At 46.6% G+C, this 288,358-nt stretch overlaps 1 long non-coding RNA gene across 1 annotated transcript; it reads left to right on the top strand.

Moving 5' to 3' along the window:
* Positions 1–107,351: 107,351 nt before the first annotated feature.
* LOC138581839 (uncharacterized) lies at positions 107,352–232,472 on the top strand. Its single transcript, XR_011304815.1, has 4 exons — positions 107,352–107,809; positions 201,142–201,224; positions 232,177–232,236; positions 232,358–232,472. It is a non-coding gene; the product is annotated as an uncharacterized lncRNA (long non-coding RNA).
* Positions 232,473–288,358: the final 55,886 nt, after the last annotated feature.

Genomic DNA, 288,358 nt, shown 5'->3' with positions numbered 1-288,358 from the left:
TGGAAAAAACCAAAAAGGTCTTAATGGAAGATGAATGGTGACGTCACAAGAGCCCGGACGGACTCACAGATAGAACAAATGATGAACCAAGAATGACACAAGGAGACGAAACGCCATGAGGAAAGAGATTGTGAGTTTATAGTGATAGAAAGCTATCAAAATGTAAGAGAGTTAAGCTGTAAGAAAAATGACTACAGTCGACCAGTTTACGCATATACATATGCTTGAAACCGCAAGAAAGCTAAGAAAACAGTACGGCTTGCTATGCTAAGTAGAAGAATAGTGCGGCAAGCACCACTGTACATAATGTACCTCAAAACGAAGCACAGTATTATAATAAGTGCGAGTCCACTTTGCACGAAAAGCAGAATCAACTTAGGTTACTAAAGGCCAAGCACGACAGGCTTCATATTCTAGCAAAACAAGGGTAAACGGCTGAATCAAAACTCAGCAGATGCAACTGATGCCAAAGGAGCCAAGGTTATACCAATAGAAGAAACGAACAGTAGCTACATCTAATTGAAACATAAAAACAGAATATCCTGCCTCTGAAAGGTCAAGATGAGGAAGCGTAGGCAGGTGGTAAGCCGAATAAGAATTAAATGCACAAATCCAGAGAAACTAGGCAAATTCACGGTGTCTGCATCACGTGACCATCCGAGAGAGGGGAAGCACAAGTTCGCACCTACGCGTGGCATCCACCCAGAAGAAGATAGCGGAACTTTCTCAGGCAGAAGATGCAGTTTCAAAGCCAACCACAGTAACATAATTGACACATTGTTGCTGAAGTGATAATTGATTGTAACCTTAATTGGAGGATGGCTGGATAGCTGAGGGGGCACCCTGCACCTGTCTGTCCATTCTGCATGCTGCTAAGCAAAGTGGAAATTTATGCATGGGTTTGGTGCCAACCCAATCACAATGGACCAAATAATTTAGGGTCCTATAGTTAGTAGACCCAATGGGACGTCGTACTTTTGGTGAGATCCACAGCAGTCATTTTGAAGGAAGGGCTTAGACGCCCACCTGACAGTGTCCCTCACTCCGTTACCATATACAGATATAGCACCAATATTAAAGTGACCTTTTCCTAAGCAATAGAAATGCTTATTAACTTTTGAGTGTTATACATCATTTATGACGGATTTTCAGTATAAACGTTATGTTTTGTATGAAGTTCAGTGGAGTTGAAGCGAGACAGACTATTGCATCACTGCTGATTGCCATGACTCCCCGCTTTTTGTACTTGCCATTAAACGGACTCCCTTTGCCAAATCATTGAGTTGTCCTTATTGTTTGGTGTTGGAGTAATAATTCTGCACCCCCATCCATCTCAAGGTGCAGCTATCTCGTCTTAAAGTACTTTTGGAGCAAACCCCGACTCTATGGGCCAGCCGGGGTTCTCCTCAGTACACTTAGTAGCAGAGATCTGATGGTTATCGATTATCGATTATTGATTTGAATAAGACACCTATTGACTGTCGACATAAAGTAACTCTAGGTCTTTGGCAATATCACGAGTCCTTTGCCATTCGGCCGAGTAGACCGTGAAGCTCCCCGTAGACAGTGGTAGATTAAAGAGAAATACTGCAGATGTGGGCCTGAAGGGACCCGTGTTCCCCACGCATCCCTTCCCATTCCTACGGGCAGCTGAGCGGGCGAAAAGTCGAAGGCGGTGATCCTGAAGGTCCAGAGAAGAACCATGCGAATGGGGAGTGAAAAAGACTAATGTTTTGGCAAAAGTGCATGCTTTAGAACAAGTAATGGGAAAAGGTAATGGAGGGATGCAGGAGAAAAAAGTAAAATATAGTTAGAAGTAGAAAAGATTGAATGTATATGTATAAGGGTACATTGACTGGGGAATACTTAAATAAATAAAGGTTACCGGGGCAGACACCTGAGAAGAGAGAGGATACCGGGGCAGACACCTGAGAAGTGAGAGGATTCGCCTTATACCTATGCTTTTAATACAAGCGGCTAGAAGAAATGTGTACCCAGAGTCCCACATAATGGGGATCAAATAGACTACCACGTTTAAAGACATCGTGAAAGGGGTACGTTTACACCCCATGAAGGGTTAATTATTAGAGACAGAGATATCTGTGTCCAGCTGGTGTCTGTCTAGTCTGTCAAGCGTCTGTCTTATATGTTTTGTTGTGACGTCATATGTAAAAATAAATCTTCAAGAAAACAGATTTGAATTGTGTGCGATTGGATAGCTGAGATAAAATCGCATATGAATTGATGTTTTTTAATTAAATCAGAAGGTATACAAGTTTGCGAAAATTTGGATTGGAGCTTGCAGTGTTTGGTGCTCGCTCATATTGTTAGAAGTTGTTTAAGCCACATGGAAACGTTGACGAGTGTTATATAAGAGAAAAGGGAACAGATTTAAGCATGGAAGACATGTCTCCATTGGCACACTTATGCAAGCAGTTGCCAAAACATGCACCCAAGCGAAAGAAATATAGTACCAAGTGGGTTAAAGGTACCACCCACAGGATGTTTTTGCCATGGCCACAAAATGGCTCTTTAAATCTATACCTGTGTTTTACCACATATTGTGCCAAGGGCTGCCAGAGCCGATACAGAAACAACTCAAGAAGTTGGTGGGAATTGAAGCCAAGCCTTGGGCTGAAATACAGTTGACCATTGCATATTATTGTAGATTGCTGCAGGAAAAGAATTGCAAAAAGGAAGCAACTCGAAAGGGTGAGGAAGCAAAACTGGTGCATAAGAAATTGCCAAAATATGTTCTTGAAGGAGCCATGATAACTAGCACAGCTGAAGCAAGCATGCAGCAGGTGGCCAGTCCACAGCAAAATAACCAAGGCAATACCGGGTTTTATCCCAGGGGAAGAGGATGGCAGAGCAAACACGGAGGTTTCCAAAATAATCAAGGAGGTTTTCAAAATGTGCAAAATGGTAACCAAGTTATGTCAAATGGGCAAATGATCCGACCACTGTCTGTATGTTGACTGTGTGGAATGACAGGGCATTTGGCACATGCAGAAAGCAAGGCATGATGCAGAGCGGCCAAGGAACAGGAGCAGGCATGGCAAATCCACCTGTAGTTTTACAGCAGGGTGGTGCACAGAATCTCATGGTGCAGCAACAAGCGCCAGGAGCGCAACAAGGTGTGCAACCGCAAAGCATGGGGAATTTTCCACAAGGACAATCCCAACAGGCACCGCTGCAACTATCGCAGACGATGGGCACAGGGCAGACCACGAACCCTGGAATGGGGAGTAATAATGAGAAAGAGGGAAATTCACCAGCACACAGTGGGCAAAATTTGTATATAAACTAGGACAGCTCACTGGGAACCCTGATATTTTCTATCTAATCAGTGACACCAGACCCTCACAGGGGACCTAGGGTGGATGTCATTTTAGGGGATAAGGAATATTCCTTCCTAGTTGACACAGGTGCAACACGCTTCTGCATATGTGAAGGCAAGTTTTCCTTGTCCGGCGAGGCCATAAATACTCGGAGTTTCACAGGAGCGACGAGTCGTGTTCCCTTTACAAATGCACTCCCAGTCTCTATAGGAGAGTGCAAAATGAATGTGCCCTTATTATACTCACGTCAGACACCAGTAAACATTTTGGGTCGAGATTTTATGACGAGTTAAACATGACAATCTCATTCACGGAGAAGGGCATAGTATGTTCGACTCCAGGAATGCACTATTAAAACGTATGCGAGATAATCAGAGCATACGCAGGACACCCAGCCATGAGGGCTATACAATTAGAGCCAGAAATATTTGCATATGGTATGCATATGCTTATGGCAGGGCTGCCAGGCCTTGCAGACAAAATTATGAGAACCCCTGATAAGTTCTTATTCAGACCCAGAATACCGATGCATGAGGAGAAGGGTCAAGTATTTCCCTTGATGATACACACGGCTGCACTGAAAGGGAGAGTGGCCTTGATCGATGGTTCTGACGACGAGGCCAGACAATGGTGCGCAGTAATCACCATTGAAGAAAGATATCGATTGACTGACGTCACCGATGATGAGCTGTTTGAAGAACAAATAAATATGGGAGAGACAATGGTGGAAGTGAGTCTCACCTTTTAGGTAAAGATGATTAAAAGAGAAGTACCTCAGCGAATGTTGTTGGCACAAACCCGGCATGGCCAAGGTGCCTGTCTCAGTATGGACTTCAGGACCCTATGACGTAAGCCTCTTGAAGGGGATTGGAGAAGTGAAGATTAAACTGAAACCAGGAGCAATTTTACCCAAGGCACGACAATATACCATATCCAGAGAGGCATATGAGGGGATTTTTAAGATAATTTCTGCCAGAGTCGCCATGTAATAAGTCAGTGTACCCTGTGAAAAAAGTAAAGGGGGGGTCATGGAGGCTAATTCAAGACCTTAGGCCAATAAACGATATTGTTGAGGCCGAGTTCCCTCTCGTCCCGAACCCGGCTACAATTGTACGTAATATACCTGTTGAGCCAAAATATTTCACAGTGATCGATCGGAAAAATGCATTTTCTCAATCCCGTTGCACCGTGACTCACAAGATCTGACGGCATTCACGTTCAGACAAATGCATCTAAAAAGCATGAGGCTGCCACAGGGGTACTGAGAGTCTCCTTCTATCTTTAACAGAGTCCTGCAGGTGGACTTGAGCAATATTGCACTAGAAAGTGTTGTCCTGCAATACGTGGATGACATCTTAATTTAACATGGCTAAGCCACACACGATAAAGCAGATGCTGAGCTTTTTAGGCCTATGCAATTATGTCAGGGCATGAGTCTTCGACTACGGCTCTTACACCAAGCCTTTACTTAAGGCCCTAAAGAAGGCCCAAATGATGAAGGAAAAGATCGAATGGTACGAGACCATGGAAAAAGGGTTTGCTGAACTCAAAAGAGCTATTTGCACAGTACCAGTTCTAGGGATCCCCAATTATGCAGAAGAATGTTACCTGTTCTCACACACAAAAGGCAGCGTTATGACGGCAGTGCTCATATAGTCATTCCAGTCCCTAGAAGATCTGACGGTGGAGTGAATGAACTTGAAATGGATGTGATTAGCAACGATACACACACACTTGTGGTAACTAATGAAAGAAAAAGCCAGAGACAGGGTCGGCAAGGGTTGAATGAAGTAACATTACTGACAACTACATGCACGCAAACACTGAATGCACACGAAACAGGCCTAGTGTCAATGACTGCGGAACCACACACCAAGGCAGCAGAGAAGAAGAGACTGCCTGACACAAGAAACACCACAGCAGATGTTGTGAGAAAATACGAATTAAGACAAAAACCAACAGGAGCAGTTATATCAGAAACTCTTAAGAAAACAAGAGCCAACACTGAGAAACTCTTTGTACATACCCAACTGATAGTAGACTCATTGGTTCGGCACATAGCCCGAGCTAGGGAACTACAAGAGGAACTGAAGAACAAAATCGCAGAGACTGTATTACCAAGCATCTACATCCCAACGCAAGGAACAAGCACTAGCTCCATAGTACAATCGTACACTAGACCAATGCCAGAATGGATACGAACATTCATAACGCGACAGAGGAAGATGTATGAAGAGAGAGAAAGAGCTGCCAGAATTCAATCTACCCAAATGGCGTAGATGAGAAGGCCTGCACCATGGACCAGGATACCTGAGAATCCTCCAGCAAGAAAAGGCATACAGATGCATTCAGGTTTGTACTCATAGCCAACTACAGGAAAACACTAAGAATCAAGAGAAGCATGCATGGAGATGACAATGAACTAAACGACTACCTGGACAGCACAGCACATCTGGGAAACAGCATTTAGTACCAGCACATGAAAGAAGTTGGAAGACGAAGTTCAGAAGGGGAATGCGTTGTTTGTGCACTCCTACACATACAGCATGAGGAAGTCCAAGATCTTCGTAGCTGTAGAAATTGATGTCCAGACAGCACACTGTATGTCACAGTTAGCAATGTGCAAGACCAGAGGCCAGTTCATGGGTAGTGATGCCTCTCTGAAATGGGCAACTGAAGCAACTGATCCAGATGAAGACGATTATGTCCAGGACATAAAGACAAGAAACAATGGAAAGAGGAAACACATTGTGATCAGATATGAGAAGCCTGGAGTTAAAGGAGCAGAGATTAGAAGAGAAGCAAATCAGAAGCTAAATATCCAAGGAAAAACTCCAGAAGAAGCTCAGAGATAGAAGAATAGAGGCCAAATGCAAATTTGTGGAACTATACTTTCACCAGACTGTTGGGAAAAAGGAGTAGTGATATGCCGAGCATGGATGGTCTTCAGTCACTAAGAGACAACCATCAACATAGTATGAAACGGATGCAAGCCATTGTGGCCAAAGCTTGCAAAATTACTCACATGGGTCGAAGACAGAGGAGGACCCCTGCAGATAGTGCCACTAGAAAGCCCAAAGTTCTGTTTCAGAAATAACGGCACAGGGAAGATGGGATGGAATCAGAACTGTGGACGAGTTTTTGACACTCCAGGAATGGTACATGGAACTGCAGTGATTATGGACCATTATTGGGCGTGTGGATCCAAAGCATACATAAGACTGCCAAGAGACTGGGGAGGCATATGCACCATAGTGAATGTCCATGTTCCAGCATTGGTAATCCCGAAAAGTGACCTGAATATTGACAGTTTCCCAAAAGCAGATGCTCACCTGAGGAAGAAGAGATCTGTGGAACTGATAACTTGAATGAAGAGAGAGAATGACTTCTCTGCCAAATCAGAAGAAGCCTTTCATGCAATCCCATATGAACATAGGCTGTTCAGCCTCACCTCATCAGTGTTCGCAACAATTTTCATGCCAAGATTCCAAGTTGAGCAAATGCTAAATGGTTACAGATAACCAGATGGGAGTTACTACAGACCATCAACACGACAATAAAAGGATTCAATGCAATTAAGGAAGAATTAAGAGCCATCCGACTGATGACTCTCCAGAACAGATATGTGCTTGACATGATCACAGCCATGGATGGAGGATTTTGTGCAAAAATAGGGGAATCATGTTGCACATTTATACCCTCTCACGACGAGGAAAATGGAACCTTAACAGAAGCCATAGGTATGCTGACAAATCTGTAGAACCAGATGATCGACGAAACTGACGAAGTTGATGATGACAGCTGGTTTGGATCACTATTGTCTTGGATCCCACAATGGATGGCAGACATATTCAAGTTTCTAGGAGCCCTGCTAGTGATGACATTACTGGGATTTTGTGTTATCAAGATAATAATCTCACAATGCCAGAAAACGGCGAAGAAAGCCATAGCGATGAAGATCATGATTGATGTCAAGCCAGAATGGAAGCCCAAAGACCTGACTGATGAAGAAATAAGATACTTTGTGAAGGCCAGCAGGCACACGCCAGAAGGTACAAGGTTTCTCTATCCCAGGAATCACAGGAACTATGTGGGAAGATGGGTTTACTGTAGCCCGAATGGACAATGTCAACTAATGACATGGAATAAAGACGAACATGTAAGGACAGCAGGAAGCCTGAAAGGAGTAATAAAAATATGAACTCCAAAGAGACACTTCTTCAAACCATCATGTATAGATCCAGAAGAATGAACCCAGGTGATGAAGTGAAGATAAATATAGCGCAATCGAGTGAATTGCATCCAAAAGAGGAGGTGAAAGTGGTCGATGAATCGCCCAGAGGGGGGAGTGTAGAGGAGGTCCCAAAAAAAGCCTGCACTCCCATCGCCCATTTTGAAGTACCAAGAACATTCATACCAAAATATGTGACGTATGATGAACAAATAAATCAGCAGAGAGCCGCATTAGGGCTCTGCCCAGTACCCATCAGAAGAGCAACACCTATTGAAGTACCAATAACCAGACAACCATGGACAGTTAGGTCTCCATTGAGAAGCCCCTTCCAACAAATGAGACGAAATGAAGATTGCCTAAGTACCGTCCTGGAAGAAACCAAAAAGGTCTTACTGGAAGACGAATGGTGACGTCACGAGAGCACGGACGGGCTCACAGATAGAACGAATGACGAACCAAGAATGACACAAGGAGACGAAATGCCATGACTAAAGAGATTGTGAACTTATATTGATAGAAAGCTATCAAAATGTAAGAAAGTTAAGCTGTAAGCAAAGTGACTACAGTCGACCAGTTTACACCTGTAAATATGCTTGAAACCGCATGAAAGCTAAGAAAACAGTATGGCTTGCTATGCTAAGTAGAAGAATAGCGCAGCAAGTGCCAGTGTACATAACCTACTCCATAAGTGCGAGTCCACTTTGCACGTAAAGTAGAATCAACTTAGGTTACTAGAGGCCAACCACGACAGGCTTCATATTCTAGCAAAACGAGGATAAATGGCTGAATCAAAACTCAGCAGATGCAACTCATGCCAAAGGAGCCAAGGTCATACCAATAGAAGAAATGAACAGTAGCTACATCTAATTGAAACTTAAGAACAGAATATCCTGCCTCTGAAAGGTCAAGATAAGGAAGCGTAGGCAGGTGGCAAACTGAATAAGAATTAAACCCACAAATCGAGAGAAACTAGGCAAATTCACGGTGTCTGTATCACGTGACCATTTGAGGGGGGAGAAGCAGGAGTTCACACCTACGCATGGCATCTGCCCAGGAGTAGATAGCCAAACCTTCTCAGGCAGAAGATGCAATTTCGAGGACAACTACAGTAACATAATTGACACATTGTTGCTGAAGTGATGATTGATTGTAACCTTAATTGGAGGATGGCCGGATAGCTGAGGGGCACCCTGCACCTGGCTGTCCATTCTGCATTCTGCTAAGCAAAGTAGAAATGTATGCATGGGGTTGGTGCCAACCCAATCACAATGGAGCAAATAATCTAGGGTCCTACAGTTAGTAGACCCAATAGGACATCGTACTTTTGGTGACGTCCACAGTAGTCATTTTGAAGGAAGGGCTTAGCTGCCCACCTGACAGTGTTTTACCCAATCTCTCACTCCGTTACCATATACAGATATAGCACCTATATTAAAGTTACCTTTTCCTAACCAATAGAAATGCTTATTAACTTTTGAGTGTTACACGTCACTTATGACGAATTTTCAGTATAAATGATGTGTTTTGTATGAAGTTCAGTGGAGTTGAAGTGAGACGGACTATCGCATCATTGCTGATTGCCATGACTCCCCGTTTTTTGTACTTGTCATTAAACTGACTCCCTTTGCCAAACCATTGAGTTGTCCTTATTGAGTGGTGTTGGAGTAATAAATCTGCACCCCTATCCATCTCAAGTTGCAGCTATCTTGTTTTAAAGTACTTTGGAGCAAACCCTGACTCTATGGGCCGGCCAGGGTTCTCCTCAGTACAGCGGCGATGCGGGAACATTACCCCTGCAATAGACAGAAGAACCATGAGAGAAGAGAAAGAGGGCTATGCGTCCACTATTTCCGTTACTCAAGAAAGGAGGGGCGAGACCACAGTAGATTCCATGGCCACATATGGATTGGGAAAACTTGAAAAATAAGCTTCCAGTGTTGACATCAGGAGCCGGAAAATGGATACACAAATTAGAAAAAATGACGGGAGGAAACACGTTAGCTATCAGGGATATCAAAGGTCTCTTAATCGCCATATTTGGTGATAGAGCAGACGATGTGTGGACATGGGCAGGTACCCTGGTGTGGCCACAGTTAATACCGCACATGACGGAGCTCCATTTAACAATTGCAGAGCTGCGGTATGGAAAGCACTACGAGTGTTATACCCAGATACCTCTGACATGGGAGTTATCATGACACGTAAAATGAAGGAGTTGGAAGACCTGTTGATTTACATTCAGAATGTTAACGACACGTGCGTACTCAAGACTCGGAATCTTGGGGGAAATCTATACCTGTGTTCTACCATATATTGTGCCAAGGGCTGCCAGAACTGGTACAGAAACAGATCAAGAAATTGGTGGGAATTGAGGCCAAGCCATGGTCATAAATACAGTTGACCATCGCACACTATTGCAGGCTGCTGCAAGAAAAGAATCACAAAAGGAAGCTGCAAGAAAGGGTGAAGAGGCAAAATGAGTGCAGAAGAAATTGTCAAAATATGCTCTTGAAGGAGCCATGATAACTAGCACAGCTGAATCGAGCATGCCAAAAGTCAATAATCCACAGCAGAATAATAAGGTTAGTACAGTGTTTTACCCTAGGGGGAGAGGATTTAGAGGAAGACGATGGCAGAGTAATCAGGGAGGTTTTCAGAGTAATCAAAGAGGTTTTCAAAATATGCAAAATGGCAACCAAGATATGTCAAATGGGCAAGTGATCAGACCACCGCCAGTATGTTTGTTGTGTGGGATGACAGGGCATTTAGCGTGCATATGCAGAAATCAGGGCATGATGCAAAAGGACCAAGGAACAGGAACCGGTATGGTGAATCCACCTGCATTTTTACAGCAGGGAGTTGCACAAAATCACACAGTGCAACAGCAAACGCCAGAAGGACAGCAAAACTCGCAACCTCATAATTTGATGAGTTTTCCACAAGGACAGTCTCAACAGTCACGTATGCAACTGTCACAGACAGTGAGCACAAGACAGACCGCGAACCCTGGAATAAGGAGTAATACTGGTGATGGGGGAAGTCCATTCGCACAAGGTGGGTCAATTATATATTGACTAGGACAGCTCACTGGGAACCCTGATGTGTTCTATCCTATCAGTGACACCAGACCCTCACCGGGAACCAAGGGTGGATGTCGTTGTAGGGGATAAAGAATATTCCTTCCTCGTTAACACGGGTGCAACACGTTCATGTATACGTGAAGGCAAGTTTTCCTTGTCCGGCAATGCTATAAATACTCAGAGTTTCACAGGAGCTACAAGTCGTGATCCCTTTACAAACACACTTCCATTCTCTACAGGAGAGTATGAAATGAATGTTCCTCTATCATATTCACGACAAACCCCAGTAAACATTTTGGGTCGAGATCTAATGACGAAGTTAAATATGGCAATCTCGTTCTCGGAGGAGGGCATAGTATGTTCAACTCCAGGAATGCCCTATTCAAACGTATGCAAAATGATTAGAGCATACGCAGGACACACAGCTATGAGGGCTGTACCATTGGAACCTGAAATATTCACGTATAGAATACGTGTGCTGATGGCAGGACTGCCAGGCCTTGCTGAAAAAACTATGAGGACCCCAGACCAATTTTTGTTCAGGCCAAGAATACCTATGCACGAGGAAAGGGGACAAGTATTTCCCTTGGTGATACACACAGCTGCAGTATGAGGGAAAACGGCTTTGATTGACGGGTGTGATGATGAGGGCCGACAGTGGTGGACAGTAATCGCCATGAAGAGGGGTACCGATTGACTGACATCACTGATGACGATCTGTTTGATGAGCAAGCAGATGGGGGAGAAACAGTAGTTGAGGTGAACCTCACTTTCTGGGTGAAATTGATCAAAAGAGACGTGCCTCAGAGAATGATGTTGGCACAGAACCGCCCTGAATATTTTGATGACGACATGACCCAGGTGCCTGTCTCAGTGTGGACCACAGGACCCTATGACGTAGGCTTATTGAAAGGAGTCAAAGAAGTGAAGATTAAACTGAAGCCAGGAGCAATTCTACCAAAAGCACAACAATATCCCATGTCCAGGGAGGCAGATGAAGGAATTTTTAAGACAATTTCGGCTATGGTAGAGCAAGGCATCTTAGTGACGTCAGAGTCACCATGTAATACGTCAGTGTACCCTGTGAAAAAAAGTAAAGGAGGGTCTTGGAGGCTAGTACAAGATCTAATGCCAATAAATGATATTGTTGAGGCTGAGTTCCCTTTAGTCCCGAATCCAGCTACAATCCTATGTAATATACCAACTGAGGCAAAATATTTCATGCTGATTGACTTGAAAAATGCATTTTTCTCAATCCCGTTGCACCATGACTCACAAGATCTGACGTCATTCACGTTCAGACAGATGCATCTGAAAAGTACGAGGCTACCCCAGGGGTACTGTGAGTCTCCTTCTATATTTAACAGAGTCCTTCAGATGGACCTAAGCAATGTTGCATTAGAGAGTGTTGTCGTGCAATACTTGGATGACATCTTTATTTGCAGCATAAAAGAGGATCAATGCAGACATGATTCTATTCAGCTATTGACTATATTGGCTGAGAAAGGATATAAGGCTGACAAAGAGAAGTTACAGTATTGTCAACGAGAAGTACTCTACATAGCTATGAGGGCTGTACCATTGGAGCCCGAAATATTTGCGTATGGAATTTGTGTGGTGATGGCAGGACTGCCAGGCCTTGCTGAAAAAACTATGAGGACCCCAGAACAATTTTTGTTCAGGCCAAGAATACCTATGCACAAGGAAAGGGGACAAGTATTTCCCTTGGTGATACACACAGCTGCAGTACAAGGGAAAACGGCTTTGATTGATGGGTGTGATGATGAGGGCCGACAGTGGTGCACAGTAATCGCCATGAAGAGGGGTACTGATGACGATCTGTTTGATGAGCAAGCAGATGGGGGAAAAACAGCAGTTGTGGTGAACCTCACTTTCTGGGTGAAAATTATCAAAAGAGACGTGCCTCAGAGAATGATGTTGGCACAGAACTGCCCTGAATATTTTGATGATGACATGACCCAGGTGCCTGTCTCAGTGTGGACCACAGGACCCTATGACATAGGCTTATTGAAAGGAGTCAGAGAAGTGAAGATTAAACTGAAGCCAGGAGCAATTCTACCAAAAGCACGACAATATGCCATGTCCAGAGAGGCAGATGAAGGAATTTTTAAGACAATTTCGGCTATGATGGAGCAAAGCACTTTAGTGACGTCAGAGTCGCCATGTAATACGTCAGCGTACCCTGTGAAAAAAAGTAAAGGAGGGTCTTGGAGGCTAGTACAAGATCTAATGCCGATAAATGATATTGTTGAGGCTGAGTTCCCTTTAGTCCCGAATCCAGCTACAATCCTATGTAATATACCAACTGAGGCAAAATATTTCATGCTGATTGACTTGAAAAATGCATTTTTCTCAATCCCGTTGCACCATGACTCACAAGATCTGACGTCATTCACGTTCAGACAGATGCGTCTGAAAAGCACGAGGCTACCCCAGGGGTACTGTGAGTCTCCTTCTATCTTTAACAGAGTCCTGCAGATGGACCTAAGCAATATTGCATTAGAGAGTGTTGTCTTGCAATACGTGGATGACATCTTAATTTGCAGCATGACAGAGGATCAATGCAGACACGATTCTATTCAGCTATTGACTATATTGGCTGAGAAAGTATATAAGGTTGACAAAGAGAAGTTACAGTATTGTCAACGAGAAGTACTCTACATAGGTCAGCTGATATCTCATGAAGGGAAAAGAGTTACCCCAGAAAGAGCTGAAGCAATACTAAACACAGCCAAGCCACACACACTAAAGCTGATGCAGAGTTTCTTAGGCCTGTGCAATTATGTCAGGGCATGGGTCTTCGACTACAGCTCTTACATCAAGCCTTTGCTTCAGGCCCTAAAGGAGGCACAAGTGACAAAAGAAAAGATTGAATGGTCTGAGACCATGGAGGAAGGATTTTCTGAACTCAAAAGAGCAATTTGCACAGCACCAGTTTTAGGAATCCCCAATTATGCAGAGGAATTTTACCTGTTCTCACACACGAATGGCAGCGTTATGACGGCAGTGCTCACACAGAAAACCACATTGGCGTACAAGCCCCTAGTATACTATAGTGGAAATTTGGACCCAGTGATGAGGGGCCATTTCCCGTGCGAACAAAATTTTGCTGCCGCGGCGTTCAACATCGAGAAGGCTACTACCATTGTAATGGGATGCTCGATGATATTGTACGTTGAGGACTCGCTATTTGCTATTCTAGAGAAACCGAAGGGCACACTTACATCTCAGAGAGCTTCTGCTTATGAAGTGATCATATTGAATCCTTCGATTAAAATAGTCCGATGCAAAATAGTGAACCCAGCTATGTTCATAGCCGAGCCAGTCACTGAAGGAGAGCATGACTGTGCAAATTATGAAGAAATCTATGATGAAATCCCCAGAGTGAAAGAAAATGCAATGGCAGAAGGAGAAATTTTCTTCATTGACGGTTCTTCGAGAATCGATCAGAACGATGCGCAAAGATATACAGGCGTCGCTGTGATGAAGCACACAGCAAATGGGGAATTTTTGAGTACTCCTTAGTGCATGAATACCATCTCATTACTCAGCACAGGCTGCAGAATTATTGGCGTTGATACTCGCCATTGAGAATCACGCAGACCAGGAAGTAACGCTGTACAGTGACTCCACCTATGTGACATCAACAGTGCACGCAGGCTTAGCGCGCTGGAAAAGGAGGGACTACCTCTGAGCGGACGGCATGCCAGTACAGCACGCAGCCTTATTGGACAGGCGGATTAAGGCACTACAGCTCCTAGTGGGCAAAGCTGTCATGAAATCCGCGCCCACACGAAGGGGACAGATTTGATCTCACGAGGAAATCAAGCAGCAGACAAGGAAGTCAAGCATATGGCATCCAAGAGTGAGACGATCATGGAGGTGGTAGTCGCTCACACAAATGAGAAAATGATTGTTGCACGGAGTGCACCTGAAAGCTACAATAATATGGGACAAAAACAGTTGATGGAACTCCCAGGGGAGGCACCACAGGAGGAAACAAAATCTTTAGAATTGCAAGGGTGTTCTTTAAACCCCTCAGAAAGCTTGTGGCGACAAGACAGCACTGGCAAACCAGTAATGCCTACAGCCTTGTTAAAAATAGCGCTGGAGCAGTTACACTATCCAGCACACATGACAAAAGAGAATCTCGCAGAAACACTTGTGGAAGACTGGTTCATACTGAACTTAACCAAACACATTGCATTTTTAATAGTGAAATGTATAATCTACCAACGGTTCAAAGCTGGGCACACATTAAAAGTAATGAGAGGAGTCATCCCAAGGCCATAGGGACCTATTCAGCACTTGCATGTTGATTACGTCGACATGATCCAAGTATGTAACGTGTACAGATACCTAATTGTTGTGGTGTGTCCATTCTCTAGATGGATAGAAGCAGGTCCATGTACACACCCATACTCAACCTGTGTGGCAAAATTGTTAGTGAGGGAGGTATTTCCCAGGTGGGGGTATGTGAAGTCATGAGATCAGATAACGGGACCCATTTTGTAAATGAGGTTTTTGAACAGATTAGCTTGTTGCTTGGTATAAAGCACAAGTTCTCGTTGGCGTATCACCCACAAGGTAAAGGGTTATGTGAGAAGCTCAACGGCCTATTAAAGGAGAGGATAGCCAAGTTGAAGCTTAATCTAAGAAAGGGATGGTTGTACTGCCTTCCTTTGGCACTGTATGCACTCAGAAACCAACCTGGTTCTGACCATCATATTACGCCGCACGAAATAGCCACAGGAAGAAGAATGCGCACTCCCCTGACACCCCGAGACAGAGCTAGATGTGATGCCCAGTCAACAGGAGAAATCCTACGGTCTGAAATGAAAAATTACTTGAATTGCATGACATCTTGCCTTACTGTAATTTCAGGCCAGCTGCAACGACAACAAAAAGGGTGCAGGGCAGCACGGAACACAGAAGGAGATACTACTACAGGCACAGCTCAAAGACTTTGTGTTCCATCCGTTTTCCCTGGAGACACTGTCTTGGTAAAGAACCATACGAGGAAAAAGTGGGATGAGCCAAGGTTTAATGGTCCCTTTACAGTGGAAGACTGCACTCCTTCCGCAGTGAAACGACAAGGAAGATGAGCTTGGATCTTTTTGGGTGACATCAAACCATACATTGGAGACGGCCCCCTGCCTGCACCCCAGCGCAAAGAGACTGCAGACGACGGGGAAGAACCACAGCACGTGCAGACGAGATCCATGACGAGGAAGAAGGACGCATGATCAGCAGCAAAGTAAAGACAAAGAACTTTTGTGCAATAGTTGTGGTTTCACTTTGGACATTCCTCTGTGCAAAAAGAGGATAAGTACATAAAAACGGATACTCTGTGCATCCTAGTTTCAGGGTGAAGAAGAAAATTGCATTTATAAACCACAACATAGTCTGTCGACTTTGAACTTTGGACTGAGGCACACTGGAGCCTTGATTGTAGAGGAATATGCCAAATTTTGATCGAGGACACATATGTTGGAAGAAAATACAGTATCCAGATTCCTTCCACACAAAGACCTTGTTCAGAATCACTTATGGTGTCCCACAGTAGCGACATCACAAAAGATGTTGTGACATACTTCGATCTGTGCTAAGATCGTACCCGTCATTGGTGAGGAGGCTCACCAGTGTCACTGACTTTCTTCAAGATCCTGAAAACGAAAAGACTATAAGGATATTGCTTACTGTGATTGCCGAGCAGTTCCTCCTACTTCCTGAGTACAACAAGGAAAAACCAAATATCCCAAGCGGAGAAGGAAGCGAATGAGTTTATCACCGTATTGTTCTTTCGCCTAATCGAAGACTGTCCAGAACTTATCGGGAGAAAGACAGATGTGTGAACTTTTCTTCTAAATCCAGCAAATACAGAACGTCAGAGCATAATCCTAAACAGCATAGTAATCCAAGTTGCTCTCCACCCAAACGGAAAGTGCAGACACTGTTCACAGTGAAGCGAAAGCCTACAGTCCTGAAACTCAGCAAGACAGGACAAATGTCCCTGTCACCAGAAGACAGCAGGTTGGCAAGTAACATTTTCTTTCGCCTAATCACAGATTTCCCAGAGCTTGTGTGGAGACCAGTAGATGTTGACGTCCTCACATCCATCAGAGACCCAGCTAATTCTAAACAGATGAGCATGCTCTTGTATGGTATTGTGATGCAAATGGAACTTTCTAACCATCAACAGAAATATTTCAGAAGATTTTAAACTTTCCGCCGAGGGACAGATCGAGAGAGCAGTGTCAGAGATCTTATTTCTTATTTTCCATTTGGACAAAGACACAACATGTCTTCCGGAATGAAGCAGATCAGGGGCACAGACTTGGAGTTAGTATATTTTGAACATGCACAGTAAAGAGACCTGCTGAATTATTGCCTGATTTGGACACTCCCCATAGCCTAACAAAAGAACTATGTCCAGAAATAATAGACAATCTAGTATTCAAACAAAGGGGGACAATTGTTTAAGTACGTACAGCGTGCAAACAGAACAAACAGAATCCAGAGACAATATTGTTTAGAACTGTATTAAAAGTTAGCATATTTTAACGGAAGATCGAAATGGGGATCCAGAGCAGCAATCTCGTCCTCCCGCAGGAGGAAAGACATTCATATTTCTCTGGAAGTAAATGCTGCCAGTTAACCTACAAGGGAATAATGTATCTATGCCTAATTTTATCATTGTCCTACTGTCACTAACGATTAGAACTGCATTTTTTATTGGTGCACAAAGTGTTCCAATTCCAGTGCACCCACCTAATGATGCACGCATGAAGCCTACGAAGGCACCCAGACCTTACATAGTCATTCCAGTCCCTAGAAGATCTAATGGTGGAATGAAGGAACTTGAGATGGATGTGATTAGCAATGACACACACACACACTTGTGGAAACGAGCAAATCAAAAAGCTGGCGACAGGATCGGCAGGGTATGAATGAAAAAAGGTTACTGACAACCACACGCATGCAAACATTGAATGCACATACACCAGGCCTAGTGTCAACAACTGCAGAACCACAATCCAAAGCATGAGAGAAGAAAAGACTGTCTACGATGAGAAATCCAGCTATAAGCAAAGTAAAGAGCCAAATGAAGAAAGCGGATGTCATGGAGAGACAAGAAGAGTCGGAAAGAAAGCCAACAGAAACCGCAGTATTGGAAACTCTTGATCCAATACCAAGGAGGACAAGAGCAAACCCGGAGAAGATCTCTGCACGAGCACAACTGATAGCAGACTCATTATGGCCGTTCATAGCAAGAGCAAGGAAAAGACAAGGGGAGCTGAAGAATAAACCCACAGGGACAACATTGCTGAGCATATATGTTCCAGTAAAAAGGACAAGTACAAGTTCTACAGTACAGCCATATACTGGACCAATGCCAGAGTGGATATGGACATTTCTAACCAGAAAGAAAAAGATATATGAGGACAAGGAAAGAACTGCCAGACTTTTGTCTACTCAAATGGCACATATGAGGAGGCCTGTACCATGGACCGGGATACCTGAGAATCCTCCAGCAAGAAGGAGCCATACAGATGCTTTCAGGGATGTAGTTATAGCAAACTACATGAAAACCTTAAGAATCAAGAGAAGCATGCACGGAGATGACAACGAACTGAGCGATTATTTGGACAGCACAGCACATTTGGGAAAGAACTTCTGGTACCAGCACATGAAGGAAGTTGGAAGAGAACGTTCAGAAAGGGAATGCTTGTTTGTGCACTCAAGACGATTATGTCCAGGACATAAAGACAAGAAACAATGGAAAAACAAAATACATTGTGATCAGATATGAGAAGCCTGGAGTTAAAGGAGCAGAAATCAGAAGAGAAGCAAATCAGAAACTAAATGTCCAAGGAAAAACCCCAGAAGAGGCTACAAGTTGGAAGAACAGAAGCCAAATGCAGATTTGGAGAACAGTGCTTTCACCAGACAGATGGAGAAAGGAGTAGTGATATGCAGAACATGGATGGTCATAGCTCAATAGGAGTCTACTATCAACATAGTGCGAGATGGATGCAAGCCATTGTGGCCAAAGCTTGCAAAACTGCTAACATGGGTCGAAGACAGAGGAGGACCCTTCCAGATAGTGCCACTAGAAAGCCCAAAATTCTGCTTCAGGAATAATGGTACTAGAAAAATGGGAGAGAATCAGAACTGTGGATGAGTTTTTGACGCCCCAGGAATGGTGCAGAGAACTGCAGTAATTATGGATCATTATTGGGCATGTGAATCCAAAGCATACATCAGACTGCCGAGAAAATGCAGAGGTATATGCACAATAGTGAATGTCCACGTTCCAGCGTTGGTGATCCCGAAAAGTGGCTTGAATATTGACAGTTTCCCAAAAGTAGATGCTCACCTTAGGAAGAAGAGATCTGTGGAACTGCTAACTAGAATGAAGAGGGAGAATTACTCTTCTGCCAAATCTGAAGAAGCTTTTCATGGAATCATATATGAACATAGGCTGTTCAGCCTCACCTCATCAGTGTTCGCAATAATCTTCATGTCAAGATTCCAAGTTGGAGCAAATACTAAATGGTTTCAGATAACCAGATGGGAGTTACTGCAGACCATCAACACAACCATAAAGGGATTCAACACAATCAAGGAGGAGTTAAGGGCAATCCGATTGATGACTCTCCAGAATAGATATGTACTTGACATGATCACAGCTATGGATGGAGGAGTTTGTGCAAAAATCGGAGAATCATGTTGCACATTTACACCTTCTCACGATGAAGAAAATGGAACTCTAACAGAAGCAATAGGTATGCTGACAAAAATACAGAATCAAATGATCGATGAAACTGACGAGGTTGATGATGACAGCTGGTTTGGATCACTTTCTTGTGGGTTCCATAATGGATGGCAGATGCATTCAAATTCCTAGGAGCCCTGCTAGTGATAATATTCCTAGGATTCTGTGTTATCAAGATAATAATCTCTCAGTGCCAGAAAACTGCGAAAAAAAAAGCCATAGGGATGAAGATCATGATTGATGTCAAGCCAGGATGGAAGCCCAAAGACCTGACTGATGAAGAAATAAGAGACTGTGTGAAGGCAAGCATTCATGCACCAGAAGGAACAAAGTTCATCCATCCCAAGAAACATAGAAATTATGTGGGATGATGGGTTTACTGCAGCCCGAATGGACAGTGTCAACTGATGACGTGGAACAAAGACGAACACGTAAGAACAGCAGGTAGCTTGAAAGGAGTAATAAAGATATGGACCCGAAAGAGACATTTCTTCAGACCATCATGTATAGACCCAGAAGATGAAGAAAGAATGGACTCAAACAATAAAGCACAAGAGAAACTGGAAGAACTTAAAAAAGAGGTGAAAGTGGCTGATGAATCGCCCAGAGGGGGGAGTGTAGAGAGGTTGCAAATGCAGCCCGCACTCCAACCGTCCATTTTGAAGTACCAGGAACGTTCACGCCGAAATATGTGACGCATGATGAGCAAATAAACTAGCAGAGAGCAGCAGTGGGGCTCTGTCCAGTACCTGTCAGAAGAACAGCACCTATTGAAGTACCAATACCAAGAAAACCATGGACAGTAGGGTATCCATTAAGAAAACCCTATCAACAAATGAAACTAAATGAAAGTCATCTAAGTACAGTCCCTGAAGAAACCAAAAAGGTCTTAATGGAAGATGAATGGTGACGTCACGAGAACCCACACTGACTCACATATAGAAGAAATGATGACCAGAGAATGACGCAAAGGGACGAAATGCCAGGAACAAGGATATTGTGAACCTAAAGTGAAAGTACGATGTCAAATGTAAGAAGTTTAAACTGTAAGCATGGCAAAGATATTTGACCAGTTTACGCATGTACATATGCTTGGAACTGCAAGAAAGCTAAGAAAACCATGCAGCTTGCTATGCTTAGTAGAAAGATAGTGCGGCATGCGCCACTATGCTTAATCTACCTCAAAAGAAGCACGTTATATAAGTGTATTTCCACTTTGCACAAGAAGCAGAATCAACCCAGATTACTAAAGGCCACACAAGAAAAAGCTTCATATTTAGCAAAATCAAGAAGAGACGGCTGAAACGAAACTCAGCAGAGGCAACTTGTGCCGGGAAAGCCAAGGTCGTATCAGTGGAAGAGACAAACAGTAGCTACGTTTAATTGAAACTAAGGTGGTGGGTGAAATGAAAATCAAATACACAAATTGATGGAAAAGAGGTAAATTCACGGTGTCCAAATCACATGACCAGCCGAGCAAGAAGAAGCGAGAGCCCACACCTACTCATGGCACCAGGCCAGGCGAAGATATTAGAACTTTTCCAGACAGAAGATGCAGTCTCGAGGCCAACCACAGTGAAATAATTTACACATGGCTACTAAAGTGATGATTGATTGTAACAATAATTGGAGGAAGGACGGGTAACTAAGGGACACCCCACACCTGGCCGATCATTCTGCGTGCTGCTAAGCAAAGTGGAAAAGTAAGCATGGGGTTGGTGCCATCCCAATCACAATGGACCAAATAATCTAGGGTCATATAGTTAGTTGAACCAATGGGACGTCGTACTTTAAGTGACGTCTGCAGTAGTCATTTTTGAAGGAAGGGCTTAGAAGCCCACCTGACAGTGTTTACCCAATACCCTCACTCCGTTACCATATACAGATGTAGTACCTATATTAAAGTTACCTTTCACGAACCAATAGAATTGCATGTCAACTTTTGAGTGTTACACGTCAATGATGACGAGTTTTCAGTATAAATCTTATGATTTTTATGAAGTTCGTTGGAGTTGAAGCGAGAAGGAAGATCGCGCCATTGCTGATATTGATGACGCCCCGTTTTTTGTACTTGTCATTAAACGGACTCCCTTTGCCAAACTGTTGAATTGTCCTTATTGATTGGTGTTGAAGCATATATCTGCACCCCCATCCATCTCACGGGTGCTGCTATCTTGTCTTAAAGTGCTTCTGAGCAAACCCAGACTCTATGGGCTGGTTGGGGATCTCGGAGCACAGGAGGAAAGCAAAAGACTGTGAAAAGAAAGGGAGCAAACAGAAGCATGAGAAATGGAGGCGATAGGGAAAAGGAAAACAGAGAGAGCTAGAACACATAGCAAGGAGGAAAGCAGAAGAAAAGCAGGAAAGGCAATTACTAATAAAGAAAGAGAAAAAGAGTTTAAAAGTTATGCAGCTCATTAAATAACGTTGATGTAGAGAAAGAAGTGAATCAGACAGAGACGAGAGATGAGAAAGACGCTCTTCTAAAGCAATAGAGATTAGGATGGACTTGCCATATTTAAATGATGGGCATGGGGAAAGTATATGAAGAAGGATGGGGGAATTCTATAGGAGCTGGAGAAGCAGCATGGCTGCCCCATGGGCACACAGGAGTGCTGAACCCTCGGTGAGGGGGGAATGCAGAGTTACAGACCAAACAAAGGGAAAGCAGCGGGAAGACACCACATTAAGGAGACTTATCTTCAAAGAAGATAGAGAAGGGCACAGCGGTAGTAGTGTGGGGCCCATGGGGTAAGACAAGGATTCACAGGAGAGCAAGGGTGATAAGGAGAGAATACACTGTCACCACTCCGGGGAAACAAGCCCAGACAGAGACAAAATATGGGGAGGTGAGGACAACATGGGCAGAGGAGAGGAGGACATTGAAGGGTGACTATCATGTCCCAAGGGTGGGTCGTGGAGCATGGACGATATCTCCATATGTGCAGAGGGTCAAGCCCTGCCAAGGCAGAAAAGGACAGAGATTGCTGGGCGTTCACCACTACTAAAGACATGGGGAGACAATGGAGGGACGACACTGACACAGTTTCCTTTATTGGAGAAGGGTGGTGGGTGACCTCAGTATATTCCATGGCAGCAAATGGAAAAAACTATTTAAGATACAAGCTTCCTTCACTAACTAATGGGGCTGGCAAGTGGATTTATGAGATTGAATGAATGACAACAGGGACGACATTAGCAGTAGCTGACACGAAGAGTCTACTCTCAGCCATTCTTGGGGAGGTAGCCGATGATGTATGGAAAGAGCAGGGTATCCAGGAGTGACGGCACAAAACACGGCACCCAATAGTGCGCTGTTCAGTAACTGCCAAGCTACTGTATGGCAATCTCTAAGGGTGCAATGCCCAGACACTTGGGACATAAGCGTGATTATGACACTCAAAATGTGTGAGGATGAAGCCCCACTTCAATATATTCAACAAATTCAAGGGAAATGGCATCTTGAGATGAGAGAACTGTGTGATAAAACATTGGGGTTATTTTACCACACATTACGTCAAGGGTTACTCGAGGAAGTTGAAAAACAGCTTAAGAAGCTAGTAGGGATGAAGACTAAGCCATGGTCAGAAATCCAGCTAACCATAGTGCACTATTGCAGATTAATGCAAGAGAATGCAAGAAAGAAGCGGTAGGAGAGGAAGCAATAGGAAGCAAAGTTAGTGCAAAGGAAATGATCTAAGTATACAATGGAAGTGGCGATGTTAACTAGGGGAGAAGGAGTAGTTGCTCAGCATGTGCAGAACTGACCACAGATGACAGGGGAGGTTTTGCAGGGTGAGGGGATATGAATCAGTGGCCAATGGGATGGGGAGGCATACCTCGAGAAAGATAGTTCCGACACCCAATGCATCAGGAGGGTTTCATAGGGGACAGCAATGACTGATGGGGGTCCTGCAAAATCTTGGGTGTGCAGACAAATTGGCAATATATCGTGAGTGTGAAGATACAGGGGTGGGTTGCCTCAGAACGAGGGAATACAGCAACAGCTCACATTCCAGACAGAGCAGACTGACTATTATGCTCAGGATCACACACAAGCGCAGATGTACGCACCAAAACAGACGCATACTCAAGACATGCAAACACAGCAGTACCAGCCATTGACATATGCATAGGCAGCATTTCGGCCTACCAGATCTGCCCATTCCCATTGCCTCTCAGTACCAAGGTTCAACCTAAAAACTGTGGGAGGAGCTAGCTTCCCAGTCCAAGCAGCCAAGTGCTGGAATTCCCTGCCTCTCTCTTATGGACTAGAACCATCATTCCCTACCTTCAAAACCGGAGTAAAAAGCTGGCTTAGCAACAAGCCCACCCGATGCGTCTATTGTCTTCTGTCTTTATGCTGTTGCTCCCTTAGGTTTCCTTCCTATGATTGCCTATCTCGCACACTCTTATTTGTTATGTTTGTCATCAGACCTAACTGTAACCTTTGGTCTTCTTATCTGTTGTTGTTTTTTCTATGCATGTAACACTCAAGTTTTCCAGCGCCCAGTTACCTCAGGTTCCAGAGCGCAAAACAAATAACAAACAAATACACAAAATTACAGATGCAGGGACACATGTAGCAATCACAACCAGTACAGCAGGCACCGGTCCTACAGAACATCATAACCATGACACATGCGTTCTCCAGGATGCCGAATTCTGTGAGAAAGCTGAGAGGAGCAACTGTTGTAGGGGGCAATCCAATCACTGGGATGGGAATGTCATTATATCCACAATAGGACAGCCCACAGACAGACCTGATGTGTTCAATCCTATCTGTTACACCTAATCCGGCTGAGGAACTACATATAGTGGTGACTATAGATGAAAAGACTTTTTCCTTTCTCTTGGATATGGGGGCAACTAGGTCCTTATTAGGGAGGGGAGATACCCATTGTCAGGCATTGCCATGAATGCGCAGGGACTCTGTGGGGCCATGGATTTGGTTCCTTTTACTGATAAATTACCACTTCCTGTGGGAGACCACAACCTGAAAATACTTGTTATATTCCCACCAGACACCACTTAATATAATGGGGAGAGACATGATGAGCAGACTTAACATGATCTTTTTATTAACATACCAAGGGATAGTGTGCTTAATGCCAGGGATTCATTACATGAAGGTGAGGGAACACATCCAAGCCTATTATGGCCAAACATTACAGAGGGAGGTGCCAGTAGACATTGAACTATGGAAGCGGGTTTAGGGCTCTTTAGGAAATTGCATGTAATGGATGGGTTCACAGAATAACTCTGAGTCCAAATAACCAAACCAATTCAGGAAGATGGCAAAGTACTGTTTTATTATCAATTATCTAAAATATGATTATATATATCAAAATATGTCAGAGGTGACATCATACTACATGGCAAATAATGAAACACTTACTGGGGATCGGATAGGCTTAAGGGGAACATCTAGGAATTAGGATTGTTATTGGCTGCCCGCAGTCAGGTGCAGAATATATGCCTGCCTCTAAAACATGTAATCTTCAAAACCATTAGATACACAGTTTCTCATTGGTCGTCAAACTATAAGGTCCTTCATTATATGGACCACTGCAATTGGTTGGCACACTTGTGCCATGTCTGGAACATTCGGTTAATTTAGCAGCATGTATGCCCAGACCCATGTGCAATGAGATGGGGCCTGACTCTACCTCCCCACCCAATTATCCAAGCATCTCTCATCATCCAAGTCCTCTGCCGTGAAGATTGTCTTTGAACTTGGCCTTGAAAAGTAAGCTTGTCTCTGAGACTACACGGGAGTGTGGCACTCACTATCGTGGTCTAGGACTCGAAAATCGACTCTATTTTCATCCTTGACTCACGTCACAGGGGACCATGATCTGGTCCACTTTGCAGGTTTCAAATGTCTTAAATGACTAAACCTTGCCAATAGATAGCCGACCTTGGCTGCTCCAATCTTGACTCCATGCTAAACAACCTTGACATGCAGATCCATGATTCAGCTCATTCTTGTTCTAATAACTTTTTCCCTTTCTTCTTCAATGGTCCTGCCTTACTGGCTGGCTTACTAAAATTCATAATACCGATGTCCAGCTTCTATACAGTGGCGACTTCGCCTTCATTCTACTTACTACGTATATCCAGCTTCTACGATGACTTAGTCTACTTGTGTTTCAGCGTCTGTACAATTATTGAACGGTTGATTCTCTGTAGCACTTTGTGCATGTGTAATCTTTTTCGTATTTAAAAGTTCTATTTATTCTTTTACTATGTCATTCGTTTCTGTAAGATCCATACATCCCCTTCAGCCAGTATCCTGTGACATCGTTCATACTCTCTTATGAAATCACAGGCTTCATTCTTTGCTCTTTTCACATATTCCTTCAGGGAGTTCCTCCCTCAAATTGTCATTCCTTAGGAGATACATTCAATAGCGTTGTCTCAATGGGTATCTTCTTTTGGATATATGCTGTGGTATTGGCACAACTGCTGGTGTCAAACACGGCACGATCTCAGGCTTCCAACATATGGGAGGTAGGGGGCGAGGTTCCTGCAGAGACATGCAGCTGCTCCTCTACAGAAGTATTAATTGCATGGCTCCCAGGGATAAAGGGTAGGTTGTTATGCATACCCAATTAGTTACTATTTAGACCAGAGATTCCCTTAGATGAGAAAAAAGGAGAGGTAAGCCCAATAGAACTCGTGACACTCATAGTGAGAGACAAGAAAATAGTATTGCATGGGACTGACGATACAGGACGATCATGGAGGACTGTAATTGCAGTGGGGGAGGGGTACAGATTGAGTGACATAACAGATGAGGAGCTATTCCAAGACGATCAATCAGATAGCATAACACACTGGGTAGAAATACATTACAGGGAAGTGCTGCAGAGAATGGCTGTTTTGCGAAAACCGCCACCAACATTTCTCAAGGAAGATTTAGGGTGGGTACCCAGTTTCTTACGTACCAATAGTCCATATGATGTGGGACTGTTAAAAGGGATAGGAGCGGTCAAGATAAAGATTAAACCAGGGCCTATTTTATCAAGGGCAAGATAGTATCCACTATCGAGGGAAGCAGAGGAGGGCATTTATGAGACGATTGTCGCATTAGTGAAGCAAGGCATTCTGGTACCTTCAGAATCGCAGTGTAACTCTGCAGTGTATCCAGTGAAAAAGGCGGCAGGGGGATCTGGGTGTTTCATTCAGGATTTGCGTCCTTTGAACCAAATAGAATAAGCAGAATTCCTGGTAGTTCAGAACCCAACGACAATTTTTTGTGCAGCATCCCATCAGAAGCTACACACTTCACAGAAATAGATTTGAAGAACTCCTTCTTTTCTATACCACTTCATGAAGAGTCACAGGACTTAACCTTGTTTCTATATAGACTCCCACAAGGGTACTGTGAGTCACCTTCCAACCTCAATAGGGTCTTTCAGATGGATGTAGGCAACATACATATAGCAAGCACAGTCATACAATATGTGGACAACATTTTAATTTGTAGCAACACAGAGGAACAGTGCTGAAATGACTCGGTATACATGGTGGAAACAGCGTCATACTGTGACTGGAGAGGTTTTAAACCAGCAGCACCAGCAGCAATGAGCATGTAATCCAGGCTTCATGCTGGAAACAATGAGCTTCCATGCCAGACTTCAGGCTGTGACTAAGGTTCTAGCAATGCCGGACGCATGCTGGAAACAGCTTCAGACTGTGCATGGACAGGCTTCAAGCCAGCAGCAATGAGCGTCCATCCTGGCTTCATGCTGGAAACAGGAGGCCTTCAAGCCAGATGTCAGACTGTGACTAATGTGCTAGCAATCCAGGCAACATGCTGGAAACAGCTTCAGACTGTGGATAGGGAGGCTTCAGGCCAGCAGCAATGAGCATGCAATCCAGGCTTCATCCTGGAAACAGGGAGCTTGCAAGCCAGACTTCAGACTATGACTAAGGTGCTAGCAATCCAGAAAACCAAGTGGAAACATCTTTAGACTGTGAATAGGGAGGTTTCAAATCAGCAGCAGTGAGCATGCAATCCATGCTTCATACGGGAAACAGGGAGCTTCCACTCCAGACTTAAGACTGTGACTAGGGTGCTAGCAATCCAGGAGAAACAAGGTGCAAACAGCTTCAGACTGTGACTAGGGATGTTTCAATCCAACAGCAGTCAGCCTGCAATCCATCCTTCATGCTGGAAAAAGGGAGCTTCCACGCCAGACTTAAGACTGTGACTAAGGTGCTAGCAATCCAGGACACAAGATGGAAACAGCTTCCGACTGTGAGTAGGGAGACTTCAAGGCACCAGCAATGGGCATGCTATCGCGGCTTCATGCTGGGAACAGGGAGCGTCCAAGCCAGACTTCAGGCTGTGGCCAACATGTTAGCAATCCAGTAAATCTGCTGGAAAGAGCTTCAGGCTGTGAATATGGAAGCTTGAAGCCAGCAGCCCCAGCAGCAATGAACATGCAATCCAGCCTTCATGCTGGAAACAGCCTGCTTCCACGCTAGACTTCAGACTGGAACTAGGGGGCTTGCAAGGAGCATATCAACCAGGGTTCAAGGTGGCAACAGGGCGAGTGCACGCAGGGCTTTGGCCAGGAATTAGAGATCTTGGGAAACAACCCTTAAGATAGAAAAGGTGTATCTGTTCTCCTAAAAAAGAACTAAGTCCACCAAACAAGAGTTTGACTCTGTAATTGATCAGAGCGGTGTGTTCGAAAGTGCCAGTTTTTTTTTGTTGCAGTCCAGGAGCATGAAAGGTTGATGACAGGCCAAGCACAGACCATGGAAATGAGATGTTCCATGGTTTCACAGAGGGAAGAACAACAAGAGCCACAATGCACCTTTCTGTTTCTGTGAGATCCAGCAGTGGTTTATGGAATGGAGTTATAAACTAGCAGGGGGAATTTCGGTATTATGTCGGTGCTGGGACATTTGAACCATTCCTGAGCATAGTCAGCTCTTAACAGGACATCAGAGGGCCCTCGGGAATTCCCCATGTGTCAAGACAACAGGATTTGGATGAATCGAAAGAAGTATAAAACAAAATAACGCATCTGCCCCATCTCCGTTGCTCTCCTCTTCCTCTCCTCTTCTCCAAACATTGATTGCTTGGAGTCAATGTTCATTTCCCCGCTTTCTCGTTTTCATTTCTTCCTTCTCTCACACCTTCCCCATCACTCTCCCCCTGCCCCTTCTATTTTATGTGTTTGCCCTTGGTCTCTAGCCCTTTAATTCAGGTATTTCCTTTGAACCCTTATTTCTTTTCATTCTGTTCCAAGTTATAGCAACTCGATTTTATTGCGCCCTTATTTATTTCTTATTTCCACTCTCTGTTTCACTTCCCTTTACCTCAACCCCTCCTACTCTCTGCTCCTTTCACTCCATCCCAAAATACATACCTTTTTCCTCATCCATTAAATAAATAATTAAGCGATTCATTCGCAGTTGTCTCAGTTCTTCGTTGCCTGCCTTTCTGTTCTTTAATCTCCCCCATCTCTTTGCCCCGTTTCTTTGGCCCATTGAACCATCGCTCCCATCCTTTCTTTAGTTCACCCCATCTCGTTCTTTTGTCCTAGCCCTCGGTCTCTTCTCAATTACTGACCTGTTTCTTCGTTTCCCTTTTTCTCTCTTGCCTATCTTTACTCTCACCCCTTCCCCTTTTTCCTTCCCTTAACTATTTCTCCGAGTTTCCCGCTTTTTACTATTCCTTTTTCCCTGCCTTCTTCCTCCCCTCATTCTTCTTCTCTTCCTGCCGCTTTCTCCTTCCCTAGTGCATATTTTGCTTACCCTCCCGGGGTTCTCATTTTCTGTTTTCTTTGTCTCGTACTCTTTGCTCCCTTTGCCCCTATCTGCATTCATCTACTTTATTTTCCCTTTCTCGTCATCTCCCTCTTCATTCTTTTTCCTTGTTTCGACATTTCTTTATTCCTTTCTCCCCATTTTCCCACTTCCCATATATTTGCACCTTGTATCTTCTTTCTTTCATTATCAGCTCCTTTCCCATGTCTACTTCACATGTTTCTGCTTCTCTTGCTCGCCTTCGCTTGTTTCTCCTTTTCTCTTTCTCCTCCCTTTGTTCCCTTCTTCTTTTTGCCTCCATGTCTCTTACTGTTCTGTCTCCCTATCTTTTCCCCTTCACAACCATTTCAGCCTCTCTCCTCCTTCTCTTCCCCTCATTCGTGTACTAGTTCCAACTTTTTCGCCTTTTCTTGCAACATGTTCTTCATCTCCCCTTTATTCAATTTCCCTCCTCTTTCTCATTCTCAACATCTTCTCTTTCCTTCCTGTGATCTTCTCTGCCTCCTTCTCCTTTCACGCTGTTCCCCCTTTGCCTCGTTTTTCTCCTGTTTTCCTCTTTCCCTATTTCGTTGTCCTTTCCCTTTCACTTTTGCCTCATAGGTGACACTCGTGCGCCCCTTAGTGAGGAAAGAATATTGATGTAGAGTGTGTAATGTGAGGGAGGAATTGCACACGTAGTCTGTAGGTGCTGTTAGGCTCCATCCTTGTATCACATACGGGATGCTTGAGCGTCACCATTCTTTTTGGCTCTTAGGTGATGCTACATCATTGAGTTTCATCTGTTTTAATACCATTCGTTTTGGCTCAGGGATGGAGCCACTTACTAAGACTAAGCAGTTGTGAATCATAGCAACCCCTCCAGCGCCACCATTAGTTTTGGTTCATAGTGGGACATTTTAATGTTGGCTCTCGAATAGTGGGAGCCAGTAATACTGTTGCAGATGATGGGGTGCTTGCTGCCTTCTAGAGACATTGCTCACTAAACGGCATCTGGACCAGCTTGGCGGGTGGTGGGGCGCAGAGAACAGGCAGGTGTCTGGGACTCGGGTGGCAGATGGAGTTTCCTTTCGCCATTCAAAACTGATGGCTTTGCTAATGCTTGTCATTGCTTCCCAATACTTCTTCCTTTTCACCTTCCGTCGCCTTTTGGTTCGTCTTTCACTTTTTCAACCCTGCCTTTCTCCTTCCCATTCCTTTTCCCAAATCTTCAAGTCATTGTTCTCCTTCTCTACCGCTCCTTTCTTCTTATGCATGTTATGATCTCTCCTCCACCAGTGGTGGAAATGGAAAAAAGTTGGTGGGGGATCTCACAAGGACTGGGGTGGGGGTTGGGTTTGGGGGGGGTCCGAGGAGGTGGGCTTTCGAGGGGGCGGAGCCAGCAGTTGATCTCCGATCAAAGGAAATGTACAAAATAATAGTTTAAAACGGCAATATCAAACATTCTGGCATAAAAGGAATGAATGGCCATGTGCAACTGTTGGCCACTTTTTTATTGGTGCCCGAGACAATTTTATGTCCCAGTTCGACTGTGCCAGACAGTATGTAGACGCATAAAAAATGTGCCCACAGCATCACTCACAAACCACACTTTTGCTCCGTGCACGAACCAAGACAAGACAAATTACACAGGGTCACCAGAGCCAGCACACGTTAAAATCTGGCCTCCAAAAAATGCAGCATATCCCATATAACGTATATGATGTGCTGCATTTTACAGAGGCCAGACCCGAACGTGTGCCGGCTCCGTGTATCTCTCTGGTGTTCGTTCCCAGCTGGGTATATAACCAGCTAAGAACAAACACCAGAGAGACAAAGGAAACAGGTGTACAAAATAACAAAAATGCTCTGTGCAGTGTGCAAAGTCTGCTTGCACCTTGGGCAGATTAGACTCCAAGCCCAAGGTGGGGGCTCAGACATCTAATCTGCCCTGTGCGAGCACTGTGCACAAAGAGTACAAGCTGGGCAGTTTCTAGCCAACAGTGTTGCCAACTCCTCAGTGAAGAAAGTAGCTATTGGCTCCCCTAAAAGTCACCAGAAGTAGCTAGATGTCATCATTGACTAATTTGCATAAATGCCTACTCTTGCCCCTACAATGTATCGCTTTTACTGTGGCCCCTGCCCTTTTAATCATTTTGTTTTGGTCCATCCCCTTAACATACAGTTCCCCTGGAGTGTTTCTGGGGGCGGGCCAGCTAGGTTAAGAAAAATAAAATTGTTATTAATAGTTAACACCTTCCTTTTAGGTTCACAGTGTGTTTTTGCATTACTCACATTAGGAAATTGGCGAATGACCACACTTTTTTCTATTGGTTTGCAAACTTGCACACATGATGCAAGTCTCCAAACCAATAGAAAAAAGTAGATAGATTTCTCGCTAGCCGATTTTTTATTAGAAAGTCGCTAGGGGAGCGTACTTTCTCAGTAAATAGCCAGGGAACACTGCTAGCCAACTTGGTGCCCAGGGTCAAACATCAGAATGCGGCCCCCACGCCCACTGACTGGCACACGTCACTCCCAAACTACACCTCTGTCATGCGACAATACCCTTCCTCAATATAAATAAATAATTGCTATATAAATGAAGCTGGTTTCATTACATTGTAATTCAAGTACCTTAGAGAAGAAATCTAATGTGAAGACACAGCTGTTGCTGCCCGAGCACATGGGTTTTCTGTCACCTGCTCTTAGGGAAGGCCATCCAGTGCCATAGCAGAGAGGGAAGGCCCAAGGCTCTGCCGTAGGAACGGTACGGCTGCATCCAGCTAACAGCAAGGAATGTCCTGCCATAGAGAAGAACTGCCAGGGGCTTGGCCAGTGCTAGTAGAAAATGGCCACTTGATTACACAGCTCCAGACGCATCAGTGGACATAAACCCTTTTCCCCTATATTCTATATCCTGAATCTGAAATGCGTGTCAGGAACATGCCAATTGTTCCTTTGAGCAGCTCGGAGTGCAGCACAAAAACTAAGAAATTCCTTAGCAAAGCACAGACCACGCAAAGTACTTAACATGGCAGACGCACCTAAGCCCTGGCCAGCACATGAATAAGCGACTTCCTGATGCCGCAGAGAGTTCCACCATTCGGCCGCTCTGCTCTGTGAATTCAGGAACAGGCTGGATCGGCTGGGTGACACCTGACTCTGTTTGCTCTGGATGCTGACACAGGCTCCTCTGGACCCCTCCCCACCGCAAGCCCCTAACCCCCCATCCACCGACCGGTGGGGCAGGTTGGGGGGGTGAAGATAGCTGCAGAGCATTGAGAAGTTGGAGGTGGCACACCCTTGTGACCTTCTCAGTCTGCGGGGGGGAAAACACAATAATGCCCTGAAGCACTGAGTTTGCTACATTGTTCCGAGTGATTAAAACGTCTGGGGTATCCCATTTAAAGACACTCCTCTCACTTGCAAAGAAGTGCATACGCGCAGAGTCTCATTGTGGTGGAACACAGCAGACAATGATAATCGGTTTGTACCGCAAAATTAGGAAAATCCTAATTTAAGTGATCCCCAACTTCACCCCGGAGGCCTGAAAAATGGGGTTCTTTGTCGAGCATGTAAAATGAGCAGAAAATGAGGTGCAGGCGTAAGTGCTCACGCCTGTGTATGGTAATGCCAGCTCATTACTTCTGCTGATGTTCTAGTTGCTTAAAATTCTGCATAGATAAAGATTTGAAAATACTATGTGAGCCCTGTGGATAGATCTGAGGCCAAACCAGTGATCTGCAGAGCCGGTCAATACCATCTCTTTGCAAGATCAACTCCAAGCAGATATCCAAACTTTGCACTACCCGTGGAGATTGCACCATCCGCTCACTTGGCTCAAGGCCTTTAGAAAACAACTTGGCCACGCAGTGATGGAAAACAGCAGTCAGGCGTCGAAATGTTAAGCACATACTGTATAAAACAATGGCTTGTTAAATGAGCCCTTGCTTATAAATTGCCCCACTTGAACGGCTGTCAGCACAAAGAATGAGGGGCGCTGGGTGTGTGACTCCAGAACATCTCACATACTGCGTTTGCAATATGCATTCCTTTGTTTGCATATTCAGAAGGCATGGCAGCCAGCCGCAGATTGCAGAGCAGTGCTCACTGCACACCAGGCTGATAAATCTGTTGTCCGGCAGCTTTCTGTGTGGGCCCCTTATTGTGCCCACCTTCTGAGCTATTTAGCTCTGCGCCCCGGGCCAAGGAACGGGGCTGAGTACAGGGCAAATTAAATTGCGGGCTCTGCAAGTAGCTGCTCCGCTTGCCGCCGTGGCGGGTGCTTTATTTTTTGTTTTTTTTAACTAACCCAGAGCAGAGCATGGGCCTGGGGGCTGACTCTGGCCGGATCCTGAGATCCGGCTACAAATCTGGTGCCGTATCTCAGATCCGGCGATAGACGGCCCAATCCCCAGCGCTGTCCTCTACCCTTCCCTTATTTCTCTTTCTCTTTGCTCCGCTTTCTCAGTCTCCCTTTGCCCCACCACTTTTCATCCTAATACCCACCCGTGTCTTGTCTTTCTCTTTGCCTGTTACCCTGCCTTGCACTGTTCATTCACCCTGCTTCCTTTTCTCTGATCATTTTTCTCATTTTCTCCCCCTGCGCCTTCTTTTCCATCTTAGTCCTTCCCATAATATTTCACTTTCTCCAGTCACCATAACCCCCACCCCCTGTTCTTCTCTCCTCTCCAATTCCCCCCTGCTTCGTCCCCGGCCTTGTCTCTTCAGCTTCTTTTTAGACACAGGAGAGTCTAAAAATAGTAACAAGTAATGAAGGCAGGTCTAGAGTGGCGGCAAAAACGTAAAATGTAAACAGGAAATAGATATTTTATTTTGTATTATCTGTCTCGCATCAAACCTCCTGCATTCCAGTCAGGCAGCTAGCCCCAGGCGTCACCAGCTTTTGAAGGACCTTTTCACGTCTTGCCCTTTAATGAAGAAGCGGGCGTGAAGCTCCAGGCTTCTGCTGGGCGCCAGGTGTCCAGAGGTTTTCTTTGGCTGACGTCTAAATTGATCTTCGAAATTAACAAACTTGAGCCCTGGTCACTGATTGTCCTTTTTGCGCACATAAATGCATTCATAATCAGAGGCGGCAAATAATGGCTTCATGAGGAAGCACTTCTCCCTGCGTTTCGAGAATAATGAGGCCAAAGGTCACCGACATCAGACTGCATAAATGATCACAGTATTTGGCCGCTCTTGTGTAAATGGCGTGCCATGACAACAGCCATCTACGATAATAATAGGTCAGTGCATTGCTCTCTCTGGCTTTGTTTGATTTTTTAATTTAAAAAGGGCCCTTTATGCCTGCTCTTCTGGACTTTTTTGGTGTGAATGTTTTACTTATTTTATTTTTAGGTTTTGGTCAGGTTTACAGGCACGTTTTTTTTATTACACGTACATTTTCAAACGAAGTGATTTGGGTCGCCAGGGTGCTGGAGTAAGTCAGTCATTATTTGCAGGCTGTGGACAGGGCGTGAAGATTTCACGCTCTGGTCTGTCAGAGGAGCACAATTATTTAAATGCTTGCAAAGATTAATGTAAAGATATCGTGAGCTTAAAAGAGAGTACAAGGAGAAACTGTGGCGAGTGGACATGTGCCATGTATGTTTCCTTCTATAGGTAGGAGTAGTACAGATGTGGTGCGCCATTCACTACACAAGTAGGAGCCACAAGTAGGAAAAGGGATTCTTCAGCCCCCTCCCCACGCCCAGTCGAAAGCTCAGCACTCAACTGGCGTTTTCAGCTCCTTCGAAGTACCAGGCAAAGGAAGCTTCCAGAAGCAGGCCCAGCGAGAGAACAGCAGCTGCCACCTATACAGAGAGAGAAAATTCCGGTCTACAATCCAAGCTGGCGACTCGCCCTTTTGAAAGACTTCCTCCAGGAGACATGTCTACACAGTACCCCTGCCACTGAGCATGTTGAGAATCGTCATGTGACCGTCCGAGGCGCTCAGCCTTCAGCCATCCAAGTCAAGCTCTATATAAAGTCCAGTTCCCAGCCGGACAACAGAAGGTCGTTTTGGAGCTCCAGGGAGGGGGCTTGCATACAGGACATTGCAGGCGGCTAGAGGTGGGAGCTGAAAGAGCTGGAGAAGGAGGAAGGATGTTGCAGAGAGTTTGTGTCCATGGCCGTGAATACCTGGCGTGGCATTTTAGGGTGGAAGTGACTTCCGCACTGTGGATGAAATATCTTATGAGAAGGAGAGGTAGTGATCTAAGATCATGCATATGTGTTTTAATTTTCCGACAGGTAAAGGTCCCTCTCTCCAGCTGGCAGGTCCATACATTGTCTCAAACAGTTGCCGAATTCAGGCCACACGGCAACATGTCTATTTTGCCAGGGTTGAGGCAGGGATTGCTCTCTAACATCCTGGACAACCCTCAAGCAAGCAACAATGTTCCGAGAGAGATGCTTGAATCATGTGAACTCTGAGCTGGTTATTCGCCACATACACGTGAAAAACAATGTGAAAGTGGTCGAATATATGGTTTTAACAGAAGAGTGTAGGCTCTGAACAGCCAGGTGCAAATTGACAAGCCCTGAGAGACACTGAATACGAGAATGATTGGCTTCGATTTGAAATTCACCAAATTCTCCCCAGCTGTGTGGTCTTCAATGAAGGGCAGGATCCATTTCAACACAGTGTCATCCATGCCCAAATAATGTTTTAATCTGGACAGCAGGATCGAGTGGTTCCATGTCATAGGACACCAATGGATTTATTATGATGACCACTATTGGCCACTTTGAGTCCAGGTTTTGGGGTATAGCTCACCTTGTGTCTCAATGCACAGATTCTGTACTTCTCCATGGTCAGAAACCAGGCTGCTTGTCAGGGAATGTTATAGCATTCACTGTATTCTTGGAGTCATTTGGTCGCTATCTTCTCAAGGAGTGTAGCCCACGGTGTGAGAGATCCATTAATGCTGTGGTTAGTCAGAGGTGATCGGACAGCACCTTCTTTCTCCAGGAAAATGATGTTGGTCTCCATTTTGATGGTCCAGATGGAAAGCGACGTGTTATAAAAAGTAGCAAATGGGTTACACAGGTAAGTGATTAGCGATTTGGATAGTTGGGCACAGCATGAGATGGCTTAGCTTCTGGACGTTGTCATAGAGGTTTTCAATTTTTCTTTAAACAGGAGGAAAACCAGTAAAAGATGAAGAGAGCTTGACACGTGACCTATGTGGGTGGTCTGTCTATATAGAGGTAGGATGTTAAATGGAGCAATTACTTGGAAACAGGACATCAGGGGTGTGACCATGCAAATATTTTGTGCCTTGGACATGCTGCCTGATGCTCACACTACTCAGGGTGTCTAGCAGGTCTTGGCCTTGGATATTCTCCTTAATGTAAATCCAGGTATTACAGACCCCCATCTTAAGGATCTTGTCTGACAGAGCGGATACGAGAGTGAAGAGCGACCCTTCAAACTGGCAGGAAGTTTGAGTTGGTCCACGTTTTCTGTAAGTAATGATGACTAGAATCAAGTATTGATGTTCAAGCAGTCTTTAAAAGATGAATATTCTAAGAAACAGATTTTGAGGAAATGGAAGTCTAATGGGAAACCCCAACTTGAGGACTGGTTTCAGAGTATGTTGGTATTAGCTGCTAGGGAAACAGTTTCCTATGCTAAAAAACATTTGGTTGTGGACTATCAGTGAACTTGGGGTATTTTCAATGACATATATGCGTAAAATATTACTGTTATGGAATCTTTTAATGTGTGTATGAATAATGATCTGCTGGTGTGGCTCACCCTCGTCCCTTTTTGCACCTAGTGTTTGCTCATGTTGTTTGTCCTGTCTTTTCTTCTGCCGTTTGTTTGTGTATAGTTGTGTTCGGGAGCAAGTGTGTAAAGTGGGGTTGGGATATTCTGTATTATTACAACAATATGAGATGTTTTCATTTGCTTGCTATGTTCTACTTGTGCAAGATCTCTTATTAGATTACTTACGTTACCCTTTCTCTGTTTTTTACTTGTATTATATTGTGTCTGCACTTTTGTATACTGCTTGTATTTGATGGATTGAAAATAATAACATATTTTTTGTTAAAAAAAATAAATATTCAAAGGATGTGAAATAGTCACAATCGATGTGATGGCATCTAATGCTGGCTGGATAAGTCGATACAAGTCCTCCTTCCTTTTTTGGGGTGAGCTTTCACCCGGATTTTCGTGTTGACTCGTTTACAGTATTGAAAGTAGTAGTGAAGTCATTTTAGAACCAGGTTTTGGTTATTGTGAGACATGCCAGCCTTTCAAGCGTTTTTGATATTAGAAGAATTTTTTGTTGGCTGAGCATGCATTGAGGCAGCCAAACAGAAATTGGATATGCCAAACAGGGTATTCGAATCTCCCTCGATAGAAAGGTACAGGGGAATGTTCTGTGCAGTCTGAGGAGAGACCACAATAATGGAACCTTGCAGAGTCTGCTGTGGCAGTCGAACAGGACTGGGAGAGGCCGATGTGTGTAGTTGACTGGGCCACAATGTCCGCTAGCGGGGCAACACTGCCTTGGACTGGTTGAATGGTGCTAGATGACCTTCCTCCACAACAAAGAAGAGGCTAGAGGGTACTTTTTAGAACGGACCCAAAAGAGCAACCCCTCTTTAGGTTACTAACCTTCACAATGAAAAACAATGCTCATGGATCTGAGTCGTTTCAAAGGAGTAAGGGTCACTTATTCTAGTGAATTCTGTTCCATTAGATCCTAAACAAATATTGGACGGACTCTAATACTTCAACTAGTCTCTTAATCAGTTTTAAAAACATATTTTATTGGTTTTTGATTTTGTTAAAAACAGTAAAACACATATGGGACAGCCACAATACTTTAGCACGTCTATAATTGATAAAGTGTTTCATGCTGCATGATATACTACAAATAATTGCACATGCTAATCATTCACTCAGAAGACTCAATGGGCCTCATTATATGTGTGCCGGTCCGGAAACAATGGTGCTGGTAATCTTACCAGCACTGTTGTTTCCGGGCGGGCACACTATAACCCTGCGGGCAGGTGCCCTCCAGCCGGCAGGTCAGACCTGCATGGCGGGACAGCACCTACCCGCAGAGTTTTCACGGGAGCACTGGCACCGTTAGTAATGGTGCAGATGCCCCCATGTCCCCATTCCCATACAGTTCCTTAGGACTCTATGGGAATGGGGACTAACAAAATTACTGGCGCCTGACTTCCTGGCCGCCAGACTTGGAATAGCCCGGTAGCACCGGAAAGTTAGGCACCAGTAATTGTTTACAGGTCAGGAGGCAACCCGCCGGTAGCACCGATTTGGTTGCCGCCGGACCTGTAATGAAGCCCAATGTCACCCATTAATACTATTCATACTACACAAACAAACCATAGGTACTCTTACAACAGAGTTGCTAGAAGAGAAGGTATATGTTCCATCAGAGCTGAAAGTGTCTCTCCTGGGCAGTAAGCAAAATGAGAGACTAAGGAATTAAACAAATTGGCAAAGCATTTAAGGGTTGACCGATTAGTTTACCAGGCCATGGTCATAGCAGCTAAAAGTGTAGGCTGGACTACGACAGAACTTCCGTCTTGCTAAACCTTAGGCTGCCACTGATTTCACAGGGTGCATTTGTGGCAAGCCTGCCATTAGGTGCAGCCAATTGTTGATGTTGCGGGTGAAAAGGAGAAGCTTGCTCCTACTAACACCTGTTTTCGAGGCATGAAGAGTAATGCAAAAATAAAAAAACCTTTTTGGGTGCTCCTGTAGATTGAGGGTTGGAAAATTGTTTTTTTTTCATTTTTCCTCAACCAAGTGTTAGGGTAGATGACTTTTAGGCAATTCTTATCTGAATCTTTCTGAGTATATATCATGTTTGAAAGAAGGGGTGTGGCTGGTTGTGGCCTAAGAATGGACCTGGGTCAGCAAACTGGACCACAAGAGTCCAATATCATAGGAATGCCTCATCCCAATCTCGTAAGGGGTCGTAAGGAGGACAAGGCAGCGATGGGAAAAGGCTGTGGGTGTCAGGGGAAACGTGGCTAGACTAGGATGCCACCATAAGCTCAGCATACATGGGAAGGGGAGGCAAGAGAGGCTGCAACCCAGACTAAGTTGATCTAGTGTCAGCCAGAAAGTGCTCTTAGTCTTGCAGTCCAACCCAACCCCCTTACTGATGAGCAAGGTCACTAGTGTCACCAGGTGATATGGACCTGAAAGAGAGGGGCCTGCCTCAGTGAGGGTAGTGGGGAGAGAGTGAAAATGCAAGATGGCTTTGCTGTTGAGCTTGTGTGTGCAGACCAGATGTGACCGGAGCTCCGCATGTGGGCCTGTTTCTAGTGGTCTGTGCTGAGGGCATCGAGATATCAGCGTCCAAATGGGAGCCTTGTGTGCACTTTTTAATGAAGAGGAGATAGTTTTATTGAATGAGGAAGCTACAAGTGCAATAAACACCTACACTGAAGCAAAAAGCCCCAAGCTCAATTTGAGCCGGGGTCAACAAGTGATGATCTCCGACAAACCATGGTTGCTTTGGAGATAATAAAGGCACTCACTTGTGTAATAGAAGCAGGCAAGGCAACATTACAGCAGAGGATCTTTGGTGTTAGATGCTGGGTGGGATGGGCTGGAGGACAACCCAGGCAAAGAGGCAATTCCCTTTGCCAGCCCTCCTACACCTGGCTGCCCATGCTGTATCCTGTGTAACAAGCAGAACCTGGTTACCTGAGATACTCCCATCCTACCACCAGCGACCAAAAAGTCCAGTGCTGCGGGAGGGGCTGGAAGTTGTATGGGATCATCAAAGGCACGCCATGTCTGTTTTGGTATGGGCATGGGGTTCAGTAGCAGGGCCTCCCCTATACAAATGTCCTGTGAAGGCCAACGTCTGCAAGTTCCATTCAAATTTAGCACTCTGGAGACCTTCGCCCCGCCCCATAAAGTCCTCCCATCCTGTCAACAGCTGCTAGGAAGTCCGGGGCTGCAGAGAGGACCAGGAGCAGGGTGATATTGTCAAAGCAGCCTCACAGATGTTTCAGTGTGGTAAGAAAGGGCAGTGGTCGAGCTTCCCAGATGCAAGTGCAGTTATGTTGACAGATCTGCTGCACACAAAAGTAGCATGAAAATGTGTTTAATAATTGTCATGCTGGCTCACATGGTTGAGAAAAGCCTTAGGAAGGCATGTGAAGGAGCTGGTGCGGGAAGCGACAACCGTCAGTGAAGCAAAACTCTTTAGGTAAGAAAATCAGACGATTTGTCTTGTACCTATTGAGTGGGGCATGTGCAGCCTTAAGCCATTATGATGGTCACCATTATGAATAAGGTGTCAGTAAATGTACATTTATGATATATTAGGATGTGTTGAGAGGCCTTATGGCCTGCTTTGGCACAAGCAGCATGAACATTTGCTTCACAGTGTCAGTACTGGCATACATTGGTTACACAAGCCTCATGGCTTTCTTTGTGTACAGCCAGCATGAAAGGGGGTCAACGTGGGGATACTGCGTCCGAGTGAGTCTATGTAAAGCAACCACAATCAAGAATGGCCACCTCAGAAGGCAAGGAGATTTTGGAAGGACGCGCACACCCAGTGCCACCATCTTAAGCAGTACTGGAAACCAATGCATCCTTTTCTAGTAAGGTACTCTTGTAATAACATTTGTCCTTTCCTATCGAATGTCTTGACAGAACTCTCTGAGTTAGTGCTATTGAAGGAAAGATCCTCCAGCAAGCTCTGTGACAACAAATTCCACCCACCCCAAGCCTTGGGATCTTCGCTAACGAAGCAATATTGGGGAAGTGGGAGTATACGCTCTTTGTCGATTTAAGAGAAACATATTTCCACATTCCAACTCACTGATCTTTCCAACAATACTACCATTTGCCATAGGAACTTCACATTTTCAGTTGCAGAGTCTCTCCATCAGGTCTTTACAAAGGTTCTGGCACCTGAGGTAGCGATGTTTAATGGGCAAGGGATCAACATTCACCGTTTTTTAGACGATTGCCAAGTCGATCTGTCTAACCCAGATCACTGCAAAACGAGCCTGTTTGCTGTTTAATAGTTGCAGATGGGTGATCCACTTTGACAAGTCTCATTTGATCCCTAACAAAGAGCTGGTATTTATTAATATGGTGTTTGATACAACCTGCACCAAGGTGTATCTTCCAGCGTGTCAAGCCCAAGAGATGAAGAGCAGAGTCGCTGCCCTCCTGGTTCTTTCTTGTCCAAGGCCCTGACGATGGTTACAAATGCTGGTGTAGGGGGGATGGCTTCCTTCATCTTGTCAGTTCCATTGGAACATTTCCACCTAAAACCATTACTTAACTACCTCTTTCATCACTGGAAACCAGACAACAAGATCTACGACACTCCAGTCCCCATGACACAAGAGATGTTGCCATTCCTTTAGTGATGGTTAATGGATGAAAACCTCTACAAATACAAAGAAATTAAACCAAGTTGCCTATTTGTGGCAACAGTGGAATCTATCAAGATGGGACAGGGAGTGACACTGGGACAATGTACATAAGGGGGAAATTATCTCACATGGGTGCTCAGAGATCCTCCAGTCGGAAGCAACTGTCCTCCATAGTTCTATCTCTGCATAGCTTTCCCAAGGGCCTGGATCAGAAATCTGCTATGCAAGGGCCAACAACAATGCCACTTCAAACAACAGTAAGGGACGCAATGGCAAACAATGTCAGACCGGGACTACAATCTTTGAACATGGGCAGAATCACACCTCCTCCACCTGAGTGCTTTTTACAACCTGGGGAAGGAGACGGTCCCAGCACACTCTTTGATCAGGAGCTTCCAAACTTCCCAAGACCATCTCTAGCCAAGGTCATGCTTGAGGGAGCATGTTCAAGGATGGGGACTCCTTGCCTGGTGACATCAACAATGAACTCCCAATTCTGGCTTTATGAAGAGAAGGGACACTTTTTGGGTTGTATCTACCTTCCGGTACATCAACCGCAATAGCATTCTGGCAACCAATGCAGAGCCAAATATCAATGTGGCAGCTTTCAGGGAGTCACGGGAATACTGGATTTGCTTTTCGGTCATCATGAGCTTCTCAGAACAATTCTCCTCCTGCTCAGCTGCAGCCCATAGAGCCGAGAAATCATCCGCCAGGGACTGACTGATCCACATCACAAAGGCGAATGCTTTGATTGAAAAGTTGCTGGATGCGTAACCACTTTTAAAGGGGAACTCTACCTTCTTATATATTTTTTTTTTTTTTTTTTTTTTTTTTTTTAAAGATGAAGAACACGTTGTTTTTATTTTTGCATACAAAAATTGAGTTCTTTGATAAAGCAGGCGCTTTGTTTCCACAGTTATTTCCAAGAATAACCTTGAGACTACAGCACCATACATGATATAACGTTGCTTCAAGTAGCGAGTTCAGCGTACGGACAAAGCGGGCTTAGGGTATCGTCCCACATAATTGTTATGCACAGGAAACCGCTCATGAGCAGTTGTATTTTTTTTTTTTTTTTTTTAAACGTTTTTTATTATATTTCAACCAACAAAACAATACAGACCAAATATATAATACAAGATGCGTAATACAGTTTCGAATATGTTCATTATACAATTTTGGCCTCCGCTCCCCAAAACCCACCCCCCCCTACGAGCCCATCAAGTCTGTTCACTCTGTATTCACGCTGCGCGGTGGGGTCCGTTCTCCATTGGAACCCGCCAGGTCTGGCATTGTTCCAAACAATTCCGCTATCAGTGTTTTCCAAGCCCGCAGGGTTCCCATCTCTTCTTCCCCTCCCCTTATACTGAGCTCCTGCCACACCATTGTCTCTGCCTCTGCCCACTTTTGCAATTCCTTCCACCATATCTCCACCTGCGGTTTATGACAGGCTTTCCACCCCATGGCAATCCTTCTCTTGGCTAGCACATATGCTAAGTCTTTCAATTTGTTTACATGCTTCAGTTTCTGCGATCTAGGGAACCCCCCCAATAGGCAGGCCCAAGCTGACTCTACAACCAATGCAACTCCTTTATCTGCCAGTCTCGCCGCTATCTCGCCCCAGAAGCGCCCAACCACAGGGCAGGACCAAAACATGTGTGTCATGTCAGCCTGTTCTCCATCACACTTGGGACATGCTTGTCTACCTGCATTTTTAAACCTTGATATCCTCAGGGGTGTCATGTACGCTCTATGCGTTACATATAATTGTATCTGTTTCAACCTAGCGTTTCTCGACACCTTCTGATGATACCACAAAGCCCGCTCCCACATCCCATCCTCCATTGGGGCTCCCACCTCAGTTTCCCAATCTAAGCGAAGTTGCACTGGTTCTTTACCTATCCTAAGCATCAGCATATCATACAACCTTGAGATCTCATGCCCTCCCTCTGTTATGTCATATATGGCGTCTATGATACCATCCGGCTCTGCTTCGAGGACAATTTCAGGCCAAATCATTTTAATTTCGCGTGCCAGTCTATGATATGTAATATATTGGCCTTCGTGTAAACCTGTTTCCCCGCCCAACTCCTCAAAACTTATGATGGATCCCTCCCGCCATATATCTCCAATCGTTACCAGACCCACTGGCTCCCAGTGGCTTCTAATCCTCATCCGCAGTTGCTCATCTCCAGTGGCCAATGCCACCAGCGGCATCTGTAGGGAGCGCGGAGCTGAGGTTTCCATCATCCTGCACGCGCGGCGCCAGATCCTCCACCCTAGTATCAACATATTGGGGCGCCCTTGCATATCCGTTTCGGACAACCAGATCACTTCCTTTAAATAAAATGGGACACAGTCTGCTCTAAACAATCCGGTTTCTGAGGTACTTTCATCCGAGAGCCATTTAGCAACATACTGCAGTTGGCCCGCCACGTAGTAGGCCTCGTAGTTGGGGAGTCGTATCCCCCCTTTTTCGTAAGAGTTTTGCAGTTTCCACAATGCCATCCTGCATCTAGTCCCCTGCCACAAAAAGTCTCTGCATATGCTATTCAGTTTGGCAAAAAACTTCCCAGGTATGAGGTATGGAATGTTCCCAAAATAATGCAAGAGTCTGGGCAGGACCACCATCTTAAGCATTGCACTACGCCCCATCATAGCCAGCGGCAGTTTTCCCCAAAATTGCATACTGTGCTCTATCTTTCCCACAGCTACCTCCGTATTGTGCTTATGTTCTTGTTCAACCGTATGATACACGTCTATCCCAAGGTATCGAAAGGTGTCAACCGCCCAAGGGGCTTGTAATACCGGCAACTGCTCTGCAAGGAGTCCCCTATAGCTACCCAATGGGAAAATTACGGACTTCATAGGGTTCACAGCTATTCCAGACAGCTCTGCGTACCGATCCATAACCTCTAAAATATACTGGAGGTTCTCCTCGGGATGCTTCAAATACAATAATATGTCATCTGCATATAAAGAGATTAAGTGTCGCTCCCCACCTACTTCAATGCCTATGGTGTCATACTGCTGTCTGAGGTATATAGCCAACGGTTCCAGTGCCAATATGTATAACATAGGGGACCATGGGCATCCTTGTCTAGTACCTCTGTTTAACCGCCATCTCTCTGAAATAACTGCACCCGTCTTAACTCTAGCGAGCGGCGCACTGTATAACATCTTTGCCCATCTGACATATCGTGGTCCCATCCCATATTCCTCTAGCGTCGACAGCAACCATGGCCACCTAACAGAATCGAAAGCCTTTACCGCATCCAAGGACACTACTGCCATATCACCTTCATTCCGCCCCGCCCATTCAAGGACTCGATGGAGTCGTCTGTGATTATGAGTTATGTTTCTGTTTGGAACATAGCCTGTCTGGTCTGGGTGTATGAGTTTATCTATGACTTTTCGCAGTCTGCTCGCCAACACAGCTGTTAATATCTTGCTGTCTTGATTCAGCATTGATAGTGGTCTGTAGGAGCCGCAACTGTGCCCAGGCTTATTTGGTTTAGGGAGCGGAATTATAATTGCTTCCCTTAGCGACTCCGGTAGCTGTCCCGCCTCAAATGCCTCATTTAGCATATTCAGCATGGGAGGGAGCACCTCTACCATGTATGCTTTATAAAACTCACTCGGAAACCCGTCCCCCCCTGGGGTTTTACTAGTAGGTAATTGTCTCACCACCGCCTCTAATTCTTCTAAAGTGATTGGTGCATCCAGCTCTTCTCTCTCTTCAGCACTTATCCTGGGTAGGCCTATATCTTCAAGTGTTTCTTTTATCCTCTCTTGATTCTCCTCTTCAACATCCCCATATAGTTCTCTGTAATATTTGGCAAATTCCCGATTAACTCCCTCTTGGGTGTCCACTACGCTACTGTCCTCCCTTGTTATCGCCCTGATGGTGGGTCTAGGGGTTTCGCTCTTATATAACCACGCTAAAAGCCGTCCTGTTTTGTCACCACCCGCGTGCTGCCTCTCTATGTATTTCCTATAATTCAGTTTACACAACCTGTCCCAGTGCTCTCCACACGTTTGTTGAAGTTGAAGTATCCGCTCCGCATTCGGGCCAGTATCGCCCTCCCCTCTTTGTGTTTTTTCCAAGTCCCTCTCAGCCTCCCGTAAATCAGCCAGAATACCACCTTGCAGCCTGTGGGACTTCGCTATGGCCACGCCCCTCAACACTACTTTAAAGGCTTCCCACAATGTGCACGCTGAATCTACACTACCCGTGTTCTCATCAAAGTAGGTTATGATCTCTTCCCTTAACTCTTCCTTGAACACAGGATCCGTAAGCGCTTCCGCTCGGAGCCTCCACGTTGGGATCCTTGCTCTCGGAGGGCAGTACTGCCAGGTAACAATCAAGGGCGAGTGGTCCGACAGGACTCTCGCCTTATATTCCACCCGCACCACTTCCGTTATTAGGCCTGACGTGGCAAAGACATAGTCTAATCTGGTGGACAGCTGTTGTGGGGCCGAGTAGTGCGAGTACTGTCTTTCTTGGGGGTGCTTCGCTCTCCATACGTCAGTCAGGTCAAAATCATTTAGCAGCGCTTGTAACACTCGTGCCGCCGGGGCGGGTCTTTCCATTTTCTGGTCTGATCTATCCACCCTTGGGTCTAGTACGCAGTTAAAATCCCCACCCCATAGTACCGCACTTCCCATGCACATTCCCAGGGTAGCGCTCAGGGTTCTGAAGTACCCCGCTGTATTCTGATTGGGAGCATATGTGTTGATTACACTTATCTCTCTGTTCTCTACCAGGCCCCTGAGTATTACCATTCTCCCGTCCGCTCCAGCAGTTTCCTGTAACACATGAAAAGGGACATGTGGGGCCACCCAGATAAGGACCCCTCTAGCATAAGCCGAGTATGTTGAGCCCACCACCACTCCTCTCCATTTCTTTTTGATCATTCCCAGTCTCTCACTTGTTAGATGGGTCTCTTGTAATAACGCAATGTCTATTTTTTGTCTTCGCAAGTATAGCATAACCTTGTTTCTCTTCAAATAACTGTTTAGACCCCTAACATTCCACGTAATCATTTTAAGGTCCCCCATGGCTTGCTATGTTTTCCGCCCCCACCTCCGCCACGCAATCAACTGTTTGTACCCGTTTTTGTCTGTTTAGGCTCGTATCCCAGTTCAAACTCCCTTCAACTACACACACCCCTAACACTCCTCCCTTCCCCTTCTCCCTCCCAACCACACCCAACTCCCCACACCTCCCACCCCCCATTTTCCCTCCCAACCCCCCCAACCCCCTCCCCAACTGTTGCCCAGCTCCATCCCTGGATCTCAGGCTTGCCCGCATCTAGCACTTTTCTGGCTTCCGCCTGTACTCAATACTCCGCGGGGTAAGGCCGCCCTACTGGCTAGCCTACTAAGACTAATATGGGGGGTAGGGTGCTCGCATTCCACCGCTCCTATTTGCTAAGAATTCAACGCACTTAACTGTACAATTACCACATATGTCTATCCTCTTTGCTATATTCAAGTCCTTGTGTACGCCCAAGTCCATGGGATCTGCTTCAGGTGCCACCCGTACCCATCACTACCCCTCAGCCATAGTCTTCAACCATAAGTCTAATGGGTACCCAATGTGCATCATACCCCGCCATGTGTAATGTCCCAGCCACTTATCGTATTACTTCTGCGCCTGATCCGCCTCCTGTTCCGGGCACCCCTGAAGGTCTAGCCAGGTCGTCGCTTCTTCGGGCGTGTGGAAAAAAAACATCTTGCTCTTATGTATCACTTTTAGCTTCGCGGGATACAGCAGCATATATTTGATCCCCATCGCACGTAGCCTTCTTTTGATCGCCACGTAGCTGTACCGCTGTCTTTGGACCAGCATTGTGTAGTCTGGATACGCCGTGACGGTGCACGACGCTCTCTCGATGGTTCCACCCTTGCGGAAGTATTCCAAGATCTTCTCGCGATCCTTATAGTTCAGTATTTTCGCTATGATAGGCCGGGGGGGAGCCCCCGGTTGTGGCCTCCTCATGAGGGCCCTATGCGCCCGCTCCACAGTAAAGCCTTGCGAGAGTTTTTCGGCCCCAACTTCTTGCAGGAGTAAATTTTCGATGTAGTCTGTGGGGTCTTGGCCTTCCTCTCCCTCTGGGAGTCCGACGACGCGAATGTTGTTTCTCCTTGTTCTACCTTCCGCTTCCTCCGCCCGATTCTCCAGGTTAGCTACCTGTTGCTTTAGCACGTGGACCTCCTTTGCATTGCTGCTACTGGTGTCCGTGTTGGTCTTCACCGCACTTTCCAAGCAGCTCGTTCTCTCTGCCAACGCCCTGACGTCTTGCCTCAGCAAGGTGACATCAATGCCCACTGCATCTATCTTGGCCTCCAGGGAAATGCGCAGGTCAGCCATCGCTAATCCCCATGAATCTTTTAGTTCCGTGATAGCCGCCAAAATCTGGTGGTTTTCGATCGTTACGGCGCTCTCCATCGGTCCTGACGCTCCCTTGAGTGCCGTGGTCGCTGGAGACAACTGCGCCGTGGCAAATGTTTCCATAGTGGACTGTTTATTCTTACTCTTGGTTATGGTCCCTCTTCCCGCCATCTTGCCTGTGGGCGCTTAGTCCTCGACGTGTCTGCTCCGCACTTCTGTTTCGACGCACACCCAGGGCCAAGAAAGTTGACCAGGAGAGCCTCCGCACCGGCTTACGTTCGCCGGGCTATTCCTGGAGTGGATTATGTTCTCCCACGTATTGGCTCCTTTTGTTGATCGCAAGGGCAACTCCTTAAATCACTGGCCCCCGATTATTGGGCTCTCTGCGCAATGTGCACCGCTGGGTATATCTTTAGCCGTCTTCCCCGCGCACCACCATGTACCGTGGTGCCGGCTGCGTTTAGGCACTGTCACATCCCACAGTGTACCTCTGGGCAGCACCTATCAGCATAACAGTTCTGTGCACCATGCCCCCTCGGCCCCTCGCATATATTCTCGCTGGCTCACCTTCTCGGTCTTGTAGTAGGCGGGGTCCTCGCATCAGACACCCTGTGTGCCACTATCCCAAAGTCCATGTGGCATATCACTGCGCTTTCACCTTCCGCGCAGACCTGTTAATTATGCTCAATTTAGCGCTCCATCAGGGGCCAAGAGCTCTAGGTCCCTGAGTCCCACTCGCTGTAGTGCGGCGCACGTTCGTTCCGTGCAAAGTACCAGTTATGGCCCGCGGGGAGCCCCACGCTTCCAGAACAAAGGTTTTCCCTTCCAGTTGTGTGCCAGTCCTTCACGGGCCTCCTGTTTAAGCTGTCGTCCGCTGGTCTCTCCGTGTCATGCTAGCCTCCATAATGCCAGTTGCAGGGCCTGCAGTCCTCTTCCGCGCCCGCCGCATCCACTTCCAGCTCAGTGTCACAGCAGCTGTTCTGTTTGTTCGGCTGAGCCGCGGAGCCTCACCGTGCATTCGGCTTCCTCGCATAACCCGCCAGCTACTAGTCTGAGTACCTGAGTGTGCTCCTCACGTCCTCCGCTGCTACATTGTGTCCCTCTTGTCCATCATTTCTCGCGCATTTTCATCTGAGGCCCCCGATACTTTCGTTTCGCTTCCTGCAGGCAGCAAGAGCCGCGCATCGAGTCAGCTGGTGGCCGAGGAAAGCTACTTCGTCTCCGCTCTCATTTATAGTCCGCTTCGCGTGTAATTCTCCCTCCAGGTCGCTAGCAGGGGATCGGCCCGTCTTCTCAGTGGCAGGGCAGCAATACGCGATGCGCTTTTGTCCGTACTGCAGTTACGGCCGCTCGTCCTTTGTTCGCCGCCATTTTGGATACACTGTATCCATTCAGCTAGGCTCCTCGGGTTCCTCAATCTCGCCGATACTTGCCCATCAAGCTGAAATATTCTTGGGTCTAGTAGCGTATGCGTTCCCACGCACATACATCCATTCTGGTGACAGTTTTGGCCGGTATTACGTGCATTTTCTCAAGGATCAGTGTCGGATCATGGGAGCAGCTCGAGCCCGCACGTCCTACTCCATGGCTGGTAAGCCACGCCCCCCTACCTTCTTATATATCACGTCAGATGATGAGGTCTCTTCTGAAGCTTTTGCTGTGGAGCGTCTATTTTCAGCAGAGCAGGGAATTTATACTGAAATCCTTGTAAGGGCTTCATGTTACTGAGAAATCTGGCAATTCAACTCTTCACTGGATCGTTCCATCCCTTTGATTTCAGGAAGAATGGAAATCCCAAATGTGGCAGGTGTTTTTAAATGCTGAATCTTCGTGCCAGACGTGGATGGTAAGTTATCATAAGTGACCACCGGGTACATACACATATCAACCTCTATTTCAGACGTGACCTCCCTGGGCATGTTATAACCCCATATTCAAGGGGGTCCTCCTCACAATGTCCCAGGGCTCACCAAGCATAGCTATCGTCGACCTTATGCCATGTTGCATGGTGAGACTCTGTGCGAGGGCTATTTTTACACCAACGCAGCCTACACTGTGGTATAAGTCCTCACATGAACTTGACCCCAGGGCGCCCTCACTGGGACGGAACCACTTGGACTGCAGGAGGAGGAGAACCGTGGATCCTCTTATGTTTGGGCTTCATGTGGTAAGACTTGAGGGCAGTCAGACTTCCCATGTCAATCCTCATAGGAAGGAGACCCCGTCAAAGCAATCTGATGAGCAGCCACTATGGCGCTGTGATTCGTGTGTAGCAGACAAGGGCTCTTGACGGCCGAGCCGAGGCACAAAGAATTCTAAGGCACTTCATTGTGCCAGTGGCCCGCGCATGCGTGGATGTGCTGCCTCGCAAGGACAGAGAAAAGGGACAATATGCTTACAAATTCTTCTGCTGACCTTGGTCCAGTAGCTGCGTGCCACGGTCACTGCTCGCTGGGCAAACACATTCAGGGTAGCAAGCTACCTCCCTTCCTCCCGGGTGGTGCTGCTCCCACTCTGTGGGACTTTTTCTGCTAACCTGCTTACATGTGAGATACATATTACCTCAGCTCCACATGCTGCCTTATCCACGCCCTCAGCCAGGCACCAATACATTTTGAGACACCTTAACAGCACACATAGGTATTTTTACCTGCAAAGGTCTTGTCTGGGAGACAGAAGAAAACAGCAGCAGCTGGAGGCAGAGCCGCGCTTTAGGCCCCATCTTACAAGGGGCCGGGGGAGGGGATCAGTAGCCAAATGTATGTTCTTTCATTTACTGCTTGACCAGCAGAGGTCTGGCGAGGGAGGCTGATGTCAGACTTTTCGCAGGACTGTGACACAGAATATTGGACAATGAAGCAATATGAGTTGGTTGTTCTTTAAGAGGAGTGTAAGCAGGGGCAACTCAGCAATAGTGGGCGACGGGGCGCCGGCCCACCACTGTCACCCTTTATGAACGAGCCAAAGGCAGTCCAACAAAAACGCTCTCAAGTGCTCCTGTGCTGGCTTTAATTGTCAGAGGGAAACTTTGACAGTTAAGTTGCTCAGTAGTACTTCCTCAGCCTTGCAGGGCCCATTGGGGATGCAGGCGAGGGAACTACAGGCCAAAATGTGCCTAGGGTGCGCTCCTGCACCTGTCCGAACATTTACTCCTCCCTGGGCAGCATTCATGGGGCACTCCAGCTCCAACACACATGCCCTCAGGAACCTGGAACTCTCTGTGCTTTCTGGATTTAGTTCATGCTGCATCTGACGCGGAGGGCTTATGCAACAGGAGGTGTCTGTTCCAGGGTTGCAGTTAAGGAAAGAATGTTGTATTTGATGTCTGAATGTAAGTTTGCATGTCTGCGTATATTTATGTAGGTATGCATGTATGCATGTATGCGGATGCTTGTATTTGTAAGTGTGCACCAGCGAATAATAGACAGTCTATTGCATGTGTCCACCAGTGAATCCGAGAACAAATGTTTGTAAGAATGTTTATGTGAATGAGAGAAATTAATTAATTAATGTGTATGACTGCTTTATTGTGTTCCAGCTGGGGAGCTGGCCTCTGATTGTGCACATGGGACGAGGGGGAGGGGGATGACACCAGCTTGAAATAGAGGGGGAAGAGTGTGAGGATGGATTTGTGCAGCCAAAACATGTCATTATTTACACAATCAAAGGTAAAACAAACATGAAGAGTGTTATTGCATGCAAGACTGGTCTATGTTGGTGGGCCGTTCTGGATATATTTACCGATTTTGACATGGCATGTTTTAATGGGCATCAAGAGTGAAGCAAACATGATGCGTTTTATTATGTGGTTAAACTGGCTTACATTGGTAGTACCAGTCTGGCCATATATTCTTATTGTGGCATGGCATTTGTTACTGGGAATCACAGCAAAAGCAAACATGATGAATGGTTTATGTTGCAAGACTGGCCTATGTCGCTGGGCCAGTGTAGATATATTTTCTTACTGTGGCATGGTATGATTTAATGGACATCAAGAGTAAAGCATCTTGAGATAGAGAGGGTAGGGGGAGGGATTTGTGCAGCCAGGACATACCATTTATTTACTAGCAATCACAGGTAAAGCAAACAGTATTAGTGTTATCATGTGGATAGACTGGCCTAAGTGTTAACACATGGCTAAAATGGCCTACTTTGGTGCAACCAGCTTGGATACTTTTTCTGACGTGGCATTGCATTTTTTACTGGCATCAAAGGTAAAGCCAGTACGATGTGTGTTCCAACTTCTTATGTGATTTGACTTGCCTATATTGGTGCAGTCATCCTTGGCAGATTTTCTTAATGTGGCATGGCATTTTTACTGGCAAAGCCAGCAGGAGTATCTACGTAAGTGGGGCCACTGGCATATATTGACAAAGCCAGCATAGATATTTTCTCTTATAATTTCATTACTGCCATTATGCAAAAAGCAAACGTGAGCATATTCTGATATAGGAGATGCTGCATGAGCCAACATGAAAATGTGTGGACACAGCCTGCAAGAAAATGTTTTTTTACTGGCATATATTTTGGAAAAAGGCATCATGAGAATGTGCACTATTGATGACGTACCTCCATTGGATTTTTTAATGAGTTACCCTACAAAACCAATAGCAAAGTATTGGTTTTTAACCAACCTTTTCAAAAAGTGTGCTGTAAAATGGACCATATTGAAAAAATATTTTTGGAGGCGAACGCTACCGCCTCGAACCACCCTTGTGTTCAGGCTCCTTCGCTATGCTTTGTCGCTTCCGGATATTTGTGAGAAACATTTACACCCCTCCTATTAAAAAATTCACCAGCTGCCAGTGAGTGTAAGGGCAAATTAGCACATGAACCTTGAACAGACAGCTAAGGTTATCGTCATGCACACAAGTTGCGTTTCACTTTACATTTAGAAACACCACCACGATTCTTAAAACGTGCTTTGTTAGTCTCACTGTTGCTCGTTTTTAGGACATTTGAATGAACACATGTACTGACTTTGTTGTAGCAAGCACATCAACCCAATGAACTACTGAACAGGGAGGGGCTCGCTCGCACAAGCACACTGCTGTTCAACATGTTCCATCGTTTCCTAAATAAGATGCGCAGAGCCTACAATGTGCCATGAGTATTTCACAACAACAGCCAGCAACAATAACAAGTGACTTAGCGCCCCCTGCTGCAATATAATGGAAAAGACACTATTTTCTTTAAATGTGTGTGTGTGCATGTAAGTGTGTGTGTATATATTTATATAGTTGTAATGTGCATGAATGAGTGAGTGAGGGCATCATGTATGGGTGGCTGCCTGCGTGTGCCTGCGTGAGTGTATGGTGAAAGGGTGCACACTTAAAGGAATGGTTCGGTCAACATTTTTTTTTGGCCCTATGGGTCGGCCATGTGTTTTTAAGCCTAAGTCGCTCGATTTTAGAAAAATTTCCTATGGACCTTACCCGAGTTTTTGTCCAGTAAACACACGCGAAAACAGGCAATAGGGCGCCGCCATTTTGTGATAATCCTATCACTTGCCGCATCGCTCTGGCTGACCTGCTTTTGCGGCACTAAATCATATCCCCCGCCCCTGAGCGTGACATTATCAAAACATTCATATTCCCTGCCTCTCTCCGTGATGTTACTGTGCTGCGTAGGCAAACGCGCCCAGTCGTCTTCTAAACGACTTCACACAGAACCCGGAAACCAACACAGATCAACTCACAACACAGCGCGCCACAATTCGGAATATGAAACTGTACTTTCAAATCAAACAGCAACACGGTACATTTGGTAAAGTACATTTATTTAACAATAAATGTTTATAGAATATTCAGCAATTGGCATATTAAATCGGAATGTGATTTTTGTTCTTTTCTCTCTATCCGCAAATCCTGTTCTGTTTTATCGTGAGTCACGCGCTGTTCCTTTATGGTACACAGGGTGTTGGTTTTCGTTAAAAGAAGCACTTTGGTCAAACTGTGAACCGCAAGGCTGTTCCGTCAACTAGGCACTAGGCCAGCGTGAAGGTTGATATATTGCTTCTAGCCGCTAGTACCGCGTAAGGGCATATGGGCCCTTGACGATCGTCCCGTAAGATCGTCAAAGTGGTGCAGTTGTTTACGATAAGCTGCAGCTGGCGGTTGAAAAAACCATCTGCCGGGGTCTGAAACTGGTGGCAGTAGCAGTAGGGTAGGATATACCTGTTTTGAAAACATAAAAATTATAATTACTCTTGCCAGCCGATCTTTATTAATATTATTAATTTTATTTATTACGGCCGATCTGAAACTATTTGCTTTCAAGGATAGTGCAATGGAGTATGTTCGGCTCTAAAATCAATGCGAAAACTAACGAAATAAATCGAGGTTAACACACAATGAGAAACGACTGTTTGTCTACATGTGTGTGGAATGTGGACCTGCATGCCCATGTGCCTGGTACAAAGACGATCCCACAAACGTTTTACTTGCTCTTCATTCATTCATTCATCCATTCATTAATTCTTCATTCCGATATAAAAGCGTCTAAAGAGTTACTTACATTACATTTGCAATTTCCATTGTGTCTCTGCGTAATGCAGTCCGTAAATCCCACTGTGCTCTTGACAACGATTTTTCGTATACTGAACTAACATGAAACTCGGTCTAGTTTCAGAATTTTCTGCCTTATCGTCTTTTACGTTATTGCACCCCTCCTTCAAATGAAGTCCTTTCGGCATGGTCCCTGTCTCTCAAGGTCAAAAAACAATAGAACCTTATACTGCCAGTGTGAGTTGTGGGCCTCTTCAGGCCGCCAGCTGAAAATCAAAGCGGCTGACCTTCACTCTAAACGAGCATACATTCTTACTTTGAAACATCCCGTGTAAAGCCATCTTTGAGAACTTGAATTTTCGAATCCATCTATGTACTAGGCCTCAATGTGCAAATGTGAACTGGCTTCTCTCCCATCTGCAGCAGCTCGCTTGGCGCGTTCTGAGGCCCCCAATTTTGTCCTCGTTGTCCGCGAGCTTTGCAGCCCTAGAGAACCATAACTATGGAGACATTTTGGGGGAAGGTCAGGGAAAGTATAACGTACCTGAGGAGTTGAGTTGAAAGTGAGATTTATTGTTTGTTTGTTTTATTATTTGCAATACGCAAGCCTCCCCTGGGTTAACAGTGCGCAGCATTTACATGAGATTGCGAAACTTAGTTACAGCAACAAAAATATATACATACACATATTGACAAGGTCAGCGATATGAGGTGAATAGAGAGAGAAGTCAAAGATGACACCCAGGTTGTTCGCCACCCAGGATGATGAAGGAAGGGGTTAGGGTTAGCATACTTTGTATGTACACTGTACAATAACATTTATTTACAAAAAGACAATCATATTACAATTATTTAAACCGGGATTTGTACTTCACAACCAGCTTTGCTTTGGGTGGACATGGCACAGTGGCAATGTTTGGTGGCAATGCATCAGTGCTCTGCACAGAAACGTTCAAAATTCCATATCTGTGCTTCTCGAGTACAGCAACAATAAAGCTTTTTACAAAGTCGAACTCCATTTCCTCAAAGACTGGTTTGATCACCCATTGCTTACTTCTTTTAGAAAACACCTTAGTGTAGCAAGGCATCCTTACATTACCCGTAGTCCTAGATTGTTCACGGAAGAGATTCTCGTTATGGGCCAAGACCGCAAGTAGAGTCCTATGTTTCATGCCCTGTATGCTGAAATGCAAGCACTTTGGCCTGCACTTTAGGCACATATTGTGGAACACCTCCAAACCTCCTGTGTGACAGAATTCTGTCAGTCCCCTCAAATCTCTTGATAGAAGTTTATCGAAAAAAATCTTCTCAATGGCTTTGTGTGTCGGTGAAGATGGAATCAACCACTTCTTCTTCCTTGCCTCCTCTGGGGACAAAAGGCCATGTTCACATTGGTGGAAATGTAGGTTTTCTGACCAGCGGTGAACGTTGGTACAGTGGTGCATCAGTGACCGCCATTTTTCAAGTAGTATTTCCACTGACCCTTCACAAGTTTTGGAGCTCCACCAAAGATGGTTGCTGATAGACTGGGACCACTGTGAAATACTTTCCAAAACTTTTCTTTTCCCTGCAGCCGAGATTTTCTTATTGATTGATTTAGCAAGATGCCATACATCAAATTGATGTTTAATATGTGGGAACTGCTCTCTCATTGTCTTGGCAATTGAAACGTGTCTGTCCATGGCTATGAGGTCGATGTGCATTCCCCTCGATTGTAGATATTCCACTTATTTTATAAATCCTAGTTTCTCCATGGCCACTGAGGATGTACATTGTGTTACCTGCACGACCACCGAACTCACAATTTTCTTACTATCCATGTCCTGAAAGTGGTAGGTGCAGTACTTGGCAGAAAATCCAGGGCTGTCGCACTGTCCATCGCCGGCTAGCCTGAATTGTTTCCCTTCGAATGTACTTGCTAGAGACAATTGTTCAATTTTCCAAGCATCACTAATGGCCGGAAACAGATAATCATGTTGGTATTTTTAGTACTGCGCTTTAGAAATGAAATGAAGTCCCACAAACTGAAAGAAAGACTCTAACTTTCTAAAACTGGAGTCACTAAAAAGTGATGCAGCTGCACACAGTAGATTGCCTGCTGGCAGTTTCCCCAGCATCGGTTGTGCAGACCATGAGAACGTATGATTTAATCTACAGGTGGCATGTATTTTGACGTTAGTGCCTTGTTTTTGACGAGTCACATGAATCAATGGCTTCCCACATCCTTTCCCTCTGACGGAATGCCCACATTTCAGCATACTTATAATTTCCATCAAACAACTGTCGAATACTATGTATTTGCCCTCTTTCATTAGACTGTCATCCGGCATCACACTTGTTTCGGACTGCATCGTTGAGGACATATCAGCAGCATTGAAAGAAATATTGCCGATATCAGGTTCTGATGCGTCGTGAATGCTGCTGCTGGTTCATTCTCTGTCATTTCAACATCTGTTACTTCAACATTGATGGGAGAACACAACATTGTCGACAGCTTTTTGGGTGGCATTTTTTTGGCGGGTGTAGATTGTGTGAATTGATCTGCGACTACTTCAGAGATATCTTCAATACATTCAGCATCATCTTCTTGTGGTGTTACAGTCGCACTGTAGCAATGGTCCATTACAACGTTACTGGATTCTCCGGACACATTCAATTCATGTTCTGGCCATTGGACATGAGCATCTCTAGTCTCAACACACGGCGTCTGAATTAATAGTTCCTCCATAGTGTAAATGGTCTGGCAAGCAACATCTCTCATTCGCTTCACTGTCTGTGTATGTATAGTTCGTACACCCATGGGTAACTAGAGGACAGATTGGAAAAGGGATGTTCAGTTTAAACACAAGATAAAGTATAGTACAATTGACTGGAAAAAACATAAAATAGTCCCCAGCACAAAAACATTTCTATAGTTATGAACTGATTGTAACTAACCTTATTTTTGTTTCTTTTCTTTGCAACTTTCTTGACTCGACCTTCAACATCTGCACGCTGTAGCTCCGATTCGTTTCCGCATCTCTTCCCTTCCTCTTGCGCTGCAACGACTATATTTTCTGTACCTGCATAGACAGCACGGAATGAGGCTCCATCGACTCCCTGAAACATAGTACTTTCATTACTATGTATCACAATATTGATAACATAAAACACACGTGAGGACGAACACACAGGTACAACTCAATAGCTCAACACGAATTAAACATTGTGTAGAACAATCAAACGACAAGTATTCGAGCTCTGATGACCTAGTTCCATGGAACTGTCAGTATCCATACCTCTGGCTCTGCATGAACTGCCATGAATGATTGTATTGGAGAGGAGGAATCAGCAACTCCCTGAAACACAGTACTTGCGTTAGTATGGTTTTCAATATTGTAAACATAACACACACTTGGGGTCGACGGCACAGGTACATATAAAGAGATAACCACAAATGATGCATTGTCTAAAAGAATCAAGGAATATTTAAATATGATCAGATTTAATCGACTTATTTCTCCGATTTCTTTACATCTGCATCATCTAAATGGGATCTTGTGATTGTAGTGGAAGCTCCATCGTCTCCCTGAAACACAGTACTTACGTTAATAGGGAAGAAAGTATAGCAAATGGAATCACGTTATATGATCACGCTCGATGGAGCTGTCAGTATCAATACCTCGTGCTGCTGAAGAATATCTATGGATGTTGTAAATGTGGTGCACGCTTCCGAAAGCTGTTGCGACGATTCATATCCGCATGGTCCCGCTTCCACTTCCCCAGGAATTACTTGAATGTCAGGCTCCACATCAAGTGCGTGGGTTGACGCTTCAACAACTGCCTGAAACATAGTATTTGCATTAGTAAGGATTACAATATTGAAAACACAACACACACTTAGGGTCGACCGCACAGGTACATATCAATGGCTAACCACGAATGAAACATGGTTTAGAACAATCAAACGACAAGTGTTCCAGTCCTGATGATCACGGTCGATGGAGCTGTCAGTATCCATACCTCGTGCTGCTGAAGAACATCTAGGGCTGTTGTCAATGTGGTGGACGCTTCAGCATCTCCCTGAAAGACAGTACTTGCATTAGTATAGATAACACTAATTATAACTGAAAACAAACACCAGGGGATGACAACTAAGGTGTATATCAATTGGAAAGCACTAACCAAACAATTGGTAAAATAAGCACACGATACATAAAAACTGTTACTTGACATGCATAAAACAAGTGTGTAGCGGAATAGCCAAGTATGATTACCTGATACGCGCTAGAAGTGGTTGATAACTGCGGGCACGTCACGGATGTAGAATCTTCTTGCTTCAGATTCAGTGGATAGTCAAGCAGTTGTAAAGGTAAATTATTGTTTGATAATGAAATGCAAATATTAAAAAATTGCCATGTAAACCAACAGAATACTTGACAATAATGCTATTGAAAATGCGCAATATAGCACAGTTCCCTGTGCCCATAAATAGATTTCCTTTGGGGGTTATAAAATCGAAAAATAATTTATTGATAAATGTCATTATTCAAAAAGCTATACACTCATATCAATATCGAAAGTATCACAAGGGACACAATACCTAAAATATCAATTAATCCATTCGGCTACCTACACACTACCGCAAGGCCTAAAGCTAAATCTGGACACTTGACTCACCAGTGGCGGAATGTGGACAAATAGAGTTGGAATAGCGTTTGCGAGCAATATTAGTGTTGTTCGCCGTTTATTCTTCTTTGTTTCCCAAGATGTGGCGTACATGTTCGAGGAAAAGTGCCGGCTGCAGATGCGGTATCGATCACCCCTCTTGTCCTCTAAGACTTGTTGGACTCTACTTTCCAGCTCATCCAGTGGATATCCGCAATGTCTGACCCATTCTCTTATTCGATCAACAGTTTTAGGGAATACATGCATTGTAGTGCCTTCAGATTTAGCATGGGTCTTCGAAGGGCAACCGCTAATCGAACAGGCCGGCATTGTTGAAAATTCTGAAAAATAAATCTCTAGATTATTATAAAACCTTGATGAATAAAAATGTCATAAAAAAGTTAATGAACCATACCATGTTCAATGCAAGGTTTGTTTTGGTCGCCGGAACTATACCAGTTCAACACATGCGGCTTAGTATTTGCATAAGTTACAGAAATGTTTTAAATGATGTGACTAAACTCTGAACATGTGACTCTTCCCTTGGATATTCTGTCTTGCACAAGAAGGAAACATGCTTACATTATAGACTGGACCCCCGAAGGATGCAATTCGATGACAATTGACACAGATAAAAATAAATAGATCTATTGATAGCATAACAATTGAAACTCAAGTCAATACCAATGAGACCAATGACCATAGCACTATTGGGTACTGTAATCGCAAATAGATAGAAATGTAAAAATGACCGAAATATGACTAGGATACATGGCCTTACCTTGACCAACAAACAGTTGGATTCAGCAGGCCGAGCAGTATGTTGCAGGAGAACAGGTAGATGGCCACAGGTAGCACACTGACGAGTTTGCTTGAAGCGGTCACAGATAGCACGACGACGAGCAAATTAGCAAAGATCTCAGCGCTTCTCAGGTAGAAGGTTCAGGAGTTGACTTGCAAAGCACAAAGATGTTCTCATGAGACATATCAAGTGGTTTATAAAGTATTAGAAACAAGGGCGGTGTTTGTGAATGAATGACGTGTGTATGTCGTGGTATTATGTGGTTTGCAGGGGGGCAGCCATGTGAGCGATGGCCCCTGGGCGTCGGATACCTTTTGACGTGTACATGCTGTTTTGCACCTTGGCCGTTTGCGCCCGTGACAGCCCCCCATGCCAGCGCTCATCCCCGGGTGCGAACCGCCTTTGATAGAGGGGGGTGGGATGAATGGGCCTGGAGCGTGCAGATAAGGCACAGGAAGACTGCTGAATGGAGACATACTTATGTGGATTGTAGGGGGCGGCCTGCCTCAGGGGAGGCCTGCCTGGAGACACGGGGTCTGAGGAGGCCATGTGAGCGATAGCCCCTGGGCGTGGGATACCTTTTGAAGTGTACATGCTGTTTGGCACCTTGGCCGTTTGCGCCCGTGACAGCCCCCCATGCCAGCGCTCATCCCTGGGTGTGAACCGCCTTTGATAGAGGGGGGTGGGATGGATGGGCCTGGGGTGTGCAGATAAGGCACAGGAAGACTGCTGAATGGGGACACACTTATGTGGATTGCAGGGGGGCGGCCTGCCTCAGGGGAAGCCTGCCTGGAGACACAGGGTCTGAGGAGGCCATGTCAGCGATAGCCCCTGGGCGTGGGATACCTTTTGAAGTGTACATGCTGTTTGGCACCCTGGCCGTTTGCGCACGTGACAGCCCCCCATGCCAGCGCTCATCCCCAGGTGCGAACCGCCTTTGATAGAGGGGGTTGGATGGATGTGCCTGGGGCGTGCAGGCAAGTGTATGGGAGCGAGGGGCCGTCAGACCCCTCTCATCCTTTACTTCTCAGTAGAAACTCGGACCAAGTGCCTCCAGTAGTGGGTTCGCCCCTTGCCCTTATGTGATTTTATTGACATTCGCGTAGATGGGACCACTGAGCAGGACACGGGGCATCCATTTTTGTACCCCCTTTCCACTCCATCTTGGTGACCAGGCCTCACTGCGCAGAGCACATGGCCCCCACCCTCGTTCCCACTCTGACTGGAAAACTCCAGAGCTATTTGCAACAGCTAATAAATGTAACACATCACTCTTCCTCTGAGATCACTGTCCAGCCTGAACTAAGCACATAGCTCGTTCATCTCCACAAACGTATCCTTGCCCACGCACCCTTGCCAGTGGAAACTTACTGCCATTCTGACCCTGTGTCCCTGCAAGGTATTCTCTTCATGTGCCAGACCACTGACCACGCCATGATGCCCACCTAGCAGATCCCCAACTAACATTAGACCCCTACTGCAGTATATCGTTGCCTATCAATAACAAATGCCACATACCGGAGATTCTCGTGAGCACAGACCCACACTTCAAACAGTGTATTATAGTGGTCAAGACCCTTAACCTAAGGCCTGTATAATCCAATGTTAATTGATAGTATAGATATATGTGTGACTTTTATAGAGACATAACCGACTGAAAAACTTTGAACAAGTGTTATTTAGTGCATGCATTATTGAGAATATATTATGTTAGCTTAGATTGTGACCACCCTGCTTCACAGCGACCTGACCTTCACCCATTCGGAGAACAGATGCCCGACGTCCATCCTTGAATGGAGACACACTTGATTCATTTAAAAAATCGAAACAACCATTGTTAAAATATATGTGGTGTTTTATTTTGTATCTTATTTTGATGACACAAAAATACAAGACTTTACACATTGTACAGGTCAGGTTTCAGCACAGCGAGAGAAAATCCCCTGTACTGACCGCTTTCATTTGGGAAAGTTTCTCTTATGGCACGAATGGCACAGGCGGGTATTACTCGTCCAAGCCTCCCGTGAAGCCACCATGTAAAGGAACGATAGGCCACCAGCCTGTACCACCTGTGAAAAGAAATGAAACAAAGTGTTTTTAAATGACCAAGATAAGTTTAATAAATGTTTGTTGTCAATGACAATTCTTGTAACTAATGGCATTCTGCCCGGACAAATGCTATCTAGACACTGCACACTATTGAACGACTTTCATGCGTTACAATGATATGTATATGTAATTTTGGATATAGTAGAAGACCATGAAATAGGAGTGGCATGACAAGCAGAGTATACTTACTCGTTACTCGGATTACGAGGACGAACAGTTGCGCGAAGTTCGTGCATAAGCACCATCATTATCCTCAACACGGACCATGTGAGGCAGGCTGCCCTGAAGTCTGGCAGCTCGGTGATGCATTGCGGTCGTGGCTCGCCTTCCGAAATGTAGGCCACCCATCCCGAGTTTTCACAGCAGCAGCAGTTCTCGTCCTCAGTTGGCATTAGCTCGCACCGATTGCATGTGCACCAGGTGGAAATGGGGATATGATTTAGTGCCGCAAAAGCAGGTCAGCCAGGGCGATGCAGCAAGTGATAGGATTATCACAAAATGGCGGCGCCCTACTGCCTGTTTTCGCGTGTGTTTAATGGACGAAAACTCGGGTAAGGTCCATAGGAAATTTTTCTAAAATCGAGCGATTTATGCTTAAAAACACATGGCCGACCCGTAGGGCCTATAAAAAATTTTGACCGAACCATTCCTTTAAGTGTATGGGTGTGCGTGTGTGAGTTTATGGTGAAAGGGTGCACACTTAAACGTTTAGGTGGCTGCCTGTGCGAATGTATGATGAAAGGGTGCACACTTAAATGTATGGTTGGCTACGTGTGTGTGTGTGCCTGTATGGTGAAAGGGTGCACACTTAAATGTATGGGTGGCTGCCTGGATGTGTGTACCTGTATGGTGAACGGGTGCAAACTTACATGAATGGGTGGCTGCCTAGGTGTGCCTGTATGGTGAAAGGGTGCACACTTAAATGTATGGCTCGCTGTCTGGATGTGCTGTATGGTGAAAGTGCGGACAATTAAATTAGTGGGTGGCTGCCTGGGTCTGCCTGTATGGTGAAAGAGTGCACACTTAAATGTTTAGGTGGCTGCCTGGGTGTGCCGATATGGTTAAGGTGTGGACACTTAAATCTATGGGTGTGCTGTATGGTGAAAGTGTGGACAATTAAATTAATGGGTGGCTGCCTGGGTGTGCCTGTATGGTGAAAGAGGGCACACTTAAATATTTAGGTGGCTGCCTGTGTGAATGTATGGTGAAAGGGTGCACACTTAAATGTATGGCTGGCTGGGTGTGCATGTGTGCTTGTATGATGAAAGTGTGGACACTTAATTTAATGGGTGGCTGCCTGGGTGTGCCGATATGTTTAAGGTGTGGACACTTAAATCTATGGGTGGCTTCCTGGGTGTGCCTGTATGGTGAAAATGTGTGTGTGTGTGTGTATTCTAGTGCAGCTTCAATGTTACAAGCAGTTAACTATCTCCTTTAAGTCTGAAAGCACCCACTTATGGACTGCTGTGAGAATGAGTGGTCTCCTGTCCCCTCTCTACTCTTCGAATCGCTCCTCTTGGATGCAAGTACTAAACCCACATCACAATTTCAATTGCCTAAAAAATTAAGCATTTGAATTCAGGTACTAACAGTATAATGCTTTGCATTTGGAATTGCCTGGCCTTTGTTAACAGTGAAACCCAGGTGCCATTTTCACATTTGTATGTGTGGGGTGGGGTGGGGATTGTGCGATACATCCTAATGGTCAACCATGTCCAGGCTAAGCAGGCATGATATGTGGTATTAGTGGCGTGGAACTTACCACAAAAGCACTTGGAAATCCTCAGCTGCTCCCTGCTCCTGCTGCGAACGCTGTTCTACACGCTTCCTGGAGGAGGCGTGGCAACACCGGCACGTGACCCCATCACGTGACTCGGGCCGGCCTTCAAAGGGCAGAGGCTACCACCCTTGTGGCGTTAAGCCCGTCTGGAGTAAAGCCCAGTGACTGTTAAGCGACTGTTAGGCACTGGTGGCCTCACTCCACGTACTGTTGGCGAACCGCCATAAATAATGACTTTATCGGCAGACGGACCCCAGACCCGAAAAAAATCCTCACAGCAACGGCGCTCTACAAATCCTTGGTCGATGATGAAAGCTGCAGCCGGCACAAAGGTAAGCAAAGCTATGGGACGTGCACTTATGGCTACAAAGGAGTCACTACCAACAGAAGCTTGCAGCTCTTCAGACCCCCTAGTCTTGATATCTCTCGAAGAGCAATGCGCACAGCCTGATGCTCTAACCCCACCTGCATTGCTCATCGTTCCATCTCATGCCTCAGCAACACAGGCAGACAATCCTGATTCATCGAGACTCCTCTCCATTAATTTAGAATACAATCCAGCATCTAATGATGAAATCTCACTTGTCAATAAAACAGACATATCTGCAAACAGAGCGAGTAAGGTGGACTCACCGAACTCGATGAACGTGTTAGGGGTCATTCCGGCGCCTCGGCTCGATGTTAAGACATCTGAAACATCACGAACGACGCAACCGGCCATAATGGCAACTACACCCTTTCATAACAACAACTCCATGAATGCTGCTGGTCTTTCCATAGACAAAGGTATCTTGTCACACTTAGTGACCGATGAAGAACTGTTAACAATCCCAAATCTTGAGTCGGGAAACCTTGCGACGAACAATTTATTTCCCAAACAAGCTCTGGACAATAAACGACCTTCTACGCCAACTGTGAGGCTGACTTGTCGCCCCACAGACAATGACATTCTATCACAGAAGGGAAGCGCTTGTCACTTCCCGGTTCAGTCGCGTGGCCCCAAGAGCGCACTGGCCAGTACCGCAAATTCAATGATGGCCCCTGATAATATCTCACGTTTCTTGGTCACCACCAATCCAATTTATTCCCGAACTGATCCTTCTACTCTAAAAATAGCAGGTCGTACTGCTATAGGAACAGCCTTTGAATGCACCGAATCTGACAACGATAGCGCTTTGGCATGTCAAGCTCCAGACGTTGGTCGCTCTTTCATCTCGAGTGTAAATGACCAGCTCAGCGCCGTTCAGCCACTTAGCACCCCTCAGCCACCGGCCCCCGCACTCAATCCACTCCCCATTCCATGCGATCGGAGTGCGATTGCTCGGGCAAGTCGCCTGCAAAGAGTCGCCGAGCTAAAAGCTAAATGCACCTCCGCCATACCTCCTGTAGGTGAAAATTCAACGCCGAATGCAAGTACCCCACACCCAAGGCCATCTCAGTTCGGTGAAGAAGCTCATCCGACGATTTCTGCAAAAATATTTACCACTTTTAATCTGCATTACAACTTAGACAATTCTGTTGGCTCCTTGTCCCTCCAAGACTCCGCACCTCAGTCGTTTGGCATTTCACCCGAAGCACTTTCTCAGATACATAACAACGTCTTAGCTGCCTCGGCTGTTGCCTTAGCTCCATTCACCAACATTTTTGAATCATTGATAGGATCAATAAGTGACCAAGGAGCTGCCATTTCGAACCTAACGGCAAAACTCGATAAACTTGAACACTTCTCGTGCTTCCTTCAAGCCCAAATGACAACAAATAATGAAAATGCGGCGCGATGGCAAGACAGGTTGAGTGATCTCGCTGCTCGTCATCACTGTCAAAACGATTCTCTAATGGAAGGCTTGCTGGACGCCGTGAAATGGATGCGAAAAAATACAACCCTGGCCTCCCGAGACCCTTGCAAGAAACAAGAAAATCCATCAAGATCCCCCCGCTCTCAAGTTTCGACTGCACCTGCGACACTCGGAAAAGAACCATCGCTGTGTGATCCAACAATGAGCCTTCCGGCGCCCTCTTATGACACTTCTGTTCCAACCTTGGAAATGCAGGGACTAGTCCCGCAAACAAGCAGCCTCACAATAAAAGAAATCTCGTTACAAGGACATGTACCGGTACAAACCTCCAAATTAGTGAACTCATTTAATATATTCAAAGGGCCAGCAAAAACCATCATTACAAACGTCGAAACTTATCCGAAAAAGCCTGCCGGACAAGAGGCAGAGCCTTCTAACAAAAAAAGCACTCATCCTAAACAAAAACAGCAAATCAAAAAAAAAAAAATTATAAGGAATCTAACAACCCCCAAATAGACAAGCCTGTTTACTCGGCATGTTCATTCAGCGACTTTAATAAAACCTTCAAACAATGCACCATCAATATCTACAGGTGCTAGACCGAGTCCTTCAAGGACCTCAATAAAACGACGGCGCATAGCCTCCAACGATGCTTCCACTATAAACGGTTCTCAAGATTCCTCCGTTGACCTATGTGACCTATCGACCTACTCAGCTGATTTTGAGAATTCCATCAATGCTTCTCTTGTAGCTCCAGCTGCAATATCAACCGGGCCATCAATGGAGGAGAAGCTTGAAACAAATAAAACATCGAAGATCGCACAATCAAGAACCAATGCCCGACAAATTTTACCCTCAATAAAGAGGAAAGCCCAGCAACCACTAAGTTGTAGGCTAAATCCTAAATACACGTCGAATCAGCTAAAACTGTGCCTGCCTCCAATGCAGCGCGCTCCCGGTCCTGCTAATTTTGAGCCTCAAACTAGTAAGTGGAAACTCTGTCTCCAAAATATCCACTCAGACGGCAACGAAGTCAACCTAAATAGAGGAAACATTCTAAAACTGTTCGCATGTATACCTCCACTGCGAGCCATCTCGTCAGACGACATCAAAATCGTGGAATATATAACAGAAGCGTCTTCCGACCAAGTGATTCTTCATATTTCATCGACGGCGGTAAAAAATATGCTACTTCAAGCAACTGAAGATCTCCTACTTTACGGCTTTGATCTCACTCTTGAACCTCTCACAATGAGAGGCGCTTCATCTTCCAAGATAAATCGTGACCATGAAGCAAGTAACGGCACCGCCAGGCGTCAGGCTGTGCGCCAATCTCTAGTTTCATCACCCGACATTTTAGACGCTGCCACGCATCAATCATTTGAAAGAAGAGCCAATAACGCAAAACGATTCCCAAATGGACCACACAAACAACAATGAGCCGACGTCAAACAAAAGACACTGATTCTACTGTCATGGAACACGAGAGGATTCACGCACTTGTTTAACACTTTCCAAGAATCCTTGGCGAATGTGTTTGCGTTATGTCTACAGGAAACATGGCTACGGGATCCCCCGACTCGTGATGGATTCATTACGCTGATAAATCCAGCTAGAAAGAACCCAAAGGGTAGACCATTTGCAGGCTTGTTAACTCTTTTGAAAATCCAGAACTGGTGGTCGCTCGTTAGTTCCACGAACCCTAACCCATTCGTGCAAAGTACTTTGCTCAAACTTTCATTAAGAGCCACCGTCTCCCATCTTCTAATAATAAATGGATACTGGAATCCTGCCATGATTTCTTCAACATCTTTCATTCAGTCAATATTGAATGAAATAGATCACACTTTTGTAGAACACAACAATGTTTCTGTACTTATCTGCGGCGACCTCAACTGCAGTTGGTTTAAATATGATCCACTTACTAAACTAAATGTCCGGCTCCCGGACCTTGAAGTAGCTAAGCGAGGCCAAACTTGGTCAAAGGAACTTCTGGCACGCAACTGCCAGATGCTAAATGGAACAACAAAGGGCGACTCTCCTGCAAATCCGACGTGGCATAGCATGGCCCGAACAAACACCCTCGACTATATTTGGGCCTCGGCGGACCTCTTCGATAAGGTTTCTTCCCTCAAAGTACGGCCAATGCCATCTAGCGATCATAACCTGCTGCGGCTTGTTTGGCATGAAGAACTCTGCAAAACGCCAGACAAATATTCTTCTCAATTACAAACAAATGCAGCAGGCAATCGATTAGTAATCAATGGTTCAGCTATCGCTAATCTATGCCACAGTGTAAACGAATTTGAGACAGTAGAATATACACATCTGCTGATGGACCACAGTCAAATAATTTCCAACTCAAGAACGTATGGATCACTCCCGAAACATCTATATAGTTCTGAAATCAGACTGGCAAAAAAACTACTAAGGAAAGATCTCAGGCAAATTAAAAGAGAGCCGTGCGATCTACGCTGCAAGGCAATGAAGATCAAGGCCCGACGACGAGACTATCGAAACTGGCTAAGATCACACTCAACCATCATTGATCAAGGTCGAGCAGTAACGATGTTAAAACTTCTTGTACAGAAAAATACCCGTGAAATCTGGGCCATCTTGAATAAGGGCCGCTCCAAATCATCGCCAGCAATTTCTAATGAAATCACCGGCGACAAATGGCGCGAATACTTTACCTTAATGTACGAAAAACCTGAGTCTGAAGATCCCCCGCAGCCTGACGTGACACTTTCTACCTGGGACATCATACCTTCTTGTAAAGAGATTGAACATGCAATTTCCAAGCTGAAAAATTCAAGAGCCGCTGGGCCAGACCAAATATCAAATCTCATGCTCAAAAAACACAGTATACACTGGGCGAAATTTATTCACGAGCTGTTTTGTCGGATTACAAGCTGCAAGAAACTGCCTTCCTCCTGGAGCAGGGCTATTGTAGTTCCGATATATAAGAAGGGATGTCGAGCTGACCCTTCGAACTATCGCCCGATTACCCTTCTAGATACTATTGGGAAAGTATTCGGATCCTTTTTGCGCCAACAGCTGGTGAATTGGGCAATTTCAACAGGAAAACTTGACTATCGCCAAACAGGGTTCACGAAAAACGTGGGGACTGATGTGAATCTGACAATACTATCATTTTTAAAGCTGTCAGCGATGGAGGCGAAAAAAAGAATCTTCCTGGCGTTTGTCGATCTTCGACAAGCATTTGACGCCATAAATAGGACCAAACTATGGGCAAAACTACGTCTGTGGCATTGCCCAGAGTCTCTGTTAGAGCCCATCATCGCCTTACACTCCAATACGTCCATCCAAGTCAGAGTCAATTCACAAGGCGATCTTACAGATCCAATAAGAACATTTAAAGGCGTCAAACAAGGCTGCCCCCTCGCAGCAGACCTTTTTAAACTTTTCATAGCTGACCTACCCGAGTGGCTAAAGTCTGTTCATTGTTTTCCACCCAAGCTAAACGGAACCTTCATTAATCACCTGGTATACGCGGATGACATAGTGTTGGTTGATCAAACCCAAATTGGCCTTCAACATCTTCTTCTTCGCCTGCATGAGTTTTTAACCTTTAACGAGCTCTATCTAAACACAGAGAAAACAAAAATCATGTGCATCGGCCAAGGTAGATCAAAAAAAGACAGGTCTTTCCAATGGCACATAGAAAAAAAAGTGCTAAATGTTGTCAAGTCTATTCGCTACCTTGGAGTAATGGTCAATGACTCGGTTTGCGAAGCTGCATGGACCGGTGATCTGAAGGACAAAATAAAGATCCTGAGTATCCAAGCTGCCAAAATAAATACTGACTACGGGAAATTTTCTATCGCTCCCGTAGTAACGTTCTATCTTCAAAAAGTAATCCCAACTATTACTTTTGGCAGCGAAGCATCCTTGAATATCAACCACAACCTATGGTGCCAACTGGAGGGAAAGTTTTGGAAACGTGTCCTGAGCCTTCCGAATCAAATCCCCATGTCGGCTCTGAGATATGAGCTAGCTTTGAATTCCATGTATATGACAATTGTCTGGAAATCTCTATCTACCTTGCGCAAAATATTACTCAGCTCTACCATCCCAGCATATAACATCTTTAAGCTGGGGCTGGAAACCACCGACAATGTCCTCATCCAGAAATGGAAGCTCAAACTAAATTCTATCATGGCTGACGCAGGCATATCGGAGGAAGAGCTAGTCAAGCGCCCACAACATGCCAAGAAGAAGATAGCGGAATGGGATTGGATCACAACCTACAATACCCGCCTAGCCCTTAAATCAACCCTGCCCACTTCCAGAAGTCAAGTTAAACTGAATTTTCAACCAAAATACCTCACAAACTGTCCATCTCGCCACCACAGGGCACAATTTCTAAGGCTGCGACTGAACGCTTTAAATACTAATGAGACGCTCTGGAGGCAAAAGAACAATGGAACAGCAAATAATTACTGCCGCTTTTGCAAAACCACAGAAGTTGAATCTCTGAAGCACCTAGCTATACTGTGCCCAATGCTGACAGATCTCCGTGAGGTGCATCTAAATGAATTCAAAACACAATCCGAGGAACCCGATGATTGGTGGGATAACGCAACAGCAGGTCATAATATCAAGCTCTCTTGCAACCTCATCAACTTCTTCGATGAAGCCCTAAAGTCAGTACCCAACTGAAGGACGCCAATATCTGAAAGTTCTGCCCTCTTGGTGGCTGTTCTTTCCGGTAACTGTGTTACCATAAAAAATGTGTTATCCTAAACTACAACATTCACTGTTAAATCCAACTAAGAATACCCACGGTGGAGATGGATGAAGTAGAATTTACTTCTTTCTTTTTTCCTTTTGGAAATGTAACAAAAACATGATATGAAAATATCAAGTTGAAGTTTTACAATAAAAAAAAAAAAAAAAAAGAATTAGTGGCTAGAGGGGCATTTGGCGCAGCCACTCTAGTCATTTCTTAGTTTGGCCTGACTTTTTATTAACTTGGCATCTCTAATAAAGCAGTCCTGCTAAGCGTAATTACCTGGCTAGACTGGTATTTGAGAGTTGCCAGGCTAGCCGTTTCTTACTAGGGCATTGTATATTTTTCTGGGCATCTGTGATAAAATAACCATGATAAGTGTTATTGCTTCAACTGTCATTTTTGTGCAACCTGTCTAGTTAGGTCTAAATGTGGCCTGGCATGCTTTAGTGGAATATGTTATTACATGCCTGGACATGTTTTCTTTGTGGCATGGCATTTTTAATAGCAAAGAATGTAATTAATGAAAGCGTTAATGTTCCTGTACACTGCTGGTGACTTGCATGCATTGGATTTTTTGATTGGTGTTACCCTACAAAACAATTTGCTGTCACTCTGGCTTTAAAACACATAATTATATCTTTCTACTAGTGCAGTGTGATGCATTCCCCTGCAGCAGCACGTTTGTGCGTCTAAGCCGGCCCAGTGTGTGGCGCGACCCGTGATTTGTTTCTGAGCTGGGGGGTGGGGAGACCCCCTCACTATGGCTTGCAGGGGGGGCCCAAATTTTGTGCTATGCCACTGAGTGCTGATCGGTGGTTCTGAAGCACTGGTCAAGACATCTTGGATGTCTTTAAGCGACTGCGGCTCGACAAGGGTCAGCATTGAAGTCAGTAGCAGCTTAAGGAACTCGACTGGCTCGAAAATGTCCTTTAAGGACGGGGTCAGTAGATGCTCATCGAGGCACATCGAGGCACTTCTCCCAGCTTCTTCAAAGTTCTTGTGTCATCCGTTAAGGCGGACAGCCCACAACTGTGGAGTGTGTTGCAGGCAGCTGCCTTGTCTTTGGTTGTAGGTTCAAAGACCTTCTGGCACTCCCAGTCCAGGGAGCTTGCTGCAGAGCAAAGCAGGGCATGCCGTGTGCTGGCTGGGCATCGGTTCTGGAGCAGCTGGCGGGTCCTCTGAGTTCTTTATCTCCCTCTGTTCCCTGGGAGAAGGTAAGGGGCGGGTTCTTGCTTCCCTCTTTGGATGTCTGGACCTTCCTTCACATGAGAAAGGAGTAAGGCAGACTGTACCTTCAGCAAGGGTCCAAGGTTGAGTTCTTCTTTGTTACTTCAAGTGAAGTCTTCAGATGATGTGCCAAAAGAGGGGCTCTGCCCTCTTTTAAAGTCAAGTGAGCCACACTGATTGGTGTAGGCTTAGCATACCTAAATGAACCGATCCTGAGGTCCCTACCAACAATCTCCTGTATGCATGAGGTCATAACCAGAGTGCTTTGCAACATGAAAGTTAAAGAAGTGAAAACATGTGATACTAAGTCCCATCCATTTTCCTGTCTGTTGCTGATCAAAGATTCTCTCTAGTTAATGGATCTCTCTGTGGTTCCTGATTAAAGCAGCAGGTCTCCCTTGAAGCTGTGGTGAGACTAGACTCTCTGGTTCCTGCAAACCACATTCTTGTACCTCATGAATGGCATCCCCCTGCCCGGGTGGCCTACTGGAAACGCACAGTCCCAGATATGACAGCTCACTGTCATTTATACTGAGCTTAGGAGGATGCTTCAGTTTGACACAGTTACATATGAAAGGTCATTGAGTTTCCTGTCTCCTTTGTTATTTCTGCAGCCAGGCCCCATGTGGGCCTGTTTGAAGTTCCCTCTAATTGGTATGTTAATTGCTGCCACCAGCTGCAGGGCCAAACAAAAGAGTAGGGCGGATCCATGGAGCCTTTGTTAGTTAATCAAGCTGGCCATGGCAGGGGAGGCTTGGTCCTCCCCCTTCCTGGAGATGACATAGTGCACTCCTGGCTGTCACATTCTGACTAAATATGACAGGGTGGACTGTGCATGTAAGCTGTGTCCCCCAAGAGCACACGGGTCTATGCGTGTGTCGTGGTGTGAGCATAGGAAAATGTGTGTGTATTAGCCCCACACATTTTCCTGAGGTTGGTCTACCATCATTCCATTTAATTAAACATTTCAAAAAAGCCCAGGTGAGTGCACAGCCACCGTACGGATGGTCAAATTCCTCACAGAGCAATACAGGTTCACAGCTTTGAATTTGGGGGCCTAGTAAAGATATAACACAACCAGAAGACCCTCTTAACAGTCCCAGGTAAAGCCAACCGCTTCAAGTCATAAAGAGTTTTTCCAATCACAATACAACCAAATATGAGGAGACCTGGAATGTTAAAAGAGTGGCAAGATATCAGCACACTCTAGAAGGTCAAGAACTTCTCAAGGATTCCTGGAGCAGCAGAAGAGAAGAGGGCACAAATTGGTAAAAAACATACACTGACATGACGGAGATAAGAGGCAAGAGCACAGTCAGGTGTGTTAAGACCATGTACCTGATGAAATCACTTCACCAGCAAGTCCTGCGATGCGCGATGACGCTATGAAGAGGGTTGCAGAAAACTCATCTTTTCAAGGATCCTCAAAGGACACTTCTAACAGACAGTGCAGAGTGGTGAGACCTCGAAGCAGGTAGAAAGACTTTCAGGTGACCACAGTGTATAAGGATAGTGGAATGAACATCTCATAACTGTCAAGGAGAGATGTGTGGTGTTCTAGTGTCACACGGAATAGAGCGCGAGTTGCAGTCCCACGAGACTTGAAACAGGAAGCGTGAGCACAGGGCATAGAGTTCGCATTGGAGGGTAGAGACTGAGAAGAGTGGCCCGTGAAGCAATTAGCTGCGCAGTGAGCTCTTGCAGTAAACATGTAATGGAATAAAATCCAGAGTTCTACTTTTGCTTACAATGTGTTAATTCACAAAGTGGTCAAAAACTCCACACCAGAAAAGAACAGATCGCTCTTTCTCAGCACTGCTGTTCTGACTTGAGTGTCGTGTAGACCGATGAGACCTCCGTCCCCAAGTGACGCACAGGGGAACAAAATAGAAACCCGCTGTGCGACCCTTGAGGCCACAGGTGAGAGATGTCTTCCCAGATCCACGGAGCCTCTGGAACACTGATGCTGCTGTCAAGAAGGAATGAGGTTAAGCACCAGGCAATCACAATACAGGCAGGTAAACAAAAGAATCTAAAGTGTCTTACCTATCTGGTGTAAGGGAGACCCAGGTAAACTAGTAGGGAGGTTCGAGGCTCAAAAAGATACAGCGGTCCCTGGAGTGGTAGAACCGCAGGTAAGCGTGGATACAGGTAGACCACCTGTAAGATAGGGCTTGACTTGGGCGTAGAAGTACAGCAAGATACTCAGGGATGATCCAAAGACAAGTCGATGTGCAGTCCAAAAATCCGGCAACAGGTAAACAGTTCCAAGCAAAGGTACAAGGGGTGTCCAAGAGAGTCCAAGATCGAGTTCCGTGGTCGAGGTAACAAGGAGCAAGTGATAACGCCAAACAGGGTCCGAAGCCAGCTGAGAAGCAATGATCGTCCTGCCTCTCAGTTCTTTATACTGTGTGTCCCAGGGTCATGTGACGTCTCTGGGCCATGTGACGTCCACCAAGATCACGTGAGGAACGCCACACTGTATCACGTGACCGACGTGATGACGTAACGCCGTCCCTTCTGCGATACATCCTCCAAGGCAGTTGCCAATGCAGGAAAGGTTGTAAATGAGCCCGTACACCAAAGAAGGTACGGTGTTTTCGGTTCTGTGGGTTCACCGGATCCCTTGAGCCTCGAAGCTGGGGTGGAGATGTTTGGGGAATGTGAGCAGTGTTCTGATGTGGGGGGGCCTGGTGTGCTGAGGATCGCCTAACATAGCCCCTCCCCAACGGCCCACGACCCCGTGGGCAGGATGGATGGTCTAAATGGAAACGGGCTACCAAGCGAGGGGCGTTCAGGTCAGAGGCGGAAACCCATGATCGTTCCTCCGGGCCGTAACCCTTCCAATCCACCAGATACTGGATCCCTCCCCTAAACCATCTGGAGCCCAAAATGGCCAACACCTCGAAAACATCAGGAGAGGACAAGGACACCGGCGCAACAGGGGTACGAAGACGGACAGAGTCGGGACAGGGTTTAAGGAGGGAGACATGAAACACAGGATGGATGCGCCAAGAGCTGGGAAGCACTAGACGGAAAGCCACCGGATTAACAACCTTTGATATCACATAAGGACCGACAAAGCGAGGTAGCAACTTCCGACAACCCACTAGGCGAAGATGACGGGAAGACAACCAGACCCTGGAACCCACCACCAGAGGGGGAGCAGCCCGACGTTTGCCATCCACACGGGCCTTCATAGCAGCCTTTGCTTCAGTGAGATGAACCACTGTACTAGCGTGTAAGGCAGAAAGATCCCTAAGACATGTCGTGGCCGCAGGGTTCGCAGAATCAGAAGCATCAGGGACCGGCAAGACCTTGGGATGTTGGCCATAGAGGGCGTAAAAAGGAGAATAACCAGTGGCTGAATGAGCCGCATTATTATATGCGAACTCCGTAAGCCGTAAAGCGGCCAACCAAGAGGTCTGATGTTGCAATATAAGGCAACGAAGGTATTGTTCCATAGATTGATTCGTCCTTTCGGTCTGTCCATCGGTCTCAGGATGATAGGCCGAAGAATACCTGGTATCAATGCCCAATAGCTTCGTCAGGGATCTCCAAAACCGAGAGGTGAACTGTGACCCTCGATCAGATATAATGACCGAAGGAAGGCCGAATAGCATGAACACATGTTCAAAAAACAAATCCGCTAATACAGGAGCCGAAGGGATACCTTTGCAGGGAACAAAACGGGCCATTTTAGTGAACGTGTCCACCACCACCCAGATGGAGTCGAAGCCCTTCGACTTGGGGAGATCAGTAACGAAATCCATCGTCAACGTATGCCAGGGCCTGGGAGGTACCGGAAGCGGAAGCAACAACCCAATTGGTCGACCCCTTTGATGTTTAGCCTGAGCACATACTGCGCATGATCTAACATAACATTCTACATCGCGCTTCATAGAAGGCCACCAACACCAACGCTTGAGAAGATCTAAAGTGCGCTCTTGTCCGGGGTGAGCGTTAAAGGGAGCGTCATGAGACCACTCAAGGGCCAGATTACGTGTGTCAGGTGTGGGAAGGAACAGGCGTTCATGTACGAACGGTAATCCATCAGAAAACACTGGGTCCCATTCTCGCAACTGGTCAGAATGATCGCTAGTCCAGGATCTAACCGAGTCTATCAGTGACAATGAGGGAGTACAGAGACAAATCACATGACTCTTTCCGAGAACAGTGTCGGGGAATGTAGGCAATTGGACCCCCCCCGGGGAACGTGACAAGGCATCCGCCTTCCCATGTGCCGTTCCAGGACGGTGCATAATACGGAAGTCAAAAGAGGAAAAGAAAAGATGCCATCGGACCTGTCTGCTATTAATGCATTTCAGAGAGGCCAGATCCTGTAGATTCCGATGATCGGAGTATACTGTGATGGGATGTTTAGCCCCCAGAAGATGATGACGCCAAACACGGAAAGCGTCCATGACAGCCAGGAGTTCTTTTTCCGTAACGGTATAATGAGACTCAGTACTGGAAAACTTACGGGAGTGGTATGCCACTGGATGTAATTTGCCTGTATTAGGACATGTTTGTGACAGTACCGCCCCGAGGGCAAAGGAAGAGGCATCTGCCTCGACTATGAACGGAAGCTCAGGATTGGGATGTTGGAGTACCGGTGCGGTAGTAAAGGCGGTTTTCAAAGTCTCAAAAGCCTCCTGCTGTTCTCTCTGCCACTGATATGGTACACGAGGACTAGTCAGGGCCGTGAGTGGGGCTACAATCGTAGAAAAGGAAGAAATGAAACGCCTATAAAAGTTGGCAAATCCTAAAAAGGCCTGCAAGGACTTGAGTGTTTGAGGTACTGGCCAATCTAAGACTGCTTTGACCTTAGACTCGTTCATGGATAACGCCCCAGGGGTGATGTGGAAACCCAAAAACTCAACAGAGGTCTTATGGAACTGACATTTCTCAGGTTTGGCAAATAAGGAATGTTTGCTTAAACGGGTTAATACTTCTCGGACGTGTTTTACATGGTCATCAAGATCACGAGAGAAGATCAGGATGTCGTCCAAATGCACAACCATGTACACATCCAGTATATCCCTGAAAATGTCATTCATGAATCGTTAGAACGTGGCCGGGGCGTTACATAAGCCAAAGGGCATGACAAGATATTCGTACAAGCCGTAACGAGTACAGAAAGCAGTTTTCCACTCGTCTCCCTCGCGAACGCGTACCAAATTGTATGCGCCGTGTAGATCAAGTTTGGTAAAAATGGAAGCATGTGTTAAATGATCTAAGAGTGGAGTAATTAACGGGATGGGATATCTATCCTTCTTGGTGATTGCGTTAAGACGCTGATAATCTACACAAGGACGTAAATCCCCCTCCTTCTTGGGTACAAAGAAGATAGGACTTGCCGCTGGTGAAGTGGAGGGGCGGATGTGTCCTAATCGCAGGGCGTTCTGTACATATTCTTTTAACACCAGTTCCTCCGAAGGAGACAAAGAGTAGATCCTGCCCGAAGGAACAGTGGAATCAGGAAGCAATTCGATTGGGCAGTCATAAGTTCTATGTGGAGGAAGTACCTCAGACGAGCCTCGATCGAAAACTGATTCGAAAGCCCGATATTCTGGCAGAATCCCAGACATCAACCCCCCAACTGTATGGGACTGTATGACTTCTGGATCGTCAACTGTCAGTGTGAGTTGTGCTAAGGCTCCCAAGACACGAGAGGGTGTGTCAGGGGCTTGATGGGTCGGGAGACAATAATTCTGACAAATATCGGACTCAAAGAGTACAGTGCCTGCTTGCCAATTGATCAGTGGATTATGTTCACGTAACCAGGGAATCCCTAGTATGATACCGAATTGAGGTGCGGTGATCAAATCAAAACTTAAGGTTTCTGTGTGTATGTCTTGTATGTTCAACAAGAGGGGTGCAGTTTGATGTCTAACAGGACCAGAAACCAATGCGGAGCCGTCTACGGCTTGGACATGTTCCGGTCGTGTTTTTACCACTAAGGGTAGATTGAGGGAATGGGCCAAATCAATATCTATGTAATTACCAGTGGCACCGGAATCAATAATGATATTGACTGCATGAAGAAGGCCAATAGAGGGACATAGAGTAGCCTTTACGGAGATGGGTTGAACACGAGCAAAGGCAAGAGGGGTACCCGGAGAAGATGATGGGACACTCGACCTGGTCTCCGGTTCTAAGGTCGAGCCATCCGAAAAACCTGACTCTTCTTGGGGCGTCGAGGACACTCTTTCACGAAATGTCCAGTGGTGCCACAATAAAAGCACGCATTATCTACCCTTCTACGTTCCCTCTCAGATGTTGTAATAGGACTGCGTAACCCTCCCACTTGCATAGGTTCTTCAGTACCGGAAGCGGGAGTATTAACAAGAGTAGGAGAGGAAGAGGCCCCCAATTCAGATCTACGCTCAGATCGGCGTGCATCAACCTGCAGGACGAGCTCAACCAATTCCTGATACTGAGTAGGCATAGAAGAGATCACTGCTAAAGCGTCTTTCATGGTGTTACTCAACCCCCTATAAAAGACCACCGCCCGCTTGTTTTCTGGCCATGATGTTTCCGCAACTAGCTGATTGAAGCGGGTGATGTAATCTATCAGAGTTCTTTTGCCCTGAGTCAATTCCAACAACTCCAAATCCCTAGACTGTGCCTTGTGTCGAGTATCGAATACTCGGGACATTTCTAGGACCAACAAATCAAAGTCATAAAGAACTGGGCTATTGTTTTCTAACAGGGGATTAGCCCAAGCTGCAGCTGTTCCAGCTAAATGGGAAAGGGCGAAGGCGGCCTTAGCAGTGGACGTGGGAAAAGCCAAAGGCCTGCATAAGAAATGCAACTTGCACTGGTTAACAAAGGTTCTGAATTTCTTGGGATCACCCTGGTAACGTTCAGGAGCAGCCAGGGGGGAAGGAGTTGGGAGGATTATTGGAGTCGGGACTGTAGAGGTAGCCAAGGGAGGGGGTGTAGTGGAGGAGCTGCCATCTCCAAACTCAGGGTCTGCAGGAAGGGAATGCTAAACGCTCTGTATGGTATCCAGCCTTTGATGGATCACTGTGTTTGCGGCGGCCATATCTGCCCTTAATATTGTAATTGCCTGAACTAAAGCAGTTATGCGTTCGTCCGTGGATCCCTGCATCGTCTAACACGACTATACGGCTTCTCAGTCTGTTCTGACTTGAGTGTCGTGTAGACCGATGAGACCTCCGTCCCCAAGTGACGCACAGGGGAACAAAATAGAAACCCGCTGTGCGACCCTTGAGGCCACAGGTGAGAGATGTCTTCCCAGATCCACGGAGCCTCTGGAACACCGATGCTGCTGTCAAGAAGGAATGAGGTTAAGCACCAGGCAATCACAATACAGGCAGGTAAACAAAAGAATCTAAAGTGTCTTACCTATCTGGTGTAAGGGAGACCCAGGTAACCTAGTAGGGAGGTTCGAGGCTCAAAAAGATACAGCGGTCCCTGGAGTGGTAGAACCGCAGGTAAGCGTGGATACAGGTAGACCACCTGTAAGATAGGGCTTGACTTGGGCGTAGAAGTACAGCAAGATACTCAGGGATGATCCAAAGACAAGTCGATGTGCAGTCCAAAAATCCGGCAACAGGTAAACAGTTCCAAGCAAAGGTACAAGGGGTGTCCAAGAGAGTCCAAGATCGAGTTCCGTGGTCGAGGTAACAAGGAGCAAGTGATAACGCCAAACAGGGTCCGAAGCCAGCTGAGAAGCAATGATCGTCCTGCCTCTCAGTTCTTTATACTGTGTGTCCCAGGGTCATGTGACGTCTCTGGGCCATGTGACGTCCACCAAGATCACGTGAGGAACGCCACACTGTATCACGTGACCGACGTGATGACGTAACGCCGTCCCTTCTGCGATACATCCTCCAAGGCAGTTGCCAATGCAGGAAAGGTTGTAAACGAGCCCGTACACCAAAGAAGGTACGGTGTTTTCGGTTCTGTGGGTTCACCGGATCCCTTGAGCCTCGAAGCTGGGGTGGAGATGTTTGGGGAATGTGAGCAGTGTTCTGATGTGGGGGGGCCTGATGTGCTGAGGATCGCCTAACAACTGCACCCTGAAAATGCATGCACAATGTCACAGATGGCACATAAATCACTTAGAGACAGTTCAAGGGTTTTTGTTTGTCTCTGTGGTGTATATGTCCATCCCTTCTCACTTGTCTTGTTATGACCCTCCTCCCTAGGCCAGGCATACATAACTCCCGGTTAGTGCTTCTGAATGTCATCTAATCACTGTCTTATACTATGGGCGTTTGCTGAAGCGCCGCCTTTCTAAACTCCCTCAGGGGCTTCCTAACTGTCCCTACTCTATCCATATACATATTCGTGTTCTGATGGGGATTTGGGATAGTGCTTTGCAATTACTCGTTTGCATTCAGGCTGGTATACTCATGCCCACACTCTTCTCTATTACTCTTACAATTTCATCCTCCGCCACCTCACTCCTGCTAGCTTTTGTTTCCACCCTTTGATGTTTCTTCAACTCCCACTCCCCTTCAAAACTCCTCTTCTCTGCTAATACTCCCCTCTAGTGCACTACTCCTCCCTTCCTTCACCCTCCTACTCCCCTCATCCACACTACTACTTGCCTCCTACCACTACTCCTCTCCTCACACTAATAACCTCCCCCACCTATTACTACTCTACTCCTCCCACCAATACTCTGATTTTCTACTACTACCCTCCTCCTCTCATTACTACTCTCCTCGTCCAACTGCTTCTTCTCTCCTCACACAACTAATCTCCCACAAACTACTCAGGCAACCAACTTTCACCTGGTACCATTCAATTCACATTCACACCTTACACTAACCACTCAACTCACATGTGACAAAACATGTACACATACACTGCAGAACCACTTGCACTCCTATGCCAATACCTCACCTGCTCTACAAATCTCCTCCTCAAGCAGCCGCTCCCTCCTTCCTCCTGCTAGCCTCTTGGTCGTCCTCCACCTCTGACCGTACTTGAAAAGACCACACTTCTTGATTCCTCTCCCCTGCATAAATCCCCCTGCTCCTGTGAGGATTGGCCCCCTCTCCATGGCCAATCTGGGACTTTCTTCCCCACCTGTGGTGTGTATGTGTGAGGGAAAATCTTGAAAAGGATGCTAAGCTCTGCACACTTGCTCCGTGTGGACTTGCCAAGTTCCACAGATGGTGGCATTGATTGTCTAGTGTTACAGTTCCTTTTCCTTCTCCTGGTCCCCGTTTGGTGGGAGGTCCCCAGTAAGTCTTTCTGAGATTGGCGGGTTGCTCTCCTCTTTTTTCTGGTTGGTCCTGGGGTTTTTCATGTCCATACACTGGTTCACCAGCTTCCTCTGCAGCTCCTCAGGATCTTCTGGACTGCTGCGTAGGGCCACAGCTTCTCTGTGGGTCCCATTGAACATGATTCAATTACAATGTTTACTACAATATCTGTAACAATGTATGCTTTTTTTAAGATATGTCAAAAGGTAACCATTTTTCATAAGACTACTATTTGAGTGCCTAGATGCCTCTGGGCTTCGCGTGCTGTACAAATACAAAAATAAATAAAAAATAAATAAATTGTGCTGGTGCCTCTAGCGGTCATCGGTGGCTACACCTTGGGTCTCAGAGACAGCTCTTTTTCGACCTTTGACTGGCTTTGTCCTGTGGATCATGCAACCTTCCAGAGATGCTGCTGGGGCGAGGCTGAGGGGGCTATAGCCCCGGGTCTTTTGGTTGTAGCCCCGGATAGAAGCTCAGGGGCTACAACCAAAAGGCTAGATAGCCCCGACAGTCCTGACATTAGCGTAATGCTGAATCTTTTCCAGACCTAGCAACACCCCTGCTACCTTCTTGTTGGGGATTAGGTTTTGCCTTTGCATGCAGGCATTCTAACAAAAGAAAGAAAGACACTGTCAATTATCTAATTTTATTTTATTTTATAGTTTCAAGCGTGGACCAAGCTCGAGAGCAGCAGAGCGCTGTATAGAGTGTGGGTAGCCAGCATTTGGGCTGGTATCTTTTAAAAGTAACGCAGTACAGTGAGTAGAGGACTATGTGTGTCTACTGGAATTAGTCCTTGGTCCAGCGTTGTTGAAAAAGCAATTTTTTAAGAGATTTGCAAAATTGGAGAATTGTTGGGGCATTCCGAGCTGACACAGGGATCGAGTTCAAGAGGATGGTTGCGTGACAAGAGACAAGGGTCCTCTCTTTGCGGATGAGGTGTTATTCAAGCCGGTTAGTTGATTTGCTGCGCGAGGAGCGTATGCCACGACATATGTGGAGCTTAACCACCAGGTACACTGGTGTGCCACTGGTGACTGCTTTGTAGATGATACATGCAGTCCTGAACAGTATCCTATAATAAATGAGGCACGGATGGAGACAAGGGTCTGCATACAAATATGATGGCACAAGGTTTTTATTCGTGGACTGGAGTTCCTCCCCCCACCCCAACTACCACTTGAGGTATCTAGAGCAAGGCTTGCTCTGACTTTTGTCTTAGTGAGCCTCCTTCCCAAGGTTGAGAAGGGTTCCTGCCCCCCTCTCCACCCTCCTCCCCCTCCTTCACAGTCTCATGACCCTGACACAGTCACAACAACATAGGGAAAGTGTGAGGCAGATAGGAATCTGCACTGAATATGAGAGGCCGCTTCTCATATGAACCTACGTGACATGAAAAATAACGATAAGGAAACCGCATCATAAACAGGACAATGCTCTAAATTATGTGTGCTAGAGAATTAAAAGTTTAATGGGCAAGATCTATAATTCATTATATCAAATAAAATATTTCTACAAATAAATCCCTGAGTGAACAAGAGCGTCACCAATTTATTTCATGTTTTCAAAGACTGGCAGTTCTTAGCGCTCTGCCAGCTATAATCAACTGTATTAAATCCAGGAATGTGATTAGGCAAAATCTGAAGGGAGCTGCAATGAGTCGCCCCCGCAGTGCTCGCCGGGAAGCTCGCATCAGGAGAGCGCCAGGCAGCAGCTCCATTTTATTCCAGGAACAGCTAGCCTCTCACCCGCAGCACTTGGGTGCGGTGAGGGCACTTAACTACCAAAGCAGGGCCTCTTCTCTTCCTCTATCCCTAAGCACAGCTGAACAGGGGCGCCTGTGTGCCACCTCTAAGTACCTGGGCTACTCACAAATCCGAGCACCTGTGGTGCGCGCCGCAGAGCACAGAAACCGTTCTTTGGGCACCTGAGAAGCTTCGGGTAAGGATTTAGGGAGCTAAATAGATGGAGTGCTTTGGAGGATTGTGGAACTAACCATTTTAGAACCTAAACTAGTACCTGAAGAACAGAGACAGCTTTAGGCCCAGGCGGCCAGGGCGACCGCGTGGGCGCTCCATTAGCCCGCTGCCACACTAGCCCCCGTCACATTAGCCCCACCCATCGCATCAGCCCCCCTGCCAAGCCAGATCGGTGGGGAGTCTTTCAAGGGCTCCCCTGAGCTGGTGTGGGGGGTGAAGGTGCTGCAGCCACCCAGGGCCATCTTAAGCTTTTTTGGGGCCATGGGCATGGACATCTTTGGGGCCCCCCTCAATCAAACCAAAGGAATTAAGTGATCAAGTATATCTGGTGGCACCCTCCCTCCACCCCACCGTGAGCAAAACCCATAGGTAGACACGCCGCCTCGCAACATTCAAAATAAGCATGTTTACTCCCTTTAAATCCCCTTACCCTCTTCATTCTTGCTCTGATCCGATTGATAAACAAGTAGCATTTGAAGGCCAACATTCGCAATCTACGAAGAGGTTACTTCTCTTCTATTATAGAAACAGGATACTTTTTATCAATATCATCCGGGAAGGTAAGCAGCCTGTAGTATTAATGCAGTACTGTATGTAAAAGGTACATGTAACCCAGAAAAAGCAGAGAGCTCACATTAACTGACTCGGAGAATGCAAAAGTGCTCAAGCATGGATAGAGTAGACCAATTGTAAGGAAGGAGAAAGCTACACATACCATACCATGGATAGTGAATGCAGATTAGAAGCTACTAGGAAGGTGTCTCTATCCAGTCAGACTGAGATTAGAAGAGGGACATGGTTTTCAAATAGTGTTGCCATTAGAGATCACGGGAACAAGTGTCTGCGGTGTGCAGTATATCAATGCTCACTATTATAGTGGAAGCAACCCTATAGCCAGTGAAACCATGAGTGAGGTGTCTATGAAGATCATACCCTGAGAAGGAAATCACACTGAGGGGCTGACAATTTTGAAAAGTTTAGGGATTGGCAACACTAAGAGGTTAGGCAATACAAGATTAAATGCACAGGATCACATATTGCTTTACGGGGTGAAGCTGCGATTCGTGCCAACTCTACAATTTCTGCATTTGAACACTTTCTTTTCCAGCTCTTACCATGTACTAAAACAATTTTTAAAACCAAAATATTACAGAAGGGTGTTACGCAAAAATGGGAATGATTCTAGCTACCTTCTCTCCATCATCAAGGGAAGTATAAAAGTACCAGCATAACAATCGATGTGATATAACAGATGTAATCTAGGTATGTCTTTTATACTTTTAAGCTTTAAATACTTCCAAAACAATGGCTTGTGAATTTGTCATTCATAAACGTGCAGAAAAACATTTGACTTGTATACAAAAAGCCAAACGTTGTCAAACGAACAGACCTTAAAATATGCTTGCCCAATGGCTACAATATCCGGTCCACTCTCTCCTGTCTACCACCCCTTCCACTCAAATGGCCTACATAAGAAGAAAGATCAAGGAATGAGCTAACCGATGCCACCAGCATGCAAGAAGGCAAACCTCACAGAATACAGCACAGTAATGCAAGAGATATATGATTTGACCAGGATCACTGTATCATCTGCTGGCAAAACCTGTATACAAGCATGAACACTTTGGTCCCATAGGCCCTCATTACGACCCTGGCGGTAAGGGGTTTACGCCAGCGTTAGCTGCGCCGACCCCTTACCGCCAACTACGAGTTCCCAAAGCGCTATGGTCACTTTTCCGCCCGCTTTTTGCGGGCGTAAAAATCCATGGCGCTATGGGAACTTGGTGTTAATTACGCCACCGTAATGTACGGTGGCGTAATTAACGCCTTCCCCACTCCCATTGAGCCCTATGGGGCCGAAATGGGAATGGGGAAGGGTAAATGGGTCAATGGGGACTTACCGCCCCGCCAACCTCGGAATGGGGCGGTAAGTCCGCCATCCGCCATGGCGTAAACGGACTTTACGCCATGGCGGAAAAAATCCTCCAGGGTCCTAATGAGGGCCATAGTCTTTTATTCACCTTTTGGACTAATAGTTTATGCTTATCTTTGGAGGGGATTGCCTAGGTTTTGGAACGCCCCATCTGAACAAACCAATTTCTACACCATCACCATACGAATGACATGTTAGTTTTTATAGCAACCCCTATCTGGTGCAGGAGCATTGCTGATAATAGCACCTCTTATGTTGCAACACCACAAGTACATATGCAGGTAGGTTTATACATTTCAGCCAGCCTTGTTGGAATGTGCTCTTCTAATCTTTCATATGAACACACATCTTTGCAATGCGTGCTTTACACACTGAGCTAACGTCTGAACCATTGTGGCACTCAATTTATCAATATGGATTTCAACTTTGGCTATTGCACATGAACAACATAATTCCCACAAAAAGGAAAGAATGCTACAGAAGTTGTGCCGTAGGAAACACACAAACTTTGTATTCCACAGTGAACATAGAAAGCATTACATGATTAATTGATCAAGGCAGAATGTACTTGTCAAAACAGACAGACAATAGGTTTAGCGCTTCAGCAGCACGCCATAAAATCTCCTGGTGTGTGCTATTTAAGTCTGGTGAACAATGGAATCTTACTTTAGATCAGGCAGCTTTGTGGGTGCCCCCTCCAAAAAGTGTCCCTTTTGCCCTCACATAAAGACGTCTCTGCAGCCGCCCTTTAGTAATAAAATGCGCCAGCAGGAGAACAGGGTATTTTTTTTATTACAAAAGGCCACCGATGCGAGATCAGCATGGGGCAGACTTCAAAGGTTAACCAGAGATGACATCGACACCCTATTAAAGTGATTAACTCCCCGCTCCACCATGGGAACAGGGAGTTCATCATTTAATTAAATACAGCACCACTGCTGGTTTGACATGCGATTCTCTATTTAGCAGAGCAGCAGACCTAGGAAACAAAATATGCCCTCCCCTCTGTAGGGATCTGAGTGGAGTGGGGGGTGCAGGGAGGGGATGTGACAGATTTTATTTCTGCTCTCCGGGCGCTGCTAGATTTGAGGCCGGCTCTGCTCAAGAACAAATCTATGGCGCTAAGGGCTCATAGGTCCCCACTTTCTGGGTACTAAGCACATGTTCTCCTCAGTCCTCCTAACAGTCAGTCTGTCAGGTGAACTGTACGCCCGCAGCTTTTTCACACTGGGTGTAATAAATGTAGACACAGGTGCAGTGAGATGCAGGAGACAAGCTGGATGGATGCTTAATTATCGAAGCCCCTGTAGAGAAGGTCCCAAATATGGCCTGCACTCCAGGCACCCATTTTGAGATGCCATAAGCATACTCGCCAAAATATGTTACGTATAAGGAGCAAATAGACCAACAGAGAGCCACAGTAGGGCTTTGTCCAGTGCCCATCAGAAGAACTTGTATACCTATTGAAGCACCAATAAGCAGAGAACCATGGGCCGCACAATACCCACTAAGACAAACGTATCAGCAGTTAACACGAAATGAAGACTACTTGAAAACTGTCTCCAAAGAGACCCAAAGAGCCTTTATGGAAGGCGAGTGGTGATGACCCAAGGGCCCGGACAGACATACAGATGAACATAAACGACAATCGAAAGATGACACATAAGGACGAAATGTGAAGAGTGATGATGTAATGGACTTGTAAGAAGAAACGATGTTGATATATAAAGAAACATAACCATGAAGTGAGATGAAATATGCAACTAACTAACGCCTGTAAATAGGCTTGGAACGCAAGAAGCTAAGGAAACGGTACTGCTTGCAATGCTGAGTAGAAGAATAGAGCAACAAGCGCCAATTATATATCTACCTCAATGAAGCGCATTATACAAGTGCGACTCCATTTTGTAAAAGCAGAATTAAGCCCAGGCTACAAGGGGCCAACCGGGCCGAGATTCATATTCCAGCTAAAGACAGAAGGAAAGAGCGGAATAAAAACTGAGCACAAGGCAGCTCATGCCTGGGAATTCAAGGTCAACTCCAGGAAGGGAGGAGAGTGGCAACTTCGAAGAAACAAAACTTAAGAGCATAGCAGCCAGCCAGTGAAGGTCAAGATAAGGAGGCCACAGGCAGGTGGCAAGGGTAAGGAAGAATCAAATACACGAAAAGATGGAAAATGAAGCAGATTCATGGTGAACAGACACGTGACCAGCCGAGCGCGAAGAGATACCAACGCCTGATGTCACCCAGAACCCGAGGATGCCATAACTTTTCCTGATAAGAAGCTACAGTTTCAAGGCCATTCTCAGCCAACTAACTGACACATAGCCCTAAAGTACTGATTGATGGAAGGGAGGCAGGGTGAATCTTGGGGCACACTGCATCTGGGTGTCCATTCTAAAATGCTGCTAATTAATGTCGAGATTTATGCTTAGGGGTGTAACACACCCAATCATAATGGACCAAATAATCTAGGGTCCTATAGCTAGTAGAACCAATAAGACGTCGTACTTGTAGTGACGTCTATCACGAGTGATGTAGAGGGATGGGCGTAGAAGCCCACCCGATAAGAATTATCCCATCCTCACACTCTGTTACCATATACAGATATAGCCCCTATACTCAAGTTCCCTTTCGCAACCAATAGAATTGCATGACAATTTTGGAGTGTAACACGTCAGTGATGACGAGAATGTACTATAACTATTGCTGTCTGAATGAAGAATTTGGAAGTTGAAGCGAGACAGGCGATCGCAGCTCTGATGATTTCCATTTGTTTCCCCGTTTTTTGAACTTGTCATTAAACAGACTTCCCTTTGCCAAACCATTGACTTTTCCTTATTGATTGGTGTTGGATTAAGAGAATCCTGCACCCCATCCTCCTCAAGGTGCAGCTATCTTGTTTTAAGGTGCCGGAGGGCGAGCTCTGAATCTCATGGGCCCGTTCAGAGGTTGCTCCGCCCTCCAGTACACTTGGTAGCAGAGGATGGTTATGACCATCAACTAGTGAATTTTGATTATTGATAGGACACCTATTGACCGTCGACACGTAGTAACTCTAGGTTTTCGGCAATATCACGAGACCTTCGCCATTTGGCTGAGTAGACTGAGAAGCTTCCCGTGGACAATGATAGTGTAAGTCCATCAAAAAACTGCAGTGGGTCTGAAGGAACCTGCCTTACAATGCATAATCCTTCTCATTCCTACGGGCAGTCGATCAGACGAAAAGACCGAAGGAGGCGGTAAAAGGAGGCAGTGATCCCGAGGATCCAGAGGAAAATAAAAAGTGATGCTTTGGCAAATGTTCCTAGGCGATAGAACAAGTAAGGGGAAAGGTAACGGAGGGAGGTGGAGAAAACAAAATAGTCAGAAGTAGAGAAGACTATATATATATATATATATATATATATATATATATATATATATATATATATATATATATGGGAATAATGACTCTAGGATAATTGAATAAAAAGAGAGTATACCAGGATAGACACCCAAGATAAAACAGAGTATGCCGGGATAGACACCCGAGAGAAAACAGAGCATACCAGGGCAGACACATGAGAAGAGAGAGGATACCGGGGAGGACACCCGAGGTAAAGGATTCGCCTTGTTCCTGCGCTTTAATATAGCAGTCAGAAGAAACGTGAACTCATAGTCCCACATAATAGGGAGAAACTAGGCTACTATGACGATTAAAGACGTCATAAAAGGAGTTTGTTTAAACTCCATGTCGGGGTATTGATTAGAAGGCAGAGATATCTGTGTCCAGCTGGTGTCTGTCTAGTCTGTCTAGTCTGTTTAACATTTGTCATACATGTTCTGTTGATGTGTCATATGTAAGAAAATTTGGTTCCATGTTGTTTGAAATTGATTAAGGATTTTTCGCGATTCTATAAATAAGAGGGAATCGCACATGAATTGGTGATATAAAAATGTTTGCGGGAGAAGATTGGTTTGGAGCTTGCGACATTTGGTGCTCGCTCATATTGGTGGGTGCGGTGAAATTGCATGAAAGTATTGCTAAAACAGATTGAGCATGGAAGATATTACTCCGCTAGCTCACTTGTGTAAACAATTGCCTAAACATGCACCCAAGATTAAGAAATACAGTACAGAGTGGGTTAAGGGCACCGCCCACAAGATGTTTATGCCGTGGCCACAGAATCTAAAGCCGTTTTACAACATATGATGACTTATTTGCATGCCACATATACAGGCAAGAAACTAGAGAAATGCCTCGCTGTTCTAGAACTTTGGAAAATGTTCGAACAGGCAAAAGAGGAAGAGCCACCTGCAGATTGGATATTAAATGTATGCACGGAGGGGGGTGAGACGCCTACCGCGCCACCAGCCCCGCCGGAAACAGAAAGCGAGGGAAGTAAGTCTCAAGGCAGTTAGAGGGAACAGCAACCCAGCATATGAGTCAACTACGTACAGTAGTGACGAAAATAAAGGGAAGGATCAGGATAAGAATCTCACCTCTGCAGTCCCGAGGGACAAGGAGAGACGCTATGATGAAAAGGAGGATCAGGCACAGATAAGTGCACCTCTCGATAAGGAGAGAGAGGGAACGAAATGGAAAGGAAGTGAAGACAGAACTGATGTGATGGCATTCGCAAAAGACGAATGGATGGGAGGACAGATATTGTTAAAACTCGATGGTAAAAGAAGTGATGATGTGAGACCGAAAGAGAGGTCTGATGAGGCACAGAGAAGGGAGAAAGAGAAGGAAAAGGAAGTAAGGGACAAAAGAATAAATAGGAAAGGTAGGCTGAGGCAAAAACAGCTATATCGCGAAAAGCAAGTAAAGCCGCTCAGTCGCAAGCAGTGCGCAGCCTATAACAAGTACAGGCAGAACCTGCAAAGGCTGGAAGAAGTGCAAAGAGAACATGAAAGAAAAATAAAGAGATGAGAAGATAAGGGCAGAAAAGAGGCGAGGAAGTGCAAAGAATTCGATGATGATATTGAACGTAAGCGTAGACAGAGGGCAAGCGATCTCGACTATCTGGAGCTGGAAGTTAAAAAACCCAGTCCTGTTGTAGAATGGGAAGACATTGAAGAATTTTTCCCTGCATACGATTCAGTACCAGGCACCAGTGGGGTGAATATTGAGGATGACTTCGACACCAGACACCAGAAGCATCGGGGAAACGATCGATAAAATATATGATGAAATGGGGTTAGAACGAGTATCCCAAGGGCAAAGGGAAGACGAGCGTCTAGAAAGCACTCAGCTGTATGACACGGAGGACATCACCCAAATTAGTGGGAGCAGGAGACTGTCCCTGGATAGGCTGGAAATCAGTAAGAACGAAGATGAAGCAAGGAGCTGCGTGAATTGTGAACAATCAATGTCCGACTCCGGAGAGGAGAAGGAGTGCGAGGCAAATGAAGAAGGGAGACAAAAGGGTACGATGGTCAGACGCTAGCGAGTCCGCACCAAGGGCATCAGAGTCTACCGCACAGTCTGTCCGATACGAAGGAACACCCCATGGTCAGAGGGGGGTGCCGGCACCCGCCTATGTGGACAGGTTGAGGACACTGCTAGGTAGACGGCGATGCAGGAATGTTACCCCAGCGGTAGACAGGAGAGCTATGGGGAAAGAGAAGGGAGTCTGCATGTTCCAATTTCCGCTTCTAGAAAAAGGGGGAGCAAAACCGCAATATATTCCGTGGCCACACATGGATCGAGAGAACTTGAAAAACAAGCTTGCAATGTTGACATAGGGAGCTGGGAAGTGGATACACGAGTTAGAAAAAAATTACAGGGGGTGTCACGTTAGCTATAGAAGACATTAAAGGTCTCCTGATTGCCATACTCGGTGAGAGAGCAGACGATGTATGGGCACGGGCTGGGTACCCTGGTGTTACCATAATTAACACTGCCCATGATGGAGCGCCATTTAATAATTGCAGAGCAGCAGTATGGAAAGCTCTATGAGTGTTTTACCCTGATACTTCCGATATGGGAGCTATTATGACTCACAAAATGAAGGAGCCAGAAGATCCGTTAATTTATATCCAGAATTTCCAAGACGCGTGGGTGCTCGAAACCTGTGTTTTACCACATTTTATGCCAAGGGTTACCAGAGCCTGTACAAAAACAGCTTAAGAAATTGGTAGGAGTTGAGGCTAAACCTTGGGCCGAAATACAGTTGACGATTGCACATTATTGCAGACTGTTGCAAGAAAAAAATTGGAAAAAGGAGGCAACTCGTAAAGGTGAGGAAGCGAAGCTGGTGCAAAAGAAATTACCCAAGTATGCTCTCGAAGGAGCCATGCTAACTAGCCCAGCTGAACAGAACGCACAACAGGTGGCTATCCCACAGCAGAATAACCAGGGTTTCGGAGGACAATACCCAAGGGGAAGGGGATTTAGAGGAAAAGGATGGCAAAGTAATCAGGGAGGTTTCCAGAGTAATCAAGGAGGCTTTCAAAACGTGCAGATGGGCAGTCCAGATATGTCAAACAGACAAATAGCCCAACCACCGCCGGTATGTTGGCTGTGTGGAATGACGGGGCACCTGGCGTGCGTGTGCCGAAGCCAAGGCGCATGGCAAAATAGCCAAGGATTGGGAGCAGGTGCAGAGAATGCACCTGCAATCCCTCAACAGGGCGGTGCACAGAATCACACAGTGCAGCAGCAAGCACCAGGCATGCAGCAGGGTGCACAGAAGGGGGTTCAACCCCCGAGCATGGGGAACTTGCCACAAGGGCAATTCCAACAGGCACCACCGCAAATGTCTCAGGGCACAAACTCCGCGAGGGGAGGCAACCTCGGGAATGGAGAAAATCCACAAGTGTACAGTGGACCTAACTTATATATGAACTAGGACAGCTCACTGGGAACCCTGATATGCTCTATCCTATCAGTGACACCAGACCCTAATAGGGAACCTAGGGTGAATGTCGCAATAGGGGGTAAAGATTATTCCTTCTTAGTTGACACGGGGGCAACACGCTCGTGCATACGAGAAGGCACATTTTCCTTGTCCGGTGAGGCTATAGATACTCAGAGTTTTACAGGAGCTCACAGTCGAGTTCCCTTTACAGACGCACTCCCAGTCTCCGTAGGGGAATGTGAAATTAATGTACCTTTGTTGTATTTGCGTCAGACCCCAATAAACATTCTGGGTCGAGATCTAATGACAAAATTAAATATGACCATCTTGTTTACAGAGGAGGGCATAGTATGCTCTACCCCGGGAATGCATTATTCGAACGTGTGCGATATGATCAGAGCCTATTCAGGACACAAAGCCATGAGAGCTATACCACTGGAACCTGAGGTTTTTGCGTATGGCATACGTGTACTTATGGCGGGATTACCAGGCCTCGTAGACAAGGTCAGGAGAACCCCAGACAAATTTTTATTCAGGCCGAGAATACCAATGCATGAAGAGAAGAGACAAATATTTCCCTTGATGATATATGCTGCAGCAGTGCGAAGTAGGATAGCATTACTTGAAGGCTACGATGATAAAGGCAGACAATGGTGTGCTATTATCACCATTGAAGAAGGGTATCGAGTGACTGACGTCACTGATGACGATCTGTTTGAAGAACAGCCTGATTCAGAAGAGACAAGGGTAGAAGTGAGTCTCATATTTTGGGTGAAAATGATCAAAAGAGAAGTGCCCCAGAGAAAGATGTTAGCACTGATATGTCCAGAATACTTTGATAACAACATGGCCCAAGTGCCTGTCTCAGAGTGGACCACAGGACATTATGACGTAGGCCTCCTGAAGGGGGTGGGAGAAGTGAAAATTAAACTGAAACCAAGAGCAATTTTACCAAAAGCGCGACAATATCCCATATCCAGAGAGGCGGATGAAGGGATCGCAAAGACTATTTCTGACATGATGAAACAGGGCATCCTCGTGACGTCAGAGTCACCCTGTAACACAGTGATTTATCCTGTCAAGAAATCAAAAGGAGGGTCTTGGCATTTAATTCAGGATTTAAGAGCGTTAAACGATATTGTTGAATCCGAGTTCCCTCTAGTCGCAAATCCTTCCACGATTTTATGTAATATACCCGTCGAGGCAAAATATTTCACAGTGATTGACTTGAAAAATGCTTTTTTATCAATCCCGTTGCCCCGTGATTCACAAGATCTAATGTCGTTCACATTCAGACAAATGCGTCTGAAAAGCACAAGGTTGCCACAGGGTTACTGTGAGTCCCCGTCCATCTTAAACAGAGTCCTCCAGATGGACCTGAGCAATATTGCAGTAGAAAGCATTGTCCTGCAGTATGTGGATGACATTCTGATCTGCAGCACGACAGAAGAACAATGCAGGCGCGATTCAGTTCAGCTACTGACTATAATGGCTGAGAAGGGTTATAAGGTTGCCAAGGAAAAACTGCACTTTTGTCAACAGGAGGTGCTGTACAAAGGCCAGTTGATTTTGCATGAGGGGAAAAAGGTAACCCCAGAAAGGGCTGAAGCTATCATGAACACGGCAAAGCCACTCATGGTAAAGCAAATGCAGAGCTTTTTAGGTCTGTGCAATTATGTTAGAGCATGGGTCTTCGATTACAGCTCGTATACCAAGTCCTTGCTCCAGGCCCTAAAGAAGGCCCAGGCGACAAAGGAAAAGATTGAATGGACTGAGATAATGGAAAAAGGGTTTACTGAACTCAAGAGAGCGATTTGTACAGCTCCAGTCATCGGGATTCCTAATTATGCAGAAGAATGCTACCTGTTCTTGCACATGAATGGCAGCATTATGACGGCAGTGCTCGCTCAAAAAACCTCATTGGGGTACAAGCCCCTGGCATATTACAGTGGGAATCTGGACCCAGTAATGAGAGGCCAATTCCCATGCGAACAAAGCTTAGCTGCTGCAGCGTTCGCCATAGAGAAAACGACAACCATTGTAATGGGATGCTCCATGATGTTATACGTCAAGCACTCATTATTTGCCATTTTAGAGAAACCAAAGGGTACGCTGACAGCTCAAAGAGCTTCTGCCTATGAGGTGATTATAACTAACCCATCGATCAAAATAGTTCGATGAAAAACAGTAAACCCAGCTACATTCATAGCCGAGCCAGTCACTGCAGGAGAGCCGATACATGACTGTCCAAACTAGGAGGAATTCTATGATGAAATCCCAAGGGTAAAAGAAAACGCCCTAGCAGGAGGAGAGATCATTTTCATTGACGGTTCTTCAAGAACCGACCAAGAAGACGGACAAAGATATTCAGCGTTGCTGTGATGAAACACATAGCAAGCGTCAGTGCACTAATACCATCTAATTTCACAGCACAGGCTGCAGAGTTATTGACATTGATACTCGCCATTGAGAATCACGCAGACCAGGAAGTAACGGTGTACAGTGAATCCGCCTATGTGACGTCTACAGTCCACGCGGGCCTAGCATGATGGAAAAGGAGGGGCTACCTCCGAGCGGATGGCAGGCCAGTGCAGCACGCAGCCTTATTGGACAGGCTGATTAAGGGAATACAGCTCCCAGTGGGCATAGCGGTCGCGAAATGCACCGCCCATGCTCACAGGACAGATTTTGTGTTGCGTGGAAATCACGCAGCAGACACGGAAGCCAAGCGTATGGCCTCCAAAGCTGAGACGATCATGGAAGTAGAAGTGGCGTGCACCCATGAACGAATGATGGTGGCACCAACCACACCCAAAGCCTATAGTAACATGGGGCAGACACAACTGATGGAGCTTCAAGGGGAGGCCCCTCAGGATGAAAAAAACCTATGGAAACATTGAGGCTGTTCTTTAAACCCCTCTGACGGATTGTGGCGGCATGACAGCACTGGTAAAGCAGTCATGCCTGTAGCCCTACTGAAAATAGCATTGGAGCAATTACATTACCCATTACATATGTCGAAAGAGAATCTAGCTACAACGCTCGCAGAAGACTGGTTCATATCGCATTTAGCAGAGCATGTTGCATTCTTTATGGTGAACTGCATAATCTGCCAGCAATTCACTGCTGGGCACACATTAAAAGTAGTAAGAGGAGTCCTCCCCCGGCCAAATGGCCCTTTTCAGCACTTACATATCGACTACGTCGACATGATCCAAGTGTGTAACGGGTACAGGTACTTAATTGTAGTGGTGTGTCCATTCTCTAGATGGATAGAAGCAGGCCCCTGAACATACTCAGACTCAACCTGTGTGACCGAATTCCTGGTGAGGGAAGTGTTCCCTAGATGGGGGGTGTGCGAGGTGATGAGGTCAGACAACGGGGCTCATTTTGTTAACTCAGTCTTTCAACAGATCAGCTTGCTGCTTGGTATAAAGCACAAGTTCTTGTCAGCGTATCATCCGGAAGGTAATGGTATTTGTGAGAGGCTCAACGGCTTGTTAAAGGAAAGGATAGCCAAGTTGAAGCTTACTCTAAAGAGGGGATGGTTGCACTGCCTTCCACTGGCATTGAATGCTCTTCGGAACCAACCAGGCTCCAACCATCATCTTACGCCGCACGAGATAGTCACGGGAAGGAGAATGAATACCCCTCTCACCCCATGAGATAGAGCTAGATGTGATGCCCAGCCAACCAAAGAGGTCCTGGGAAGTGAATTGTCACAATACTTGAACTGTATGACATGCAGCCTTACTGTTATTTCAGACCAACTACAACGACGACGAAAAGGGTGAAGCACAGTCCAAAACACAGCAGGAGGCACTGAGGCAGACGCAGTTCAAGGTCGACGTATACCTCTCATCTTCCCTGGAGACGGCGTGTTGGTGAAAAACCACACGGAAAAGGTGGGACGAGCCAAGATTCGACAGCCCTTTTATCGTAGAGGACTGCACTCCTTCAGCTGTCAAACTGCAAGGCAGAAGAGCATGGATCTTTCACAATGACTATAACCCCTATATCGCAGAAGGCCCTATAGCTGCACCCCACCGTGAACGGGGAAGAACCTCAGCACGTGCAGACGAGATACATGGCGAGGAAGAAGGATGCATGAGCAGAAAAGCGAAGACAAAGAACCCGTTTGCAAGTTGTGGCTTAAACTGGACAGTTACTCTAAGCAAAAAGGGGATAAGGACAAAACGGACACTCTATGCATGTCAGTTGTAGGGTGAAGAAGACAATTGCGCATCTAAAGCCACAACACGTTTGATGACTCAAACTTATAAAGCAACCACACTGAAGCGTCAAAGAAAACAAGACTCGAATAGATTGTGATCAAAAGACTTTTGCCTTAAGAGCTAAACGAAACATCCTGATTCATCAAAGAACATAGAGGATTGCCCAGTTATTGTCAGAAGAACCACGGACACACTCACTTTTATTCGAGATCCAGCAAACTCTGAACATTTGAGGCAGCTGTGGAACAAACTTAGTTACTTAGTCGCAATCCACGCTGCAGGAAAGAGCAGGGACTGTTCACATCAATGAAAGGGCCTGTGATCCAGACCCCAGCAAGCAAGACAAATGTCCCTGTCACCTGAGGACAGCCGATTGGCGCACAATGTCCTGTTTCGCCTAGTCACTGACTTTCTAGAAATGGTGGGGAGACCTGCCGAGGTTGATGTCATTACCTTCCTCAGAGATCCAGCTAATGTTGCGCATATGGGAACGCTCCTCCATGGTATTATGCTCCAAGTGGAACTGTCCAACTTCCAAAAAGAGTATCTAAGGAGATTCCAGTGAAACCTTACACCGAGGGACAGATCAAGGAAGCCAAGGCAGCTCTTCATCTTTCCGTTGAGCGACAGATCCAGGAGACAGAGCCAAAGTTCTTCATCTTTCCGTCGAGGGACAGATCGTGGGAACAGAGACAAGAACTTCGCCTGTTACTTTTGATTTTTGATTTTTTGATTTTGATTTCCCATGTTTTCTAGTTTTTCACATTGAACAGGTTCCAGCATGTCCTCAGGACTGAAGCAAATTGAGGGGGTAGACTGGGAACTGACCTATTTTGAACATGCACAATGAACGTGCCTCACCAAAGGTATTAGTCTAACCTTTTTCCACAGTCTAGCAAGGGAATTGTATCCCATAACCAGAGACAATCATCACCCACAAGAGGGGGGACAGTTACAAAGCACCAGACACTTTAAGACACTAACATTCGAGAACCAACAATGAAGTGAACGAAAAGAATAGAACATTGACATTTTCCTATAATCAAAATGGGGTCCCAGAACAGTAACCTGGTCATCCCACCAGCAGAGGGGTGCCCCCGCTTCCCTGGAAGGAAATGCTGCCACCTGTCTTACCGCACAATCATATATATATGCATGGTGATTATCATTGTCTTTTTGTCATTAACAATCAGAACTGCATTCTTTATTGGTGCACAAAGCGGTCCAATTGCAGTGTACCCACTAGATAATGTACGCATGAGGCCCACGATAGTACCCAGACCCTATATAGTTATTCCAGTTCCAAGAAAATCTGATGATAAACTAAATGAAATAAAATTGAATGTAATTAGTAGTGATTCATACACACTTGAGGTAACAAATGAAGAGAAAAGCTGGAGACAGGGTCAGCTCGGAACGAATTAACGCACCCACACACTAAATGCACACAAACTAGGGCAAGTGTCAATGGCTACGGAACCTCAAGCAAAGGCAGCAGAGAGCACAAGACTGCCTGCCGAACAATCAGCCTAGGAAACAATGAGAGAAACTGAGAAGAATCAAGAGAAATGCCAACTAAAGAAGACGTAACAAGAGCCCTTAAAGAGACAGAAGCGGCTATGGGAGAATTCACTGCAAGGACACAAATGTTGATAGATCATTTATTCCCGTTCATAGCTAGAGCGAAGAAACTACATGAGGAACTGAAAAATAGAACTGCAGAGACTGTAGTGAAAAGCACACCAGTTCCAGCACAAGGAACAAGCACCAGACCCACGATGCAGCCTTACGTTGGGCTGATGGCAGACAGGTGGTGGTTAAAGGCACTCTACGAAAAATACAAGAGGAGAGGAAGAGAATCGCAAAACCTCCTCCTACCACATTGATGCAGATAATGAAAACCGCTTCACCGACCAGAATGCCGAGAGTCCTCCAGCAAGGAAAAGTCACACAGACGCATTTAGAGATGTAGTTATAGCTAACTACAGAAAGACACTAAGAATCAAGAGAAGCCCCCATGAAGATAACAATGAACTAAATGATTACCTGGACAGCACAGCACATCTAGGAAACAACATTTGGTACCAACACATGAAAGAGGTCGGAAGAAGAAAATCAGAAGGCGAATGCTTCGTCCGTACAGCATGGGAAAATCCAAGATCTTTGTGGCTGTAGAAATTGATGTTGCAACAGCACACTGCATGTCACACGTAGCAATGTGTAACACCAGAGGACAGTTCATGGGAAGGGATGCCTCATTGATATGGGCAACCAAGACAAATTACCACGATGAAGATGATTATATACAGGACATTAAGACGAGAAACAGAGCCCATACAAGAAATTATGTGATCAGGTACGAGAAGCCTGGAGTTAAAGAAACAGCAATCAGATGGGAAGTGAACCCAAAGCTGAATGTCCAAGGAAAAACTCCAGAAGAGGCGAAAAATTGGAAGAACAGAGGCCAAATGCAGATTTGGGGAACAGTGCTTTCCCCAAACGGATGGGAAGAAGGAGTGGTGATCTGCCGAGCATGGATGGTCTATGGAGCATATAAGGAAGCAGTAGAGAACTCGCAGAGGTTGTGCAAACGTTTATGGCCGAAACTCACAAGATTACTGACATGGGTCGAAGACAGAGGAGGACTCTTGCAAATAGTGCCACTGGAAAGCCCGAAATTGTGCTTCAGGAACAATGGCACGAGGAAGATGGGAGAGAATCAAAACTGCGGACAAATCTTCGAAGCTCGAGGAATGACGCACAGAACCGCAGTAATTATGGATCATTATTGGACGTGTGGATCCAGAGCATATATCAGACTGCCAAGAGACTGGGGAGGCATATGCACAATAGTGAACGTCCACGTTCCTGCACTAGTGATCCCGAAGAGTGACTTGAATATAAACAGCTTTCCGAAAGCAGATGCTCACCTGAGGAAAAGGAGATATGTGGAACTGGTATCCCGAAGAAAGAGAGAGAATTACTTTTCTACCAAATCAGAAGAAGCATTTCATGCAATCCCATACGAACACAGGCTGTTTAGTCTCACCTCATCAGTGTTCGCAACATTCCTCATGCCAAGATTCCAGGTTGGAGCAAATACGAAATGGTTGCAGATAACCAGATGGGAGTTATTGCAGACCATTAACATTACCATAAAAGGATTCAATGCTATTAAGGAAGAACTAAGAGCAATCTGACTGATGACCCTCCAGAACAGATATGTACTTGACATGATCACAGCGATGGATGGAGGTGTTTGCACAAAGATTGGAGAATCGGGTTGCACATTTATACCTTCGCATGACGAAGAGAATGGAACTTTAACAGACGCCGTAAGTATGCTGACAAACCTATAGAACCAGATGATTGATGAAACTGACGAAGTTGATGATGACAGCTGGTTCGGAACTCTATTCTCATGGGTCCCACAATGGATGGCGGACATATTCAAGTTCCTGGGAGCCCTGCTATTAATGATACTACTAGGATTTTGTGTTATCAAGATAAACATCACACAATGCCAGAAAACTGCAAAGAAAGCCATGGGGTGAAGATCATGATCGATGTCAAACCAGGATGGAAGCCAAGAGACCTCACTGATGAAGAAATAAGAGAATTTGTGAAGGCCAGCGAATTTGCGCCAGAAGGAACAAAATTTGCGTATCCCAGAAGATGTAGACTTTATGAAGGAAAATGGATCTATTGTAGCCCAAATGGTCAGTGTCAGCTTATAACCTGGAACAAAGACGAACATGTACAAACAGCAGGAAGCCTGAAAGGAGTGATAAAAATATGGACTCCAAAGAAACACACGTTCACACCATCAGGTACAAACCCAGAAGACGAAGAATTGGATATAGAAGAACCAAGTAAGAGTAATCTAAAGGAAGAAGAAGAAGTGGTCAATAAACCGATCAGAGGGGTGTGTGTAGAGGAGGTCCCAAATATGGCCTCCACTCCAGCCACCCATATCAAGATGCCAGAAGCATACTCGCCAAGATATGTGACGTATAAGGAGCAAATAAACCAACAGAGAGCCACAGTAGGGCTCTGTCCAGTGCCCATCAGAAGGACTTGTATACCTATTGAAGCACCAATAAGCAGACAACCATGGGCCACACGATACCCACTGAGACAACCGTACCAGCAGTTAACACGAAATAAAGACTACTTGCAAACTGTCCCCGAAGAGACCCAAAGAGCCTTAATGGAAGGTGAGTGGTGATGACCCAAGGGCCCGGACAGACGTACAGATGAACATAAACGACAATCAAAAGATGACACATAAGGACGAAATGTGAAGAGTAATGATGTAATGGACTTGTAAGAAGAAACGATGTTGATATATAAAGAAACGTAACCATGAAGTGAGATGAAATATGCAACTAACGCCTGTAAATAGGCTTGGAACGCAAGAAGCTAAGGAAACGGTACTGTTTCCAATGCTGAGAAGAAGAATAGAGCGACAAGCGCCAATTATATATCTACCTCAATGAAGCACAATGTAAAAGTGCGACTCCATTTTGTAAAAGCAGAATTAAGCCCAGGCTACAAGGGGCCAACCGGGCCGAGATTCATATTCCAGCTAAAGCCAGAAGGAAAGAGCGGAATCGAAACTGAGCACAAGACAGCTCATGCCTGGGAATTCGAGGTGAACTCCAGGAAGGGAGGAGAGCGGCAACTTCGAAGAAACAAAACTTAAGAGCATAGCAGCCAGCCAGTGAAGGTCAAGATAAGGAGGCCCCACGCAGGTGGCAAGGCTAAGGAAGAATCAAATACACGAAAAGATGGAAAATGAAGCAGATTCACAGTGAAGAGACACGTGACCAGCCGAGCGCAAAGAGGTACCAACATCTGATGTCACCAAGAACCCGAGGATGTCTTAACTTTTTCTGATAAGAAGCTATAGTTTCGAGGCCATCCTCAGCCAACTATTTGACACATAGCCCTAAAGTACTGATTGATGGAACGGAGGCAGGGTGAATCTTGGGGCACACCACATCTGGGTGTCCATTCTGCAATGCTGCTAATTCAAGTGGAGATTTATGCCTAGGGGTGTAACCCACCCAATCACAATGGACCAAATAATCTAGGGTCCTATAGCTAGTAGAACCAATAAGATGTCGTACTTGTAGTGACGTCTATCATGAATGATGTAGAGGGGTGGGCGTAGACGCCCACCCGATAAGGGTTATCCAATCCTCACACTCTATTAACATATACAGATATAGCCCCTATACTTAAGTTACCTTTCCCAACCAATAGAATTGCATGACAATTTTGGAGTGTAACACATCAGTGATGACGAGAATGTACTATAACTATTGCTGTCTGAATGAAGAATTTGGAACTTGAAGCGAGACATGCGATCGCAGCTCTGATGATTTCCATTTGTTTCCCCGTTTTTTGTACTTGTCATTAAACGGACTTCCCTTTGCCAAACCATTGACTTGTCCTTATTGAGTGGTGTTGGAGTAAGAGAATCCTGCACCCCATCCTCCTCAAGGTGCAGCTATCTCCTTTTAAGGTGCCGGAGGGCGAGCTCTGAATCTCATGGGCCCGTTCAGAGGTCTCTCCGCCCTCCAGTACAGCCCTGCTAAGTAAGTCCAGGATAAGTCGTTCTGGGGTGTGTCTTGAGGTTAAAGTAAGACTTACAAGTAAGCATGGGGAACATCCAGCGGCACAACCACTCCCAGCCCCTCTGGCTCAACCTGACACTCTTGGGTCATACACCCAAGTTCATGGGTGCCAACTCCACACATCTATTGGTGGTACCCAGGCAGTGATGCAAAAGCACCAAAACGGCAGGGGTAGCAGAAGTGGCACTGGATGCCCATGGAACCCAAAGTCTCCGGAAGTGATGTCATGTGACCTTTGACCCATATACCATCAGAAAAAGTGGCAGAAAAAGTGGCATCACTTCTACTTATACAAAAACAACGAAGAGCGTAAGCATCAGCATATTGGCAGACACACGTCCAGAGCCCAGAGATACAGAGCTGGTCTGGACAGGGGACATCAGCACCAAATCAACAGATGGAGTACTTAAATATGAAAAGAAATCCACAACGGTCTAGCCTTGTTGGACGTTACAAGCTTTTAGAAGAGTGAACCCTATCACTTTGGCACTGAAAAATATCACGATCAGCGGCATCCCCTGAAGAAGGTAAAGAGAATAGAAGCAATCAAAACACAATCTTGTGGAAAATTAAGCCAGAGCACGCAAGTATCCCCTCGTTCTGGTCCTAGGGAAGTGACAGGATGGGCCTTGGGGATCAGGTTCGGGGCAGGGATGGGCCTTAGGTCCGTGATGGACATTGCCTCATGGGCCTAAGTAGAATAGTTGCTTGGTAAGGTTACATTTCACTACAGTACAGTGCAGTAAAACAGTGTCTTTTGTGCAATGTGGTCAGAGCTGGCCAATGGTCATCAAAAAGACTACTGTTTCCAAATATCTGTCCGTAAGACCTTACGAACTGGGAGTCTTAATGCGCTACTATGCCATTATTCCCCTGTCCCTCACTCACTGTGTACCTCCTTGCCTGAGCAGTTTCGAGACAATGTAGTGCCTGGCACCATATACTAGAATGCGCGCCTATATCACACACCCTGCGCAGCAACCGACCCCAAAATTATCAAATCATTGCAATACATACACAATCTGGTTTTATGAACTTGTAATTAAAGTATTTAAGATTAATATGTAGCCACAGCAAATTAGATAGCAATATTGCACACAATAATCCACTGTCAATATATCATGTATATATGTTCATTGTGTGAAGGGCATTCTCCTAGATGTCGCATCCCCAAAAATGTTTACTGCTGCTTCGTGATCTAATTATTTTGCTCTCCGTTGAAAGCATAGCTAAACCATATAATACAGAAATATGTTTGTATCAGTTTAAATTCACTGAAATTCTTTCACTATCAGGAACAGCAAACAGAAACAATAAGACCCATGCGTTAGGAAACCACAAATATTGGATGGTGAATACGTTTCAACAAATAAAGCATGTTCACCATCCACAAGCCACACTTGTTGGCGTTGTCAGTACTACTCTAGAGTAAACCACGAGTGAGGCGTTTTAATAGCACATAGTGTCAACACAATCAATAAGGACTCAAAAAGTTGTTTGATAAGGCACACTCAGATTAAACGATTTGCCAAGGATCATAAACTTTGGATAAGTGATGAAGCTAGGATTTGATCCCAGGCTGCAGTTTATGCACTTGTCCACATATGTTCTTGTCAGTAGAAACATGTGTTGTTTGGTTTTCAAGAATTCTATGCTTTCTATGAATGACTTGAGATAGTGCACATATGTGTTAATATTTGGCCTCCTAGACCAAAATAATATTCTGGTTTATAGAAATCACTTTAAAAGTACCTAAGTAAAATAATAAAGCAACCTGACAAGATATAAATCACTCCAAAAAACATGTTAAGCAATGATCGAAGGAGCTGCAATCATGATGCTCCTCATGTGGGCCCCATGGGGCAAGACTTCTATCACACCTTTTAGTGTCAGGGGGGTATAATTCCAGGGGAGGGACAGCCTGATGATGTGAGGCGACGACCCAGTGACCCAATGTAGTGCAGGGCCTTAACCATGAAACCAAATGCTCAGCACCAGCACTACAAAGCCCCTGATACAGGAGAACTTGCTTTTGTGGATTTAAGGTCTCTGCTCCAGCCCCTTGACCCCCAGAGCACAAACTATTGATGGTGCCCATGCGCCATAGGCCGATATAACCTGGTGCATAAAGCCAAGTTCCGTGTATAGCATTCCACATGACATCACTGAGACTCTCAAGCATTCAGCATCGCTCAGACATTCTAACACGCCACAGTGAAGGGGAGTATGCAACACACGGTCTCTAATATTTCCAGGCAATAGGGAGTCTCCCTGTTGGGTATGATATGATATGGCATTTATAATGCGCCTATACACAAGTGTTTCAAGGTGCGACGAGGCAAGGCATGGGAACAGAGGGGGGACAGAGACAATGATCTTACTAGGCCAGGTTACATTGAGATCGCGCAAGTGCAGGGGAGAGGGGAAAGGGAAAAGTGCAGGGGGAGGGGGCAGTGCAATACATAGGATGAACAGTGAAGAAATAAATAAAACAAATAAAAACAATAGGTAAAAAGTGCAGCCAGCTTGTGGCAAGTGAAGGGGTAAGTGCAGACATCAATTGTCAAGAGCTGGTAGGGGACTGTAGGGATACAAAAACCGCCCCCAAGTGCAGGGAGTGCCAGGGAGGCAGTGCAGGTGTGCAACTGGTGGGGGAGGGGACCTAGCCCAGAGATCAGAGGGTAGCCAGGTGACCAGTGCAGATTCAGTCAGAAGTTCAGCAGGGGGAAGAGGAGAGAAAGCAGAAGCAAAGTGGAAGGTCTTGAGGTGCTTCTTGAACTGGAGATGGTTCTCCTCAAGTTTCAGGGAGGCTGTTCCAGAGGGAAGCCCCAGCCGAAAGAAAGAGATCTACCACCAACTCTTTGCTTGGAGAAGCGACTGACCCAAAGGGTGTTGGAGGCGGATTAGCAAAGAGCTTGAGAAGGAAGATATTTAGGAAGAGAGAGTTGAAGATATTGAGGCCTCAGGCTCCAGAAGGCCTTATGGACAATGCATAGGGTTTTGAACTTAATCCTTGCAGCCACTGGGAGCCTGTGCAGAGATTTCAGTCCTAGAGAGATACTATCCCTGGGCTTGAGGCCAAGGACAAGTCTCGCAGTGCTGTTCTGGGTGAGTTGCAGAGTGGTGTACATCAGTGGGCTGTGAGACATACAATTCAGAAAGTATGTCTATATATGTTGTGGGCTCCCACCCCACCTGTTTAAAATCTCCTCTTAACTGAAACCTGTCTGCGTTCGACACTCTCCAGTCACCTTCTCACCAGAAACCCCACAGCCAGGTCACAACTGCCAAACTCTTTTTTAACCTGTCACCTGTCAGTGCTCTGTCTCCTAGCAATGGGTTCCCACTGTTACACAAAACCTGGACACCGCACTGCCCCCTGTGGCGAAGAGTCTCCCACCACAGTCTATGGATGATGTCCAATAAAATAAAGGTGTGATGTCATACTCAGGTCCAGGAAACCAGAAACATTGACCCTCCCGTTACCTAGTCCACAGCTACTCTGAGGGGGGAAACGAGGAAATATAGTATAAAAACAGACAGTGACTGACCCCCTACACCTCAAGGGGGGTAGAATCAAGTACAAGCATGCAAACTAATGCAAACCTAAACAATCTCATCTGGGTTTTTACAACACATTCCCTGAACATTTATCTCCACTAAAGTCCTGACCCCCTTCTCCACATCTGCTCTCTCTCCCCATTCACCCAGCACAATAAGCGGCGTAACACAAAGGTATGGGGAGTTGCCATGTTGCTACCCTGCAGATTGCAGGCAAAGGAGCTCCGCCCAGTTCAGCCCTAGACGCATCCATTGAGTAACATGAGGAAGAGGGGGGGGGGCAAAAGCCGCTAAGCAAGCTAGAGAAATAGTACCGCGGAGCAATACAGGTGAATCTTTCCATCCTCCCCATAGACCACTGCTAAAGAACAGCTTCCCTGCCCTTGACAAGCCTGCTGCCCTTTCCAGAAAGTGAAGGAGATGGTTCTTTTTGCCTATTAATGAAGGAGAGGCGTGAAAGGAAGGAGACGTGATTTATTCAAACATGGCAAAGGCTAAAAGAAAAGCCTTAGGTTGTAAGGTAAGAAGTGGCTGCAGGATGAATGCCTCGAAGGTGTCCATCGGAATTGGGGGGATGGATGAAAGGGGGCACCCAACTCAAGGCTGTCAGCAGATGCGCCTGCTAAAAGAAAGAGCCTTGAAAGAGAGGTACCTCAGGCTTATCCACTCAACAGATCTGAAGGGGACTGGTCGGCGAGCTTTCATTACTAATTGCATCTCACCTGGCTGAAGTGGATTACAAATTGCATAACATCAAACTGTTTCGATTGGATTTAATAAACTGTGTTAATTTCAGAAGTGCACTTACTTCAGAATTCAATGGAATGAGTGTGGCAATGTCTCCTGCCTAGCCTTTAAGGTAGGTGTTTGTGGGGGTGGGGGGCAATATGGGGAGATGGGCCACACCACATGCTAAGTGATATGGGCCCCGGAGGCAGTAAGGAGAGGATCCTGTGGTCCCCCCCACAACACTGTGGGCATGGAACAGGAAAGCATCACATTGTTCGTGCTGCCACTGCTGCCCCTTTAACAGACCACATGCAGAAATATTCGATATATGGGCATTCAATATAAAGAATTCGATATTAACACTGTATACCATGCAGAATGCAGTGCGGGCAGCTGCAGGCTCTTCTAGTTCAGATCTCTGCTGCTTTCATTGTAATAAAGACAATACAGAGCTTCCCAACCTCAATCCAACTCAGAACAGGTTCATTGATGCCCGGCGACAGGACAGCGGGACGGGCGGAGATGCTGAGCCTGACATCTCTGCACAAAGGCATCCGCGGACACATCACAACATGTCACATCCAACATGTTGAACGAGCCTTTCAGTGGCTCAGTGTGTGTCACAGTACACACTGACACAATTGAATTAAACATACCTGAACCCACCAGACTCTTGTGGCCAAGCCATATCCCACGTTAAGATAAGTATAACGCCCAGCTGCATGTCCTTAGAAGATGCCCTGCCCGGTGGCAGGGAACAAAGCACTGTAACAACCAGGCTGGGAGATGTGCAGAGTGGGAGTATGCAGCAGCAGAGCAATGTGGAAGAGAGAAATGTGACTGGCAGGAGTGCCGATGGGTCTCATGAAGCAGAAGAGGTTGCAGGAGGTGGAGGCACAGGAGGAGGTAGTGAAACAGAAGAGGTGTGAGGAGGTGAAAGTGCAGGAGGAGGTGGCAAAGCAGAAGAGCTGGAGGAGAAGAAGGCCCAAGATGACGTGGTGAAGCAGGAGAGATTGGAAGAGGTGAAGGCACAGGAGGAGGTAGTGACCCAGGAGATGTTTGAGTAGGTGAAAGTGCAGGAGGAGGTGGCAAAGCAGGAGATGTTGGAGCAGGAGACAGCAACGGATGTCGTGGTGAAGCAGAATAGGTTGGACGAGGTGGAGGCACATGAGGGGGTAGTGAAACAGGAGAGGTTTGAGGAGGTGAAAGTGCAGAAGGAGGTGGCAACGCAGAACATGTTGGAGGAGGTGATGTCACACTTTGCAGTGCACACAGGCGCTTGCAGGACTCCTCCATGCCGTGTATGAAGCACATGCAAAAATACCCTGGTGCAAGGCGTAAGGTCGTCGACCTACCTTGTGGTGTGCAGAGCTTTGTAGCACCATTTCTAGCCCGATAGAAACTAAAGGGGAGAGCCAGGCAGCACATGTTGTAAATGGGACTACAATTCCCATGCTGCCTGGTTGGTTGTCATATGACCGTGTCACAGTATTGCCGGACGCTCTCCCTAATTGCGTCTGCCTTCATAAGCAGATGTGAGCTATTCCTCGCTGCTTCTGTTTGAAGTTGCTACGTGAAGTTTCGTCTTCATTTGATTTCCTGATCCCACTTCCTTTCGGTTTTCGGACTGTCTTCTTGTTGTTCTGAGTTCTGACCAGCTGTGTAATAGGACTCCTGGCGTGTCATACGGACTGCTCTTGCCCTTCGTTTTTGTCCAGAACTCTGTCCGCCCGTGTACCAGGATTTTTTGCTTCTTCATGGGACTACTCTGCCTTTCGTCTTGTTTCTGACTCTGCCCGCTCGTGTATCAGGACCCTTGCCTGTTTAAGTGGACTGCTTTGTCTATTGCCTAAGTTCAGAATATCCTACCTGTGTACCAGAACTCATTCAGCCATTCATCTGAACGCACTCTCTGCTTACCTGCCTGAAGGCCACTACAGTGCTGTCTTCTTTCACTGCACCTGTGCTTTTGCTATTGAAACGGTGAGTCATTCCAATTTTTCTCACCGCTTGAAAAAGACTTTGGCCCTCATTACGACCCTGGCGGAAAGTGACTGACCGGACCGCCACAGCGTAAATAGCGTTTCCGCCATTGCACGAAGGAGCAAAGTGCGGCCCATTCCGACCCATCGGGCACGAGCACCACGGCATGGCGGAAGTGGAAAGTCCGCGATGGCGGAAATGAACCCAAAACGGCCCACACCGCCGCCGTACGGCGCCCTAGGTGCAATACCGCCACCCATCACAGCGGACACCGCAGTGTGCGCCTACCGGAAAGTACGGTGACCGGAAATATACGGAAACGGAAGTTAAAACACGGGGCCGGAACGGGAAACATCCCGCCGTACACCTATAAAACCACTAAAACCACACAACCACTAAAATCACTACCCTGAGACACACCCCAACCCGTCATCCACCCTAGCGAAACCAAGAAAAATGGGAAAAGTAGCGAAGAAAGCGTGCGACCGCAAGCGGCAGGTCCACTTCTCCCGTGAGGAACTCACCGTGCTAACAGAGACCCTCCAGGAGAATGCTGCCGTCGTCTTCTGCACGCAAATGACCAGGACGGCACTTGCAAACAAGAAGGCCATATGGGCTCTGGTGGCACAGCGGGTAAGTGCGGTGGGGACCGCACCCCGCACCCCACAGCAATGCCGTAAGCGATGGGACGACCTGCGGATACGCGTCCGCAGCATACTCTCTGCCAACCGCAACATTGCCACAGCCACCGGGGGAGGTCCTGAATCACCCATCAAGTTGACCCCCTGGGAAGAAATCTGTGCCTCCACCATCTGAATGGAGAGCATAGAGGGAGTCGGAGGGATGGAGAAAGGAGTGCAGACATCCGAAGATTCAGGTAGGTGGCCCAAATAAAACAATGCCAAATCCACAAAGTCCATCCATGTGAAGTACCATGCGTCCACATAGTGCAACAGAAACACATGTCCAGGAGAACGGCCACACACATCGGCCTGATAGCGCACGTTAAAACCTACAATAAATACATAAATAATTAAAAACCCCTAAAACACGCACTACACGTGCAGCAGGCACACCCCAACTGCAGGCTGCCAAACAACTGCACCCTCACTCCACACACAAATGAGAGCACCTCCAAGGCCCCGACCCAAATCACCCTCAGGTACCACCCCAATGCATGTGATACAATGCCATTCCAATTCCCACAGACCCATCAATAACCCTCGCCCTCCTTTACTCCACCACAGGGTCCGATCCAAACGACGAGCTCCAGGACACCCCTACCAGCACACCTGCAAAGAGGGCCAAGACCAACGGCCAAAGACCCTCCACCTCAGCTGCACGCATCAAGACACGGCAGCAGCACAAATCAGGTGGCAGCACAGAGGAGGGAACATCAACAGGCACCCCAGCAGCCAGCATGCCCACAACACCACCACCACAGGTCCCCCCAACGGATGCCACAGAAGGCACTGCTTCTGGTGGCAGCAGCACCATAGGTGACACCCCATTGATGGCAGCATGCTCCGACACAGAAGACGGGGATGTCGAAGTCAGATCCATCCATGACCTGTCCCAATCCCCCTGTCTCTCCCATCCCGTACAACATGAGGATACCACGCAGGGGCACCCACAAGACGACGACTGGCCATCCCCCACAAGCCCTGTGGCAGGGCAACATGAGGACAACAGCCCCTCTGTGACACCCCCGCAAATGGCCATGGCCCAGCAGAGGCAACAGTCCCTCGACCAGTTAATCGTGCAACAGCAGCAACTGGCCACGCTCCTCAAGGACCATGCCGATGAATGTGGGGGCACTAAGGCAGACATAGAAACATCAACTGAGACACTTAGGGCAGAAATGGAGAGAGGTACAGAGAGCCTGAGGGGGGAACTGCATGCGACGTCCAAGGACGTATGTGCCGAACTTGCCGCAGTGCGCCGTGTGCTCACTGAGCTCTCGCAAACCCTTAGGGACATGCATGGACGTGAGCAGGCAGAGACATCATCCGTTGCAAGTTCCTTCCAGGGCAGCCCCCAACGTAGATCTGGGAGGAACCTGCGCTCCACAGGCAGGGGTGCCCCTGATACCCGCAGAGGGGGCTTGCAATAGCGACTGCCCACTGACAATGAGCATCTTTGGACACTGGTGTTCGGGGGGGAGGTGGGAGGGTGGAGGGGGTGTGTTGGGCTCACTTGGGTGGCGGGTCGATAGGGTGTACAACATGATATCACATATGCCATAAAAAGTGCACGATCAACCAATGAGATGTGTGGACATTGATCTTTGTGTACTAGGCCATCATAGGCGTACAGTCCATATTGTGCATGTCCCAGACACACACAGTGCCACGAGTCCCGTGTCCATGTATCAGCCACCAGGCGTGAGTGCTAGAAGCATACATCAATGAGATGCTGACGAATGTCACGGCCCTCCGGTGCCTCGCAGACTCCTTGAGGTGCTGCCACATCCCCACCCTCATCATGACCATCATCAGGTGCTTGCAGTTCTGCGTCAGGGGGCATGGGCACATTTCTACGTACGCACATGTTGTGGAGCATGACACATGCCATCACCATCTTTGCAACCTTCTCATGGCGGTACAGGAGTGCCCCGCCAGACCTGCTGAGGCAGCGGAAACGACCCTTCAGTAGGCCGAATGCCTGTTCAATGACTACACGGGTACGTGAGTGGGCATGGTTGTAGTCCTCCTCATGCTGGTCCCGTGGGTTCCGGACTGGTGTGAGGAGCCATCTCTTCAGTGGATATCCAGCATCACCTGTATGTGGACGAGAAACGTATGATGTGGAATGCCATTGCTACGTACGCACACCCCCCCCCCTTCCTGCCAGGTCATTGCCGAATCACATACCCCACATTATCATGCATGAAATGAGACTCACCGAGTAGCCAGGATCTGTTCCCTGCGTGTCGCTCCATGTAGCGTGGTATTGTAGAGTTCCTCAAGACCATAGAATCATGGGTTGATCCAGGGAATCGGGCACAACAATGTGTAATGATCCTGTTGGAGTCACACACCATTTGTACATTCAGAGAATGAAATTGTTTTCGGTTGCGGTACTGGGCCTCCATGGCATGTGGGACGACCAATTCCACATGGGTGCAGTCGATGGCACCAATGCAACCCGGTATGCCGGCAAGTGCATGGAATCCCACTTTTGTGTTGGTAATTTCCTGCTCCGAGCGTGGTAGGGAGATGTAGTCGTCTGCGTGCTGCAGGAGGGCATCGAGCACTTGCAATAGTGTCCGTGAGAACAGTGGCTGAGAAATGCCATGCAACTGTCCGACTGTGTGCTGGTAGGTGCCTGTGGCCAGGAAGTGGAGTACAGACACCACCTTCAGTAGGGGTGGGATGGCGGTTGGGCTATCTATCATGCTGACAAGGTCAGCCTGTGTCATGTCCACAATGGCGGCTATGGTGTCCCGGTCCAGACGGTAGAGGGTGTGGATCTGCTCATCAGTGAGGTTGAACGGATGTGCTCGGAGGCGTGGGATTGCGGGCTGCCTGCGTGGTGGTAGTGGCTGTGCTGGCGGCCCTTGCTGGCCCTGCCTTGGCCTCCTCCTCCTCCTGCGTCTCCTCCGTGCGGCCGGTTGTAGTTGGTGTTCGTCTTCTTCTTGGTGTTGGAGTACTTGCAGTGCTATCAGGTCCCCCAGGGCCAACATCGCGAGTCCTGCCGGTAGCATTTCGGTGTGGTTGTGGGAGGAGACTGGCTGTGCAATTTATGTGTTTTCAGGCTGAATGGCCTCCACCTGTGGTGATTCATTCCACCTGTGCAAACTGCTCTCCCCTTTGGCCGAGCGCGTCCCGCGCACAACGCTGCAATTCGTGGAATGGCATCTTGCTATTGCAATCATGTATTTGTACCCGATGGCCGTGTAACATTGGTTGATATGTTCATTCTGCTGTGGTCCCATTGTTTCACATACTATCTGTGCAGTCGCGAACAGAGTTGTGAAGGGTCAGTGGAACGTAGTACTCGAGTAACGGTGGGCCCTCATTCATCACTGTACCGAGTTGCAACGACGGGCGGGGCGTCCCATTCGTGGGTGAAGGCAGTTGCCATTTTCACACACAGCCGCACTCGATGGATTAATTAGTGTAATCAAACGGCCACAGATGCCTCTTCGACGTGATGTTGCAAATGAGGAATTCGAAGGGCGGCGCTTTCGGTTTCCAGCTAGCGGCGAGGAGATGCCCACAGGTCTGACTGCAAATATAACGTTCTATTGTTCAATGTCCTTGGGACAGGGGCCATGGCGAGAATGCAATGATTGATATGAATAGTATGGGATGCGCAATAGCGTAGTGGACGATAAGGCAGGACGTTCCCAAATACATGTCACTTCACTACACTGGAATTACGGGCTGGGGCACTGTGGATTTTGCAGGCTGCATAACGCACAGACTCAATGGATATTTCTAATGTTATGTGAGTAAATATTCAGGCGTTTTAATCCCGGGATGAGGGAATGATGAATGGATGCATGGGCAGGTGATTTGATACAGAGTTTGCCATGTACAGGGCTTCTTGGGATCTATCCGCCTCCCCTACGCTATGTGATGCAGGGCTGCCATAGTGGGGCCATCGTCTATCTGGCCTTGTTGAGCCCTCCCTGTCTCGACGCGCCCTCAGACACTTGTGTCCATGCACGTTACCAATCCCATCAGATGGATTCTGTTTTCACAGGCGCATGCACAGGTACACTCGTTTGTGATGGTGTTTACACCTCGATATAGATAGTTATGAGTCGCAAGTGGTTTTTGGGTGGTGATGGACCTTTGGAGTGGGCTAGCATGCATGTGGCTGTGGATTTAGTGTGATCATTGCAGTGAGTTGTTGGAATGTAGTACTGATGGCCATTCTGTTCTTTTTCTTTTCTTTTGGTTGACAGGTATCTCCTCCCCTTTTGCCACTGCCATCTGTATGCCACTCCTGCAGATGGGTTTTACTCCCGACACCTGCTGCTTCGTGTTAATCAGTGGAGCAGCATTACGATCTTATGGGACGATCGCCAATGGGCCACATGCCCTTACGCAGTACTGGTGGCTCGGAGCAACATTTCGGCCTTTCAGCTGGACTAGTGCCTCCCCATTGGGACGGCCCTGCGGTTCTGTGCGCTTCCATGTTGCCTTTTCGTACGTGAATGTGGCTCTGTGTACCATGAGGGAACAGGGCGTCACACAAGTAGTGGCTGGTCATTTCTTGCGGATGCAGCCCACAATGGTGAAATGTGTTTTGGAGTTCATGGCCTGATGGCTGTATGGGCTTGGTGATTTTGATGTGCATTAAATTTCTATTCTGATTTGGCCCGTGTAGCGTTCTTCTTTGCAAGTGATGTGGCATATGCCTATTTGGGGGGCGATGTATTGTGAGGAGATCTGCACTGGGTTCCAGCTTCGGAGTTTAGTTGCGTGGTACTGTACTGGGCGCGTTTGCCTACAAAGCCCGTGAGGTCAGGGATGGGGGCTGCCAATATGACTGTTTGAATGTTGTCATGCTCAGGGGCGGGGGATTGGGTTTTGTGTAACAGATGCCGGTCAGCCAGGTGGACTGGTGGAATGATGTGATTTTCGGAATATTGCTGGTCACAGGTGCCTGTGTTTGCGTGCGTTTCTTGGTGGGGGACTGTGGTCATGTCCATTGGGATGGCTTCTGTATTCGTGCCATCTGTGCCCTGCAGCTCCCATTGGCCCCTGTTGTGTTTCTATTGTACGTTGGCATGCATGGGTGACTTGTACATTTCACTGGTTGCATTGTGGCTTCATTGCACCTACGGGGAGTTGTACTTTGTGGGCAGGGAGCGGTGTACGGGCACTCAGTGGGGCCGTTTACGGTTGATTCGCGATGCCGTACTTCTCACCATGGCAGAATGGTGCATTCCGCCATGCTTGATGGCGTTAGGTACATGTCCGCTAGGGTCGGAATTGGCGTACCGTTGCGCCATGGTGGTGTTTACGGTTTGGCATGGCGCGCGCGCGCGTGCTTGGTGCAGTTAGCGTTGGCGTTCACTACGGTGTCGCTAATGGCATCGTACTTTGCGGTGACGGGTCATAGTCGCACCGAGCGCTATTCGATGGCGGTATTGCATTTCCGCCATCGTTTTCCGAATTCCGCCAGGGTCGTAATGAGGGCCTTTGTATCTTCCTGTTTCAACCTAAAACATTCCACTCACCCGTGCTTCACTGCATTCATACTACTGGAATCACTGCCGCCTCCGCCTAACCCAAGTACTGGAACTCCTTCTTTTTCTATGTGCATAAAGGACGCTACGCTGAGGTTGCACCAACCCGGAACTAGAGTGCTCCTTGTGCCGCCCGGGAGCAGTACCCTTACTAACCATCCTCTTTCTTATTTTATACCTGCCGTTGTCTTCCTTACAAAGAATCCAGTACTTCTAGTGGTAAAACACAACGATTTACTTTGTAATACAGCCTGGTTCCCAATTTAGTGGTTTCTTTCTTTTGCTTGTTTACTGATAGGAGGACGGCCGGTGTCTCTTGTAGCCAGTCTGGGGGGAAACATATCGTGTATACTTTGTGAATCTTTGGTTCATATGTATTTACTTATTACTTGTGGCTTATGATTTCTATCTTTCTTTGCAGCCGGTTACATGGCGGTGTGTTCTCCCCGCTCTTTTAAGTGATCGGGACCCTTTTTACTGTTCATACAGTAGAGGGACATATCATTGAAAAGAGTTACTTCCCTCTTAGAGAGGAGGCTCGGGTAGGAGGCTCCAACCCGAGCTCTACAATTAAGTCCCAAACTTCACTACGTGGTATTCAGTCTCAGGCATTCACCGTTTGGTGAGTAACAAGTGAAGGCACAGGAAGAAGTGGTGAAGTAGGACAGATTGGAAGAGGTGAAGGCACAGGAGGAGGTAGTGAAACAGGAGAAGTTTGAGCGGGTGAAAGTGCAGGAGGAGGTGGCAAAGCAGAATATGTAGGAGGAGGAGAAGGCACACGAAGACGTGGTGAAGCAGGAGAGATTGGAAGAGGTGAAGGCACAGGAGGAGGTAGTGAAGCCAGAACATTTGGAGAAGGTGTAAGTTGAGAAGGAGGTGGTGAAGCAGGTGGGGTTGGAAAAGGTGAAGGCTTAGGAGTAGTTGGTGAAGCACGCATGGCAAGATTGGGTGAAGTGAAAGTGCAAAAAGAGTGGGTAATGCAGGAGTGGTTGAGGTGCTGAAAGTGAAGGAGGAGATGGTGCCGCAGGAGAGCCTAGAGAATATTGGATGTCTGGAAGAGGGGCAGAAGTGGAAGGAGTGGGAAGAATCAAGAGTGGATGAGGAGGTTTTATTGACAAGTAGGGGAGGAGGAAGAAGAAGGAGTTGGCCGAGTGAGGGGAAGATAATAGCTAGATTGGGGTCAGCATGGAACTACCTTTGAGGTGCAGGGAAAGTATCAGAAGGCAATAGGCAATGCAAGCCTACAGTTATCTGGGAACGCTGGAGAATGGACAAGCAGATGGTCTACTGTCGATGAGGATAGCAGTAAAATTATTTTAGGGGCAGATGCCAGATTTAGCGACAAGCAGGAAGTCTTATGTGAGCATCGTACCGGCAAGGAGAAGGGCTTCATTGGGTTGGTCAACTGTAGGTTCACTCCCCTGATGGTCAGCTCAGACAAGCACCTATGGACCCTACAGGCCCATCTCACTTCAGGAGAAAACTGTTGAGTCTCCTCTAGCAATGCATCAGACTACAATTGAAGTGCTTGCCACACAGCCATCATGGTTCCCGCCCCTGACTTCAGAGAAGTGTGAGCTGCTCACCTGCACTTCAGCCTGTGGGAAGATGAGTTGTCTGAGACTGTGAGTGATGCTGGGGGGAGACCCAGAACAAAAGTTTAACCAAGGGACAGTATTGTGACTTTTACCCATAATCTATAAACCTGAAAAATTGACACAATTCACACCCTTCAGAAAGAGATCCCGGGACGAGATTGGAGAAACAATGACTCAGAGAGCTTCTCACGTGGAGGGGAGGTTTGTTATGAACACTGGACTTTGCACTAGTAGTATTGCTCCACACTGATTGGTCACCAATTCAGGAGGCCGCCGGCCTTTAGCTATGGAGAAACATCCTTACCATAGACTAGGCACCCTGGGAGGGGGCGCTGGCCAATCAGGATGCTCGGAAAATGGGTTGTATTGTATGGTACAAGCCCGTGTTCAGAAAAGCCTGGGTGCTGCTGGCCATTGCCCATTTCCCTTCCTTCCTTCCACCCTCACCTCTTAGAACCTGTGTAGTCCCTATGCGGGTGCTAAGAGTGTTTATTTAAAAACAAACAAAATGTTCCTTCTGGTGCAGCGTCACACAGCACCATAGTTCCCAAGGTCTATTTCCTTGTTGAATAGTTCTACCACCCTCACCCTCTCCGAGAGACCTACATAGACAGCACTGTACTTTGACCTACAACCCGACAACAGTACGCCCAGCACCAAAACCCCACCGGACACCGCTCGGAGGATACATAAACCGATCCACCGGAAGAATAGACGGCAAAAAAGCACCTAATCCTACCAACACAAGAAGAAATACCAGCACTCCCATCACAAGACACAGCAGCATTTAGCACCAAAATCCCCGGACCAGAAAGGGACGCCGAGAAAGGGCACAAGACAAGGCACTGGACACAGGCACACAATTCCAAGCTACCACTGAAGCAACAACCTCAAATAGAGGAAACACAATGCCAAAAACCAAAAAGACCAGAACAAAATTCCAAAGGAAAAATTCCTTATAACTCACACCATACCTCGCAACAACCCCAGAACCAGGATACCCCAACGACACAGAGACATCAAGACACACAAAGAACATCCCGGAGCAACCAGGAAAAAGACGGGAACACCCAAGAAGAATGTGGCTAGAGTCTGGCCCCTTCAACCCATACATCACAAGAACAGAAGGACACCCGTGCCATACCGGACATAACGACGACGAAGATCTCATAACCAACAACCCAAACATGAACCTAACTGACCAATTCAACGAAGAAGAAGCCTTCACGGACCTTCACCTAACCAGCACAAACAGAGAAGCAACACCACTGAACAGCCAAGCTTTCAATCTAGCAGACCGCTCCAATGAAGATGCAGCTTCCGCTGATCCTCATACGCGCTCCTACAATGAAGATGCAGCCTTCGCTGATCCTCATCCACCCCCAATCAACGCCAACAATGATACACCGCAACCAAACAACCACAAACCAAAACAAGGAACAACCAAAAAACAAAACCACACTAAAAAGATACACTGCAACCTCATCAATGCAAGGTCAATGTCCAAACATGGCACTGAGATATACAATCTGCTCTGCGACGGAGGGATCAACAACTTATTTGTAACCGAAACTTGGCTAGATGACAATTACAAGATCACCCTCAACAACTGCTTGCCCGAATACTTCAAATGCGTCCAATCAAACACAAAAACCACCTGGATATCAAACTGGGAGACCCACTAATCATCGATAAATGCAAATCCCTAATCATACGTCTATCAGCAACACCCAAAACAAACTTGAAATTCATACTAATATATAGACCACCAACCTATGATGCAACCTTCGTAGACTCCTTCACAGAAGCAATCACCGTCCTAGCCATCAAACACAATCACCTGATAATCCTAGGAGATTTCAACATCTGGTTTGAAGGAGAAAGCACAACCATACAAAAATGGCTAACCAGCCAACTAGCAGCAATGAACCTACAACAACTAGTCAAATCAGCAACCCACTTGGTAGGGCATACACTTGACGCAAACTTCGCGAACAGACTACTCCTCACCACGGCACCCCCAATCCAAATACCCTGGAGCGACCACCTCATCATCCCCTTCGTAATCAAAATTACCACGCTAACAAACAGTCCACCGGACAAAACAACGAAAACCATGAAAAGAAATTGGAGAACCGTCAAAAACTCCAACCTGAACGAACTGCTGGAGCTAAAAAAAACAGACCCAACACTCATGGAAGATGATGACCTGGACAAAAAGGTAACCCTGCTGCATTCCTGGATTATAACTACTATAGAGAACATTGCCAAAGAAAAACCCTTCGCTTCTTCTAATAAACGCTCAATGGCAAAATGGTTTTCCCCACTACTTAGCACCATGAAAAGAAAAAAACGAAGACTAGAACTTGATTGGAGAAAACAAAACGACTCGCCGAACAAACTGAAATTCCTACAACACAACTGGGCTTACAAAAAGGAAATACAAAAAGCTAAGAGGAAACTCTATGACAACCGAATCTTCGAAGCACCAAACACTCAAAAAGAGCTCTTCAAAATCATAAACGAAATCAAAAACCCTCTTGGATGTAACAACACACCAACTCCGTCCGTGAAACTCTGCAACGACCTTGCAGACCACTTCAAAAACAAAATCACCAACATCCAACAAACCATACAAAGCAGACTGTCTGATCTGACCACAACCCCAACCTACACCGGGGAGGAGTGCCCAAACAAACTACGAAGCTTTCCAGAAATATCAGTGGAGTCATTCGTCAAACTGGTGAATGAAAGCAATAACTCAGGGTCCCCTGAAGACCCCTGCCAACCAGACATATACAAATCGATTCTTAAACAAGGAACGCCCATGGAATATCACAGGAACGTTCTCAACCATTCCATCGCAACTGGGAAAGTGCCACAAGCCTTCAAAACCACATACATCAGGCCACTACTCAAAAATACAGCGGGAAAGGTAGAGGACCTTTCCAACTACAGACCCATCTCCAACATACCATATACAGCCAAGCTGCTCGAAACGTACATATAGAAAACAACCCAAGAGTTCATAGAAGAGCACGGCCTACTAGACCAGGCACAAGTTGGCTTCAGACCAGCACTGCCTTGATACTCCTAGACCTATCGGCAGCATTTGACACAGTCGACCATGACACCCTCATAACAAGATTAGAAGGACTTGGAATAACAGACACCGCCCTACTATGGATCAAATCCTTCCTAAGAAACAGAACGGAAACCGTATGGATGAAACCCTTCAAATCCAGCCCGAGAGATTCCACCTGTGGAGTACCACAAGGATCATCCTTCTCCCCGCTACTATTCAACATCTACCTGTATCTACTTATCAGAATCATCAAAAGACACAGACTCACCTAATACAACTACGATGACGATACACAAATAATCTTCAAAATACAAGACAACCCGGAAAGAAACTCTATGCTAGAAAACTGCCTCTGCGATGTATTCTTCTGGATGAACTCCAACTCCCTCAAAATCAACCCAGGCAAAACTGAAATAATGATCGTCCCAAAAAATGGAGGAGAAAACCAATTCATCCCTTAGCCAAGGGAACTCGGGACAACCCCAGCACCATCGCCGATTGTAAAAAAGCCTGGGGGTTCCAATGGACAATAATCTCACGCTAGAGCCACAAGTAAACGCTCTTGTCAAGAAATGCTTCTTCCTCCTGCGAGCAGCAAAGAGAATCTTACCGTTCCTATTGTTCGCCAACAAAACAACCGCCATCATCGCACTCGTCATGTCCAAGGTAGACTACGCCAATAGCCTATACCTAGGCATGCCTGAACGGCTCCTAAAAAAACTACAACGCATTCAAAACGCGGCAGCCACACTACTTCTGAAACTACCCCGAAGAGAACACACCGCACCAGCTCTGAAAACACTACATTGGCTACCAATAAAACAACAAATAAACAATGTGCATTACGCACAGAGCAGTATACAACGAAGGCGCTGAGTTCCTAAGAGAAAAACTGTGCCTACATCAACCAACAAGAACGCTCAGATCAAGCATGGCATCCGCCTGGAACCGAAGCCCTACAACAAAAGAAAACTTGGAGGATCCTCCTTCTCTCACCAAGCCCCGAAAACCTGGAACGACCTTCCAAAGTACATACGTAGCACAAGAAACTACCTATTATTCAGGAAATTACTCAAAACCTGGCTCTTCACGTCATAACTAGAAAGACAGGCCACAGGGGCACCGCCATAACAAAAAAAAAATCAATGAACGTACAGCGACCGCGATACACACTGATCAATCACTGGGAAAAGCCAAGGTAAACATCCCACGACATACTAAAGGTCCAAACGGGAGACAGCCGCAATAGGACCAAAGACAGTTAGCATAGCAGACTAAGACAGAAAGACTAGAACGAATCATCAAGAGGACCATGACCTTAACTATTACCTTCCCCAACAGCCATAAGGACAAAATACAGAGGGGGTAAGGAAGCACTGCACCACGGGCCCCAATGCAATGGGTGAGAAACATAATGTTTCATCATTACACACTGTCCACCAATACAAAGCAGGAAGCACAACGCCCCACCACACAAAACTACAACTAAACAATAGTCCCAAGTATGTTCAACCCACAGAAACCAAAGAACCAGTCAGGATAGAAGGATACGAACGTCTGAATACACAGGCTCACCAATATGGATCCACCAGGACAACACACCAACAGGACTCCGACCCTGAACCATTCAAATCCTTAACCGACCAGGATCACACTAGATAACCTGAGAATAGTTATTACCCACCCAGTCCCACACCGGAAGATTACCTTCAGACACACCTACTAATCCAAACTATACTCAATAGGATACAGTTGGATCAATGCAACATTACCAAAGCGAGTCGGCCCACGAGGAACCAGCAACATCCCAATCCACAGGCATACAACTGTAACGGAACCATAAGCACCTGAATCAGGATACAGACACCACTAACCCAACCCTCAATCTTCTACATACTTAAACCCACACAAAACCACACAACCACCTCTCTCCCATAAATCCACACGCACTTTACCACACTGCATCAACAACACATAAACTTCACCCACAGCACTCGAGGCCTTTGCCCGATCCGATACTAGCACCAAAGCCCAGCACTCGGTGTATACCGAGCTGAAGCTGCCAACAACACACCACCTCTCCCACTCTCCTTCTCCCCTCTTCCCAACTAACCCTACCCACCCTTCCTGTTTGCAGATCCACCAGAGCGCTTGGGGACCAATTCCATTGGTGATGATGCGCTATACAAGTACCGCTAACATAACATAACATCAGGCCATCAACATAGAAAACGGATCTCGGGAACTACGGGGCGTCGAACCACACCACAAGGTACGTTTTCTTTTATAAATGTTTAAATAAACACCATTAGCATCCGCTTAGGCAACTACACGGGTGCTAATGACGAATAGTGATATGCCCCTCGAGGGTCGGGCTAATCGCCCCAATATTCTAATGTGTCAGAGATTGTTCACTAAGGCACACATTGTAGAAGGGGGGGAATTAGCAGGGAGATGTACGTCTCGGATCATTCGAGTTTTGATTAGGATTTGGCCCTCCATAGAAGCTCTTTTTCACTTGTTTCCTGTTCCGATTTGTTATAACCCCTTAAAAAGTAACTATCTTTGAACCTTAATTATGTGTCGTGTGGTGTTTCCCAATGTCTTTGTGACATGCGTCTAATTTAAAAAAACTTGATATACTTCATAATATTAAATTATTTTAAAGCATGTATTTTACAGAACCTTAAAATATGCAATCATAAGTCTAAGCTAAGACATTACCCTATGATGGCACCTGTTCCGAATCTAACACAGTCCGAAGGAGGGTGCAAGGCAAAGGGACTTAGTGATAAACTTTGCATCCATCCAACTCACCAGTAAGGGAAATCTGAGGTAAACAAATAATACTAACAGAAGGGTCCAGGATAGAACTAGGTGGTCAAACCTAATAAAAATTCTACAACATTTGGGCAACTAACAAAGAAGCCCCTGCATCACGCCCCCTCCCCCCAATTTTCTCCGAATGCCTTGTTGGCTGCCCATTGGCTTCAAAGTGTTGACAAACCTGCAGTAACGGCAGTGCATAGACCAAGTGATGTGAACACCACCTCTCAAAGGATGCCCAGTGCTAACTGCATGCAGAAAGAGTTTCAGTCCTTCTCGAATGCATTGCAGATTCGGCCACTTGATTAGACAAACCCTAATTTAGAAGTACTATTCACTCACTGGCCATGCCTCCAACTCTAGGGGCCACAGAGAGGCATCCCCTCCTTATGCTGGAAGGATCTGAGAAGCAACAGGCACCAACAGCTGGTCCACCAGAGGAAACCATAGACGTCTTTGCCAATAAATGGGTACCAGTATTATAGAGTCACCCTCTTCTCTTACTCTTGACGCTACCTTAGAAATTGGGGGAAATGGGAGAAGGGTTTAAAGAAACCAATAGCACATCTGTTCCACAGGACAGGGATACCGCATTTGGGAACCTCAGAATCAGCATATTCTCGCGGAAATAAAACTAGGCATGGGACCGCCAGCTTCCTGCAGAGTTCCTTGAATACAACCTTGAGGAGAGAGTTTCTTCACTGAGCGGATCTCTACACTGGACGCCCAATTCCCTGATGTGTGAGGCTGAAGTGATAAAGCTATACGATTCTGCCCATGTTTCTAGTTGCATGCCAGCTTTGGCAAGACTGACTGGCATCTTACGGTCACCAGATTGTCTACACTGAGGTGAACTTCTTGAGAACATCTTGTTAATTGAGTTGAAGGAAACGGTGTAGTGCTTTGTTTACTGGCAACAGTTTCATCCAATTCAAAGACTGTCTCAGGGCCTCCCCTCCTCGAAATTCGATGGACCAAGGGAAGCTCCCCATCCCAAACAGCTGGAATCTGTTGTGATTACCCGCGGAGGAGCCAGACAGAATGGAATGCCATAGTCAGATTGATGTGTAATAGCCACCACTGTAGTGCGTCCATCACCTATGCAGGTACCAAAACAAGAGCTTGGAAATCTTGAAAGCATGGGTCCCAGTATGCATGCAAGCATACACACACATGGGCCAAATGGAACCAGGAAGACACACGTGCCCCCGTAACCACAGCCACTGCAGTAGCAAAGAGGCAGTCCAGGAGAGAAGAACCTGAAGATCTCAGACAGGGATCCCGCTCCCCCAGAAGGAATACCATCCCTGTTATCGTAAAGAACCTTTCCCCTATGAAGGTAAATACATTGCATGGGACCAGATGAGACTTGCTCCAGTTGTTAAGGAAGCCATGGAAAGTAAGAAGATTGCAAAACCTCTGGCAGTGACAGTTCAGGAGAAAGGCTAAAGATGCCACAATCCTCCTGTTGTCCAAATGCTGAAATACTGGAGTGGCCTCATTGTAGATGTAAACCCGCATTTATTGTGGATTTGTGTGTATGAATGAGCACGTTGTCACTGTTGTCAGGCAATATTTCTTCCTGTCATTTGTTTCACGCTCTCAGCACCAGGCTTATGTTTATGGCTGACATGGTATGATCCACCAGCAGGTGGAGCGGGCTGAGCCAAGAGGAGAATTCACCTCAGCGGCAGCGGGAGCTCCCCTGCTGGAAAACTATAGTGGAAAGTCCCCAGGAAGTATAAGAGCCCAGAGAGAAGCGCAGGGGAGGGATAGCACCAGGAGAACACCAGAGGGAAAGACGGGGGAATTGGGAAGGCGGCAGTGCTTTCCCTGAAGAAATCGGAACAGGGACATCCTCATCGGTGGTCCCTTCTCCGGGCCGGCAGCTCGCTCTCCCCTTCACCGGGTCAAGTGCTCGGACCGTGCCAGTGCCGGGAACTGTAGGGAGAAAGTTTTGTTGCTGTTTTGTCCCACGAAGCCGGCGCAGGTGTGAGGGACCGGTCTAGGTCTCCATTCCCCCCTTGACGGGGTGGCCGCTGAGGTAGGAGTGGGAAATAAACCAAAAACGGGGAAGGATCCCACAAGGCAGTGCACGCTGTTTACTGTGCCCACGTGTTTAGTTTAGTGTCTCTCTCTGCCTCATTCAGCCGTGACAGAGGTGGAGGCATATACTGGCCTAAGAGACACGCTGAGGCCTGGGTCAATGGGGTCTCGCTAGGGATATGTGGCTGAGGTGATTACCACCCAGTCAGACTGTGGGTGCCCCTCCCGAGACTCCTGTTTGTTTTCTTTTGCGACTTGTGTGTTTTGGTGGTTTCCTCCATAGCGCAGGACCGCGCATTATGCATTCTGGCTCATTGGGACGTGTCCCCATCCGTGCACAGGGATAGCGCGACCTTACAGAAGTGAAAGGGAGTGGTCTAGGAGGAAGGCCAAGGTGATTAGAGGTGATTGTCTGGTTGTAGTGTGAATTATAAACCCGGTGGGTTTTCATGTACGGACAAGCCGTGTGCCAGTTTGATCCGCCCGCGCTTTCCGCATCAAATATTAGGAGATGTTTGTAGGACAAGAATTGCTCGGTTGGTTACGGATCCCTATCTCTGTTTAAGAGAAGGGGTAGTGGATCAGGTATCTCCAGAGTTATGACAACAGTGTTAGTGTGTCTGTGACCGAATCGGAGGGAGACTGTGTGGTAGTCTGCAGCTACCGGAATGTAGGGAGACTGGCATGGTTAGGATTTATGTATTTATCTATCAAATGTGATTCAACTTGCTCCCAGGTGACCCATGGAAGGTTATTAATTTATTTAACTATCAAATGCGATTCAACTTGCTCCCGGGTGACCCATTGAAGGTTATTTATGTATTTAACTATCAAATGTGATCCAACTTGCTCCCAGGTGACCCAGTGAAGGTTATTTATGTATTTATCTATCAAATGTGATTCAGCTTGCTCCCAGGTGACCCATTGAAGGTTATTTATGTATTTATCTATCAAAAGTGATCCAACTTGCTCCCAGGTGACCCAGTGAAAGGTTGTTCATTTATTTAACTATCAAATTGGATTCAACTTTCTCCCAGGTGACCCATTGAAGGTTATTTATTTATCTTTCAAATGTGATTCAACTTACTCCCAGGTGGCCCAATGAGGTTATTTTATGTTTCAGTACCAGAGGAAAAGGAAGACAGACCCTTGTCTACCCATTCAGATCAATAACTAAACAATAGTGCCTCATATAGGGGTCCCTTGATGTACTATTGCTCGGGCATACAGAGGACCTGGTTTTACATTGTTTGTTTACATAAAAAAGGCTGATGACTTGTGCCAAATGAAATAAGGCTCTGACTAGTTATTTCCATCGGGGCACACAATTTAAAAGGCAGCCCCCAGGGCTGGACATCCATTGGGAGAGGGCCCATTCACCTCACATGGCCGCCAGCGCCTTCACAGGCCTGACCTATGCCCTCACAGGAGGCTCTATAATTCCGTCCCATGGGTTTTGCAATAACGCATGGGCGCGTAAGGTGTAAGTATCCCCTACAGGTTGCTGCTCGCTCATTTATGAGCCACATATAAGGAGAAACGCCATACGTAGAGGAACCCTAACAGAGGAGCACAGACGTTTCTAAGTGCTTGTGGGGCAGATTTGAGCACAAAGGGCATGTCCTGGCAGAGAGAATGCTGTGACCCCAAATCCATCTGATGACCTGGATACATTGCAGAGCTTCCCTCTTTAAGTGTAACAATACAAATTAATCGGTTGTGGAATGTACAATCAGCACCAATCAGAAGCCCCATAAGGATTTGTGCTCTGAGACTAAACATGGTGGTTACATAATAAACCTTTACACTACGGTAGAAATTCATAACAATATAACATTCAAACAGAGGAAAATGTAATCAATCACAATTAAAACATACAATGCATTTGCACAAACCGCATCACACTATACAATAGTCACTTATCTCTTTGTAGATAAAAAGCATTTCTTCCTTACGAAGGGTTCATTTTTTTAAATTCAAGATAAAATTTTACCACACATCATATGCAGCATTAGTAATAACCCTTGACTGAGCGTCCACAATTGTGGACCAAAATTGATCTGCAGCTATGTCAGCTGGTCGACAGACAAAATTATGGAAGTGTAGTATATAAGTATACTTTAGTACTGAACACTGTGTAAGGAAGTGTCTGATGGTTTCCAACAAATTCCCGTACATCCTACACTTTCTCTACTCCACATGAATATTTTTCCGGTACCCACCACCATCAATGTTCGATCTAAGTTAAAACGTAAGTACATATTACAGCAACAACTTTGAAGACAGCGTGGGAGTCAGAAGAGCACCCAAATTCAATAAGACGCCACTTCGGGGAATAGGATTTAGAAGATCCTCCATCTAAAACCTTTTGACGATGTTTGCCTTTTACCAACATAATCTTTGATTTCGCTTCATTTATTTTCAAATTATTCCACAAAGACTACCCATACAATGCCGTTAGAATGTGTTGTAGGCCTATTGGAGTTTTGTCAAGTAGACCAATGCTGTCCGCATAGGTCAACTATGATAAAGGAATTGTTGATAACCTTGGGGGAAAGTTGTTGCAATTGTCAAAAGCTCTCTCCATATCAGCCGTATAAAGATTAAAAAAGAATGGGAGCTAAAACACACCCTTGTTTCAGTCCATCTGCAGTCGCAACGGGTTGGGTGAGTTTCCCTTCTCAACTGAGTCTGACCATTACGTACTTTTCCGTATAGAATTGTTGTATTAAATTTAATAGTGGTGGACTAATACCCAATTTGGTTAGTTTATTCCAAAGCCCTTGCCACTTTACCCTGTCGAAAGCGCTAGAATAATTGGAAAATGCCAACTACATGGGGCCTCACTGGCCAGGGTGCTGTTCATCACATGTTGCATCATCCAGATGTTGTGCATGGTGCTCATGCCCTTCCTGAAGCCAATTTGCTGGATAGGTAGAAGCTGAGCATGCTTAAGCCATAACCAGTATTCCTCGAGAATGAAGTTACAGAAGAGCTTCCCTGGTGCGTCCAACATTGCAAGTACGTGATAGTTGGAAAGATCACCCCGGGAGCCCTTCTGATAAACCCGGATGAGGATTGATGCCTTCCATAATAGGGGAATGTCACTTTTCAATAGGGTGCTCTGAAATAAGTGGGATAAGGGATTCACAGTTGTTACCTCCTCAGGGAAGGGGAGAACTCCAGTCACTTTCCCTCTTGGGTGATTCTCCTCCTTCAAAGACTCAAAGATCTCAAATGTAGTCACTGTAAATCTGAAAGACGCCTCCAGACCTTCTTGTTCCCCAGTAATAAATATGCACAGCTATTGATTTTTGAGATTAATCCAGGGATTAATCCACTGATTCCAAGGCTGAAGCTCTTACCCTGAAAGACCAAAGAAATATAGAGGCTTAGTACCACAAAATAAAATACGCCAATCACGGGTCGAAAGATACAAGTATCTTTATTTCTGTACAGAATTCAAAGCAAACAGATAGCTATCTGGCTCCCAACACCTCGCAGTGTGTACCAGCAGACACAGTGAGGGGTGAGAGTACATTTTTGCAATCATTGTCCAGCCCCTTTCCAAACTAATAATTTACATGCTAGGGTTCATGCCCAGTTCACATACCACATATTACAATATTGTACAATGGATTTAACAATTTTACATGTCCATGAAGTTACAATGGTAGTATTGGGTCTCTCGCTCATAGTTAGCCTAGTTTCAAGAGAGAACACAATATATTACAACCAAGGCACACGATTTGAGTTTGCGCTACATTGTTCCACTGTTTAGATGAGGATGAGGCTTCTGAGCACTGACAACACTTGGATTGCAGTTCATACGAGTCACAAGGTTTCTTTGCATAGAACAAACAGTCTGCTCTCGGTCAGCCTAAATGTTGACATAACTCAAAGGTTGTTTGGCTTGGCTTAGGTTGAAAACACAGTCCACCATTTTATGATGGACACAAGCAAGAGTTGAAATCAAAATGGCGGATGATTCTTAAAATGGCGGCGAAGTTGATTAGAAATCGGAACATTTAAGACGCGCTTTTCCATGCAACGCAAAAGGGCTTAGGCCACTATTCATAACAAGGCGGTATTATTCTAATACAGTTTAACAACCCCATTGTAGGCCACATCTGGAACCCAAAGTGTTTCTTCATGACACAGAGTAGTTCAGAACATTCTGTACCTTCTTACCCAGCTTTCTATAAGCTTTGCATAAGAAGGGAAAGCCTGTTAGTGGGGACTCTGAGGCACAATCCACATAGGCATTGGCGCTAGGTGAATGCCGATATATTAATTTTTAATCTTAGATTCGGCCTCCTTGCCCATGCAATTATTTACCATTTCCTCTTCTGGAGCCCCAGAAGGATGGATGACATGTGAGGACTGGTACGGAGAGGGTTCACTTTCAGAACATCTGGTATTTTAACAGCAAATCATAACAAAGGAGGAATTTTGGACATAAATGAAGGTATATTAGTCTGCCTGTTTTACTCCATTCTTTGAAGCTGGCAATCTGGACAACTCGCGTTTAGGTCTTGCCTTTATTTGCAAAATCTTGAACCTGCCCATGTTCACCCGGAATAGAGTACAAATGGCTGGAAGACTTTCTTAAACATTGCATTTGCCCCTTGGCTCCACTTCTGAATCAGAACCACCCTCTCCTGGTGACAATGATCAATGTCCTGAATGTCTGCCATATCAGGGACCGAGCATATCCGCATAGTTTATTTCTAGTGCACTTCCAATATGGATCCCTCCCTGTTGCCTGCAGAATGACAGCCTGTGAGTGCTCCTGCCATGATGAAAATAAGCAGGTGAAGTGGATACCGCAGAATAGGGCAGAGATTCCTATTTTCATTTTTCATCCCTTGTACTCTGTCAGGTACTGTTAGGATACAGTGACATAATCTGAGACATTAGGTCTGAGGAAAATTAGTATAGAAAGGTTTTTGGAAGTTATTATGAGTTTAATTTTAAAACAGCCAATTTTGCCCTTAACATTCATTACAGTCTATGGAGAATGCCCCAAGCCAAGATGGAGGTCCTCAGTCTAAGTTCTGATTGGCTGGTGATTGTTTATAGGGAAGACAATGAACATTCTAAACTGCCTTTCATCGTCTTTGCCCAGCTGAGAGGTCGCGTATTAAGCTGCTCCTGCTTAACTTGTTCAGGGGTTTCAAGTTTCAAGCGGTCGAGCGGCTTATTTGGAAAAGCAAACAGGAATCTTGCGGAGATTCATTTTGGCACGGAACAGGAGTAAGAAGATTTCGAGTTATCCAAGAAAAAAGAAAGGTTTCAAAGACTCTTCACAAGATAAGTCCTTTTAAAACTCAAGACTCTTTCTATAATGTCATTGTAGAAGATTTAATCTGATTTTCAAGTTCATATGAAAAATATTTACTAAGAACTTTATTGCTGTCGCATGTTTGGCTTTGCTACGCTACGTTTTCTATCAAGCGCGTGGTTTTTCCGTTAACAGAAGCCTGCGCGTGAGAGACTTCGCTTGAGTATCTAGCGCAAGCTCTTTGGTGTCGCGTGATACTCTTGTGCGTGTGTTTTTTCCTACCCGCGGTTGAACTTCAGCGCGTGTGCATCTTGTTTTAAGCGCGTGTGGATTTTTCCCGTTTTTCCGACTTTAGCGCGTGTGCGTGTGATCGCATCTTGGACTAAGCGCGTGTGGATTTTTACCCGCGGTTTGTCGTCAGAGCGTGTGCTCGCATATTGGATTAAGCGCGTGTGGATTTTTACCCACGGTTTGTCGTCAGCGCGTGTGCTAGCATATTGGACTAAGCGCGTGTGGATTTTTACCCGCGGTTTGTCGTCAGCGCGTGTGCTCGCATCTTGGACTAAGCGCGTGTGGATTTTTACCCGCGGTTTGTCGTCAGCGCGTGTATTCGCATCCTGGACTAAGCGCGTGTGGATTTTTACCCGCGGTTGAACTTCAGCGCGTGTGCGTGCTTTCGTTTAATCGCGTGTGGATTTTTTCTGTGGTTTCGATTTAGCGCGTGTGGTTTTTTCCTGCGGTTTAATCTACAGCGCTTCAACGATCTTCACTCAGTTTGGATCCCTATGCGAGTTCAAGAGATTTCCACGTGAGATTTTTGACGCAAGTTTCAAGAACTGTTAATTTAAGTAAAAACACTCTAAAAAGAAATTTATAAGAAGAAATATAAATACTTTCCAGAAACACTAGAACTTCCATTTACTTTTAATGAACTTAAGACTTTGTTCAAGCTTCTTGAGTTTAAAGAAGATTACCTGCAAAGTTAATTTCACATTCATGGACCTACTAAGAAGGCTGAATGATCGTTGAGATTCAAGTCAACTAGTAAGGAAGACTAGTCAGCTTATCACTTCTCTGGGCATATTGTAGAGAAGTTCCAGGTATGGTTTTTACTTTATTTGGTAAAGGATATTGATACTTAAGGTTAGTATAGTGCCTCATGAATAACAAGGTGTATTATATGTTTATGTTTTACCACAGGTGAAGAACCAGCTAGTCTTAGCTTCCAGCCTGGTGTTTGTTAATTTGTCCCTTCCCCCTTTCCCCTGGAAGTGAGGTAAACTGAGCAGTTTATAGTATCAGCTCAGAGTGCCACATTTTGGGTGGATTGTCGGGGGCTCAGCAGCTTCTGCAGACACCAGGATCTCAGCCTGACAGAATGAAAGGCCAATAAAAAGAAAAAGTCTGCCCAAGCTGTATGAACCCCGACGAGACAGCCATGGAGGCGTTGGGAGAAATGGTTAGGGAAATTAGAGAAGAGTTACGGGTGGCTCATCGAGAATACTCAAATCTTAATAAAAGAATAGATGAGTTAAATTTAAAGGTAACACAAATACAAGAAAAGGAAGTTTCGGAAGGTGCAGGAAACCCACCTGAGCTGGTGAGAGTAGGGGAAGAACAAGAACATAGACTTTCAAGGGAAGTGGTGGGTGGTTTAGGAACTTTAGTTATGCCTGTTCCTTTGGCTGCTCCTGAGCGTTTTTTGGGAGATCCGAGAAAGTTTCAAATTTTTCAGACTCAGTGCGAATTACATTTCTTAAGTCGTCCCGAGTTATTTTCAACGGATGCTTCCAAGGTCACATTTACATTATCTTATTTATCAGGAGAAGCATCTGCGTGGGGAAGTCTCTTGGTGAGTCACTTCCTCTGATCGCTCCAGAACGTTTTGTTCTTGCTGGAATTGAGAAAGAAAACGAAATCTTCAAACAAGTACGAGAATCCATATCTGAGAGACAACTTGAACATTGGGTTCGTTTGGATCCAGCTCGCAAGATTAAAGATGGTTTACCTTATCTGGACGACAGACTCTATTTACCATCTATTGAACTTAGAGAAAAGATTTTGAAGGAATGTCACGATTCAGTTCTGGCAGGACATCCAGGATATCAAAAAACACTTGAGTTGGTCAGAAGACATTTTTGGTGGGAGAAAATTCGACAAGATACTCTTAATTTTGTTAAGACCTGTGAAGTTTGTGCTAGATCTAAGAACCTCATCGGAAAGCCTTCTGGGTTATTGGAACCGTTGCCAGTTCCACCGCGGCCTTGGTATTCAGTGTCTTTAGATTTCATCACGGATCTACCACTAGATAAGGGGTGTACATCAGTATTGGTTGTAGTGGATTTACTCACTAAAGAAGCACATTTAATTCCAATGAAGGGTGAGGTTACCGCTGATAGTTTAGCTCACAGTTTCTTACAAGAAGTAGTTAAACTGCATGGAATTCCCAGTCAGGTCATCTCAGACAGAGGGTCTCAATTTATTTCTAAATTTTGGAGAGCTTTCTGTAAGAGATTGGGAGTTGAGGTATGCCTATCATCCGGTTACCATCCCGAAACCAATGGGCAAGTGGAAAGGATAAATCAGGAGTTGGAGAAATATTTGAGATGTTATCTACAGACAGGGGAAGAGTGGGTAGATATGTTGTGGGTGGCAGAATTTGCATATAACAACTGTAGTAAGGATGCCACCTCAATGTCTCCATTTTATTTGGGACGAGGTTTTCATCCTCGTTTTCTTAGTATAGAGATCGATTATGATGCTGAAAACCCGGAAGTGGAAAAGAGACTAGAGATCATGAAAAGAAATTTGGAGAAGGCAAAAGGGGTGTTGGTGGAGAGTAAACAAAAATATAAAAGATTTGCGGACCTTAAAAGAAAGACTAGTCCCCAGTATAGGGAGGGAGATTTGGTATGGTTATCAACCAAATTTTTGAGAATTAAGAGAAGAAATAAGTTTTGCCCTCGTTTTGTAGGGCCGTTTGTGGTTGAAAGGGTGATAAATCCAGTGGCTGTTCGCCTTAGATTACCAAGACATATGAAAACTCATCCAACTTTTCATGTCAGCTTGTTGAAACCAGTGGTTAAAGGAACTAGATTGACACCTACTCCTTCACCAGTTGTATTTGAGGAAGATGATTCAGAAGAATTTGTAGTTAAGAAAATTCTGGACTCTAGAATAGTGAGAGGAAAGCTACAGTATCTCCTTGATTGGGAGGGTTTTGGTCCTGAAGAACGCACTTGGGAGAAAGCAAGTGATGTACATGCTCCTCATTTGGTTAAAAAATTCCATAAGAAATTTCCATTGAAAAAAGGCCCAGGGACTGGGCGTTAGAAGGGGGGTACTGTCAGGTACTGTTAGGATACAGTGACATAATCTGAGACATTAGGTCTGAGGAAAATTAGTATAGAAAGGTTTTTGGAAGTTATTATGAGTTTAATTTTAAAACAGCCAATTTTGCCCTTAACATTCATTACAGTCTATGGAGAATGCCCCAAGCCAAGATGGAGGTCCTCAGTCTAAGTTCTGATTGGCTGGTGATTGTTTATAGGGAAGACAATGAACATTCTAAACTGCCTTTCATCGTCTTTGCCCAGCTGAGAGGTCGCGTATTAAGCTGCTCCTGCTTAACTTGTTCAGGGGTTTCAAGTTTCAAGCGGTCGAGCGGCTTATTTGGAAAAGCAAACAGGAATCTTGCGGAGATTCATTTTGGCACGGAACAGGAGTAAGAAGATTTCGAGTTATCCAAGAAAAAAGAAAGGTTTCAAAGACTCTTCACAAGATAAGTCCTTTTAAAACTCAAGACTCTTTCTATAATGTCATTGTAGAAGATTTAATCTGATTTTCAAGTTCATATGAAAAATATTTACTAAGAACTTTATTGCTGTCGCATGTTTGGCTTTGCTACGCTACGTTTTCTATCAAGCGCGTGGTTTTTCCGTTAACAGAAGCCTGCGCGTGAGAGACTTCGCTTGAGTATCTAGCGCGAGCTCTTTGGTGTCGCGTGATACTCTTGTGCGTGTGTTTTTTCCTACCCGCGGTTGAACTTCAGCGCGTGTGCATCTTGTTTTAAGCGCGTGTGGATTTTTCCCGTTTTTCCGACTTTAGCGCGTGTGCGTGTGATCGCATCTTGGACTAAGCGCGTGTGGATTTTTACCCGCGGTTTGTCGTCAGCGCGTGTGCTCGCATATTGGATTAAGCGCGTGTGGATTTTTACCCGCGGTTTGTCGTCAGCGCGTGTGCTAGCATATTGGACTAAGCGCGTGTGGATTTTTACCCGCGGTTTGTCGTCAGCGCGTGTGCTCGCATCTTGGACTAAGCGCGTGTGGATTTTTACCCGCGGTTTGTCGTCAGCGCGTGTATTCGCATCCTGGACTAAGCGCGTGTGGATTTTTACCCGCGGTTGAACTTCAGCGCGTGTGCGTGCTTTCGTTTAATCGCGTGTGGATTTTTTCTGTGGTTTCGATTTAGCGCGTGTTGTTTTTTCCTGCGGTTTAATCTACAGCGCTTCAACGATCTTCACTCAGTTTGGATCCCTATGCGAGTTCAAGAGATTTCCACGTGAGATTTTTGACGCAAGTTTCAAGAACTGTTAATTTAAGTAAAAACACTCTAAAAAGAAATTTATAAGAAGAAATATAAATACTTTCCAGAAACACTAGAACTTCCATTTACTTTTAATGAACTTAAGACTTTGTTCAAGCTTCTTGAGTTTAAAGAAGATTACCTGCAAAGTTAATTTCACATTCATGGACCTACTAAGAAGGCTGAATGATCGTTGAGATTCAAGTCAACTAGTAAGGAAGTCTAGTCAGCTTATCACTTCTCTGGGCATATTGTAGAGAAGTTCCAGGTATGGTTTTTACTTTATTTGGTAAAGGATATTGATACTTAAGGTTAGTATAGTGCCTCATGAATAACAAGGTGTATTATATGTTTATGTTTTACCACAGGTGAAGAACCAGCTAGTCTTAGCTTCCAGCCTGGTGTTTGTTAATTTGTCCCTTCCCCCTTTCCCCTGGAAGTGAGGTAAACTGAGCAGTTTATAGTATCAGCTCAGAGTGCCACATTTTGGGTGGATTGTCGGGGGCTCAGCAGCTTCTGCAGACACCAGGATCTCAGCCTGACATACTCATGATGCCTGTGATGTTTATTCGTGTACATGTAATAAGTTACATTAAACAAGGTGCATTGTGCTTGACTTTGCATCTCTATAATATTAATGTCACAGGAAGAAGTGTTCCTCTTCCCTGCAATACCCGATGTAATCAAAGTTTGTTTATGCGGTCATTATTACATGAATATCACACAAATTGATATAACTTGTATTTTAATATTCTGCAAGAGCATGGCAAATTGACGTGCTGTATATGTTATATAGATTGAGTTAAACTTGTTGACAAGGCCTACAATAGTAGATTGTCATTATCGATGAGAGAATTACAACAAGAACATTTGTTTTCGACATTGAACTTTATAAATGTCAATAGAGCTTGAATCTTGTACATCTAACCTGTTTATCCAGATCTCTGCTCAATAGGCAGGAGGAGCTGAGGTTAGTTTTCTATAAAACCGACCCTATTAATCAGTAACTAACCCAGGAACAGAGATGAGCAGACACAGGAGAACAGCAGATCTGGTTATTCTGTAAATGGTCACTTCAAAAGAAGAGATATCCACATGGAACCTTAACCCTTGACATAAGCAGCACAATAAGCCCTCATCCAAGATGTGTCTGTTTCACAGCTTTTGTTCCCAACATACATGTCAGCATATATTTACTGTTAATGCACAACTCCAAGGACAGCCATTAAAATACCAGAGGGGAGGAGTGAAATGCATCCCCATGTCACATGACAAAATACATGGGGCCAAACAAAGTAAAGAGGAGGATGGTTGGGAGTGTCAGTGTTTGAAGGCAACATACCACAGGCCAAAATTACCACCTGGAATTATGCTGCATGTGTGTAATATTTAAGGTAAACACATAGGATGTTGAGGGAGGTCTTGGGAAAGCTGCAGAGCAGAGCAAGTGAGGTTGTCCGATAGGAGAAGAGTTGGGATTCCACCTGATATAGCTGATGGAAATCCTCCTTAAGAAGGCACTTTCCAGAGGGAGCCAAATGCAGAATCCTTTTCCAAGGCAAAACCAGATTGTCTAATAAGAATTCTCGTAGCTGAAGACAGCTTGAAAGGAAATTCTCACCTGGCGGAATTGCCATGAGCAGTTGATGTCCCTACCAGTCCTGCGCCTTTTAAAAGACAAACTAAAAGTGAGTACAACAACCCGAGATAAGAATTGAATGTCTTTTGGCGAGTCCTGTTTACAAGCTATGTCACTAGGGAGGGACTTGGTCTGTTAATGGAACTTTGTGGAACACATTTAAAATAGAATGCTGTAGACTCTATAATTGTGCAAAGCATATTACTATCTGCCAGTAGCTAAGTATTCATTAATTCAATGAGTTTTAACAGGGGGAGTTTATTTCTAGTTTTGTGACCATGGTGTACAACAAGGTTCACAGATTGTCTGGGATTGATAAACTTATTGACCTTTGAAAACCATAGTTTTAGATAAATAGAAATTTGAATAGCATTTTCTACCCTTCAAAATAGAATAGGAGGTTAGTTTCTCCCCTCCACTCCAAACAGAATAATCTCAATTTAAATAACCAATGTCATTTTTCAAACTAATATTGTTCAGAAATAGAAATATTCTGCATTAAGTGGACGCCCAATACCAAATGAAATGAAGGGCTGATTCTGTTTCTATTTGAATTGTGTTTCTTAATGCTTGTGTGACCTTTTACATGACCCAAGATATGTTGTTCTCCAAAGTAAAAGCTCTTACCCTAAGCCCAAGCCTGTAGACAAAAATAACTAGACTTACCCTACCCAATGTCCAAACTAGAAATCAGTAATTGCCAACATTTAGAGTTGAATTGGCCCCACCATAAAAACAGTAAATGCAAATCTAATGTCTTTCAGTGATGCCAATATGTGTTGGTGTCAGAGAAAATTAAGTGAATTATATATTAAAAATGTTCTTCTTCTAATACTTTTTCTTGAAATGCAATGCCAGTGGCAGTTGAATGTTCATATTGCAGAAAACTATATTTCCCATAGAAAAGTTGTTCAGGTATGCTTTTGTACGAAAAAGATATCTGTGTGTATTGTGAATGTAAATATCAGAAAGATAATAGTAGACAGGTTGCATTTCTTTTATGTAGACAAGCTGCCTGCAATCATGTGGAACATTGTGAGGAACCTTCCCAGCATTCAATGTTACGGGACAACCTTTCACTTTGACTTAAAACAGCATGTTTCTTGTTCTTCATTTTCGGCTGGGATTTTCATAGTGGGAGTTGCTAGATCAGAGGATGGTCCTCGGTAAAAAGAATTGTCGAAATTGAGTCACATTCTATAGATTGAAGTAATTACATGGCACAGCATAGTCAGAATAATGTACGAGAAATTAATGTCTCCCCGGATTCCAGATTTTAAAAAGAAAAAGCCAATTTTCGAGCTGCCACACCCTGCGCATCCAAGGAGTAGCTGTCTCTAAGCTAGAAAGAGCTTTTCTCCAGTTTATCTTTGTTTTACATTTCGGCTCATGATGGCGCGATTAATGTGAGATTCTGCAGACACAGCAATGAGTGGGTGATTGAGAATACTATTGTCCCATAAAAAAGAGCAGCCTTTTTCGCCTCCTCTCCCTGAAGATCCCTTTCTTTTGGATCCTCTTGCTCCCCCATCATCAGACTTTTGTTGTGACCCCTCCCTGCATGTCCCTGAACTCTATGGGGCTCATTATGAGTTTAGCGGTGTGGTTAATAAGTGAAAGTAATTCCGTTACCACTTTTTTTGGCAGTCACTCTACAAGAGTTACTGCCAAAAAAAGTGGTTGCAGGGGCTGCCTCTTAAGTACGTTAGGTAATGCTATATGCAGCCCGGGTGGGGCCCCATTGTCTCTAGTTTCACTCTGCTACTTTTGGGCAAAGGGTGCCTCTGAGTGATGATCTTGATCCCTGTTGATCTCAGGGCATGGACAAAAGCAGATCTAAACACACTATTGGGTCGTCCTACTCTGCAAAACGTAGGAAGCACAGGCACCAAAAGACTGCAGTGTTGAGTGACGCAGGTGCGCAGGAGATTCTGCGCTACGTCCACCTCTCTGGCACCTTCATCCTCCTCCTTGGCTACCTTGCCCTCTCCTCCTCACTCCTCTGGCAACTCTCGGGCTCCTTCTACACTTCCGCAGGGCATACCACTGACCTGTACCCCTCCACAGAAGTCTTTCAAGGGTGGCAACCTTCTACGCATCGCCACTCTCAACTCTCGCTCAGCTGTCAAACACTCCTCTGACATCTGCCGTCTTCCGGAAGAACTCGACCTTGATGTTCTCGGTCTTACTGAGACATGGTTCACGGCCAGATTTGTCAGGAGCTTTGACACTCTTCTCCCTGATGGCTACAAGATCCTCTCTGTGCCCAGATCCAACCATCCCAGCAGGGGTGTAGCCTTGATCTTCCCGGAGTAGATCCCTGTCTCTATCATTCCTATGCAGGTCTACTCCTCTTTCAAATGCTTGGTCTGAAGGTTCTCTCTCACTCCTGGCAGCTCTCTCACTATGGCTACTATCTATCGGCCACCTGGTCAGGTTACCTACTTCCTTTCCGAATGGGCGGACCTCTCCTCCTCCCTCCAGGCCTCGACCACTCACCTCCTCCTCTTCAGAAACCTCAATAACCACCTGGATGCTTCCTGTCCCTCCTCTGTACTTTTTCGCAACCTTTGTGATTCTCTTTCTCTCTCTATTCTTCCCTCTGGCCCTACTCATTTTGCAGGGCACGCCCTAGATATTCTGATCAACTCTCTCTGAAGTGACCACTTTCTCCTCTCCTCGCATCTCTCCCTACTCCTCAGGCCGAGTCAGCCCCTGCACTGCCACCCACCTTCTCGGTCATCCAACCCATGAAGCGTGTGTCAGCTGAGGCTTTTGCAGCCACTTTCTCTCCCCCTCCTGCACCTCTGGCTGACTCACATCCTGACACAGCCCTATCACACCTCCATTCTTCTATCTCTGACACTCTCAATGTACTTGCCCCTGTCATGAGGATCTGGTTGAAGCCCAAAGCCAAGTGCAACTCCTGGTACGACTCAGACCTTGTCACACTTAAACGCAAGTGTAGGGTGGCTGAGAGGAAATGGTGGGCATCTTGTGCACCCTCTGGCAAACTGGCCTGCCGCCTGCTCCAAAGGCAGTACCGGCTCTCTCTCCACACTAAGAAGAGAGTCTCTGCGGCATCTAACAACTAGGCGGAACTCTTTGAAATCTGCAAGGAGCTGGCCAATCTTGCTGCAGTCTCTATCTCTCCTATCTCCTCCCAGGCCCTTTGCATGGCCCTGGCTTCAAATGTTATCTCGAAAAACCCAGGACATCCTGTCCACCCTCTCTTACTCTCCTCCTTCTTCCTCTACTTTTTCCTCTTCCTCCAGCATCCTGCGGCCACCTCTCCTCCTCCCTTCTCTTCCTTTCCTTTGTTCTCCCCTGACAAGGTTTCTAGACAAGTCCGATCTATGAAAGTCTCATCAAAACAGATTCTTCCCTGTTCATCCAAAATCATCAAGGACCACATTAACACTCTCGCTCCAGCCTTGGCCAAATTTTGTAACCACGCTTTCGCCACTGAAACCTTCCCTTGCCCCCTGAAGTACTCTCTTGTGTACCCTCTTCTTAAGAAACCCTCACCTGACCTCTCCTGTCTGGCTAACTATCGCCCGATCTCCATTACTCCTTTTCTGGACAAACTCTTGGAAAAGCTAGCCATCTCCCAGCTTAACCTTCACATTGAATCTGTTGGTGGTCTTCATGACCATCTGTCTGGCTTCAGAATGGCCAGAAGCACAGGAACTGCTCTCCTGAACATCCTTGAAGACCTGCTCTCAAACCTGGTGACTTGCTACCCCTATGTCCTCATCCTACTTGATCTCTCTTCTGCTTTTGATTCTGTCAACCATGCCATCCTTCTCAACTGGCTCTGTGATAACCTGGGTATCACTGATCAGGCTCTGGCCTGGCTGGCCCCCTTTCTCTCTGACCGGCCCTCCCAGGACAACCTTGGGTCCTTCCTCTCCTCTATCTCTCTCTCTACCTGTGGTGTTCACTAGGGGTCTAATCTTTCTGCCTGGATGTTCAACCAATACCTGGCACCTCTCGCCCACCACATAGCCGCTCTCTTCTCCAACTCTCAGTGCTATGCATATGACACTCAGCTCGCTTTCAGGCTCCCCTCAGCCGACTCCGCTCCCTCTCTCATCCCGGATTGTCTTTCCGCAGTCAAGGAATGGTGTGCGGCCAATGACCTCTGCCTTAATGCCATAAAACAGAGATCCTCCTCATCGGCTCATCAGCACCTTCCTTTCTTGTCACTCTCTGGCTGTCCACTCTCAGCCCTCTTCCTGCTCCCACCTGTGAGGCTAAGAACCTCAGAGTCATATTTGACTCCACACTCTTATTCTATCCTCACATCTCTGGCGTCTCTAAGAAGTCAAACTTACAGCTTCACCTTCTCGGGGGTATTCTTCCTTTCCTCAATTTCCCCCAGAAGCACACTGTCGCCAGAGCTCTGGTTCTCTCTAGGCTGGACTACTGCAACAGCCTCTTTCTAAATCTACCTGCCTCTACTTTCCATCCTCTACAGCTCATCCTGAACAGAACTGCAAGACTTGTCCTTGGCCTCAAGCCAAGGGATTGTATTGCTTCAGCTATGAAATCTCTGCATTGGCTCCCAGTGGCGGCAAGGATCAGGTTTAAGACCCTCTGCATTGTCCACAAGTTCTTCTGGGGCCTGGGACCGCAATACCTTCAACTCTCTCTACGGAAATATCTTCCTACTCAAGCTCTTCGCTCCTCCACCTCGAACTCCTTGAGGGCAGTCGCTTCTCCAAGCAACGAGTTGGGGGCAGATCTCTTTCTTTGGCTGGTGCCTCTCTCTGGAACAACCTCCCTGCCTCTCTGAAACTTGAGCAGAACCATCTCTGGTTCCGGAAGCACCCCAAGACCTTCCTGTTTGCTTCTGCCGTCTCTCTTCCTCTCCCCTGCTGATTTTTTTTCTGATACTGCACTGATCATCTGGCTACCCTCTGAATTTGGGCTCAGATCCCTGCCATCCAGCTGAACACCCGCACTGCCTTCTGGCACCCCCTACACTTGTGTTCTGTATCTGTCACCCTACAGTCCCCTTCATGCACTTATTAGACACTTGTCTGTGCCTTTAACTCTCACACTTGCCACCTGCTGACTGCACTGCTTGTGTCGATTTCTTGTCCTGCACTTGTCCAACCTCCCACACCCACCACACCGCCCCCACCCCCGGCACTTCTCCCTCTCCCCGGTCCCCTGCACTTGCGCAATCTCAATGTCACCTGGCCTAGTAAGATCGTTGTCTCTGTCTTCCCTTTGTTCCCCCTCCCTTGCCTCATCACGCCTTGAAACACTTGTGTATAGGCGTGTTATAAATGCCATATCATATCACATCATATTTCCAAAAAGCAACAGAATTTCAGTTGTGGAATTAGAGTTTACGGTAATTTTTCCAAAATCCCAATGGAGTCGCAGGTACTCCAAAAATGTGGTAGATCCATGGGACCGAGTGGCAGTAACAGTAAACAAGTCTGATGGTTATTTGCTGGTAAATCTGGTGAATTACCACCAAACTCGCAATGAGGCATTGCAGCTATGGAATACTCTTCCTCTTCCCTGAAGTATCCTTGTACTGTTGAGTGGTCTAGGTTTGCTGTGGATTCCAGGTGCATCATAGGTATTTTTCGTATTTACTGTTTCCCCAAACTTTCAACACATGGTTTGGAACCAGCCTGTTTTCATTTCGAACTTTTAATATTGTTGCCCTTCAGTGTCCTTCAGTGTTCTTTGTTTCTCCTGGTGTGATAGGGAAATACAACAAAAGTTTCACAGGAGCCATTGTTAAAGACAAGCCTGACTAGTCTATGACAGACCTCACCTTCCCGTGTGCAACATTTCCCTTTGACCTCACTTTGACCACACTTTACCAGTGGCAAGGTGCTATGGAAATGTTGCAGCAATACTCCTTCATTTAACTTTCTCTGTGGTTTTGATCCATGGGTGCTTCCTCTGCATCCTGGTGCACCCTGCCACCTCTTCTGCACCAAATCCTCCCTCCCATTACAGCTCATTTGATTGCCTCCTGTCCCCACCTATCTATATCTAATTGTGCTCTATTCTATCCACTTTCTAGTTAAGGCACCTTCAACCGATTCTGTTGGGAGCCAACGTCAGGCTTCTTTCCTCTGCTTCTCACCTTCGCCTCTTCTTCACTTAGCCTCAGGTTCTTAGTGTCTTGTATTTTCTGGTTTGTCCTTGCTGCCGCTGATTGGCTCTGGTGTCCACCAACTCCCTGCAACTTGGCCAACCTGCCTGGATTCTCCATGGTAGTGTTCCACCCATGCGCACCACAACTTCTCCCAGGCTGCTTTGCCACCGACTGATGATTCATCCTCATAGGTGAAGATACTATTAATGGATGAAATTATGCTTGAAATGTCAAGAGCTAAGGTCCTCAAAACCATTTAAAATGGACAATATTCCAGTGTATAGAAGGTTAGTACTAAATTAGTATAATCAACAAATAGTTTGGAGCAGATTTAACAGATAGTTACATAATAGCTATATATATTTTGTATAGGGAAGCAGACAGGATTGGCCCTTGACAAAAGATTAACGAATCAGAAACACTGGAAATATTCCAATTCCAGAAGCGAAAAATAGATCAATCTGCACAAAGGAATCTTTACTAATTATTGATTGTGAATAAGATTTGCTTGAATAAATAAATTATTTTGATGTGTCCTCTTTAAAACCAAATTTCTCTCGGAATTGTATATTTTAAAAACAATTTGCTGGTGAAATGTGGTATCGTTAAATGAATGTTTATGATGTTCCACACATAAAAAACATCTTTTTGATTGAAATGAATGTATATAATAACCTCTGATCGAAGTGTATGAAATGATGTAGTGGAACTATGTTCCCTACTGACCTACCCCGCTCCCCACAAATCATTGCTGCGTCCCCTCCCACATACAATACAAAGCCCCAAACACATTTGCCTGCTGTTTAAGGGAGAGCAAGTTTCAACTTCTTCCTAAACTTTTATTTTAAAACGAAATCATTCAAGAACGGTTTCTTTTTAAAATAGAATTATAGGAACAGTAAAACTTATTATTTTTTTTAAATTGTGATGTTAGTCCAAATCTGACTTTTTACACATACAAAAAGATCCATACCTAAAACATTATCACAAGAACAGCGAACACTAAAAAGTAGAATCAATTTAAAATTAGACTTTTCTATATTAAAACGGAAAGATGAAGAAAAGAAGAAAACGGAGAAATACGGAAAAAAATCAAATCAAACAACAACAGAGAGGGAATTTAGCTATCAGTTTTGACAATGCACAGCAAGTATTCCCTTAACTATTCTCAGACAGTAAGTTCATATCTGTTAGAAAGCCGATAACTTCATAGGTAAGAAAGGTCTCTTGACCTTGCACAAGTCTTTCCCAGAAAAGTGTGGAGTTAAGTGATTGTGGGTTGTGTACAAATCTTTGAAATCTTTTCTGTCTCAGTGTCCACGTCCCCCCACATTCTGACAACAAATGCATCGTACTTTGCTTAACACATTCTTCACATTTATCACAGATATTACATGGATAAACAGTTGGATCTCTGATATGCTTTAGTTCTAACGTTAGCACCAGATTTAGTCTAAATCTTAAGAAATCTGATATTATTCTCTGGTTTTAGGATTTTTTTAGATAGGCCGGCAGAGATCGAATAGGCTTATCGATTTTTGTCCAGGAAGCCGAGAGTTTGGCCTCTCTCATTTTCACGATAGTTCTAATCCAATCCATTCGAGTTAGATGTTTCTTTACCATTAGAGGATTCTGGATTAGAATATCTATGGAGGTATCTGCTGCTACCAATATTTTTTTGCAGACAAAGCTTAGTGTATTTAGAAATGTGTTATCCCCCTTTTCCAGCTGAACCTCTGCGTTCTGATACATTGTGCCTTTTGAGGGCACAGAATTAGTCTATATAGACTTATCCATTTCCATTCCATTAAAGACAACAAGGAAGCAAGGCCTAGCTCATATCTAAGGCTTGACATTGGTATGCAGTTTGGTAATAAGAATACCCCTTTCCGTAGCTGAGATTCTATTTTTTCCCAGTTTAGTTCAAAAGACTGAGGATAGGACTCTAGACCGTAACTAATAGAGGGAAGAACCTTCGCTCCATAGACTTTTATCAGTGGAATTAATGAAAATGTACAGTATTTACTGTAGACGTTTTTCATTTACACTCCTAATTTTCTTTGCTTGGGTTCTATTGTAGTTTGGAGATGAGACATAGATGGATAAGATGAAATTTGACAACCCAAATAGGTAACCTCCTTGCCTATTGGTACCATAATGTCATTCAGTTGCCATGGATAGTGATTAGTTATTTTAAGGGGATGTTTAAAGATTACAATCTTAGATTTGGCTGAGTTTATGGTCAGGTCATTCAAACTAGCGTATTCAGATAGTGCCGCCATAAGCCTCTGCAGCCCGACTTGTGTGTGGTACATAACCACTATGTCGTCTGCGTAGGCAAGCCACGCTATTTTGCCTCCCCCAAGCCTAGGCGCCCCCAAACCTTTCTCTAGCAACCAATTAGACAGGTCCGCCATGAACAGTATGAACAAAAAAGGAGCCAAAAGACACCCCTGACGGACCCCCCCTCTCCGTTTTAATATTCTTTGTTAGACAACCAGAATTTGTTAGTGTGACTATGATGACAGAGTCCTCATGAAGATGTATAAGAATATTAGGGAGGCCATCCGGTAAACTCCAATTTTTTAATTTGAGCCACAGCCTTTTTCTATTGATAGTATCAAACGCCAGGGAGAGAACCACCCAGGCAGCAAAAAGGGGAATACCATTTTTGACAAAAGACAATGAGGAGATACAGGTGAGGATGAGTATATTCAAAGTAGTTGATAAGCCTCTCCGAACCCCTGTTTTGTTGCTTGGGGATTATATCATTTGAGGACGCCCAATTTTCTAGTTCCGAGAGGACCAAACCACTGAAGATCTTTCCATCTGCATCCAGTAGGGAAATTGGCCTATAATTAATCGGCATAGATCGATCTCCCTATTTATAAACCGGAATAATAATAGCCTGTTTCCATGTATCCGGAGTTGTTTTTGTATCAATAATGTTGTCAAACAAGATTTTCAGTAGGCGTGGCCACAAAACTGGATTATCTCTCAGAACTGAATTCGATAGACCATTTGGCCCTGGTGCCCTTGAATTTGAAGATTTTTTTATCGGACACATAATGTCTTCTACATCGAAGTTAAGAGTCCATATGGAGTCTTGCTGGTAATAATAGGACTCAGAGAGAATAGGAGCATAAACCTTTATAAAATGGGCCACCCAAGCCTCTTCTTCTACCACTGATTCTAGGGTACAATTGGTGCAGGGGTCTGTATGATTAACAAGTGACCATTGAGAGGAAATGGCGTGCAGCATTTCTTCCCCTTGTTTTTGCAGGAGCATATATCTATAACTTCTGACCCAATTCTTATATTGGTTCTGTAGTTTTTTTTTAATTTGGCTCTGGCATAACCTCTCATCCTTCACTGTTCTTTTTTAATTTGTTTTTCTCCGCCCTTAAGTGTTTCTTTTTACCCTGGATCTGATTATCATAACCATATTTATACCTTTGATTTGGTTTGTGTTTTCCAGAAATACGTGGGTTCTGAGACCATATGAAACCAATAAAGTTACTGGGTTTACAATGATTTCTCAAATCTTTAACCATTATTGAGAAATTGAGGTATTATGAATATGCCAGATAAGACACACAGCTAAATTATGTCAACATCAGCTGGTGATTTAATTATTAGCAGCTCTAAAATCCTGCGTTCTAAAGTCACAAGCCGCCGGGAGAAGGCCAAGGGAAAAGGCCTTCCCCCCTCTCTGCAGCTCTCCGCTGCTCGACGGCGTTGGCCGGCGCTACCGGCCACATCACACAAGGTAAGGCTGCAAGTAAGAGCCTCAATGCTATCACACACTACCAGATGCCACCCTCACCCGCCACTAGGAACTCGCGATTAAGATCGCGCACTGCCGTGACCCCTCCCACTTCCCTCGTTCCGCATCTTCACACGCGGAACAAACGCCTGGGAGGAAGAACATTCTGCTTTGCCCAACATCACAAGGGAGGCCTGATCCAGGTCTCCAAGCATCACCTGCCTGCCCTTTGTCCCATGCCACCTACGGCTAGAGCAGCATCACCACGCCCCTCAGAGCTAATGCTAGTTGACATTATTGCACCCGTAACGCTGCCTGCGCCTGATGCGCCCACTGTAACTATTGTGCCTGATGCCCCCATTGCTGCTACTCTGTCTGCGCATGATGCGCCCACTGTAACTATTGTGCCTGCTGCCCCCATTGCTGCTACTCTGTCTGCGCATGATGCGCCCACTGTAACTATTGTGCCTGTTGCCCCCATTGCTGCTACTCTGTCTGCGCATGATGCGCCCACTGTAACTATTGTGCATGTTGCCCCCATTGCTGCTACTCTGTCTACGCATGATGCGCCCACTGTAACTATTGTGCCTGATGCCCCCACTGCTGCTACTCTGTCTGCGCATGATGCGCCCAGTGTAACTATTGTGCCTGTTGCCCCCATTGCTGCTACTCTGTCTGCGCATGATGCGCCCACTGTAACTATTGTGCCTGTTGCCCCCATTGCTGCTACTCTGTCTGCGCATGATGCGCCCACTGTAACTATTGTGCCTGTTGCCCCCACTGCTGCTACTCTATCTGCGCTTGATGCGCCCACTGTAACTATTGTGCCGATGCCCCCATTGCTGCTACTCTGCCTGCGCATGATGCGCCCAGTGTAACTATTGTGCCTGTTGCCCCCATTGCTGCTACTCTGTCTGTGCATGATGCGCCCACTGTAACTATTGTGCCTGTTGCCCCCATTGCTGCTACTCTGTCTGCGCATGATGCGCCCAGTGTAACTATTGTGCCTGTTGCCCCCATTGCTGCTACTCTGTCTGCGCATGATGCGCCCACTGTAACTATTGTGCCTGTTGCCCCCATTGCTGCTACTCTGCCTGCGCATGATGCGCCCAGTGTAACTATTGTGCCTGTTGCCCCCATTGCTGCTACTCTGTCTGCGCATGATGCGCCCACTGTAACTATTGTGCCGATGCCCCCATTGCTGCTACTCTGCCTGCGCATGATGCGCCCACTGTCATTATTGTGCCTGAAGCCCCCTTGGTCCCCTCTACCCTTATGCCAACAACTAATGGCGCCACCGTGTCTCCCCTAGTCCCCAAGCCTGGACACAGAACTGTACCTACCACCTCTCTCAAATGTGGTCTGGTCAATGCCCGATCTATCCCAGCCCAAGCCCTTGATATTCATGACCTCATACTCAAAAATAAGACAGACCTCCTCATTATCACTGAAACTTGGCTGAATGAAACCGTGGGCCCTGCCCTCGCCCTGGCCATCCCAGATGGTTACACTATCCACAGGCAAGACAGACCCCTCACTAGGAGCGGCGGAGTAGCTCTCATTGCCAAAGAAAGCCTTCCTATTAGGAGAACAGAGGGCAGCCCTGGCCACAACTGTGACTACCTCCCACTTAAAATCAATCTCTCCCCTAACATGACTCTGGCCCTCCACATCGTTTATCGCCCCCCGGGGCCTATCACTGAATTCCATGAATCCCTCTTTCACTCCCTCTCCAGCAACCTGAAAAAGACATCCAAAGTCCTACTCGCAGGTGACCTTAATCTTGGCCTCCATGATCCCAATGACGCCCACAAAGCCACCTTGGAAAAAGCCCTATCCACCTTAGGATTCGCGCAAGCCATAGCCCATCCCATGCACTCTAAAGGACTTTCACAGGACTGGATTAGCCACCACAACTGCCCAGTACTTATTACTGAAAACTCACCCATCCCGTGGTCCGACCATCACTAAATCCAATTCAACCTCGATACCTCCAAAGAGCCCCCCCCCACCCACCATCCCCCTCCCTCCAGTTCTCTACAGAAGCTCCCAGCAACTCACTGCAGAAAACATCACCCCATTCCTCAAAGGGCCTGCACTCCAGACTCCCTTCTCGCAGGACCCGGAAACCCTTGCTAGATCCTTCAAGCTAGCTATCATCCAAGCAGCTGACGCTATTGCCCCCCTCACTCTCAGGAAAGCCAAGAAAACCAAGAACACTAATGCCTGGTTCTCCCAGGATCTGCTCCATATGCGTGCAAAAAAACGAGCCACCCTCGCAGCTTGGAAAGCCAACCACAACGACACAACCAAAATAGACTTCAAGACAATATCCAAAGACTATAAACTAGGCATAGTCCTTGCTAAAGCAAACTCCTTGAACACCAGGATAGCCAACACCAAATCTGGCACCAAAGAAATCTTTGCCATTTTTAGGGAGCTGGAAACCCCTTCCACCCTGCCACCTACCCTCCTAAAGGATGTAAAATGGTGCAACGACATCCAATCTGCCATGCTCAACAAACTAAATACCCTACAAATAAAAATCCTAGCTCACCAAAAGGCCCTTACTCTCCAAATTACCTCTCAGAATAGTAAACAGAACAAAGAGCGCAAAATCAAATCCTCCCCGGTATTCAACTTCAAAGACATGACGAAATCCGAAGTCCTCTCCCTCCTAAAAACCATCAAACCATCTAACTGTAAGCACGACGCCTGCCCTGCTCAGCTCATTAAGGACTGTGGCGTGACACTTGCCCACTTCCTAACAGCATTCATCAATGCCTCCTTCCAGTCTGGCCATGTCCCTTCTGACCTCAACGAGGCCTGGTTACGACCGCTCCTCAAGAAGCCTTCCCTTGACCCTGCAGCACCAGGAAACTACAGGCCCATTACCACCGTCCCCTTAGTGCTTAAAATTCTGCACAAAGCAGCCTATCTGCAAGTCCAGAAATTCCTCGAGGACCACCACCTTCTGGGCCTTAGGCAATCTGGCTTCAGGCCGCGACATGGCACCGAAACGGCCCTCCTCGACTTAAAAAATCAAATGGACGACATCAGAGATGCCAGCAAACCAGCACTCTTCTGCTTCTTGACCTATCAGCCGCGTTTGATCTCGTGGACCACAATACTCTCTGCCATCACCTCTCTATCGCTGGCAACTTCTCCACTAATGCATGTGCATGGATCACCTTGTTTTTACAGGAAAGGGCCATGAAAGTCTTCTCCGACTCAGCATGCTCCTCCCCCAGTCACATCAAATGTGGGGTGCCTCAGGGCTCCTGCATCGCGCCCACCCTCTACAACCTATTTACTAGGCCCCTCTTCAACCTTCTTGACACCTTGGGCATCTCATATACCAACTACGCTGATGACACCCAGGTGCTCATCCCCCTTCGAGGTGACTATGAGGCAGATAGGATCACCCTGAATTCCATCTACTGCACCATCCAAGCCTGGATGGCTGACAATTGTCTATGCCTAAACAGTGACAAAACTGAGCTTTTGCTCATTGGGTCACCAACCATCCTGGGCAACCTCGACAAGAACTATCACTCCTTCACCATCGAAAATATACCCATCGCTGTGTCCCACACAGTTAAAACTGTGGGAGTCTACCTAGACTCTAATCTCACCCTGAATAGGCAGGTCAACACCATTGCCTCCTCATTGGCATACTTCTCAAAACTGCTTAACGCAGTAAGACACTTCTTAACCACACAGAACTGCCTTACCATCGCTAGAGCCACTATCGACTCAAGACTGGACTACTGTAATGCTCTCCTTGGAGGCACTTCCAGAAAAAACATTGCCAAACTCCAACTGCCACTGGATTCCCTAAAAAGGACCACATATCGGACCTAAGGAGACAGGTTCACTGGCTTCCAGTAATCGCATGTCCTATATTTACTCATGCCTACGTACACTTTCATGTAAACAGCGCCTCAATGCCTTTGAGCTGTAGTGCGCTTTACAAATGTAAAAATAAAATTTAAAAAATTAATAAAACATCCGATTTTGAATAGTTAGTTATTTATTCTCGAGTAATTAATCTTATGTGATTCAATGGTGAACTAATTTAATCATGATATTTCTTGTATTGAAATCACCATATATATTGTCATACTATATTCGCCCCTGTGGACGTATCCACCAACACATAGCAGCTTACATAAGGATTCATGCTTATACGGGTTCCTCCAACATGGTGCCCAAATCGGCACACATTAGCTTTGTATTAGGAAAATGAACGACAAGCTCTTGTGGTTGCTTAGCGACATGCGCTGCAGCACCGCCACTATGAACATCACAGTAAGCAGCAGCTCGCGCCGCTTAGATGAACGAATTTCAGCACCCAGCAGGTAAGCACTGCCACCACTGCTCACCGCGATTTTAGCAGGTCGGTTTGATAATGGAGATAAGATAAAGCTTAAACAAACATCCCTGTAACCGTAGGTCTACGGAGAGGGTGAAATTGAAAACAAAAGCCATTACGTTTATACCTGCAGCCTCCCAGTACTACGAGTGCTTCGGCAGCACTGTAGTAAACGCTCAAGTCTGGGACACCTATAAGGTAGGAACCTTATATATAAAAAAACACACTGTGAATATAATATATAAGCAGGAATATATTATTGAAATCACAGCGTATTCTTAATTACCGCCATATTTACGTTTTAGGATCATTCCAATATTCATGTAAGCATTGTAAGATTACAGAGACATTTAGTGTACAACTCAAAAACTCGCCTAACAGTGAGTTGCATTTTCCTAAACGTATTGACCACAAGAGTATATCACAGAAATATGGTAATGTGCATGGGGACCCAGCGCTTGAGATAGCGCCTGTTCCCTCTGCACATCACTGCTCACCTTAATTAAGTTCACTAATTAGTGATAAAATATTTTATCCTTATTCCACAGCATTCTTACTGAACTTTACCATTATGGACAACAAGCTTTTCTTGAAAGGGGAAACCGACTCTCAGGTTAGTTTAGTTGAATTGAGCCATGCTAGTAATGTTCTTCATTAAAAAGAAGTTTAAGTTAAATAATTGAGACAAATAAATTTATGTCTTACAGATAATATCAAGCCAATCCAATTTTCTAAAACCCGAAGAAGGGCATAATTAGCCCAAGACGCGTAGTTTAAAGATAGGCGATCACACTGGGAAACCTATCAAGATTATTGGATCTCATCTAATGATACAGTTTGAAACATATGCGAACAATATGTGAATAAGATCTGTATTGTGATATCACAAATGTGCAAATAAATGCTATGATGAAAGTTTTTATTTTTGATATATGGTTTTGAACAAATTATCAAATCATGGTAATGGAAAATAAATGTTTTTGTAAAAAAGTTCTTGATTATGAATTATATTCGCACAAATTGAATAATTGACTCGAATAAGTATTCTTTGAGCCAAGTTAAATTTGAAGCAACTTTTATTTGCCCTATGCTGTGCCCCAGTTTGTCCAACGTGTTTTTCGTTGCACCATTTATTCTTTAACTTTCGGGAAGATGCCTGAGAATGAGCTCGGAACCATGCTATATGGTAGGAGAGGGTGTCCAACATCAGTGACTCTCTGGAAGGCATAAGGCAGAGAACGTTGAGCTGCCTTACTGTGGTGTAGAGAAAGATTCCAGTGGGACAGAGCTTGAGGGAAGGGCACTGCATTCCTGCATGCAGAGAGGCATCTCTAAGCGTTTGAGACCTTTACAGGAGTGAATTAATCCAGAGAACGAGAATAAGACCAAGAACAAAGAAAGTGGGCAAGGTTTCTGGCCTTGGAACCATAGTTAACAATGCTCGCCCAACCTGACAATGCTCTCTTTCACTAATAAATATTTGAACTTTAGTTTTTGTGTGATACCATTCGTTAGCAGTGCCTGACACAGTATAATATGGAACACTTGATATTCTGTTGAGAGCATAAATGAGGTCACCTCAAAGTTCTGTGCCATACAGCAAGGTGATGTACACAATATATATAATTGTGTAATACAAACATTATGTTTTTGAAGGAGTCAATAGCTGCTTTGAAGTCAGGAACATATTGCCATGTTTTTATGACTCATTTGTGTGCGCCTAACTGCAAGTGCCCCTGCGCACTTTCACTAATTAGGCCCTGGTTCATGGAACGTTTTCCTATGGGATTGTGCCATTATGAAACACTTCCATGAATCAGGCCCTAAGAATATAAGATTGACTGATGAGGGTTGCAGCCATCTCTAATAAACTTGTCTCCGTCGCTGCAAGCTTTCATTGAGATCACTACTAAAGGATCATAGTAAGAGGCCTCAAAATGTGGACTAGCCATTGGCTCATGATAATTCACTGTTTATGAGTAAAACATTATCTGTTGTGCGTATGTGTAGAATTGATGGGGCCTTTTCTTACCTGGGCGAGAAGCTTGCAACTTGAATTTACCCTGATAATATATGTGGTCAGGTGTGATGTCACAAATTGAGATTTATGCAGAGATAAACAAGTGGAGTGGTTGTTTTTGCATTGTAGGTTATGGGAGAGTGGGTCTTGGAAAAGTAAATGCAGGACTGCCGGAGTCTCATCAGGCCGAGGCTTGAGGGGAGAGAGTGCATGAGAGAGTAATGCACGTGCTAAAAGCAGAGGGACGCTATCGCAGATACACCTGCACATACCAACAAAGATGGACTGTATTCATGTTTAGAACCAGCAGAATGCTAGGAGAAATTTGTACCAATTGTGTTGATTCACAGGATCTCAACACTTCTCCCCAGAGAGGAGCCCCCTTCCCTGTGAGGCTAGGGAGGTGAGTCTGCTACGTAACATTCCCCCTAGAGGTGGTGGTCAGTGGGACCTCACAGGAAGATACTCCCCTCTTGGGGACAAGGACTCCCCTCCCGTGAAGGAACTCCTTGCCCCACTTTCGTATGAATCCCTCATACCATCACTGCCTCAGAAGACACAACCTGCTTCTCCTGTGGAGAAAAGAGACTTTTGCGTTGCATTGTTAGAAAAAGAGAAGAGCCTAAGGAAATAGGATTGATGTCAACCAAACTATGGGAAGAAAATCATATATAGCAGGAAGAGGGAATAGAACTCACAGAGTTATTTTTGTCCCTATGCCCCTTTTAAAATCCATGAGGAAATAACTGTTAATGGGATAAACAATATAGCATTGGCAGACACAGGAAATAAACAGACTGCAGTGCGGTCTGATCTCATTCATGCACAAGATTTAAAAGAAGGTTAACCAATAAGGATCACTTGTGTAGATGGGGAGCTTGAAATATATCCTAGAATCCCTGTTAACCTAACAGTCAGAGGCCAATGCACTTGCTTTAAGTCAGTAATAGGGCCAGAACTTTCTGAGGTAGTTATCATTGGTACTGATTTCCCGAATTTCATCAAGTTGTTGGAAGCTCTGTCCAATCCCCCAGAACAATATGTGCCCCACAAATCACATGAGGACGGGATTAAAAAAAGAAATAATAATGACCCATATAGGACTAACGAACCAAAAAGGTAGTTTCACCAACTAGAGAAGATTTTTGTGAAAGAAGAGGAAGGTATGTGATGACTCACATCAGGGTGGGCAGGTGAGCCCACTATGCAACAGTCCCTCTAAGGGTTGCGGTCAGCGGGACCTCACAGGGAGAGACTCCACTCTTGGGGTCAAGGACTTCCATTCTATGAAGGAACTCCCTGCCCCACTTTTCTATGAACCCCTCAGACCATTACTGCCTCAGGAGACACAGCCTGAACAGATCATTGTGTGCTATTGTGATTCCTCTTCCAATATTAGAGGCCAATACAAATCCACTGAAAAGAAGAAGAGTGGCAGAATAATGCTTATTGCTCTTCTATGGCAAATAGGGAGTACTGTGAAGAATTAAAACTATGGAGTAAGGATGAATAGTCCAGAAAAAGAAAAGAAGGACAAAGATCCTCCACTAGGGAGGAACCAGCTCAAATGCATTCAAACCAAAGAAGGACTTGCATTATAGAGTCTTGTTCACCAAGCAGGTGAAGCCCGGGAAGTTCAAACCTGGGCGAGAGAAGACGGGGCATTCTGGGAGGTCTTCAGTCGAGAGGACGTGGAGAACAAAGAGCACCTTGAGTGGTACAAGAGCCGGCAGGGAGCCGACTTGTGTGTGTGTGGCAAGCATTGCCAGGTGGAGGTGTCACCTCAAAGAGGTGGACCGCATGGTCTGACAATGATGCCGAAACCATCCAGCAGATTACTCCTCTGAGCGAGCAGACCGAAGCAGAGAAGCAAAGGAAGGCACTGGAAGCCCTTCTCGAGACAACGTGATGCCGACCTCACCGGAAGAACCGGTGACACCAAGCCGAACAAGCTAGAGGTAATGGGAACGGTGGGAGACCTGGGGGGGGTGCCATGGGCAGGCGCTGAACAACAGAGAGTATCACGAATAGCGAGAAATTCATCATACTCGTCCCAGTAACTGTAACAATAGTAACGAATATACTGAATACCGAGAGACTCGTCATACTCGTCTCAGTAACAGGAAAAGCAGTAAATAGGATAACGAATGCCTAGAGACTTGTCATACTCGTCTCAGTAACAGTAAAAGCAGCAGAGTATAATGAATGCAGAGGAACTCAACATACTTATCCCACTAACTGTGCAAGCCACAGAACACATAACGAATATCAAGGGACGCATCATACTTGTCCCAAACAGTGTGAAAACAGCAGAGTATATATCAAAGACAGCGGGACTCCTCACGCTCGTCCCAGTGATTACAACAGTAGTAAAGGCACTGAAGAACATCAAATTACTGGTTTTAATTGACTCAGTGTTTGGAAGGACCTTTGACAATAGCAAAGAGGAACAAAATAACCTATATGGTGATTCACTTAAGTGGAAGTGTTTGGAAGATAACAAAGTGGTATGAAGGATCAGGGACTCTGGTCCCCGAGGAAAGAGAGACTGTGAAACAAGTACAAGTGAGAAAGATATTGATGTAAAAGAAACCCAAAGAAACAGAGGTCAAAACCCTTGAGTAGGGAAACAAGGAACTGTAATTAAGTCAAGGCAGGGGATGAATGATGGAAGGTGAAAGAGTCACCTTGAGGAATGAAAGGAACTTATTAACTAGGTTACCAGGAACTATCTCAAGATAGACTATAAAGGCTGAGAACGCTTGTTCAGGAGAAGGGAGTCATTCTCCTGGAACCACCCTTTTTGTTTTGTTAGTTGATAATTAGTAGTGGGGTTAGAGTAGGGTAGTTTTTGGATAGAGGACGGACTATTTTGATTTGGAGGACCTCACTGGTGACGGGCCCCCTATATAGATTCTGTTACCCCCAGTTTGGTCGGGATAGATAGGCCTTTTGCTAATCATTTGAATACAATTTCAGGTAGAAATGCCACCTCTCTGTTCGCCTCCTTCTTCTGACCTACCAGACAATGTTCTCAGAATAAACTTGACAATATGAGATCACTGCAAAGAAAAGAATCACAGAATCAATTGAAATTGACACCTTTATAACAGGAAGACATTGAACTAGTCAAAATGATGATCATGGGGCCCATGTCTCTTACGATCCAGAATGGAGTACATATATTACCACAGATGCAAGTGCATATGGCCTGGGAATGACGTTGATGCAAAAAGTGGCTGGTCAGGAAAACATTATGGCCTTTGCATCTAAAACCTTGATTCAAGTCAAGAAGAAGTGTTATATAATAGAGAGAAAGATACTGGCATGTGCATGGGATGAGGCATACCTTTGTAAATATGGGTGGGCACCAAATTCTTTTTAGTAATTGACCACAAATTACTGATTCATAATAGTTTATGCCTGGAAGGCACAAAGGTAAACAATCCAAGATTGGCTACAATCTCTGCCAAACTCCAAAAATATTCATTCACCATTCTGCACATACCTGAGTGTAAAAATAGGCAGGCTGGCTGTCAAATCAGAGATAGATGGCACGTTTGTCAAGTAGGACATTGTGGTAGCACCAGTGGAAGACTTGTAAGGATGAGTGGGCAACCATGAGCAGCCAGCATTGGATAAAGGAAATGAAGTTATATACTGCCATGCTCAGACTAGAACATTGGATAGGGATGGGTTCACTGGATGAAGATCTGGTACTGAAGGACTGCAGCTTTTCTAGAAGGTGGCGCCTGAACAATACGGTGATGCTCCCTTCAGAAATTAATAATGAGCTCCTCTCCATGGGATAAGAAGAACAATCATCAATAGAGCACATGTTGGACATCTGGGTTCGGCCATGACCAACAGGACAGTAAGGGAAAATTAATGGTGACCAAGAATGGATACGGAAATTGAGAATGTGTTGATGAATTGCCATGAATGCATAAGCAGTGACAAACATCTGCAATAGGCCAAGCACCACTTATACACACTGAGATATCCTTAGATAGGCAGGAGGAAATAGGTCTGAATTTCATAGGTCCTTTAGAAGCTTTACGCCCTAGGCATAGATATAGAATAGCACTAGTGGACGACTTATCGAAATGGATGGAGCTGTTTTTTGTATCTGCTATCACTAAAGTCACTGTGGTTAGAACACTAAAACACTGATCATTAGAGAAGGATTGTTTAAGGAGATTTAATGGATAATGGAGTACAACTTGCCTCTGTTAAGAAAGAAAGATTCCTAAATTATCACAACAAAAAAGCCAATAAAAGCGGCTTTATATCATCCGTAAACCAATGGCTTATTCGAGAGGGTAACGCGTTTCTAAAGGGAAGCATTAAACCGAACTATGCGTCAGGTGCAGACCCTAAGACCATAACAATGGAAGTTCTGGCTGCACATCTATTAACCCCTAATGTGACGAAAGGGGTGTCTCCTTTCCAAACGATATGGGGAAGGAAGGCTGCACCCACACTGGCCCCTTCTTGGTTACTGAAGGTGAGAGAAAACACCACCATCAGTATGAAAAACATTGGGCCTCATTACAAGTTTGGTGCTATTTTAGCAGCAAATCCACCAAAATACCACCAAATGGATTTACTGTTACTGCCAATTGGTCCAGCAAAATTACCGCCAGATAATTAAGCGGACAAGGCACGAAGACAACTGGATTTTCGACCACTGCCAGGCTTAATCAAAAGTCACAAGCAGGTACAGGTGCTGACGCGTACGTGTCATGGGCAAGGGGGCTTGAGGGTTGGGGCCCTTTCCTTACAGGGTGACATCAAAGGGAGTCAGCAAAAGGCTGGAAAAGGAAAGACTATGGGGGCGCCCAGTGAGATTAAAAGCGTTCCCTCTTGGGCGGCAACAGGATGGGGTGGGGGAAGGGCAGAGGGTTTGCCCCAGACGCTTTGCTAGGCATAAGGGTAGCTGCAGAGCTTCACTACGCAGTTCCTTTTGTAACTGTGCCACCTCACAGAGGCAGGTTGTGAAAGAAGGGATCTGAACACTTCCCTGCCCACCCACTCCTGAAGGTACTAGCAGAGAAGAATGGCGAAGAGAAAGGACAAAGTCGCAGGCAAAGACGCGGTGGCAAGGCATGGCTCAGGGCAGAGGAGCCCACCTGCAAATAAGAGATTGCCAGCTAAGAAAAGCAGGGGAAACGGAAGACGTATGCAGGCCAGGTCTGGCTTGCTGAACACCAAAGCGGACCATGGCGAGAAACCGGAACGTTAGCCGGATAACCCATACATCGGCCTGGCCTCGGAGTTTCTGATCGGATAAGTGTAAAATGCTGGCGGGAGGTGGTCTTACTCTTTCTAAGCACGGCTCCCAACAGCATCTAGGCTTTTGATTATGCTTCCATCGGTATTCAGAATAGAGCCTGCGGCCAAAGGTTTCTCCATATCACACTGGGAGATGGTGTTTAATTATCACAGGGTCCCATATGCCTATGCATAGCTTAATGCAGTCCCATGCACAACACCGGATGTGAGAGTCCGGTTAGAAGCAAGAAGAGGCTTTGCAATGGACTGAACAATTCCTTCTTCTAAAAAAAAAAAAGATAAGGTATGCGGGAGCGCGAGTCTCATTAGAGGAGACTGGTGCCAGAGTCTAGCGAGACCGAGGCGAGAGCATGCACGAGAGAGCCTGAGAGAGGGCACACACTCAGAGCAGAGGGAGCGGCTGCATGAGGAAGCGGCTCCTGGTCCATGGCCGTGGAAATAATGAGAAGCTGGGGGCGTGTCTAAAGAATGGGCTGAGCATTATGTGCACATCTGAATAACTCTAGTATGTCAGATGACAACATAGGTGTAAGTTGCCCTCCTCAATTGTGCTGCTTTTCTGAAAATCCGAAGGATGAAAGGCTGAGTCATGCACACTGGTATACCGGATTCTATTGTGGTACACCGATCCTGTTTCCCCAAAAACACTATCCCATTACTGCTGCCAGCTTCCTCAGGGGCGGGGTCCCGCTGGATGCTATCCGGATACATCTTTGGGAAGGAACACAAAGGGGAAGGGCTCGGACCCCACACTTTTAAGGGCCCTGGTTGCCCAGTGTAGCATGGGCTGCTGCCTGGCCTCACTGCCTGGCACTGGCAGCATCCTGCAGCAATGGCTTGGGCGTCTGTCCTCACCAGTGAGCTGGCAATGTGGAAGCGCCCTCGTGTGTTTGCTTCACTTGCTCTCACATTGGCATTCTGAAGCCACTGATTAATACTATATAGTCATGGTGATTACTGCCCCACTTGCAATAGGCTCTAAAGTACTGAGCGCAGCTACTTGTGGAACAGGGGGCGGGGCCGCTGCACCAAAAAGGCTCCCTCGCCAGCATTTGCTGTGAAATCAGTATTCCAATAATAAACAAAAATAGTGCACACAGTCCAGAAAATGCACAATCTGAAGTTTGCAGCTGTGCCCTTGACAATACCCCCCTTGCATCTGAGCCTCTCAGAAATTCCAGTGAGGTTCCTTTGACATTAAAATGCTGCATCGACTGGAAGGTTACTTCAAAAAGCATTGGGCTTGCAGATTACTTTGGCGGGCCAAAGCAGGAAAGGGGCCTTTTTAGACTAAGAGGGTCTTTAGGGGATTCGCTGTGTTCCATACAGGATTATTGCATGTGGTCATTACCGTTACACGTGTCATAGCATGAGCGTCCCGCCAGGAACATGTTTTTACTGTCAGAAGGATTCGATATACAGAATGTACTATTCATCAAATACTCCCTATCAGGCTCCCTTATAAATGTAAAATGTATTTGCATCCCTATTTGAGCAATGGACATACACATGGGATACAAGAAGTGCACACCACTGACGTGCAAAGGAAAAGAAATGCACAGAAGGGCCGGCAATGACCCGTCTGCACAGTGCACAGCCTGGATGACAGAGAGTGAGAAGGTGTGCAGGTCTGCGCACAGTCGGATGTCCATTTCTCTTGGGATTTTTCATGCAAGCGAAGGGATGGAAATTGTTTTTAGACACCCTTAATTGGAACCCTCAAATATCTTTTTACCTCCACTTTTGTGTGTGGGGGTAAACATGTGGTATTTTGCATGAAAGACTGGCTAATAAGAGTGCAGCGTTGTGAAAAACGTATTGCGCAGGATTTTCAAAACAACTCATGTGTTGTGTGGCCCAGCGGTGTATGGGGAGCCACTCATACATGCACACACACACAGTCATGCACAGAGATGCAGGACGCGATGTTGCCGGTTGCATCACCCGGCGGCAACTGCCGCACGGACTTCCTTTATTCCATTACGCATGCGCGGGCCCAAACGAGGCTCGCGCATGCCCAGTGCACACTCGGGACGTCACATCCCTTTTTATCTTTAATAACAAACAACAACATGAAGTTAACTTAGTAAAACATTAACTGGAGGGACCTGACCGCAGGTCTCTTCCCATCACTTTCTGATGGCCACCGGTATCCTGAGCTCAGTCCCCTGAGTCCAAAACATAGTCCTTGAGACGGGCAGGCGGTCTCCTGGACACTCTTGAGGGATACCTAGACGTGACTGGTGGGGCCTCCGTGCTCGCTTCTGCCGCTGGGGCTCCGATGTTCATGGGTTCCTCACCCAGCTCTTCAGGGCCCTCTTCCTGGGCGGGCACGGCTTCTGGACTGGACATTCCTGTTGATGTGTCCACCTTCTTGAAGAAAGACACATTGCGCGTGACCGTACCACGCTCACAGGCGGCCGTCACCATGGTCCCCTTTACATGGGTGACCCTCCAAGGGTGTGGTTCAAACGGTAGAGCTAGCTTCCCTTCGGGGTGACGGTTCTTGACTAGCACTGAATCTCCGACACGGATCTCCTTGCCCTGCAGGCCTCGTCTGTCACTTTCCTTCTGGTTGTGTATGGCCCGCTCTTGTCGTACTTTTTCATTGTCTATGATGCCCGGACTCCTTCCCTCAATTTCAGGTATCATTCCTCTGGGGCAGCGCCCAAACAGTGCCTCCGCCGGGGCGACACCCGTGGACTGATGGGGTGTGGTCCGATATTCCCGCAAGAACTCCACTAGCTTCTTCTGCAGGTCATCACCTCCGTTGGCCGAGATCCTCAGAACTTTATTCAGCGTGCGCATCATTCTTTCCACTTCTCCATTAGCGCGAGGCCACAATGGCGAGACTCTGCGGTACTGTATTCCCCTATCACGGAGATATTGCGCAAATTGGTTGCCGGTAAACGGCGGCCCGTTGTCGGAGCAGAGCAGCTCCGGAAAACCGTGTGTTGCAAACATTCTGTCGAATGCCCTCGTGGTGAATTCTGTTGCCGTCGATTCTACCACCTCCACCTCCGGGTATCTCGACCATTGGTCAACGGCTACCAGGAAATACATGCCCCGACCCGTCGAACCAAAGTCTACATGGATTGTCCCCCAAGGCTTCTCACTCCGCTCCATCGAGCTTATAGGGGGAGCCCTTTCTCCTGGGGTCGCCGCCTGGCAAGCCAAACACCTTTTCACGAAGCCCTCAACCTTTTCTTCTAGATCCGGAAACCACACCTTTGGTCGTAGTCTCGCTTTCGTTTTGACCACCCCTTGATGTCCGATGTGTGCCAGTTCGAGCACCCGCCTCCTTAGTGTCTGCGGGATTACAATTTGCCTCCCTCTCAGTAGCAGACCATCATCTGAGATCGAGAGCTCCTCCTTTACCCGCTAGAGTGCCTGAAGATCTCTCTGGGCCTCCTGCTGGCGCCGGGAGTTGTTGCGCAGCATCTCCCTCCATTCTCCACTTCTAATGGCCTCCTTAGTGATGTCAAAAACTTCATCCTTGGATGACTCTGAGGCAATGGTTGATCTCGACAGCGCTACGGGGAGCGCCCCCTCCACCACATGACAGAGTAGTCCCTGGCAGTCTGACACCTCTCCGCCTTTGTTGCTACCTCCAGCGTTGGGGTGACGTAATAGGTAATCCGCCGGATTGTTGGTGCCTAACCTATATATTAGTCACAACCCATACTCCATCAGTGCCAGCATCCACGTCTCTATTCTTGGTGGCGGCTTCGAAGATAGACCCGCCAGTATTGGTTGTAGGGGCTTGTGGTCTGTTACCACTATCACAGGCTTTCCCAAAATATATAGGCGGAAATGGTGACAGCCCCACAAAATGGGGAGCGCCTCCCTCTCAATTTGCGAGTATCGCATTTCAGTATCAGAGAGGGCCTTGCTGGCGTACGCAATGGGTCTCATGTCTCCTCTTCCATCCGGCTGCAAAAGCACTGCCCCCACTCCCACCGGACTGGCATCAACGACAATCTCTGTCTCTACGGCGGGGTTAAAGTAGGCCATAGTGTCCCCATCCGACAGGGCATTTTTGAGGGCTTGAAACGCCTCCTTCTCCTTGCCTTCCCACTTCCACACTGCATCGCTTCTGGTCAATGCTCTGAGGGGCTCTGATAAGGAGACGAGGCCCTTGATAAAGCGTCCACAATAGTTCACCATCCCCAGGAAGCTTCTTACCTCCGTGGGGGATGTTGGCGCCGCTGCCTCTCGAATGTCCCTGATCTTCTCCGGGTCCGGTGACACACCCGCTGCGTGAAGTATGAAACCAAAGAAGCCAATCCGATCTTTGAGGAACTCACATTTCTGGCGGTGCCAGGTGAGGCCTAGGTCGTGCAACCTCTTGAGTGTGCTCTCGAGCCTTCTCATGTGCTCGGCTTCTGTGTCCGCAAACACCAAGATGTCGTCACTTATGTTCAACACCCCTTTTAGGCCTGCGAGTGCCCCTCTTATAGTGTTCTGAAAAACCTCCGCCGCTGAGGAGATGCCAAAACTCAGACGTTTAAATTGGTAAAGCCCTTCGTGCGTCGTGAAGACGATGATGAACCTAGAGTCTTGGTGGAGCTCGAGCTGGTGATAGCCCGCTCGTAGGTCTAATTTCGAAAATACTTTCGATCCCTGTAGTTCGCCTATAATATCGTCCAGCGTTGGCGTAAGGTGCCTCTCCCTCTTAATTGCGGCGTTGGGGAGACGCATGTCCACACAAATTCTCACAGCCCCTGGCTGTTTCGGCTTTGGCGTCACTACTATGGGGGATACCCAGGGTGTCGGCCCTTCCACCCTTTCAATTATGTCATTGTTAACCAGCGAGCGAAGCTCCTCTTCCACCTTTTCTCTCAGGTGGAACGGAATCCGCCTGTGCTTAAGGGCGGTTGGCCTGATCGTATTATCAATGTGCAGCCGCAACGGTGGTGCTTTTAACTTTCTGACCCCTTCAAAAATGCCTGTAAATTTGTTTAACAGCACCTCGATGTCCATTTGATAAACTGCCATCGTAAAATGGACCAAATTCAGGGCCTCGGACGCTGCACAGCTGAGTAACGAGTGGCGGCTCACGTCCGTAACGAAGAAACGTGCCTTTATGGTCTTACCTTCCTTGGACACGGGGGCTATGAACACGCCATCAATTGGAAGGGGGGTATCCCCTCCAAACGTAAAGATCTTGGCAGTTGATGTGCTTAGCGCCGGAGGTACCGGAATCCGCCGATAGTGGTCTGCGGCCAGCACACAGACCGATGCACCTGTGTCAATGAGCACTTGCGTCGGCACCCCCTGGATGTCCACTACGCACTTAGGCTGTCTCTTGTTCTTGGCACCTGAAGCAATGTTCGAGATGAAGAATACTTCTTCTTCCTCCTCCTCCTCTTCTGCCATTTGCAGCCTCTGTATCTCCTGCTCCAACGCCGCGATGCTTCGCATTTTCCTCGAGCCACCGCCACGTGCTCTGGCTGGGCCTCTCTGCACTGACACCGGGGCGGGGGCGCGACACATTCGGGCATAATGGCCAGGTCCATTGCATCTGCCACACGACCTATCTTTGGCTGGACATTCCTCTGAGTGGAGCAGATCATATCCGCACTGCTGGCAAATGCCATCAGACCCCGCAGTAGAGCGAATTTCCTGCTTTCTCTGCCCCCACTTGTCTCTTGACATCGACCGTTTCCCCATGGCGAACGCTTCCTCCGATGTTCCTGGACGCACCGCCGCATCCATTTTCGCACCTCTGGACATGGCCAGCTCAAATGTTCTGCCACTGTCCAATATCTGCTGCAGGGACCAGCCTGGTTCTCTTAACACTTGTCTCCGCAGTTTGCTGGAGCTGCAACCCTGTAGAACCTGATTACGTATTATGCACTCATCATTGTCCCATCGACAAGTGGTGGCCATCATTCGAAGCCGGGCACAAAACTGGTCGAGCGACTCCTCCTCTCTCTGCTTTTCCCCACAGAAGAGGAACCTCTCGTAGTCGACATTCGAGAGCGGTATGAAATAGTTCTCCAGCGCCTTCTTCACCTCGGCGTATGTGCCTACCTGCAAGTTGAGGGACTCGTAAATGCGTAAAACCTCAAGGCCTGCCGAATATAACAAGGTGGCCCTCTTTGCATTGTCATCATTAATCCCCGTTGCTGTAAAGTACATATCCAGTTTTTTGATCCAAAGCCGCCATCTTGGGCCCAATTTCGAAGGGGGGCCTCACACATCAAATTCTTGCATAGGTAACAAGGCTCCCTGTTGTGCTCTAGCCGCCACCGCTGCAGTTTCTGCCTCTCCTTCACTGTCTGTCATGTTCACAGGTCGCACAGGCACCTCCTGATGGGCTGGAGGCCGCAAACCTGACTCTGGAGGGTAGTGCACGTACCTTCACTTCTCTTACTGCGTGGGGTGGCCCCCTTGTTTCATTTTGAAGCTTTCAGGTCCCCTTCATGTGATGCCTGTCTTCAATGGGCCATCCTCTGTGTGTGGAGGATAGCCAGAAGTTCCAAAAATTCAGTAGAAATGGAGCCAGTGGCGCACGAGCACCTTCTCAGGCCGCTACCACTGTGCTCCTGCTTCTAGAACGTTGCCGGAATGCACCCGCCGGGTCCGTGACTCATCTGCTGTGACGTCGCTGCTAAAACATGCCATATGTATTTCGCGAGCGCTCGTGCAGCATCCCGCCTCGTCGCCAGTTGTTGTGTGGCCCAGCGGTGTATGGGGAGCCACTCATACATGCACACACACACAGTCATGCACAGAGATGCAGGACGCGATGTTGCCGGTTGCATCACCCGGCGGCAACTGCCGCACGGACTTCCTTTATTCCATTACGCATGCGCGGGCCCAAACGAGGCTCGCGCATGCCCAGTGCACACTCAGGACGTCACATCATGTAGTGAAGCTGGTGAAGAGATGAATGGTGAAAAGCAGGGAGCAATCCATAAATTCAGAGGTTCCCTCTTACACTTATCTGCTGCTCCCTTCATGCGTCATTGTGGCCCACCTGGATCTGCGGTTCGGGGAGTGACAGGACTTGCTCTCAACATAAAAGCATTTTTTTATTTGCATTTATTCTGTTTCACTACTCATATCTGCTTCAGTTATCCACAGTTCTGCAAAGACAGAAAGATATTGCTCCACAAGTCCACAATGGATGTTCCATTGATATTGAACACAGAGCCTGGCTCCTGAGATGGACGGTGGCCGAAGAAGGTGATCTGGCCCTAGACTCGTCGGTCTCAGAAGCCGCATGCGCCGTGGCTCGTCCAATGGGGAAGTGAATCCGTCATGGTTTGCCTTTCGGAAGAAGGGTGATCTCTTGAAGTGTAAAATGGATATGGTCTCGTCTCAGAGGGGTGCACTTGCAGAAGAGAGGGAGGTACTTCAGAGAGGAGGGTTTGGGAGGCTGGAGACCAAAAGAGGCGGCTTCCCCTGCTCTGGAAGCCCCTTTGGGAAGGGACCATAGGGCAATGTGTCACGTCCACAATGTATTAGACTCTAAACATTCTGTCGAAAGCCTGGGTAACTTGCTGTTTGATTGGAGACAAGGCCCTGCCTGATCCACTACATGCGGGCGATATTAGGTGGGCCTCCAAACTGGTATTTGCCACGGGCCCTAAAAATCATTAACATGTCTTCTGTGCACATGACGGGTAATGTGTACTGTCAGAGTCAGCGCTGTAAAGCCTTCAGTTTCACCTTTCAAGCAGTGCTAAAGATGTCTACTGGGAAAATGTGCATGTTGGTCACACTTCAATGCAATTGGGCTGCTGCAATCACGTGCCAGACTCTGAAAAGCTGGCAGAGATGGGGTCCAGTCAGTCACATGTCAGGCCGGTGCCTAGGGAAGGGTGGTGGAGCTCAGGGGGAGGGTCAGGGGGGTGTCGGTGTCACATGTCAGGAAGGTGCCCCTGTGGTGCTCTGAGAGGTCAGCAGGGGGCGCCAGTCCCACGTCAGGCGCCAAAAGTGGCTGCGTCAAAAGTAGCTGCGCCTCTGATTCATCGCGGGCCGATTCGGCGCAGCACTTTTGGCGCAGGAGCTTTTCTGACAAGGCCGATTTGGCGTGAGGGACGTTTGAACGTGGTTAACATTGCAGCCACGTCTAAACTCCCTCGCGCCAAATTCAAAAGCATGACTCTTTGCAAATGTAGCACGTTGAAGTGCTGTGCCTGTTAAAGTGTTGCATTTGCAAAGAATGATTTTAATGATTGTATGAAGACTTGTGGAGTGGAACAGGGGCTATGCTTTGCCTCAGTGGAAGGATGTTTGCACTGCTGCTCTCTGTGCCGTACCTATTTGTGTGAGTGAAGCTTACACATATGGTGTCCATGCTGTATAAGAGAAGGGAGCTTGTACTCCCACTGCTGTGCTGCACCTATTAGTGCGCAACTTTGCTTTCGATCCTGTACCTCAAGGGAAGGGTGTTTGCGCTGCCGCTGTCTGTGGTGTATCTGTTGCATGCAAGTGAAGTGCGCCCCTCTGCTAGCCGTGCTGTACCAGAGTAGGAAGAAGTTTGCACTCCTAATATCTGTGCTGTACCTATCAGCTTGCACATCTGCTGTCGATACTGCACCTCAGTGGAAGGAAGCTTGCTCTCTGGTTGTCTAAGCTGTCAGTGAAACCGGCTGCACCTCTGTTGTCATGCTGTAGACTAGAGGTAGGGTTGTTGAACTCCCGCTGTCTGTGTTGTACCTGCTTAGCGTGCACCTGTGCTGTTCATGCTGTACCTCAGTAATAGGGAGCTTGCACTTCAACTGCCTGCGTTGTTCCTATTACGAGTGAGTGACGCTTGCACCTCTGCCGTCCATACTGTAAAAGAGAGGTAGGACAGTTGCACTCCCACTGTCTGTGTTGTACCTACGTAGGGTGCACCTGTGCTGTTCATGCTGTACCCCAGTAACAGGGAGCTTTCACTCCCACTGTGTGTGTTGTGCCAGAGTAGAAGGAAGCTTGCACTGCCACTGTCTGTGCCGCTGGTGGCCTTAACCTGTAGCTTGCACCTCTGCCGTCCTGCAGTACCTCGGGAAAAGGAAGTGTGCACTACTGCTGCCTGTTCTATAGCTATCCCATGTGAGTGAAGCTTGCACCCCTGCTTTCCATGCTGCACCAGCGTAGGAGGAAGCTTGCACTCCCACTAGCTTGCACCACTGCTCTCCATGCTGTGCCAGCGTAGGAGGAAGCGTGCACTCCCACTAGCTTGCACCCCTGCTTTCCATGCTGCGCCAGCGTAAGAGGAAGCTTGCACTCCCACTAGCTTGCACCCCTGCTTTCCATGCTGCGCCAGCGTAGGGGGATGCTTGCACTCCCACTAGATTGCACCCCTGCTTTCCATGCTGCGCCAGCGTAGGAGGAAGCTTGCACTCCCACTAGCTTGCACCACTGCTCTCCATGCTGCGCAAGCGTAGGAGGAAGCTTGTACTCCCACTAGCTTGCACGCCTGCTCGCCATGCTGCGCCAGCGTAGGGGGTAGCTTGCACTTCCACTAGCTTGCACCCCTGCTCTCCATGCTGCGCCAGCATAGGGGGAAGCTTGCACTGCCACTAGCTTGCACCCCTGCTCTCCATGCTGCCCCAGCGTAGGAGGAAGCTTGCACTCCCACTAGCTTGCACCCCTGCTCTCCGGAAGCTTGCACTCCCACTAGCTTGCACCCCTGCCTTCCATGCTGCGCCAGCGTAGGAGGAAGCTTGCACTCCCACTAGCTTGCACCCCTGCTCTCCATGCTGCGCCAGCGTAGGGGGAAGCTTGCACTGCCACTAGCTTGCACCCCTGCTCTCCATGCGCGCCAGCGTAGGAGGAAGCTTGCACTCCCACTAGCTTGCACCCCTGCTCTCCGGAAGCTTGCACTCCCACTAGCTTGCACCCCTGCCTTCCATGCTGCGCCAGCGTAGGAGGAAGCTTGCACTCCCACTAGCTTGCACCCCTGCTTTCCATGCTGTACCTGAGTAGAAGAAATTGTGCACCCTTGCCGTCTCTACATTGAACCTATAAATGATTTCACTTGATTAAAAAGTGCACTGCAATATTTTACATTGTGAGAACATATTTGTAGTTGTACTTCGGTCGGTGCAACGGGGGTGGAGGAGAGAACGCTTAGGAAACCCCAATGGCTCCTTGTTTACTGCGCATCAACTTCCCCGTCCTTGGCTGTTCTTTCACAATCATTGATGGTGGGTATTTAATCCGTGTGTGCTCCCTATAAGTTAACAGACTACAGCATCCGGAATGCATTGGGTTTAAAGAAACTAGATAGCTGGTGGCCTGGTTATACACTAGGTTGAATCCAAACTAACTCAAATGTTTCTTTGAGGCTAGCTTAAGTAAACTTTAATAAAAGTCAAGACGCAAGGAGTGGGATATATTTGTTTAACCTGCGATATTTTTTCCGCACACAATACGTAATGATGTTCTCAAGTAAATAAGCTTTGTCACACAAAATACAGCTGTATATCAGCGGAGCTAAATCATTTCTTTACATTTAGCAGTGTATTAAACAGTTACATATTTGAGTATGTTTTGGCGCGATACTGTCATTATAATGACAGTCTTCGCGCCAATACGTCCTGCACCGGCCTGGTAGAGCTGGGAAACAGTCTGTCCCTCCAATAGTACTTCACCTTCCCGCCCCTCTCTGTTTGCGTGCTCGGTTTCTATTCCTCCTATCCTCGCCCGCCTCGTGATGCGTTCTTCTGTGTGAAGGGGCCCCTGTCAGGGAATTGGCGGGGGGCCGTATGCATCTCTTTCACTGCTTGTTATCTAAACCCCATGTACAGTAAATACAAATACAAGTCAGAACGCTGGCTCTGGGCGCCTGGTGGAGCTGAGGAGGAGTCAGTCATATGCATCGAAAATGTTGCTAAAGCTGGGATAGAGTCAGTGTAGGGTGACCAGACGCCCGGGGCTCTGAGCGGGATCCATGAATTAGAATAATGACAGAGCTGAGTGCGGATCTGCTACTGGGATACTAGGAGCTCAGGCCTGTACTGCACTGGCAGGACTGTGTGTGGGCCTTGATACTAGAGCTCAGTGTGCCGGCGTAGCTGTGAGTACGTTCCCGGTACTGGAACAGCAAGAGCGATGCAGGTTAGATGTAAGTGGCATTGGTATTCATGTTGATGAGGCTCCCAGTACTGGAATAGTAAGGGAGATGCCGGTTACGCCTGGCTGGTATTGGTATGTGCGGATGGCCTCCCAGTACTGGAATCACAAGAGCGATGCACGTTTGATGTAAGTGGCATTGGTATTCATGTTGATGGGGCTCCCAGTACTGGAATAGTAAGGGAGATGCCGGTTAGGCCTGGGTGGTATTGGTATGTGTGGATGGCCTCCCAGTACTGGAATCACAAGAGCAGTGCAGGTTAGATGTATGTGGCATTGATATTCATGTTGATGGGGCTCCCAGTACTGGAATAGTAAGGGAGATGCCGGTTAGGCCTGGGTGGTATTGGTAGATGTTTCGAAGGGCTCCCAGTACTGGGGTGCTGCAGGTCATGATTGCGGTGCACTGCCACAGATGTGCAGGGCTCTCAGTTTTGCAACAGTGAGAGGTTACCGTACTGATGCTGCGGTGCCGGTTGCCCGATGGAACATCTACCTAAAAAGGGCTCCTTCTGATGGCGAAAGGGAGGCGGCACTGAGCGCGTTCCATGAAGGGCAGTGATTCACTTGCCGTACGGTACAGGCGGCGGGCGCGTTCCCCCCCTGAAGGCCCCATTGCTCCGGAAGCCTCTTTGCTGGCCGGGGTGGGGGGGCGCTGCGTGAGCTGCAAGGGTCTCCACGCGCCCGCGAAGCCCCCGCAATCAGCAGCAGACGCGCAGGATTTGGATAAAACCTATTAACGGCCCCCAGAGAGGCTTCTCCAGGCCCGGGCGACAACGAAAACAAAGGCCGGGATGATTGCCTCAATGCGACGAAGAATCAGAAGAAGAAAAAAACACTGTCGTTTAATGTCAAGTCGATATTTCTTTTCGAAATATCACAGTGCCTGAGGGTTGAACCTTTTCCCGCCCCTCGCCCCGCTCCGTGAGCAGGTAAACGACCAAGATCACGAAGCACTCCCACATCATCTCCGCCACGAGGAGGCAGAGAGAGGCGACACCCCTGCCCGGTTAAAGCCACATAGCAGCACTGGTTATTAGGTTGGGGCTAAAAAGGTCGCTTCCCCGCTGCAAGGCGAGAGTCTCGCATGGGGTTGGATTATAAACAAATGCACAGCCCAGTACATTTACTGAGAGACACGGGAACAGGTAGAGAGCCTGGGAGATTTGATAGGTAGGAGAGGAGGCGCGGGGTTCATTGCGTGTAAAGGGTTGCTCTCTCACAGTGACAGGCCATACGCTTACAAGACAATGCTAACCTCTCTTGCTGTCTCAGAAGAGTACCACCCCAACCACGGACTAATGCGACCACCGGTAACACATCTTACTCCACGTCATTCTTAACCCCAGACAACAAAAAGATGACTATATACCTCCAGCCCAGTGGTCTTCAGACTTTTTTGGCTTGGTCCCAGAGACATTTTTACAGGAAGGCAAAAGGGGTACTTGCCCTGGGCCCCCAACTCGGAGGGGGGCCCGACAAGGCTGTGAGATTCCATTGTTCACCAAACTTAAACAGCACATGCTGCTGAGGCTCTGAACCTATTGCCTATCGGTTGTTGACAAATACATGCTGCCTTGATCAAGTAATGCTTTCTGTGTTCACTGCAGCATACATAGTCTGTGTACTCACCACTGCACCACTCCTGTAGCATTCTTTCCTTCCTGTGGGAATTATGTTGATCATCTGCAATAGCCAAAGCTGAAATATATATTGATGGTCAGAAATTAGCTCAGTGTGTTAAGCACTCATTGCAGAGGCATGTGTATATATGCAAGGTTAGAATAGCACATTACAGACAGGCTTGCTGAGTCTTTCCTATGAATTAAGTTTTTAACCTGCATACATATGTACTTGGTTTTTCAGCACAAAAGGTGCTATTATCAGCAATGTGCCTGCACCAGATAGGTGTTGCTATACAAACTAAAATGTCATCGTATGATGAAGGTCTAGAAATGGTTTTTTTCAGATGGGATGTTGTAAAACCTAGGCAATCACCTCCTACGATGAGCATACACTGTTAGTCCAATTGTTGAATAAGCATCAAAATTCAATACTGTGGAACCAAAGCGTTCATGCTTGTATCCTGGATTTGCCAGCAGACGATACAGTGATCCTGGTCAAGTCATCTGATATGTCTTACATTACTGTGTTGTTTTCTGTGAGGATTGCCTTCTCGCGTGCTGGTGGCATCGTTTAGCTCATTACTTGATATTTTAGGCCATTTGAGTGGAATGGCTGGTAGACAGAAGAGAGCGGACCAGATGTTGTAGGCCTCGGGCTACCATATTTTAAGGGATGCTCATTTGACACAAAAAAGTTTTTTTTTTGTAAAAGTCAAAGGTTTTACTGCACGTTTATAAATGACAATTTCACAAGCCAGTGTTTTGGAAGTATTTAAAGCTTTAAAATACAAAAGACAAACCCAGATTAAATCTGTTAAATCACATTCACATCGATTGGTACGCTGGTAGTTATATACTTCCCTTGATAATGGAGAGAACGAAGCTAGAATCATTCCCATTTTGCGTAACTCCCTTCTATAACATTTTGTTATAAAAAATTGTCATATTTCGTAATCTGATTTGTGTACTTTGCAAGCCAGTTTTATAAAATGAGATTATTTTAGCTCATGGTAAGAACTGGAAAAGAATGTATTTAATTGCAGAAATTGCAGAGTTAGTACACATCCCAGTTTCCCCCCTTAACCAATGTGTGATCCTGGGCATCTCATTTAATCTTGGATTTCCTAACCTCTGAAAACTGTAAGTCCCTAAACTTTTCAAAATTGTCAGCCCCTCAGAGTGATATCCTTCTCAGGGTATGATCTTCAAAAAAGCCTCACTCTTGGTTTCACTGGCTATAGGGCTGCTTCCACTATAATAGCGAGCATTGATATACTGCACACCACAGGCACTCGTTCCCTTGATCTCTAATGGCAGCACTATTTGTAAACTATGTCCCACTTCTAATCTCAGTCTGTCTGAAGACAGACACCTTCCTGGTAGCTTCTAATCTGCATCCACTGTCCATGCTATGGTGCGTGTAGCTTTCTATTCCTTCCACTTGGTCACCTCTATCCATGCTTGAGTGCTTTTTCATTCTGTGAGACAGCTAAAGTGAGTGTTCTGTCTATTATGGTTTACATGCACCCTTTACACACATTCTTGCATTAATACTACAGGCTGCATACCTTCCTGGATGCTCTTGATAAAAGGTGTCCTGTATCTATAATAGAACAGAAGTAACCCCTTCATAATGTCATGATGCCTACCCCCGGGCATCCGGATCAAGATATTTATTAAAACCCCAGCAGCCCCGGTTGGGGACTGTCTGGGTTCAGTCCTGGAGCCTTAGGCGCCAGGCTCATAGACATTACTTACCTCATGCAGACCATGCTGCAAATGAATCCAAGCCAACGTGAGGCCTGGATGGGACTAGTTTACTACAGGGACTATTTTTTACTCGGGTGTGATTCTAGGGAACTTCTTACCTGGGACTTCTTTGGAGGCTATTTAAACCACGCCCAAACTGCAGCACACGCTTTGCGTTATTCTGCATTGAGCAGCGTAACGCTCACCGTGCCTGCAGTCAGCATCCAGTCTTCAGCCACGCCCGTCTCGAATCCAGCGCTCCTAGCAAAAGAGGAAAGAAGAAGGAAAGGTTAGAATACAGACATTATTTCAATCCTTACCTGATTCCGGATCCATCACGTCTTCGAACTTGAAAAGGACATTATTTCTGCACACATCGCATCGCCAGCTGCAGCGCCGCGCCATACTCACCAGTCCTCACAGCATTTTTCGATCCGGCGCTGCCTCCATCATTTTCTTCGCCGAACTCCAGCATCTAGGGGACAAAAGAAACATAAGGTGAGCCAAGAGAGCCAACAAATACAGTCTCTTTTTACCACCATAGACTTACCTGATTTACCACTGGAGACAATCCTGTGCAAGTAATTCTACCAGGGACTATTCCTTTAGCTCCACCCGAACGCTTTGCTGTGGACCCAAAAAGGTTCGCAGTGTTTATGAAACAATGCCGCTTGCACTTTTTATGCAGACCTGGAGCTTTTCCAAATGACCAAGCCAAAGTAGCCTTTGTACTATCATATCTTAGTGGCAGCGCAGCTGATTGGTCAATTCCACTAGTCAACCAGGATGACCCTCTTCTTCGGGATTTTCAGGGTTTTCAAAGAAGCATGGAAAGATTATTCGCCAGACATTCACAGGGACAGGCCCTGGATAACGATCTTTTATCCCTACTACAGGGTAATCAGGATCTGCTAACCTATATCGCAACCTTCAATAGGTTGGTGGTGGAAACCGGATTGGCCTGAGGAGAAACAAATTACATTATTTCATCGTGGACTTCGGGGAGAACTCAAAGATGTTTTGGCTCAAGTTGTGGACCCACCTCAGGATTGCGCAGAATATATAGACTTAGTGGTCCATTTAGACCACCGACTTCAGAATAGAAAGGCTGATCGGGCTAAGTTCGAGAGTCTGGTATGGGTTAAACCCAACGTTACCCCCAAAGGAACAGATCCATCAGAACCTATGCAGATCGGGGGGGGGGTTAAAGGACCTTAACTCAAAAGGAAAGAGAAAAGAGACGGCAGATGCAATTGTGTCTGTACTGTGGAACTGCAGGATATTTTCTACGGGATTGCCCTATAAAACCACCCAAGAAAGTAGTAGGAGTTGCTGACAAAAGTCAAATAGAGTCTGATCCGGGAAACGACCACGCCCGACAAGCGTAAATGTCCGCTTGCCGAGCATAAAGAAGGACACTCAGACCTCGCACCTAATTATACCAATGGTCCTTATTGATCCAAGGCAGCCATCACGTATGCACGCAGTAAGGGCATACATTGATAGTGGGGCCGTAGGAAACTACATGGACCACAAATTGGCCTCAAGGATGAATCTACCCCTTTGCAAAAAGACCGCTTCGGATGTCATCACCACAGACGATGGAACCGAAATTGCCTCTGGGCCTGTAACTCATTCCACTACTGAGTTGACACTGTTGGTCAAGATGGGCATCGAGAAACTATTGTGTTTGATTTAATCAAGGCCCCGCAATTCCAAATAATTCTGGGAATGCCATGGTTGGAAACACCTAATCCTTGTATCGAATGGCGAGAGAAGAGAGTGACCTTCCCGGATTGTGCACACACCTGTTACACGGAAAAAAACCTTGAACGAAGGCCTGGCCACTGCCACTAATCCAGTTGTGCAGTTACCTCAGGAATATCAAGAATTTCAGGATTTTTTTCAAAAAGAACAGGCAAACAAACACCTTACCACCTCACAGATCATACTATTGTCAAATTGACCTAGTACCCGGTGCACAACCTCTATGCAGTAGGATCTACGCCCTTACGGAACCCGAAAATCTTCACCTACGACAATACTTGGACCAATACCTTGCTAATGGCTTCATTCGTCCATCCAAATCTCCTGCATCCTCAGTGCTATTCTTCGTGCCCAAAAAGGAAGGTGACCTTAGAACATGCATAGACTACCCCGCATTAAATCAGATTACGGTAAAAAACCGATACCCATTGCCTCTGATCCCCGAATTACTAGACCAAATAAACGATGCTTGTATCCACACTAAGTTAGATCTCCGAGGGGCATATCATCTGGTACGTGTAAAGAAAGGCAATGAATGGAAGACTGCCTTTCGCGCCAAGTACGGGTTATTCGAATACCAGGTGATGCCCTTCGGGTTGTGCAATGCACCAGCAGCCTTCCAGTATTTTATGAATGATGTCCTTCGTGAACTCATTGATGTCTGTGTTGTCGTATACATAGATGATATTCTAGTGTACTCCTCCTCAGAATCAGACCATGTGAAGCACGTTCGTGCAGTCCTTGAGAAACTACGCCAGCACAAGTTATACGCAAAATTGGAGAAATGTGTTTTTCATTCTACAGAAGTTGAATTCCTTGGATTTATCCTGACTCCAAAAGGAGTTCGAATGGGCTCTCGAAAGGTGGACGCAATCCTCAAGTGGCCATCACCCAGTTCAGTTAAAGGGGTACAAAGCATGCTTGGATTTTCTAATTTCTATCGCAGATTTATTCCTGACTTCTCACATATTGTACACCCCATCACAGCACTTTTGCGAAAAAACAAACGTTTTTTGTGGACTGAAGAGGCTGAAAGAGCCTTCCAAGAGCTGAAATCGAAATTCACCTCTGCACCTGTCTTAAAGCATCCACGCCCTGAACTTCCATACATATTTGAAACCGAAGCATCCAGTTTAGCCATGGGAGCTGTCCTGTCCGAGAAGGATCCTGAAACCGGTCAACTTCATCCAGTAGCATTCTGGTCAAGAAAGTTCTCAGCACCCGAGTTAAACTATGCGGTTACTGATAAGGAGTTATTAGCCATCAAGTCCGCCTTCAAGGCTTGGCGGCATTATCTTCTCGGTGCCAGGCATACCATCACTGTAATCACTGATCACAGGAATTTACAGTATTTGAAAACAGCCAAGGCCCAATCATCGCGTCAACTTCGATGGGCATTATTCTTTGCCGAATTCGATTTCGTGATCACTTATCGACCAGGTTGTAAAAACAGCAAGGCAGATGCTTATCCCGAATAGGGATGGGAGAAGCATATTCGAACCCGGAACCAGTGCCTATGATTCCAGAACAAAGAATTCTCGGCATAACTACTCTACAGACTCTAGACGATATTCATTTAAAAATCCAACAACTTTTCAATCCAGCAGACCCTGCAGGACTGGGTAAAGAAAGGCCAAGATTATTCAGTCATCAATGACCTACATTACTATCAAGGACGTCTATTTCTACCACACAAGGAACTCCAAGAACTAGTCATCTCCAATTATCATGACGCCCTTATGGAAGGACACCCAGGTATCGCAAAAACTGGAGCTAAAATTAAAAGACAATTCTGGTGGCCCACCTGGCGAAAAGACGTAAAGTCATTTGTGATGTCTTGTGGTATCTGCGCCCAAAACAAAAGTCAGAAGAAAAAACCAGCTGGCCTTTTACAGCCTTTGGATATTCCACCTACACCATGGCACACCTTGTCTTTAGACTTTATTACAGATCTACCTCCATGTAATGGATTTAACACCATTCTAGTTATTGTGGATCTTTTTTCCAAGATGGCCCACTTTATCCCTTTAAAAGGATTACCTTCCGCTTCAATTTTGGCCAAGGAATTTCTCAAAAACATTGTTCGAATACATGGATTTCCTTCCGTATTTGTCTCTGATCGAGGTAGTCAATTCATTTCGCAATTTTGGAAGAAATGCTGTCAATTGGCACAAATCGACGTAAGGTTATCAACCAGTCACCATCCCCAAACCGATGGTCAGACGGAGAGGACCAACCAGACTCTTGAACAATACCTATGTTGCATGCTACACCAAACCAAAAGTAATTGGAAGGATATTTTATGGATTTCTGAGTACGCATACAATAACTCTGTACATTCAGGAACCGGACAAAGCCCCTTTTATACCATTTATGGACATCATCCTCGAACCTCAGAACTCGATTCGCCTCAACACTTAGAAATGCCTGCAGTGACTCATCTACACTCTACTATTACACAAGCCTTTAAGGAGGCAACAGAACATTTGAAACAAGCAAAAGAGAAATACAAGAAAAATGCTGATCAACATAGAAGTGAAACTCCACAATACCAGATTGGAGATCAAGTTTGGCTGGCTACAAAACACATACCTCTAAAGCGAACGCGGACTTTAAATCCTAGATATTTGGGACCTTACACCATTAAGCCCATTATCAACCCGGTGGCCGTCAAATTGGAATTACCCTCTAATATGCGGAGTCATCCTGTCTTTCATGTTTCACTTCTAAAACCAGTTCAACCCGGGACAAGATTAACCAAACCACCTGACCCCATCCTAATAGATGGAGAACCTGAATTTGAGGTAAAACATATCCTGGACTCTAAGATGGTTAAATCAAGACTTTTTAATTTAATTTACTGGAAGGGTTACGGACCACAAGAAGGGTCATGGGAGCCTAGTGACCACGTTCATGCACCTCGGTTGGTGAAGAAATTCCATCAGAACTTCCTAGACAAACCAGGACCAAGGGGAAGAACAACTTTAGGAGGGGCCTTGGGGGGGAGTGCTGTCATGATGCCTACTCCCGGGCATCCGGATCAAGCCCATCAGCTCCGGGAGCAGGCATCCAGATATTTATTAAAACCCCAGCAGCCCCGGTTGGGGGCTGTCTGGGTTCAGTCCTGGCGCCTTAGGCTCCAGGCTCATAATAGAAATCAGTCCTGGCACCATAGGCGCCAGGCTCATAGACATTACTTACCTCATGCAGACCATGCTGCAAATGAATCCAAGCCAACGTGAGGCCTGGATGGGACTATTTTACTACAGGGACTATTTTTTACTTGGGTGTGGTTCTAGGGAATTTCTTACCTGGGACTACTTTGGAGGCTATTTAAACCACGCCCGAACAGCAGCACACGCTTCGCGTTATTCTGCATCCAGCTGCATAACGCTCACCATGCCTGCAGTCAGCATCCAGTCTTCAGCCACGCAAGTCTCGAATCCAGAGCTCCTAGCAAAAGAGGAAAGAAGAAGGAAAGGTTAGAATACAGACATTATTTCAATCCTTACCTGATTCCGGATCCATCACGTCTTCGAACTTGAAAAGTCAGCGCCCATTGCCCCAAAAGTGGTTAAGATGGCCCTGCCTGGGCCCCCCCTCAGCAAAATTTGGGCAGGCCGGGCCCCCCCAAAAATGCCAAATGGATAGTACGTACAAATGCCTATGAACTATCATGCGCCGTCACCGCACCCTACTCCCAGTATAGTCCCTGGGCTCCCCCACCTGCTCCCATCACAGTCGCCGGGCTCCCTCATCCCACTCCTACCCAGTCCCTGGCCTCTCCCCACCCCATCACAGACCCTGGGCTCTCCCCACCCTGCACCCACCACTATCTCAGTGCTCCTGCCCATCCTGCTCCCACCACAGTCCCTGGGCTCCCCCAACCCGTTCCCAACACAGTCCGAGGGCCAGAGGGAGCTGGTGAATTTTTTAAGTGGAGAGGCACAAATATTTGCCACAAAAATGCCATAGCGACCGAGTGCAGTGAGGGAGCCCAAAACAATCAAGGAGGGTTTCCCACCGTGATTTCTTTTTAAATAATGGGTTAAAATGTTACATTTTAGAGAATACTGTAAAAGAAAATGGGTAAAAAGCCAAACAGTTTGCAATTGGCACTGGGGGGGGGGGGGACAAGAGGGAAAGCTTGGTATTTTTGACTTGTCATCTAGGATAGATATCCAGTAACAAAAATACCATCCCTGTCCCCTGGGCTCCACAGCGCCTCAGAAGGAGAGCTGATTTTGGCAGGTGGGTAGGGGGATTGGGCAACAAAGGCATTTTTAAAATGCCTTTGTTGTACAATCCTCCTTCCCCCCCTGGACCTCCACTCGGCAGAATCAGCTCAACGGACCAAAACAAACACACATTCTCACACAGCAATCACTATCATTCATGCAAGCATCCATCACCATACACTCACTCATAATACAAGCATACATGCATCCATACATACTAACCAATATAAGCTCAAACTCTCTGCATACTTATCGCACTCAAAGCACTCACACAACCATCTCTCGCACAACAAGCCGCACGCATTTCATAACACTGCAACAACACATAAGCCACACCAACAGCACACACGGACTGACCCCTATCCAATATCCGCACCAAAGTTCAGCTCCGGTGTATACCGAGTTGAAGCTGCCAACAGAACACCACTCCTCTCACTATCCTACTCCCTCTTCACCTTACTAACCCATCCCACCTTATCGTTTACAGATCCGCCAGAGCACCTGCGGACCAATTCCGTTGGTGACGATGCGCGGTACAAATACCTTTAACATTTAACATTAACATTTAACATAAACGTACTTTCTGCATTGGCCTGTGTGTGGATGCTGAAATGCCCTGTTTGTTTTTGTTTGTTTGTTTGTTTGTTTGTTTATTTGTTATAGTGCAAAACCAAACCGGAGGGTAGCGGGGCGCAAACATTACAAGAATACTTGAGAACTTGGTTACAGAGTGATACACAGAATAAGAACAATTGAGACATATATTTACATAATGTTGGTAAGGTGAGATCATTAAAGGCATGGTGAGATAAGCAGGAGGCATAAGGGAGAGCATAGGTGGCATAGTCAGGAGGGCAGTTGTTCAGTCCGGTTGCGCTGTTGCTCCAGGTTGCTCTGTCCGTGTGTGTGAGAAGGTGGGGGAACTCCCCCTTGCACATACAGACATTCACTGTCCCAGCCAGCATTTCCAATGAGCTATGCAAGGCTGGCGAAACAGAACCCCCCCAGCCTTGCATGGCTCAGTGAGCATGTGCGGCTGGGGAACTGAACTGTGAAAGGGAAACAGTGTTTCCCTTTGACAGTTCAGCCAGCCAAGGAGCACTCCCTCAGCTGGCAAAAGCAGCTGAGGGAGTGCTCAGTGTATCACTGGGCTGGCTCCTCGTCTCCACCATAATGGGTGTGGGGCCACTGGGTGGATGCCGCCTCGCCTATTATGTATGAGCTGCCAGGCTCGGACTGGCCTATAGCCCATCCCAAAAAGGTAAAATGCTAGTGTTAGGGAGATTTCTCACCAAAGTGCTAAATTCCCTCTACCTTAGAGTCCTGCAGCTCTTTTGTTATATTCTGGGGCTTTGAACTTTTCATTTTCATAGTGTTTTACCTTTGTGTTCTTTGGTTATGGAGTTTTAAAACAACTCCATAGGCATCATCTTTTTCTGTGTGTCACACACCACCTTCAGTGCAGTGGCACAGTGGTGTCTTTCAGACTCCCCAAGGTTTAAATACCTTCTCTGGGACTGACCACTGTCTCCCAGAGCATCTAAATTTAAATTGACTTTAGTAGCCTCTTTGAATTTACTGACCCAGCACACACTATCTTACTATAGAGTACTGGAGGGGTTGCCTAGCTTCCCCTGAGTCAAAACACACATGTAACAGTCAAATGTTACCCTTTCCTACTTTAAATTGCGGGTGGCAGTGGTTTAGATCAAACTACCATGATTTTTCCCGACCGCTAACAACGGTAGCAAAAAATCAGGTCAGCCATGTTTTTCAATATGGCGGCCAAGACCTATCTGTAAAGACTTTTTTCGCCATTTCTTTTAGGAAAGGTCCTTCTTGTGTTTGTCTCTGCGCACCAAACCAGGTTTGGTCCCTTTGTTAGTTGGTGTTACGCTCACCCGGCTCCCACAGGGGCGTCGGTCGGACCCAGACTGCTGCGGCCTCCACCCACGTGATGCGTAGTGCAGTGATGACTGACTGGATCTGCCCTCCTAATCTTGTCTGCTTTGCCCGTAGAAATATTCTCCTACAAGTGGAGAGATAGATTTAGCCACTTGTGGATTCAAGTGATAGCACCCCCTCTGTCCTTCCCACTAATCACTTCTGAAGCGCCCTCAGCAATCTCACCTTATATTCTTGAAGGATGAGCCCTCCATCCTGCGAAGCACGCAGGGGCGCGTTGATGACCAGTTACTTCACTGTCCTGAAGATATTGGAAGAGTTGTAGACGAATCCTGACTCCAAAAGGTCCTGGCGAAGAGCCGTAAATATATAGTTTGTAAGAGTTCAAAATGTCTGGAATTCACTCCTGTCCAATTCCTCTTTTATCTTGCAGCTTTGACCCAATAAGAAGATTGACAGCTGAAAGCGCGCCGGTAAAAGTCTGTGTTACCCAAAACTGTCCGGTAAATAATGCCAAGGCTTAAACTTACTGCTTTCTCCTTATCTTACAGGTGCGGCATTAGAAGATGTGGCATGCTGATGAATTGTACCTCTGGCGGTAAAATCATGTAAGCATATCTAAAGAGATTGTCTCTGTCTGTTCTCTCTGCTCACCTTGTTGTTTCGTGTCCCCCTTAGGTGCTGGGATTCAGCGATGTAAAGATGGAGACAGCGCCGGATCGAAGAGATGCTGCGTGGAATGGTGAGTGTGGCGCGGCGCTGCTGCTGGCGACGCGACGCTTTTAAGTCTTTCCTCTGGTTTGAAGATGCGATGAATCCGGAATCAGGTAAGAAATCAGGTAATACTCTTGTTCTAATCTTTGCTTCTTTTCTTTTTTCTAGGTGCTCCAGGTTCGAGGCGGGCGTGGCAGAAGGCTGGATGCTGCTCCTGGCACGGTGAGCGTTACGCTGCTGGATGCAGAATAACACGAAGCGTGTGCTGCTCTTCGGGCGTGGTTTAAATAGCCTCCAAAGTAGTTCCAGGTAGGTATTCCTTACCGACCACACCCGAGTAACAAAATATTCCCTAAGGTAAAAAGTAGTCCCTTCCAGGCCTCACATGGGCTTGGATCTTCTTGCAGCATGGTCTGCATCAGGTAAGTGTGCACCTATGAGCCTGGCGCCTATGGTGCCAGGACTGATGTCCCATATGAGCCTGGCGCCACAGGCGCCAGGACTGAACCCAGACAGCCCCTACCAGGGGTTGCTGGGTTTTCTCAAGGCGACATGATGCCTGCTCCCGGGGCTGATGGACGTGGTCTGGATGCCCGGGGGTATGCATCATGACAGCTGGCCTTTGGCGGGCTTCAGTGCTGAAGTCCTCCTCTGGCACCAGGGTGTCTGGGGTGGACAGGATGTGAGGGAGGTGCCCGAAACTCCATGTGCTTAGTCTCCTAGGAGACCTGCATGCACTCTGGCATGATTGGCCGGCTGGCTGTCCGGCAAGGAGAGCCACCCTGCTGTGTGAGTGACAGCCAGGCTGGAATGAATGGAGGAAAACTGTTTAAAAGCAGGCCTCTGGGACTTGGAAAGCCGAGTCGACCACTGGAACAAAAAAAACCGAAGACGAGCTGAAGGAAGAGCACTGCTGCAACTCCTGGACGACCGGTGAAGCCCTGCTGCAGATTTGAATTGCCTGAAACTCCATCGACAGAGAAGCCCTTCAAGGTTAACTTCTTCGCTTGAGTTTGGTGGGAACAACCAACTCGCAAGCCACCTGGACACCGTCCCCATCTGGTTAAATTTTCATCAGAGTGCTGTTGAAAACCGGATAGCCAGAGGGAAGGAAACCAGCTCGTGGACTTCAAAACCGATGTCTTGCTAAAGCTTTTGGCCTCATCTCTGGGCAGTGCAGGAACCTCCCGACGTCCTCCTTCTTGTCCCCACGACTGAAGCACAGGAACAGCAAGATCTGGTCGAACTGCCAGGAACAACTGCCTCAGCTACAGCTCTTCTTCATTAACAAGGTACTGTGCAAACGCGGTCCGGAAATCTTTTCGGCCATTGAGAAAGTGCGTGAAACTTTCCTCAACTACGAAGGCTTGTCCTTCCCTTAACATTTTTTACTTTTCACCTAGTCAAATTCTTCTATTCTCTGTGGCAAAGACTTAGCCGTTATCTTAACCGTTATCTACCAGAACTGTGCTATCCCATACAAAAGACTCTGAACCATTGACTTTGGCCCAGGCCTATTGAGAAGAATTGCTGGTTGTATTTAACTGAACCCCTTTACCCTGCCTATGAATGTATTTGGGCTCTCTAGTCTTATAACCTTGTCTTTTGACCCCTTTATTAAGTATCTGAAGTGCCATTTTGCTCCCACTTCAGGGGAGCTAAATTTGATCATTTACTTACCGGTTGTGTAATTTTGGTTTATTAGTGTGTGATATTGAGCTGCTTATGCTAGTGTAATGTTTTCTAACTGACTCAGTAAAAAAATATATATATATTCTTTTACCAAGAAACGTTGAGTAAGTGTATATTTGAAGCACTGTATTTGTTGGTCCTTTGTGTAACTTGTTCTACTGCGCACTTAAACTCTTCAGATAAGTCTGGCTGCTCAGCCATCGCTACCACTTTACTGTGTAGTACGGGCTTGTACCAAAGGTGAAATTGTGCTTACACTTGTAGTCCTAATTGCCTGTAGTGTTCCCAAATTGTACTGTGGGTGATTCTGCCTAACAGCTAGTGTAGGCCAGTCAAAATGAGCCACTTTTCTGGCCAATGTGGGCCAGTTTGATGAGTTACTTCACTATGCAGCTAGTAGTTCTGACCATTGTTGCTGAATAAATATTCTTTAATATCACAATTTGCTTACATTTTAACAAAAAATACCCCCTTGGGTACTATTCAGTCTGTGACTAAAGGAATGAATAACCATTTTCAACTACATGAATGTCCCTTTTCAACTGTGGGCCGCTTTGTCATTGGTGCCTGGCACAGTTGTACTGTCCAGTCTGACCATGTGAGACACCCCAGGCCATTTCCTCCAATCTAAAAAAAAGAAATTATTATTATTATTTTCTTTTTTACACATTGCATGCTGGGCTCTGGTGCCCCCCCCCCCCCTGGGATGCGGCCGCGCCCCACTAACGGGGCACGCCCCACAGTTTGAAGACTTCTGCTCCAGCCAAAGGCATTGTTTTCATAGCTGAAGCCCTGCAGCCTGCATACCTCTCTTAGCCAATCAATCACACTCATGCCACAGCTCTTCTTGGCCAGGAGGATTAGCCTGCCTTTACTCAGTCAGAACTAACCATCCCTTCTTATCTTTGCCTTAACAGCTGAATACTTCCCGCCTACCATTGTTAAACGAGCCGCTGGTGTCAGAAGCCTGACGCTACTCACCTATGTCAAGAAACTAAAATGGAGCAACTCCGGACAGAGCATGTAAAATAGCTCTTAAAAGGTGTTTATGAAATTAAATATATAATCAAACAACTACAGAGGGAGAAAACAGAATATGCTTCTAAGAGTCCCCTGCAAGCTATTCCCAAGCACAAGAACATAACAGAATAGCTTCTCCCTGATAAAAAAAAAAATGGGCATCAAGAGTAAAGCAAACATGAAATAGGTTTGCTTTACTCTTTACGCCCATTAAAACATGCAATGTTATGTCCTGGCATACCCTCCCCCCCACCCTCATGGTGAGGGTAACCACTTACGCTCACGGCGAGGGTAAGCCCTCACCCTCACAGTGAGGGTGAGGGGGGTATTTATTTTTTATTTAGTTATTTTATTTCTAACGCGCTGGAACAAGGCCACTGGCATTGGCACAGAGTGCAAACAACAAACAAGCCATGCCAGTAGCTTTGGCAGATACACAGGACTTTTCCTGAAGAGACAAGCATGGGTGTTGCATAGAGTACGGAACATAATCCGTTTTTTGGATAGGGAGCCAGTGTAATGATCTTCTTGCCATTGACACATGATCCATTCTCCGAAGGCCAGTGACTACTCGTACCGCATTACTCTGGACAAGCCGCAGGCAGTTGAGCTCTCCTTTACCCACGCCCTGAAGAAGGCATGAGCAATAGGCAAGACGGGAAACATTTGTGGCACAGACCCATGTGGTGCTATTGGCTTAGTCCAAAAATGGCCTGATTTGTGCCAACAGCTTGATGTAATATGATGAACAGGAAACAAGGTTGCTAATATGCGCTTTCATTGTAAGCGCTTGGTCAATTACTACACCCAAGGTTTTTAATTTAGGTAGGGTTGCCAACTCACACTCTGCAACTTGAAAGGCACAGTAGGCTGTCTCCATTTTACGTAAACATTCGACGCAGTGCCGACAATCATGATTTCGGTTTTAGCATTGTTAATGGCTAGACCATTTTGCGGCATCCATCGATGAATCAGATTATAGGTGTTATTTTCTGTCAACGAGTTTAATGCATGATTTCCAGTGAGAGGAATAAGGCACCGGGTGTCATCTGCATAGTTTGCGTACATAATGCCTTCTGAAGCCAGTTGTTCAACGAGAGGATGAGTGAAGATATTGAACAACGCCAGGGACACACAAGACCCCTGATATACCCCACACGCTAAATCATAACCCTCAGCCATAACATCCTCATGGTCGACTTTGGCTATACGATTTGATAAAAATGAAAGAACCCAGCAAGAAGCCTCTCTAGAGAATGAGGCTGAGTCTTGCAGTATGGCAGCCAGAATGGTGTGATCCACAAGGTCAAACGCTGCCATAAGATCTAGTAACATCAAGAGGGCAGTTTTGCCCTTATCGAAATGCTGTAAAATAGTTGTTTTCAGATCCAGGAGGGTGGATTTGGTACTGTGGTTGCTTCTCAAATCAGATTGTTAAAGACCTAAGATGTATGAAGGCCTAAAAAGTTTAGAATTTGCTGCTGAGCCACCCTGTCCAAAATCTTCAGTAGGAACAGGGAGCTCTTTATGGGACGATAATTACATGGCATATTCAGGTCGAGCAAAGTTTTTTTAAAGAGGGTAATACAGGACAAGACATTGCAGCCTCACTCCATGTACCCGCTGCCTTGGGCCTGCCTCTGATTGTGCGTGGGGAAGGGATGGTGACACGGAGGAGGAGAAACCAGACCAGGGAAAGCACTCCCAAAGGCTTGTGGGATGGATTTAACTGTCAATGTGAAACATGGTTTCCTTTTAATAGTTTAAGTTTCCCAGCAAGATGATACCTTCCCTTCCCTATGCACAATCAGAGGCAGGACCAGTCTCTGGTACATTCAAACACACATTCATACATCCATTCATTTCTCCATTCACTCACACACACATACAAAAGACACTCTCATTCACTCGGATACAGTTAAAGATACATACACTTTCATGTAGGCATACACACATACAAAACATTCTCCTTACCTGCAACCTCGGTTCCGACGCCATTTTCCATGAAGGCCATCTGGCTTCCCCGCAGCATTAACAGAAACCAAGAAGCAGAGAGAACTTCCTGCTGTCTGAGGACTTGCAAAGGAGACCAGAACGTCTGCCCAGGGAGTTGCAAATGTGTGGTGAGGCGTGGCAGGAGTCCCTAGGCACACCTAGCATGGATCTCCACATCCTGCATCCCCAATGGGCTGTGCAAGACAGGGGAAGCATAACGCCCCCATCCTTGCATGGCCCATTGGGCATGCTCACCGGGGAACTTAAACTGTCCAAGGGAAACCATCTTTCTCTTTGACAGTTAAAGCCAGCCCAGGAGCACCTGGGAGTGATTTCTCTGGTCTGGTTTTGTCACCTCCATAATGGGCAACAGTGGGTCGTTGCCCCGTCACCCATCATGGAGGAGTCACCCCTGGTGGAACACCTCTTTGCCTGGACTCAGAGCCTCACATGCTCCTACATGCTTATACTGAGCAACCAGGGATTTTCTGTAGGCCAGGACCTTTCTCACTCCAAAACCACCAGTTTCAAGGCCTTGGCTCTGTTTCCCCAAAGCCACCCTCATCAACCTCTTTGACGAGTCACAAAAGTCTAATGCCTAGGGGGACCACTTCAGTAACAGCCTCTACTTTCGTTAATCATCACTCTTGCATTCCACCTCTTCAACACTTTGCCACAAACTTGTACTTGCACACCTCCTGCACTCACACCCCGCAGTCCACGGTGTGCTATCTTCTCCTTGTCTCTTCTTTCAATCGTCTCACTCGCTCTATGTGCTTCTTCTATGCCCACTTCTCTCAATGTGTGTCTCATTTGCTCAGGCTCTCTTCTTCCTTTATGGAATTTTTTCCAACCTCCCATGGTCGGATCTTTCCATTCCATCTGCTGTCTTCTGCCATCTCATATCCCCCTTTTTTCCCCCTACACTACTCCTTCACCTTGCAACCACCCCTCTGAGGTTCTCTTCCACCTACTGAACAATCTCCACCATCTCTTTTCTGATTTATCTCCTTCCCACTCTCTGCTTCTTCTCTACCACCTCCTGACTTCTTCTGATGTTCCCCCTTTCCACCTCCCAGCTCTCCACCTGCCCTCTTGTCACTTCTCTCCATCCTTGTCCTCTCTAAGTCACATTACCTTCCTACCACTTCTTGTACACATGTTTCCAAAGCTGTAGGTTTACACCTCTCTACCTCCTCTTCCTCTCTTCTCCTGCCCATTCAGCCCTCCATCTTTGCAGCTTGCTCCCATCTGCCTCCAGTTCTGTATTCAAACTCCCACACACGTCTGTCCCTCCACACCCCTTTTATATTGATCTGAGGGGATCCCTAAAAGCAACTGAGTTGTCTGATGTTTCCATGTGGCAAGCCTCTACTTCCACACATGGCATGGTAGGATGAGCCTGTGGGTCATTTCCACACCACCTCTGGGCCCAGCCACACACAGTGGGTGCTAGCACCCAGCCTCCCTGGCAAACCCCTTGGCTGGCCCACCATCCACATTTGGGGTTGAGCTGAGGACTTCGTTACACCGGTATTGCCAGGTATAAACAATCAAATCCAGCTTCTAAATGCCTGTGCCTTTCACACGCAACACCCAGAGAGCATCACAAAACCATTCCACATAAGCCCCCTTACTTTGTTAAATTATAACACCACCACAACCACCGCTTTAACCAGCAACAACAGTGCTGTACTCATACTAAACGGAGAGTGGTATGGTGCCCCTAAAGTCCCACCTAGGGGTCCCCCCTTCTCAAGGTTCCCTAGCTAAAACCTTCTCAGAAATCTCCTGACCAGTATCCCTTTCCCACCTATCCCTTGGCTGCACCCCTCTCCCAAAATTCCTGTGTGGAGACTCAGCCTCCTCCCACCACCGGGACCCTTTAAGAGCGACAGTGCAGGGGCCTCAGACAGATAATGCGACACGCCTAAACTCATAAAGCAATGTCAATCTGGCTTCCCACCTTTACAGACCACCATCCTAACAGCTCTCCCAAATGCCCACACTCAGAGCACGACCCTGCCTCCACTCCCATGCAATTTCCCGACCGTTAAATCCTTCCTACCTCCTCTCCCATGCAATTTCCTGACCGTTAAATCCTTCCTATAAAATTCTCAAGTGGAACAACTCTGCAGTGCTAATAAATCGCCTTGCCCATGAACTCATCATGCTGCCGAAACATGCCCATCGCCGTGTGCTTAACCTCGGCGTGCACCATAAGGCTCACATTATAATTTAGCTCACAGAAACAGAACAACTCAGCTGAACCAGTACGGGCAGAGACAAGCTCCATCTCATCCCCCAAACCTGTTCCAACTGACTATCGGACCCCGGCTACTAACATCAATTGCCTGCTCCCACAGCGTCTTCTGCGCCGGGTTAGCTGCCCAGTCACAACAAAAATGGCTGCAGATCCGTTTTGCAGCTGGAACTCGCTGGCCCTTTTCCACCCAGACCAGGTTGCTGGAGGCCGTTTTTTTTTACCACATTTCACCGCAAATTTAGATGGGTGTTGGGTTTAGGTATTTAGAAAGGTGTGGGAGACATTGGGGGTTTTCTGAAGTTCACCCCCCACATTTTTTCCAGTGAAATGGAGTTAAAAAAAAAAACAAATGGGCCCGAGCTAATTAATGCGAGCAAACATCACAGATTTGTATCTGTATTTTATTTGTAATTTATATAGCACCTTACGCCATAATTCGCCTTCTAGTAATTACTTCGAAATATTACAAGTTGGTTTTAAAAGGTCTCTGTCTGTATCAGTGTCTAAGTAATTACACAGCTTTATGTAATTATTACTTTTTTATTGGTGTTTTGTGAGAAGCAAAATGTTAATATGGCAACCACACCCCTGTCGGGAGACAGATATGGCCAGTAATAGCCTGCCAGCCCGAGCCTAGGCAGCCCGACAAGGGGATGATAGCCATTCGCACTCCAGGGTTCATCCTGGTTGCAAATGGTTTCTTTTCTTTTTTTTTAGTAAGAGATTGGGTGTGCGTATTACGCAACGCCAATCTCCCCAGAAAGAAACCAAAATATGACCGCTGTAGGAAAAGAGTCTAAGTTCCTTTCCCATTTCTATAGCGGTGACCGCGGCCGATAGGAGTTGTGAGGGAGGGGTTGGGGAAAGGGTATGTTTTGTTTTGCGGGGCAAGAGGGAGGGTGGGGAGGTGGGCTGGCAACATAGAGAGGCACCCTGTTTCCTCCCTACATTAAAAAAAGGTACCGCCACCGGAGGAGGGCCTTGGTTGGCTGGAAACAGGCAGTACACTGTGTGTTCTCCACCACTGTTCAAGCCACCTAAGTTTCTTGGGGAATCCTGACGTGAACCCCTAGCTCATTATTCTTAGAGAGGCACAGCTCCACTATACTGATGAGGTCCAACCAGGCCGAAACACGTGTATGGGGTTGCTGTTGGTACTCTTGTTCAGAGGAGACTAATACGTTTTGGATATTTCTCCTCTGTGAAAGATAGTGAGCTAAAGACTCTGGGTAGGGCTCTCGTAACCAGGACGAATATCTGGCAGAGGGACTCCCAGGACCCCCTTGTTTTTTCCTGCCACCTTATTGGCCTAGCACCCTTCCCCAGGTGCAAATACATTTTTTTCTTCGCACCCCAGGTGGAAGGAGAGAACGGAAGCAGAATGAGATAGGGAAACGCACAATGTAAAAGAGAGTGTTGTGAGGGCAGACCTGCACTGCCTGTTTAAGAGCTGGGAATTTGGAATAAGTCACACTTGGGAAGGGCAGGAGAGAAAGGAAATGGAAAGGGAGGATCAGCTGTGTATAGAGAGGGAATGAAGATGATATGTGTTCTCTCTGTAGTTGCAGCGGCTGTTCCTTGCTGCCACTGCCTGCCCGCTAACAACTGATGACGAGCCAGACCTATACGTCCCACACCATTCCCAGCTATAAACTGTCAACAAAGTGTTTCTGCCGCTCATCCTCTGCGCTGCCCTCATGGAGGGTAGGCGCTCCATGTCAGTGCCATTCGGCGTACCATTCCATCTGGACTGGCTAGTGCTCCACTCAGTCGCCACGTCCAGCAAGGAAGCTCTCTGAGCTGTCCTCACAGACGGTGGGTACTCCCCACCAGTGCTGCTCTGTGCACTATTCCCACCCGTACTGACTAGAGCTCCGGCCTGGAGCCACGTCAAGCCATTTTGCCAGCCATCTCTGCCAGCGGCTCATTTCTGTGTGCTCGTTTGAGCCATGCTGCAGCCCCGTGCATGATGGCTGTCTGTACTCGAGCCCTGAAGTGGCTCATTTCAACCAACTCGGTGAGAGGGTCAGCCTCCAAGGGGGCGTGACTTCACATCCTCCTGAGGCACTCCATCCAGCCATCTGTCCAGCTCAGCCAGCTGCTCCTCCAAGATTCTCCATCCATTTAGCTCATCCAGCTCCTGCACTCTCAATCGAATTAAGCCAGCTGTTTCTCCTGGACACTCCATCCTGCTAGCCCTCTACCTCCAGAGATCCTACCCACAAGCTTGTCCAGCCACTCCTTACCTACACAACACCCTGTCTGAGCCACCTAACACCCCTGCCACGTATTTCCACCATGGAGTATGCTGCTGGTGGACCTGAAGCCATGCAGGCTCCATTTCCCATGAACGTCAGAACATCTGTCCTCAGAAAACCACTCCCATTCCAGTTTGCAGCTACACCATGACAATGGACCATGATGGGTTGAATGGCTTGATGACTTCACAAACGCTATCAGGTCCATGGGAGATGATAAGACCCCGGCCATGATTGACATTTTCATCAATTTGGCAGGAAAAAGAAGTCAACGCCATTATTAAAACAATCCCAGATTCTGAGAGGACATTCTATAACACACTGATTGATGTTCAACAAGAAGTTAGTGATCCCATGGCCGGTTTTAGACCAGATTGCACCCAGGCTGGAAGCATCGTTGGTGCCCCCCCCCCCCAAAAATGACAACAAATTGTATGTTACAAATGGGGTGCATTATGCATACATTACAATGGCAACACATATAAGGTTAATAGCTGCTGATTATCATGAGAAGGCCAGCCGCCATGGAGCTTAAACACGAAATGCCCACTGAAGAGCTCTAAACTCTTCTTTGTCAGTAAATGACTGAGATGGAGGAACCAGTGTTAGAAGGCAATAAGGTGATAACCCTTCTGCATATCCTATGGGAAAAGAGAACACAGCTTGTAATGCAAGCGCTGCAAAGCGCACATTTAAAGCCCCAGAATGAAAATAGTTAAATTAATATATTGCAAGAAGGATGTGGTGGAGAGAATTGATATACCCAATAGGCCCTTTTCTCTTGTGTTGTTAGTTATAATGATATCAATATCCCTTTTATGTATAGCGCTTTATGCCAGATTCCTGCCTGCCGAGCCCTGGAATAACAAGTGATACTACACATTTTGCTAGTACTCAATGTATTGACCCCTTGAGTATATAGCGTTGGGTGATGACCTCATACTAGCAGCCCTTCACCTGCTGGCTGCCTGAGCCCCCTTAGCCCAAGTTGCTTGCTTTGCAATGTTGCCTGCCTCACATCTGGTGCCATTTTCTTTCCCCTATGCTGCTGCTTTTGTTTTAAACATCCAGAGTTCTCTTAGCCCTCTGATGGGGTCTGTGTTTCCTGAAACGTTCCTGCTCATTGTGTTAACCTCGGAAGAATGAAAGCTGCTTTGCCAGGATTGAAATCCTGAACCTACAAGTTTCACACAGAAGTATGCAGCATGAGCTTAATCCACTGTGCTATCTTCTGAGGATAATAATTTTTGTGGATCAGTTTTGCAAACAACTGAAGAAAACAAAACAAGTTGCCTAAATCAATGATAAAATGGCCGTTTGTAATGCTGCAGAATGGTCGTTTGATTCATGCTTTTGAGTTAAAATGTGCATAGAGCATAGTATTTCAACCCAAAGCTATCAAAGAGCTTTGACATTTAAAGAAAGACACATGGATAAAAATGTTCTGGTATACACTTCATGAGAAACGTTTCAAAAGGAAGACAAACAGCAAGTAAGGTACTACTAGCGACTTGAAAGGAGCAGTATTAAGTTTTATTTCTGTCGGAGGTCGCGGAACCAACAAACTCGTCCTGCACAGCCATAAGAAAACGCAAGTTTCCAATGAAGCGTAATGGCAAGGATGCCGCTCATGCTGCCATTGCAAACTTTTATATGGTAGAAAAGGGCAGACATTTCTAGGGCAATAAAAAATAGAAAAAAAGTATCCGCAAAGAAGTTCCACTTTTCACATGGAGAATGTCGTATTCAGCAGAGCTACAGCTACAGGCATGCGTTTAACGTCACACTCACAGCAAGGGGGTTCCACATCAAATATGTTTGCAAGGAAAGATTTCCATATGTGCCCTACCGACCCCTGAGCTACCACCACAGACACAAATGATGAGGGGTCTATGTGGGAATTCAACACGTGTCAGGTGGAGAATCATACTTACCAATAGCACGGTTAGCGGTGCGTTGTGTCATTCTTCTTTGCAGGCACACGGGTGACTTCTGGCCAGTTCTGCGCTGGGTGCCAGCCTGCCTCCTGGACTTCCTATGCCTGGGCGGCTGGAATTCGGCAATGATGGGCAATTAAACACTGCGTTTACCAACTGAACACACTGCCAGCCAAATATCATCCATCACCCCCCTGTCACAGCAGCTCATTTATTGAGGTGAGGGAGTCGGCCGGGGTCGGGAAGGGAAAGCAACAAATGTTGCTCTTTGATGCTGCTAGCATCATAAAATCAACGGTGCCTGGCTTTGCTGAACAGCAGCAGGAGCATGCATGCAGACAGTCGGTGCTCACAGCTCAGTCAGAGTCTGATTTTGAGGCGCCCTGAAATGAATGATAATGTACAACACACTACGCACAGTTAACCAACTTTATTATGAGATTAAATGATGCAGCAGCATCATCATGACGATGGAGGGGTCCTGAAGTACGGACTGCTGGAGCCGTGGCAGTGCCCCCCAGACACACTGGCATGTCAGGCAGCCGCCTGCACGGTCTGATACAAAGACTGGCCCTGATTAAAAATGACTCGCAAAGTACACAAATCAAGTTACCAAACCTGACCATTTTTAAGCAGTAGTTTGTTTGTGCCTACACCTCTTTGCGCCAAATTTCTGATGTAAATGAATAAAAGTACGTAGTCAAGTTTCTTCAAGTATATTTTCTTAATTTATTTGATATATGTTCTGCCCATATGGATGACACGTGTTTCGGCGTTCCATTGGCGCCTTTTTCAAATCCGGGCTGAATGCAAGCGTAACATGTAATAAAACAAAACACAAAATATAACATATGAAATAGCATTTTAGCATATTTTATAACACATTTAGTAGTTAGAATAGTGACTTAGGCTGTGTAGTATATCCTTTTAGCATTCTCAAATTGCATGAACACCTAAAAGTGCAGCACCTCTTGGAATTTGATAGAAGGTTAAAAGGCTAATGTTAGCATAACAGAACAACCAAATTTGTTCTAGGTGGGATTTAACCCTGGAACTACCGTGATACACTTCAACTAAAAACTAATTCCCGGAAATAAGGAAAGAGAGATTCGCATTACATTCAATAAGGGTAAGAAAACAAATTCCATGCTTTTCTGACAGCCAAAAATTGTTAGGTCCATGCCATCCCATACTTACTTCTTTTTCGGATTGCACAAATTTAATTTTAAAAAACTAACATAGTCACTGTAATGGATTTATTTTTAACCATTTGAGGTAACTAAGAGGTGCTGCACTTTTAGGTGTTCATGCAATTTGAGAATGCTAAAAGGATATACTACACAGCCTAAGTCACTATTCTAACTACTAAATGTGTTATAAAATATGCTAAAATGCTATTTCATATGTTATATTTTGTGTTTTGTTTTATTACATGTTACGCTTGCATTCAGCCCGGATTTGAAAAAGGCGCCAATGGAACGCCGAAACACGTGTCATCCATATGGGCAGAACATATATCAAATAAATTAAGAAAATATACTTGAAGAAACTTGACTACGTACTTTTATTCATTTACATCAGAAATTTGGCGCAAAGAGGTGTAGGCACAAACAAACTACTGCTTACTTTACAAACGGAGCTGAGGGACTCTATGTCTCCGTGTTGACCTACATCCTTGCGACACAAGAATAAAATAATAAAATAAGAAAACCATTGCCAACTTTAATAGCACTAACATACGGGTCGCGAGAGTACACCTTATGAGATCCCCACTCAAGAAGTTCCTCACTCAGTAGACTGACCATTTTTAAAACCAAAATATTACAGAAGGGTTTTACGCAAAATGGAAATAATTCTAGCTTCATTCTCTCCATCATCAAGGGAAGTATATAATTAGGTTTAATCTAGGTATGTCTTTTGTACTTTTAAGCTTTAAATACTTCCAAAACAGTGGCTTGTGAAATTGTCATTTATAAACGTGCAGAAAAACCTTTGACTTTCATACAAAAAGCAAAACGTTTTTTGTGTCAAACGAGCTGACCTTAAAATATGCTTGCCCAAGGCCTACAACATCTGATACTCTCTCTCCTGTCTACCACCCCTTCCACTCAAATGGCCTACATAAGAAGAAAGATCAAGTAATAGCTAAACGATGCCACCAGCATGCAAAAAGGCAAACCACACAGATGACAGGACAGTAACGCAAGATATAGGGGCTGATTCATGGAATTATTTGCGCTGAAAAACAGTGATTTGTGCGCCATTCTGCCTGCAAATCCCTGTTTAACAAATGGGGATTTGCGGGCAGAATAGCGCACAAATCCCCGTTTTTCGCCGCAAATAATTCCATGAATCAGCCCCATAGTATATGATTTGACCAGGATCACCATATCGTCTGCTGGCAAAGCCAGGATACAAGTATGAACACTTTGGTTCCACAGTCTTGAATTTGGAAATTCACCTCTTCGACTAATAGTTTAGGCTCATCTTTGGAGGGGATTGCCTAGGTTTTAGAACGCCCCATCTGAACAAACCAATTTGTAGACCTTCACCATACGAATGACATGTTAGTTTTTATATCAACGCTTATCTGGTGCAGGAACATTGCTGATAATAGCACCTCTTATGCTGCTAAACCAAGTACATATGCAGGTAGGTTTATAAACTTCAGACATAGGAAAGGTTCTGCCAGCCTTGCTGGAATGTGCTCTTCTAATCTTTCATATGAACACATATCTCTGCCATGAGTGCTTAACATACTGAGCTAACTTCTGAACCATTGCGGCACTCAATTTATCATTTTGGATTTCAACTTTGGCTATTGCAATGATCAACATAAATCCCACAGGAAGGAAAGAATGCTACAGAAGTTGTGCCTCACAAACTATGTATACCACAGTGAACACAGAAAACATTACATGATTAATTGATTAAGGCAGAATGTACTTGTGAAAACAGACAGGCAATGGGTTTAGCACCTCAGCAGCATGCCATACAATCTCCTGGCATTTGCTATTTAAGTCTGGTGAACAATGGAATCTTACTTTAGATCAGGCAGCCTTGTGAGGGCCCCCTCCTTTGCCCTCCCATAAACACGTCTCTGCTGGGTGGCCGTTTTTTCTTGAAGCCACCCTGGGCCGGTTTTGTGTATAATAAATTCTAATTAATATAACTCACACAGCTCGCAGGCAGCCAGCCACTGTGTCAGGCAGCGCCTGCGCTGCGTGTGTGAGTGAGTGTGCCACACGTGGGCATGGGCCGTGGCCCAAGCTGGGCCGTGTTTTTTTTTTTTAATTGAATGTTTGTTGTCACGTCACGCGACTCAGCTGGGCCTGGGGCCTGGGGCCTGGGCCAGGCTGGCTGCTGCTGCCTCGCCGGGCTCGCCGTCGCCTCACTAGTAGCAGCGGAAAGGAAACTGACACCATCACGCACTCTGTCTGCAGCAGTGGGTGGGCAGGGGTCAGGATGGCTGTCACACAGTGCAGCATACATTATTCATCAAAGCAAGGTAATAACACATCCGTTGTTACCTTGCTTTGATGATTTAATTAACTATTTGCAAATTTGCATGCATGCGTCATGCATTATGCAGATGCCATCAGTCAGATCAGACAGAGCTCAGGGGGGCCGCTGCCATGCCAGCCATGGGCGTATAGTGGTGCTCACTCGCCTTGGGCTCGGGCCGCCGCCGGCTCGCTCTGAAATGCTAATGAAATTAGCAAGCATGCCTGCCACCTCGGCCTCTTGGATCCTGCCTCCTGGGCCTGGCCCCGGGGCACCGCAGCACACAGTCTGGCCTCCCCGGCACCTTATCATAACAAGTTGCTTTCAACTTTTCAGGAAGTAACACCAACAAAGTTGTTGCCCTTTGTGCAAAGTTGAAAGTAACTTGTGCCTGGGGGGCTGGGCCGGGCCCTGGGAATATGTGGATGTGGCTCAGGCCGCGGCGCTGACCCAGACCCTGTGTCACCGCAATTGGACTCTTCATTGCATACCACGTGACATGATGATTTTGGCCAGTGACACCGGCAGTAGGCAGCGCCAGGAGAAGCCAGCCCACGAGACGACGAGTCCACTCCACGACTGACACCAGTTTCACAGCAGACAGCACCTGTCCCAAGTGAGACACTCCAGTCCCCAGCAGCGGCCCAGCCTGCCCTGAGAAGAAGTCGAAGAGAGAAGACGAGTCACTTATGAGAGCTAGAGAGACCGAAGTTCAGCACACTGTGTTAGGAGCCTGTGCTCTCTCAGGTAAGATGCACCACAACCCATTGCATTGCCTCTACAATGTATACCCAGTCACGTTGCCCTACAACTGCTGCCCCCAGCCACATCAGAGTAGATAGCTCATTGGGCGTCGGGCCAGTTGTGTTAAGTCAGTGTTTTGCTTAAATTACTTCTGGGCCTGGCTGGCTCTAGCTTTCGCTTCCCAATTCGAAGTGCAGTGGCCTGGGCCTGGGCCTGGCCTGTCGTTGCAGAGATGGTATTTTTGGTGCTGTCTACCTGACTAGTACTACCATTGTAGAAATTCTCCCAGGGTGTTGCCGCTGCGGATGCATGTCATAAGTAAACAACATAGTCTGAGAGATGAAAGACAAAGCTGGAGACTTGCTTGCGTTGTGTGGTGAATGGTTTTTCACGTATGATACTAATGGGCACCTCGGACCGGGAGAAGTCAGACGTTTATATGGCTCTTTGTGCATTGTGCAAATATGCGACTTTGTAACTTGTCTCGTGTGCGGTGCGTTCATGGAAACATTTGTGCAGCGGCTTGAAAATAGAACTCGTCCTGCTTTCCATCCATCCATCCAAGTCACTAGTTTGTTTAAATGCAAGACTCGCGGCATGACCCTGTTATAAACCGTGATGTCCCAACCATTTTACCATAAGAAAAAAGGTCAAAACTCATCTCTTCTGATTTGCTACAACCACATGATATCTACCAGGAACAGGAAGCACCTTGAGGCGATTCAGTTAAAAGTGCTGCAATATGCATGTTCCTTCTTTCATTCACATGCTTCCCGCCCCCCCACTTCCTAATCAGCAGAGGAAACGGCCAGGACTGCATGAAGCACCATGCCTTGGTGGTGTCCCAGAAACAGGGCCTTTACTGACAGTGTTTTACTGACGTGACGTTGTTGTTTTTAGGCTGGCTTTGACATCCAGCTGACATCAGCCTACCATCAGGTGCTCGAGGCCCTGGGGGATTGGCTGGCAGCTTCTCATGGACGTGATTTACTAGAGACTGCATGTTGGGATCTTAGAAACTACTCTCAACGGTCAGGCGCCATTGCCTTGTGTCGTGCACTTGTATTTGCTGAGGCCCTTGTCACACAAGCACTACCATGGGAGAGGACATAACTCAGTTACCCAGAGTAGACTCGGCCGGCCTGCTATTGTAATAGTCTATGTCTGTGCTGTGCCTGTGTGCGATCAGTATGGTTGTAGCCGTCCCCCCAACACACACACACACATCTGCTTCGTCGTGTGGGTTATGGGTAAAGTTGGGTGGGGTGTAGTTGTGGAAATGATGAGTGGTTTGGGTCCTGCGCAGTGCGCACTGTGTCTTGCTGCTTCTATGTGCCCGTGCCTGCAGCCCCTGTTAGTGTACCCCATAAATGAGACGAGAAGGGGTGCCACATTCAATGCGTTTTTCTATTAGAAAAGACAGTGTCAATCAGAAAATCACCTATGTGGTGAGTGGCGACTGGTCCTGACACTCTAAAGTAGCGATCTGTCACCTTTGGCTGTAAAGATGCTTGCTTTGGACTCCACCTCCAGTCCCATCAGCCCTGTCAAGCTCTGGGGATGGGTTATGGAAGCTGGAGTCCAAAATGTTTGGAGAACCACAGGTTGAAGCCCCTTGTTGGTGCAGTGCAAGCTATTGCGCTGTGGGCTGCACAGCGCAACATAAGAATATATCCGATATATTCAGCACTTCTCCATAGCCCTGCAGTCCCAAACACAGGGATTGCGTCCAAGAATTGGGGAAGGAGCTCTGGGTATGTCAGGGTCAGGGGTGTGATGCTGGAAATGCATCGGTGGGACAGGGCCTCCGTATCCTTACCCGTATCCTTGCCCTACTGCTTTTGATCGTGTTCTGTCGTGTTTTCCACGCAGGAGTTCATGTGGGACTCCTGGCAGTGTAGCTCTCTCTTTTGGTTTTGGTGAACAGACCCATGGGATACCCTTATGGCACCCATGGGTAGGGGTGCAACCCTGTGACTCTAGTGTATGTTTTTGGGAACCTGTGGGTGGCCCACAGAGCAGGGTACGGGCTGGTGGCAGCTCCGTGCTGAAATGACTGGTGCCCTTAGCGTCCTCCATTTTGGGATGCCCAGGCCCTGTCATTGGAATCGGTAAATTCCTGATGGAGACAAAATGGCCCACATGGCCTCTTGCCTTCCATCGCCTGTTACCTTGATCTTCCCGAAGTCCTGGGAAGCCCTGCCTCTGTCCCTTCCCCCTGACTGGCAGTTGGGTGGAAGTTCCATATATGGTAGTGTGGGGAAGTGCTGACCAGACTGGCTGGAGCCTTCCCAACAACCGTATGTTGTGGGTACGCCTGTGGGTGGGACCTGGGTGAATGGAGTGCGTGACAAATACGCATTCTATGTTGTGGGTGTCTAGTATCTGGTGGTTGTAACAATGACTGAGACAGCCCTGCCCGAAACCGGTATGAATGCAGTATGAAGTGTTGAATGGCTCGGTACTTGTCCCAATACACATAACTTGTTGTGAGGTCTGGAGAGAAGTGAATGGCCTGAATGCACTGTGTGCCTGATTGGTTGCCTGTCTGCATGAATGCCCTTTGTAGTGATTGGATGCTTCAGTGTGACCCAGCGGAATGAATGGGAGATCAACAGTATATCTGGGGACCTCTCACTGCTAGGAATCGTGTTTAGAAGCTGAAGTCCACTAGGACGAGTAACTGGAGTGAAGCTTGACCTTGAAGCCCTGCTGGATGAGAAGAGTTGCTGTTGCTCTACTTCACAATCTGAAAGCTGCTGTGCCTCCAAGGACTGACCCAGAAAGGACCTGGGAAGGCGCCCTCTTCCCGAGCTACGAGGGACCATCGTGCACCAGCAGACCTTTGCCAAAGCTCCCTGGTAGACAGACCTTCGACAGGCTGCCAACCCGAGATGGGGACCGCTGCGGAATCACAAAGAGAAGCGCCAGGACTGTTGTCCGCCACTGTCGACGACCGCCGTCGCCGACTGGAGCCGCCGTGCTCCCGTTTTGCCTAAGAACTTCATTGATCACAGGACGCTCTCATCCGCATCGTCGTCGCTGCATCCTTTCTGGAGAAGGCCTGACCGTCGACGTGCCAAGGAGCATCCGCCGGTGGGTTCCCGCCACCCAAAGACCACAGAGACGCCGACGACTTGACGCCCTTGCTGGGCCACAGTTCTTCAAACTCTTTGCGGTCCAGAACTATCGACACCTAGGTGCCCAGCACGCCTCTTCCTTGCAGGGCGTTTACGCGTCCCCGTCAACAAGCAACGACGCGGCCACTTCACCGTCGTAGCTCAACCTGTTCTCTATCAGACGTTCGACCACCTGTGACTCCTGCCTTAAAGGGAGGGCACTCAAGAAGGGCCGTTGATTCCCCGACGAGGAACACACAACGCCAGGTACTTTGGGGTTGCAGAAGTATTGGGAAGTCTAGTGTGAACAATATTTGGACTGGGCTTGCATCTTTATTCTACAGGTTGCCCAGGTGGGGGGATCTCCACACAGAGCTGTATTTAACGGTAGTGACCAGTATTCTGCCAATTGTTCAACCATCTTGCTTTCCTTCCTCTCTCTACTGCGGGTTTCCTGTTTATTGATCTGTGTGACATTTTACCGTATAGTTGATGCACTTTAATGAGATCTAATAATCATTGTGGTACCACTTTAGAACTGTATATATTTACCATTGTTGATTTTCTGAGCACACAGTGTGTTATTGTGATATTGTATATACCTTTGAATATAAATTATATAAAGACTGTGTTTTAACCGATACAGTGTGCGGACATTCCTTTGTGGGTGCTTGGGGACTACACTGTACTTAAGAGCCAGCCCGCATCACCTCCAGAGAAGCTAGGCCTTGATTGCTCGACCATAGCTACCAAATAGAGAATCTTGGCTGGGGTCCTCTGTGCCTCTCCTCTACCATATAGAGAGCAGAAGTACAGACACCCCCCACCGGCGTCTTTACAAGGGGGAATACACTTTGCATGTGCATCACTATCGGTAAGAGCTATGTGCAACATTGCTTGTGTGTACCCTGCAATCCCTCCACCCCCTCACTTCTCCCACTGTGCTGTTTGCAGTCCTCCTCATACCACACATGGGGCAACTTGCAAATATGGATAAGAGCAGTTTGCACACACTCAATGTTCCTTGTGTACACAGCGGTTGGTTGCCTCTGTTGTAAATGTAATGGAAAGAATGTTGTCATTTTACGAAAACTAACAGTCCTGGGTGGGTGTTGCTTTTTTTGTTCTGTGTCACCTGGATACCTATTTTTGGGTAAGAGCTTTAATAATTGTTAAAAGTATGAACCTTTTTGCTGTAACTAGTCATGCCATGAAGTGCATGGGGCTGTATTTTAGGCTGCATTGGACATTAAGCAGCTAAAACCTATTGGCTTTGCTGCTCGTTTGAATTTATCTAGGGGCCCAGTCCCAGCCCCTCTGCTCTTCCAGAGAGCGGTGTCGATTTTTCTACCAGATGCCTTTCTCTTGCCCTGGAAGGCCTCAGAGAAGCTGACTCACAGCCACTCCTCTTAACCCCATCGTAACGAGTGTGCCATTGTACACACACACTGCCACATTAGGTCTTGTGGTGGCTTGCCAATATGGATTCATGAGGTTGAGGCAAGACCTCTACTGAGGGTTGTCCTGTGTACCCATGATGAACAAAACAGTGTGATCCTGGCCCTGGGCAAAGCATATAATTCTCCTTCTTCGTCTGTGCCCTTAGTGGCAAAGGTGCCCCGGGATTTGCTCCTGCTTTTCCTGTCCCAAGGATCTGTTGTTGACCAAAGTGACTGCTGCCCCTGTACCTTCCCAGGACCCTGTTAGTGGTGTAACTGTTTCAAGGACCTCTTTTGATCCGCCTTAATTGTATCACTGTCAATGCACCTACATTAGCAATTTGTTTCCTGATTTAACTTGCCAGGCGGAGGCATCTGTGTGCTGGTATACCTGGCATACACGTACATGCCAGGAATTGTCCGCTTTTGCACCTGGGCCTACCTACCTCTGAAAAGTAGATGCATTGCACACAGGCTTGAAATGTGGCCACATTTGCACCAGACCTGCAGATGCTCATTGTACTATAGCCGATATGATAGCTTAGTGGGTTGAGCGCTCGCTGCTCTTATGTGTGTGTGATCTGCAGGTTCGAATCCCAGCAAAGCCATCTCAGCCTTTCATCCTGAGGACAATAAATGAATACCAACACAGGTTGGGTGATATTGTATGCATATTTGTTTAATAAAAAAGAGCTTAAGCGTAAGTGCTATACAATAACATATCATTTGGCCTTGGACGTCTGCTTGTATTCACAGTTTGACAATTTGGATCTATACACACAGATATTAATGATACATATGGTGATCCATTCTTGTATGAAATGTATATCACATTAGTGAAATCATAACCATTTTTCATAGTGTACTTAGGAACAACGCTATATGATGGCCACTTCCTGTTTTGTCAAGGGGTAAAAGGTAGTGTTTCATTAATGGCACGGATTCTGTAGAAACATCTGTTTTTGCACAGTGAGAACCGTGGTAGGCAATTCATTCCTTTCTATAGCGTTGCGCTTTGCTGGGCACAGATTCCTCAGTCAGTGTTCACTCTGTATCAAGTCTCACTCACACACATTGTTTTTTACAAGCCCTTGCAGTTGATGTCTATTTTAAAGCTTATATTCAAATGACCTTTACCTGTTTACTGCAATCCCATTTCCCTGAAATAGCACGTTACTATCTGGAAATTCTTTAGCAATTTGCATCCTCCAAATGAAACAAGGAATACATCAACACATCACCAATCATCCTCTATTGTTTTTTGGCTCAATTTGTATATAGCCTTTATGGACCTGGATGCTCTACTCCTTTTTTTGTGACAGACTATGGTTTAGCCCCATCATATCTTTGTTACAAGCACTGCACTGTATTTATATGCTATATCCTGTGTTTATTGGGTTTTTGTCATCTTTACCTTGCTTCTTTTTGCAGGCAGGTCACTGTTCAAGTATCCACTCTAGTCAGGCCTTAGTGCGGAGCTACCAACAGCCAGCCAGGCGAGCCCTTCCCTGTGGGTAAGTAACCACTAATGACTGTACATCTTCAATGCAGTGCAATGTAAGGTGGTCCTGTATAGCATACTCAAACAACTTTGGCAGCCTTTATTATGCACACCTGTTGTCTCCCCGCAGAAGCACGGCCACCTTAGACTCCAGTCCAGCCTATAAGCAGCACAGTGACCAGGCAGATGTCCTAGCCTATTCCTCCTCTTTCAATCTGGCCACGTTTTGTTATTATGAATTTGCATCCAGACCTAATGTATGCTAGAGCAAAAGGAAAACCTGGATTATACCTCTCTCAAACACTGGGGTGGAGGGTAGGATGAGAACACAAGCGTGTGCATTTGTGTGCATACAGCAGGAATTCACTTGCTATATGTATGTTGCTGCATGCACCCATGGTGTTTTTCATAAGTTGATTACAATGCAGCTTTCATTTTTGGCTACTATTTTTTTCTGAGACTTCAGACCATAATACAACGTCCAGGGCACTGCTGGCCAGGAGAAATAACATGCATGCATCCAGTTCATTTACCTGCCATGGGACTGGATTACTGTTAGACTCAGCATTTTATAGACCCAGCTGGATATTGTTCTCTTTTTTGGGAGGGAGGTTATGGTGAGGCTGGGGAACAGTCAAATCTGAAAATGCTGACAAAAACTTGTTTCCTCTTAATGAAATTATATTTTGGATGTTGGCAGCCAGGTTACTTAGACCTACTGTGATAAAAGTAGGAATCCGATGCCCAATTAAGCTAATTGTATTTTTTAGGGGAGAAATGGATTAAAAAAAGAAAGGGAGGAGCAGAAAAACTAAGAGGAAAGAAGAAAAAGCAAATTGAAGAGGAAATCCGGCAAAAAAAAAATGAAGATCTGTTTACAGGTCAGACCATCAAAATGTCACATGGTGTGATTGCTGGAAGAAAAGTGAATGAGGGTGACCAGCCATCTTCCTCAGGTACACGTGTTAAACCTGGTTCTTCACTGGGCCCATCAACAAGAGCTCAAGATGTGAGAAGACTAGAAGCCACAGACTCTGCAGTTATTGGAGACATCTCAACAGAGGCAGATGCTGCAGCAACTACAATGTCAGCAATCATTGAAGGTGCCCCCCGAGAGGAAGTGTCGGAATCAAGTCTGCCAGAAATAATTGAGGCTGTCCATCTCGAGGAAGAGGCAACCGGTGGTGGTACCAGTCTGCTACAAACAATTGAAGATTCCCCCAAGGAAGAAGTGTCGGAATCAGGTCTGCCAGAAATAATTGAGGCTGTCCATCTCGAGGAAGAGGCAGCTGCTGGTGGTACCAGTCTGCCACAAACAATTGAAGATTCCCCCAAGGAAGAAGTGTCGGAATCAAGACTGCCAGAAATAATGGGGGCTGTCCATCTCGGGGAAGAGGTAGTCGGTGGTGGTACCAGTCTGCCACAAACAATTGAAGATTCCCCCAAGGAAGAAGTGTCGGAATCAAGTCTGCCAGAAATAATTGAACCTGTCCATCTCGAGGAAGAGGCAGCCGGTGGTGGTACCAGTCTGCCACAAACAATTGAAGATTCCCCCAAGGAAGAAGTGTCAGAATCAAGTCTGCCAGAAATAATTGGAGACAACAACATCCCCCCAGAGGAAGTGACAGGTACTAGTCATGCGGAAGAATCTTTATCTGCTTTACAACATACTGAAGACTCAGGGAACGGGGGTGTGAAGCACAGAGCACGGAAAGATGATCTACAGGTGGCAGACTATTTGTTTCAACGTCCAAAACCAGATCAACTTTCCTATTTCTTTCAGCACCATCCAATTTAACCTCACAAACATAGACACATTAAAGCAAGCTTAGCCTTTTGGAGGAAAGATGGGGGAAAACGGTATTGGATAAGTTACTGTGAAATACAAAAGGCCCTTTTCTGCACAGTTTGTTTAGCGTTTACTAAACGTGGAGAGAGGGGTCTTTTCATCAACGGGATGAAAAACTGGAGGCGTATTTACCAGCGCATTGCAGAACATGAGGCAGTCCAAGGTCACCGGAGGTGCACAGATTCATATATGTTGAACTTTTCAGGGGTCGACATGGGCGGTTTACTATTTCACCGACAGAAATTAGCTCGAAGTGGGCAAATAAGAAAAAGGAGAGCCATATTGGAGCGTGTTATTGACGTTGTAAAAGTCATTGGGAAAAGGGGACTCAGTTTTCGTGGGAAAACAGAGTCCATGTCCGAGCTGGATAACGAAGAGCTGGATCATGGCAACTTCCTTGAAATCCTTCTGCTCCTAAGTAAATATGACAGACCTCTAAAGGAACATATTGAGACCATTAAAACCAAATCCAAAAAGAAAACTGGGCAAGGATGGGGTGCTTCTGTGACATTCATGTCAAAGACTACAGTTGGGTATATGATTGAAGCCATTTCCAAACTGATCAAAATGGTAATCTGTCAAGAAATAAAGGAAGCAGGAATATTTTCCATTCAGATAGACTCAACCCAAGATGTGAGTGTTACTGATCAGTGCTCTATACTTATTAGATATGTTACTGACACTGTACATGAACGCCTGCTAGCAGCAACCAAGTGCACTTCGTCTACTGGAAAGGGGCTTTTTGAGTTGGTGCAGAGTGTTATTAAAGATAATGGTCTGGACCTACGCAAGTGCATTGGAAATTTAGCCGATGGTGCATCCAATATGCAGGGGCAGTACAATGGTCTAACATCCTGACTCAGTAAGGCATCCCCTGGTCAAATACATGACTGGTGCTATGCATATGTATTAAGAGGATGCCTGGAATGAATGCAAGGGATGAGCCAATCACCTTGGCTAAAGACCGGTTTAGAGTTACTGTACATAATGCCATTATGGACAACATTCTTCAAAGCCTAACTAGTCGTTTTAAAACCCACTCATCTCTTGCCGCAGATATAGCATGCCTGGATCCCAAAAATTGCAATGAAAGTCTACCCGACAATGCTCTTAGAAATATGTGCTCCTTGCTTGAAAAACTGGATGACTCCATAACGCTACAGGGGTTAAAGGAACAACTCTCAGACTTTGCAAGCAAGTGGACTAAACTGATGAGGACACTACCAGAAGAATATGCCTTTGAAGCCCTACATAGTGAAAATCCAGCACTACAAGATTTAGGAGAGCTACCTTTAGTAAAGAAATGCAATACATGCTGTAACTGTGCAATATGTTGCTATACAATTCTAAAAAGGTATTAACTTTTTAGTAGTGCTTACCGGCAATTGTATTTGGCATACAAGTTCATCTTGACCTTGTCTTGCACACAGGTAGCATGTGAAAGAAGTTTTTCAAAATTGCCTAAGAAACCACCTCTGCCAGGACAACCTCGAAGCCTTTATGCTCATGTCTGTGGAGCGTAATGTGCTTGTCCAATTGCAAAATCCGGACATAATCGACCTGGTTGCACATAAAAGTGCATTGTTGCAGGAACTCTTGATTGAGTGATTTCCAGGATTTTCATGAAGCTGGAAGCAGGATTTCCAGGAGCTGTGGACCCTGTCACAGAACTGTATGCAAAGTTATGTTATTTTATGAGTTGTGTTGTTATTGTGTCATCATTTGGCTGTACTGCTTATTAAATGCAACTCTATTTTCATTACTGGTGTCAACGAGTAGACATGCCTTGAGCCTGGTTCTGCAAAATAAGTATTTTACTATGTGATGATGTTGTTTTAAAAACAAAAGAACAAAAGGCATGTCATCGCTTTCTCAAGCGTTTACACAAAACATAACAACATGCAACAGACACATGAACCCTCCATAAGTAGCATTTTCTGTTAAGTCGTGAATTGACAAGATTCACAGATGATGATTTGAGGGCCACTTTTTTGAGGTGAGGGGTGGGCCACTTTTGGAGGTGAGGGGTGGGCCACTTTTGGAGGTGAGGGGTGGGCCACTTTTCTGAGGAGAGGGGTGGCCCACTTTTTTTGGGTGTCCTGGCCTATTTCTTGTCCCAGTCCGACCCTGGTACCCGTCCTGAAAAACATTGAAAGCAACCACAAAAATACACATAGCGACCAAACACCTTTGCTCCTGAGGAATGCATCAAAATCTAGCCCCTTACCTTTCTTCCCTGCGCCCTTCTTTAGGCCAGCATTCATCAACTTATTTCTGCTGTTGAGGGATTCTAACCCCAGTATCATTTACCAAAATAGCTATACCTGCCAGCTTCCCCGCGGTCGCTGTATGAGACAGACCCTCACCTCTCCCATGCTATTGAAACTTAATAAGAGGGTCCCTTTCAATTCAACATGGCTCCAGTGCCACCAGTGCTCTTCCTTTCCCCGCTACTTACTACTTCCAGCAATACCACCATCTAAGCGTTTAGTAGAGAAAGCCAGCAGCAAGGTTCCTAACCCGCTAGGTCACAGCTCCCCTGCAGTGTCCTCATTGGCAGCATATTCACTCCCTGGAAACGGGCCCAGGAGCCTCTTCCACTGAGGCTGAACCAAGGCGCTTTAATGCTCTTATCCAAACCTGACGGTATCCTGTGATGTTACCGGAAACAAAAGAACCAATGAAATGTTACCAACAAAAAAAATACAGAACCATAAATATATAGGGAGTGGGGGTAAGGGATTGAAAGGTGTGGGGGTGTTTTGGGGTGGATGTTATAAATGTAGATATGGTATGATATGATAAGGCATTTGTAACTCGCCTATACACAAGTGTTTCAAGGCGCGACGAGGCAGGGAGGGGGGAACAGGGGGAGGACAGACAACGATCCTACTAGGCCAGTTGTCATTCAGATCGCGCAAGTGCAGGGGTAACAAAGGGTTTGAGGTGTGAACCCAAATTAAAAAAAAAGTCGAAATTCTATATTTTTCTGGTAAATCTTCGTTTGGTAGCATTTGGTTGTGTAAAATCACAGTGAACCAAGCCTGCTATGTGTCTGGATCTTAATGTAATGTTATTGTCTAGACAACGTAACACAAATCCCTGGAAATCTGCAAGACCTTCTCATCCTCAGCCACTTATCTGTTCACAACCTACACCATCGCCAAGTCATCCAAGTTGAAGTTAACATCCTGTATTGGCCAACTCTCATAACATCTATGTTACCACAGCCAAAAAACTACAGCACTTTGGCTGGAGCCAATCCACAGACAAAACCAAAACTGCCTACCCTACATCAGAACATATGTGTAGGAGTCGCTGCTTGGGTTATTCTATAGCCACATCAACACCCCACTGAAGTGTCGTAAGAAATTCTGCCACACCCGCACAGCCCCCTTCACTGGCCCTTAAAGCCTACCCTTTTGGGGAGAAACTTCACACCATTCATGGTCTTTGCAATATGTGTATTGGAAGATCTACCGGGGATGCCCGCTTGCACGCACAGTTCCCATAAAAGGTGTATCTGTAGAGGCACATTCACACGCAGTGAGGGCATTAATACCACGGATTGTTAACAGAGGTCAAGCACAGTTCCTTATTAGATCCACACTAGTTCACGCAGCCACACATGCCCATTTAAATTCTGCTTTATCCCTGGTTCCAAAATGTCCTTTTGCAATGCCCCCACCAACAGCTGCAACAGAACCTCTATCTAGCTGACAGGGGCAGCCATGCTCACAATTTCTTAAAATCCAAGGTGTTCCTTAGCTAAGTCAAACTGTGACGCTCCTTCTTTCCTCTCTGGCAATCATGGCACTCCCAACTGCTCAAAAGACTCCTTTTGCCTGGCACACACCTGTCAATCATCCCTCGTTGCCAAAAGTAACAATGGTGTAATTGGCGCAGAACCTGAGCAATTCCTCCGGCCTAAAAAATCCCCACTCAATAAGGGAACTAAAATGTGCAAACAATGCACAGTTCACCGGACATCCTGCTGGCATGGTCATAGCCATCAAAATGGCACCCTCATAAGTCATACCTAGCAACCACAAATATGTCAAATCAAGCAGAAGAAACTTACAGATGGATTTGATATCACAGTTGGCCAGTAATGCTTCGGCTGCATCTACGCCACTGAGTTATTGCCTGATCCATATTCAAGTAACCACTTAGCAATCTTCTGATCGATAAAGTCGCTCACAGTCATTGTGGCCACGACAACCCCAGCAATGACACTGCCATCAAAATGGTGCCGCCACTTCCCCTCCACCCTTACCTTGGCCAACGTCTACATCCACTCCAGTTTTCCCTCATCAGCCTACCATGTTCCACCCCTCTTTTTACCCTGGGTCCTTTCTAACCCAAACTGAAACAAAACTACAAAAACTACAAAAAACCTCACCCAGCAGAACCCAGCAGAACCACTAACTGCCCATCCAACCTTCACACATTAACTGGCGTAGTCCAGCTGCCCCATTCACTTACATTTCCCACACTTCCCCCAGCTGCCCCACATTGCGTGACCTAATGCCGACCCAAGACATGCTATACTCATGACCACAGTGACAGGGCCGTGTTCCTTATTTAAAAGGCACACCCGCCTTTGGCTGTTGAGATCTGTCTCCCAGTCCCAGCCACCCCAGAGTGGATCACCCACGAAAAGGCCCGTTTGGCCTGGGTAGTCATAGGCTGTTTGAGTAACCCCGTTTTTACATGAACGTTGCTCTTTAGTGCTCACAGAGTTGGTCACAGGTATTACATCACCGACCAGGTGTCCTTACACATCTCCCTCCTACACCTTAGTACCATCCTGTCTGACAGTTTCACAGAATGTGCATCCATCTACTTAAGTGAGGTGGGCTAGATACGAAACTTGCAAACAGAGTGACTTTGAGGGTCACTCATTTCCCTTCCACATATAATGAGTGACTGCTGCATCATCAAAAGATGACAGCAACTCAGAGCATGACACACACTCCATTCTGTGCGCCAGTAACGGTCGCTTATTTGACATGCTCTGAAGTTAATTAATGATACATAAAACATATACAAATGGATCCAAATGAATCCATGAATTTTCATCCGGGCTCATAATTTCATTTCATGCGCATCCAGAGCTCACAAGACTTAGCCCCCAGCCAGCTGACGAGTAATGAAAATATTAAAACTCATTTCAAAGAGATCTGCGATTCATTGCGCGCTCGCCACCCAGCTGAATTTCAAAGGCAGAACAGTGCGCGACGCAATCCCATCTGCGGAACCAGAAATAGAGGCGTCGCTAGGGGGGGTTGGTGGTGAGTGAGGGGGCTATAGCCCCGGGTCTTTTGGTATTAGCCTCGTATAGAAGCTCAGGGGCTTACATGAAAAGGCTAGCTAGTCCCGAGCCCTGATAGTCCTGACATTAGCACAGCCCCGTAACTTTTCCAGACACCCCTGCAGTTCTCATGCAACAGTAGCCTCTTTTGGAGGTTTGTCGCACACCCCACAGGGTGCTGTTAAAATAGATACGTCATCATTAGACATCTGTCATCTAACAGTAGTCTGGCACCAAAATTCTTGGCTAAACCCTTGCATGGCTTATTTCAGAGAATGGAAGGCACTCAATTTAGCTAATTTAGCTCATTCGTATTTGTATGTTGGGGCAGAGGCGTTGGTAGGGGCGGGGCGCCTAAGGGGGCCAAAGCCCCAGATCTTTTGGTTGTAGCCCCGGATAGAAGCTTAGGGGCTACAGCCAAAAGGCTAGCTAGCCCCCATTCCTGACAGTCCCGAGTCCCAGATCTGTTCCAGACCTAGCAAAACCCCTGTGTTGGGGACCCCTCCCCCACCATTGGGAGGGAGCCCCAGGAAGCCCACAATGGGGAGCCTTCCTCCTGGGACTAGTTGAGTGAAGAAGGAAAAAATAAAACAACAGCGTGTCAATTAATCAATCAGTATATTTTGTATTTCTGATCTTTCCATGCCTGGGACCAGTCTTATAACTTCACTCTTCACTCATCATCTCCTCAGACACCAACTGTTGTCAATCCTAGCAATGGGTTCTCTCCTGTTATACACCCAGCGGTCACTACACCTCCCGACCCCACTGGAGTCCAGGCAGGTTGTCCATTGAACAGACAGGTGCACTGTCATTCACGTAGGTCTCATCCAGTCCACAGCCCAACCTTTATAAGCCTTTTAGGGAGAAAAAAACAGATTGTGGCTCGTCCCAAAATGACAGGGGAGCTACCTATGTGTCCCTGGTCGACCTGGTAGGTCTATCTACTGAGGAGCCAGAGAAGAATTTCTAGCTCTCCTCGTGCTACAGAGCCATTCTCAACTATCAAATCTCTAAACTCCTAATCATATCGCCTCCACCTGCCATTCACCGTGCCCGGGCCGATGAGCGAGAACAAACAGAGCCACGAGCCCTCGATCATCAGTCAGAGAATCGGTGGCAGAGGGCCTGTGTGTGGTGGTCAGCCATAATGCTAGCAGCATCATGAAAGATAGGAAAGGTGATGGCAACACAGTGCATTAGCCCAGGAGTGGATGGCCAGCACGGCCAATCCAGCAGAGTGCTCAGAAGTGAGGCTCTTGAAAGGGCTCGGAGTTCATCTTGCAAGTTGGTGACAGACCCCAGGGATGCCTCTGAAGACCAGGGGGAGAACAGACGGGAAAAACGCGGGGGAGGGGGTGTGGGAGATGCAACAAGGTTTTGTCCAGTTCTTTAACAAACAGAGTGCAGGTGAGGGAAGTGGTCCAAGAGTCTGACACAAAGCTTCAGGGTGCGAATGTGGAGCAACAGAGAGTAAGCCACCCGCGTAGTGATTCTGTGCCGCCAACACTGCTACTCACCACATCATTAAGTATGGTACAAAAATATCTTAACTTCCCTTTTTATTTTATAGTCTAGCCCTTGTATCACGTGCCCACCAGTACCTCACTCCCTATTACTTTGGCTGACACAATAGAGGCCTAAACCAAGAGCCCAGTCTACCTGCACCTCAATGCCCCAAATTCTCTCCTAACTGGTACCCTCTTCCCACAGCCCCCATCCAACGTATACCCTCCTCTGAGCAGCCCTAACCAATCCCCTGTCACCATGTCTGTCTAGACTGCACCTCTCTGCCAAACACTTCATGTGCACAAAAACATAAAGTTTAGGAACTCAGCACAGTATACAAAGCCTTCGAGAGAAAAGGCCCTCAAAACCTTCCTAAATGGGCCCCTAGTTCCACACCCGCGTAACCTCTGATCATGCTACACCAATCTCATTACACAACCTAACTTCAGATACCAAGACATCTGAGGTGAAACCAGAAGAACTCACAGTACCTACATCTAAGACGCCCAGGCTATGCCAATGAAGGTCATGGCAGGTCTAGGACGCCCTTACTAATCCACTGAGGGTCATGCCAAGTATAGGACCCCCAGGCTATGCCAAGGAGGGTCATGCCAGGTTTAGGACGGCCAGGATATGCCACCGAGGGTCATGCCAGGTCTAGGAAGCCATGGCTATGCCACTGAGGGTCATGCCAGGTCTAGGACACCCTGGCTATGCTGCTGAGGCTCATGCCAGGTCTAGGATGATCCATGTGTAGGACACCCGGGCTATGCCACCAAGGGTCATGCCAGGTCTAGGTCGGCCAGGCTATGCCACCGAGGGTTATGCCAAGTCTGTCATCCTTCAGGAAGGAACTGATACCACATTATTATTAAGGATTACTTTGAGAGTGTCAATGTAGGCTGTGGGACTTCTCGTCCCACCCCCACAAAAGGGACCCCGACTCCAAAAGCGCATCAAGAAGTATTGAGCCATCACGGAGGATAGCTCAGTGGCAACGTGCTCACCTTGGAAGCAAGACGACATGGAGCAATACAGATTCGATCCCCAGTCCGTGCTTAGAAACCGCTGGGTATTGTGCATTATAAATAACATATATCATATCACTGTACAATTTAGAACCTGCTCACCGCTCGTTCCTCAGAAACTCTGAGTTGTGAAGCAATCAGAATGCGACGGGCAGATGCTCAAGTAAACAAACAAATGATTTAATATTACAGTTTCAGACAAAGACTTAAAGTGTGGCTTATTTAAAATGAAAAATATCCCTAGGCGGTATTAAAAAATGTTTTCAATTTTACAGACACAACCTTCTTAGCATTAGGACACAAATACTGCAGCAATGAGCAAGGATCACAGGCCTAGAAAGTACCCAGTGTATTCCAAAAATAGGGTTTCTTAGAGGCCAAGACAAATGTAGACTTGATTATCAGAGAAATAAGTACTGACCTAAGCACCGCAATTGGTTGACAACGGAAATTGATTGGCACAGCTTAAGCACCCATTGTGGTAATTAAAGCTTGCCTATAAGACCATGAATAAGAAATTGAGCCTGACGGTGTGTTCTGGGGGAATGGAATGTCACAAGACAATGTAAGACTTCCGGAGCTGAGCAATAGTCTGCTGGAAAGGAGTTCCTGCCTGTGTTAGGAATGCAGAACTTGCAAGTTCTTCACCCGCAGAAATAACTGAACACGTAAAATTTATAGAGAGCAAATGTTGTACCATTTGGGAATTTACGAAATATGCATGAGCTATGTAAGTTTCACCTTGAGCTGACTGATGCAATGCCTTTCCCTCCTGCAGTAGGTAATAACCAGTTGAGTTGTCATTGATGAGAATGGAAATATGGTGGGTGACAATTATTTAAAAAGACAGTATGTGCTCGCGAGGCGGGTGAAGGGGAAAACAAAACATCAAAGTATCAATTAGTCGAGCAATATATTTTTTATTTCAGATGTAGAAAAAGAATAATTAAAACCAGCCTAACGTGAACAATAATATCCATTCGTCAAATATACCGAATGTTAATAATTACAAATTTCCGTACAAGGGATTATAGAATGATTTAAAAGAGGTCAGCTCCCTGCCCCAGGTTCGTTTCTTAAGATTGAAAGTCGATGACCGTTGCCTATCTGAGTCGATTGCCCCAATACATCTAAAACATGGTGTGAACTCACAGTACTGTCAAAGAATGATTCTCACATACACCTGGTGGTGTTCCAGAAATACATTACTAAATTCCAATCATTCATTCCTGGACCACATAAAAGTTGTCAAATTGTTAAAAAGCACTTATTTTGTAAAGCTTGTATTTGTATTTGTTCATCTATAACGCGCAGACCATCAGGCCCGGGGGCATCAGGGCGCAATTTGTACAACAGTTGCAAGGACAAACATACAGGCAAGGAGGTTACATTACAAAATTTAAACAATACCAGTAAATAACAATCATACTAATTACATATATTACATAGGTTACAATGCACTAGGATTAACTGAGGAAGTATCCTAGTGTGAGCAAAATCGTTAGCCGAATTAGCAGGCCGGAAATGGAGTCAGGGGAGGCAGGCCAGGGCAAGTAAGACAGAGGTGTTGGGCATGTCTTAATGCTGGTCAAAGAGCCAGGATTTGGTTTTAGTCTTGAAGGTGTTGAAGGAGTCTTCGTCTCTGATAGTAGCAGGGAGGGTGTTCCAGAGTTTAGAGGCTAGGACAGGGAAGCCGGTGCCTCTCGCTTTCTGAAGCTTAAAGCTGGGGATAGTTAGGCAGTGAGTCTGAGCTGTTCTTAGTGGTCGGGTAGTAGAGTGGCGCGAAAGCCGACTACATAGATAGATCGGGGCCTTGTTGGCTAAGCATTTGTGCGTGAGGGCAAGAGTTTTTAGGGAGATTCTCTGCTTCACCGGTAGCCACTTTAGGCTGCTTCTGGCGTCTGAGATGTGGTGGTTGCGAGGGATGTTCACGGCCGCTCGAATGGCATTGGTCTGGGTAGTTTGGAGTTTGGAAAGGTTCTCTTGGCTGGTGCCTAAGTAAAGAGCACTGCAGTAATCAATGTATGCCATGATAAGTGTTCTGGCTAGTGTGACACTGTTGGGGGTAGTAAGAAATGGTCTGCAGGCTGAAATAAGTTTGCACGTGTAGGCAGAGGCAGACCTAACTGCATTTGTTTGTCTCGATAGGGATAGGGTCGAGTCTAGGTAAAAGCCTAATGTTTTGGTGTCTTTCGAGACACGTATGGTATTGCCGTCTATGGTGAACGACTGATAAGACGGCTCGAGTTTGCTCAGGCGTTGTGAGGTACCCAAGATAAGGAGTTCCGTTTTATCGTCGTTCAGACATAGCTGGTGCTGGGCCATCCAAGCTTGGATAACCAGGTAGACGTCATTGAGGGCCTTGGTGTCAGCCAGATAATCACCTGAGATGGGAATGAGTATCTGGGTGTCGTCCGCATAATTGGTGTAGGAGACACCCAGATAATCAAGCACATCAAAGAGTGGTTTTGTAAAGATATTGTAAAGTGTCGGTGGCACACGCAAGAACCCTGATGTACGCCGCAATGAATAGGGGAGGGATCCGCCGCTGTGGAGGGTGCAAAGACCCTCATGGATCTGCTGCTCAAGAAGGATTTGATCCAGGCCGCAGCGGACGGTGAGAAGTTGGCAGCAGAGTGGAGGTGTCTGCAAAGGATTTGGTAAGGATGCAGGATAGCAGATAAATATTAGCTCCAGCTTCAGCCAAGGAATGCCCAAGCACTCACGACAATTTACTAAGTTTAAAATTAATTTATTAATCACAATTAGTAACCCGGCGAGAGACAATCTGAATGCAACAAGCATTCTGATTGGCTCTCGCCAGGTTCCTACCCGGCTGGGAATCCCTCCGTCGGGATTCCACGGCCTTTGTCCCCGGTGGGGGGGCGTGGCAACCCCTCAGCCAAAGAGGAGGCTCAAAGCGGGGCCATCCCTGCTCCGAGCCTCCCCGCGGCTGAGAGGATGCCTTTGCCCCCCCGCCGGGGACTCGGGTAAGTCTTTTTTTTTATTCTCTTCCCTCATTCCAACCCACCCCCCAACTTACCTTCTTGGTCCTGCGTCCCCGGCGGGGGACGAGGGAAGCCTCCAGCCATGTGGAGACTCGGAGCGGGGCCATCCCCGCTCTGCGCCCCCACACGGCTGGGGGCTTCCCTCGTCCCCGCAGCGGATGCAGGTACGTTTTTTTTTTTTCCTCTTACCCCCGTCCCACTCCCACCCTCCCAATCCCACTTACCTTCTTTTTGATCCTTTTTCGGGAGCGGACGCGCTTGTGTTCCCAGCGCGTCCGCTCCCGATGGCTTCCATGGAAAGGGAAAATGGACTCCATTTTCCCTTTCCATGGCGGTGGCCATTTTCTTTTTTTATTTTCTCCAGAAACGCTGCAGCGCCCGGAATGCTGCAGCGTTTTGGGCCAAAAAAGAAAGCTTTTAGTGCCCCAGTCACGCAATTTTTGCGGGCAGGGGTACTAATAGCAATAGAACCCTCGCGTCAGGGTCATTACCGACTCTGGTAATGCCCCGGGGCCCATAGGTAAGGACCCAACGCTCGGGTTCTATTGCTTAAGTAGTACAAAACAATATTAAAAAGCATACAACAGCAGTAACTGGTCAGACCAGGTGTGAAGCTGCACTAACCCCACCAGGTGGAAAAACGCCACGCTTCCGCTCGACTCGCGAGCTTCCTCAGGCTTGTAGTTGTTCCCAACTAGTGTATTCTCATGTTTATATTACCTCGCAAGCCGTATGATGGTCCCCTCCCACCTGCCGCCTGCGCGTCATGTGATAACCAGTCTAAATTTACTGCAGACAAACTCTATGGTTCGGTATGGTGGTGTATCTGCTGGTTGCGTGCATTAGCCTACTATTAAGTTGGCCCATTAATGTTCAATTTTTAAATATTTATATTTAAGTCCTTAGACAACATAGACATTCCAATATGGCGGATACACCACCATACCGAACCACAGAGTTCGTTTGCAGTAAATTTAGACTAGTTATCACATGACGTGCAGGTGGGAGGGGTCCATCACATGGCTTGCGAGGTAATATAAACACGAAAATACACTAGTTAGGATCAACTACAAGCCTGAGGAAGCTCGCGAGTCGAGCGGAACGCGTGGCGTTTTTCCACCCGGTGGGGTGAGTGCTGTTTCACACCTGGTCTGACCAGTTACTGCTGTTGTATGCTTTTTAATATTGTTTTGCACTACTTGTGATTAATAAAGTAATTTTAAACTCAGTAAATGGTCGTGAGTGCTTGGGCATTCCTTGGCTGAAGCTGGAGCTAATGCTTATTTGCTATACTGCATCCTTACCGAGTAATATATATATATATATATATATATATATATATATATATATATATATATATATATATATATATATATATATATATATATATCCCCACATGAGTGATATTTGATAAACCATTTGTATTACGTGCCCCTGGGATACTGTTTATAGTTTCATTGCCAAGTATGTGGCCAGAATTCAGGCTTTAGTGTGTATTAATGATTATTTATAGTTGAACTCCTAGACTTTGGTGCATTTATTGAATAAGAGACAAACGTAGAACGGTTTTGGAGTGACTTGCACACCGCTGGGGTACCCCATTAGAATCGTTGAGGAATTACCTCACAGTCGGCCTCAGCACAATCCTTAGTCTTTGAGACAAAAAAAGCAGCACGCAGATCATCAGCACATCAGGCATGTGGCCAAAACTCACACCCAAGCAGACATCAGCTACACATCTCACCTTTCAAGTTTCAAACACATAATTGCTACACTGCCAACCCACATGCATTCTGTTAATATCCTCAAATGATTCGAGGCATGCCTACAAGCACAATGAAGACAACCAAAAGATAAAGAGACATAAAAAGACATTCTTCAGGTTACTGCCAAAATAGTCCAAAATAGTCAAAAAACTGCTTGTTTTTGGCACCTCTTACTTGACAGGAACCTATGAGAGAAAAAACTGTCCAAGACCCTAATAAGAGGATAGGGCGGTAGGTAAGACATTGTGAAGGTGTGGAGTACATCAAACAGATGCACCTTTTTTTAACACCATGGCCAGTTAAGATTATCATGGAAAATCAAATCCCTGGATTTACCAAAATCAAATGGGGCCTTCCAATGACCAGACATCCTGGGCCGAATGGGAGAGCTGATTCTGTAAAGACAAGAAAAAGAAACACATCCCAAGCATATGCAATACGGAAACCAGCCCAGAGATGCTGAACCAAATCATTGGGATTCAGGTTAACAAACCTGGCAGGAATTTGACACTTTTCAGTAGTATCGCACAAAGTTGTAAATGTGAAATTACTTTTTAGAAAAAGAGCAACCTCGGTTCTGGGAGGCCTGGTAACAGAATAGCAGCTTGAGCTCTGAGCTCCTGCTTTCTTCCTGGCACAACCTCATAAGAAGACCGTAAACTAAGGCAATCCACCCTCAAAGAAAGTAAGACCAATGCCACTGGCCACAAAAGCTGAAATGACGGAGATCCCAAGTGCTGGTGACATCTACTCCTTACTCTCCACAGTGGCATGAGATGTGGGCGATGGGAAGGCGTCCTTTGAAGATCTAACTGGGAAGGTTCTCAAACTTGAGGGAGGATGTGTGAGGTCGAGAAGAGAGTTGGAGGTCTGTAGGGGGAGATTGCGGGCAGTTTCAAGGTCAGTGTGTTTAGTCAGGAAATTGCAAGCCCTGAACATGGACCTGGACCGCAACTGTAACTTCTCTAGGGGGGGCAGTGAAGGAGACACAAACCTGTCAGCGACTGGGCTGGGTCTTAAACTGCTCCATGAGTCCTTTCGCCCTGGGATTGTCTCCAAATCATACAGACTATGCCTTCAGAGTTGGCCTGCAAACTGGCAAGGTACCACGTCCAATAAACATGGTTTTCACCAGGAAGTCAGTCAAGGATGCTATTTTGAAGGAATCAAAGGGCAGGTTCTTTGCCATGTGAAACAGATAGTTTGCTTTTTTACCTGGCTTACCACAAAACAGTGACGGAGAGAAGATAGAACTTTGAAGAAGCAAAGAAGATTGAAAAGCAAACCAACGCGAAATTTATTTTAGCTAAGCCTGCAGTCCTGAAAATGTTCCCTGAGTTAATCGAAGCAACTGCGGACTCTAAACAGCCGGTGGCCTTCCTTCAACAGTGGCCCGAGCAGAGAAGAATGGGGGAGCAGCCATAGCCTTCCTGGTTGGAACTAACAGCCTCTGAGCAGAGATAAGTGACGCCTCGTAACTATTAATTATTTAGCTTCTTATTGTCAAGTTAATTGTGGCGCATTGTGGTCCCCCCATGCCTGTCCCCAATAAGCTCTTTGTGGGTCACCCTCAGGTCCCCCTATTTTATTATGTCAACTGTCAATTCATTCAAATTGGAGAAAATGGTGTCGGGCATCAGTTAAATCCTCTTGATATTTGGGCAAAGTGGACCCTGGGGACACACGTGGTCAGCTGCTTGATGTGAGTTAAGAGCTCCCTTACTTGGATATAACTAGCTAATGGCTCTGCTGTGGGCTATGACAAGGATCTTCACATGTTGCCTGATCATAGTATTATGAAGCTGTGGGTGGAACCCAACCTTGCACTGTTCAACATAGCCCTGACATGATTCTGGTATCCCTGAGAAGTTCAACTCAGAGGAGACCTAGAACGGCTCGAGCTGGGAAGTGTCCCAAATCCCACTTACTTTAGATCTTTGTCGGTGTGGTGGCATAACCGTGTTGTTTAGTTATCTTCCAATGCAGGGCAAACCACTTACAACCTATTCAGCTTGCTTCCTTAAGTGCCAGTGGCCCCTCTTTATCACCATCAGTTCTGGTTTTTGGCTTTGAAAACCTTCTCAGCCTACAAATGGAGATGCTTAAAGGTGGCGGAGGGATGGGGAAAGAGGTTAAGAGCCGAGCACCTGAAGAATGCAGGCTACACCTTTGGACATCGGTCTGTGGTGAGAGGATATTGTCACCAAAGTAGACGTGATGCACCGTCACGCCCCGTCTCCGATGACATGTGTCAATCCATGACAACTCAAATGCGACCTCGACTTTCCAGGAATGTCCATCCTGGCCCATCAGCCTGGTTACTGTGCACCAGTGTTGCAGTGTCATCGCCGCTGTGGGTTACCGTTCTGAGGAGGTGGGAGTCTGCAGCGCATTCACCATGCTTGCTCAAGATTGGTAGGTACAGTAGATTCATTAAAGTAGTGCTTTTGGAGGGTGTAACATGTAGCTGTGGTGTGTATTTTCTTGTTTCTTACAGGAATAGGCCACAAAGCTTGAGGTCTGCTCGTGTGTCCTGTACACGGATTCTAGGTACTGATGTGTGTTTTTGATTTACTGAACCACTTGTGGATGCAGTTGGTGGGTCAGCAGCTTATTACTTGCTGTATCATTAATCTGTGGCATGTGTGTACCAGGGTTGCAGGGCTTGTAGCTACAGTCTCTGAATAAAGGGGCCCCGACCAAAACCTGCAGAGTGGAAGAATGTCTAGCACATGCTCACCTGCAACAGTGGTCAATGGAGACTTGAACTACATAACTTGGAATGTCAAAGGACTTAATAGTTACTTGAAAAGAGAAAATGTTTTAGCCTTCAACTTAACTCTACAGCTTGGACTGTGAAATAGCTCTTCCCCAAGAAAGGAGTAAAAAAGAACTGGCAAAGTGATCGGTGTGTTGTGTTTTGTATTCCTCAAGGCCAAGCAGTGTTGCAATCGTGATCCGTAAGAATGTTCCAGCAAGCCACAATGGTGAGGGGAGTATAGTCTCCTCCACTATGAAAGCCAACGATGCCAAGCAGTTTGTTGCAACGTTTACGCACTGAGGAAGGATCAGGGGATGCTTTCTTGGAAGGTGCCACAGCAGAGGGGGATCTGGTGATCATGGGATGTGAGGTACTAGGTAGGCCCTGGTGAGAGCTAAAATGCATAGACGAGTAGGGCTACAAAGGCATTACAGGGTCCCAGACACATGGAAGCTGCAGCCCACTGACTGAGCCACTCGTTCTACTCAGCCAGTCACAGAGCTTCCAGAGCTTCACTTCTTGTTAACCTGCATCTCAGGGTCACACAGAGCACAACCAGCAATGAGATAGGAAACAATCTAATCCCGGGTCACAAACCTGTCTGTCGTAACATGGCCTTGGGTCACCCTCCGCCTCGGTCCTTCAATTGGCGTTTGAACAGCTTGTATCTGCATGATGAACCCACGCGAAAGCAAATGGAGGCGCAGATGACAGAGTTCGGCAAGAACAGTGGGAAAGGAGAGGTCTGTGACTCTGCAGTCCGGGAAACGTTTACAAATTACACTAGAGGATACCTAGTTAGTGTGATGGGCTGGAAAATACGGGAGAATAGGAAGGAACCAGCGAGGCTGGAAAAGGAGGTAAAAAGTGAGGAGATATAGTTTAGAGGTCCTGAAGCGGAGACAGAAGTCCAGGAGCTGTGGTTTGCTTTGAACACACTGTTGAGAGAAAAGGGTAATTATGCCCTACTCAGACTGAGGAGGAACTAATTGAAACACTGAGGGAGGGAAGACTAGTAGGCTCCTAGCTCACAGACATTGACGCCTGAATAGTGAACGCCTGATAGCTGTGATACGGGACCTACTTGTAACAAGCATGTGCACCCACCCAGAATCAACAAGAAGATTAAAAACGTGTACCAGAAACTATACAAGTTGGAGATGATGCAGGAAAACCAGGTCACTGGGAAATCAGCTGAGGTCTGCTGGATGAAGAAGATATGGCCAACCCAGCAGTGACAATGAGCCGGCCAGAGGCACAGATGACCATAGTTAGATTAAACCCAGGAAAGACTTCGGGACTGGATGGCATGTCAGTTGAATTTTACAAGACACTGGGAGAGGATGCTGTTGTTAGATGCTGGGAATTCACACTGAGTCTGCACTATGTGGGATCTTCCCTCGTTCAATGTGCAATGTGAACAATTAGCCTGCTACTGAAACCTAGCAAGACACCATTAGACTGTAGGCACTACAGACCAAAAAGACCTCTGAATAAGGACAATAAAGTGCTCTACAAGGTTTTGGCCCAGATATTGGAAGAGGTCCTGTGCAACCTGATCAATTTATTTCTTTATTTATGTATTCACATTTATAAAGTGCACAACAGCCCAAAGGCATTGTGGTGCTGTTAGAAGAATGCATGCTTAGTTACATGAAGAAGACAAGAAACAAGGGGGGAAGCAGGGGAGAGACATAGAAGCAGTTTGATAGTGGTCAGTGGTCATGGTGAACCTGCTGATAGTAATGTAACAAGTGCTTAGGCCAATGTAGACTATGAATCCAACAGTACAGGGAAGCAAGTGGGGAGGGTCTGTAGGAAGGGAGAAGATTGGTTGAATAGCATCGTTTTTAGCATTTTCCGAAATGACGAGACAGAGGACTCAGCTCTGAGTGGGTTCGGTAAGGCATTCCATAGTTTGGGGGTGATGTAGGGGAAGCCAATGCCACCCGCTTTGACCCTCTTAATTGAGGGGATAAGCAGCTGGTTGGTGTGACAAGCTCTTTTGGGACGCGAGGAGGTGGCTCTGACAATTTTCTCTGATAGGTAGGGAGGGGCTGTGAGCGCTCAATGCAAATCAAGGTGGTTTTGCCAAGTGGGGGAACACAAAGGAATACATGAGGAGACCTCTACATATGATGCTGAGGGGTAGAAAAGGCAATAACCCACATAAGTAGTGTCTTTAGAGGCGGAAAACGTATTTGATCGTGTAGAATTGAATTACTTGTTTGCAATACTGGACTATATTGGGCTTTGGTGAGAAGTGTATCAGGCTGACCAAACTACTGTATACCAATCTAAGGGCATCCGTCAGGACAAACAGCCTGGTCTCTAACCCCTTTGGGTGATGTTGGGAACAAGACTCCTGTGCAATTCATCATTGCTAGAGCAAGAGGCGGAAGGACTCACATTTGGGGGTCAGCAGCGGAAGCTATGGCTATATGCAGTTGATTTACTTGTCATTATTAAGAACGTGGATCATGCCTGCAGGCAACTCTGGTGATAATTAATTATTTCGGAGCATATCTGGATATAGAGCCAACTTGTCCAAATCAGAAGTTCTTCCCCACTCCCAAAATTTCCCTAAATGTGCCCTGCTGGATATGGAGGTTACCTGGTGTCCAAAGAGAGTCAAGTACCTGGGAGTATGGTTAGAACAAGACCTGCTCAGGCTCACAAGATTCAACGTGGATAAAATTCTGGAAGACATGAAAGCCCTAATTGAAAGATGGACAACAATCAGGCTCTCGTGGTGGGGTCAAATCTATCATTATGGAATGCACTTCCAATTCAGCTTCGTGAGACCGCAGATATACTGAGCTTTCGTAAAGCACTTAAGAAGTACTTCTTTTGAGTCCTGTTGTTTTCACCTGGTTTTCTGCCTCAGTTGTTTTCTGGTCTACTCCTGTTTTGTTAATGCCTAGCTGCCCCTGGGCCTTAATTTGTGCTGTATAAACCATATTTCAATTCAAATCAATTCAATTAAAATGTTCCTGGCACTGAAAGTTAATTACATTTTGTCAATGCTGCCTTTACCAGTGCATGGACGATTTTACTTGGACATTTATCCACTCATGTGGCGATTCCTGTGGGATGATAAGGCAGCCAGAATAAGTATGAGGCATCTACCATTGGCCCAGGTTAGATTCGGGTGCCCAGACAATTCGCGCCCGTCACATTTGTGACTGGCTCGAGCAGGATGGATCAACCAAGGAGACTTGGCCTGATGCCGAGGTGAATTAAGGAGGCCCTCTACTGGCCCTCTGCTGGCCCATCACATGGAACATCAATGACTTGCATGCAACTGACGGCGAAAGAAGATCTGGATAGAGAGTTGCTGGTGGGCTGGTCAAAGAACCTGAGTAGATAGGCAGCAAATGGTGATTGGGTCTTCTGGTAACTCGGGATCAAAGAAGCATCGCAGCCATGGGTGTTAGGACGTGCCAGGCTAAAATATTACACCCTGCTCTTTGGACACCAGTCAAAATATTCAGTAGGGGTTTAATAGATACAGACAAAATTGTGCATGCAAACATGTCATGGGCACACTGTTAGTCATGATATGAAAATGCAAATGAGTCAGACCAGTGGTCGAAGTGTACGAAAAGAAGTAGTGGAACTTTGTTCCATGCTGGTCTGCCCCGCTCCCCACAACCATCCCTTCACCACCTCCCACACACAATCCAAACCCCAAACAAACACACCTGCTATTTATAGGAATGTGAAGTGCAGTGCACTGAAATGCAAGCTTCAACTTCTTTCTACACTTTTATTTTAAAACTAAACCATTGCAGAACAGATTATTTTTACAATAAAAGCCTAGGAACAGTCTAACTTAAAAATAAAAAGTATGGGACCACCGCTCCCGACCTCTGCCGCCCACTTCGTCCTCTGAGTCAGACACTTTTCGCACTTGGTCAAGAGTGGCATCGCAAAGGTACAGAACTGGCAAGTAGTCATTAGCTGTTTGTAATGGAGATGGATGAGGTGTTGGATCAAGAGTCAATTGGGGAGACAATTTGGTTTAGGAGGGTCTAGATTCTAACCCGATTTTATGGGTTTGGAAATCAAAATTGCAACGGATCTGTGGAGGAGTGGCACTCTGAAATGCATAGAATCTGCAATGGAAAGGTCAATCTTCTGATACAAAGGTGAACCGCAGAAGATTTGGTCAATCTGTTGAATAGCTAAACCTGACAATAATCACATGGTCTGTGGCCTGCATGTTGGGTTATCAATCATGTTTTTTTATATTCATTTGTCCTTTAAATATACTATATATATCATTTTAGGTGTGCTTTACATCTGTGCACCCTGCATTTGGGTGCTTTCTGGTAATTTCAAATTTAGGTGTGCTTTACATCTGCAGATCCTTCTTACCTCCCTCGGCACCTAGGCCATCTGGTGAGTTTGCTCGTGCATAGTGCTGCTTCTCAAACTGTCCCTCTGTTCCTCCACCTTCATGGCACTCTCCATCTCCCCCATATATTCTAACTGTTACTCTATCACCTATCCCTCCTCTCTCACAAAGCCTGAAAGGAAAAAGCTTTAAAAAGATCCCTTGGCCTCTGAACCTGGCGTTCCTATTGCTGACACCTATGTTAGTGCTACTCCCAAACATACTATCATTGATATCCTCTTCTCTGTCCCCTCTCCAGACAAATGGACTTCCCAATTGATCTCTACCCTCTCCCCCTTTTCCTCTTCACTCATTAATGGTGTCACTAGATGGGAAGTACTCTTGGCATACTACTCATCCTCTAAGGACATCATTAATGTCTATCACATTGGCTACTGTCATGGCCCAGGGTCCTCAACCCAATCTTCTTCTCTTCGACCGGCGGCTGCCGGCCTTCATCAACTTCCTACCTTCATCTGCTACTCCTCCTTCCTCTCTCACTGCGCCTCCTTCACCACCTCTAACTAGTGTACCACCTCCCTGTACCCTGCCTCAGAAAACCTTCAAAGGTAGTGACCGCTTCACTTAGCCACTCTGAATGCCCGTTCTGCTGTCAATCATTCATCTGACATCTGCCTCCTTCTTGAAGATTTTGATCTCACCGAGACATGGTTCAATGCCAGCTCAGTCACTGCTTTTGATTCCCTTCTCCCTGAAGGTTACAAGACCCTTTCCAAGCCTCGGCCCAACAAACCTGCTGGTGGAGTAGCACTGATCTTCCCTGAGTGTGTCCATACCTTTCTCATCCCCACCCAGGCCTACTCCTCCTTTGTAAGTCTTGTCTGCAAGCTCAGTGTCTCTCTGACTCTCTCTTACTCTTCCCACACTCTACAGGCCCCCTGGCCCTGTTTCTGTCTTCCTTTCAGAATGGACTGACTTCACCGCCTCTCTTCTGACCTCTACCTCTAAACCCCTGTTCTCCAAATGGCTGTGGTTAATACTTAAATTAACATTGAATTGTTTGCTGAAGTCCTGTTGTAATGCTGCATTGCAGGCAGTTCTGGAAATGGAAAAAATGTACTGGGGGTGGGGGTGTCTCCTCCTTAGAGGGATGTGGCCATGGGGGTAGGGTGTCAGGCTGTGGGGCGTGGTCTTAGGCCAGGTAACAGGTCAAATTATGCAACACAGTGGGCCTCATTATAAGGTTGCCGGAATCCTGGTGGAAAATCCGCCAGGATACCAGCAAATGTTATTACTGTTTCTGGCACTCGGTCTGGCGGCATTACAGCTGGATTATGAGTGCCAGAGTGACAGTGTTAATCCCCATTCATGGAGTTCCATAGGACCCCATGAGGGGATTTCCTCTCATATCGGTGCAGGTAATGACAGCATTTTTTGCTGATAGGGGGCCTGCCTTAGCTCCAGCTCTTAGCATGAGGTAACACAGGCGCCCCACTGGCATACTTTAATACCGGAACTTTAATACCAGACTTGCCGACATATAATGAGGCGGAATATCTCTTCACAAAACCGAATCCTGGTCATTTGCATAAAAGCAAAGAGCATTATGGGAACAAAAGAATACCCACAATTTTAAATTTGAAAGATATCTTATAGTGATTTAGCAACAAAAACATTTGAGGGAACAATGTAAGTTGCACTCTGCTGTTTTCATCGGTCACACTACTCACCCTAACAAAAATGTCTGCGAATTGCAAGACATCTTTACCAGTTTGGACAACTGCAGTATGGGTTACAGGCGATTGTGGCAGGGGATGGTGATAGGAAGGATGTGATTTTGGACATTAGGATGAAGATTGATCGGTGTGTGCGCGAGGGTATGGATCTGGAGTTGGCGTGGGTTCCCAGTCACAGTGGCATTTTGGGAAATGAGTTGGTGGATCTGGCGGCGGGTGAAGGTATGAGGAGGGGAGCGATTGATGTGAGGTTGCCTTTGAGTGTGGATGAGGTGAAGGCTGTGATGGTGAGACGGGTTCTGGATGAGTGGCAGGAGAGGTGGGTGAATGGAGTGAAGGGCAGGTGGATGTCGGTGTTCGTGGGAAAGTGTCGGTGAAGGTGGATGCAGGGAGTTCAGAATGGAGGAGGGGGGAGGAGGTGATGCTGAATCGGCTGAGGATAGGTCATGTGGGGCTGAATGACTGTCTATTTCGAATAGGGAAGCGTGAATCAAGGGACTGTATGATGTGTGGGGTGCCTGAAACGGTGGGACATTTTTTGATTAGATGTGAAAGACATGTTACGGAGAGAGAATTGATGAGGGTTCGGTTGACTGCGTTAGGTGTGGCTGAGCTGAATGAGAGGATTTTACTGGGAGGTGATGGGAAGGGAGGCAGGAGAAGGAATAGTGTGATGTTGGATTTTGTGAGGCAGACGGGGAGGTGGGAGGAGTTGTGAGCTTAAATGGAGCCAAATAATAATTAGTGGGTACGGTGCACATCATCCTATAGGATGGGGAAGCGCCTGCGTGGGTCCGCCCACGCTTTCGATAATTAAGAAGAAGAAGAACAACAACTGCAGCACAGTATGTAAGCCCTTGGCTGTTTCAGTATTCAAAAGCTGAAAGCTGTCTGTGCATTGAAGTGCAGGTTACCCGGGCATGCGAGAAATCTGCTTGAGAGCAAATCTGTGAATTTCCTGTGCAAGTCCCAGGACCTGGGGACAGAGGAGTGCTCTGGCAAGACAAACTTTGCCAGAGCACAGCTTCGCCATGATCTGGCCCAATTCCTGCCCTGCATGGCAGCAGAACAGTGATTGCAAGAATGCATAACGAAAAAATGGGGTTGGTGTCTTTGTTATTTCAGATTTTTATTTGCACCGTCACCTTAAATGATAAGTCTGTGGGAGATGCTGGTCATTTTAACATGTTTAAGAATATTAAGTTTGGTTTGTCTTTAAGGGGTCCCTGCAAAGGAACCATTCTCGGCCATGTTAAAAAAATCTCTTTTAAAACATATTTTCAATTCTTTTTGTTTTACCCTTACTTTAGGAACTTCATTTTTAATTGCACTGGTCTGGATCTGGTATGTACACTGAGCTACAAACTCAGGTGGTCAGTGGGTCAGTGTCTGCTAACATACAGATTGAATAGTATGGGAAGAGAGGCAAGATCCTTGTAGCAATCAATGTTTGACTGGGGTGGGCTTTCATCAATAAGGGGGGCATGCAGAAAAAGTGAGTCCTGTCAGTGAAGAAGAAGGTAAACCAGTAGCCTACAGTGACTGTGAGGTTCATCCTCTGGGATAGGCTGTTTAGGAAGATGGTGTGATCGATGGTGTCGAAAGCTGAAGAGAGGGCGAAGAGGAAGCACCTGTGGGCATAGTAAGTAAGGAGCAAAGTGCTCCTTGCATTCCACACATAGGTTCCCTTATTCCCACAGGGGAATTGCGTGCAAGAGGAGGAACTAACTGAAGGCGCCAAGGACGCACAGCCATCCCATCTATATATGTATAGGAAGGTTTTGGTGCATTGTTGGTATAATATGCCCAGGACTAAAGGGTAACTACACAAAACCTGGCAGATCTGCATGCGCGAAAATGGAATGTACATTCCACTGAATGTGAAGGAAGCAGATGAGAGAGTGGAGGTGAAATGAATGCTGAGGCCAGTGGGGTCTTGTGCCAGTGAAGGGTTTTGGCGGCACTGGAAGACAAGAGGCGAATTTAAATGAAAATGAATGGAGCAATGTACTTCAGCGCTGATGCATTACATCTGATTGGAGCACACATGAATGCAATTAATCATGTTGATTGGACTTGATTAAATGCCAGCCCTGTTAATCTGCAAGACTCACAAATAATGATGTCGACACATCAGAGTATCATAATGCATGTTTGTGATACGCATGTATAAATTTAGCGGCAGGGGATTTAAAATGGACACTTTGCATTGATAAATGACAGGCTCATCAATGGGTTTGGCCAGTAATTCTGTTGGTCACAGTGTGACATTGGACAAAACGACCCTGATGGCAGCAACAGTAAGGGATCGTGCCTAAGGAGGACTACCGGGCACCTTGAACCCGTCACTCAGGGTCGGCACTGGAGGTAACTCTAAAGCACAGGATGGTACAGGAAGCAATCATGAAACAGAGTCCTTGTTCGTGCAATAGAAGGAACTAGGGATGGCAATCTAGCTCTCTAAGAACCTGTCGCAGGGCGAGTATTATGCACTCATCTATCACTTAAATCTCCTGTGAGATGAAAGTAATGCTCCTTGTACATAGATGGAACCCAGGAATGTCTCGTTTTTGGCTTAGTGGAAGACATGACTTCACTCCATACAGCATGCAACACACACATAACACCAACACTCTTGCACATCACCTCTGCCATAAGAATGAAGCTACTTTTAACGACAAAAATTGAAAATGTAGCTTCCCAATTAACTCTCTATTTCCTTAAACACAATCCTACCTTAGTCTGTAGTATTCCTCTGTGGAGCTCATACACACTCCCACCCTTGCATAACGACAAAAATTGAAAATGTTGCTTCCCACATAACTCTCTATTTCCTTAAACACAATCCTACCTTAGTCTGTAGTATTCCTCTGTGGAGCTCATACACACTCCCACCCTTGCATAACTATAAAAGCTGAAATGCACACATGCATAATAGCACCTCCCAAACCTTTCTGAAATTTCTGGACCCCGGTCCGTCAGAGGACGTTCAACCAAAAGCATGTTGGGACCATAATTATGGTGAAAGGTGCTATAACAAATTATATGATATTATATGATGTGGCATTTATAAGTTGCCTGTACACAAGTGTTTCTAGTCGTGACAAGACAAGGTGGGAGAAACAAAACAATGCTCTTACTAGGCCTTGTGTCATGCAGATCGTGCAAGTGCTGGGAAGAGGGAAGGGGGAGGGGACGAGCGAAGTGCAGTTTACTCACAAGTGCAGCCAGCGGGTGGCTCATAAGTGCAGAGAGAAGAGAATGTAGGGTTGCAGATACAGACCCTTAAGTGCTAGAGAGTCTGGAGACAGTGTGAGGGCAACTCGACATGCAGGAGCCTGGGCCTGCATTCAGAGGGTAGCCGGTGCACGGAGCAGTCAGGTTCATCACCAGGGAAGAGGAAGAGGGAAAGCGGAAGCAAAAAGGAAGGCCTTGAGTTGCTTCTGGAACAGGAGATGCTCTGTTCAAGTTTCGGAGAGGCAGGGAGGCTGTTCCAGAGGGAGGCCCCAGCCAAGGAGATCTATCTGCCCCCAACTCTCTGCTTGGAGAAGCGTCAGACCCTCAGAGAGTTGGAGGTGGATGAGCGGAGAGCTTGAGAAGGAAGATGTTTTGGAAGAGAAAGTTGGAGGTAGAGCGGTCCCAGGCCCCAGAAAGCCTAGTGGACGATGCAGAGGGTCTGGAACTTGATACTTGCAGCCACAGGGAGCCAGTGAAGAGATTTCAGAGCTGGAGAGATATGATTCCTGGTCTTGAGGCTCAGGACATGTCTCACAGTGACAAATGAAAAACATTATGAATTAATTAATTATCCCCCAGGTCTGAATAGCCCATGAAAACTGCTCTGGTTACTTACAGGCACCCCACAATATCTCATAGGGTGGAAGCATCAGGAAGAAGGGTTGTAACAAAGAAAAAATGAAGTACTCTGAGCTTTACCCCCATGCTCCTCTCTTTGGACCAGTCCTAATAAGCGAGGAAATATTTGCACCAGAGAACCCGCAACACTATGCAAAAGTAAATCAAGATAACAACAGACTGCAGTTAACACAGTCCAAATTGCCAACCTAGAGACATACACAGACGAATTTTAGTGGTTGATGAACATATAAGAGGTTGCACAAATAGCTGTGCGACAAACATCAGACAAGGAATTGACCCTAAACAGAGCCCAGGAGACATAAACCCCTCTAGTATACTTACCCAGAATCCCCTGCAGTAAGGAGAACCTGTGCAGTCTCATACGCCCCAGAGATTGTTTATTTAATCGATCTACTAAGGGCGTCAACCATACGCTTTGACCACAGGTGGCCCGGCCCAAAGGATTCTTGCAGAGAATCAATGGAACATATTGTATCACTGATCAAGATCAAGATGAACCTCTTTCCTGTACCCTGGAAGCGGTCGGCTCAGCTCACCGCGCTGTGTGCTGTTCCTCTAGTGTTCCGTGCTGCTGTAGCTATTTGACAAGTGCCTCTGCGCCCCCCCTGAGGAACCCCCTGTGAAGCCTTTGCTGAAACTTAAGGTGACGCTGGGAAGAGTAAGAGGGAAGAGGTCTGAGGTGTCCAGTAACTGTGTACATATTGGGGAGGGTGGGGGCACAGCCTACCTCAACAGAGTTTATTGTGGAATATTGAATTTTGAACGTCTAGTCATCTGGGATGGATGTGTTAGTTTGCTTATCCCAGACACGCTAGCTGTCTTCTGCCTTTTTGGGCTGTAATTGACCCAGAGTTTGTATAATGCCCATTACTAGAGCGCATGCTTTAAAAAAACAAATCTTTTATTAAAAAAAAGTCTTGTCAATTAACTGAATTTGGTGATGTTGAAAGGGGAGCTTCTCCTATGTGTGCAGTTATTAGCAACAACTGTGTGCTGGATGGTATGGCAAGGAGTGCCCTGACAAGACAGCGTCTTCATAAAAAGAGTTGGGACTCAGGGGAGGAGGCGGGGAATGTTGCCGTGGATATCCCAGGGACAAGCTTTGCAGTGGAACTGGAAGCAGTCACAGTTCAGAAGGATCTTGCTGCTCTGTCTAATGAAGTTGCTGGCCCTAGTCAATTTGGTCGCTCTGCCGAAATGCCATCAGTTGTCAGGGAGGCGTTGCAATCCGCGTTGAAAAGCATTAACACTGTATTTGCTGAAGGAATGGCACAGTCCTGCCCTGAAAATAAGGAGCCTAGTGGAGCTGTAAACTGGCAATATATTAAGGACAAGATCATCTATGAACTGAATCAGTATAGAAATCATTGGGACTTTTGCAACTGGGTGGATTCGGTGGATTCCTTTGATGAGATCACCTCACACGCCCCCATGGATAGGGTGGATAAAGCATGTCAATGTGACCTGAGTGAGCTACAGACCAAGAGGATACATATAGCATGCCAAACCTACATGATTATAAGTACCAGTGTGGCAAACATTGCGAATGAGATCAGCGTATCTCAGTCTGACAGCAAGTGCCCTGACGTGAGCTCTGCTGTGGCGGGAACGGCGGTAGGGGCCTTCGTACCCTCACAAAAGACTAGAAAGCTGGCAAATCCCTTTCCCATACACGCTATGTATTCTCATGGTAGGGATATTTGTGTCAAGGAGTCGAGAATGCCTCTGATAACTGATATCTCTCAAAGAGAGTTTATTACGGATGGTAGGAACATTGTTATCACCAATGTAGAGACAGGGGAAATCAGAGAGGCACTCAGAAATGAGGTCTTGTCTTGGCTGCACACTAAAGTGGGTCATGGCTGTTTTAGAGGACAGAGCTTTAGACTTTTGCAAAGGATGCATTTTAAGGAATGGTGCACCGGGAACAATACAGACTGTATTAGTATAGGCTGTGGTCAGAGTAGCCTTCCTTCGTTTCTGAGTTTATGTAAAAAACTGACCAACTTGACACTCGCCTCTAACTTAAGGATTGTGCTTAATTAATTAATGTTTTATATGCTGTATTATACTGCTTTGGCTTCCCCCTGAAAGTGTATTTAATTTGGTGTTATGTGTGTTTGTGATTGTGTGTATTGTTCTGTGTAGCGCCCTAATGCCTACGTGCCACATAGGCATTATATAAATTAATAAACTAAACTAAACCTGCAAGGATCGGCCTACATTCAAGGGATGGACATCAGCCAAATACACCTCACGCGGAAGCAGAAACGCTGGGGCACAATGTCCTCCTTCAGGTGAAACGAGACAGGAGTTTTTGATTCAAACAGGCGATCAAGTCCAGATCCTGCGAAGAACAGGAAGAAAGAGAGGGCTGCAAAGCAGAGCCCCTAACTTCCCAAACTGACTAGCAGGAATGAAAGCCAGAAGAATAAATGTCTTGAATGACAGCAGGTAGAGTGCAACCACCCTCATGGGCTCAAGCCCCTATGTACACAGATGGAACAAGCACAAATCCAACATTAGATCGAGGAATCAGCACTCCCCCCTATTCAGACACTTTCAACAAGCAAGATATCAGCTATTCAAGATCCGGTTTCAGATCCTGGAGGTTATCAAACCCGTCAATTTAAGAACAAACCTTAGCAAAAAATTGGAGCAAAGCGAGGCTTATTGGATTGAGAAATTAGACACGGTTTCTCCCAACGGATTAAATGAGGAATTCGATCTATCCTGCTGTTTGTAACCCTCCATACCTGCAGCAGTGGAACAAGCACTAGAAAGGCAAATTATAACAATTGCAACTACAGTTATGACACCATTCACAGACCAGTTACATTTGTATGTTATACTATGCAGGGATTGAGATTAATTCATTATTTATTAAGAGTATTTTTATGTCTCGTTAAATTACCATTTCCTTATTTCTTAAAATGACACTCGATACAGAAGAACGTAGCACCGATGTAATGTAGATTGTATTGTCTATATACAATGTATGTCTTTTATGTCTTAGCTCTAATATTGACAAAGAAATATTGAAACTTACATATCACGCCCAAAGTGATCCGCGGTTGACGCAAGAACGATGTATCTGCATATATGAACATGTAAGTAAAACAATCTTGAGTATGTTATTTATGTGAATTCCCGTGCAACTCTCTAGCGATGTGTCGCCTTCACCACGATCCAGACATGAGACTCATACAGATCCATTGAACAGTTGTTGAGTGCATAAGCTGACGTATTGGAGGCATAGCAACACGTATCCATAGTGATAAGTCTCACTAGCATTCTAACTTCCTGTCCTGGACTAACGCATTTACATAATGACAATAAGACTCCATTCACTAGAATCAGACATGGACGCGAGAGACTGCATCGAGCAAACTTGCTTTTGGGAAGTAAAGCACGGCATTAAGGTTAAGCAGTGAGGATTTCACACATTTTTAAGTGTTTTTTGGCCCCCGACCGTCCAATTGCACGAATTTAAAAGATTTCACAGCAACGCTTGTTTAAATCTAGGTTACAGTGTCACGAACATTTCAGTGGTGATCAGTCTAAGCAGTGCTACATGATAATTTTATCCCAAAGTGAAAGCAGATAACGATCCCGCTCCTTCTCAAAGGAGCGCATCCATAATGTGGAGTATGTAGTACTCTCTTTTTCTTGCTGAATTGAGCCATTGTTGAGAATTCTTTTAACTTGATGGCACACGCAAAAGTCGGTTTTACACTCATACACTTGTATTGCAGGGAGGATGAGAAACAAGAACGTTAGAACAGAAGCAGTTGACCTATTCTCCTGAGTTTCAGGTACACGTTAACATGTTTAAGTAACAACAATATGACAATAATTTGAAATTGATGTGTGTTATTTCCTTTGAAGTTATAAATAAGGCATCTAAAATATTCCTGTATGAAATTGCATTTGTAGAGCACGCCCGGAGGAAGGACCACGGACCAAAATGCATCGGTGGATAAGGTCTCTGCAAGACTAATATGGAAAATGAACAAAAATAAAATTGAAAGACTTTATTCCATACCAATCAGACATTCTTATTGGTGTTTATGAGTGAATGGCTATGAAATAATTGAATACAATTCGGAAATATGCAGTAATGTTTACTACATCCATTGGCGACCTCAGGTCTGGTGAAGGTTTCACCAGACAACTCTTGTGTCCGTTTATTTTTCACCGGTGTAGTGTACATCAGATCTCTGATGGTCGCCATTAAGCTATTCAGCATAATTACCTAATAACTGTTCTATATAGACTTAGTTCCCACCCTACATCCTTCTTGTTAAGCAGATATAGTGAAGCCACCCTCATGGGATCAAGCCCCTCAGTACAAAAAGCATATCTCAAGAATGACAGGTGTCCCATAATGGAGGGCTAGAAATATGGAAATCCATCAGGAACAGAGAGACAAAGTTCTTAATCCCTACCCCCACAGGACTCCCTGAAAGCCCAGACGGGCACACGTTGGCATCTCAGGGGCAAAACAGCTAACCCCACCAAATGACTTTCACTAAGGATAGAAAAGTCAAAATGTATGCCAGGATAATGGGTACAGACTAACTTTACCATGAAAGGAACAGCAGGAACTCCAAATTCTGTTGTATGCCATAAAAGCTGTTGCTTTCTGGATCACTACAGTTAACGCTGCAGACGGACATAGAAGCACCAGATCCCACCTTTCAGAATCCATGATATCAGATCGAGCTGCAACAGAGACAGAAACAGAAGATCAGGACACCTCAGGGCGTATGGATGAATCGGGAGCCACCACCCCAGATACCTCAATCTAGTCCCGCCTTAGTGGATGGAGTAAGTCTTTGCTAGCAGTCCATGAAGAGGTGAGTGGAAAATGGAATTGGAATGGGAATTAGGAACATGGAATTTGGAGGTGAAAAGCAGATGAAGAAGAGAGGGTTGAGAGAAGAGGATGGATCATGAACTGTTGGTGGGCTTCATGAGGAAATCGATATAAGTAACACATGAATACTTCTTGTGTCAGTCAGTGTCCATGATGAATACTTCAATTGTGTCAACAAGGCACCTCACTGGCCCTTCCCAACCTGAGTTTCGGCCTCCTGTCTTCCAGTTGACACCATCACGTTCTCTGTGATAAATGTAATGCAACTGATCCATGCGTGAACTGTAAGGTACATGCAACGCTAAGTGACCCTCGCATTGCTTCCGACAAAGACAAATCTCAAGCTCTTTAAAATGAAAAGGGCTCAAGGAGGCGAAGCACCATTGTTCCTGACTATAGAGAAAGGCACCCACCAACGCTATCATTGCCATTAGTTGATGATCCTGTAAACAAAGGGTTCTTCCGAAGCTACGCCGCTACTGCTTCTAACCATCATAAACAAGTGAGGAAGCTGCTCCGCTACTGCTTCTACTGCACCGATACTCGCCCGTGCCACTCCATGTTCCTCCTCTCAGATTGAAAAAGGGAAAGAGAAAAAGGAACAGTTACCAGGTATTAAAGGGACAGGATTTCCAAGGACTTCATGCTAGAGACAGAAGTGAAGATCAAGACCCCTCAATGTTACAGAATAAATCTCCTCCAATGACTTTTCTCCCATCGCCTGGGGACCCTCCCACACCTTGGAAACACTAGAAAAAATCATTTGAGTACTATGACGCTGCTGTGTGCGGTAAAAATCATGGTGTGCAAAGAAAGGTCTCTCCTTATTCATTGTTTGAGCACTGCTGGACAAAAGAAGTTTGATGGCCTTCCCTATCTCTCTCTCCCGAGGAGTCTGAAGACTTGAACGAATATGAAAAGTGCATTGCTAAAATGGACAAACCCTATGAGACCAAAACTAGTGTAACTTTGCAGAGATACACATTTGGGAAAAGAGTGCAAACGAGCACTAAGGGGCCTCGCAAGAACGTGCAATTTTGGTCAACAGACAGACAAAAGCTTCAGAGATCAGTTCATGCTTGAGTGCAGAGACAGTAAAATTAGAGAACAACTATGGTCTAAGGGATATCCCCCTGTCAATGAGGTTTTGAGACTAGCCAAGTAATTTCAACACACTAATAAGTGTGTCCAAACATTAGAGAACTTCTCAATTAAAGGCTTCAGAAGAAAAGGTCATCAAGATCACAGAGGCTGTCGCTGCAATATCCAATACTCAACCAAGAGTCAACCTGGCAAGCAAGAATTAAGTGAGACCTAGCAATCCAGACAATAAACAAGTGAGTGTACAAGGTGTGACATCAATGCAGGGGTGAATCTTAAGATGTGACTCAGTAGGTCACTTTGCAAATTGTCCTAAGTGTCCAGTTCTTGAGGCAAAGTGTACCAAGTGCAAAAGAAAAGAGCATCTGATGAAATGCTGTAGGTCACAAACAATCAACCTTGTCTAAGGGATGTATGATTATGCTGAAGAGGCTGTGTTTGCAGTGTGAGATGAGGAGGAAGACATAGATGGACCCAGAGACAACGTAAGAATTAACGGCTAAGTTCTTAGATGATGATCGATTCAGGTGCAAAGTACACCCTTCTCTCGAAGGTTATGTTTGATCAGCTGCTCCAGGAGAAAAGGTGATGGATGTAGACATTAGACCAGAAGCATATGGAGGTGCAAAAATAGTGCTAGCAGGGTGGTTCATGGCCAATTTCGAGTTCAAGGGAGGAATTGCCTCTGGCAAGGTCTATGTCAGAGAAAGAGGAACTGCTCCCTTGTTGAGCTGGCTCCAACAGAAACAACTAGAAGAAATTCAACTGAATTCCAGTGCAGGTGAGTCAGTGATGTACTGTGAAGACAGTGAAGCAACTTGATTATTTTGCAAGAAATCAGGGTGTTTGAAGGGGTTCATACACCAAATCAGTTTATGCCAAGGTTCTAAACCTGTAGTACACCAAGTCAGGAACATTCCCATGTCTATTAGGGAAAATATGAGAGATTAAAGCGTCTATGAGCGTTTCCCAATAGGTCATAGTAGGCCAAACCAAAAGGAAGGTTGAACCTTTGTGTAGATCTTCATTCCCTCAACACGTGTGTTGGGCCTGATCCCCATCCACTGCCTAACATCGCAGAAGCTTTATCCACCTTATGAGATACATGAGTATTTTGGTCCTTGAACCTCAAATCTGCATATCACCAAATGACTTCATCCACGTTTTAAGGAACTGACAGCTTTTATTACACCTGAAGGACTCCTCCAGTTCATAAGCATGCCTTTCGGCCTAGTGTCGGCTCCATCATTTTTCCAGATAAGCATGTACAAAATCTTCAAGAATGAACCAGGAGTCATATGCTTCTAGGACGACATATAAGTGTTTGACAATGACCAAAAGAGGCATGATGCAAGGATGACAAGGGTGATGGAAGCATTAGTGGAAAAGGGTTTCACCTTAAGTGAAGAGAAATGCAAATGTAATCAGAATGCAATTGACTACCTGGGACACAATGGGCCTCATTATGACCCAGGCAGAAAACCATGGTGCTAACAGCACCGTGGTCCATGCCGGTAATTTACCGACTCTGCCATGGAGAAAGGGGGAATTACCACCCCATTACAAGGTTGGAGGGGAGGTAATTCCCCCTTTCTCCATGGCCCTTCCCCATTCCCATTTTTGCCCCATAGGACTCAATGGAATGGGGAAGGCGCTAAGTACGGTACCTTGTCTAAGGGATGCAAATTGAGGTACCATACTTAGCACCAAGGATCCCTTTGCGGGTCCCTACTTTAACGGCTGGTGTAGACCAGCCGTTAAAGTCGGGTCCCGCAAAGGAACCTCATAATCAGGCGCTAATGGGTTAACGGCGCCTCAGCCTTTTACGGCGCCGTTAACCCATTAGCGCAAGGGTCGTAATGAGGCCCATAATCTCTGTGAGAGTCATCAACCCAAAAAAGGATTTAGTCTACAGCAACAAAGGAATGCCTGAACCCAATTGCCAAGGTCAGTTGCATTCATTTCTAGGGATGCAGCAGTATTATTCCACATGTATTCCAAACTTTGCAGACAAAACAGTAAACAAGAGGTCTCTGCTGAAGGACATGACCAAATATGAATGGAACGCAGAATGTGCAGAGGAGTTTGTTATGATCAAAGGCACTCTGGACCAAACACCATTGCTTAAAAAGTAGGAAGACAGACAATTGTATCATGTGATGCCAGTAATTCTTGTTTGGGTGAAATTATAATGCAAGTAGAAGACAGCAAGGAATATATCTTTGCCTTTGCTTCCAGACTCCTCAAAGAGGCAGAGTTAATTTATCTACCATTTAGATCAAACTCCTAGTAATAAATTGGTCAATAGGAAAGTTTAGAAAATGTTTGTGGGGATAAAAATTCATCATGCACACAGACCACAAACCGTTGAGCGAAACACTACAGAGGAGAGGCTTAGATAGAGTTTCTTCAAGAATAAGGTGATGGGTGATATTGCTCCAGGAGTATTCATTTGAGTTGGAGCATGCCCCTGGAAAAAAGAATATACCTGCCGACTGTTTGTCACCATTATGAAATCAATTCACAAGATGAGGGGAAAGACGTAGAAGATGATTGTGTCTTAAGTGTTAAACAGATGATTGTTTCAAAGGATGAATGGATGCCTGTCTGAAAGAGGATGAAGTGCTGAAAGGTGTGAAAAGGGAGATGATGGAAAGAAAGCATAGTGGGGACACATTTCTAAGGCATATGGCTCATTAAGGATGAGTTGCCGGTAAGGAGTGGGTGTATCATGAGAAGTGATAGAATAAAACCTCCTTGTGGAGGGAGAAAATGATACATCCGACTCATGTATGTCATCAAGGTATTACTAAAACCAAACAGCGTGTTCGGTCTGAATATTTGGGGCCTGGATGTGATATGGAGACTGAAAGAGTTGTAAGCCTTTGTATTTCATGTGATTTGAGTGAGAAAAGCCTAAGGATGAGGCAAGGTCCCATGGAATAAATGTCTATTCCCCGAAGGCCCTGGGAGATAGCTGGGATGAACATAGTTGCTTGCTTCCATAGTCGACGAATACCTCACTACTGTATTGTCTTAGAAGACACATTGTCAAATAGGGTGGAGGTGAAAATAACCAGGAATATAAACACAGAGTAAGTCATAGACTTCATGGAAGAAGTCTTTAAAAGGGAAGGGTATCCTGAAGAAATACTGACCGATAACATTGTACAGTTTAAATTCAGAGAAATGCAGGATTTTTAAAAGAGAATGGTGTAGTACGCAAATTCACGTTGATATACCATCCCCAGACTAATGGAGTAACATAAAGGTTCAATAAAGTTATAAAGTACTGCATCAGGTGGGCCTAGTCCAACAATGAAGATTGGGAAAAGGTTGTTATAGACAGAATTACAGCTCATTGATTCTCACTGCATGCAGCCATGGGTTTGTCTCCTTTTGAAATGAGATGGGGAAGGAAAACAAATAGCAAATTGTGTCCAGCCTGGTTGAAGAGAGCAAGATGGGTCTGGGACAATGCAGAAAGGCTAAGTGCTGCATCAAAGAGAGACAGAATTACAACAAGATGAGATATGATGAGAGGAAAACCGTGAAAGAGAGAGAAGAAAGAAGGTGAGATTGTGAGAGTGAAAACACCTTTTTCTCTTGGGAAAGGTCCAATGAAGTGGTCTCTACCCCAGAAAGTGATTGAAGTATTTTGTAGAGCTGTCAAGAGAGAGGGTGGTAGAATATGGATTTTGAATAGAGTGGTTAAAGTAGGGATGGCATGCAAAAGAAGTGAGTTAGTAAGGCCAGAGAAACGTGTGGTGCGAAGCTCTGAGAGAATGCTAAGGCTCCCCAGGCACCTCAGAGAGTATGTTGTTTATGGGAGAAGGGGAAATGTGTAATATGCTAGCAGTTTGTGAAGAGGTGACTGGAAAATAGAATTAGAATTCAGAATATTGTATCTGTAACCCCACAGTCCCTTTTCTCTGCACTTATGAGCCACCGGTTGGCTGCACTTTCTGATTTACCTGCACTGAGCCACTCGCTGGCTGCACTGTTGAGTTACCTGCACTTCTCCCTATCCCCCCACCCTCCTCAGCACTTCTCGCCTTCCACTTCCCTGCACTTGAGCGATCTGAATGACACAAGGCCTAGTAAGATCATTGTTTTGTCCTCCCTCTTTTTCCCCCTCCTTGTCTTGTCGCGCCTAGAAACACTTGTGTACAGGCACGTTATAAATATGATATCATATCATATCAATATGGAAGGTGAAGGAGCGAAGCAGATGCAATAGAATCATTTGAGAGGATAGGATGGATCTGGAACTGCTAGTAGGGTTTACAGAGAAATCGACATAGGCAACCAATAAATACTTCTTGTGTCAGTCAGTTTCCGCGCTGATTACCCCAGCACACTTAAATGAGGAGCTTGACTCCTATCCAGCTGCCCTGGTGTTAGCATTCTCGCAAGGCAAGTGGAGCCCCCAAGCCCTTGTTTTGATACTACACAGTTGTTTCAGGATATCTGCTAGCCAGACTCATGCAGATGTTTTCTTTTTTGTGGAACTTCACATTTTATTGATATCCCTCAAGGGGGAAGTCTGTCTGAGTGTGGTAGGTGCTGGCTACCTTGTCACGCTCTTTCATTTGCTGTGGGTCCTGAAAGTAGAGTTACAAATCCCTGATGATGTTTATTAGGCACACACAGCTATGAATTATGCTACTTGTAGTCTTTTGACCGGGGAGGGGAGGTAGAACTGCCGTAATTGTTTTGTGCTTAACATGAGGTTGGTATGGTATTTATGCACTTATTGGGTTTGTTTGGTTTGAGATGCCTGTACTTTTCAATTAATCTCTACACACCAAAGTATTTTGGCTTGTAGAAGTCAACCATTGGCGAATGTTTGTGCCAGCTAAAGGTGAGAAGATAATATGTGGTTGAGCGCCTAGCTGGTGGACTGGTCTCGAATCTCGGTTCACTGCTTAACTGGATTGTGTGATCCTTCCCAAATTATATTAACTGCCAAGGTTGGGTGTCCCTAGAAAGGACTTAATTCACAGCGTCTACTATTCAAGGAAAGTTGTCGTAATGCATATTACGTTTTGGGTATGAGGTGCGCGTGAAGGTTGCTGAGCATAGCTTGGAACGTGCAGTGTATGACTTCAGCACTACGTTCTGTATTTGACAGTTGGGGCTAACTATTGTGGGATGTGCCGGTGTCGCTCGCTCGCTTACCATCTACGTGATTAAGGATGACGCTGTAACAAGTAATAAACTTACCTTATACTACTTACCTGCGTGTCGGACTGTGTAATTATAAATGACGTCACTGGCGATGAGGATGGGATTCGCTGCTGCGGAGGGGGCAGCTGACGGAGCGTGATACCGCCCTCCAGTCCTGACATCCCACCAGGCGGGCGCCTACAGCGGTAGGCGGACTGCTTCTTAAGTTTGGCGGTCTGGAGCGGCGTTCCCCACTCCAGGTTCTTCCACGTTGGTCCTGTTCCTACTGCGTTTGCAGTTTCAGCAGTGAGGGCGGTGAGTGTGGGCTGCCTGTGGTCCCTGGCGTCCACGCTGGGTGTCCGGTGCCCCTGGCTCAGAGAGGTGAGCGCTGGCCGGCGTTGCGCGCAGAGATTGTCTGGACTCCTGTGTCCTTGTGTGCCGTCTGGTCTGGCGGCAGCCGGGGTGTTCAGGATAGGAGCGGAGAATAGGAAGTGCCCCTTCTGTTGGCTGGAGGTGTCGTGGCGGTTGGGCTGGTGTTTCGCCAGGCCCGTTAACGTTGCCGGGCCATTGGTGGATGTGGATACTGACGGTGTTTGGCTCCTCCGAGGTCGTGTGCCCCAGCGTCCACTAGGGGGAGCTGCTGTGCGCGACCGTTGGCAGGAAGACGGCGTTTGGTTCCTCCGAGGTCGTGTGCCCCTGCGTCCACTAGGGGGAGCTGCTGTGAGCGACCGTTGGCAGGAAGAGAGCCAGCGTGTCGTACACGTTGGACTGCATTTTGGGCCCCTCATGGCGAGCAAAATGGGGAATGCGTGGAACGCGGGGTCATCTTCTACAAGGGCTGGTGACATTGATGCTTTGTCTCCCTGTAGTTTGCCCACGGATTGTGTGGAACTTTCGTCTCCGGTGTTCTTGGAGACTATACACAGTGAGAATCAACAGAGCACTCCCGAGGTGCGAATGGTGGTGCAGAGGGATGAGGCTTCCTCCCACTCCTCGCGGAAGAGGTGTTTGGAGATGGACACCGGAGTGAGGTACTGTGTGTGTCCAAAGAGGGCATGTCAAAGGGGATGTCGGTCCCGTGGAGCTGAGGCAGGCAGCATGGAGGATTTTTGTGACAAATGTTGTTCCTTGCTGGACAGCCTCAGCGGCTTTGATCCGGATTTGTATCACTTTAACATGGGTTTAAAGAGTCTCACCTTGAGTGAGAATTGAAGTATTACGGGTTGTCGAGGCCAGTGTGAGTGCGTGTGAGTGGGTAGCATTCGTGGCCTCTGTTGCGTCTTTGTGTGGGCCGTGTTGGTGCGTATGGTGTGGATGAGTATGTGTAGTGGCCCTGTCATGTGTGAATTTTGTTTTGCTATGTAATAGTATTTACATGATGATTTTCCCTTGCAGGGTGGGATTCATCTAATGTGTTTTTGCAACGGTGGGTTTTCTTTGTACTTGGATGTCATGGGTTGTAGCACATGTTTAGTGATGCATGGGTTCAGGATTGCTGGGGATGTTAATAGTGGTACAGGATGGACTCTGTCTTTAACATTTTCCTTTACATCATGGACGTTTGCTCAAGTTTTCGGGACTTGTTTTACATGCAATTTCGTCTTTTACAGGTTGGACTTTGGGGGTGGGTTCAATTGTTTGATGGGCAGTGTATTCATAATGACAAAAAAAGCATTTGCTTTTTTGCATGACAAAGGTGTTGTGTTCAGTGGGAACTTGTTCTTTGCCATGTGCAGAGTTTTCCCTATCATTTGGGAGTGTATACGGTTGGGGCTTTTTGGGTTGATTCTCAATACATGTTCGGGGGTATGTGTCCGTGAATGTGTGATTAATATGTGCATGCTGGTGGAACAGCGGTGTGTGTTTTGCCTGGGATGCCTCCATTAGGTGTGGTAGCTGTAGGCATTATTGTTCTAACAGTTTAGGAGTGGGTGTCTCTGATGTGGGGGCCAATGGATTTGGGTCCTTACTTTTTGGTTGGTGCAGGGTGACAGTTGCTCAGGTTGCCATTGAGAGTGGCTGAGGCTGCCATTGGTGGTGTTTCTTCTTTTAGCATTGGTTTGGGGGCCATGTAGGGTTCATGTAATTTTGGCTTTGGCTAGGAGTCAGGGGGTTGTGAGGTGTTTGGCAATGGCTTGGGGCCAAGGGAGTTGCTAGGTGTTTGGCAATGGCTTGGGGCCAAGGGAGGTGCTAGGTGTTAGGCAATGGCTTGGGGCCAAGGGAGTTGCTGGGTGTTAGGCAATGGCTTGGGGCCAAGGGACATATTGGTCATTGGTAGGCAATTCTGGTGTTGAACTTCTGGAAGTTGTTTCGGTTTGGAGATAGGTATAAATTTAGCGTCAGGGTGGCCGGGCTCTGCAGTAGGTAGCAGGTAGTGCTCTAGGTTGAGCGGGAATGTACTCGGATGTGGCAGGTCTGTTGTCCCGAGGGGCAGCTCGGGACGGGAGGTGTTAGTGCTTGAAGGGGTTAGAATGTTAGTGTGTTTTCTTTTGGGGTATGTTATGGGTGTGGCAGGCCCATTTCCCAAGTGGCAACTTGGGATTGGTGGATGCTCTGTTTTGTTATTTTTAGCTCTCGTGGGTTGGGGCTTGCGGAGCGGGTTGGTTTTGTGTACTCAGGTTGAGGAGTTATGTTCCGTTGCTTTGTGGTTCAATAAGACATTTGGAGTTTTATCCACTTTATAACAACTTTTTTAGTGGGTGGCATGTAGTTTGGGGCCTGCATATTCCAGTGATGTGATGGGAGCACCATTTGTGGGGGTAAGGTGTTTTGGAGTTGGTGGAGATGGCTACATTCCGTGCTGGACACACGTTATGTAAAGCTGGTGCATTATAAGGAATGTTTTTCTTTGTGATAATGAACGGGGGAGGATGTTTCGTAATGCATATTATGTGTTGGGTATGAGGTGCGCATGAAGGTTGCTGAGCATAGCTTGGAACGTGCAGTGTATGACTTCAGCGCTACGTTCTGTATTTCACAGTTGGGGCTAACTATTGCGGCCGGGTGGGATGTGCCGGTGTCGCTCGCTTGCTTACCATCTACGTGATTAAGGATGATTAGAATGCAAGGTTCGGGCGGATATCTTGCGCTCCAACCATACATTTTTTAACTTTAGTTTCAGAAATTATTATTTTTACAAGTCCATCCTTTTTATCCATAGATTACTTCCAAGTCAATCCAAAAAACCGCCCCTTTGGAGCACTTACTAAAGAATTGGATCTGGGATTGAGCCCGTGACATGTTGGTCCACGAACTTTGGAGCATTAAAAATAACGACATCTAAGACTACAAATACTTACCGATATAATACTCCAACATAATCATCCGCCCAGGCTTGAAAGGAATTCATGTAACGTCTTGTGTTGTGGTGTCTCACGGTAGCCGTGAGTGTGGAAGACTGATGTTACTCTCTGTGATGTCATTCTCAGTTGCTTCCGCTGGTGTCCATGCAAGTGCAAGTTGTGGGGGTCTACAAATGTTTTTGTTGCGTGCAGGGATGTCATTTTGGGCTGCCCAGGGGTTGCACCTGCGACCCCTGAGGTCTCCTTTGCTAGCCCTAAAAAAAAAGAATTAAAAAAATAAAAAAGAAACATTATTATTATTATTTTCTTTGTAAATTGAAGCTCCTGGGCTGTGGCCACTGCCACCTGGCTCTTTGTTTCTGGAGTGGCTGGTTTTCTTGTTCAGGCCTCTTTAACAAAAAAAAGGGGTGTCCACAAGTGTAACACTTTGAGCAGTGACCCTAAATAAGAAAGAATAGGAATAACAAATAATTTGTCTTACTGGAATTCTATACAATAATTACTAGACTCGTTGACTGGTTTATTTCCGGCACACTTCAGGGAGTGAGCACTGATTTAGTCTGTTCTTAAACACTCAAATTCACAATTCAGACAAAAACGTCCAAAAAGTCTTTAGAGTAGAATAAGCATCCATTTCTGACTATGTATTTTGCTTTTCCTAAATTGCGGTTACAGCATGTTTTTTTCTGCTGTTCTCTCTGTTACGATCATCACAAGACATTCCATCTCAGTGTCCTCGGTCACTTGACAAAATCTGTGTGCCTAAAAGCTTGTGTACAGTGTAGAAATGTTTGACCATAGCACATAAAATGGCCCTAGATTTCATTGTGGCACAATGAATGCTTCGTTGTAATGTGTTTATCTTTCCTATCTCCCTGGCATACTGTGTGTTTGTTTGCATGTATGAGGTAACGAGTTCCCAGAGAACGGGATGCCAAGTGTGCTGCTTTCCTTGTGCTCCTCTAAATTCTTTAATATACAGTTATGAAACCTACCAATAGTATTTATTTTGCCAACCTCTGTAGCCTGAAAAGTAGATCCACGCAGGTTTGATATGTGGCCAATTTTGCACCAGACCTGCAGATAAACTGGACTACTGCTAAATCTCAGTTACCAGTTTAATGGTATCCACTACAGAGTGTAATTTGTTTTCTGACTTTGAGAACATTCAGACATGTAACTGCTAATTTTACTATAGCTTGTAAGATAGCTATAGCCGGTAAGATAGCTCAGTGGTTTCAGCGCTCGCTGCTGCGATGTGTGATTTGCAGTTTCAAATCCCAGCAAGGCCAACTCAGCCTTTCATCCTTCTGATGTTGATAATTGAGTACCAATACAGGTTGGGTGATATGTAATGTATATTTGTTCTATATAAAGCGCTTAAGCATAAGTCCTATATAATAAGACATCATTATCTTTTGGCCTTGACGTCTACTTGCATTCACAGTAATTTGGTAATATGAACCTATACACACTGACATTAACGATGCATATGGTGATCCATTCTTGTATGAAATGTATATCACATTACAGTGATATTGTAACCATATATTTCATAGTGTACTTGAGAAAAATGCAATGTGATGCCACTTCCTGTTTGTCAAGGGGTGAAGGGTCGTGTTCCATCAACTATGTGTGATGTCACTTCAGGGTGGGGTCAAATGACTTCACTTCCTGTGATGCCATTAGAGGTCAAAGGTTGTGTGATGTTGCTTCCACTACCCCTGGCATTTTGGTGAAATGACATCCCTGGTTGCGTGTGGCCGTGCAGATTCAAGAATCTATCTTGGTCTCCACTCTCCACATTCTGTCTAATAAAACTAGAAGTGGACAATACCGGTGGGGCTGTGGAGGCAGGACAACAGGAATTGGCACAGCCATTCTTATGCAGGCTCAGCCAGTGTTTGGCGCGTGTTTGGTGCATAGAGCAAGGCTAGACCCCCTGGGATAAGCTGTGGCTGGTCTCGTCCCATGAATTCTCTGGCTCCCTCAGCTCTACTTAAATCTTCTGAGTTGTGGAGTCGGGGGGGAGATATAGGCCTAGACAATGTTTTTGTATGTTTTTTTTTGTTTTTGTGGGGGTTTGGGTTTTTTCTCAGAGGAGCGGGGTTGATGCCGGCTTTGTAAGTATGTGGGTGGAGGAAGAGAGGGGCTCAGTTTGGATAAGGGGTTGTTCAAGAGTGTCCGATTGACTTAGTATCTTCTGGTGATCTGGTCCTTGCCCACGATGGTGCCGGGGTTGGATGCCTTGGGGTGGGTGAGGGAGGGGGATAGAGGGAGTGTGGCAGTTTGAGGCCCATACAGGGGGAGTTTATAAGTCACAGTTAATTTCAGTGCGTCAGGGGACTGCCCCATGGGGGTGGGAAAAAGTTCCACTTCATAGTGGTATAATTTCTCTGGGGAAGGGATGGCTCAAACGGGAGGTTTGCAATGGGAGGTATGCCTGGGGATGATGAACTGGTGATTGGCTCCCTTAATGTTAAAGGCCTGAACTCGCCTGCCAAGCGATCAATGACCCATCAGGAATTTAGGCAGGCCCAACTAGACGTTCTTATGGTGCAGGAGACCCACTGTCAAAGGAGCAGGAGCCACGACTCAGGCCGCGGCTGGTGGGGGAAGGTTTCACAGCCTCGGGCACAGAGAAGAAAAGTGGGGTGGTGATCATTGTGTCGGCTAACCTGGGACTGGTGGTGGATGAGACATGGAGAGACCCGTGAGGGCGGCACCTATTCATCAAAGGTAGCCTGAAAGGTGAAAGAATCACCCTGTGCTCGATCTACATGCCCAACACAGGGCAGGCACACTTTTGGGAGGGGTTCAAGACAGAATTGATGAGGTTTGTCGAGGGCCGCCTGGTGGTAGGGGGCAATTTCAATATGGTCCTGGACCCAAGTAGGGACCATAAGAGATTGGGGTGGGAGCAGGGGACACCATGAGTAGACCATCCTTCAGGAGATTTGGGCACATTAATCAAGACCTGGGCCTGGTTGACTCTCTATTAGGGGGAGGAGATCGACCTTTCACGTTCTTCTCGGCGGTTCACAAATCCTACTCTCGCATTGACCTGATACTAGTAGATACGGAGCTAAAGGCCCAGGTGAGGGACAAAAAAGGTGATTGCGGTCCCGTGGCCAGATCATGACTTGGTGGTGTGCTCTGCTCTCTGCATCTACTCAATCAGCCTCTCGCAGTCTCCTGCTCTCCTCACAGACAGCCAGACAAATGCTAGTCTGAAGTCTGAATCTACTCATCAGAGACCCCCACAGATATACATTGCAATGACGGACTCTCACTGTACAGTAAGCGTTTTCATAGCAGACGACATGTCTGCCGATGTACACTTGTTATGTCAGGGACTGTACAAGTCACAGTGACATGTCTCTTTCTAACATTCCATGGACAGGACATCGTATCGTTAATATTACACAAGACAGCAGTCTCGTCTGCAGAACCAAAACATTAGTTCCCCTATTCAGCGAAGCACATATCCCTCTCGCCTCCAGCTCTGCCAGCCAAGGCCATCTCTACTAGGCCAACAGCTGCTGGCAAAGAGAATAGTTATCATTCCATCCTCACACTGTACATCAACACAGCGAAGCCCATTCAGAATGGAACAGAAACAGAGCTGATTTCTCTAGCGCCTATGAGCACTTCTAAGCACTACTAAAATGACATAATTCACATATAAATGCATATAAATGCATGGCTCTCAGCAAATATTGAACCATTATAGCTTCTGCAACCCATGGTATAAAATGTGGCATTTCTCTGGTTAAATGCATGGTCAAATGGCTGATATAGTGGATGAATATAATGGATGATTTGCTCACATGATAACTACTACAGGAAGCATATTTACACCCCTGCATCAAGGATTTGGGAGGTTGGTGTTGCAATGACTTTCTCTTAAAGGACAAGGAGGTCTGTCAGTCCATATTGTCTGAGATCACTGACTATTTTTCCTTCAATGACAATGGAGAGGTGAAGATGCAAAAACTCTGGGAGGGCTTTAAGTTCACGTTGAGGGGGTTTCTCACTGGGATAGGTTCCCAGAAAAAGAAAGAAAGGGGGAAAGAGGAGGGGAAGCTGAGGTGCAAGATCCATGACCTGTAGCCGGTCGGGCCTGGGGGGACATATCTCACACCGTCTAGCGTGGCAAAGTTGCACCTTTACAAGGGCAGCGAGAGAGCACCCCACACTGTGGGGCCTGTGCAAGAACAATAGTGCAAACCGATCCCTCTCAACCTGGTCCTCACCTATGTCATAGTTCTGGGGTCCCCCCTTTAAACTGACGAAATAGGGGATGAGGTGTGCCCAGCAATGGATGGATGGTGGCCTGGAGAGGGTGGGACAGCTGTTTGGGGAGGCCTGCTTTCGGGACTATGGGAAAGTGCAGGAGTTTTATGAATACTTGAGGTTGAAGGGGTTGTTTACCGATCCGAAGTGGGACACCAGGCTCTCCAGTGACCAGTTTCAGAAATGGCTTGATGGGGCCACTACCCAGAAGGAGGCTCTCTCTAGTATATATCAGATGCTGGTTTCAACCCCGGAGGTTGGGAGCTATACCTTTAAGAGATAGTGGGTAGAATTAATGGGGGGTGAAATTATGGATGAGAACTGGGCCAAAATCTTTCGAGTGACGTTCCACGGCAATATATTCACCTCCACCATTGAACACAATTTCAAGATGCTTCAAGGGTGGCATAGGGACCCGCTGAAAATGTTAGGAATGTTTGCGGGTGCGTACCCCCTGTGTCCCAGAGGTTGTGGTATGGTGGAGTCCCTTGCCCACATGTGGTGGCATTGTTCCAAGATCCACTTTTTTGGCAGGAGCTCCTTTGTTGGATTAAGGATCTCGTGGGGATCCAGCTGAGCCTTGACCAGCTCCAGATACTGCTGGGAATCCCGGCCAAGGACCGGGATGAGTATCAATTGCCCAGGCTGTGTGAGGCGATGTTGCGGGCGGTTTCAACTGGCAGTGGCTCAACATTGGAAGACGGGGAGGGTGGCCTCAAGACGGGAGTGGCGATGTAAACTGTGTAACATTGTCATGGAGAGAATGACTGCCATTTTAAATGATTATAGGGAGTCATTTTTTGAAGAAAGGGGGCCATTGATGCCCAAGTTGGAGGGTTAAAGGGGCTGATGGAGAGACTGAGAGGGTGCAGAAGGTGTTCAGCATGGTGGCCCGGTGGAGGGGAGCTGATCAAAGACATTCCATTCACTCCACGTGAATCATGTTAAGATGGATTTCTAAACTCTGACCTGGTGAGCAGAAGTTTAGGTGGCCACCCTCGGTTTAGTGAAACAGGGGACCAATCTAGGTAGTTTGGCAGGCGGTCAAGACTAAGTCTCAGAAGTGGTGAGAGTGATCGGAAGAGGCCAATGCTATTCTAGACTCAATAAGAGATACTGGCAGCAGCCCGACCATTACCGACCCAAACATCAAAATCAAAACACTTGAACGCCTTAACCGGAAAGAGATCAATAGAAAATTGCATGCCGTCACCTTAACAAAATACTATAGAGCGCAAAGGATTCCACGAGGCTTGAGGATCCCATTGAGACCAACTTTGTGTAAGGAAAGTAGAGACTTTGTCAATAAGTGGGAACAAATTCCAAACAAGTGCTCCCTAGATTTGATATTATTAACCATTAAAGAACTTTCAAAAGAATTAGACAAGTTAACTCCAGAAATTTCTGAAATTCAAACTGAATTGGCAACAGCTTTAACTGCCACAGAATTAGAGAAATTTCTAGAAGATATCAACACTAATCTCATAGAAGATCGTACAGAGTTAGAAAATAAAGAATTACGGATATTTCGTAGAGGCACGTACGACTACTTGAATGAAGAAGTGTACAGTTGGATGAACAAATATAACCAGAAACAAACCAGCAAGAACTCCACTAGCTCTTCGGATCCAGATACCAGCGGACCCGAATCGACACATACAGGACAACAAGACGCAGGAGAAGGAACCAGTACCAACACCAGATGCCCTACTGGAAGAGGGTTCAATTCAGCGAACTCTTTTTTGGGCAGAGGCCCAAGAGGAAAAGGACCAGGAGGGGAAGATGACAGAAACCAACAGAGTCCGAATACTCGACAGAACCCCAGGAAAACCTAGTAGTTAATCTATCAAGGTATCAGCTGCGTCAAGCTGAGAACGATTTGTTACAAAAAGGACTCCATTTTGTGCCAACATATCATTCCAATCTATTTGAAAAAAAAGTAGAACTTTTTAAATTCTCAAGGAAATTGAGATTAAAAGCATTTTTTGCAACAATGGAAGAAGGAAACACCGAGAGCCAATTAGACAGAATTGAGTACAAAGAATTCAAAACCAAAAGTACATTCATACCACCAGTCAGCTATCCAATAATAGACTTATTTCAAAGAATGGTCACCACAGATTTCAAGAAACTTTCATTTAAAACACCATGAAACAATAACTTCAGCAGAAAAGAACTGAACACTATTCAAAAGTTGTTCTCCAACGTCGATATTACATTCAAACCAGCAGATAAGGGTGGCACGCTGGTCATATAGGACACTCAAGATTACAATCAGGAATGTGTACAACAACCTATGGATAGATCAGTATACAGTCCTATAGAAAGAGATCCCACAGATGAAATAAAGCAGAATCTGGAACATATACTCGATCTTGCTGAAAATAACAAGTGAATAACAGCCAAAACCCGCAGTTTTCTGACTACATCCAATCCAAGAGTTCCAGTATTTTACACCATCCCAAAAATCCATAAGACATTATCCAAACCACCCAGTAGACCTATTGTATCTGCAACTAATGGTATACTACAACCCTTAGGAACATATTTTGACCACTTTCTACAACCCATCATACAGAACACAAACACCTATGTCAAATACACTACACATTTCCTTAATATTTTGTCAACCATACCAATTGAAGAAAATGTAAACCTATTTACTGCAGATGTAAGAAGTCTATACACTTCAATACCACACAATCTGGGTCAAGAATCGGTTGAATGGTTCCTACTAAACAGTGGGGACATAGGAGCATCTAAAGAATTCCTAATGATCTTACTAGAGTTTATAGCACAAAACTCGTATTTCAGATACAAAGAACAATTTTACTTGCAGACAAGTGGAACCTCAATGGGAGCCATCATGGCCCCGAGTTATGCGAATAGTTTCATGTACAAATTCGAGACAGAGAACATTCTTAATCATCATACTTGGAAACAACAACTCCAATATTGGGGACGATATATAGACAATGTATTTGGAATTTGGAAAGGAACTGAAGAGGAGTTTATTCAATTTACAGAATTTTAAAATACAATTGATGACCACATACAGTTTACTACAACTAACAGTAAGAAAGAAGTCAATTTCCTAGATGTTACTGTAATGCTCAAAGAATCACAACTCATAACAACTCTCTACCGCAAACCTAGTGACCGTAACAATTTACTACATCGTCTCAGTTTTCATCCACCTAACACTCTCAAAAGCCTTCCATACAGCCAATTACTCAGAGTCAAGAAAATAGTACAGGATACAGCAGAATGTCAACAACAAACACAGGAGATGGCAAGAAGGTTCCTACAAAGGGGCTACTCACCAGAAGAAATCAACGAATCAATATCTAAGATTGAAACAGTGGACAGAAAAGAGATATTGCAAAAGACTCCTAACATTAAAGAAACACCATTAATTTATGGGACAAAATACTCTACAGAAAGCACCAAAGTGAAAAGAATAATTTTGAAACACTGGCATTTTCTGGCAGAAGACAGAACGTTGGGAAATTTTTATACAACCCCACCCATGTTCGCGTATACTAGAAGCAGAAACATCAGAGACATGTTGGTACATGTTCCCAGACCAACACAAAAAAACAAAAAGAAAAGGCACTTATCCTTGTTTAAATTGTTCAAATTGCAATATGGTTCAGAAAGGTGACACTGTATTTCATCCAAATTCAGGTTAAAACACCATGAACGTGATATATAGCATCAAGTGCCTGTGTGATAAATATTATGTCCCGTGTCTGACAATGACATTTGTGATGTCATCTTTGATGTCCTGGGTGTTAGTCTTAGCAGTGCACAGTGGTGGCGTGAGTTATGGTTGCTTAGCTTACCATAACTGGCAAATTTCAAGGGTTTTTCGGTTTTACTTGGAACCATAACGTCCCTTTCACAAAGTTTTTTCACTGAATTTCATAGGTTTTTAGTAGCACAACTTAACCATAACGTCCCTTTAACAAAGTTTTTTCATTGAATTTCATAGGTTTTTATTAGTGCAACTTAACCATAACGTCCCTGTAACATTTTTTTTAACTAAATTTTAAAGGTTTTTATTAGTGCAACGTCACCATTACATCCTTTTTAATAGATGAAGACCACTAACATCTTATGTCCTCAAAGTGGGACCGCCGGGTGGTAAAAAAAACAAAAAGATTTTCCTGCCTACACCGGGACGCCTGCGTGGGGGGTAACACGAGGGAAACACGGGGCATGAGCGGGGGATGGGGGGAACACGAGGGAGACACGGGGCATGAGCGGGGGTGGGGGCAACAGGAGACAGACACGGGGCATGAGCGCGGAGTGGGAGGGTACAGGAGACAGACACGGGGCATGGATGAGGGCAACAGGAGACAGACACGGGGCATGAGCGGGGGTGGGGGGAACAGGAAACAGAGACGGGGCATGAGCGGAGGGTGGGGGTACAGGAGACAGACACAGGGCATGAGCGGGGGTGGGGGGCAACAGGAGATAGACACGGGGCATGAGCGGGGGTGGGGGGCAACAGGAGACAGACAGGGGGCATGAGCGGGGGTGGGGGGCAACAGGAGACAGACACGGGGCATGAGCGGGGGGTGGGGGGCAACAGGAGACAGACACGGGGCATGAGCAGGGGGTGGGGGGCAACAGGAGAGACACGGGGCATGAGCGGGGGGTGGGGGGCAACAGGAGAGACACGGGGCATGAGCGGGGGGGTGGGGGGAACAGGAGACAGACACAGGGCTTGAGCGAGGGGTGGGGGAACAGGAGACAGACACGGGGCATGAGCGGGGGGTGGGGAGAACAGACACGGGGCATGAGCAGGGGGGTGGGGAGAACAGGAGACAGACACGGGGCATGAGCGGGGGGTGGGGGGGAACAGGAGACAGACACAGAGCATGAGCGGGGGGTGGGGAGAACAGGAGACAGACACGGGGCATGAGCGGGGGGTGGGGGGCAACAGGAGACAGACATGTGGCATGAGCGCGGCGCAACAGGAGAGACACAGGGCATGAGCGGGGGGTGGGGGAACAGGAGACAGACACGGGGCATGAGCAGGGGGTGGGGGAACAACAGACACGGGGCATGAGCGGGGGCTGGGGAGAACAGACACGGGGCATGAGCGGGAGGGGTGAGGGGCAACAGGAGACAGACACCGGGCATGAGCGGGGGGTGGGAGGAACAGGAGACAGACACGGGGCATGAGTGGGGGGTGGGGAGAACAGGAGACAGACACAGGGCATGAGCAGGGGTGTGGGGGGCAACAAGAGAGAGACACGGGGCATGAGCGGGTGGGGGAACAGGAGACAGACACGGGGCATGAGCGGGTGGTGGGAACAGGAGACAGACACTGGGCATGAGCGGGGGCGTGGGGGGCAACAGGAGATAGACACGGGGCATGAGAGGGGGGTGGGGGAGCAGGACACAGACACGGGGCATGAGCTGGGGGTGGGGAGAACAGGAGACAGACACGGGGCATGAGCGGGGGGTGGGGGCAACAAGAAAGAGACACGGGGCATGAGCGGGTGGGGGGAACAGGAGACAGACACGGGGCATGAGAAACGGGGCATGAGCGGGTGGTGGGAACAGGAGACAGACACGGGGCATGAGCGTGGGGGTGGGGGGCAAAGGAGATAGACACGGGGCATGAGCGGGGGGGTGGGGGGAACAGGACACAGACACAGGGCATGAGCTGGGGGTGGGGAGAACAGGAGACAGACATGGGGCATGAGCGGGGGGCGTGGGGGGCAACAGGAGACAGACACGGGGCATGAGCGGGGGGTGGGGGAACAACAGACACGGGGCATGAGCGGGGGGTGGGGAGAACAGACACGGGGCAGGGGGTGGGGGGCAACAGGAGACAGACACGGGGCATGAGAGGGGGGTGGGAGGAACAGGAGACAGACACAGGGCATGAGTGGGGGATGGAGAGAACAGGAGACAGACATGGGGCATGAGCGGGGAGGTGGGGGGGCAACAAGAGAGAGACATGGGGCATGAGCGGGTGGGGGAACAGGAGACAGACACGGGGCATGAGCGGGTGGTGGGAACAGGAGACAGACACGGGCCATGAGCAGGGGGGTGGGGGGCAACAACAGGAGATGACCCGGGGCATGAGCGGGGGGTGGGCGGGAGGGAGAGAGACACACGGGGCATGAGCAGGGGGTGGGCTGGAGGGAGAGAGTCACACGGGGCATGAGCGGGGGTGGGGGGAGGGAGAGAGACGCATGGGGCTTGAGCAGGGGGTGGGGGGAAGGGGAGAGAGACACACGGGGCATGGGTGGGGGTAGGGAGAGAGACAAACGGGGCATGAGCGGGGGGTGGGGGGAGGGAGAGAGACACACGGGGCATGGGCGGGAGGGGGAGAGACACGGGGCAAGAGCGGGGATGGGCGGGAGGGGGAAAGACACAGGGCAAGAGCAGGGGTGGGTGGAAGCGGGAAAGAGACACGGGGCAAGAGCGGGGGTGGGCGGGAGGGGGAAGAGACACGGGGCAAGAGCGGGGGTGGGCGGGAGGGGGAAAGAGACACGGGGCAAGAGCGGGGGTGGGCGGGAGGGGGAAAGAGACATGGGGCAAGAGTGGGGGTGGGCGGGAGGAGGAAAGAGACACGGGGCAAGAGCGGGGGTGGGCGGGAGGGGGAAAGAGACACGGGGCAAGAGCGGGGGTGGGCGGGAGGGGGAAATAGACACGGGGCAAGAGCAGGGGTGGGCAGGAGGGGGAAGAGACACAGGGCAAGAGCGGGGGTGGGCGAGAGGGAGACAGACACATGGGGCAAGAGTGGGGGTGGAGGGTAGGGAGAGAGACACACGAGGCATGAGCGGGGGGTGGGGAGAAGGGGAGAGAGACACGGGGCATGAGCGGGGATGGAGGGGAGGGAGAGAGACACACGGGGCATGAGCGGGCAGTGGGCAGGAGGGGGAGAGACACACGGGGCATGAGCGGGGGGTGGGTGGGAGGGGGAGAGACACATGGGGCATGAGCGGGGGTGGAGGGGAGGGAGAGAGACACATGGGGCATGAGCGGGGGGCGGGGGGAAGGGGAGAGAGACACACGGGGTATGAGCGGGGGTGGGCGGGAGGGGGAGAGACATACGGGACATGAGCGGAGGGTGGGCGGCAGGTGGGGAGAGACACACGGACATGAGTGGGAGGTGGGCGGTGGGTGGGGAGAGACACACGGGACATGAGCGGGGGTGGGTGGGGAGAGACACACTGACATGAGCGGGGGGTGGGCGGCGGGTGGGGAGAGAAACACGGACATGAGCGGGGGGTGGGTGGCCGGTGGGGAGAGACACAAGGACATGAGCGGGGGGTGGGCGGCGGGTGGGGAGAGACACACGGACATGAGCGGGGGTGGGTGGCGGGTGGGGAGAGACACAAGGACATGAGCGGGGGGTGGGTGGCGGGTGGGGAGAGACACATGGACATGAGCGGGGGGTGGGCGGCAGGTGGGGAGAGACACACGGACATGAGCGGGGGGGTGGGCGGCGGGTGGGGAGAGACACACGGACATGAGCGGGGGGTGGGCGGCAGGTGGGGAGAGACACACGGACTTGAGCGGGGGTGGGAGAGACACACGGGGCATGAGCAGGGGGTGGGCGGGTGTGAGAGACGAGCGGGGCACGAGCGGGGCATGAGCATGAGGTGGGCGGGAGGTAGAAAGACACACGGACATGAGCGGGGGGAGGGTGGGGCATGAGCGGGGGGTGGGCGGGAGGGAGAAAGACACACAGACATGAGCGGGGGTGGGAGGGAGGGAGAAAGACACACGGACATGAGCGCGTGGTGGGCGGGAGGGAGAAAGACACATGGACATGAACGGGGGGTCGGCGGGAGGGAGAAAGACACACAGCGTTCGTGTGCAGGTGGCAGATCCCGCTCCTCGGCCCTCCGCTGGCCACCGTGTGCCGATGGCGTGAGCAGGGGGCTGGAGGAAAGGGAAGACACGGAGCATGAGAGGGGGTGACAAGAAGGACACACGGGGCATGAGCGGGGTGGTGGGAGGAACAAGAGATAGACACGGGCATGAGCGGGGGTGGGGGACTTACTGTGCAGGCGGGATACAAAGCCTCTCATGCGAGGAACAAAGATGGCGGGCGTCTCTGAAGCCAGACGCACTGCACGCTTTCACTGCATCTAATGAGAGAGCACGTCAGATGTCCGCGGACATCACGCAAGCTGCTTGCCCAATCACCGTCCTGTCCGCGGAGCGAACAGGGAAGTGTGTCCGCGAAGCGAACACAGATATCACTAATTTTCTTCACTTACATTTTTGTCATTTTCTTTTAAAACTACTGGACGGATTTACACCAAAAAAAGCACCAAGCCGCTGCTCTTGCCGCAAATTTGGTGTAAATCCGTCCAGCGGTTTGAGCTGTAGGCGTGAGCCAAGTTTTTTCCCATTATGTCTATGGGAAAAAACAAAAGTTTTGGGACCCCCCCTATAACTTTGCCCCCCCTGGTCGAATCCTCGCCAGTCTTTGCAAAAAAATTCGGAGTGACCCAAATACTTTTTTTGCCAAGTTTGGTGAGGATTCGTCCAGGGAGAGCGAAGTTATAAGCCGCCCAAAAAGTGCTCTTCCTATGGAAACAGCAACTTAACCATAATAACTACATGTCCACTACCGTGGCCATGTAATATATATATATATATATATATATATATATATATATATATATATATATATATATATATATATATATATATATATATTACTTTTCCTGATGCTATACAGTGACATAACACAGTCACAACCTGCAAAGAAAGAAGTTGAGTTAACACACAGATGGCATTAGGCAATTCTTCGCTGTCGTTCCCTAACTTTCGAGTTCAACCCTAAGAAAAGTGGAGTCTAGTGCTCATCAGTATAATAGTGCAGGTGAAACAAAAGTGAGTCTTCTTGGAAGGGATGTAGCAAGTAAGGAAGGGGCTTGAGGCGATGAAGAATTGGTTCCCATTCAAGTAGGCCCTGCTCTTGACGGGAAAGCAGTGTTCAAATGGCGAGAACAGCTAGGGAGCGCAGGCTAACCCAGCCAACTTTGAATACCTTTAAGGGATACTCGTGTGTAAAAGAGATCGGTTGTGCCAGGGGACCACTGGTAAGTAACACAAGTACACACCGACCCTCAGCACAGTCTGGACCAAACTTTGCCAGTTTACTCGAGGTCACTATTAGGTTCGAGTCCTGCAGCTTTGCGACTTTCCGTCTCTCAGCGGCTAATGTGGAGAACGATTGTCTGTTGCGGGACAGTTGCCTTTTCTCAGCTTCCAAAGGAGGTATGAAGATAATTCTGGTGCAGCAGGCTTCAGGGTAGAGCAGGGCAGTACAGCAAGGGATCTCTAGCAACCGTCACCACCAGGTAGTGACACGGGAATCGTGGATGCGGGTAGTGTTACGCATTCTCCTAATTTGGGACCTAGAGGAGCTAGGCCTGCAGAATTCGGTGGGAGAATGCATGGGACCACAAGCAAGCAATGTCCCAAGTCTCGGGTTTGCACTCGAGAAGGTGGCAGTGCTACGGGTTACCCTGAGGAGGAGCTGGGCAGGTCGCTGGATGGCCCAGGAACACTTCTGAAGAGGCTTGTTTGGTGGGTAAGCAGGGGGCACCGAGAGTAGTTGTTCCCACTACTCCAAAGGGTCAAAGCGCCTTGGCAGGCTTTCTTGCTCGAAGACGAAAGCAGGGGTCCGACGGGACAGCAGAGGACGAAGGGTGCCAAAACCTTACACAGCATCTCTGGCAGTTTCACAAGTCTGTTTCTTCATGCAAGAGGCTTGGCTCCTTCTGTAGTTTGGTGAGAACTCAGGTGATCGACCAGGAATTTGTGCAGATCCCCTTCTCCTATCCAAGATTAGCTTTGCACCAAAATCGAGGACTTCCAGTAGAAGATCTGCTCTCTTGCAGGCACCTCAGACGTGGACCAATCATGGTTCACGGTGGTCTCAGTCCTTCAGGCACTCTAGACATATTGGCACCATTAATGTGTATTGGGACCAGACAGTCCCAGTACACTTCCTGGGCACATACACGTGACAGGCAGAAGCTCGCAAAAGAGATCGGTTTTCACAGGAGGCTGCATGCACAAATAAGGAAAACCCGGGTTACTCGACCTGGGTGAAGGCAAGGGATAAAATGACCATAGGACAGAAAAAAAGACTTTGTGGCGCTGCCATTTCCAGATCTGGCCATAGTCTTGAGCCAAACGCGATAAACTAGGTTTGACCCAGTAAAAAGAAGTAAAACATTATGAAAAGTTACTGCTGCCACCAGTTCATCCCAGGCACACTCGTACAATCACCCAAAAAATCATTTGAGGGTGTCTATGGCCATAAAACAAAAATAGACCCCAGCACACGGTACTGGAAGGTGCATTGTGCACTGTTAAAAAGTCACCAAGAAATGGCAACAAAGTCAAAGACTAAGGGAAACATAGTTTCCCAGTACTGACAGTATGAAGGATGTGTCAGTTTCCACATAACAAGTGTGCAACAGCCCAGGTGAGTTCAGCTAAAGGCAGGGCTCCACTGGAAAATGTCATGGTAGGAAAGCCAAACTAAAGCAAAATGTTTGGGGGTCCATAGATGAAGGGAAAATTGCACAGACATGAAATCTTTCCTAAGAACTCAGAGCACTGAGCATCCATCCCTGAGTGGTTTTACTGTGGCCCAAAACTTTGACCCCTGAACACACTGATTAAGAGCTGGGGGGGAATAGGAGGGAGTGGGGAATGGAGAGCTAATGTTGTTGAATAAACACTGTGTTATTGATTGTTCAAAATGCTAATAAAAGTTAAGGTTAAAAAAAAAACATCTGATTTGGTCATGCTCCCTGATTTCCTTTATGCGTTACTCCTTGAGATTTTTAACTTCAGTTTTTACAGAAGGGATTGAAGCTCTTAAAAATGTACGTTGTGAAAAGACTTTTCATAGTTTTCTCATGAAGCAGCACTTGGCAACATCAATGAATGAACGGAATAATGTTGTGCAAAGCCAGGAAAGGTGCATGTGGTAAAGGTGTAGAGAGGAAAGTGTTGATCTCCCGTCAGGTGGGCTGCTTTGCATGGACACCCCCCAATAAGTCCAAAAGCAGTGAGAACAGCCATGTTTGCAGTTTCAGACACGGCTAAAGGGTGAATTTCAACCAAGTCATCTAGGAATTGAACGGTACCCGCCCATATAATCACGTCTGTTTCACGCTTATTTGGCTGCTTTTCTTTTAAGGGTCGGCCGGCTTAGGGCGTTTTATAAATAGATTTTTGCGGTTCTGGAAGGGTAGGTGAGCGGTGGGGGCCAGGCAAGGTGGGAATGTGCCCCCATAAAAAGCACAAATACAAGTGAGTCAAAAATTCCCCTAGTAAAAAGGCACGTGTAGTATAGCTCAGTGGCAACGGGCTCTTTTTGAAGCAAAATGACACAAAGCAACTCAAAACCTCGCCGATATGAAGCACAATGTAACAATATAATTATCAGATGGGCCTGATCCACTAGAACATCGGTATTTACATTTCTATTTGCCTAGTAAATATGTATCATATTTAACTGAATGTTGAATTAAAGCTCTTTTGCCGTGTAGGCTACACTGTATTTCATGGATTCATTGCATTTATTTGTCGAGGGAGCTTTGGAGCCTAATGTCATGATTACGTTCGATTCATTCCATTTGTGAGATGCTAGTCTTGCTTTTAACTTTGCAGGCTGGCAATTGTAGTCCTGGATCCCGCCATTTGGAATCCAGGACTACAAGTCAAGTCTGGGGGGATACCGCAGGAGCAACAGCGCGTTCGTCTTGGAAGCAACACAACGCAGAGCAACACAGGTGTGAATCCCAGATCTGCACTTAGAGATTGATCTACCAGTATTAAGTGCTTCATAAAAGATTAATTGGGCGGGGGCGCTGTTGCGCTCGGAGAAGATGGCCGCCTGATTTTGACCTCCATTCCATGAGGCGCCTTCCTTCCATTATCCTGCCTTGGTGCCCGCTTAAATCCGAACCCGACCACCCGTTCTGACTGCTAGAGGTCTCGGGCATGTGCTGCCTGAGCGCCGCCCTTCGGATTGGCCCCGTTGCGGAGCTACAGCCCACTGGAATCGGGCCGGGAGCTGGCGCTGCTCTGTCCCGTCTCTCAGTTCCAGGGGAGCGTGCCTGAGAACCACGGCTTCAGGGCCTGCTGTGGGGGAGGGGCGCTGTGCTGCACTGTGCTGCCCTCCCCTGCCTGTCGTGGGACCGCGGCGACTCGCACTGTGACTTCGGCCCCCTGACTGGGACCCGGGAACCATCACCAGAGTCCAGAGCAGCCCGCTCCGCCGCCCCCCGTGGGCTGCGTGCTGCCTCCTGCAACCCCCGAGGACCTTGCCTGGAGACCTGCCCCTTGGACGTCCCCGCTTCGGGTGGCCGCGGTGAGTCGGTCAGAGCCCCCCGGTCCCTTCCCCACCAGCCCTGCAGTTGGTCCGGGCTTGCACCGCCTCCCTCCCGAAAGACACGAACGACGTCTGGGCCCCCTCACACCGGCGTTTACAGCGGCGGACTTCAGACTCTGTTGCCCATCTACTCTGCCAGTTATACTGGGCCCCTGTCCCCAACGTGAACTGTGGACACTGCTGGGGGGTCTGGATCTCCTTGGGTGCTGGGTCCCCTTCTTCCTCACACCCCCTGGGCGCCGGCGTACCATACCCAGTGCTTGCCCCGGCTTGGCCTCCCCCCAGCCACGGATCTTGTTATCTTTTATACAACACTAGCGGGAGGCCTCCACTGCGGCACTGCGCCCACTGTCCCCTGTGCCCCCCATCCACCGGCTGATCCTCCGGACCCCTAGACCCTAACAAATCAGATCGGGGGTACCCTGTGTTGGCCCCCTTCATCGTGCCACTCGTCAACTGGACCCGCTGCTCCACCTGAGTGTACTGTAACTTGTGGACTCCCACACTGCCTGCACTACCAATTCTGGGCTCAGGGTGCCCCGGCTGCTCTTCAGCGGCCCACGCCTACTGTGCTGGGTGTTTTGGCCGCCCCAATGCTCGACACAGGGAGTGTATCCCCAATCCATTCAATTGCATCAGTGCCCATGGCCTCTGCTTCTTCCATATCAGATGCGGAACGCTGGTCCCTGGGCCCCGGCCCTCTCCCAGGATTATTGGGGCCATCTGCACTGGTGGGCTCACTCACTGACCACTTACCCCACATGCTCCTGTTGGCCGAGGTGGCCCCCTCCGGTCCTTGATCTGTTGGTCATCGGCGACCAGAGCCCCTTTAACCTGCAACACTGCATTCTACCTCGATACTGAGGCCTCCTGTGCATCCACAGCACCTCGGACAGCTCGATTGACCTCCCGTTGTGGCCTGCCCTCTCCCCCATCCAGCCCCTGTGCCCCGGCCGCCTCCTGGGCCTTAAGCCCACCCTTCATTAGCATCACGACAAAGGGAACTGGAAAGAAACAATCCTTGATCAACATGTTTACAAAGACCCCGGTGGGACCGGTGGTGGGGGCATCATGACAGGAACCATCCAATCCCTCAACCTCAGAACCGCCGATTCCCAAAAATGATGGAATACATCCGGGAGGGGTTCACCAGACTCCATAGCAAACTGGACTACATGAACAGCACGATATCCTCCGCATATGGAAAGGACCGACGGTCGGGTTGCCGATATCGAGACACGAGTGAGCACCACCGAAGATGACTTGAGCCCCCTCCAGGCAGAGGTCTCTACACTCTCTGCCCGAGTCACCGAGGTTGAGAAGAAAAACGAGGACCTCAAATCTCGCTCAAGGCACAACAACCTCTGCATTATCAGTGTACCGGAGGATGGCATACAGGAAACCATGGAGGACTATGTAGAGGGCATGCTATTACAATTGCTAGATTCCCCAAAACTCTCCCCACAGTTCGCAATCGAGAGATCCCACCGGGCACTCACGGCAAAGCCCAGACCGGGCGCCCCACCACGACCTATTATAGCCAGAGTCCTAAATTTCCGCGACCATGACGCCCTCCTTAGGGGGGCGAGACCCAAGGGAGAACTTCTTTTGGGTGCGGCCAGGATCCACCTATACCCGGACTTCTCGGTGGCAGTCCAGCGGGAGCGCAAAACCTTCCTGGCGGTGAAGAGGGGGCTGCGAGATCTGCAGGTCAAATACGCCATGCTATATCCCGCCAAATTGAGAATTGAATATGCGAACCGGGTGTACTTTTTCACGATTCCCGAGGAGGCCTCCAGGTTCATCGATGAACACTTCCCTGGCTGAATCACATTTGCAACAAACATTGTTAATGTTTTGTTCCTTGTCATTTTTGTTTACGAACTGAGACACTGATTTACTGCAGCGTAGACCAACAGTCGAGTGGATGTTGGTGGGGATCGTTCCCTGCCCGTGCATCGCAGCTGCCCATGACAGGCGCTTTTTGTTCCCTGGGTTGCCCTTGCTCGGATTCAATGCTGACGGCCTCTCAATTTAGATTCCCCTCAGCAGCACTAATCCACTATTGGTATATTGTTTGGCATGTTATTGTTAAACACAGTTTCCTCCTTGTGGGAGGCCCCACTCGCCACTGAAATGCCTTTTGGCCAATTGTGTACTGCAGGGGTCGCTCCCCGGTTCCAGTAATGTGCAATCAACAATCTGTTGCTTGACCGCAGGCCTCAGGGTGGGCCTCCGGGCCCATTACTGATCGCGATCCTGACCTGCTCCCCCTTTCTAGCGCTCATCTAAATATCCCTTTAATATGTGTTATTGAACCTACATATTGTCATGATCCGATTGAGAAATAATTCATCCCGATCTTGTGCAAACTGTTTTCCTATTATGCAACCGTGCCTTGCCTACCTGGAAAGGTCCCTGTCCCGGTGGCACCTGATACTGTCACTAGGCACCATGTTCACCCTTACATTGCCTCCTGGTTCGGAGCATCGCCGTCAGGCCAGTTCACAGGCCCCCCAGGCGTTGATGCCATTGGTTTGGATTTGGTTGTTTGGTTACGGGGTTATCATTCCTCTGTTTGGGGGAGGGATTTGGAAGGGGTGGGGGGAATTGGGTTCTATGTTAAAAAAGGCTTGGTATCCACAGAGGAGGTAGAGTATAGGGCATTATGGAGCCGATGGTATTGCAGATCTAACTATGCTGTCACCGACCATGGGTGACACTGTTCCATTTACTCGCAACCTCCAATGACTACCCCTTGTCCGTTGAGTGAGGACACCTTGACATTCATGAGTTGGAATGTGCGGGGTCTGGGAAACCATAAGAAAATGAGGCTACTACAGCTCCAGGCCGAGCGCCATGGGGTTAAAGTCCTGTTCCTGCAAGAAACACATGCCTGCACTGAGTATTGTGAAATGTTTGCCAAAACATGGGGCCCTCAAAGGTATTATACTAACTACTCTACCCAAAGCCGTGGGGTTATGACCCTAATTCACAGGAGCCTTAAGTTTAACCCCATAGCTACACTGATCGACCCCCAGGGCAGATATGTACTACTCCATGGTATCCTGCAAAATAAGGAGGTGGTCCTGTTGAACATTTACGGTCCCAACATCGACGATCCCGAATTCTATTTACACCTCACGTCCCTCCTCAATAGTTTCCCGTTGTTACCAATCCTCTGGGGAGGTGATTTTAACACAATATTCAATGTAGACCTTGACAGATCTGGCTCCAGACCCTGTCAACTTTCCAAAGCTGCTTATACTACACTTTCGTCTCTCCCCCGCCTGGCCCTTGTGGATGCATGGAGGCTTCTCTATCCTGACTCTCGCTCCTACTCCTTCTACTCCTCGGTACACGATTCCTATTCCCGAATCGACAGATGGCTAGTGTCTGATATACTCATAAAGAGTGTATCTTGCCTAGCGATCCTACCCAGAACTCTCTCTGACCATTCACCGGTGACTGTCACCCTGTGTTCAGGCCCAGACCACGGTCGAACCAGGCACTGGAGAATGAAACCACACTCTCTCCTCGACCCTGTTTTCAGCTCCGAGTTGGAGTCAGTGATCGAGGAGTTCTTTGAGATCAACACCAACACGGTGTCCTCACAGGCCACCCTTTGGGAGTCCTTCAAAGCCTTTATCAGAGGTATTGCCCTGTCCAAGGAAAACGGCATCCTTAAAACTATTCGAAGGGAAATTGCTGAAAGCGAGGCTACGCTACCTGTACTGGAAGCCCAATGCACGCTACACCAAACCCCTGAAATTCTTGCGTCAATCGGCACAGAACTGGATACCTTCCGCTCCCTTGCGGACCGCAAACTGAGGTTTTTGGACAGCCCCCGCCTCGCGAGGAAATACGGCGAGGGTGAACGCCCAAGCCGCCTCCTGGCTACACTTCTCCACCGAGAGTTTGGCGCCCCACCCATCCCCGGAATAGAAAGACCTGACAGAACCCTGGCCACTTCACCCCAAGATATTAACTCCGAATTTCTCTCCTTCTATGAATCTCTATATGCCCAAGCGGACAGCGCCACGACATCGGAAATTGACGCCTACCTAGATAATCTCCCCCTCTCAATCCTTTCCCCCGAGACCATCGGCTCCCTCGAGAATCCATTCACCCCGAGGAGTTCTCGGAAGCTATAGATTCCACTCTTCAGGTAAATCCCCAGGATCAGACGGAATCCCCGTCGAATTTTACAAACACTTCAAATCACTCCTACTTCCTTGCTTAATGGCCCTTTGGGAAGAGTCAGTGGAAGTAGGTCAGTTCCCCCCCTCGCTCTGTGAAGCTATAATAACCGTCTTGCTAAAACCTGGTAAACCCCCACTCAATGTGGCTCCTACAGTCCACTTTCACTCATCAACTGCGACGTCAAGATCTATGCCAAATTACTTGCCTTACGTCTTGTGCCCTACATGACACACATCATTCACCCTGACCAAGCGGGATTTGTTCCGGGACGCTCCACCTCCTTGAACCTGAGGCGCCTCTTCAACATTATAAGCAGGGTGAGCCCAAATGTCCACGCGGTAGCTGCGACACTAGACATGCAAAAAGCTTTCGACTCTGTCTCGTGGAAGTATCTTTGGCGGGTGCTTGACAAATGTAAATTCGGACCCACCTTCATCTCCTGGGTCAGGTTGCTCTACTCTAACCCTGTAGCCAGAGTTTGCACTGAAGACCGATGCTCCCTCCTCTTTCAAATAGCTAGGGGCACGATATAGGGCTGTCCCTTTTCCCCCCTAATCTTTGCTGTGGCGATGGAGCCATTTGCGGACATGCTTCGCCAATGTCATGCAAACAGGGGCCTGTGTACCGCCGGTTCAACGGATATAGTTTCCATATATGCTGATGACGCCCTTCTCTTCATCCGCTCCCCTGATACTAATCTGGCCCCGATTTTGGAAAATATTGTCCTCTTTGGTCGAATCTCCGGTCACAAAGTGAATTGTTCTAAATACACCCTGTTTCCGCTCACTGCCAGCACACCCACTGTCCTGACACCCTGGGATTCACATTGGCCCAATCTGTCTTTACCTATCTAGGCATTGTAGTGTCACGTCAAACTGAACGGGTCTTTGAAGAGAATTACCAAAAATATCTCACAAATCGTACAGTAAAGTTACTGGGCTGGAGCAAACTTCCGCTCTCACTGGCGGGCAGGATAGGGATACTGAAGATGGTAGTACTGCCCCAGCTCCTGTACAGATTTGCCAACATTCCACAGTGGCCAGGTAGCGGGTTCTTCCAGGCGTTGACTCGTACCCTTAACACCTTCCTCTGGCACTTGGGCACGGGCCAGCTTAAACTCAAGACCCTAGCTGCCCCGATGGAGGTTGGCAGCTTCGGGGCTCCTGATTTCCTCAAGTACTGGCTGGTGGCACAACTCCAATATACCGCATATTGGTTCAACACATCAGGGACCTCATGTCAGGCTAAAAAAGTTATCAGTAAATGACCGTGACATCCGTTCCCTGGTGATTACACCCATGCCGATGGTATTTGACTGACTCGACCCGGTGACCTGCACATCACTGGCCCTATCCAAAATGTGGCAACTATTGAGCATCACCCATCCCTTTCACGGTAATCTACCACTTTGGAATTTCCTTCCAGAGGTCCCACAAGTGCTTCCCTCTATTCATCGCCGGTGGGCTGAGGAGGGATATGAATTGCTCCGGGACATTTTTGAACAGGGCAATTTCATAGAGTGGCCTCACCCCCCGCTGTCCTTGAGGCGAAGACCTTCCGTTTGGCTTCAATACTCATCCCTCTGGAAAATCCTTAAACACAAATACCCGAGCTTCCCGGTGTTACCACCTGATGAATCTGCAATTACGGAACTCTCCTCACCCTCCCCCATGAGGGGCAAAGTCTCACGACTTTATAATTTGGTGCAGACCAGATCGCCCCCCATACTTTCCAAACTAAAACATACTTGGGAGGCCGACCTCGGACTGGAAATGACCGACGAACAGTGGGCCCATATGTGCACACGCATCCATCGCATTCCTTCAACTCCCGCTTCAAACTGATCCAATTCAACTAACTCCACAGGTACCACTACACCCCGACCAGACTGCACCATATCTCGAATGACCTCTCCCCGAGATGCCCCAGGTGCGGCTGCGATGACGCTAGCTATATCCACATGATCTGGTCCTGTCCCCGCCTTACTCAATTTTGGGGTGCAGTATGCTCTACTATGTCAACTATCCTTGAACACCCTATCACCCCATCCCCAATGAAGTGTCTTTTTCATGACTTCCCAGAACTCCACCGAGACTATAGGAAACTGGCTGGCCTCTGTATGCTACTCGCAGTACGCTCTATCCTGCTCTGCTGGCTCCTGCCTACCACACCTACTCATGCACAGTGGCTCAGGGCGGTCACATGGGCTTCGGACACCAAGGAATCATGGGCGGTACAACAGCCCGCCCACTCCAGACCTAGAGATATCTGGTTAAAGTTTTGCTCATTTATGTCTCCTACTGATGCAGATTCAGACCCTGCATCTCCAGCCCTCTCCTCTCGCCTCTCCCCTTCTACCTCCTGAATAACCTCCCCTTTAGCCCTGCACCCACCTTGTATGTATCCCCCATGTGTATAAACTGATCTTTGCACTCGCTCTATGTATCTGTACTGCCTGCTTTGCTCTGATTATACATGCCCTGTGTGTTACTCACCTGTACCTGTGCTGCCAAGCTAAATAAAAAGTTTAAAAAAATAAAAAAAAGATTAATTGATTACAAGTCCCGGAATGACTAGAAATGGACTAGCATCTCCTGCAATGAACAGACAATGTTGGAATGCCTGTGAAAGTACGCAGGGAGGACATTCATTGATCACTAATATTTATCATTCTGTCCACAAAAAGTGAAACTTGACTGTGGCATAAATCGCACTGTTTACACAATTCCACGAGGTGTCAGTGTTTCACTATAATCGTGTCCGCTTGTAACCCCATTCAGCCACACTTTCCTTCTTCATTTGTACAGGCACTGTCATGGCTAGAATTAAATTGACAGTAATTGTGTTCTGTAAACATAAATGAGTCTTTCATCTGATCAGGACTTACAGGAAAGAACCAGTGAATTACAAAGGTGTTGTCTAGAAGCAGTTACACACACCTTCAACTGCTGCTGATTACGGCAGGCGCTAAAAAAAAAAAGCTGTGCCGCGTGTCCAGGGTGTGTTCGCTTTGTCTGTGGACATACGCCAGAGTTCTGCAATGTTTGAATCTTCAGATATTTCGGGCTATGAAGCCCATTGGCCCTAGAGACATATTTTGCAGTCGCCTGACATACACCGATGACGTCAAAACATGTCTCACCAGTGAATGCTACAATATTTTATGAATCTGGGATTTATGCATGATCCTTTGCCATTTGCATAATCTCTAGACGCTCTTGTGGGTCTGAAAGAGGGGGCGCGGCTCGGGTAGTGGGGAGAGAGGGAACATGTATATAAAGTGTTCTAAAAAAACAACTGGATTGTACATGTGGCTGGACTCAAGCCGCTCTTGGGGCAGTAGGGCTGGTGCGTGTCCATATGGTTATTATGGAGATAATTGAGTTCATGAGCAGTCTTTTCAGCCTAGTGCTATAGCTTCGGCACCTTCATTTTTGGTGAAATCTTTTGTAAATAATTTAAATGATTTGTTCTTACACAAAATGCTATCTGTAAATGTCATATAATTTAATAAATAGAGTATAGCAGCAACACATATAATTAGGGATATTGCATGATTCGTGCGCAAGACACTTTGGTTTATAATCGAGTTTGGCAGTCCTAAACTGGGAGAGAGGCATGGGTTTCATTGACCATTTGCCATAGCTTTGAATGCAACCCAAAGCAATGCTTTTCTTTTTTTAACCAGGGGATGTTCGTTGGGCTTGGAAAAGACGGTGAAGGGGATTTATTTGAGGGAATGATCTTTTATTGTCTGTCCTTGTCTCCAGGTGCTCAGACTCAACCGTCCATCCTGCCTGCAAGGACCACAGAGGACCACATTCATTAAAATGCTTGCACGTTTGGCCTGCCCTTGCTTTCAAACAAACTCGTGTGTGTTAGAGCGGGCCCCCGTATACTCGGGCCCTCAGGCGCGCGCTATGCAATGATACGCGGGAGCCGGGTTGTGATTGCGAACTATCTTTATTAAACGTCAAGCGGCAACTGCCGCAACCCCGGACCCACCCCTCCCTTTCCCCCACGTCATGTCCGGCGCTTCTCGCGCCTTAGCCGCAACGGCGGCCAACCCACATAATGATGTGGGCATGCTAACATCTCCCCCTTTTTAACATGCAAGTTCATTCTCATGAGTTCTTACCCCATTTCCTCTATGAGGCGAATTGGTTTCATGCGGCTCCTCTGGGGACGCCTTGACCTGCCCGGGGTAGTCCTCTCAGACAGTCTCGGGGTAGCGTTTTCCTCTCTGTCGGACTCTTCCCCATCTCCGTGGTATGACTCTTCGCGAGCTCTATCATCTTTGCGGTCTCGGTCTATTTCCTTGTGGTCACTTTGGTGGGGTACCACTCGTTTGAAGTATGAGCTGGTTCTGGTCACCGACGAACAGTCATCCCTCTGAGCTGTGACCATTGTGCCTTTGGTGTGTGTTACAATGAGGGGGGTGGGTGCGAAGGTGGCTTCCTCTTTCCTACTCTTTGGCTGTTTGAACCAGACTTCGTCGCCCGGTTGCATGATGTTTTTCACCGGCACGCCTCTTCCTGTCCGTGCTTTCCTTCGTCTTGGCCTTGCTCGCTTCATCGTTGACCCGGGCATCATACACTAGTGCTGTGGTTTCCTTGGGCCGGGGATCTTCTGGTAATCTTGTAGCAATTGTTCTTCTGAACAGCAAATCAGCAGGGCATATCCCTGTCGTGCTGTGTGGCGTGTGCAGGTATTCCCTGAGCACTTGGTTGAGGGCTTGCTCAAACAACCTGTTTTGGATGTGGGCAATTTGTAGAGTCCTCTTGATGCTGGCCATGAACCTCTCGACCATCCCGTTTGCCTGGGGCCAGCGAGGGGTTATCTTGCGATGTTGGAAACCCATGTATCTGGCAAAGCGTTGAAAGTCATGGCTGACGAATGTGGGACCGTTGTCTGATTTAATGATTTTGGGGATGCCATATGCCGATAGCATCCTGTCGAGTGCTGGGATGACGCTTGAGGTTGCGCTGCTTTCCACAATCTGTGCATCTGGGAATCTTGAGTGTTTGTCCATGAGTACTACTACATGGGAGCCATCGCTCAGCGCTCCAAATAGGTCTACTGCAAGTTCTTCCCACACTTGTTTTGGGAGCGATGAAGTCTGTCGTGGGTTTGGGTGTGGTGGTGGAGCCACTTGTGCAAATGTGCGGCATCTTCCCATGATGGTTTCTACTATGCGGTCCAGTTGTGGGAACCACACCTTCTGTCGCAGAAGACGCTTCGTTGCCACCACTCCCCGGTGAGCCTCGTGAGCCAGGTCCACTATCCGTTCCCTGAGGGTTTGTAAGATGACCACCTTGCATCCCTTTAATAGTATGTGGTCTTCCACCACTGTTAGCTCATCTCGAACCTGGTCCAGCCACCTGACGTCTTCCCGCGTTGCATCCGTTTCCATTCTGGCTTGCTGTCTCATGAGGTGTTTCCTGTCAGTCTGTAGGCAGTGTCTCACTATTCGGAACGCTGGGTATGCTTCCGACTGTGCTGTCAGTTCCGTCCACTCTACTGGCAGTGGTTGGAGGTGGTGGATCACTTAGTTAATGTATGCGTCTGCGATGGACGGCCGGGATGCGGTCGAGGCTGTGGGGTGACGAGACAAGTAATCCGCCGGGTTCTCTTCCTTCCCAGGGCAATGTTTTATTGTGAATTTGTAGTCTTGGAGCCGCAGACCCCATCGGGCTATTCTTGGCGGCATTCAGACCTTGGGGTCACTGTAGATGGTGAGCAGTGACTGGTGATCAGTGATTATGGTGAATTCCTTCCCAAACAGAAATAAATGGAAATACTCGCAAGCCCAGACCACCGCCAGACTTTCTTTTTCCGCCTGCGAGTACGCCTGTTCCGTGGCGGTCAGGCTTCTGCTGGCGTAAGCCACTATGTAGATGTTGTGTGGCTCCATCGGGTCGAGTTGTGTTAATATTGTGCAGAGGCCTACTGGACTGGCATCCACGATTATCTCGGTGTCCCTTCGGGCATCAAAGTATGCCATGTCTTCCGCCAGGGATATTGCATTGCGGATCGCCTCAAATGCCATTTGGCAGTCTTTGGACCATGCAAACGGGGCGTCTTTGCGTGTGAGTAGGCATAGGGGATTGCTCACCGTAGCATAGTCCTTCAGGTATCTCGAGCAGTAACTGGCCAAGCCCAGAAACGAGCGCAGGTCAGTCGCGTTCTCAGGTGGGGTGCCCGAATTGAGAGCTGCTACTTTGTCCGGGTGCAGTCTCATCCCTTTGTCGGAAAAGATGTGTCCAGAGAACCTCAAGGATCCTTTTGAGAATTCACACTTAGATTTGTTTAGCGTCAATCCCGCTTCATGTAGTGCCTGACACACCCTGTGGAGTGCCAAGTCGTGCTCCTCTTGCGTTTTGCCATATACTAGGACATCATCAGAATAATTCAAACAGTTTGGGACATGCCTGATTACCCTCCGAATCTCCTCTTGAAAGATTTCTGCGGCTGATGAAATGCCGAAGCTCAAGCGTTTATATTGGAATAGGCCAAGGTGGGTCACAAACGTGGTGATGTAACGGGATTCCAGTGCTATTTCAATTTGGTGATATCCTTTCGTTAAATCTAACTTCGAGAAGATCCTTGCTCCGTGCAACAGGTGAATCATGTCCGTGATTCTGGGTGCTTGATGCCGCTCTCTCTCGATGGCCATGTTGGCTCTGCGCATGTTGACACACAGCCGTATAGGCCCGTCTGGTGACTTCTTGGGCACGGGGAAAATGGGTGATACCCAGGGTGTGGGGCCCGATACAGGTTCAATGACGTTCATCTTGATGAGTTTGTCGAGCTCCTCCTCCACCTGTCTTTGGATATTGATAGGAATGCCTCGATAGTGTTGAGCTACGGGCTGAACAGCTGGGTTTATGTGTAGGTGCACCTTGCGTTTTTTGAGTTTGCCGAGACCAGCAAATAGTTTCGGGAAGGTTGCTTCAATTGCCTCCGGTTTGGCAAAGTATTTATGTGCCATCAACTGGTATAAAATGTGTACGAGAACCATGTCCACAGCGGTTCTGAAACTGAGAATGCACCCGCTGTTGGCCTCCGTTTTTAGAATGTGCAAAGGAATCTTCGCTGCGTATTCCTTGTGGGTGCACCATGCCGTGATTGTGCCTTTGCACGGTAGAGGGGTTGTGGCGCCATAGGGACATATGTCCACGACCGCCTTCTTGACTTTAGGTGGGGGTGTGAGCGATTCATATGCTTGTTCGCTGATGATATTAACTGTCGCTCTGGTATCTATCAAAACTTTTAGCGGGGTGTTGTTGACATGTAGAGTGAGTATGGGGCTATGTTGGGTCGCTGTGGTGTTGCTGTTTAGAGCCCATACGTAACCCTTTTTCCTTTGGTCTTCTCCTGACAATGGTGTGTCACTGCTGGTGGGGGAGCGCATTTCAATGTATCTCACGAATCGCCTTCTTTGTAAATGTCTGGCCTCGTCCCCTGGCCGTCTGTCTTCTCGGGTGTAGAGGTTTTTCCGGTCTCCGTCCTCCCTTCTCGTGCTTTGTCGGTCGCTCTCGCCTCTGGATCTCTGTGGGCTTTGACGGCTGTATCGGCGCCTCTCCTGCATGCGAGGTTTTTCTGGTGTGTGTGTAGGGGCATTTTTGCACATGGCCCTGTAGTGGTCCATGCCACCACAGGCGGCGCACTGCTGTCCTATGGCTGGGCATTCCCCTGCATGAGGGTATTCGTACCCACACTTGTAGCATGTGGCCTCTGGGCGTTTGCCTCCTTGGATGGGGGTGGCCTGCAGCTTGTTGACTGTGTTTCCAGTGTGCTGTTGTATGGAGACCTTACCCAGATTATCGAGTTGGGAGTCGACTGCAGCCTCCATGCGGGCTAGTGCCAGAATTTCCTCCAGGGACCTCTGTTTCTGCAAGAGCTGCTTCCGGAACGGTTGTGAGAGGCATCTGGCGATCACTTGGGATCTCAGAGCTTCTTCATTGGAGTATCTGTGAAACTCACAGTGTTTTAGTTTGATGCGGAGACGCATGACAAAATTGTCTATGGATTCCCCCTTCTCCTGTCTGGTTGTGTGAAAGATATGGCGTTCGTAATCCACGTTCGTATGTGGCGCGAAATATTCAGATAGTTTGGTGTGTAGTTCGCCATATGTCACTGTTTCCACGTTAAGTAACTCACCCGCAATGTCTCTCACTGCCGGTCCAACTGCCATGAATAGCGTGTTTTTTAGTCTTGCATCGTCTGTTAGACCTATAGCCCCTGTGTAGAACTTGAAGTCTCAAAGCCATATAGCCCAGCGGGGTCCTATGTTCGAGGTATCCCTTATTTCAAATGGATTTGGCATGTGCATGACTTGTGACACACCACCTTCATATGTAATGGGTTGGTTGTGTCCTTGAGAAGCATCTGCCCCTCTCGATGATGGTGTAGCATTTCCTGCTCCTCCGGATGTTGACGCTGGGGCGGCATCTTGGTCCGACATTTTGGTTTGCCCGTGAAGGTTGTGGTGTGGTCCTGGTGGTAGGCTTGGATATGGCTTTATGCTGGCGTGATCTCCTCCTCTTGGGTGTGCGCCTTACCACTCTTGTGCTGCTGGCTCTGCGGTACCTTGGTACTCTCAGGCACGTGATGTGGGGGTTCCCTGCAGTCTTCCATGCGTTGACGGGGCTCTCGTGGCCGTACTTGTGGCACTTGGACCTCACTCAACGCTGCCGGGGCTTCGCTGGTGCTGCCACGTGGTTTTCCATATAATTATATATATATTTTTTCTTTTTGATGGCGCAGCCAGCCACTGCTATGCGGGCGGCTGCGCGTGTGGCTCCTGACGAGCGCACCAGCTCCTGTGTGCGCCCGTGCTCGGAGGACGCCTCTGCTGGGCGGATGAGCGTTCTGCTCGTTCGAGGCACGCCGACGCGCTAAACTGCCCGACGGCAGACCTCGGCGTGGCACGAGTGGGTGTCGCGGGCCCTCGTCGCCATTGTTAGAGCGGGCCCCCGTATACTCAGGCCCGAGACACGTGCTATGCAATGATACGCGGGAGTCGGGTTGTGATTGCGAACTATCTTTATTAAACGTCAAGCGGCAACTGCCGCAACCCTGGACCCGCACCTCCCTTTCCACCACGTCATCCCCGGCGCTTCTCGCGCCTTGACCGCAACGGCGGCCAACCCACATAACGATGTGGGCATGCTAACAGTGTGTTTGAGAGGAACTTGATTTTAGCAATAGTCTCATTTTCATAGCGCATCTCATGTTTTAGGTGAAAAAGTATGTTTGACTGATATTCAGGAAATCGCCAGTTTCAGCACTGTATCGGTTCACCTTTTCTAATCCGAGTCTTGAAAAGGAAGTTCGCCTTATGCTGCATTTGAGCATCACAGTATTTGAACCTCACGTTTCGTAAGAAACAGCATTTGTGTTTAAATATCAAATCTCTTGATTTTGAGTACGGCTTCCCAGCATCCTTGCAATGTTTGCAATGACAATTCTGGAAGTATGGATCCTGGATTGTTCAGACAGGTTGGAGGCATGCGCATGGAGCTTGATTATAAGAGCTCAGCCAACCGCGCGAGTTTAGTGGCTATTGTACCCTTTGCCAATTTTATATGTTTGTGCGAAAGAAAGCCCACTGGTTTCAATGTTTTACTGCCTGTGTCAAAAGGAAAGTATTTGGTGATACACTGCCTGTAGCAATCTATATTTTGCAGTGACTATTCTTGGCTCTCTCTGTAAAGGCCAAAGGATGCGTGTATTGTTGATCTCTTCAAAAAGGTATAGGAGAAATGCGAAGGAACGAATATTCAATCCATCAAAAATCATAGAAAATGCCATGTGCTTTTTAAAGGTTTTTGTTTCTAAACATGTGCTATAGCGAATGTGAATAATTGTATTCATCATGACGTTCCAAATGTGCTATATAAAAAATCCGTGTTTAAATACAATACTTAAAATATATATATATATATTGCACAAGCAGAAATACTGCCTTGCTTACCAGAAATGAATTAGTGCAAATGGCAAATATACCTCCAAAGAAATTGCTCTTCATTAGAATAATGCTATCAACACTCCTGGATCCGCTCACAAACACCTCACTCTGCTATGGGAAAGGTACACACATTTCAATGGAGATTAAGACCTGGCATAACGGACATTAAATCCACATAACATGATGAATATGTATCTAACCATTTTGTTATAAACATCTTTTCAAATTTCACTGTTGTGCTATTTTCTCCTTCCAGAGTGCATCATAACTATTTTCCCAATATAGCCTGATTTTTGGTACATGTTGTCAGGTTGTTTTACTATGTGGTGTGAAAATCAGTGTTACTGATCACTGATTACTAGAGTATCCCTCTTAAGAAATCTATGCAGATTGTACATTTTTTGAAAGCTAAAGATAGGAAGAATAGAGATGCAATCGGCTCCCCAATTGCAACATTTGCAAATAGGAAAACTGGGTTCCAATCCCTGCTTCCCCACTTTGCTAGATGATATTATCCTAATGTGGAATCAATTCACCATTCTGTGCTACTAAAATTGTTAGAGGCCATTTTGTTAAGCATGCATTATACAAATAGCCTCACTCGTGCATAGTGTTATAAAACACAGTGTTGCTTCATACATGGCCATTTAAGGAGTGCACAACACAGGCGGCATTGCCTCTTCGAGCAGTCATGGCAACTTCACGCGTGAGCAATAGCTCTTTCACAGACAATTAAAATCAATGGTTAACAACGGATGGGGTGGCGTGGGGCCGGACCCTTAAAAAATTTTAAAAATAAAAATATCTCAAACATATGTTACATCCTGTCCTCTGAATGAACAATGAAAGTAATAATTCCATTCACTTCGATCCAGTATACTGTATATGCACGTATACATTTATTTGAGAATGTGGAGGTTTAGTTGGTAATGAGTTTTCATGCTCTGGACATATATTTTTCTGTCCAATTGTAATAGATAAACATTTTGGAAAGTGGGGCCTGGGTTATGATCTCTGCTTGACCACACAGCCAAAGTTGTGTGATCCTGGTCAAATCACCTTATCCCTCATTCAGTCAGCCCAGGTATCTGGCACCATTGGGAGTGCTTAATACAGTAACCATTATAATGTACAATGCACAATATAAAAACTACAAAACAGTGTCTTCCTGTTCTGCCTTGTTTTTTTATTTCTTATGTGATTAAACTTGCGGTGCTTCAGTGCCCTTTGCATGAGTTTTAAGCCCCCCCAAAATGTTCTGTTTACACTATTATTGATGCTTTCCTTCTGCATGGTGTAGCCAACAACATGAAAAGGTATTGAGAACAGACAGCAGGCAAGGGAGTGGGGGGTGGGGGGATCAGAGAATACTGCCTAACGTGCCATTTTGTCTGGGTAAGGCCCTGTAGGCAAGTCTACCTTATGCACTTCATGAGGAGAAGACCTGGAAGAGCATGGCTGGCGGCTGCACAACATTACTACACCAGCGTGCTGCCACGGCTTGACTTTACAGGCACAATGCAGTCACCGGAACTTGAAGCAGGTAGGGTGGGTAGTGGTGTAGGGCATTAGTGTAGTCACGCATCGGCCACGTGGTAATCACAGAGGGAAGCGCTGATGAAGCAGGATTTAGTAAGTCGTGTCTCTTCTCTGTTTGTGGTGCTCACCTTAAAATAAATTGCTAGGTTATAATGCACTGCTCGACTATTGTTTTATATCAAATATACGGTCGAAAAGATAGTTTAGGGCTACTGTGCCATGTGCTGGCCGGCACTGCACCCTGGGCCACTATGTTGTACTTGCCCACCAGGCCAAATATTGCCAGTCCTCCCCTGCTCTTCTCGACACACACCCCTCAATCTTAAGGTGTATTTGCTCCTTCATTACTAGCCTTTAGGCTTCACCTCCAGTCTCCTCTACTCGCCCAATCTCTGCACCAACCTCCTATTGTATTTTCCCTTCCGAGCCTCCCCTAGCATCTCCTCCACTCCCGCCTGACTCACTCTCACTCCTCCTGATGCTCCTCCTCACAACCTCCCTATTCTCCTTCTGCCCTTGGGGCACTTCTCTCCAGACTCTTTCCTCCTGCCGTCACCACTCTCCAAAGTGGCTCCTACTCCACCTCGAAACACCCACACTGTACCTAAAACAAGTCTTCTTTTCATACCAGTAAAAGGCACCCATGGGACGAACCTCTCTGTAGTAGGGAACTCTGTTGAGCATAATTATGCTCCCTCAGAGATTTGCTCTGTGGCTTGGGCTCTGAAGAATCCCCCTGCGCTTGATGACTGTGCTGTGCTGCACGTTGCACGGTTACAATGAATGGGCCTACGTTAGTCTCGGATGCCATCTTGGATCCTTGGTTTCCAGCGTCTGCACCACAGAACAGACCCCTTGCACAGACGCAACCTTGCTCTTCTCCTGTCAGGCTTTCAATTCCCACAGTAGCTGAAGGCACATCAGAGACCCGCCCCAACCAGTGCACAAGATCATTTGGGATACCACTATGTTTTGGGCAGTTCCAGTGCAGGGTGTTAAATGCTGCATACATGCTTTGATGAGCTCCACAGAGTGGGGAAACTTGAACGCCAGCTGGAGTGGGTTCCAAATGCATTGTAAAGAGAGATTGAACAAAGAAGGTGTATTTACAAGAAGGATTGAAAAGGGGTGAAGGATATAAAAAGTCAAAGCATAAGTATTTGATTTTTATTGAAGCACAGGGTATCATTTTGAGGAGATATGACTCCCAGAGTAGGCAAAAGCAGAGAGCAGAGGCAGTCCAAGGGTAAGCTGCCTTTACATAAAAGCATTGTTGAATTGAATGACGTGTACCTGGCGGTGAAGGGAGGAAGTGTGGGACTATACACCAGGAAAAGGGGTTGGCAGACATAGCAGTATTTGTAACATACAGAGCTTTAGGCCAGTGTTACAATTCACAAATTCCATAGTGTAGTCTTGAGAGCAGAAGACAGGTGGGCTTGGTTGGCAGTTTGGACTGGAGCGAGACGATGTTTTGAGAGTTTGAAGGACTCTTTCCATTCCTAACAGGTTGAGTTTGAGCCTCGTTTTCAATAGCTCCACTGAAGAGAATGCGTTGTTAGCCAGGCGGCAGTATTCCAGTGGGACAAGCAGGGTAAAAGAGCAAGATCAGGAGGAGGCAAAGGGAACATGGGGACCGATAAGTTGTGAAGAGACCACAAGCAGAGAGTTCAAGAGGGGAGTACGCATTCAGCGAGGTGGTCAGATGCACGGCCATGGATGGACTTATAGGCACTTAGCCGTAATTTAAAGCAATTTTGCAGAGTGCCAACAAACATGGTGACGGAAGATAGAGATAGGATCGGGGGTTGTTGAAAAAGTATTTGTCTCTAAGGAAGCCAAAGAGGAGAGGAGTAGACCAAGAAGTAGGCTTTCACAGTAGTCCAGTAATCCAATTTGCTGAGCACAGAAGTAGAAATAAGGGTTTAAATTGAGTGGTGCTTGAGGTGCAGGCAGATTTCTCTAATCCGTGGGAGGTTGGGCTTGGCTGCAGTGCCAGTGGTCATGATGAACATGTAGAGTTGTAGGTTGCTGTCACAGAGAACTGCAAGGTTGCGAGCCATGGGCGAGGAGGTCAGGGGAAAAGAGAGGAGTGAGAGGAGGTGGTCTTTGGGGCAGAGAGAAAGAGGACTTCTGTCTTTGAAGAGTTTAGCCTGAGGCAGAATAGAGCCATACAGTGGTAGATGGTTGGTTAGGCACTTGTTTATGCAATCCGAGATTTCAGGGATGAGAAAAAGAGCTGAATATATAAGTATAGATGGCAAAATAGTGGCCTTTGAGTCTGCATGAGGAAATGTGTTTTCCAACAGAGGAGGTGCACAGGGTGAAGATAAGTGTGTTTAGGACTGATCCTTGAAGGACACCTACAAGAAGGGGCTTTGGGAGGAGGCACCAGACCCTCCTAAATTAGAGAAAGAGAGGTCAGAGAGATAGGAGGACGCCCAGTCCAATCAGCACCCTCGAAACAAAGGTGAAGGAGGGTGGGACGATCCACTGTATCAAAGGCAGTGGAAAGGTATAGAAAGACACTGAGAGGTCAGAGCATGGGCAGTGTTAGGAGAAGTGGTGAGGTGGATGGGCGCAGTCTCGTTTAAGTGTTTGGATCGGAATCCAGATTGGCAGGGGTCAGCAAGTGAGAGTACCTCAGGATAGTTCACTATGCGGTTGAAGACAATCCTTTTGTGGATTTTAAAGTGAGAGGGAAGGAGAGAAACAGGTCTGTGGAAGAGGGTTTGTTTGGATCAGCACTTGGTTTCTTGAGGAGAGGTATGACTGTGACCGTTTTGTAACAGGCTGGAATGATTCCAGTTGAGAGAGGTAGGTTGAATAAGGCAGAGAGGTGAGTGCAGGCTAACAGATGCAGGTTCTTTAACCATTTTTGGTGCAAATGGGTAGATTGGAGTGCAGGATGGTTGGCAGACTGATGAATGGTTGACATGCAGCAGAGGAAATGGGGAAGAAGTGAGACAGAGAAAGTCAGGAAGAAGGGATGTAAGAGAACACTAAAACTCTATTTAAAGGCAAGTGGTTCTCACTTCCTCAGGCTTCCAAGATACCATTTTACCTGGTGCAGATACATTTGGAAGCATGTGGAAATGGAATTGAGAACTGCTTTTTTGTACACATTGCAGTTTTTTGCTTACATTAGCAACCTTTATCATATTGACATGTATGCACCCTTAACGCTCTTTGAAATCTTCCTAAATAATGTATTTATTTATTTTAATTCTTAATAACTCGCCAGATCGCCCGAGGGCCTCAAGGCACACATATAAAACAGACAGAGGACAGCAAACAGAACAGTAGAACAGCGTCAGAAAAAGTGTAAACTAGATCTAGCGAACCCTGGAGAGAAAAGTTTTCTACTTCTTTTTGAAGTCAGCAAGATACGTGGTCATTTTCAGATCCAAGGAGATGGAGTTCCAGGTGGCAGGAGCCAAGACATCAAACATTGTCTTCCCAAATCTGGCTAAGCGAAATCTGGGTTGGCTGAGTCTAGCCTGGTCAAGTAACCTAAGAGATTGTGATGGCACATAATGCTCAATGCACTCAGAAAGATAGCTGGGCGCTGTGAGAGTCAGGCACTTAAAGGTGAGTGTCAAGATCCTACAGGAGACACAGTGCTTGACAGGCAGCCAGTGCAGGTTTCTTCTGGCTTCGGAGATAGTCTTCCATCTGGGGATGCCTAGCACTGCTCTAACTGCATCGTTTTGTGTGACCTGAAGGGTAGCAAGATTGGACTGAGCAGTGCCTGCCAGAAGACTATTACAATAGTCAAGCCTCGAGTTGACCAAGGCGGAGGCTAGGATGGACATGTTTTGCACACCGATCAATGGACAGTCAGATAACCCGGCAGTTTATTAATCCAGCCACAAGAGGCAAGGGTGCATGTTGCCTCATGGTGAGCGTGGTATCAAGCATAACGCATAGCGTTTTAACACTCTTAGCCACAGGAATGGTGACATTAGAAATTGAAAAATTGGCATACTCCACAGAGAGGTTTTTCAGCATGTCATTAGAGGCAGTGATAAGAATCTCAGTCTTATTCATGTGTAGAGCCATGGAATTCGCCACCATCCATGAATGAATGATGGCGTAGATGGCATTGATGGCCTCAGAGTCCTGAGCATAGGTGCCTGACAGTTCAAGGATGACCTGGGTGTCATCGGCATAATTGGTATAACAGACACACAGGTCATCAAGCATCATGAGGAGAGGGAGAATGTAGATATTGAAAAGAGTGGGTGAAAGTGATGAGCCCTGTGGAACACCGCGCGTGACTAGAGTTGGGGAGGAACAGGCATTGTTAATGGCAACTCGAGCATTGTGAGGACCCAAAAAGGAAACCAGCCACTGTGTTGAAAGAATAGAGCAGCCCACCAATGACTGCAGCCTAGATGCCAGCAACTCTTGGTCGACCAAATCGAAAGCGGGTGAGAGATCGTTGCTAATGGCCGACAGGTTGGACTTCAAATCGTACAGGGGGGTCTCGGTGCCAAATCGGACACAGTGCTGGGTTAGCGTGGCACTAAGATGGAGTTTTCCTCAATGAATATCTGCAGCTGGAGATATGCAACTCGATACATCACCTTGAGGAGAAACGGAATGTTAGTGATTTTGCGGTAGTGCTTGGGCTGAAGGGGATTGCGGTAATCTTTTTTAAGAAGTGGCATAATCCATGCTTTTTTCAGATCAGTTGGAACCCAACCCTCCTGGAAAGATTGGTTGATAAGCTTGGTGACCCAAGGGCCGATGGTGTCAAGACAACCAACCAACAACCTGAAGGGACAGGCAGCAACCTTGCAGGTGGTTGGTTTCATATCAAGAATGATCTTAGTCACTTCCGCCACCATGCAGGGAGTGAAGGAAAACATAGGCTTGGCGGTGGTTTGTTGATTCGTGGGGACTGTGCTAGAAGACGACAACACAGGTGAAGGTATGGGAATAGGAGCGTCATAAGAGCCGCTAAACTCCAGATGAGAGATAACTTTAGCTGTAAAAGTGTCATGGATAGTTTGGCACCATGCAGAATCTTCGGGAATGCCGGTCTTAGTATGTGTGTTGCAATTAAAGTCCCGCCATATTGCAGTGAAACATGTGTCAAGGTTCTATTTTGACATATGAATAACAGATTTGCAAACTAAAAAAAGCATGATGTCATTTTAGCTACTTAAGGAAAGTGTGCTAAAAGCAACCCTATACAGACAAAAGTAATGTTCCATGGAAACCCCAGGAGAGGGGGTTTGAGAATGCAAGCTGCAAAATTCCACTTAAGATGTTGGTTGTAGAATCGGTGCAAAACCAAGTCGCCAATCTGCCAATCTCACTAAGCAACATGTCACCCAAAACATAGAAGAGGTTTCGGGTATAAAACAAACCCAATGTGCAAAACCCGTTTTTTATTCATCAACAACATTGTTACATTGTGGCAACCCGATAAATCCTTTGCTTTGAAGCAAAGCACCTAAATAATTACCCTGGCAGCTCTCCTCAGTTCCAGCAACGGTATAACCTCTCCATCCAGAGGATCCCCCATAACACAGACCTTTTTAAAGCTGCATTTGAATGCTAACAAAGCAAAATGTTTGGAGAAACATGTCCACCCCCACAACATGCCTGAAAGTCACACAGCACAGAAGCAAGATATGGGCCATCCAGAACAGAAATACAGCCCTAAATGTCCAAATTCCACTACAGAATGAGAGGCCTTGAAATGACATGTGTAGAACCATTCATGAGTACCTACTAAGTGTGTGCCATCTACATTCCCAAGATATCCCTAAGTATCAAGCAACCGTAACACAGGGTGGAGGAGACCATCACTGCCAGGCTTAAGCAGGGACTGTACAACTAACCCCTGTGAGAAACCTGAGGGTATTCTCACCTCTACTTCCCTGGGATCCTCTGTTCAGGTGGCCAGGGAAGGGCCATCACTTTTGGATCCCGACCCTGGGGGTGGACAAGAGAGGTAGGATCACCTGGGTGGAGGGTCCTTGGGGATTGGTGAGAGAGTACCTGAGGGCGAGACATGGTATCCCCTTTCCTAACAGTGACCTATCTGACCCCTCCTCAGCCTTTATGGGTTCAATGCAATCCCAACATATAACTCTCCATTCACCCGTATCTGGTACTAAGACAAAAAAGAGGGGACTAGGATTAATACACACTTCCTATGTAAAACACCACTATAGTACTGGGAAGAAGAAGAGGAATATACAGACAGCTACTACTGAAGGCAAGTCATGTTCCAATAAATGTATTTATTATTTCAGGCAATACCAATCGACAACATACACCTGAGGCCTATTAACAAGGCTCAGGTGTATAAAAGGTGGAGCCTAAATCAGTAGAGAGAAAGCTGCATGAGTGCAGGGAGTGAGAGCTGCCGTGGTACAGGGAGAGAGGGCTGCCTGTGTGCAGGAGGAGAGAGCTGCCTGAGAGCAGACCTTGGCGGCAGGAGATCCGGAGGTCAGGAGAATTGCACTATCCTGGAGGACCCACAAGACCAGAAGCGAGCAAGTCGCATGGTGTGAGCATGACCGGGAACCTATTGCAGTGAAAGGGGACAGTGGGAGCTGTCAAACCAAAGGAAAGCAGAATGGCTGCAAACCACAGCCGCTCCGGTCACGGGCGTGTGCAGAGAAGTGCTTGACAAGGAAGAGAAGTGAAAGCGGCCCGAGTCCCGGCTGACCAAAAGGTGAGAGGGAGCAACAGGGACCATGGGCGGTGGAACAGGAAGAGACAGTGAGGGTCAGAGGAATCGGAAGCACCAGAGCACTGCTAGGGAACCACAGGAAAGTTGCGGTTCAGATATTGGAATGCAATTGCTTAATCTTCAATACCAAACTGAACAAAAAAGATTGAATCTAGCGAAAGACACTGTTTGAAGTGTGAACTGAACAAAAAGCACTGCTTGAATACAATTGCTTTATTTACTTATTTATTTTCACATTATAGAGCGCACTAAACCCATGGGCATCAAGTCGCTGTTACAAAACCTGTTGCACGAGTTAAAAAGTCAAATGCGGCCAAACATCAGGATGTTCTTTCAAGTTTATATTATGCAAAGAGCCATGTGATTAAAGCTCTTCTAAAGACCCCGTAGATTGTTCCACTCACAGAGCTAGTGGCAGAGCATTCCAATGTTTTGCTGCAATTGTTGGGAAGCTTGAAGCTCCAGCTTTGGCTGTTTTGAAGATTGGTCGAATAATTCCGTGTGCATACGCCAACCTGGTTGGTCTGGAAGATTGAACCCTCTGGATCCTTTCTGAGAGGTATAGAGGTGCTGCTTTGGTGAGGCATCTGTGGGTGATTGAAAAGGATGTATTCTCGGATTGGAAGCCAATGAGCCTTTTCTCTTGACGCTGAGATGTGTTCCCCTTTTGGTATGTTGAGGGCAGCACAAATTGCATTGTTTTGGGTCACCTGCATTTTTTAAATATTAGCCGTTGATGTGCCAGCAAAGAGTGCATTTCAATAGTCCCGGCTGGCACCTATGATTGCTCGGGCGATTGTCAAGTCAGGCAGTTGTCATCAGATAGGAAGGGTCTAGAGGCATTAATCAATTTAGTAGTGTCTGCGGCAGAGGAGGCAATGGCATTGTCCAAGTAGACTCCCAGAGTCTTCACTACCAGTGAGACTGGGGTTGTGTTGCCATCGATGCTGAATGCTGTATATTGTGCATTGAATTTTTTAATCACTGTCTGTGTGCCAATTAGGAGAATCTCCGTTTTGTGATTGTTCAGGCAGAGACAATGAGTGGTCATCCACACCTGGACGTCAGGTAGACAGAGTTCAGCAAGGCGGAGTCGTCATGATAGTTGCCAGAGAGTGGGAGGAGGATTTGTGTATCCGTGCCATAGTTTGTGTAGGATGTGCTGATAGAGTCAAGATGGTCAAACAGGGGTTTGGTGAAAATGTTTTATAATGTAGGGGATACACATGACCTTCGGGGTACTCCGTGGGAGATTGGGGCAGGGGGGCATTGGCATTTTCAGCAAACACTCTGATAGTTCTTTCTTTTAGGAAGGAGGCAATCCACTGTGTAGCTTCTGCCAAGAAATGGGCTGCCGTGATCAGGTGGTGACAAAGGATCTTGTGGTTAACCAGATCAAAGGTCGCTGAGAGGTCCAAAAGTAGGAGAAGGGCAGACTTTCCTTCGTCCCTAAACACGTTCAGCTGTTACTTTTAAGTCTACCAGCGCTGATTCAGTTCCATGGCCAGGATGGAATCCAGGCTGCCGCAAACCTCAGATATGGTTAGTTTCTAGTACTCTATTTGAACGTATGTTGCTTTATCTAGAATTTTCAGGAGAAATGGGACTCTTGTGATGGGTCAGCAATTATTAGGTAACATTGAGTCTAGAGTGGGTTTTTAAATCAGGGGGAGAACCCAGGCTTCTTTTAGACTGGTGGGACCACTCCAGAAGAGAAGGAGGCATTAAAGAAGGAAGTGATGGTATGCAGTGATTTTACCAATTAAAAATAACAAATAACATTTTCACTTGAACATTTTTTCTGAAAGAAAAAACAAATTTTATTATATATGGGGGGTGGAGTAAGGGGTTAAAATGGATGGGGAGGGGTTTGGGGTAGGATTATAAACAAAGGGAAGCGGGTGGCTTGGGTGGGGGACCCCCCAAATTACCAATAAAAGAAAATTTAGTATTTTTGTTCGATAAAACTGTTTAGTTAAAAGTGTTTTTGTTATTTTTTATTCAGTAAAATCACATTTAACCAGAAGTGATGAACGGGGTAAGGCCTTCAGAACAGACGTTGATGATAGTGGCTGGGAAAATGTCACCTTTACATGTTGAATGTTTTAGGCCTTTTAGGATAGTTTTGACTTCAAGCTCTGTGACGTTAGAAAACTGAAAAGCGGGCAGAAATCGGCTGGGGAACAAGGAAGTTTGAGGTGGTGGGTGAAGGTAGTTGGTTGCCTCTAAATGTGGTTTGCTTGAGATTGATTTTGGTGTGCAAGACGTCGATCTTATTGAGCAAGCCTTTTTGGATGTTGGTACACCAAGACTGGTTTTTGGTAAATGAGGGAGGTGGAGTGCATGGGATTTTCAATTCCCTGAGGATTGTGAAGATTTAGCGAGTATTGGCTTTTGTGTTCCATATTCTGGTGTTACAGGTAGTTGCTTTGGCTAGTATGGTGGCTTTTTTGTACAATTTCGCCATAGTGGTGAAGGTCAGTTTCAGTTTGTCAGAGGGTGATCGTTCCCAGTTTCCTTCTGCTATGTGTTTTTTAGCTTGAAGATCTTGGGGTCAGAGGTGAACCATGAATGTATGTGAATAGAAGGTTTGGTTTTATGGGGTGCTAGAGTGGCATTGGTAACAATTGCTTTCACCAAGGTCTCAGAATAGAGGTTAGCTAGCACATTGGGATCAGTGATGTTAATGTATTCTGAATAGAGTAAGTTAAGCAATGGTAGGATACGTTCTTTTGTAATGTTTCTAGAGCTTCGGGCAAGTGTGGGTGGCATGGTAGGTGCAGTCTGAGAAGGAGATAGGCGAGACAACAAAAGTCACTACGTGGTGTTCAGACCACAGACAAGGGGTATTTGTATTGATGGTCACCTGACAGTTAAGGTCTGCTATCCAGTCAAGGATGCAGTCTTTCCCGTGTGTTGGGGAGCTGATGCACTGTCTGAAAGGAGTTAGCTATCACCGTAGCATTTCCATTGCAGGGTCATTTAAACCAAGGTTGAATTCACCTAGAAGGAAAATATAGGAAGTAGGTTTGTTGATTATGCCTGTTGTGTGTAACAGGTCTTCTTCGAAGGAGGGCATTGGACCTGGAGGGCGGTAAATGTGGTAGATGCAAATAGGGTTAGTCTGTGAGATAACCAGTTTGGACATGAGCATGTTGCAGTTACCTATCTTAGTAGCGTTGAGCTGTCTAATGGGCACTTAGTCTTTAGCAATCAATGCTACTCCTCCGTCTCTGATATCAGGTCTGTTACTCTGGAATATGGAATAGCCTGCTATAAGGGCTAGAGAGAAGGCCGGTTCAGATGCAACATGTAACCATGTTTCTGTGATGGCTAAGATGTCCAAATTGTGGGCATTGATTAGATCATTGATCGGCAGGGACAGATCTAGCATTGATAAGCGCACATAAGAGCGGTGGGGGGACCGGTTCAGTCTTCCTAGGACTGGTGATATGAGATTTCATAAGCCTGTTCAGGGGTACGGCTGGTTGAGCCAGGGGGGCAAGTGCGGGTCCCTTAGTACTTTATGCAATGGATTGTTTGTGGCTTCCAAGGGGGGTGAGTTCCTTGATTGATATTCGTCTGGATGAGGTAGGAGTTTCTAGCTCTGACTGACTGGAGGCAGCGACCAGTGGTAAGGGATATGGTGTGGAGGGGCTTGCAGGTGCACTCTCTGGTGTTCCTGTAGTAGGTGAGGGTGGGGGGGAGCAGGGTTGCTCTGCCTACTGCATGTAAAGAGTCTGCTATATCTCATCTGGACAGGCGCTGAGTGTGAGGAGAGGCAAGGGTGTGCAGTGCCTTTCTGGTTGGCAGTTACAATCCTCAAAGGGATGTTACATTTTGCCACTCAAGTAGGGTGGGAGGTTGGAGCAGCAAGCGGCAGCCTTAGTAAATGTAGTATTTTGGGTATATATGGGCCTCTGATTGTGTGTGAACTTGGAGCAGCGACTACAGTTGCACAGGTAGTGTTAGGGATAGTGGCATGCAGCAAGGGCTTATTAGTTTGGAGATCCCTGATAGCATTGGTGGTGCTTAATCTTGAATACCTAACTGAACGAACAATATTGTATGAACGCAATTACACAGACTTAAATACTAAACTGAATGATAAGCACAGTGTGAATGAAAATATGCAATATTAAATAACGAGCAGGAGAGAAAGTATTGTTTGAAAGTAAAACCAAGGCATATTAAATACCGGCATATTAAACACTGAACAAACTTTGGTAAATTAACTGACAAGGAGTGTCAGACTGAATGAAAGCAGTATTACACACAGAACTAAAGCAAAGAGGTTAAGAAACCAATGTGGAGAAGACTTGCAAAAGACTGATATACAAGAGTGTAACAATTGAGGCCAAAGGGGAGGAACTTATGGTTGTGCAACTGTAATGCTTCAAAAAAATGTAATATCTTTGACTAAACCATGGAGTTTATTTGAAATGCCTTCTGGGTGCCGCAGTGGACATTTTCCTCAAGCCTCATTGAAGGCTGCATTTTAATGTGAGCTCTGAATACTGTCTTCATACTTTGAATCACTAGAAAAACATATTGTTCCAGTCTGCAGAGTTTTAAGGATTGTTTTGAATAAAGCGCCTGATAACGTTGCAGGAGCTGAAAGCAAACAATGTTGTCTTTCGTGCTCCAATGAGAACGAAGCCTCTTGGAGTTTCCATGTGACATTTCGGGAAAATGCCAGTGGATGCTTTCAACAGGCGGACTTTCTGGAAAAGTACTATTCTGCATTTGTGGGAGGTTTATATTGGGGAGCACCAGATCAGGAGATCAGATGGAGCTTCGGGGGAAGGATAGATGTATTGCTTCCTAATTGCCCATTAAGCACAAATCTCTCTGTTCACCTGTTCTGGAGTTCCCCGGTGCAGATTTTGGCAGAGATGAAGAGTTGCAGTAAAGGTGCTTTAATGGTGATGTATTACTAACCTTTTGTTTTATGTATTATTTTTAGTGTATTCATTTGTGTAATAAACGGCCATGAAGAGCCATTTTATAATCTCGATGAATGTGTGTGCGTGATTTCTTGCCTTTCAAGTGTATAATGCTTTTCTAGTTAGTGTATTGGGATGAAGAATAATTGCTATATCCATGCACTTTTCAGAGAAGCAAATCAGCGACCTGTGATGGGTGGACCATGTGGTCTGACAACTGCGCCTAGACCTGGGAGTTCCCCACTGCTAAGTTCACCTACAGAGCAAATCAAATCTAGGAGAAACACAGGGCTCCTGGTCGCATGACCTGTGAATGGTGGATTGTGTGGTCCAGCAACTGCAGGGGGCCCTAGATGGTGAGAGGCCTGAAACGTTGTGGCAAGCCAATTGAGTACTAAAGTGCAGTCTTGGGAAAGGGAATCCTGAGAACTTAAAAACCTAGAAACGCTGTCTTGGGGAAGGGAACCTCAAGACCCCCTTTTTAAATTGAACTTGGGGACGGGAACCTCATGATTTGGCAGAACATTGGTTAGACCAACCGATATTGGAACTATATTAAGCCTGAAGTATAAGGCCCAAGAGGAACTTAAGATGAGAGCAGCTAAGACTTTAATTTGGAACACTATTTTGGTTAAGAGAAATCCCACACTTTAGTTACTGACATGAGTGCAAGCATAGGTGTAAGAACACAGACAGAACTTTCATTTAGACTTACAGATTCAGACTTTCCTTAGTTTTGGTTAGGATATAGAAATTCACATTTTAGTAATTGGGCAAGTTAGACCTTACACCATCCTGAAATTTTAATAAAACTTATTGAAACTTGAGTTCTGTTGTCTTTGGCATCTCTATTGATACCATGCCTGTCTCAGACCCCTTTGCCAACCATAGCCTGCACCATTGCCACCTGCACTGAGATCACCCTTGATGCCACCATCACAATGGTCAAAATCACCACCTCCTCTCTGCTGTCAATAAATTTAAATATTTGTCAATACCCTTACTGTGACAACCATCTCCAGTGCCTAAGCTGATGCCTGTACCCCACCCCTGCAGCAACAGCTCCAATGGGTGGCCCTAAATCACACTGCCACTTTTGTAAGGAAGACATGTTGCCAAAGAGTGAAAACAAACACAACTAATCACAGTTGAAGGGTGTTTATTGAACGTCAATGGGTTGGTTGAATGCCTATCTAAACCTAAATCTAAAGATGGAAGCAAGCTAAGACCATCAAATAAAGATAACGCAGTCCTAGTCGAGACTGTCAAAATAAAAGAGCCTATACTAATAAACCTTCTGCCAATCCTTACTTCTAAATACACAATGGTGTGAGATAATGATGTATGCAAAATGAAAAGTGTTCAAGAAATGATATTTCAGGATAGTTGAGCAGTTGGCTTCCCTTCCCCA

The sequence above is a fragment of the Ambystoma mexicanum genome, chromosome 3q, assembly GCF_040938575.1.
Source record: "Ambystoma mexicanum isolate Mex_15411 chromosome 3q, UKY_AmexF1_1, whole genome shotgun sequence".
Taxonomy (NCBI): Eukaryota; Metazoa; Chordata; class Amphibia; order Caudata; family Ambystomatidae; genus Ambystoma; species Ambystoma mexicanum.
The sequence above is the reverse complement of the archived record's forward strand: the minus strand, read 5'-3'. Positions and strand labels throughout refer to the sequence as shown.